The sequence below is a fragment of the Lethenteron reissneri genome, chromosome 47 (genome assembly GCF_015708825.2).
Source record: "Lethenteron reissneri isolate LAM-NWPU_2019-01 chromosome 47, ASM1570882v1, whole genome shotgun sequence".
Classification (NCBI taxonomy): Eukaryota; Metazoa; Chordata; class Hyperoartia; order Petromyzontiformes; family Petromyzontidae; genus Lethenteron; species Lethenteron reissneri.
Window position 1 is genome coordinate 6,844,946 of NC_083825.1, and position 205,648 is coordinate 7,050,593.

At 48.7% G+C, this 205,648-nt stretch overlaps 6 protein-coding genes across 9 annotated transcripts; 1 reads left to right on the plus strand and 5 right to left on the minus strand.

Annotated features, from left to right (window-relative positions):
* Positions 1-40,834: 40,834 nt before the first annotated feature.
* On the minus strand, positions 40,835-65,395 carry LOC133354412 (maternal embryonic leucine zipper kinase-like). Of its 4 annotated transcripts, none has more exons than XM_061571228.1 (19): positions 65,337-65,395; positions 65,100-65,192; positions 62,114-62,252; positions 61,136-61,221; positions 60,349-60,465; positions 59,546-59,689; positions 58,486-58,554; positions 57,948-58,040; positions 57,150-57,248; positions 56,546-56,614; positions 55,457-55,555; positions 55,046-55,132; positions 54,312-54,464; positions 53,405-53,593; positions 52,427-52,838; positions 49,312-49,402; positions 46,267-46,483; positions 43,086-43,189; positions 40,835-41,058 (listed from the first exon to the last, which is right to left on the minus strand). In XM_061571228.1, the coding sequence occupies exons 3-19, from the start codon at positions 62,178-62,180 to the stop codon at positions 40,878-40,880; spliced, it is 2,277 nt and encodes a 758-aa protein (XP_061427212.1). In that variant the 5' UTR covers positions 62,181-62,252; positions 65,100-65,192; positions 65,337-65,395; the 3' UTR covers positions 40,835-40,877. The 4 variants fall into 4 exon arrangements, with proteins under 4 accessions (XP_061427212.1, XP_061427208.1, XP_061427210.1 ...); XM_061571224.1 differs by having other exon boundaries at positions 46,267-46,486; XM_061571226.1 differs by having other exon boundaries at positions 46,267-46,486; positions 65,112-65,192; positions 65,337-65,369.
* Positions 65,396-72,994: 7,599 nt separating this feature from the next.
* LOC133354446 (alpha-(1,3)-fucosyltransferase 10-like) lies at positions 72,995-91,694 on the minus strand. Its single transcript, XM_061571270.1, has 6 exons — positions 91,386-91,694; positions 82,951-83,278; positions 80,585-80,998; positions 79,040-79,263; positions 77,650-77,868; positions 72,995-75,076 (listed from the first exon to the last, which is right to left on the minus strand). Exons 1-6 carry the CDS (start codon positions 91,458-91,460, stop codon positions 74,768-74,770), a joined length of 1,569 nt encoding a protein of 522 aa, XP_061427254.1. The 5' UTR covers positions 91,461-91,694; the 3' UTR covers positions 72,995-74,767.
* Positions 91,695-100,363: 8,669 nt separating this feature from the next.
* LOC133354326 (alpha-synuclein-like) lies at positions 100,364-123,150 on the plus strand. The gene is made up of 5 exons (XM_061571070.1): positions 100,364-101,094; positions 109,127-109,156; positions 109,555-109,688; positions 112,387-112,485; positions 114,701-123,150. Exons 1-5 carry the CDS (start codon positions 100,974-100,976, stop codon positions 114,728-114,730), a joined length of 414 nt encoding a protein of 137 aa, XP_061427054.1. The 5' UTR covers positions 100,364-100,973; the 3' UTR covers positions 114,731-123,150.
* Positions 123,151-123,841: 691 nt separating this feature from the next.
* On the minus strand, positions 123,842-160,566 carry LOC133354333 (glutamate dehydrogenase, mitochondrial-like). The gene is made up of 13 exons (XM_061571082.1): positions 159,387-160,566; positions 150,940-151,020; positions 147,920-147,975; positions 137,662-137,725; positions 136,361-136,455; positions 134,937-135,116; positions 132,544-132,681; positions 131,407-131,544; positions 130,158-130,238; positions 129,718-129,841; positions 129,045-129,136; positions 127,535-127,597; positions 123,842-127,038 (listed from the first exon to the last, which is right to left on the minus strand). Exons 1-13 carry the CDS (start codon positions 159,841-159,843, stop codon positions 126,922-126,924), a joined length of 1,686 nt encoding a protein of 561 aa, XP_061427066.1. The 5' UTR covers positions 159,844-160,566; the 3' UTR covers positions 123,842-126,921.
* A 9,063-nt stretch (positions 160,567-169,629) lies between these two features.
* TFAM (transcription factor A, mitochondrial) lies at positions 169,630-180,646 on the minus strand. Its single transcript, XM_061571316.1, has 7 exons — positions 180,489-180,646; positions 177,744-177,886; positions 176,088-176,158; positions 175,446-175,595; positions 173,742-173,837; positions 173,543-173,599; positions 169,630-171,991 (listed from the first exon to the last, which is right to left on the minus strand). The coding sequence occupies exons 1-7, from the start codon at positions 180,536-180,538 to the stop codon at positions 171,698-171,700; spliced, it is 861 nt and encodes a 286-aa protein (XP_061427300.1). The 5' UTR covers positions 180,539-180,646; the 3' UTR covers positions 169,630-171,697.
* Positions 180,647-181,276: 630 nt separating this feature from the next.
* Positions 181,277-204,434, minus strand: MANBA (mannosidase beta). The gene is made up of 17 exons (XM_061571079.1): positions 204,062-204,434; positions 202,901-202,995; positions 201,927-202,032; positions 198,677-198,859; positions 198,032-198,158; positions 197,174-197,349; positions 196,716-196,829; positions 194,899-195,050; positions 194,034-194,151; positions 192,872-192,958; positions 191,997-192,164; positions 190,267-190,485; positions 189,706-189,870; positions 188,679-188,823; positions 187,744-187,886; positions 186,624-186,884; positions 181,277-184,220 (listed from the first exon to the last, which is right to left on the minus strand). Exons 1-17 carry the CDS (start codon positions 204,290-204,292, stop codon positions 183,984-183,986), a joined length of 2,727 nt encoding a protein of 908 aa, XP_061427063.1. The 5' UTR covers positions 204,293-204,434; the 3' UTR covers positions 181,277-183,983.
* Positions 204,435-205,648: the final 1,214 nt, after the last annotated feature.

The following is a 205,648-nucleotide window of genomic DNA, read 5'->3' on the forward strand; positions in this document are numbered from 1 at the left end:
TGCTGTTAGCGAGCACCTATGAAGGCCGGAACGGTACACGAGGGGGTGGGTGGCCAGCACCACGCCCGACCGCCTTTTTCTCCCTAGTGGCAATGTTTACACACCGCACCAGGTACTCATTTGAGACTGAGTCGACCTAGGGGAGGCCCGGGACCGGTCACTGGTGTTGGCCGTGAGCGGGAATCGAACTCGTGTCGCCAAATTCATAGCGCAGCGCGCTAACCGCTGCACTATCGCTCCCCACACACATATACACACACACACATACACACACACATACACACATACATACACACAAATGCATGCGTCCACACACACCCAACACGCACACACACACACAAGCACGCATCCGCGCGAACACGCGCACACTTTGTTAAACACATCCATTCATGCATATCGACTTTTGTTTTTTTGGCGATGCAGTACTTGCTGATCCACGGACGCCGAGACACAAATGAATTCCATTCATCATCGTGGCGCTAATGCCGCCGTCGGCTCCGTCAGCTTCGTGCACTCGCCCCAGAGGTCACGCGGTCCGGCGTCGTGGAGGGTCAACAGCGCTTCGCTCGCAACACCAAATCGGACGTGGAGAGAACGAGAGAGAGAGAGGGGAGGAGGAGGAGGAGAAGGACGAGAAAGAATAAATAAATCAATATCGCGGTCACCGTGCGTTATACGGACGACGGCTTTACGAATCGTGAATTACGCCGATGGATCACGGCCACGTGTAGTTGGGATTTAACATTCGGGACGAGAATGAGATGGAGGGGCTCCGTCGTTGGGGGAGTCGGCATTCGTCTCACTGCTCTGTATTCTATCCTCGCGAATGATAGCGATATGTTCATGAGCTAAATGTCACTGCCGCGGTCTCCTGGCCAAGACGAGAGAGAGAGTTCGTGTCGTTGTTCTGCTCCCCTCCTCGTCCGTTAAAGGAGCGCAGAGCACGGGGGGTTTGCTATACGGTCCACAGTGTGTGGTCGCATGGACACAGTCGCACTCGTGTGGCTTGTGTCGATGATGTGCTATTCGTGAAGGAAGCGCGTGGCAGCATCGGCCTCTTGATGTTCTGATGCGGTTGGGGGTTCCAGCAGCGTCTTCTAGAAATGGGGCATCTCAGTTATTGGAGCGTGTGTGCAGAGCGTTCACTGTTGTGCTGAGTTGTCTCCGGGTTCTCCGCGTGATACTGCCACAGGGAGCAAACCGCGCGATATTTTGCAAAGGAATTGGCCGAATAATGCCAATGTAGCAGGGCCCCCTCTTGAAGAAGATGTATTGGTACTCTTAGGTTTTTTCGGTAAAGTCACGTAGGTAAAAAATTAATAAATAATACAATTTCTCATAATAATAATACAAATTTGCCTACGTGACTTTACCGAAAAAACCTAAGAGTATGAATCCTTGCTGTCACGAAAGCGTCAAATCTAGAAAGATGTATTGGGTTTCTGGAGGGTCCTGAATTTAAATATTTGGAAAATTCCATCAACGCGCGTGGGTTGGCTCCGTGTGGCAGGAGACCGGAGTACTGTACCCATAGACACCCCACCATGCACGCACACAAACATACATACAAGTGGGGAGATACGGAATACTCCGCACAGAGAGATTCAAGAAAAACCCAACGCATACGATCCCTGGGTTTAATTTTCCACGAAGCTCAAAGTCCACCCTAAATCACATCCACTGCACAAACCACGGCAAACGCGGATACCCGATGCCACAAATGGAAAATCAAAAACTCTTCGAGTGGTAGTGGTGCCACTGCGGTCATCCAGAATGGTGGACAACGTCTAACGACGACGCAATTGCCCCCATCCACGAACACGTAGGAGACATCGCGGCGATGGTGACACACCACTCCGCTACTGCCGACGCGTTAATCTGTCCATAATCAACGTTTTTGGGTTTAGATCGCGTCATTTATAAATGTGTCGTAACCCTCCACCACCCGACACGGCCAATCAGTAAACAAGTGTCACGTTGACAAAAGACAAATAGTTCACTGCTTTAGCCCACCGGTGTGTTGAAGCGTGAAACCACAACATTTACAATTTGAGTACGTTTATCTGGTTTGACCACGCGAATGTGAAATCTTCGTGCGTTGTTCCGCATGGAAATCAGCAGCCGTACGAGAGAAAAGATTCAAAGGAACTCCATCCAATCCCTTCTGCTGCTGGGCACCTCGCAACCCCGAGCGCACGACGAAGAAGCCTCTCGCATTCAGAGGCGACCCTCCACGAGGGCCTGCTTAGCACCCGAGGCGCGACGAGATTGGGGCGCAGTGCGGGGTGATTTGGTCATTGGCTTCATTTCTTTAACCATTACCTCCTCCCTGCGCCCTGACCCCTGCACCCCCCTCCCCTCCACCCCCCACCCCCCTCCACTCTCCCGCTCCCTAAGCCATCCCCAAAAAACAGGCGCCGATCGATCGGGAGACCCGATATACTCTTCCTAGCGCCTGTCCATCGACCCAGTGCTTCGCGAGCTGAATTACATTAATCTTCCGCGGATACAGCGTGTGGATGGGAGGGTGCATTTAGATTAGGGTGTGAGGTTTGACGGAGTGGGGGGGTGGGAGAGTAGGGGGTGGGGGGGGGGGTAGAGGTTGGTGGGGGAGGCTCTGGTCGTGGCGCAGGAACAAAGTCGGAGGGATGATGTTGGAACTTCCGAAATACGTCGGCTGTTGCGGGTTGATTTGAGTTCCTGAACAACAACAAAACAAGTCCAATGCGGTTCCTGAAGAAGCTCGCAGCGCGTACGCACGAAACGTCGGGCAATCGCGCCGAGCGGCGGCGTTGGAACGCCTTCGTTTTGTTTCGGTCAAGGAGGTCTCACCGAGTGTCAAAGGCTCTTGCTGGGATATTTGACCGATGTGATCCACGCGCTATCTCAGTGCAATCCCAAGCGCGCGTCTCTCCACACTTTGCTTGGTGCACTTCGCAGTTTATGTCCCGTCAAGTTTGTTGACGTCCGTGTTCGTTCGTGACCCATATCCCGCAGGAGAAAGTTGATCTTGTTACACCTCGTGAGGACTCCAGAGACGGCACGCCTGACCTGGGGCATGAGTCTGACAGTATGGGGGGCGATGACTACTGTCATGCATACAGCCATCTCAATTCAGAAATTTGTGGATAATATTCGAACTTTGCCAAATTTCTAGTCACCGCGGAATGTTGTTTTTCATTCATTAATCAGCTTCCAAAATGACACTCCACTCCAGTGTGCGACTGTGGCCATCCAGAACGGACCGTATGACGATGCAATGCCCGATCCACACATACTAAGGAGACACCACAGCGATGCCACTGCTCGGCTGCTCCTGATGCGGTTATCTGGGCTTGACCGCCTGGATGTGAAGTTGTGGTTGTTGCTTTGAGTCTCCATCAGCCGTACGAAATAAGAATGAGAAGAATAAGAATAATACGAAGTTTCGATTTAAAGCTTTCGTGACTGCAGGGATTCATCTTCTTGGTTCTTTCGGTGAAGTCACATAGAATGGAAATAATAAAATAATAAAAATAAAACATAATAAAATAATTCTCACGACGTTTCGGCCACAACGCAAGCAGCCGTCCTCAGGTGGAGAACAGGTCTGTCGAGTCATTCAGATTCTGTCTCCTCGACAGACCTGTTCTCCACCTGAGGACGGCTGCTTGCGTTGTGGCCGAAACGTCGTGAGAATTATTTTATTATGTTTTATTTTTATTATTTTATTATTTCCCTTCTACGTGACTTTACCGAAAGAACCAAGAAGAATAATACGAAGATCACGGATACCGGATGTGACAATAGAAAATTGAACAAAAGCTTAAAAGTGCGCAGATACGCGCTGCGAGGTGAACACGTGGCATCGCATCGAGAGACAGGGCGGGGGACACGTGGTTTGGAGGAAGAAGGCACGTCAGAGACGTCACAGTGGCCGAGGAAAAACAAAAAGTTGGATTTGGGTGCATGCGACGCATCGTGATACACGTAAACAAAAAAACTAAACTATTTTATTTTATTTCGATTTAAAGCTTTCGTGACTGCAGGGATTCATCTTCTTGGTTCTTTCGGTAAAGTCATTGGAACCTCATTTGTCAGTAACAAAATATTATAATTGGTTTATTACCCTTTTATCTGGCAACAAAACTGATACGTTTTTACAAGGAGTCATGTTTGCATTGACCACAATACCTGCAGTCGGAATGCAAACAAAAAACATGACTCTGATAATGTATTATCATATTGTTATCATATTTTTCACTGGCAAATGAGGTTCCAATGGTGTAAATGCTTACTCCGAGCTCTCATACTCTGATGGTCCGTTGTCCTTGAGTTGTGCGCCTTTTGGCGTCATCTGGTCCACTACCATGTGAGACTAGGCTCTAAGAAAATTGTCTCGGGTGTGGCCCAATCAATTTCAAGGACAGTGCATACATGATCAGAGTTGTGTTTTTTGTTTGCATTCCGACCGCAGGTATTGTGGTCTATGCAAACATGACTCCTTGTAAAAAAAGGTGTCATTTTTGTTCTCAGATAAAAGGGGTAAAAAACAATTATCATATTTTATTTTACCAGGTAAGGCCCACTTAGCTGTGTAGCCCTTTTTCAGAAGCGATCTGGTCACAAATGATAGCTCAACGAAGTGGCCTATCATGTGGAAATTGAAAGCAGCCAAATTCCATGAACGCGTGATGTTCTAAATGTGGAGAGAAAAACCCGAAGGACCCGCAGAAAAATCCACGCGAACACGGGGAGAGAGACACACCGCAAACTCGAAATATACAAGCGGCAGGATCGGGATCGAACCCACGACCTCTTGCGTATCAGGCGAGGTAGTTAACATCTCCTAGCCACCGTAGGGTCAATGGTCAGCTGTCGAGGCTAATGACAGAGCTACAGCCACAGGAGATAGCACGTCCACCAAAGGGACGAGTGGAGTGATTGAATCGGCTTTGCGGCGGTAAAAAAAAAAAACCTTGGCTTCATACTCTTAGGTTTTTTCAGTAAAGTCACGTAGGTAAAAAATAAAATTAGAAATTAATAAAAGTAATAATGGAAATAAAATAAAATAATAAATCACAGCAAAAATTACAGCATCAAGATGCAGTAAATCTAGCTGTGACGGTCCCACCTGATGACGGAGACTTGTGTTGCCTCCGAAACGTCGTGATTTATTATTTTATTTTATTTCCATTATTACTTTTATTAACTTTTAATTTAATTTTTTACCTACGTGACTTTACCGAAAAAACCTAAGAGTATGAATCCTTGCAGTTCACGAAAGCTTCAAATCTAGAATTAAAAACGTTGGCTTCGTCACACTTTGGGGTGCTCTGGAAGCCGCTTCGCGTACTGACGAATCGGAATCTTTATTTCGACCGGCGGAATCCGATGAGCTATGAGGCTCTTTGTCACGTCCAGTAGACGACTGCTGCGCATGCCACCGGTAAGAGGGCTGGACAGGCTCACCACGAGAAATCAATTTCTATTAGCGACAAACTTGAGACTAATTATCCGATTTCGATTCACTTCAAATTAGCCTCAAAGTGCAATTTGCTTATTTTAAGGCTCGAAAAGAAATTGCAATGAAAGCGAGGGGGGGTTCAGGGTGGGGGAGGATGGCGGGGGGGGGGGGGTGTAGAGGTGCGTGCGGTCTGTATTGGGGTTGGGAAACGTGATTGTTTGCACGTCCGTGTGTGGGGAGTGGTGGTGCAGCGGTTAGCGCGCTGCGCTACGAAATCGGCAACCCAACACCAGTGACGATTATTTGAACCGGCCCTGGGACTCCCCTAGGTCGACTCAGCTTCAAGTGAGGACGGGGTGTCAACATCGCCACTGGGGAGATAAAGGCGGTCGGGTGGGCGGACATGGCGATGGCCACCCACCACCTCGTGTGCCGTGTCGCCTTCATAGGTGCTCGCTAACAGCACTTGCCCCAGCAGTCTGTTACAGGCTATACGGAGGGGCTTTGTCTTTGTTGCGTAATGTTGTGAGTGTGCTATGATCAGGGTGAGTGGATGGCAGAGTGGATGACACAGTGGGTGGATGGATGGATGAGTGGAAGGGTGGATGGGTGGGTCGGTGAATTGGTGGATGGGTGGGTGGATGGGTGGGTGGGTGAGTGAGTGGATGGGTTGGCGAGTGGGTAGATGGGTGGATGAGTGAGTGGATGGGTGGGTGAGTGAGTGGATTGGAGGGGGAATGGGTGGATGGGTTGGCGAGTGGGTGGATGGGCGGGTGAGTGGATGTGTGTGTGTGTACGGATGGGTGAGTGGGAGGGTGGGTTGGCGAGTGGGTGAGTGAGTGCATGGGTGAGTAGTTACTCGTGTTGGTGGGGGTGGTTCAGGTTGCTTGTCAGGACAAGCGAGCACAAGTTGCCCTCCCCGCACCCTCCCCGCCCTCTCCCCCACCCGTAGGGACCTCCCCCCACCTCCCCGTCCCCCCCCCCAAATCGCCCTGCCTGTCAGCTGTCATCGCTCCGTCCTCGCAGCTGTCTCGGAGGGAAACCGCGTGCACCTGGACACCCCATGCGTCTCTCGCACACCCAGACAGACACTCACCACACAGAGACAAAGATCTCCCGGAGGGCCTGTATCAGACTGTTGGGGCAAGTGCTGTTAGCGAGCACCTATGAAGGCCGGCACCGCACATGAAGGGGTGGGTGATCAGCACCACGCCCGGCCGCCTTTGTCTCCCCGGAGGCTGAGTCGACCTAGGGGAGGCCCATGACCGGTTCAAATCTTCACGACCGCTACGCTACCGCTCCCCACAAACAAACACAGACGACCAGGGAGCCGTACAGATGGACAGAGGACAAAGCACCGATGAGTGAATGGATGGCAGCTACAGGGAAGGACGGCCAGACAGACCGACACAGACACAATGTCAGGCAGACAGAACACGAGGCACACTCGATAGACACACACATACATTAGAGACACACTCGATAGACGGGCGGGCGGACATGCAGGGAGAGGCTGGACTAAATCGATAGACTGACAGACCCAAACAGATACGAGAGGGCAGAGTGACACACGGAGAGAGTTGGAACGACTGAGGCAGACGAACAGAGACACCCCGAGACAGACGGGCGAACAAAAAGATAAAGCCACAGAGAGAGAGAGACATCATCCCCGTCTTGATTAGCGATCATTAAGCAAACAAGACCCGACGTGCACGCAAGGAAATGACTCGTGCACCAACTCACCTATGCGCTCAATAAATAAATTCAACCCATCAGCCGATATTGGCCTCTCTGCCCGATGTCGTGAATCAGCATTGTGCTTCAGCAGGCACACTCCGGACCGGTTTCAGCCTCCACGGTCTCATCAGCAGAGTGGTGCCTGCTAAAACAACAATGGCGCTGGGTTGCCAGGCGTCGCTAGCAAGAGCACTCCTATCTCCACCGAGAGGGCCATCTTGAACCACGCGACAATAACAACAACAGAACCTGGTGCGGAGCGTTGTGTGTGACCTCCTGTCTGGTTTTCAGTCATGTCAGTCGACAAAACCCACGGGCACCTGCTGGGTCTGACCCGTGACCTCCTCCCGTCAGCGAGCAGCCTTCGACACTTCACGTGGCCTCAAAGTGCACGTGGCCTGGCACGGGCGCCGTGGTGACATCACCGTTACTTCGTGGCGAATGGCGGCTGTGTTGGTACTGGTTCTCAATGGATGTAACATCTTGCTCTAGTCCATCGGTCTTGTTCACTTACGAGGCCAATGTTATCCAGCGGCATAAAAAAATAAAATGAAATAAATAAAAATGTGGCGGACCAGTTTCAACCTTTGTGAGTGTCATCAGCAGCGTCGTGCCTGCTAAGCAAAAACTCCCACATGGCCAACAGCGCCGACAAGTTTTCTCTCTCACAAACTCTCTCACAAACTCTCTCACCAACTCTCTCACAGAGTCTCTCACATAGTCTCTCACAAACTCTCTCACCAACTCTCTCACCAACTCTCTCACAGAGTCTCTCTCAAACTCTCTCACAAACTCTCTCACACACTCTCACAAACTCTCTCACAAACGCTCACAAACTCTCTCACAAACTCTCTCACAAAATCTCTCTGAAACTCTCTCTCAAACTCACTCACAAACTCTCTCAAACAAAATGAATTTAACGCTACAAATCGACGCGCTGTGGCGCTGAAAGCACCGCGCACAATACAAAATAAAAGTCACGTGGTAGTTGTGGTGTCATCGCGCACGCCACGGTGACGAGCGAGCGCTTCAGAAGGAGAACACCACGAGGGTGCCGTCCACGCTGGTGCAGAGAGGGGCTTGTCCGGCTCCCCAGCGTTCGAAGAAGACGCGCTGCACATCACCGACATGTGTGTGGTACATGGCGTGCTCCAGCCGGAGCCCGCGCCTTGAGCAGGCCCCTGAACACTGGAAGCACAGAGCAGCCGTCAGTGTCACCCTCCAGCATCTTTTTTCTCGTTCTGTACACCGCCGAAAGGCCGACTCAGAGGCGCCAGGACGAGGAGGGACCACAGACGAGCGGGAGAGGCGGCGGCAGCCATGCAGTGATCAGGCGCCATATCCCCTCCCCCCCCCCCCCTTTAACCCTCCAAGCTCTGCGATCCTCTCCATATGAAGGTGTCCTCGGCAAACTGAGTCTTTGCTCCATGCGGGAGGGAAACCGGAGTATCTGGAGAAAACCCACGCGTGCATGCGAGAGGGTATCACGCTATCTCGTACAGATGGAACGGTTGATATGAATTAAGTTCATGGATTATATGAATTTAGTTTATGGTTGATATGAATTGACATTGTTCAGTACTGCCTTCTGGCGAGCCAGGGTACGCTACCTCCACGACGCCCACGGGGAAGGGAGGTTCGCAGCATCTGCGTGTGAGCCGCCAACCCTGACTGATGCCTCCACTGCGCTTGGCTTCCAGGCCACGCGTAGCAGCGTAGCCACCACCACCGCCGCCGCTGGACTAATTTTATTTTGTAAATAATCAGTAAGATCATCTCTGCAACTCTCTCATCACGAAAGAATAATGAACATCACAGGCTACTTGCTGGGTTGCCCGATGTTATTGGCAAGGGCACTACCAACGCAGCCTCAAAAGCAAACAATCGCACACACCGCAACCACCGCTCCGACTCGAACCTCGTCGCTTGCTAATGTGAGGCACTTTCACTCGACCCGTCTTCTTGCGCATGATGGCAGCAGCTAGCCCAGTGTTCTTCACTCGTTTTCAGAGGGGGTATCCACTTTCGCCGATAAGACATCATCAGTGCAAGGTCCGCCACAACATGTGAAACCATTGTTGGGTTTGACAGCAGCACGATGATGATGATGGGGGGGGGGGGGGTCAGTTTAACACGAAGATTGTAAATGTTGTTGTGGCTTGGCTCTCCAACACACCGGTGTGCTGTACTAGTAACGAATTGGCCACGTTCTGTTTTCGTGACAACCCTTACTAGTTGGCTGTGTCGGGTTTCAACGACACATTTACACACTTACACGATCTAACCCAAAAACAACCTCTATTATGGATGATGGTGGGGGGGGGGGGTGTTCTCACAATTTGTGAATTGTCGGGGGCCGCACTAAAGGCCACCAAGGCCCGCCAACAGCCCGCGGGCCTTGCACTACAGGACCCTGTGCTCGATGTTCGTGAGCTAACGTCTGTGTCTCTATGTGAGTCTACTGCTGCTGCCGTTGGCCACAACGAGTGGGCTTCAGGAGTTTCAGAAAGCGAGAGGAGAGTTCGTGCGTCGTTTTGCTATCCCTCCTCCGTCGAAGAAGCGTGGTCGCTGCCATGATAGCGACGGAATATCTCGGTCCGGTCACCCATGTGTACACGTGCCAGCGACCCTTGACCTCAGAGGTGCGTCTGTATGTTGAACTTCTTTCGCGCCGTACGTTGGCCAACCGCGCTAATCGGAGGTGCTCGGAGTGGAAAAGGACAACGAAGCAGCTCTAAAGAAATGAGTTTTCAATCGAGATGATCTAAAAGTGCGTAGCCACCAAGTGGCTTCTTAATATCGGAAGGGAAGAGCGTTCCAGACGGCCGCGGAAGCGCGTCTGAAAGAGTGGTTCACTCGGAACCGACATTTTCCCAATCAAGGGGCTGCTCCTCTTGCCGCAATCACCCCCCTCCCCCTTTGCCCCCCCCTCCCTTTGCCCCCCTCCCCCTTTCACCCCCTCCCCCTTTGCCCCCCATACCCCTTTGCCCCCCGTCACCACCCCCCTCTCGTTTGCGTGGCCGTGGCGTGAGAGCCAATTTAAAACACTGAAGCCAATTTTGCTGGTCATTAGGCTTGGACGCGGAGCTGTGGGGGGTGAAAGGAGGGGTAGGGGTGGTGGTGGTGGTGGTGGGGGGTGGTGGTGGGGGGTGGTGGGGGTGGTGGTGGGGGGTGGTGGTGGGGGGTGGTTGTGGGGGGTGGTGGTGGGGGTGGTGGTGGTGGGGGGTGGTGGTGGGGGTGGTGGTGGGGGTGGTGGTGGTGGGGGGTGGTGGAGGGTGGTGGTGGTGGGAGGTGGTGGTGGGGGGTGGTGGTGGGGGTGGTGGTGGTGGTGGGGGGGGGTGGGGGTGGTGGGGGGTGGTGGTGGGGGGTGGTGGTGGTGGGAGGTGGTGGTGGGGGGTGGTGGTGGGGGTGGTGGTGGTGGTGGGGGGGGGTGGGGGTGGTGGGGGGTGGTGGTGGGGGGTGGTGGTGGGTGGTGGGGGAGGGGAGTTAGAAGCGGGGGGGTGCAGAAGCTTGATGGGGGGTTGGGTGGTGGGGGTGGTGGTGGGGGGGGTGGTGGTGGTGAGGGGTGGTGGTGGGGGGTGGTGGGGGTACTAAAGGAGGGAAGATGAAGAGGTGTCGCGCTGTGGGATGTTTTTGGGGATTGGAGAGAGGAGCGCGAGTCCACGGTCATCTTCGTCCTCGTCTCTGTGTGTGTGTGTCTGTGTGTGTGTCTGTGTGTGTGTGTCTGTGTGTGTGTGTCTGTGTGTGTGTCTGTGTGTGTGTCTGTGTGTGTGTCTGTGTATGTGTCTGTTTGTGTGTGTCTGTGTGTGTCTGTGTGTGGGGAGCGGTAGTGTAGCGGTTAGCGCGCTGCGCTATGAACCTGGCAACCCGGGCTCGATTCTCGCTCACGGCCAACACCAGTGACGATTATCTGAACCAGTCCCGGGCTTTCCCCTAAATGAGTACCTTGTGCGATGTGTAAACATCGCCACTGGGGAGACAAAGGCGGCCAGGCGTGGTGTTGGCCACCCACCCCCTCGTGTGCCGTGCCGGCCTTCATGCTCGATAACGGCACTTGCCCCTACAGTCTGTTAAGGCTACACGGGGGATCTTTGTCTTTGTATGTGCAGACGGTACTTGTGGGCGGTTTAGAAGGGGGGGTAGAAAGTGGCCTTAAACATGCATTGACTACGTCTCGTTATTCCATTCATCGCTCGCTTGCCCGCTGCGAAATTCACGCGCAAAAAAAAATATTCGGAAAACATTGCACGTAAATATATCCGTATACACATTGACCCGGGTTCGATTGGCGACAGCAGCCTGCGCCTTCTGGGAACGTGACCAGCCGTCCATCCTTCCAGCCAGCCAGCCAAACTTTTTTTATGATATGGTGTGATCATGTAGAACCGGTGATGAACTTTGAGTCGGAACAGTCCGGAGGAATGCAATTCCTGGAATAATTTCTTGCCACTCAACATCCTATCTCGCATGATTGTCATTTTCATAGACCTGTTCGGATGAGGATGACAGGAATATAGAGTACAGCACGCTGATGGTGGATTATATTATTTTATGCAGGTGTAACTTGCATTCTTGTGCCTCGTGTCCAAACTCCCGACTTCCCAAAGTGATTTCCTGCACCAATGCGCTTTTAGGCTGTCTTCATTCCCTGTTTAAAGCTCTAGCCTATGGTGGAAATTTCTCATTCCTTTGACTCGTTTTATTGACCCTGGAGTCAGCCCCCAAGCAGAATTGAGAACCTCTGATCGCGAGCCACCAGGCTGGATTAATAAACCTACTTGGTACTCTCGTGGTAGTGCCTTACGCCGATAAAAACCTGCTCTCAGCCAGCCAATTAGTATTCCAGAAAAATATCGAGTTATGAATCAAGCGCCGTGCTGGCGTCATGTGTGTGCCGGCCTTAATAGGTGCTCGCAAACAGCACTCGGTGCAAAACTCCGCGTGTCTATAAATTGAATATTATTTTCTTGGTTCTTTCGGTAAAGTCACGTAGAAGGGAAGCAATAAAATAATAAAAATAATACATAATAAAATAATTGTGTTTTATTTTTAGTATTTTATTGCTTCCCTTCTACGTGACTTTACCGAAAGAACCAAGAAGATGAATCCCTGCAGTCACGAAAGCTTTAAATTGAATATTATTTGTGATCAATTCCCAGCCACAAAATATCCATGGTACCTGGACCTGTCCGATAAGCCTTACCCTAGACGGGCTGAGAGTGAAATTGTGATAAATATCCTCTACCCCGTGCCCTGTGGGACTGTAGGTTCACTCCTATACCCCGTGCCCTGTGGGGCTGTAGGTTCACTCCTCTACCCCGTGCCCTGTGAGGCTGTAGGTTCACTCCTCTACCCCGTGCCCTGTGGGGCTGTAGGTTCACTCCTATACCCCGTGCCCTGTGGGGCTGTAGGTTCACTCCTCTACCCCGTGCCCTGTGAGGCTGTAGGTTCACTCCTCTACCCCGTGCCCTGTGGGGCTGTAGGTTCACTCCTCTACCCCGTGCCCTGTGGGGCTGTAGGTTCACTCCTATACCCCGTGCCCTGTGAAGCTGTAGGTTCACTCCTCTACCCCGTGACCTGTGGGGCTGTAGGTTCACTCCTCTACCCCGTGCCCTGTGGGGCTGTAGGATCACTCCTATACCCCGTGCCCTGAGAGGCTGTAGGTTCACTCCTCTACCCCGTGCTCTATGGGGCTGTAGGTTCACTCCTCCACCCCGTGCCCCGTGGGGCTGTAGGTTCACTCCTCTACCCCGTGCCCTGTGGGGCTGTAGGTTCACTCCTCTACCCCGTGCCCTGTGGGGCTGTAGGTTCACTCCTCTACCCCGTGCCCCGTGGGGCTGTAGGTTCACTACTCTACCCCGTGCCCTGTGGGGCTGTAGGTTCACTCCTATACCCCGTGCCCTGTGAAGCTGTAGGTTCACTCCTCTACCCCGTGACCTGTGGGGCTGTAGGTTCACTCCTCTACCCCGTGCCCCGTGGGGCTGAAGGTTCACTCCTCTACCCCGTGCCCTATGGGGCTGTAGGTTCACTCCTCTACCCCGTGCCCCGTGGGGCTGTAGGTTCACTCCTCTACCCCGTGCCCCGTGGGGCTGTAGGTTCACTCCTCTACCCCGTGCCCTATGGGGCTGTAGGATCACTCCTCTACCCCGTGCCCTGTGGGACTGTAGGTTCACTCCTCTACCCCGTGCCCCGTGGGGCTGTAGGTTCACTCCTCTACCCCGTGCCCTATGGGGCTGTAGGTTCACTCCTCTACCCCGTGCCCTGTGGGACTGTAGGTTCACTCCTCTACCCCGTGCCCTATGGGGCTGTAGGATCACTCCTCTACCCCGTGCCCCGTGGGGCTGTAGGTTCACTCCTCTACCCCGTGCCCTGTGGGACTGTAGGTTCACTCCTCTACCCCGTGCCCCGTGGGGCTGTAGGTTCACTCCTCTACCCCGTGCCCCGTGGGGCTGTAGGTTCACTCCTCTACCCCGTGCCCTGTGGGACTGTAGGTTCACTCCTCTACCCCGTGCCCCGTGGGGCTGTAGGATCACTCCTCTACCCCGTGCCCTGTGGGACTGTAGGTTCACTCCTCTACCCCGTGCCCCGTGGGGTGTAGGTTCACTCCTCTACCCCGTGCCCTGTGGGGCTGTAGGTTCACTCCTCTACCCCGTGCCCTATGGGGCTGTAGGTTCACTCCTCTACCCCGTGCCCTGTGGGACTGTAGGTTCACTCCTCTACCCCGTGCCCTATGGGGCTGTAGGTTCACTCCTCTACCCCGTGCCCCGTGGGGCTGTAGGTTCACTCCTCTACCCCGTGCCCTGTGGGACTGTAGGTTCACTCCTCTACCCCGTGCCCTGTGGGGCTGTAGGTTCACTCCTCTACCCCGTGCCCTATGGGGCTGTAGGTTCACTCCTCTACCCCGTGCCCTATGGGGCTGTAGGATCACTCCTCTACCCCGTGCCCTATGGGGCTGTAGGTTCACTCCTATACCCCGTGCCCCGTGGGGCTGTAGGATCACTCCTCTACCCCGTGCCCTATGGGGCTGTAGGTTCACTCCTCTACCCCGTGCCCTGTGGGGCTATAGGTTCACTCCTCTACCCCGTGCCCTGTGGGGCTATAGGATCACTCCTCTACCCCGTGCCCTGTGGGGCTGTAGGTTCACTCCTCTACCCCGTGCCCTGTGGGACTGTAGGTTCACTCCTCTACCCCGTGCCCTGTGGGGCTGTAGGTTCACTCCTCTACCCCGTGCCCTGTGGGACTGTAGGTTCACTCCTATACCCCGTGCCCTGTGGGGCTGTAGGTTCACTCCTCTACCCCGTGCCCTGTGGGGCTGTAGGTTCACTCCTCTACCCCGTGCCCTGTGGGACTGTAGGTTCACTCCTCTACCCCGTGCCCTGTGGGGCTGTAGGTTCACTCCTCTACCCCGTGCCCTGTGGGGCTGTAGGTTCACTCCTCTACCCCGTGCCCTGTGGGACTATAGGATCACTCCTATACCCCGTGCCCTGTGGGGCTGTAGGTTCACTCCTCTACCCCGTGCCCTGTGGGGCTGTAGGTTCACTCCTCTACCCCGTGCCCTGTGGGACTATAGGTTCACTCCTCTACCCCGTGCCCTGTGGGGCTGTAGGTTCACTCCTCTACCCCGTGCCCTATGGGGCTGTAGGTTCACTCCTCTACCCCGTGCCCTGTGGGACTGTAGGTTCACTCCTATACCCCGTGCCCTGTGGGACTATAGGATCACTCCTCTACCCCATGCCCTATGGGGCTGTAGGTTCCTGACTCCTCCACCCCGTGCCCTATGGGGCTGAGCGGGGATCTTTGTCTTCATGAGTGGGGAGAGGGGTGCACAGACGCACAACAGCGTGAGGCTGCACGGATCCACAACGCGGGTGCACGTAGCCTGGCACGGGTGGGTGGCGGTGGTGGTGAAGAGATGGTGACGAATCTGGTTCGTGACGATGTTACTGAGTCTCTGGGTCTCTAAGTGAGTCTATGGGTCATTACGTGAGTCTATGATGATGATGATGCTAGTGATGGCGGAGCGTTGGTTGTGGTTGTAAAGAGCTGCGATTCTTAAAAATTGATTATTATTATGATTACAATTATAACACGGATTTACCTTACTGAGTCTTATGACACTTATTCAAGAGGATCCTGCCAAGTTGTCACAGTCTGGAAGGTGGTGGTGGGGGTGTGATTTGATCCCTCTGTACAGAACTCCAGCGGGGATGATACAACCCTGAAGAAAACATCTTCTTTCTAGATTTGAAGCTTTCGTGACTGCAAGGATTCATATTCTTAGGTTTTTTCGGTAAAGTCACGTAGGTAAAAAATGAAAATTAATAAAAGTAAAAATATATATATATAAATCACGACGTTTCGGAGGCAACACAAGCTTCCGTCTTCAGGTGGGACCGTCACAGCACGATAGCTGTATCAAGTGAGAGAAATTCCAAGAAATACAAATACTGTTTCTTGGAATTTCTCTCACTTGATACAGCTATCGTGCTGTGACGGTCCCAACTGAAGACGGAAGCTTGTGTTGCCTCCGAAACGTGGTGATTTTTTATTTATTTTATTCATTTATTTTTTTTACCTACGTGACTTTAATAAAATAATACAGCTATCATTCAGTCCATCCTCACCTCCTCCATCACCGTCTGGTACGCTGCTGCAACTGCAAAGGACAAGAGCAGACTGCAGCGTATCATCCGCACTGCTGAGCAGGTGATTGGCTGTAATCTACCAACCCTTGAGGACCTGCACACTTTGAGGACCCTGAAGCGAGCGAGGAAGATTGCGGACGATTCCTCGCACCCTGGACACTCTCTGTTCCAGCTACTCCCCTCCGGCAGAAGGCTGCGGTCCATCAAGACCAAAACCTCACGTCATAAAAACAGTTTTTTCCCATCCGCTGTTGGCCTCCTCAACAAGGCCAAGGGCTTAAAATGACTTTTACACTTAAAATGACTGTTACACTAATAGGGTTTTTCCCCTTTTTTCTGGCAACAAAACTGACACCTTTTGCAAGGAATCATGCTTACATTAACCACAATACCTGCAGTCAAATACAAACAAAAAACAATACTCTGATAATTTATGCATTGTCTTTGAAACTGATTGGTCCGCACCAGAGACAGCTTTCTTTGGAGCCTAGTCTCATATGGTGTTCGACCAGATGACGCCAAAAGGCGTCATCTGGTTCCCCTTTTTTCTGTTGCCAGAAAAAAGGGGAAAAACCCTATTAGTATATTTTGGTACTGGCAAAGGAGATCCCATGATGACTGTTACACTTACTATAACCTTTTATCTACATAATTACACCTTTCCATACTTATGTAATGCGGGCGTAAACGGCCCTCCGGAGGTGACGTCAGGAGGGGAGGAGTTAGGTCACGTGGGGGGGTGAGGGGTTAGGCTATAGAAGGAGGGGAACCGGAAGAGGACGGGAGTGACGGGGAACCAGGAACAGAGAGAGGCCACGAAGGGCGAAGCGGAGGGTGGCGAGATCGCCACGAACACGGGGGAGCGAGGATCGGCACCGTTGGCCAGCGGTGACCGACCCGAAGCAGCGAGGAGGCTGCAGTCAGCAGCGGGGCTGCACAGAGAGTCAGCAGCGGGGCTGCATACAGAGTCAGCAGCGGGTCTGCATACGGTAGCAGCCAGAGGGTCTGCACATGGGGGTAGCAGCGGGAGTCTGCATAGAGGTAGCAGCGAGTCTGCAGGGAGGAGGTTACAGTAGATGAAGCAGAGAGTCAGAGGGAAGAAGAAGCTATAATAGCAGTGAATAGCCGGGGGCTACAAATACAGAGTTATAACAGAGTGCCGTGTGGGTGAAGACGAGAACCCAATAAAAGACACGAAGACAGAAGGAAGTGTCCGAGTCCTTTTATTACACTTACAACGTGTAATCTTATTTGTATTTTTGTATTTTAAGATTGTTTAATACGGCTAATTAACATTTTACATTCGCATTTTATAAGGTCTACTTATTCATAATTTTAAAGATTTTTGCCCTTTGGTATTACTTATACTTTGTAAAGTTAGTATAGTTAGAGTGTATACCTTTTATATAAGTTAAGATTCCTACTTGTTCAATGTATGCACCGTCCCGCCATAGTGAATTCCTTGTTTGTGCAAACTTACATGGCGATTAAAACCGTTTCTGATTCTGATTCTTTACCGAAAAAACCTAAGAATATAAAACATCTTCTCTTCTGGATAACATCGGTCGCGATAGCCGACTCGACCGCGACGCGTGCAACTGGATCGAGTCACTTCGCGGTGTCAAATTTTAGTTTTTTTGGCTCGAATTTTGACAAAGTGGAGCAATAACGCCGCCGGCTTCGACTCCCGCGGACGACGTCGCGGGGAATCCGGGACGTCCCCTGCGAGGCAGAGACGGCGAATCCACCCAGAGGGCAAAGACATAAATCCCCCTACTCTTAGGTCTTTTCGGTAAAGTCACGTAGGTAAAAAATAGAATAAAAAATTACTAAAAGTAATAATAGAAATAAAATAAAATATTAAATCACGACGTTTCGAAGGCAACACAAGTCTCCGTCATCAGGTGGGACCGTCACAGCTAAAATTACTGCATCAAGTGAGGTTTTAATTTTAGCTGTGACGGTCCCACCTGATGACGGAGACTTGTGATTTATTATTTTATTTTATTTCTATTATTACTTTTATTAACTTTTAATTTTATTTTTTACTTACGTGACTTTACCGAAAAAACCTAAGAGTATGAATTATTGCAGTCACGAAAGCTTCAAATCTAAAGATCCCCCTCCCCACCCACCCCCCGTGTAGCCTCAAACACGCGCTTGGGGGCAAGTGCTGTTAGCGAGTAGCAGCACCGATGAAGGTCCACAGACAGCAGCAGGCTGCTGGTAAAGCAGCGACACCTGGGCACTGGGAAATACGCACGCTTCAGTGCGTAAGCCATGCTCTCTGTCCTTTCATCACACTGGTCAACACACTTTTTCTGGCATAAGGTATTCCAACGGTTTTAAGGTAATTTTGGGGTGCTGATTATTTTTTTTTTTAGATATCAAATATTGTATTTTCAATAAAAACTGCAGAAGACAAATATTAAATAAATGTGGATATCTACATAAAATTATGTTATAAACACACTATCCTAAAATACAGCACCATATTTTAATACTAAAGCAGTCACTGACTCGCAACAACTTGTAATCATAAGTGACATAGTTAATTTCGGGTAAAATCAATGAAAATGGGGAATGCCGATAGCATAAAATGAGATGCGATAGAGCAAATCTGAGATTAGATTTGGAATCAGCACCCTGAAATTAGTCTAGAACAGCTGCAAAAGTCCAGGCCAGAAAAAAAATATTTTTTTGTTGACCAGTGTCATCATCACGATTCATGGCCAGATAGCCCGCAGCGATCCACCGTCATTTGTTTCCACTGTCCCCCGTCTCGTGCCAATACGCTCAAGTCGTGTTCATCACATCATCGTTATTCACAATAGTCATTTCTTCTTTTTGTTCGTACCAACATCGCACAGACATGGGGCTTGTAGGAATCAATCCCCGTTCGCTCATCGTGAAACGTCACTCGCAATGTCATCATGTAGCACGCGCGTGTGCATGTTGGACTTCTTTCGCACCGTACGTAGCCAGCCGTGCTCATCGGAGGAATCGGTTTGTATCGTGGCAGTATCGGGACAGGGCATCCTCACCCCACCCTCACCCCTCCCCCACCGGGCCCCAGACTCCCGTGCGTGCTGATGAATCGTCCTGTCGCCCACAATTCATTAGGGGACCAATTAAGGGGGGCCAGCAGGGTTGAGGGCCCATGAGGCCCAACATAAATTTAAACAACAACACAAAAAGTGGACCACGTGCTTCTGAAAAAACAGGGGCAATGTATGAAATGCGTTGCTCAATGTATAGAGGGGTGGCCCAAACCGTGCGTTGGTTTTCATGGTCGTGGTTTTGATGGTGGTGGTTTTCATGGTGGTGGTTTTCATGGTGGTGGTTTTCATGGCGTTGGTTTTCATGGTGGTGGTTTTCATGGTGGTGGTTTTCATGGTGGTGGTTTTCATGGTGGTGGTTTTCATGGTGGTGGTTTTGATGGTGGTGGTTTTCATGGTGGTGGTTTTCATGGTGGTGGTTTTCATGGTGGTGGTTTTCATGGTGGTGGTTTTCATGGTGGTGGTTTTCATGGTGGTGGTTTGCATGGTGGTGGTTTTCATGGTGGTGGTTTTCATGGTGGTGGTTTTCATGGTGGTGGTTTTGATGGTGGTGGTTTTGATGGTGGTGATTTTGATGGTGGTGGTTTTGATGGTGGTGGTTTTGATGGTGGTGGTTTTCATGGTGGTGGTTTCATGGTGGTGGTTTTCATGGTGGTGGTTTTGATGGTGGTGGTTTTCATAGTGGTGGTTTTCATGGCGGTGGTTTTGATGGTGGTGGTTTTCATAGTGGTGGTGTTGATGGTGGTGGGGCTGTCGTGCAGAAGCTGTGGAGTCGAGGGTTGGTAGATCACGGCGAGATTTGTGAAACTTCCAACACCTCGCCGAGCTGAGAGGTGGCGAGCTCGTGGCAGTGGTGGGAGCACTGCAAGTGAACCCATTGTGAGTCTGTGTCTCTATGTGAGTCTATGGGTCCTGTGTGAGTCTCTATGTGAGTCTGTGTGTCTCTATGTGAGTCTGTGTGTCTCTGTGTGAGTCTATGTGAGTCTGTGTGTCTCTATGTGAGTCTGTGTCTCTATGTGAGTATGTGTGTCTCTATGTTAGTCTGTGGGTATCTATGTGAGTCTGTGGGTCTCTATGTGAGTCGATGTGAGTCTGTGTGAGTCTATGGGTCTCTATGTGAGTCTATGGGTCTCTGTGTGAGAAGATAAGTCTCTGTGTGAGTCTGTGTCTCTGTGTGAGTCTGTGTCTCTATGTGAGTATGTGGGTCTCAATGTGAGTCTATGGGTCTCTGTGTGAGAAGATACGTCTCTATGTGAGTCTATGTGAGTCTGTGTCTCTATGTGAGTCTGTGTATCTCTATGTGAGTCTGTGGGTATCTATGTGAGTCTATGGGTCTCTGTGTGAGTCGATGGGTCTCTATGTGAGTCTGTGTCTCTATGTGAGTCTGTGTCTCTATGTGAGTCTATGGGTCTCTATGTGAGTCTATGTGAGTCTGTGTGTCTCTATGTGAGTCAATGTGAGTCTGTGTCTCTATGTGAGCCGATGTGAGTCTGTGTCTCTATGTGAGTCTATGTGTCTCTGTGTGAGTCTGTGTCTCTATGTGAGTCTATGTGTCTATACGTGAGTCTAGGGGTCTCTATGTGAGTCTGTGTCTCTATGTGAGTCTATGTGTCTCTATCTGAGTCTATGTGTCTCTATGTGAGTCTACGGATCTCTGTGTGCGTCTTTGTGAGTGTATGGGTCTCTACATGAGTCGATGTGTCTCTATGTAAGTCTATGGATCTCTGTGTGGGTCTTTGTGAGTGTATGGGTTTCTATGCGAGTCGATGTGTCTCTATGTGAGTCTATGGATCTCTGTGTGGGTCTTTGTGAGTGTATGTCTCTATGTGAATCTATGTGTCTCTATGTGAGTCTATGGATCTCTGTGTGAGTTTTTGTGAGTCTATGGATCTCTATGTGAGTCTATGTGTCTCTACGTGAGTCTATGTGTCTCTGTGTGAGTCTGTGGGTCTCTATGTGAGTCTATGTGTATCTACGTGAGTCTATGTGTCTCAATGTGAGTCTATGGGTCTCTATGTGAGCCTATGGATCTCTGTGTGAGTTTGTGTGAGTCTATGGATCTCTGTGTGAGTCTATGGGTCTATGTAAGTCTGTGGGTCTCTGTGTGAGTCTGTGTCTCTATGTGAGTCTATGTGTCTCTGTGTGAGTCTTTGTGAGTGTATGGGTCTCTATGTATCTGTGTCTCTATATGAGTCGATATGTCTCTATGTGAGTCGATGGATCTCTGTGTGAGTCTTTGTGAGTCTATGGGTCTCTATGTATCTGTGTCTCTATATGAGTCGATATGTCTCTATGTGAGTCGATGGATCTCTGTGTGAGTCTTTGTGAGTCTATGGGTCTCTACGTGAGTCTGTGGGTCGCTATGTGAGTCGATGTGTGACTACGTGAGTCTATGCGTCTCTACGTGAGTCTATGGGTCTCTATGTGAGTCGATGGGTCTCTATGTGAGTCTATGGGTGACTACGTGAGTTTATTGGTCTCTGTATATATGACCTCGATGTGAATTTCCTTCAGCAAAACCCGCACCGACCAGCGTGGTGAAGTATGGTCAGAGAATGCCTTCATCCAGCACTGGACTGACACACAGAGCTTGAGGTGGACAGGCACGTGTGAGTCTACGGGTTTATGCAGAGGTCATCGGTAACTAGGCCTGAGACCATACAAAAACTAAACTAAACTATTTTTATATTATCATAAAAGTCTCACTTGGGCTATATAGTTCTTTTTCAGAAGCAAACTTGCCACGAATGAGAGCGAAGCGGCTTATCACGTCAAAATGTATAGCAGCCAAATCCTATAAACGCACGTTTCTAAACGTGGAGGGTAAAACCGGAGGACCCGGAGAAAAATCCACGCGACCACGGGGAAAGAGACACCACAAACTCCAAATATACAGCAGCAGGCGTAAGGGTCGGGATCGAACCCACGACCTCCTGCATACCAGGCGAGGTAGTAAACATCTCCTAGCCACTGTGATGATGCTGAGAGAGAGACACGCGCAGACTCCAAATAAACAGCAGCAGGCGCCAGGGTCGGGATCGAACCCACAGCCTCCTGCATACCAGGCGAGGTAGTGACCATCTCCAAGCCACTGTGATGATGAGAGAGACACGCAAACTCCAAATATACAGCAGCAGGCGTAAGGGTCGGGATCGAACCCACGACCTCCTGCGTACCAGCCGAGATAGTTAACATCTCCTAGCCACCGTGATGATGATGAGAGACGCAGACTCCAAATTTTGCAGCAGTCATCGTCAGGGTCGGGATCGAACCCACGACCTCCTGCATACCAGGCGAGGTAGTAAACATCTCCTAGCCACCGCGGCGCCATTAACTCACTCGGCCCGACTGACAACCCGCGGTTTGATCGCCGGTGGCCGCCTGGCTCAGCAGTTTGTGTTGCGCACTGCGGGTCACGTGGTCACGTGGCCACGTGGCCCAACACCTGCCGTGCCGGAGCCGTTAGCACGTGGAGGAAGTGGTTTGAATGCAGGACGCGGGATTCTAGAGGCGCCGTGACGCTGCGAACTTCCCTTTGTGCCCCGCTGCCCTGGCGGAATCGATGGTCAGCACGCTCGACTTGCAATCCAGAGGTCGCCGATTCGAACCGATCTACCGGCGCGGCAGTTGAAATAATGACGGACGGTGGTGGTGGGGGGGGCGTGCGGGGCAAGTTTAAATGGGTTCACCACAATTGGGTGAATCGGCAAATCACGTGTGGTGGTGTAAAGTGTGGGTACTCGCAAATCTAATCGTGACAAGTGGCCAACATGGAAGAGTAGGCCAACTGCTGTCTCGATCGTGGGCTAGAGCTCCCAGCAGTAGCGTTGGCGCGGAATTGCAGGGTTGCGCCCTTGCCACCTTTTACGCACCAAGGCACGAATTTAATTTCTAGCAACTTCCATTATTTCCATTCTACGTGACTTTACCGAAAGAACCAAGAAGATGAATCCCTGCAGTCTCGAAAGCTTTAAATCGAAATTTAACTTCCATAAGCTCAGTTCAATGTCTACTTTTCACCCTACCACGAAAGTGACGTCGCCACAGAGCTTGAACCACAACACCTCGCTAATCTCATCAAGGAGCATCAATCATCACGTGAACTCTTCCGGTCATTTTCGCTGCAGCAGCGGCGTTTGGCTGGGCCATCAAACAAAGACGGTGGCAACCGCGTCGCACCTTCTCAGATGCGCTTCTGCGGCCGTCTGGAACGCTCTTCCTTCCGATATTAAGAAACCACTGGAGCTGTGCACTTTCAAATGATCGAGATTGACGAACTAATTTCTTTAGAGCTACTTTTTCTATTTAGTTCGTTGTCTATTCCCCCGCACCTCCGATTAGCGCGGTTGGCTACGTACGGCGCGAAAGAAGTTCAACATACAGACACACCTCTGAGGTCAAGGGTCGCTGGCACGTGTCCACATGGGTGAACGGACCGAGATAATCCGTCGCTATAATGGCAGCGACCACGACTCGTGTCTCCACGCGTGGCGCTGCTCGTTGTCATCGCTCTTCTCTGTAGCGTCACCGCCACGAAACCCAAACGAGTGACCGTAGAGTTAAACCCCCCGTAGTCGACGCTTCTTCAACGGAGGAGGGATAGCAAAACGACGCACGAACTCTCCTCTCGCTTTCTGAAACTCCTGAAGCCCTCTCGTTGTGGCCAACGGCAGCAGCAGTAGACTCACATAGAGACACAGACGTTGGCTCACGAACACATCGAGCACAGGGTCCTGTAGTGCAAGGCCCGCGGGCTGTTGGCGGGCCTTGGTGGCCTTCAGTGCGGCCCCCGACAATTCACAAATCGTGAGAACACCCCCCCCCCCCCCACCATCATCCATAATAGAGGTTGTTTTTGGGTTAGATCGTGTGAGTGTGTAAATGTGCCGTTAAAACCCGACACAGCCAACTAGTAAGGGTTGTCACGAAAACAGAACGTGGCCAATTCGTTACTAGTACAGCACACCGGTGTGTTGGAGAGCCAAGCCACAACAACATTTACAATCTACGTGTTAAACTGACCCCCCATCATCATCATCATCGTGCTGCTGTCAAACCCAACAATGGTTTCACATGTTGTGGCGGCCCTCGCACTGACGTCACCGCCAAGAAAGCCAAACGAGTGATCGTAGAGTTAAACCCCCCGTAGTCTACGCTTCTTCGACGGAGGAGGGATAGCAACACCACACACGAACTCTCCTCTGGCTTTCTGGCGGTGTCGCGGCCTAGTGGCAGCGCGCTCGCCGCTCGTCGTCGCAGGGGCCTCGCGGTTGGACTCCAGCGGTCCGCCCTGATTAATACTGCGGCGCGTATTGACCGTAGTAGTAATACTAATCGTGATGCTACGCACCGTCTCCTTCAAAGTGGACGTTAAAGAGCTCGTGACGGCAGTCGCAAGAGTTAGGAGGGCCACAGTGTATCGCTGTTATGTTACCAACTTTTATCAAATTTGAAAAAAATAGCAACCGCACATTGTCTTCTTGGTTCTTTCGGTAAAGTCACGTAGAAGGGAAATAATAAAATAATAAAAATAAAACATAATAAAATAATTCTCACGACGTTTCGGCCACAACGCAAGTAGCCGTCCTCAGGTGAAGAACAGGTCTGTCGGAAAGACAGTGGCCGAAACGTCGTGAGAATTATTTTATTTTATAATGTTTTATTTTTATTACTTTATTATTTCCCTTCTACGTGACTTTACCGAAAGAACCAAGAAGATGAATCCCTGCAGTCACGAAAGCTTTGAATCGAAATTTAACCGCAAATTACTCTATTGGGATTGTGTACAGACCCCACATCGCCCCCCCCCCCTACCGGCTCCCCTCCCTGCAGTGAAAACGTGGCAGGACCCTCCTGAATGAAGAGTCAAAGAAACTCACGAGTGAGCGAAGCGTTGCTGACTAAATGTTTCCGTGGTGTATTTGAGGCAGGGAGTGGTGACGCAGAAGTTCGCGTTACTGCGCCGGAACCACGTGCGTAGCGCGGGTGTTAATAGGTGCTCGCTAACAGCTATTACCTCTCACAGCCTCTATAGTATAGCCAGCTACATGCGGGGACGAGGGGGTGGGGGGAGGTCTTTGTCTTTGATGTATCCTCTGGGCGTAAATTTTCGTGGAATATTTCATCCGAGAAGTTTTTTTTCTTCCTCCGAAGCTCAGCCCCGGACAGCTCCGGCTGAAATTAAACTCCCTGGGCTCTGCTCATAACTGGCACAGAGTGTATCTATCTCTCTGTCGTCGGGGATGGATGGAGGATGGAGGAGGGAGGGAGGGCTGCAATAATTAAGTTTTCCTGCCCGTGGCGTGTCAGGGTCTGGGTTAGGGTTAGAGAGTTGTTGGAAGGTGGGAGGTGGTGGGGGGGGGCGCTTGGGGGGGGGGGGGACATGGGACAATTACCTCCTTCCTCCCCCACAAACACTAATTCGTATCTCGCTCTCTCCACCAGCAGCGCCGCCGCTCGTAACTCATACCTAATTACGTGGCAGTAATGGAAAGTGTGTCGCGAGACTCGACTTCATTGTTCGACTCTAATTGTTCATCCGCCACCCACGTGCGCGCCCCGTTGCCCTCTCGACGAAGGCGACGACGAGGACGACGGCAGAAGATAAGAAAATGTGCTGGGGCTTGTTTTTTTTTATATATATGGGAATTAAGAATAGACATCACCCACCCACCCCCCCCCAAGCCAGCCCAACTCACCCACTCCCTTCTTGTTCAATCGCAGCGTTCCAATTAATCTGAGAGAGACGACCGCTCGACTCGTTCGTTCGGCACGAAATGGGATGGAATTGATTTTTGTTTCGTTGGTGAGATCCCGAGAACGTTGCCGGACAACTGCCAAACCGGGTCGGGGGTTCTTAGCCCATGAGAGCCAAGGTCGGTCTGTGGGTACCACCTGGCAAATGCTACTATCTAATAGTGTCCATCCACGGGTATTGTCCACCAACTGGCCACAGGATGAGCGTCCATCATCCTACACTGTGCTGCGGTGGCGAGATGTCCACTACCTCGCCAGGTGTACAAGGAGTCCCGACCCTGACGCCTGCATATTTGGAGTTTGCGTGCGTGTCTCTCTCTCTCTCCGTGGTGGCGTGGATTTTTCTCCGAGTCCTTCGGTTTTTCATTCAACATTTATAAAACATGCGTTTAGAGGATTTGGCCGCAACAAATCTCCACGTCGAAAGCCACTTCGTTGCGATATCATTTGTGGCCTGGTCGCTTCTAAGAAAAAAAGAGCTATGTCGCTCGGTGGGCTGTATCTGGTAAAATAAAAAAAAAGTTTAGTCTCGTGTTCGAATTCCGTAGATGTTTCACATCACGTGAAATATTCCACACCACCCCCTCCCTAAGAGCTGTGCTCTATTAAACATCGCACGGGTGTGCTCGTCTCACGACATCGTCTCGTCACCTGCTAAAGCACGGTAATGACCTTGCTAGCAGACAAAGTTGTGATCTCGAGATAATATTCTTCAATTGACTCATTGATAAACAAAAATATTGAAAACCCCTCCACATTCGTCGATAACACTTTGGCATTAAAAGGAGGAAAGTATGTAATAGGCGACGTTTTGGGCAATAACCTTACTTCATAGCAGATAGTAATAGGTTTTTACCCTTTCAACTGGTACAAAAACTGACACCTTTATACAAGGCATCATGTTTGCAATAACCACAACACAAGCAGTCAAAATGCAAACATGCAAACATTTTGACTGCTTGTATTGTGGTTATTGCAAACATGACGCCTTGTATAAAGGTGTCAGTTTTTGTACTAGTTGAAAGGGTAAACACCTATTACTATATTTTGCCACTGGTAAAGGAGATGTCTCATAGTGTAAATTCATAGCAGATATTAAAGGGCCCTGCTATTAAGAAGGCCCATTGCTCAGAATGTGACTGTGGAGTGGCCGTCGAGATGATGATGATGGCCCATGAAGGGCCGGGATGCGTGGAGGCCCAGGACGAAAGCAAAGTGAGCGAAAACAAGTATAACCAGTAAAAACAAAGTTTTTCACTATAAATCCTTTATAAGCGTGGCGGCTAGAGTCCTCTCGTCCTCTGGCTTGAGATGGCTGCCACCTATGGGTCAGATGATTGCATTGCACCATTAAGCAATTGGTAATTAAATATAATATTTTTGTCCTAAAAAGTGTACAATTTTGGAAAAAATTTCACGAACATTAATTGTCACGCACAACGAGTCTGTGTGGAAAATGTCAGCTCGATTGGATCACGGGAAGTGGGTTAAAAAACGACCGAAAGATTTGCACGGTCCTAAGCAAGCAAGCGAACTTAATATAAAGGATTTAAAAATCCAGGAAGGTCAGTTCAGAACAGGTCAACGTTGGTTACTCTTGGATAATGTACGTGGTCCCGTCATGTGAACGTGGAATGTAACCGTTGGCCTTACCTGTTCGGAACTTCTCATGGAGGTGAGAAGGGGGCGTTGCTCTCTGAACGTGCACTCGCAAACACTCCACGTGGACACACAACGCGCGCGTCCGCGGGTAACTCTGACGAACCAGTGACACGTGGTAATCGAGGACACAATAATCGAGTTATTTTGATTCGTGCAAAAAAAAGATCCCTTTGGGTGAATTGTTGATGGTTACAATTTGAGACAGAAAACAAACGAGACGGAAGGAGAGACGGACTGAACGGACAATACGAACGAGACAATTAACGAGGCAACCACAAGCGAGGAACACACCAACGCGAGACAGATGATACTAATTATACAATGGCATACAAAAACCAACAAACACCTTATCCAAATAAATAGATTCATCAATTGAACGGAATCGTGATTTTGAATCGTTAACATTATGGGAATCCCCCCATCCCTCCCCCCCATCCCTCCACCCCCTCCCCCCATCCCCCCGTCCCTCCCCCCATCCCCCCCATCCCATCCCCCCCGTCCCCCACCCCATCCCATCCCTCCCGTCCCCAACCCCATCTCCCACCCAATCCTTCGCAGCAACTTGCACCCCCCATCATCATCATCATCAAGTCAACCTCCACCACGACCCCCGCCCACCGCCACTACCTTCTCACTTCTACAAAGACAAAGATCCCCAGTGTAGTCTTCACAGACTGTAGGGGCAAGTGCGAGTAGCACCTATAAAGGCCGGAACCGGCACACGAGGGGGGGGTGGCCAGCACCACTCCCGGCCGCCTTTGTCTCCCCAATGGCGATGTTTACTACACACCGCACCAGGTACAGTACTCATTTGAGGTCGAGTCGACCTAGGGCTGCGGCAGGACCGGTTCAGTTAATCGTCAGCGGTGTTGGTGGCCGTGAGCGGGAATTGAACTCGGGGTGGGGGGGTGGGGCGATCGGGTTTGTAGCGCAGCGTCGTGCTAATCGCGGCGCCACCGCTCCCCATTTATAAACCACCAACCCTCACTCGCCACACAACCTCCCCCACCCCCCACTTCCACCCCCCCCCCTCCCCTAGCGCTACACTCGCTCGCCAGGTTCATAATTAATTATCATTAGAGCTGTAATCTGGGGAGTCGCGGCCAGCGCTCCTGCTGTTAATGAGTGCGGCGTGTGTCGCGGCAATTACCAACAAGCCGCGTGGTGGTGGTGGTGGAGCAGTCTGGCTCGAGGTTGGGGGTAGTGGGGGGGGTAGTGGGGGGTAGTGGGGGGGGTAGTGGGGGGGTGGGTGGGGGGGGTAGTGGGGGGGGGGATAGTGGGGGGGGGGGTAGTGGGGGGGGTAGTAGGGGGTGGGGTAGGGGGGGGTAGTGGGGGGGGTAGTGGGGGGGGTAGTGGGGGGGTAGTAGGGGGTGGGGTAGGGGGGGGTAGTGGGGGGGGTAGTGGGGGGGGTGTAGGGGGGGTAGTGGGGGGGTAGTGGGGGGGGTAGTGGGGGGGTGGGTGGGGGGGGTAGTGGGGGGGGGATAGTGGGGGGGGGGGTAGTGGGGGGGGTAGTAGGGGGTGGGGTAGGGGGGGGTAGTGGGGGGGGTAGTGGGGGGGGGTAGTGGGGGGGTAGTAGGGGGTGGGGTAGGGGGGGGTAGTGGGGGGGGTAGTGGGGGGGGGTGTAGGGGGGGTAGTGGGGGGGGTAGTGGGGGGGGTAGTGGGGGGGGTAGTGGGGGGGGTAGTGGGGGGGGGTAGTGGGGGGGGTAGTGGGGGGGGTAGTGGGCGGGGAGGGGTAGTGGGCGGGGAGGCGTAGTGGGCGGGGAGGGGTAGTGGGCGGGGAGGGGTAGTGGGCGGGGGAGGGGTAGTGGGGGGGTAGTGGGGGGTAGTGGGGGGGGGTAGTGGGGAGGGTAGTGGGGAGGGGGGTAGTGGGGAGGGGGGTAGTGGGGAGGGTATGGGGGGGTAGTGGGGGGGGTAGTGGGGGGGAAAAGTGGGGGGGGGGTAGTGGGGGGTGGGTAGTGGGGGGGGGGTAGTGGGGGGGTAGTGTCGAGACCGGTGCAGACGACTTGCACGTGTTGAAGCAATGCTGCTGATCTTTTTGGTTCTTTCGGTAAAGTCACGTAGGGGCGGCCTGACTTTGTGACGCCGTGTGACGAAGGGGGTTAAAAATCGTCCAAAATCGTGTGACGTCATTTATGGACGGCCCCAAACCTCTTCGGGAGTTGGGGGGAGTGACAACATTTTGTGCCGTGACCCCCCCCCCCCCCGCTGCTGCTGCCTTCGCAGGGCTGGGCTACAGGCCACGCACGTGCGGCGTAGCCTCACCCGGGAGTGGCTCACATCGGCAGCATTACATTTCGATGTAAAGCTTCTTTCGTGACTGCAGGGATTCATCTTCTTGGTTCTTTCGGTAAAGTCACGTAGAAGGGAAATAATGAAATAAAATAAGAAAAAGAAAAATAATAAAATAATTCTTTTTTTCTTTTTTTTCTTTTATTATTCCCCTTCTACGTGACTTTACCGAAAGAACCAAAAACATCAGCAGCATTGCTTCAACACGTGCAAGTCGTCTGCACCGGTCTCGACGCTCACGGTCTCATCAGTAGTCACGTCGGGCTTTGCTCGAATCGATGCTCGTGACTTTCCCGCTGCAGACAAGCCAGACACACCTGGGGAGTGGGCAGAGCTAAAGCTTGCAGGTGTACTTGGCAAGAGTCAACGCTCTCAACGGGATGTCCTGAGGCTTGTAGGGTGGTGTGGGTGGGGCGAGGGTCTAATGCTTCATCCAGCAGTGGATTGAGCATGGCTTGTGATGCTGCCTAGGCTCGGGGAGGCTTGGGGGAGGGGGCGCGGTGTTGGGTGTCGTGGCGGAGATGACTGTGCGGGTTTGGCCGGGGCAAGCCGCGCATTGCAGCCGAGACTCGCTCCAGAGAGCTGAGACAAAAAGCGAGGCTCCAGTGACGGCGGCGGCGCGATTACTACAGAGAAATCATGCGTGTGTGTGTGGGCAAGTGTGTGTGTGTGTGGGCAAACGTGTGTGTGGAAGTGTGTGTGTGTGGGCAAGTGTGTGTGTGTGGGCAAGTGTGTGTGTGTGGGCAAGTGTGTGTGTGGGCAAGTGTGTGTGTGTGGGCAAACGTGTGTGTGGAAGTGTGTGTGTGTGGGCAGGGCAAGTGTGTGTGTGTGTGTGGGCAAGTGTGTGTGTGTGTGCAAGTGTGTGTGTGTGGGCAAACGTGTGTGTGTGGTGGGCAAGTGTGGTGTGTGTGTGGGCAAGTGTGTGTGTGTGGGCAAACGGTGTGTGGGCAATGTGTGTGAAGTGTGTGTGTGTGTGGGCAAGTGTGTGTGTGTGTGTGGGCAAGTGTGTGTGTGTAGGGGCAAGTGTGTGTGTGTGTGGGCAGTGTGTGTGTGTGGGCAAGTGTGTGTGTGTGTGGGCAAGTGTGTGGGTGTGTGGGCAAGTGTGTGTGTGGGCAAGTGTGTGTGTGGGCAAACGTGTGTGTGTGGGCAAACGTTGTGTGGGCAAGTGTGTGTGTGTGGGCAAGTGTGTGTGTGGGCAAGTGTGTGTGTGGGCAAGTGTGTGTGTGGGCAAGTGTGTGTGTGTGGGCAATGTGTGTGTGGGCATGTGTGTGTGGGCAAGTGTGTGTGTGTGTGGGCAAGTGTGTGTGTGTGGGCAAACGTGTGTGTGGGCAAGTGTGGTGTGTGGGCAAGTGTGTGTGTGTGTGGGGCAAGTGTGTGTGTGGGCAAGTGGTGTGTGTGTGGGCAAGTGTGTGTGTGTGGGCAAGTGTGTGTGTGTGTGGCAAACGTGTGTGTGGGCAAAGTGTGTGTGGAAGTGTGTGTGTGTGGGGCAAGTGTGTGGTGTGTGTGGGCAAGTGTGGTGTGTGGGCAAACGTGTGTGTGGGCAAGTGTGTGTGGAATCTGTGTGTGTGTGGGCAAGTGTGGTGTGTGTGGGGGCAAGTGTGTGTGTGGGCAAGTGTGTGTGTGGGCAAACGGTGTGTGTGTGTGGGCAAGTGTGTGTGTGTGTGTGCAAGTGTGTGTGTGGGCAAGTGTGTGTGTGTGGGCAAGTGTGTGTGTGTGGGCAAGTGTGTGTGTGGGCAAGTGTGTGTGTGGGCAAACGTGTGTGTGTGGGCAAACGTGTGTGTGGGCAAGTGTGTGTGTGTGGGCAAGTGTGTGTGTGGGCAAGTGTGTGTGTGTGGGCAAGTGTGTGTGTGGGCAAGTGTGTGTGTGGGCAAGTGTGTGTGTGTGTGTGGGCAAGTGTGTGGTGTGTGGGCAAGTGGTGTGGTGGTGGGCAAGTGTGTGTGGGCAAGTGTGTGTGTGGGCAAGTGTGTGTGTGTGGGCAAGGTGTGTGTGTGTGTGGGCAAGTGTGTGTGTGGGCAAGTGTGTGTGTTTGGGCAAGTGTGTGTGTGGGCAAGTGTGTGTGTGTGTGGCAAGTGTGTGTGTGGCAAGTGTGTGTGGGGGCAAGTGTGTGTGTGGACAAGTGTGTGTGTGGGCAAGTGTGTGTTGTGTGGGCAAGTGTGTGTGTGGGCAAGTGTGTGGTGTGGACAAGTGTGTGTGTGTGGGCAAGTTGTGTGTGTGTGGGCAAGTGTGTGTGTGGGCAAGTGTGTGTGTTGGGCAAGTGTGGGTGTGGGCAAGTGTGTGTGTGGGCAAGTGTGTGTGTGTGGGCAAGTGTGTGTGTGGGCAAGTGTGTGTGTGTGTGGGCAAGTGTGTGTGTGGGCAAGTTGTTGTGTGGGCAAGTGTGTGTGTGGGCAAGTGTGTGTGTGTGTGTGGGCAAGTGTGTGTGTGGGCAAGTGTGTGTGTGTGGGCAAGTGTGTGTGTGTGGGCAAGTGTGTGTGTGGGCAAGTGTGTGTGTGTGGGCAAGTGTGTGTGTGGGCAAGTGTGTGTGTGGACAAGTGTGTGTGTGTGGGCAAGTGTGTGTGTGGGCAAGTGTGTGGTGTGTGTGGCAAGTGTGTGTGTGGGCAAGTGTGTGTGTGGGCAAGTGTGTGGTGTGGGCAAGTGTGTGTGTGGGCAAGTGTGTGTGTGGGCAAGTGTGTGTGTGGAAGTGTGTGTGTGGACAAGTGTGTGTGTGGGCAAGTGTGTGTGTGTGTGGGCAAGTGTGTGTGTGTGGGCAAGTGTGTGTTGTGGGCAAGTGTGTGTGTGGACAAGTGTGTGTGTGGGCAAGTGTTGTGTGGGCAAGTGTGTGTGTGGGCAAGTGTGTGTGTGGGCAAGTGTGTGTGTGGGCAAGTGTGTGTGTGGGCAAGTGTGTGTGTGTGGACAAGTGGTGTGTGTGGGCAAGTGTGTGTGTGTGGGCAAGTGTGTGTGTGGGCAAGTGTGTGTGTGGGCAAGTGTGTGTGTGGGCAAGTGTGTGTGTGTGGGCAAGTGTGTGTGTGGGCAAGTGTGTGTGTGTGTGGGCAAGTGTGTGTGTGGGCAAGTGTGTGTGTGGGCAAGTGTGTGTGTGTGGGCAAGTGTGTGTGTGTGGGCAAGTGTGTGTGTGGGCAAGTGTGTGTGGGGCAAGTGTGTGTGTGTGGGCAAGTGGTGTGTGGTGGAAGTGTGTGTGTGGCAAGTGTGTGTGTGTGGGCAAGTGTGTGTGTGTGGGCAAGTGTGTGTGTGGGCAAGGTGTGTGTGTGGGCAAGTGTGTGTGTGGGCAAGTGTGTGTGTGTGGACAAGTGTGTGTGTGGGCAAGTGTGTGTGTGTGGCAAGCTGTAGTGTGTGTGTGGGGCAAGTGTGTGTGTGGGCAAGTGTGTGTGTGGACAAGTGTGTGTGTGTGGGCAAGTGTGTGTGTGGGCAAGTGTGTGTGTGTGGCAAGTTGTGTGTGTGGGCAAGTGTGTGTGTGGGCAAGTGTGTGTGTGGGCAAGTGTGTGGTGTGGGCAAGTGTGGTGTTGGGGCAAGTGTGTGTGTGTGGCAAGTGTGTGTGTGTGGGCAAGTGTGTGTGTGGGCAAGTGTGTGTGTGGGCCAAGTGTGTGGTGGGCAAGTGTGTGGTGTGGGCAAGTGTGTGTGTGTGGGCAAGTGTGTGTGTGGGCCAAGTGTGTGTGTGGGCAAGTGTGTGTGTGTGGGCAAGTGTGTGTGGCATGTGGTGTGGCAAGTGTGTGTGTGGGCAAGGGTGTGTGTGGGGCAAGTGTGTGTGTGTGGGCAAGTGTGTGTGTGTGGGCAAGTGTGTGTGTGGGCAAGTGTGTGTGTTGGGCAAGGTGTGTGGTGGGAAGTGTGTGTGTGGGGCAAGTGTGGTGTGTGGGCAAGTGTGGTGTGTGGGCAAGTGTGTGTGTGGGGCAAGGGTGTGTGTGGGCAAGTGTGTGTGTGTGGGCAAGTGTGGTGTGTGGGCAAGTGTGTGTGTGGGAAAGTGTGTGTAGTGGGCAATGTGTGTTTGGGTGTGGCAAGTGTGTGTGTGGGCAAGTGTGTGTGTGTGCAAGTGGTGTGTGTGGGCAAGTGTGTGTGTTGTGGGCAAGTGTGTGTGGGTGGGCAAGGTGTGTGTGTGGGCAAGTGTGGTGTGTGGGGCAAGTGGTGTGTGTGGGCAAGTGGTGTGTGTGGGCAAGTGTGTGTGTGGGCAAGTGTGTGTGTGTGGGCAAGTGTGTGTGTGGAAGTGTGTGTGTGGGCAGTGTGTGTGTGGGCAAGTGTTGTGTGGGCAAGTGTGTGTGTGTGGGCAAGTGTGTGTGGACAAGTGTGTGTGTGGGCAAGTGTGTGTGTGTGGGCAAGTGTGGTGTGGGCAAGTGTGTGTGTGTGGGCAAGTGTGGTGTGTGGGCAAGTGTGTGTGTGGGCAAGTGTGTGTGTGGGCAAGTGTGTGTGGGGCAAGTGTGTGTGTGTGGGCAAGTGTGTGTGGGAAGTGTGTGTGTGGGCAAGTGTGTGTGTGGGCAAGTGTGTGTGTGTGGCAAGTGTGTGTGGAGTGTGTGTGGGCAAGTGTGTGTGTGTGGGCAAGTGTGTGTGTGTGGGCAAGTGTGTGTGTGGGCAAGTGTGTGTGTGGCAAGTGTGTGTGGAACGTGGTGTGTGGGCAAGTGTGTGTGTGTGGGCAAGTGTGTGTGTGTGTGGGCAAGTGTGGTGTGGGCAAGTGTGTGTGTGGGCAAGTGTGTGTGTGTGGGCAAGTGTGTGTGTGTGTGGGCAAGTGTGTGTGTGTGGGCAAGTGTGTGTGTGGACAAGTGTGTGTGTGGGGCAAGTGTGTGTGTGTGGGCAAGTGTGTGTGTGTGGGCAAGTGTGTGTGTGTGTGGGCAAGTGTGTGTGTGTGTGGGCGAGTGTGTGTGTGGGCAAACGTGTGTGTGGAAGTGTGTGTGTGGCAATTGTGTGTGTGGCAAGTGTGTGTGTGGGCAAGTGTGTGTGGAAGTGTGTGTGTGGGCAAGTGTGTTTGTGTGTGGGCAAGTGTGTGTGTGGGGAAGTGTGTGTGTGGAAGTGTGTGTGTGGAAGTGTGTGTGTGTGGAAGTGTGTGTATGTGAAAGTGTGTTTGTGGGCAAGTGTGTGTGTGGATGTGCGTGTGTGTGTATGTGTGTGGGCAAGTGTGTGTGTGGGCAAGTGTGTGTGTGGGCAAGTGTGTGTGGGCAAGTGTGTGTGTGGGCAAGTGCGTATGTGTTTGTGGCTGAGCGTGGTGCTGGTCACCCACCTCGTGTACCGTTCTGGCCTTCATAGGTGCTCGCTAACAGCACTTGCCCCTACAGTCTGTTAAGGCTATACGGGGGATCTTTGTCTTTTTCTTTGTGGAAGTGTGTGTGTGGGCAAATGCGTGTGTGGGCAAGTGTGTGTGTGTGGATGTGTGTGTGTGAATGTGTGTGTGTGTGAATGTGTGTGTGTGTGGAAGTGTGTGTGTGTGTGTGGGCAAGTGTGTTTGTGGCCGAGCGTGATGCTGGCCACCTACCCCCTCTTTTCCCGCACCGGTCTTCAAAGGTGTTACTCGCTAACAACACTTGCCCCAGTAGTCTGTTAAGGATATAAGGAGGGATCTTTGTCTTTGTGTGTGCAACGATTCCCCGTTTAGCCATTACAGAGTGTTTGGGGCAAATACTGTTAGCGAGTAGCACCTATTAAGGCCGGCACGGCACACGAAGGAAAATGGGTGGCTGCAACACCACCACAAGGAGCATTTTTATCCACATGGCAATGTTTACAGACCGCACCAGGTACTCATTTGAGGCCGAGTCGACCTTCGGGAGGCAGCAACAACTGGCACGTGAGACCAGGTGTGTTTACACTGCACACACACGTGGTCCCTGCCCTTGACATTCTTCCAGCGAGCCGTCGTCAATTCAGCATTGTACCGTCTTGTTGTTCGGCATGTTCCAACGACGCGCTCCACTTGCCCGGGAGCAACACGTCAACTACCGAGCCCGGTCTGCAGGAGGTCGTGGGTTCGATCCCGACCCTGGCGCCTGCTGCTGCTGTATATTTGGAGTTTGCGTGTCTCTCTCTCAGCATCATCACAGTGGCTAGGAGATGTTCACTACCTCGCCTGGTATGCAGGAGGTCGTGGGTTCGATCCTGGCGCCTGCTGCTGCTGTATATTTGCAGTTTGCGTGTCTCTCTCTCAGCATCATCACAGTGGCTAGATGTTCACTACCTCGCCTGGTATGCAGGAGGTCGTGGGTTCGATCCCAACCCTGGCGCCTGCTGCTGCTGTATGTTTGGAGTTTGCGTGTCTCTCTCAGCATCATCACAGTGGCTAGGAGATGTTCACTACCTCGCCTGGTATGCAGGAGGTCGTGGGTTCGATCCCGACCCTGGCGCCTGCTGCTGCTGTATATTTGCAGTTTGCGTGTCTCTCTCTCAACATCATCACAGTGGCTAGGAGATGTTCACTACCTCGCCTGGTATGCAGGAGGTCGTGGGTTCGATCCCGACCCTGGCGCCTGCTGCTGCTGTATATTTGCAGTTTGCGTGTCTTTCTCTCTCCCCGTGGTCGTGTGGATTTTTTTTCTCCGGGTCCTCCGGTTTTCCCCTCCACATTTAGAAACATGCGTTTAGAGTATTTGTTTGCTTGACATTTACACATAAGCCACTTCATTGGGATATCTTTTCTGGTCGCTTCTGAAAAGAGCTATATAGCTCAGTGGGCCTTACGTAGTAAAATTAAAATATTATTGGTTCTTTCGGTAAAGTCACGTAGAAGGGAAATAATAAAAATATTTATTATTTTATTTTATTATTTCCCTTCTATGTGACTTTACCGAAAGAACCAAGAATATGAATCCCTGCAGTCACGAAAGCTTTAAATCAAAATTAAAATAGTTTAGTTTAGAGCTTCAGGTTACTGAATATTCACTTAATCCTTGCTTGGCCAGTTGCTGGAGAAGCTCCGAAAACGTGGAGCAAAACGTCGGACAACGTGCAAAATGCGCCGTGCAATCCAGAAACACATCACAGCCGTACAGCAGAACCGCTAAACCCGAGGCAGTAAATTGTAAGCCCACAAAATCATTTATTTTTTTCAGTGTGTGCAAATGAAACATTTAAATCACAACAGCAATTAAAATACAGACGCCAACCCGTTCAGTAATGACCAAGTATTGGGACACATATCAAGTATGCTGGCAATCGCATGCAGTAGTGTTACACCGAGGTTCCATCCAGCATTAGACACGGCATGGCTCAGGATATTTACAAGGCGTTTGTATTCATTGTACTGACCTGAATGTGCATTTAAACTGGTCTTTATTTAATCAGCGACAGTTTGTGGTGCATCTCCTTTGGCACGGCTAACATCGGTGGCAAGGGATATCTCAGCTGGTTCTCGGACGAACCCGTCGCGAACCTGCACTTGGGCAAATGCGGTGAAGTATGCCGTGACACCAGTCGCCATACACAAATACCAATGATTAGCCATAGTCATACAGGGTGCAGAAGCATGTGCTGTGAATGAGCACATATTAAGGCTTGCGCAGAACACACGCAACCACCTATGTTTACCAAGTGCTAATGCTCACACGACATACTTGTGCTCATGTTAAGGTTGAGTCAACCTAAGAGAGGGCCAGGACAGGTTCAGATACCACTTGGCCAGGGATCGAACTCGAGTTGCCGGGTTTCTTGAGCAGTGCGCTAACGACGATGCAACGACTCCCCCCCCCCACCCCCACTAGCATCTCACAGCTGTACGTGGCAGTCTGAATAAGCAACGCACGCGCACACAAACACGCACATAGAATGTAGCAATGAATAATTCACACTCTTAAAAAAACACTCAAGAAGACAAAACAGTCGCGGGCGCAATTAAGGTAAGACCAACACAGGGATAATGCGGCGTGAAAATCGTCGGCTAAATTAAACGACTCGTGAGAAAGGGGGGAAATGGAACCGTTGACCTTTAAAGAATAAACCAAACATAAGCGGGGAAAACAAGAGAAACGGGCCAGAGCATCCTGCACATTCATCAGGCAGCCAGCACTCTGCTGATGCCATCGCACAAGCGGAAAACCTCATCACGCATTCAGGCGTTTTGGTGCGGCAAGCGAGGCAGATACGAACATTGTGGCACGCTATGATTTTTTTTTTATCGTGGGCAAGTAGCTGTCCGGCGTGCTCTCGCATTGTACCGCGTGTTGTTGGGCACGATGTCCGACGTTTCAGCTCCACGTGCTGGCAAGCCGCACGTTAAATCCAGTTCCCTGAAGAAGCTCTCCTGGCACGTGGAGCGAAACGTCGGACATCGTGCCGTACAACGCACGGCACAACCTGAAAACACATAGGCGAGTTGTTATATAGAGCAATCGCAAAAATAGCAACTCGTACTTTTTGGGTTTTTTGGGTAAAGTCACGTAGGTAAAAAATAAAATGAAAACTAAATTTAATTTAGTTGTTTTCATTTTAATTTAATTGTTTTCATTTAAATTTATTTTATTTTATACCTACGTGACTTTACCGAAAAAAACTAAAAGTATGGATCCTTGCAAGTCACGAAAACTTCAAATCGAGAATTAATACCAACTCAGCAGGAATTCATTTCTCTGAATATGTCCCCGGCCGTTGGTCGACTGGAGGGTGACACGTGCCGAGATGGGTAGTCATCCAGAGAGGCATCCTGGATGCGGTGTGCAAGGTGTGGACATCTTTTTTCAGGTCGCTATTCCAGATTAGACCCAGCCTTGATTTCAACCCAACGGAAGCCACATTCACTTTCACCACATTTACTCAGCAAACCATTTAAGCAACCTACTGATTTCCTGAATGACATCGTTCGCGAACCCACTCAACAGCTGTTTTCAACAATCCACCCTTTCCAGCATGCATTACAACTTGCTCCAACTCCTGCCAACAATCCATCGTCCCACCAGACGTACACATTACCAAGTAACAAGGCAGCGATCAAGTTAGGTTGAATAATAATGTGCGAAAAAATGTGATAATAAAGGCTTTTTTTTCGGATGGCTCAAGATTCCTATGAATTTCATCATACATTTAATCATATTCCAAGAGCAGAGAAGCCTCGGGGCAAATGCTGCCGGATTGGTATCAAAAATTAGTTTCAGTGGCGGACAGATTGAGAACATGAGCAGCGATCGGCTCCGCGATGAAATGGGAGTGTTATGCTTAGAGAATAGAATTACGACATTATCTCTCTCCGCGTAAAAACAAGAAAAACTGTGGGCCAGTTTCGAAATTTTTTGCTCTCGTCAGCAGAGCGAGCAAATCTCAGTTCGCGTTTGCCCGTGTAAACAAATGGCAAATGGTGCTGAGAACAAAACGTGACGAGAATATATTTTCAGTAAGATGGGCAAAATTACGTATGGCTTCGAATGGAAATTCATGCAAAAATGCCACGCTTAAAATGTTCCCATCTTCTTACCCCACCTCGTCCCACGAGCGAAAATGCCTCTAACAAACGACGTCAGCGCAACAACGATCGCCACAACCAAGCAAGCACGGTCCAGGGGCAGTATTTGCACAGACAAGCGACGCGCTTTTACGTTATGCGCTATTGCAATTCGGCGGTCACACTGCTGCTTAATCTACCCACCGCGCGTTGTGTTTCGGTATATTTCCTTATTTATTTTGTCCCCCAAGTGCTGTCTACATTCGTAGCGTGTTCAGCACAAAATGCGATGCTATATAGACTCAAATTCTGGCAATGCATATTTATTATTATTTAACCGTACTCCTTTTAAATATTAAGACGCAAAACTTGGTAAATGTATTGTGACCAGGCCACTAGACAGCCCAAGACCCTCTAACTTGACTGAAAATGTGACATTGCATTGATACTTGAAAAGTGGTCAATTGGATTATTTCAGATCCAGCAGAGGACGCCTTTTGGCCCATTCAATACAGACACCTCGTCTCGTCCGATAGAGAACTCGAGCATAATTTAATGAAGAACCTTCGTCTCATCTAATACAGATGCCTCGTCTCATATGACACTGAACCCTTAGCTCATTAGGATCACCGAAATCCATCTCACAGACGTTTGCTAAATTCGACTGACTCGTTTTCTTAATAATATAAAACCCTTGCCAAAGCAAAGGAAGCATGCATTGTTAATCATACCTCACCGTAACGCACACGCAGAGTCAGCACCAACAAATCAGACATTCCTTACCGACCACAACCAAAGCTTTAGCTGAACACGTGCAGCTTTAAACAATTGCAGCTTTAAAAATACGTGGATTAGTTCCAGCGAGCTGCGAGCACACACACTCACACACACGCACGCGGGCGGGCTACGTGTTTATAGGGATGTGTCCCTATTTAGCCGACGTACAGGTGAGTGGCAGCAGCGGTAGTGTTACACGACGACACGGAGGGACAGAGCGGGAACAGGATCGGGGTCGTCGTTACCACAGGGGGTGGGGCCACATTTCCCTTCCCGAGGCCCAATGGGACTTTCAATCCCTATTGCGAGCCACACCCCGTTGACGCCAAGACGTCAGCGTTGTCCAATAGAGACGGGAAAAATAGCGACGTGAGTGCCGACCGAGAAAAAAGAGACTTTTGCAGTGACAGAATTCACTGGATGAGCTAAGATTACAAAGTGTTGTTGCCAGGTCAAAAATATTTCCCCTCTAGTACCCGATTAGTACTTTTTAATACCTTGCTGATGTAGCCAAGGAGCATAAACCATCGAACCAAAGACGGTCACCGCATCGCGCGCTTTCAGATGCGCTTCTGCGGCCGTCTGGAACGCTCTTGCTTCCGTTATTAGGAAAGCGCTGGAGCCATGCACTTTTAAGTCATCTAGATTGAAAACGTATTTATTTTGAACTGCTTCTTGTTTAGTTTGTTGCCCTTCCCCCCGCACCTCCGATGAGCTGACTACATACGGTGCGAAAGAAGCTCAACGTACATACATTAGTGCAGCTAAGTTTCTCGCATTCCCGAATGGTTATTGTTTGTGGGGCGCTCTGCAGTGGTGGGCCCAATCTGGCCCAGCAGACCGTATGACAAAGTCGCGGGCTATAGTTTCAAAACCCGCGTGTTATAACGTTAAAAAGGAAAAACAGAAGGGCAAGGGAGCGGAGTTCTTGGGTTACACTGGGAGAGGGAGCACCTCCGATTAGCACGGTCGGCTACTTACGGTGCGGAAGAAGTTCAACATACATACGTACAATAGAGGGGCGAGAGGGACGGTGGTATTTCAAGGTTAGAGGGAGCAGAAGAGAAAAGGAGTTTGGTAAGGGGCGTTACTGGCGTAGAAATGGGAGGAACGCGAGGGAAACGGAAGTTTGAGAGGAATTACACGGCGGCGAGAGGGGGCGACACGCCGAGCTAGGACAGCTTGGCAGAGGCGAGGACGTCCTCCACGAGCCGCTTGTAGACCCACGCGTCTCCCTTGAGCCTCTGCCGCCTGATGCCCACGCCCTCGGGCTTGAGCAGCGAGCAAACCTCCAACTCGAACTGCATCGTGATCTTGCCAAAGTCCGACTGCGTCTGGCACTTGAGGGTGTACCTACGTTGCATGCGTGCGAGTGTGCGCACGACAGTGTATGTGCGGGTGCGTGCGAGAGTGTGCCAGAGTGTATGTGCGAGAGTGTGCAGGTGTGTGTGTGCGCGGGTGTGTGTGCGGATGTGTGCAAGAGTGTGCGAGGGAGTGTGTTTGTGCGAGTTAATGTGTGTGAGTTAATGTGTGTGCGTGGGAGCATATGAGAATGTGAGACATCATTAGCCGAACACATTATGATTATCATAACAGATAAATACGTCTTGGTGTTTTCAAGTTCCTCCATTGCAAAAATTAGTACAAACAAATATTGAGCGGACTGCATTGCCGGGAGTGCACAGGCATAACTCAAAAATGACTAAACATTTGTAATTCACGCTTAATTACAATATATTTTATGTATATATTCTAAAGATAAATTTCAGATATAAAGCATGACGCTACAACCAAATCACCCAGAATGTGCCCAAGTGCTTGAATGTGTGACCACCATGCGTCAAACCTGCAGTTGTTGTAGGCTGCTGTGGAGCTACGTTGTCAACACTGGGCAATGCAGAAGGAAAATATTGCGCTCTACAACCACCCATTAGTGCTGCTAAGACGCATGCAGTGGATGGATAAATAAATCTAGTTTGGGGCCCGTTTCGAAACGGTGGGCCTCACGTAGGCCACGTGCCGTGCGAAATTTGGACAAATGTGAAAAAGAGCTTCACAGATCATCGGATTCCTCCAGAATAAATACACATTCTGAAAAAATATTATGAACTGTTGTCGTAGGCCAAATCCTCACCCCCGCTCTAACTACTACGCTATCATTCCCCCACCGGGTCCCGCACGCACGCAGAGACAACAACGCGTACGTGGCCAGACACGCTCACCAGCTGGTGAACAGCATGCACCCCTACCCCTCTACACCCCCCACCCACCCACCCACCCCCAACACCTCACTCGCTCTCTCGCCCCACCCACCCACCCGTCAGAGGGCAACAAATACATTAACCGCCGAGGTCAGCGAAGCGATTACCCTGAACAAAATAATTACGTGGTCCCCCAGTGCATTGTGGGTAATACGTAAACAACGTTGCGGACGCCGCCCCCCCCCCCCCCCCCCCGCATAATAATACAGTGACCCTCCTGTTATCCGTAAAGCCTGCCGGAACTCATTAAACATTATCCTATATTTTGTTGCCGGTAGGAACAGTGGCATTGCACAATTAATTCAATTTTTAACGCTCGGTTTTCTGCTCACAAGACGAACCCTCAAAGTGTTTGCCGCAGGTGCTGCATTTGTTCCATCATAGGCGCGTTTTTTTTTTGGTAAATAAGAGGATCCATCGTCAGGGAGTGGCAGAAAATTGCATCCTATTAATGTTGGGCGCCCCGGTAGCGAGTTCTTAACTCTCTCTCTCTCCTGGTATGCAGGTCGTGGGTTCCATCCCGACCCTGATGCCTATATATTTGGAGCTTGCATGTTCTCCCCGTGGTCGTGTGTATTTTTCTCCAGGTCCTCTAGTTTTCCCCACCATGTTTAGAATCGACGTGCATTTAGAGCATTTGGCTGCTATACATTTCCACGTGATAAGCCACTTCGTTGAGCTATCATTTGCGGCCAGGTAGCTTCTGAAAAAGAGCTACATAGCTCGGTGGGCCTTACCTGATAACATAAAAATTGTTTAAATAGTTTTAGTTTAAGCCACTCCCTGCTGATGAAGCTGACCCAGTGTTTGCCTCGTTTAAATGAATCGCATTGGGCTGTGGTGTCGAGTGACATGCCAGCTGCCGGCCTATGAGTTGGCGCCGGTTCAAGTTGTAGGTTCAGGTTTATTTCGCTTAACCAGTCGAGAACAAAAGAGACCAGCACAGACTCGACTGCAAGAGTGACCTGGAGTCACCAAAATGACAAACGCAATAACAAATAAAATCAGACAACAGTACGGCGATAAAGCAAATAAAATCCGCACACACAAAAAAAAACAACCGCAAACAAAGCATCATTAGGCAGGAGGGCGATGAAGTATGGGGCGAGTTGGCCTCACCCCTTCTGCTGGAAGTCGATGTGCTTCTGCGGCAAGACCCGCACCAACTCTGCGAGCACCTGCTCGGCACTGAGGCTCCCCGTGGGAGTCACGTTGTAGTGGTACTGCCAACAAGCCACGCGGAGCAGAGTGTGGGAGGAGGGGGAGAACACAGGGTTGGCACAAAGATCCCCTGTATAGCCTTCACAGATTGTAGGGGCAAGGGCTGTTTGCGAGCAGCACCTATGGCGGCCGGCACGGCACACGAGGGAGTGGGTGGCCAGCACCACGCCCGGACGCCTTTGTCTCCTCAGTGGCGTTTACACACTGCACCAGGTACTAATTTGTGTCTGATGTTTACACATGGCGCCACGCATCATGAAAGGCTCAGTTGATCTAGGCGAGATCCAGGACCAGTTCTGCTTTTTGCCACTCTATCGCACACGTACACTCATGTATATATATACACACACACAACAAAAACAGAGGTCCGCTGGTTTAGCCTTCATCCCAGTATTTCTAGGAGACGCTGTACAAAAAACGCAGCTATGCCTCCTCTGGTTGAGAACGAATATCAGTGGGTGCCCGTGCGTGATTTAAATAAAAGGAAAGTATATTTAGAGGCGGCACGCACGGCTGAGCGCAGAGATGGAACGAAAGCGCAACATGACCCCTTGTAACCCTCCAATGCAGAGGCAGTCACCCCCAACCGTGGCAACATCATCATCGCCATCATTGCCAGGATGCGGGCGGAGAGATAAGGGAAGAATTAAGGACATCATAAAACGAGTTGGGGTACAAAGTGTTGTGTAAGAAGCGAGCGGAGCAAGACCAAGATGGTATGGCCACGTGATGCGGAGAGTGAGGAGGGACACATCCCATTTCGAATTTTTTAAACAGAAATTTAGAGGAAAATGGAGAGGAAGAGCAAAGACGAGATGCGAGGACAAAACAACAAATAGGGGACACTTTGCCAGTGGCTGTGGTTACAATAATTGAGGGGTGACTTCGACAGACCAAGAGTGGAGGAGCGAGACCCTGGGCCAGCTAAAACCCCTAGCAGCGAGGGGACAGCAAAGGAGGAGGGTGGATGGGGGTGGAGAGGAGGAGGGGGTGGGGGATTTAGTTGGGGCCACACACCCCCACCCCCGCTCAGGCGATGACCTGCCCTTATTTCACATCTCTCGCCCCGCCGCTCTACTCTAAATGCAAACTCCCACTCCCTGCCCCTCTTATTGACTAATAACCCGGCAAAAGAGATTGAAATCTAGTTGGTAGCTAGACGGTATGTATTGTATCTTTTCGCCTTCAGATAAGTAAGCATATATATGTGTGCGGTCTATTTCTTTTTATTATTTTATTTTGGCCAGTTTCATCTCCTTGTGCTTTCATATAAAAAAAATGGGGCTCCGAAGCGGTGTAATGAAATGTAAAAGATCTATCTCTAAGCTCTCGAAGCCTCCCCCCTCCCTCGCTCCCGCAAATAATACTTCAGAGATGGTATTTATGGTTTGTTTCAGAGAAAGATAGTTCGGAAAATGTGAGCCCTTGATGGGAATCTTTCATGCCTTCTTGGACGCATAATTGATGCGTCACACACACAGGCACACGTACAAAAGACAAAGACAAATACGCCTGGATAACCGACATACGTTGTAGGGGCAAGTGCTGTAAGCTAGCACCTGTGAACTCCGCACGGCACGTGCGGTGGTAGGTGGCCAGTACCATGTACACGCACGGACACACACATACACACACATGCAAGTGCACATACATCTGCAGATGCGCACACACTCCTATGGTGTCCACAAGCTTTTGCGCACAAAGACAAAGATCCCCCGTGTAGCCCATAAAGGCAGTTTGGGGCAGGTGCTGTTCGCGAGTAGCACGTATGAAGGCCAACACGGTACACGAGGTGGTAGGTAGCCAGCACCCTGCCTCTAGTGCACACGCAAACACATGCATGCATGTGCACACATACACACACATGCTGGCGCATACGTGTGCATGCATGCACACACACGCACACATGGGGGCACACACACAGCGAAGCAGAGCGGCTTGTAAAAGGTCTAGAATTCATGATGGCACAATCATATGTGAAGGTCAACCAGTGAATCCAGAGGTCAAAAAGAGCAAAAATCCCCCATTGTGCTTTTAATAGACTGTTGAGGCAAGTGTTGTTAGCGAGCACCTGTGAAGGCCGGCATGGCGCACGAGGTTTGTGGGTGACCAGCACCATGCCTGACTGCCTTTATCTCCCCAGTGGTGATGGTTACACACCGCACCAGGTACTCATTTGAGGCTGAGTCGACCTCGGGGAGGCCCATACCAGGTTCAGATAATCGTCACCGATTTTGAGTGCGAGCGGGAATTGAACTCGGGTCGACGGGTTCGTAGCGCAGCGCGCTAACTGCTAGACCACCGCTACACCACTGCTCCCCACAGAGGAACACATATATACACACACACTCTTTTGCACATAACAAACGAAAACAATAGTCTGCAGAGAATGTTGGCGAGCACTAATCAGCACGTGAATGAACGAGTCGAGTCGCGTGTTGATGACGCAGTGATGCTTTGTACTCAAGATACTCACTCAAGTCACATGGGATGAATTTATCATTATTGGACATTTGTAAAAAAAAAGCTTTACATCTCATCGGTTTCCTCCAGTATGAACAAATATTCTGATTGTGATTAGCCCCACATTCTGGCCCTGCTTGGCCCCCAGCCAGATTCAGATGACTTGTGAGGTCAGCGTATCACGGTTTGGTTCCAACTCGGCACAGCAAAGAGCCGGTGGGAAAAACTCCAGCGGCACTGCGATCGCCTCGTGCTGGTTGGGCCCAAATAGGGAAAAGCAACCAAAGGAACATAAACCATCATCACATCATCACGCGAACTCCGTTTCCCCCAGCATTGGCTTTTGGCTGACCATCAAACAAAGACGGTCACCATATCACACTTGTTCAGATGCGCTTCTGCGGTCGTCTGGAACGCCCTCCCTTCCGATATTAGTAAGCCACTGGAGCGATGCACTTTTAAATCATCTAGATTGAAAACTCATTCTTTATTAGAACAGTTTTTTTGCGTTTAGCTTGTGGTCCTTCCCCCGCACCTCCGATTAGCACGGCTGGCTACGTACAAAGGGCGAGGCATGCCGATGCGCGTCTCTCCGCCGTCTCGCCTCTCGTCTCACCCGCGTGCGCCGGGGAAGGTCCCGCGCCGAGCCGCGCCGCTTGCTGGGTGTCAGCGCCGCCAGCACGCGGTCGATGCCGCGCTCCAGGCTCCCGAACACCTTCCCCCCGCGCCGCGTCTTGGAGCCACCGGCGGCACCGCCGCCGCTCGCTACGACTCCTCCACAGTTGGCGGCGGCGGCAAAGCCACGTTCAGTGTCGGACCCCGAAGACCCGAATCTGCTGACCAATAATTCACTTTCATTCGCGACTTAAAGATGTTGGTACATTTTTGCCACCTCACGTGGTACCAACAGGTCAAATATTTGCTGCGTGCCCAAGGACTCTACCGCATATAAACGGTGTTCCACGAGTAGTTGTCAATCAGAAACCACGCTCGTTACACACAACGTGCTTGCCACAAATGAACCACACAATAGCTTGCGAATCTCGTCAAGGAGCATGAACCAACACACAAACTCCGGTCATTCTCCCAGCGGCGGCTTTTGGCGAACCATCGGACAAAGACGGTCATCGCATCGCGCGCTTTCTGGTGCATTTCTGCGGCCGTCTGGAACGCTCTTCCTTACGATATTAGCCACTGGAGCTGTGCACTTTTAAATCGTCTAGATTGAAAATTAATTTCTTTATAACTGATTTTTGTGTTTAGTTTGTTGTCCTTCCCCCGCACATCCGATTACCATGGCTGGCTACGTACGGTGCGAAATAAGGTCATCGTACATACATACGTAAGTACAACGTGCATTTGTAACGTGCCCATAACTGTAACAAACATCTTAAAAGAGTGCAGGATTACAAACGGGAACAGGAGGGAACGGGACGAACGCAAGCGTTGCGGAGGGAGAGAAAGCATGTAAAATACTCTTTGGTTCTTTCGGTAAAATCACGTATAAAGATAAAATAATAAATTAAATAATAGCATACTACGACGTTTCGATTGCAGCACAAGCAATCATCATTAGGTATAAAAGAAAGAAATAGCAACAAAAATCTAACCATAAAACTATAGACAGACATATAAGCAGACAGATATCACAAAGATACACAGAGAAAGAACACACATCGGCACAAAGAGAGAGATCGTCTCTGTGACGGGGCCTTAAATAGAGAGGGGGGGGGGCGGGGTCGGAGAGAGGGAGGGGGCAGAGGAAAAATTAGCATGTCAATGAGTAGGGCGACGTGTGGTACGGTAATTCCTGCAGTCACGAAAGCTTCAAATTAAGCATGTAAAATAGTTGGTCTTCTTTCACACCGTACGTAGCCAACTGTGACCGTAAGAGGTGCAGGGGAAGGACAACAAAGCGAAACATCTAAATGTATTCTAAATAAATGAGTAAGCGACTAAGGGGGTTGGGGGTGGGGAGGAGCGGGTTCCAAAGGCACGGGAGTTGACGAGGGAGGTTTTGACTTGAAAGCAGAGAGATGGGACCAGGCGCAGTTGCCTGGCAAGGGAGTTCCAGAGGTTGGGGGGCAGAGCGGCTTAAAGAGTGCCCATCGGTGTGACTCTTGCAATCACCGTGGCTTACCCAGCTAACGCGAAAGGACTCGGCAGGTCATGAGGGCATCGGGAGGGGAGGTGGAAGCGCACTCTCGCTTTTCGGACTTTTGGGAAAGCCTTTTATAAATTTGTCCGGTTTTCAATCGTGGAAGTCGATAATAGCGAAACAACTTCATACTATGGTTTTGTTCATATTGGATCATCGTTAAAAAAGTTACAGACGAACAAAGTTAATACATTAATGCGTTCAACGTGTGTTAAAAAGTGGTAACAAAAATGTAAATGGTTTCCTTTTGAAGTGGCCATATCTGTTTACAATCCCGAGCCAGCGGTGGAAATTACATTCCTATGGGGGAGGCAAGCCTATCCATTGAACAATCACTGTGAACTTCAGCGCCAAGTGTTACTGATTATATCGATCCCTTTGGGACGATGGGTCAAATTGACTCACAATAGGGGTTTGAACCTACAACATCCCGAGTGCGAGCCTATTCCCCATGGCAGACGGGGTGTAGGAATGAGATAATTACTTTTACTCTTATGAAATACTTTGAACGCAATCTCTTTTCTTCGCTCTGCATTAATTTGCTTTATGATAATTACTTGTCGAGGTCTTAAACTTAATGCATTTCGCTCGCGTAAATAATGTCGCCGGTTCATAACATCCGTTTGCAAATGTATAGCTGGGGGTTACGCACCGAGACCTGCATTATGAATTGTGCAATATAAATAAAATGATGACGACCAGTTCCCAATTGGCTCTCCGTGGCTAAATAGTGGACGCAAGTTGATGTACGGGCCCTTCTGTCTCTACAATGGAATTGGCCAAACATCGCAATACAGGACCCCCTCCAGTAGTGAGTCGAGACGCACATTTCCTAGAAAATGAATAAAATTCATATTCCACGCGCGGGTGTGCAAAGTTTCAAGTTTGTTTTGCTTAACCAGGTGAGAACCCAACAGACCAAGATGCATCTCATTTGTTAGTGACCTGGGGCGTCAGTCTGCCACTAGGGGGGCGATGATAGCTCCGTGTAATCCCAACTGATTAATTTGCGAATCATTTTTAATTTGTCAAATTTGAACCCTGACGCCGGCACGCGATGGCCAACTCTTGCGGGACATTTAAAGTTCAGTGAAGCAGACGGCGCGTAGGCTTGGTATTATCACGGATAACACACCTGCAGTCATGTATGTATGCTGAACTTCTTTCACACCATACGTAGCTAACTGCGCTAATCCGAGGTAATCAGGGCGGCCGCTGGATTTAAACGGTGAAACTCCGCAACAAGCGGAAAACGTGCAGATGCAGCAGAATAGAGAATCGTCACTGGCCAAGTGGCCAAGGGGGGAAGAGCAAGAGGGGCCATTGTAGTAGAAGGCACCAGCCACATAGGCAATTAACGTCCCAGCTAATAGCTCAAGAAACCACAAGAAATTTAAAATGGGAGAAAATGTCATGCGTCGGCCAGCTTGTTCTTGTTTTTGTAGCGGTGGTACTCCTGCTACTGTGTTGGTACCACATGCGTTGAGGGGGGGGCACACTCACTTGCGATCTGGACTCAACTGTGGGGCCAGGCGCAGCCGCTCACACTGGGGGTCACCACGCCTGGACACAAGCGGAGACGAATCCCCCTGTCCTGAAACGGCAAAAAATGTTACGCGTTTAGTCCCATGGACAAAAGGGCGAGCGACCATTTCTTTACCGAAGTCCGAATTGGAACTTTCAATACCTTTGGCGAGAAAAACACCCCGGTGTTACTCAATGACAACGCAAAAAATTACGTGCGTGCTAACTGAGCATTGAGGCCATTTACAGTGTCAGAAGTGATAGAGCGCTAAGATGTAACACCGTGTGGCCAGATCAAAAATATTCCCCTCCAGTAGCCGATTAGTGCAGCTAAGACGCTCGCTGGCTATGAATAATTATATCAATCGCTGGCCATTCTGAAGTGATAAGCTTCATGTGGCCCTGGGCCGTGTGAAATTAAGTCCTGGGCCTTATCCAGCCCAAAGGGAATAGGTTTCCCACCCCTGCAATAGACTCTGCAAGCGCCATTAGCGAGCACCTATTAAATCCACAACAGCAAACGGTGCGGGGGTAAGGCGGCCAGTATCACGCTCACAAATCTACCAGTGCCTGCTTATATACGAGTGTTCACTCAATGCACTTGGTACTCGTATTAAGCCTGATTCAACCTCAGCGAGGTCCAGGCCAGGTTCAGATGTCTGAACCTGGCCTGGATCTCCCCGCAACACAAGTGTTCATCATCATCATCTGATGATGGACGCTTGTGTTGTGCCCGAAACGTCGTTATTCATTTTATTTTATACCGACGTAATTATTAAATACAGTAATTTCGTGCAATAACTGGTAGCGGGGCCAAGACCATCAACTCATTACACTTGAAAACCTTCTTAAATCACGGGCGGATGAAACCCGGACTCAAACCCAGACTCAAACCAGGAATCTCAGCTGTGCTCACGACCCCTGAACCACCTCCACTTTAAAAATTGTTAACGCCGGTAGCTTCATCAGTCCGCAATTTTAAGTTTTAAAAAAGGTCCTTACTCTTTAGCTCGTATACAGGTTCACACATGGAATTGCAAACGATGAGATATTCACACAATGCAACTGACACTAAGTTTTCATCGTCGACCTCAGCTGCTAAACTGCTTGAATTTTACAAATAACTTTGGCGCCACCCGTTGACAAGCCGGTGCCATAGCAGGGAAATCGGCAGGCCTTGAGACCCACCTCCTTTTCCTTCCTAGCCTACCACTACTCTCTGTTCTTAAAGTAATAAAGACATTGCACTTCACATGCCTGATGGTTACTAAACACGTCCCACGTGATGTAGAAGGATCTGATCACTTACGTGTTTAGAACAGTCGTTTTTAAAACTACTTTTTGTCTTTAGTTTGTTGTCCTTCCCCTCCGATTAGCACGGTTGGCTACATACGGTGCGAAAGAAGTTTAACATGCATACATTTGAACGCGTGTACACGCCGTTCTCTACATCAGTAGCAATGAGTTCATACATGCAATCTATCATCACTACCAGCATATCACCAACAGCGATCACTCAATGTGCACCAGCCATAAAAAAAATTGGGATCTAAGTGTTTTATTCTCACCGTATTTTCTAATACAGTGACCGCCACTATGAATACAGATGATGTGCTAATAAAAAAAATACTATGCGCCGCGTGCTTCAGCGTAGACCAGAGGTCGCAAACGAGTTTTGATTCCTTACCCGTACCCGGCCGCACCAGGGTCGCAAATGGGTACCCGTACCCTACCCGATACCCGGCTACCCGTACCCGGCCGGGTATCGGGTAGGGTACGGGTATCGGGTACCCGATTGCGACCTCTGGGATGAAGCCATGTTGCAGGCGCGGGTGGGTTGATTCTAGGAACTTGAATTGTGAGAAGAGACAAGACGTTGAGAAATGAGTGATAAACGGTTACTCACCAGTGACTCACGGCCTACCCGTACCCAGCCGCACCAGGGTCGCAAACGGGTACCCGTACCCGGCCGGGTACGGGTAGCCGGGTATCGGGTAGGGTACGGGTATCGGGTACCCGATTGCGACCTCTGGTGTAGACGACAACGATCCCGTGACGTCATTCGACCGCATGGTCTCAATTCAGCAAATAACCCGCGGACGACTCGATTAGAATATACCGTAGCAATCATCACCCGCGATGGAGAAAAAGTAAAACTATTATTATTTTATATTATTGGTTCTTTCGGTAAAGTCACGTAGAAGGGAAACAATAAAATAATAAAAATATAAAACAAAAAAATTATCACGACGTTTCGACTGCAACACAAGCAATCATCATCAGGTGTGAAAAACAGCAAGAAAATTTGAAAAAAGTGGCTGTGCAGAGGCTTGCTGTGTTTTTCACACCTGATGATGATTGCTTGTGTTGCAGTTGAAACGTCGCGAGAATTGTATTTTTTATATTTTTATTATTTTATTGTTTCCCTTCTACGTGACTTTACCGAAAGAACCAAGAATATGAATCCCTGCAGTCACGATAGCTTTAAATCATTATTATTATTTTACCAAGTAAGGCTCACTGAGCTATCTAGCTCTTATTCAGAAGCCACCTGGCCACAAATGGTAGCTCAACGAAGTGGCTTATCTCGTGGAAATTTAAAGCAGCCAAATACTTTAAATGTACTTTGATTCCACTCCAAATATACAGCAGGCATCAGGGTCGGGATCGAATCTATGGACCTCCTGTGTACCAGGCGACTTCGCAGGAACCACCTGAAAATAAGTCTCGAGTCCTCCGAGAGACTTTCCTGAACAAACCATGACAAAGAATATAATAATTATCAATCAATCAGCAGGTGCCCAAGCCTTTCTGAAATGTCTCCAGCTTTCCCAGCACACCACGTAGCACAGTGCCATCTCTACCTGCAAGTCAGCTCGGCTTTTCCACCGCTTGCTAAGAGCTGTGCCGCATATGTACGTTTGTAATTTAAACTTCGTTCGCACCATACAGTCAACCGTGCTAATCGGAGGTGCGGGAAAGGGACAACAAACTAAACGCAAAAAGCAGTTTCAAAGAAATGAGTTTTCAACATAACGAGCACGGCTCAGCCACGAACTCTTCACCAACTCGGCGCCGTCGGCTGCGTTCGTACCCTGCGGTGCTTGCCACGACGCCACCACCTCCTTCACCCATGCCGGAGTCCTCGCCACCGCTTTCCTCTCCGAGTCCGACTCGGCTACGGCACCGGTCCGGCACGTCGGGGAACCCGGCGTGAGGGCGACGAGCGTGTTGGGCGTCCTGGCCTGCGCCGGCGTCGAGCGCGGAGTGGCGGCATTCCCCTTCCCACCGGGCGTTTTGCGTTTGAGTGGCGATGATGCAGAGGAAAGAGACGACGTAGAGGAGGATGATGATGAGGAGGAGGTGCTGGGTTTGGGAGGGCGGCCGTGGGGAACGTTCTCCTTGCCGCCAGGCCTCGTCGCCGCTGCCGGGGCGGTGGCTCGCGCCCGTCGCGGTTGTGCCACGTCGTACTCCGTCGTCTCGGATTTGGGTCGGGGCTTCTTGGCCTAAGAAGCATGCATGGGGGAGGTCACAGGTCAACGAGAACGGTCGTTCTGAGGTGTTAATGGGAAATCTAAATGAAGGCTTGACAAATCCATGCCGTCATTGTTTTTTTTTTAACATACTTCACCACACTGGTCGGTGCAGGTTGAAGACTGGGAGGGCAGGACCTATTATTAAATGATGCTGAGGACAAACCCAGTTTGAAAAGCATTGCCCGATCCATCTGTTGCAGTTTCGTGGTTTGCACGATTTACCACAAACCCGGCGACCCCAGTTCGCTCACGGCTAACACCAGCGAGAATTCTCTGAATCAGCCCTGAGCCTCCGTAGGTCGACTCAAATGAGTATCTGGCATGGTGTTGTAAACATCGCCATTGCGGAGACAAAGACGGCCGGGGGTGGTACTGGCCACCCATCCCGTCGTGTGCCGTGCCGGCCTTCCTAGGTGCTACTTGCTAGCAACACTTGCCCCAACAGTCTGTTCGGGGAGATCTTTGTCTCTATACGTGCGCGTGTTTGCGTGCGAATATGTGTGTGTGTGCGTGTGCGCACACGCGCACATCCATACCGGCGGTCGGCCTGAGCAATGCCTCTCCCTTCTGAAGGGGCAGTCGTCAAAGTAAGAGTCGGTGTCGTCAAAGTCCATGGAGCCAAACACGTACGGCGCGTCCTCCTCCTCATCCTCCTGCTCCACATCGTCTCCTCGCTCCTCGACCCCTCCGCCAGGTGGTGCCATGAACGCCAGCGCCTTTCTTGACTGCGGGACAGTAAAGACCGATAAAACTATGACGGTGATGACGACAAGGAAGACAATGACGATGAAATGACGGTACGTCTCGCGCACTCAATACGCTTGATGTGTCAGCGTTCTATTACAATGACGATAACGGATTAAAAAATAATCATCGCACAACACGCACACACAATCAATAATGCACCACACACACACACATGCAATGATACAGAAAGGATCTAAGGAAATAAGCACCAGTGTGAGATCATGTTTGCAAGTATTTTGAGTACATACTATTAAAAAAATATTTTCAAAACGACCTAAACAATTTTTATTTGACCAAATAAGGCCGACTAAGCTATGTATCTATGTTGAACTTTTTGTCACACCATACGTAGCCAACCGTGCTAATCGCAGGTGCTAATCGGAGCTCTATAGTTATTTTTAGAAGTGACCTGGCCACAATTGATAGCTCAACAAAGTAGCTTATCTTGTGGAAATGCATAGCAGCCAAATACTCAAAACGCATGATGTAGATTCTAAATGTGGAGGGAAAAACCGGAGAGCCCGGAGAAAAATCCACGCGACCACAGGGAGTGAGACACCGCAAACTCCAAATATACAGCAGGTGTCACAGTCGGGATCAAACCCACGCGATCCCGTATACCAGGCGGTTAACATCTCGCCACACCGGGCGTACAAGCGCATGCAAGCGTGCTCGTGGGCGTGCGTGCGAGCACACCTTGTTGGCGTGTGCGTGTGGCGTAGAGGCGACGCGCACGCGGGGGCAGGAGCGGGGGGCGGTGACACCCGGGGGCAGCAGACGCACAGGGCGACCCAGCGCCTTCTTGGCGAGCAGCAGCAGGTAGCAGGCTGTGAACTCGTCGTAGCGCCACTGCAACAGAGACCAAATATCCCCCATATAGCCTTAACAGACTGTTGAGGCAAGTGCTGTTCATAAACGAAACTGCAAAAACTAAGACATACACCTCCTACATATAAACAGCTGCAATTTTTCCAACTAATTGGAAGTGATGTGTCCACAGCTCTTGTGCCAGGCTAGGTGCACTTGTGCATAGGCCACATGACTGGCATGTGGTGACGGGACAAACCCAGGTGTTATGGGTTGACCGAGGTGATTGGACGGTGCACCACCCGTGATCCCCACCCGCTGTGTTTTAACTACCTGGTGCTCTGCATTGTCCTAAGCGCCACTCCTCTGCAGTTGCCTCCAACTGCCCAGTAGCGTCCTTTACGAGTCTCCTCCACAGAAACAAATCTTAACACCGCCGGTGCCAGTCAACAACGCATCGTCGAATCTCCTCTCGTTTAGCCCTCTCTATCCGACCAAACGTAAGCTGCTTGGGGACATGCAATGGTCTAGGATACCTGCGTCAAAATGTGTGCACAATTTATTATTTGCAATGAACCAATGTTTCGGCCTAAACCACTGCCACCGTCACACGATGGGCGCACCTCCGAGACCAGCTCTGCCGTCCGCTGCTTGGACTTCTTTCCGAAGACGGCGAGTTCCGTTACGCAGTCCTCATCCACGTGAAGCAGCTGGCACAGGCACAGAGAACGAAGCGACGTCGCTTGAACGGACCACTGCGAGGATAACTCCTACGTTTACGGAGTTTTTTTGTTATTGTCCAGTTAAAAAATGAAAAATGTTCACAATTTTATCGTGATATGACTGTCACGTCACGAAACGAAGTGTCCATCCAGATCTCTGGCAAAGCAGGACAAGACCAACCGTGTTAGTGAATGGCTCACAGTAGAGGGCACTGCTTTCCCATAATTCGAGAGTTGACGTCAATAGCCTAATGGATCAATGAATTAATATCTTATCGAGAGCGCGAGAGAGAGTGTGTGGACGGGAGTTACCGGGAACTTGCTATGCCACTCTACGGGACAGCCATAGCCACTCATCAGCCAAGGGTGACCTAGGAGATGTCTCACGGCCAAGCGACGCGTCGGGTCCACCTATGTGATCACACACATGGAACAGCAAAATACAAAGATCCCCCACATGTAGTCATACAGACAGCTGGGGGACAAGCGCTGTCAGCCAGTACCTACTAAGGCTGGAACGGCGCACAAGGGGTGACGTGGCCTGCACCAAAGCCGTCCACTTTTGTCTCCTTAATGCTGATATTTACACGCACAGCAACAGGTAATCATTTAAGGCCGAGTCAACTTCAGAGCGGTTCAGATAATCAGCACTAATATTAGCCGTGGCGAGAAAGAAAAACTCAGGTTGCCAGAATCACCAGTGATATTAGACCGGTTTGTACCGTAATCTACTAACCACCGCCCCACCTCACATTCACTCATATGCACGCACGCGCTCAATTTCATACACTCACGCACATGTATGCGCAACCGCCCAAACAGCAACGCACACACGTGCATACATTTAAGCATGTACGCACACACACACACAGTGGCACTCTTGCTTACTGGCTTACTTAACAAACGAAGCCGCGGGTTACCAACTCAAACATACCATTGGTACCTCATTTTTCAGTAAAAAATATAATTGTTTTTTTACCCTTTTATCTGGCAACAAAACTGACACCTTTTTTACGAGGAGTCATGTTTGCATAGACCACAATACCTGCAGTCATAATGCAAACAAAAAACATAACTCTGATAATATATGCACTATATGCAGGACAGTGCATATATTATCATAGTTATGTTTTTTGTTTGCATTATGACTGCAAATATTGTGGTCTATGCAAACATGACTCCTCGTAAAAAAGGTGTCAATTTTGTTGCCAGAAAAAAGGGTAAAAAACTAATTATCAACTCAAACATACATAATAATTATTATATTACTGGTCGCGAAAACCTGTGTGTTAAACTTAACACATTATCGATGAGCATGGCCACACCGTAAGGGCATCCCACAGCAGCTCACGCAAACCTTCACCTGCAGGAGTTGGTCTAGGAGTGTAGCGAGCAACTCACCTGCAGGAGCTGGTCGAGGAGTGTCACGCTCTCGCGAGACAGCCACTTTGGTATCTCGTACTTCCCCCTCTGAACAAAGGAAACCAAGTTTCTCACGTTAACAAACATCATCATCGTCGTCGTCGCCGTTATTTTCATACCACTAGAGATTTATTCAGATGTTTTAAAATACAGATGCCTTTCAAGCCCGCGTCCTTGGTAACGTGTCAGCTCTTATCTATTACAACTTTAATGGTGCAGTTTGTTGCTGGCTACTTGGCCTTTAGAGCCTTTGGGCCTGTGCTCAGCAACTGTGATAATATTTTAGTTTTCTTATCGGGCGCCATGATGGTGAGATGTTAACTACCTCACCTGGTATACAGGAGGTCGTGGGTTCGATCCTGGCACCTGTATATTTGGAAGTTGCATGTTCTCCCCATGGTCGTATGCATTTTTTTTTCTGGTCCTCCAGTTGTTTCCCTCCACATTAAGAAATGTGCGTATAGTGATTGGCTGATATAAATTTCCACGTAGTAAGCCACTCCGTTGAGCTACCTTTTGTGGCTGGGTCGCTGGTAAAATTTAAATAGTAAAATAAACTTAAATGTCAGAGAGCCACACACACCTGGATCTTGCGATACAATGCCATCACGTTGTCATCATCAAACGGGAGGAAGCCACAGAGGAGGGCGTAGAGCAGAACACCCATGCTCCACAGGTCCGCCTGTACGACGCACACATAAACGCGCAAGACAAAGATCCCCCAGAAAGCCTTAACAGATTTTGGGGCAAGTGCTGTTAGCGAGCACCGATGAACAAAGACAACGGAGGATACGGTGAAGTTTCGATTTAAAGCTTTCGTGACTGCAGGGATTCATCTTCTTGGTTCTTTCGTAAAGTCACGTAGAAGGGAAGTAATAAAATTATAATAAGTATAACCCGTAAAAACAAAGTTTTTCACTATAAATCCTTTATATGCGTGGCGGCTAGAGTCCTCTCGTCCTCTGGCTTGAGATGGCTGCCACCTATGGGTCAGATGATTGCATTGCACCATTAAGCAATTGGTAATTAAATATAATATCTTTGTCCTAAAAAATGTAAAATTTTGGAAAAAAATTTTCACGAACATTAATTGTCACGCACAACGAGTCTGTGTGGAAAATGTCAGCTCGATTGGATCACAGGACGTGGGTTAAAAAACGACCGAAAGATTTGCACGGTCCTAAGCAAGCAAGCGAACTTAATATAAAGGATTTAAAAATAAAACATAATAAAATAATTCTCACGACGTTTCGGCCACAATGCAAGCAACCGTCCTCAGGTGAAGACAGACAACTACCGCGTTACAGGAGAACAGACTGCACTGCATTTGTGAAACGACGTGAAAGGGGGAGACGTAAATCGTTGTGCGCGTGTTTCGTACCTCCGAGCCACAGTAGGGTTTTCCCTGGATGAGCTCTGGTGCAGCGTACGCCGGGCTGCCGCAACAGGTCTCCAGGTGGCAATCCAGCCCGCCCTGCAACCGCGACGCACAATGCCAACACAGCCATTCCACCAGCGCAGCAGCGTACGCTTTAAACTTGGTGTCAACACACGGACACGTTGCCACACGGGCCAACACTCGCACCGCTATACTCTCAGAGATAACCGCTCGCTTCACTGTTATACACCACCAGCACAGACACAACTGCACCACCACTAATATACCGGAACACAACCACGCCAACATTAAATGCACCCCACCACTCTATATAGGCACAAACAACACAAGCTAACAACAACAAAGATCCACAACACCACGAACGCTTTACAGATATCTATCACACTAAAACACTGCCACAACCACACCACCAAAAAGACACAATCACGCCACTACCGGCACACAGACATAAACAACACAACCACTGCGTCACTATAAAGAGACCCCTACCCATCCCACCACGTATCCTCCGCCCCCCCACCTTGGGACGAGCGCAGAGCCCGAAATCGATGAGCTTGAGGTTGTGGTTCTCATCGATGAGGAGGTTCTCCTGCAGGAGGAGTCACAGTCAGAAATCAGTGAGCTATGAAGCTCTTTTTCACGGATGTCCAGCAGTTACGAAGCGGGAGAGTGATCCTCACACGTTGTTTTTTTCCATGGCCACTCGTGATCCAAGCGTGGTCTTCCAGGTCAGGCTGCGTGTTGAGCATTCTTCTGTCAAGCTTTCACCACGCACCACTGCAGGAATCTTTAAAAGTTAAAGATGCCCACTGGGAAAAGGTATGTGCTCAACAAGCGGCCTAGTTAGGAAGACCATGCACTTGCGTGTGGAAGAGTGATTAAAGAGCGAAAAGGACAGAACGATGAATATAAAGTTTGTTCTTATTATGATTATTACAACTTAGAGATGGAACCAGCTCACTTCCAAGGGTGCAAAAAAGGACAGGAAGGACACAGAAACTGGCGGACGGCACAGTGGAATGGAAGGACCATACCGCAGGACACAAGCAAAGAAGAATGGACGGAGAGGGAAAATAAAGGAGACAGCAACAGAAAGACACGGAATGAGGAACAGAAAGACAGAGGCAGAAGGATGGATGGCAGAGGTCGCAAACGGGTTTTGATTCCTTACCGGTACCCATACCCGGCTGCACCAGGGTCGCAAACGGGTACCCGTACCCATACCTGGCCGTACCCGTACCCTACCCGTACCCAGCCGGGTACGGGTAGGGTACGGGCATCGGGTACCTGATTGCGACCTCTGGGATGAAGCCATGTTGCAGGTGCGGGTGGGTTGATTCTAGGAACTTGAATTGTGAGAAGAGACAAGACGTTGGGAAATGAGTGACAAACAGTTACTCACCAGTGACTCACGGTCTACCCGTACCCGGCCGCACCAGGGTCGCAAACGGGTACCCGTACCCGGCCGGGTACGGGTAGCCGGGTATCGGGTAGGGTACGGGTATCGGGTACCCGGTTGCGACCTCTGATGGACAGATGGACTAAGGCGGCCAGTCGACACAGCCTCGTGTGCCTCTCACCGGCTTGAGGTCACGGTGTGCGAATCCCTGGCTGTGGACGTAGGCGATGGCCGACACGATCTGCCGGAAGAAGACACGTGCCTCCTCCTCGGGCAGGCGGTCCCGCGCGATGATGTAATCGAATAGCTCCCCGCCCGGGCAGTACTGTGGGACAGGCACACGCCGTGAGACTCTCTGGCAATTTTGCGCCTGGCGAAGCTACGGGCAAAATACTTTAACCAAGCCTCGTTAGTGATGAAGCTTTTCTTTACATCATTCGCTGAGATAGCTCTGGGTTATCTGGCTTTTTCTCACACAAAGCCAAACACTCATTAATGTATTTGGCCAAACGTCCCAATGTAACACACCTTCCTGCCGACATAGCCTTGACATTCAGTGAGGTTTTCCTGGGAAAACGAAGGGCATTATCATCCTAGATTTGAAGTTTTCGTGACTGCAAGGATCCATACTCTTTGGTTCTTTCGGTAAAGTCACGTAGGTGAAAATAAAATAAAAAATAACTAAATCACGACGTTTCGGAGGCAACACAAGCTTCCGTCATCAGGTGGGACAACCCCAGCAAAAAATTTTTACTGTAGTGGGCAGAGAGAGCTGTATGTGACAAGCGATTATATAGGGTAAGAGCAAGGGAGGAGGGATGCAGGGGGGGGGGGGGCGGCATGTGGAGTCAGGGGCGGGGGCTTAAGCTGTCATTATTTACTGTAGCCCCCAGGTAATTAGGATATTATCATATTATCATCAGTAATGGACTCTCTCTGGAAGGGGATGTGGACAGTGACTCACTACTGGTGACTGTTTCTCACCTCCAGCACCATGAAGATTTTCGTCTTTGTCTCGATCACCTGGTAGAGACGACACACGTGCTGGTGGCTCAGGCTCTTCATGGCTTCTATCTCGGTCTTCACTCGTGGCAAATCATCCTGCACAAACACACAAACACACCCACACAGATTGCTCATGCAGTATTACAGACTGTGGAGTCAAGTGCTGTTCAGAAGCACCTGTTGAAGTTTCCATGTTACACGAGAAAGTGGCCACCACAATGCCCAACCACCTTTGTTGTCACAGTGCTGATGTTTGCACACTCCACCAGATACTCATTTAAGGCTGAGTCGACCTACGAGAGAACCAGGACAAGTTCGGTTCAGTGTGTGTGAGCAAGATTGGCCACAACGCCAATCTTGTTTACACACACTAACCCTAAACATTTATTTTGTATGATAGACACAAGGGGCAAGCACTGTTAGAGAACCCAGATTATGGTCAGGATTGCACACAAAAGGAATATTATAGCCATAATCACTCATGGCCAGTCACCTTGATCTCCACAGGGCTGAAGTTGACACATAACAGCTGGTACTCAATTCCAGCTGAGTTGACCTACAGGAGTCCCAGGCCTGGTTGCTATTGCAATTACAACCGACGGGTATGGCCAGAAATCAAAACGAAGGGCGCACATATCGTGGTACGGCAGGCTAACCATTGCATCGCCACTTAAACTGAACAAGTGTTGTTGAATGCAATTGCATAACTCTCAGGGAAAGCGCTGGTGTGTGGAGTGCAGAGCAAAACACAGACACACGCACATACCCCAAGCTCAGCCTTGTCCATGATTTTGATGGCCACCTTCTCCCCCGTGAGCAGGTGACGTGCGACCTTAACCTTGGCAAACCCACCTGGGGAGAGGGGTGAGCGGGAGAGGGGGGCAAAAATGTGAGAATTCGTGAAAATGTACCAAAAAAGTGCTCATCCGTGACCCCAAACCGTGATCCCGAATTGTGGCGATTCATAGACTCGCAGGGACTGTGAATCATTCCATCATTAAGTTAGCCTTGGTAGCTGGTGCGGGAGACACAGGGAGGAGGGCAGGTGAGTAAAATATGTGCAAGGGTAGATGGGCGCAAGGTTGTTGCAGGAATAGCACATGGGAAGAAAGGTGATGAACATGGAAGCACCAGGGTGGAGAGCGAGTGGCAGGCCTCGAAAGAGGTGGATGCAAATGGTGAACCACGATATGAAAGACTGTTGAGTGGGTGCGGAGTAGCCCAGGACTGGAATGAATGACTAAACATTTCAAAAAAAATTGTATTTTACCAGGAAAGGCCCAGAGCTGTATAGCTCTTTTTCAGAAACGACCTGGCCACAAATGATAGCTCAACAAAGTGGTCTATCGTGTGGAAATTTATAGTAGCTTAATACGCATTGTTCTAAATGTGGAAGAAAAAACCAGAGGACCCGGAGTAAAATCCACACAACCACAGGAAGAGAGAACACGCAAACTCCAAATATACAGGCATCAGGGGTGGGATTGAACCACGACCTCCTGTATACCTGGCAAGGTATTTAACATCTCAACACTGTGGCACTCCTGAATGAGCAAGAGGACCAGGAAGGCAGACCTCACATGAATGGGAAGTGGTAAACCAGGATATGAAGGCCTCTAGAGTGAATGTGGAAATGGCCTAGGACAGGAATGAGTGGGGGAATAGGACGAGGAAGGCAGGCGCCGTACAAATGGGGAAAATGCCAGGAAGAGCAGAAAGGCAGCACGTGGAGCAGTCGCCTTGCCTGAGCCGATGGTCTCCCTGAGCTCGTAGAGACGGAGCAGCTCATCGTAGTCATCCTGGGCCGTCATGGCGTCGTCCCGCCGCGTGTCGCTCCAGCAGTGAGACCCGGGGCAGTGAGGTGTGGGAGCAGCTCTGCAGCCCTGGTTGATTCACAAGAATGCAGCTATTAGCAACCTTTACAATTTTAACTTATTTTGGTCCGCTACTTTGTGGATGTTTGGACAATGCCATTAATGCGTTTTGCTTCATGTGGGAGCAAGCCGGAGTGCCTGGAGAAAACCCACCGCATCATAGGAGGCGATAACACTAGAAGGGCCTGCACAGATAGTCAAGCATCCATTGCTGCATTGCTATCTCCTGGCCACCTCAACACCTCAAAATGCTCAAATGATGGGTAAAGTGATGATTTCTCATTTACAGCCCTGAGCCAGTGGTTGAAATTCCACATTCCTATGACAGGGACAAAACACACCATAAAGCAACCACTTTGGCCTTCCCAGAAATTGGTACTCATTGTATACGAGGGGTTGTTCGGGGACGCCTATGGCGCCCCTCACAACCATTTACAGCCTTTGGCCGGGAAAGTCACAAAAAAATTGCACACGAGCGACGCATTCACGCAAGCACCCGATGCTCCGTTTTGAAGTTTTAAAATGAAACATCTTTGAATTGTATTATGTTTTGAATTAGATAATTGTATTTCTTCATTAAAAGCTTATATCATTTATACCTGGAAGACTTAATTGAAAACGACATTTCGTGTGAATTTTCTCTCGTCGTTAAGTAGATGGCCTTGCTGGGGGTTCAGTTCAATGCGGACTTTCACCTGTTTGGGATTACGGGATCGAGATAAAGCGACACAGAGCTGGCCGTGCGAGAAGACCGCCGTCTGCAGATCGATTCCAACGTAATCGAACGTTTATCCCTGCGCCTCCCTCGTTCATGACGGAAAGTGCAGCGTTCATCACAGATAAAGTTGTGCACTTATTTCAGAGTATACCCCGGAGAGCTGAAGGGTTGAGATCAATGTGTTCTGATTACAGGGAAGCCCTGTTTAAAACTAGTTTCTCCCAATACAGGAAAACAAAAACACACAAGTCTCCATGGCCAGTTCGCAGTTGGTTCTATCCCAGGGGTCGAAAACCTGTGGCTCCGGAACCAAACGCGGCTATTTTTTACAGAATAAAAAAAAAAATGTCTCTTCTTGTTACTTTGGTTGCCAACTCCTGTTCTATACAAGCCAACTATTTACTCTTAGCCTGATCAGGTGTCAATACTCTGGGTCGCGATTGAATAACCGATTTTGTTCACTTTGTGGATAATTTAGTGGCCTCTGGTGGCTGGTGGGGTCACGTGAAACCTTTCCACACGACATGCGGCAAAGTCAGCGAATACAATCGACTCTCGTTCCACACGCGGTTCGATGCGTGATGTTTTATGAACTTAACGATAACTGGCGGCATCACTTGGCGATGCTGCGTTGGCAGTGGTGCACAAGCACAAACAATAAAACATCTCAACACGTTTGTCAACAACACTGCAGCCTTAAAAAGGAAAAGTATATTACAGACGACGTTTCGGGCAATGGCTCCCCTTCAAATCACATAGAGGCACCAGAGAGATATACTGGATAATAAGAGTTGGAGACTGCTGAGAATTCTGAATCGGTATGCCCCGAAAAAAAAGTGGTGCAGTCTGATCGATTTGCGTCTCTATTATTGATCCTGGAGAGCTGATAACGATAATGATGGCTATGTTGACCCTGACTGGGACTCAAACTCATGTGTACAAGACTTAGAAGCTTGCTTCTCGATTAGATGATCTTTCATTACCCAACTCCGGTTCGAATCACAACAATTCAATACACTTGTCACGACAGTACGTAACAGCATGTTTGTCAATCCACTGCTGGATGGAGGCCTCCCTGTAAACGCACGGTGAGGTTCATGTCATCATACTTCACCACTCTGGTCAATGGCGTAAACAGAACTGCATTATATATCACTAGTTCGCGTAAGTGTAAATGTGTCACGTACACAGAACGCGACAATTAGTTACCACGTCAGGCCCACTAACTGGCACGTTCTGTTTAAGTAACAAATGTTAGTGGGTGGTGGAGGGTTATTGTTAGTAGCTCAGCTTATTGGAGAGTATATTGATGATATTGATATTGATGTAGTTTATATTTAGGTTATTTTTTACGTGGTGGTTTGGCTGCTGCAGCTCCTTACTATTAAAATTTCCCTCCCTTTATTATTGCTAATCCTACTTCCTCCCTTTATCACTGCTAATCCTACATAATACACGAGCATAATATGACTTTGAGACCCCCCCCCCCCACCACCTACACATTCCACAAGTAGTGACTAATCCCATATCTGCATTTCCCATAAATATGCTAAATCCCTCTGTTGATATTGTAAATTCCTTTGTCAAGGCTCTCTCCTCCTCCAACCCAGCTTAAATATACGCTGCCAAGCTTAGTGGTGTTCATTGGGACGCGGTCTTTCCGACAGACCTGTTCTTCACCTGAGGACGGCTGCTTGCATTGTGGCCGAAACGTCGTGAGAATTTTATTTTATATTATTTTATTTAATTGTTTTATTTTATTATGCTTTATTTTATTTTTTATTTTTATTATTTTATTATTTCCCTCCCTGTTCTTCAGCTGAGGACGGCTGCTTGCGTTGTGGCCAAAACGTCGTGAGAATTGTATTTTATTATTTATTATGTTTTATTTTTATTTTATTATATTTTATTTTTATTATTTCCAGTCTACGTTACTTTACCGAAAGAACCAACAAGGTTACGACACATTTATACTTACGCGATCTAACCCAACCCACTCGATTAAAATTGCTCGCTAAAGCCGACGCGTTAACGTATATTACTACACATTGATCGCCGATCGTTAACCGCGATGAATCCACTGCTGGATGAAGGCATCCCCACGCCGTTCACTGTTACAGTGGCTTGCTGACACATACTTCACCACGTACGAGACGACGATCCGCCGGATTTCACCGCTCCGTCTCCCTCCGTTTGACGTCCCTCGGAACGCCGTTCGCTCGTCCGAGGCGCTGCAGTGATCGATAGAGGCCGGCAAACATTAAAAAAAACACCGCGTAAAAGTGCAATTCTTACCCGTGCGTCTGCGCCGCGGAGTTTGAAGCTGAATGCGCGCTGGTTTAATGGTTTTATCGATAGATTTGGTGATGTTTTACCGTCGAGTTTGGGATTTCGTGAACTTGAGGGGATTTTTTTTAAAAGCGGAAAAACCGACGCGGGGTACGAACCGACCAATCAGCGCGCAGGGCGGGGCCTCACGGGAGACTCTACCATTCCTCGTACACACGGAGGGGGGAGGAGCAAGAAGGATTGTGATTGGCTCGCAGTTGGAATGTACCAAGTCAGCGTTCGGGCGCGGGGGTGGAATAATCATTAGATAACACTGGTCAACACACTTTTTCTAGCATAAGGTTTTCAAACGGTTTTAAGGTAATTTTGGGGTGCTGATTCCAAATCTGGCATCAGTTTTTGTCTATCACATCAGGTTTTTGAGATATCAAATATTGCATTTTCAATAAAAACTGCTGAAGATAAATATTAAATAAATGTGGATATCTACATAAAATGATATTATAAACACACTATCCTAAAAATACAGCACCATATTTTAACACTAAAGCAGTCATTGACTCGCAACAACTTGCAATCATAAGTGATAGAGTTAATTTCGGGTAAAATCAGTGAAAATGGGGTATGCCGATAGCATCAAAATGAGACGTGATAGAGCAATTCATATTCTTTGGGTCTTTCGATAAAGTCACGTAAATCGTCCCGATGACGATCGCTTGTGTTGCGATCGAAACGTCGTCGTTTTTCTTATTTTCTTTCAACCTATCTACGTGACTTTACCGAAAGGCCCAAAAAATTTAAACGTAAGTAGCTTGAGGAAAATAACATTGGGCATAGAACTCCCGTTTCTGGGATATTTAATTAGATACGTGTCAATTGTATTGCAGAAGTACTCCTACGGAGCTGAAGTGGCTACATTTTGCGAAGGCGGAGAGCCTCTACAGCATTACATGTGTAATGACTCGAACTTTAGAGGTTTATTTTATTTCACGTAACATAGCTTAGGACCCCGTCGTCATGAGATAATGCCGACGTGGAGATCGAATGACCGAGCTGACCGTGATGACTTGTAGACAGTGATGACGTGAAGACAGCGACGACGGCCCGAGTCCCTCTCCACAAACCCCGAACATCATTTATTGCCCTGCTTTTATCCTCGTGGATTCTCCGGGGGAATTTCCCCGGCTGCCTCTTTTGGACACTCTGGGGAATTTTCCAACCAAGAACCTCCAGACTTGCTGGCACCTTGTCTTTGCATCCAGCCTCGCTGACAACCCTGTCTTCACCTCGAGACTTACTGACACAGTCTTTACACAAGTCTAGTGTAATAGCGCCAGCTGATGGACAGCAGCGGCAGCTGTGGTGGACAGACAGCGCACACGCCGGTGAACGTGAGCACGGGGTGTGTTGGCAGAGCGGAGGAACTGGGGCAAGGGTCACGGAGGACCCCATCTGGAAGATACCTGGAACCTGCTGGCGGGTTCGAGAAGGTAGGCGCAGTCAGGGCGGAGCCAGGCCACGCTGGGAGCATAAAAGGAGCCGAGAGCGGGGGGCTCGAGGCTGCCGGTTCTGGGAGTGGACTCGTCTCGTCGTCGCTGTCGTCTCGTCGCCGCCATCGTCGTTGCCGTCTTCGCTAGATATTGCGCTGCCGGATAGTTGTTGGCTGTCCCAGTCTGCGCCGCCGGTGTTAGACGGCTCGTGTTGTGTATAGGCCAGGCTAAGCGACTGTAGAGAGCGTGCAGGCGAGACCGTGAATGTTCTAAAAAAAGGTGCCTCCGACAAACCTCGTCTCCGAATCACTGACGCTACACATGTTTGAGACTGTGAGCGTAACGATGTGATTAGGCAAGTGGAGCAACGATATACAATAAAGCCGAGGTGCGACCGTGCGAGACAAATCAAATATTGGGGCCCCACCTGACCCATTTCCGCACCCCTTAGCTGATAACGTCGTTACTACGCCACTGGGTCCTGCCCAAGCCCATGCGCTTACGTCTCTGAGCCGTCCATACCAGTGGTTCTTAACCCTTTTTGATATCAAATTCCAGAAGAGCAACATTTATCATGTCATATGGTTGACACATTGATTGATTAAATTTGAACTTCAATTTAAATGCTTCACTGCTCTCGCTATTCAACAAATTGGCATGATTCAGCGTCATGATTTCATTTCTAAAATTGGTGTAGCGGTTCCTAAGCGGCCGGAGGGGAATACGCGATTTTAATACGTAGAACAGAGGCAGTAAATTGTAAGACGTTTTAAGCTTGGACACGATATTCTACGCATGTATTGAGGCTTTATATTAACCTTGCTGACCCCCCCACGTTGTGGACCAGAGGTCACGTGACGGACCTCTGCAGTAGTTCTGTCCTGTCTACTTCTCTGTTAGAGACATCGTCTCATGACGTGACAGCGCAGTCGGGATGCAATTGTGGGGAAAAAACCCCATCACAAATCTTAATGAATCCTTAAATATATGCATTGTACTGGTAGGAACCCCCTGGTTACACCAGCCCACAAGGGATTATTGTGTCCGTCCGTCGTGCAGGGAGGGGCTGGGTGGGAAGAAAGGGGCTGGGTGGGGAGGGTGGGGAGGGGCTGGGTGGGGAGGGAAGGGTGGGGAGGGGCTGGGTGGGGAGGGGCTGGGTGGGGAGAGTGGGGCTGGGTGGGGAGGGATGGGTGGGGAGAATGGGGAGGGGCTGGGTGGGGAGGGTGGGGAGGGGCTGGGTGGGGAGGGTGGGGCTGGGTGGGTGGAGAGGGGCTGTCACCCCGTGGTGCCCTTATAAAACTCAACGTTTAACCTACTCACGCCGGCTTGTGCCCGCCCTCACAGTCGGGCATATTTGCGGAATACACCACGCCACCGTTGACCCTGGCCATTGACCGAGCAACCCAACGTTCCTACCAGCTCCCTCCGCAGGAATGTGTTAGACTGCAGAAGGAATGTGTTTATAACCACTAAAATATATACTCGATCACAAGGTTCGGAAACCAAAATAACAAGAAGAGACATTTTTTATTAGATTTAAAAAAAGCAGTATTCCAAGAGCCACAATGGATATGAATACGAGACGGTCGTCTCTAATCAATAAAGTCACGAAGCAGTCCTTCAAAAGCCGCATTTGACAACAATAAAAATACACCGGGAGATATGTTCTCTTGTCGAACGGTTTATTAGAATGATAGGCAAGGGCGTGACAACGCACACTTTCAGACAGGTACAACATATACTATGAGACCTCCTTTACCAGTGGCAAAATATAGTAGTAGGTTTTTACCCTTTCAACTGGTACAAAACTGACACCTTTATACAAGGCATCATGTTTGCAATAACCACAACACAAGTAGTTAAAATGCAAACAAAAAGAAACAACTCTGATAATGATAATAATATGCACTGTCCTTGAAGTTGATTGGTCCACACCCGAGACAGCTTTCCTTAGAGCCTCGTCTTCATTGGTGTTGGACCAGATGACACCAAAAGGCGTACAACTCATTATGATTATCAGAGTTGTTTATTTTTGTTTGCATTTTGACTACTTGTGTTGTGGTTATTGCAAACATGATGCCTTGTATAAAGGTGTCAGTTTTGTACCAGTTTAAAGGGTAAAAACCTACTACTAGGTACAACATATCTTTGTCATATCCAATGGTCCCCACGCAGGCCTTTAACAACAACAATCAAGGCATATGCCAACATGTATACAGTTTGATATAATAATATCTATCTATACGCAGGAGAACATTCGAAGACAACCTGCATTTTTTGCGAAACAGCAAAAACTCGCCTTAACTGCTCCGATGTTGAAGCGCTATTTGTGTTCATTCACGCAAATTAGCCCCCGCAGTGTCCGAGTGATGGATACAAATGGATGACGGGGCGATGGACCGCTGCCTACATTTTTTTCAGGTGGCTGCGTAGAGTTCCCCTTGTGTGTGTCTGTGTCTGCCTTTGGGTTGTACCGCGTGTCGGTCCGGTCGCGTTTTGACGTTTCGCTCCCCGGCACTTAAAGCGAAACATCGGACGTCATTGCCAAACGACGCTGCGGGGCTGCGAACCGAACACAACATCAGAGAGCTGTGGATGATAGGAATCATTTGCCACCACGTCCACGTGACTCCCTCTTATCCGTGCCAAAGACTATAGGTTAATGGACAGTCTCAACTAAACTTTTATTTTACCAGGTAAGGCCCACTCAGCAGCAACCTGGCTATCATAAATGATCGCTCAACGAAGTAAAATATCGCGTGAAAATTTTTAGGAATAGCCAAATACTCCAATTGGGTGGCGTTGATTGTAAATGAGGAAAAAAACCAGAGGACCCGGCGAAAAATCCACGCGACCACGGGGAGAGAGACACGCAGACTCCAAATATACAGCAGCAGGCGTCAGGATCGGGATCGAACCCACGACCTCCTGTAAACCAGGCGAGGTAGTTAACATCCCTCCACCGTGGCGTGGGCCCTGGTGCAAGGAATTAAATGAGACCCCCCTCCCTTCCCCGTCCAATGTTTCCCTGCTTTTTCCAAGTGGCCCACAGCCTGGGTTTCTACAGCCCCTAAAACCTTCCAGCAGTCGCACCGCGCCTACACACTTGATTGATGTGCCACTGCTTTCCGAATCACTTTCTCCTAGATAAATGGTTTGTCAGAACTCCTGAGTCACTCCCTCATATCCGCACACACGTCGCAAACATAGCGGAACGTTACATTTGCCGCCTCTAAGTTACAAAAAAGCAATCGGGGCACATCATCGGAAGAAGAATAAGAATATCTCACAATACCACCACAGGATAACACATTCCGTGCGAGTGGTAAATCATCATTAATATGCAACTGACACAAGCTGTGTCTTTCGATGCCCCGGGAGGACTTGGGATAGATTTTCCAGGACTGCTACGTCAGCCAGAGAACGGTCCCGGGAGAACCGGGACAGGTGGCAACCCGGAGCAAAGTGCGGTTCGATCGGGCTGCACAAGTCATGAATGGAAAGCACGGCTAAGAGAGGGCTTGGATATGAGGAGCTTGACGGTACATAGACACACGCTCACGAATGGCAGCGTCAGCATGTAAGGCACGTTGAACATGGAAATACTCCACGTAACAGCATTTATGGCTGGGCTCACAAGGCAGTAGTGGGTGACCCCCCCCCCCCCCCCCCCCAGGAAGCCCGTGATACATTCAGGTGGACATCAATTGCTCGTAAACACGCACTGCACAATCGCTGGGTCTCCATGAAGACGCAACAACAGACAATGACTCGACTAATTTGAATCAAACGTGAATAGGTATCGTAGCTGCTACGATTTTCTAATGTAGAATTGCTTGCTGTAACAGGCACTATTATACTGATGTCGACTGTGATTGTAACTGTCAAAGATTGTACATATTGCTCATTACAGCTGTCTCACAGTTAATTGCAAGTGTCTGCCATCGGACGTAATCTGTCACGTGTCGCTCACTGCGACCTGAAGTGTATTCGCTGCATCCTAAATTAATTTAATCGACAATATGTCAACGTACAGAGTTTTATACTGCTGACTAGCAGGACATGTTTTTTTTCGGAAGGACGTAACCTTTTGTTTAATCCATTCCATCGACTTTACAAACAGTTTAATCACTTGAACATCACTCGTTTGAGATTAAAAAAAAAAAAAATTTGTAAACCCAGCAAAAGGAATGTTCGAAAACGAACCCAGAAACCCGTGGAGGGTAAACACCCGGACAATGTCAAAGGAAGTCTTTATACAGTGCTATCGAGTGAGCGAGTGTACATCGTTGCATTTCAAGTGGCTGTGTATATTAATCAAATTAACGTATGATAATTGTTTTTTTACCCTTCTATCTGGCAACAAAACTGACACCTTGTTTTTACAAGGAGTCATGTTTACATAGACCACAATACCTGCAGTCATAATGCAAACAAAAAACATAACTCTGAGAATGTGCACTGTCCTTGAAGTTGATTGGTCCACACCCGAGACAGATTTCCTTAGAGTCGTTGGACGTCTCACCCATGTGAGACTAGGTCTATCTAAACATGACTCCTTGTAAAAACAAGGTGTCAGTTTTGTTGCCAGATAGAAGGGTAAAAAAAACAATTATCATATTTTTACTGGAAAATGAGGTTCCAATGGTGCAAATTAACGTAGTGCAATCTGCCCACTCCATAGCTGCGCCATTGATTGAAATTAACACGGAGCAAATCATAATAATGACAAGTTCGCCTTGTAAGTGGTCACTCGCTCTCGTAGAGAGACATGAACCACAGACAGGCGGGGAAGGCAGCAGCAGCAGCAGCTTACACGCGGCGAGCCGGCACCAACAATCGCCCGAGCTCTGCGATCCTCTGTATATGATGGCGCCATCGGCCAATTATAAATAGTTATGGCATCATTCTAGATTGGAAGCTTTCGTGACTGCAAGGATTCATAACTAGTCTTAGGCTTTTTCGGTAAAGTCACGTGGGTAAAAAATAAAAATAAAAGAAGTAATAATTTATTTATATTATTACTTCTATTAATTTTATTCTTATTTTTTTCCGACGTGACTTTACCAAAAAAGCCTAAGAGTATCTTCTTTTAGACACTGTCCCCTCGACAGACCTGGTCTTCACCTGAGGACGGCTGCTTGTGTTGTGGCCGAAACGTCGTGAGAATTATTTAATTATGTTTTATTTTTATTATTTTATTACTTCCCTTCTACGTGACTTTACCGAAAGAACCAAGAAGATGAATCACTGCAGTCACGAAAGCTTTAAATCGAAATTTAGCCTAAGAGTAGTTATGGCATAACTATACAACACTGTGAGGGCACTAATGGTAGGGGTTGTACACGAACTCTCTCCTCAAGCCTTCTCGTCGCGGCCAGTAGACCTCGACATTGGGCATCTAGATCCTGAACGTATTGCTACTGACATCGTCATACAAAATAATAGAATTGGCAGCGGTTGTTGAAGGGATATGATGAAAGTTTCCCCCCATGCCATCAGTCGTGGAGGCTGTTTGACCATACTTCACCACAATGGGGATGGTGGGTGGACAGGTGTCAGAATATCGGTTGACATATCGATACGGGGTGCCGCGGTGGCTCAGAGATGTTAACTACCTTGCCTGGTATACAGGAGGTCGTGGGTTCTGACACCAGTTGTATATTTGGAGTTTGCATGTTCTCTCCATAGATTTTTCTCCGGGTCCTCCGATTTTTCGCTCTACATTTAGAATCAACATGTGTTTAGAGTATTTGGCTACTGCAAAACATTTCCAAGTGATAAGCCACTTCATTGAGCTGTCATTTGTGGCCACATCGCTTCTCAAAAAGAGCTACATAGCTCAGTGGCCCTTACCTGGTAAAAACAAATAGTTTAGTTTAGATTTCACTGCACTATGAACCTGGCGACCTAAGTTCGATTCCCGTCCACAACTAGCGGCGAGTGAGAATGAGAGAACTACTTTCTCCCAAGGGTGGCACAGTCGGGTTTTTTACAATCGGGTTTAATTGTCTTTTATATTAATCCCGATCATCTGAGATTGGGAGAAATCCGGTTTCATTGATTCTAATTGCAGAACCGCACTTCGCCAACTTCTCACCGATGGGCTTCATCCATTCCAAGCTAAGGAACTCACAGGCGCCCACGATTGTGGAGAAGCTCGTGTTCATCAAGACCAACCTGCCAGCATTCTACGACTACCCCGTGCCCGACGCCCCCCCCCCCCCCCCCCCCCGAGTACGATAGCAGCACCGACGAGGAAGCAGCCTAAGCCTTGGATCAGAGTTTCGTATTCATCAAACCAGGTTTTAATTCCCCGAAATCGGGTTTAATTGTATTAAAGAAAAAAACAGATGCCTGCCGCTGGAAAAATCGGGGTTTTTCCACCCTTGCTTTCTTCATAATCCATCATCACCAAACCGCACTGGCCATTATGGTGAAGGATGGACAAACAACCTCCTCATTTACGATATAGCATGGAAAGGCCTTTATCCAGCAGTGAATCGACAAAAGCCTATACACGATTAGTAATTAATGTACTTTTAAGTAAGTGCAAATGCATAGTGTTTAATATAAAGTTCTCAATACTCTTGATATAGCTCTTAGAGATATTGCAAATTTGCGTATAAGTTTGCATACCATGTTCAACAGAAGTCATTTACATTTGACTATTTTCACCTAATACCTTGTACTTTCATAAAATCTGTAAAAAATATATACACACTGGAATGTTTTAATCATTACAAATATATGTTGAAACATTGCCTGCAGAGTGTGAATAGTAAAATAAAGCTTCACTTAGAAAACGTTTAAGTAGTTAACGATCAGGTTAAACATAAAATATGCCATAAAAACATATTTACACGGTTACCTAAAGTCAGCGCACACAGATCTTTAAAGAAAAGATTGTGTACGCAAACCACGGATGATGGTGGTGATCGTGATGATGATCATGACACATCAACACATATTGTGCATCAACAACCCCGAGCCAACCACATGAATGTCTTTTTCTTTTTCTCCTTAACTCGTATTTAAGATCTTGCATCTTGGAATCCCTGCCTGACTTGATACACCTGATGACGGAGACTTGTGTTGCCTCCGAAACGTCGTGATTTTTATTACTTTAATAAATTTTTTACCTACGTGACTTTACCGAAAAAACCAAGAGTACACATGAATCTCTGCCAAAGTGCCACTTTGTTAACTGTGCAGCCTGCTTGCTCATGCCACTTCTAAGCGGATCTCTAGAGAAGCCCTGCAGAGGACGCTTAGATCTACTCATCGGCGCTGGCCACACTTCTTGAAAGCGGTGGGGGCGCCCACACTTTACCCCACCGCACGATGGAACCAACCGTGGCGTGCCCACAGCGGGAGGCGATGGGACGTCGCCTGCTCAACTCGGCAACGAGAACCTTGGAATATCTAGCGCAGTGGTTCTCAGTGTGGTCTCTCTAGCGCAGTGGTTCTCAGTGAGGTATCTCTAGCGCAGTGGTGCTCAGAGTGTGATCCCCAGACCACCAGTGCTCCATGACGGTCTTCCAGGTGGTCTGTAGGACTATGATGCAAATGCAGGTTGACAATAATAACTTGTTGTTTCAAACATTCATTGATATTTTACTCATGATAAACTCCGCTGATTAAACGACTTTCACCCTGAGATATAAATTTCCACCCCAAAAAAAAACCTTATAGCTGCGGTTAAAAAAAAATGCTCCGGTAAAACGAATCATTCAGTATGAGTGGTATTGAGAGAGACGAGTGAATGTGTTTTGTCACCAGGGCTCAGGGGCTGATAGTCCACGTTTGTGCATGTATGTTGAACTTCTTCCGCAGCGTACGTAGCCAACCGTGCTAATCGGAGGCTCAGGGGGGGAGGGGAAGGACAACAAACTAAACGCAACAATCACTTCTAAAGACCTTCTGCTTCTGTTTGTCACAATCGAGCCCTGTGAGAAATGTTTGCACCGGCTGAGCGGGGTCCACAGGCCCCAGCAAGAAGAAACACCTCGTCGAGACGGACGCAGTCAGACCTTGCCGCGCATCGCCCGAGCGTAGAACTGCGCCTCCGTGTAGTTGCGGTTGTGCAGCACCAGCGCGTGCAGGGCCTCCGCCTCCTTCTCCGACTGACGGTGCATCGGCAGCCAGAATTCCCGCACGACGGAGCCCGGCTGGGGTGGAGCAACCGAGCGTCGACGGCCGCCCCGCCGGACCCGTGCCTCCGCCCCCGCCGCCGCCGCCGCTCCTCCGGGCTTGGAGAGCGCCGGGCGGAACGGCGCTGGCGCTGGGCAGCTGAGGGCAGCGGGGTCAGCGGTCCACTGGCGCCTCGGCAGACCCTGCGTGCGTTCATCCATTCATTGCAGATATTGGTTCGCCTGTTCGTTCATTCATTTATCAAATAATCATCTAGCAGACCCTGCGTGCGTTCATTCATTGCAGATATTGGTTCGCCTGTTCGTTCATTCATTTATCAAATAATCATCTAGCAGACCCTGCGTGCGTTCATTCATTGCAGATATTGGTTCGCCTGTTCGTTCATTCATTTATCAAATAATCATCTAGCAGACCCTGCGTGCGTTCATTCATTGCAGATATTAGTTCGCCTGTTCGTTCATTCATTTATCAAATAATCATCTAGCAGACCCTGCGTGCGTTCATTCATTGCAGATATTGGTTCGCCTGTTCGTTCATTCATTTATCAAATCATCATCTAGCACATTCGTGGTGATGTAAAAATGTTTACTGCGGTGTGTACATGTTGGGCAGGAGTTCGCCCAGCAGCAGATTGAACATGACCGATGATGACATTTTGGTCGTCACCAATCTACGGGTCTCCTTTCTAAGTCTATGAATCTCAATGTGAGTCTGTATTTTCACACCACAAACCATATAGCAACACCACTGCCCAATTAGATCATTTAGCGGCAACAGCATTTTAGATTTTGATTTAAAGCTTTCGTCACTGCAGGGATTCATATTCTTGGTTCGTTCGGTAAAGTCATGTAGAAGGGAAATAACAAAATAATATAAATATAAAACAATAAAAATTCTCACGACGTTTCGACTGCAACACAAGCAATCGTCATCAGGTGTGAAATCCACAGCATCAGGTGTGAAATCCACAGCAATACATTTTTCTTGCTGTGGATTTCACACCTGATGATGATTGCTTGTGTTGCAGTCGAAACGTCGTGAGAATTTTTATTGTTTTGTATTTATCTTATTTAATATTTCCCTTCTACGTGACTTTAGCATTTTAGATATTCACCATGGAGCTACCCCTGAAGTCGTGTGTCGTGGTGTAAATTGTGAGTACCTCCATGTATTCACAGAAGTCCAGCCAGCATGGAAGATCAGCCCATATATGTGACTCAGTTGTTAGTGCTTTGATTTCTATTTGCTTTATTGCTGTTCCTTTTTTTAATTAACTTTTGTTATTTTGGTGAAGTCACTCTTGGATTTGAGACTATCCTGGTCTCATGAGTTCCTACCTGGTTGAACAAAATGTGCCTATGTTTGTTGAACTTTCTTCGCACTGTACATAGCCAATCGCTCAAATTGGAGGTGCGGGGGAAGGACAACAAACTAAACACAAAAATTAGTTCTAAAGAAAGGAGGTTGCAATCTAGATGATTTAAAAGTGCATTGCTCCAGTGGCCTGCTAATATCGGAAGAGCCTTCCAGACGGCCACAGAAGCGATGCAGTGGCCGTCTTTGCCCGACGGCTCGCCAAAAGCCGCTGCTGCGAGTATGATCGGGATGGGAAAAAAATTAACACTTGAACCCCCTAAGAGGGTCTTCTCTCGAGCTCCCACAAGTGGAGGTCCTTCCACCAGCAGCGGGGTGAGCGAGCAATTGCAGTGCTGCGCCTTTACCACCTTTGCTTTTTAATCAACTGACTGTTCCAGCCCGAAGATGAATGTTGCCGCTCAACTCCCCCCCACCAGACAGAGAAAGAAAAGGAAGACCTTCGACCCTCATAACACCTCCTGCTCTTGTCCTACCCTTTTTGTTTTTCTTTATTTTGACAAAGAGGGAAAAGCCGACGGGCCCGGAGAAAAATCAAAGCGACCAACGGGGAGAACATGCAAACTCCAAATATACTAAACTATTGAAACTTTGTTTTATTTTACTAGATAAGGCCCACTGAGCTATATAGTTGTCTTTCAAACACGACCTGGTTATCACAAATGATAGCCCAATGAAGTGGCTTATCATGTGGTCATTGATAGCAGCCAAATACTCTAAATGCGCATGCGTTGATTTTAAATGTGGAGGGAAAAACCGGAGGATCCGGAGAAAAATCCATGGAGAGAACGCGCAAACTCCAAACATACAACAGGCGTCAGGGTCGAGATCGAACCCACGACCTCCCGCATACCTGGCGAGGTAGTTAACATCTCCTAGCCACCGTGATGATGATAAGAGAGAGAGAGACACGCAAACTCCAAATATACAGCAGCAGGCGTCAGGGTTGAGATCGAACCCACGACCTCCCACATACCAGGCGAGGTAGTTAACATCTCCTAGCCAACCTGATGATGATGAGAGAGAGACACGCAAACTCCAAATATACAGCAGCAGACGTCAGGGTCGGGATCGAACCCACGACCTCCCGCATACCAGGCGAGGTAGTTAACATCTCCGAGCCACCGTGATGATGATGAGAGAGAGACACGCAAACTCCAAATATACAGCAGCAGCAGGCATCAGGGTCGGGATCGAACCCACGACCTCCCGCATACCAGGCGAGGTAGTTAACATCTCCTAACCACCGTGATGATGATGAGAGAGAGACACGCAAACTCCAAATATACAGCAGCAGGCGTCAGGGTCGGGATCGAACCCACGACCTCCCGCATACCAGGCGAGGTCGCTAACATCTCGCAGCGTATCCATCGCTGCCCACCTGCTGATGGCGCTCCTCGTTCTCCCAGACACGGGCGCACACGGCGCACTCGAACGCGTCGATGAAGTTGTCCTGTGCCGGGTCGTTGACGCCCCACGACCGCCGGCTGAGCGCCGTCAGGAGCCGCGGGTTCCGCACGCGGCCCTCCAGCTTCCAGCGCCGGTAGTCGTCGTACAGGGCGTCGTCGGCGTCCAGCGACAGCAGGAACGAGGCCAGCTCCTGCGGGTCGGAGCAAGAGGAGATGGCCAGGGGAGTGAGTGGTGTGGTCGTAGTTGACCCGTTGTCAGCGGCAGCACAGCCGGCGGTATCGGCAACATCTGCAACCGTCCAGTGACGGATTACAATTCACGCGCTACCACCGTCCGGCGAAAGAGTCCGTGCTCCCGTGACGCGTGCGAGAGTACCAATAGCCTGGGTTGGAACGACCCGTCCATGAACCCCCACTGAAATTCAATTCCTAAGTATTCACGACGCACGCATCATATTGAGCGCGTGAGCCATCGCTTCGTCCGTACGTGTTGCACGCAATGGGTTCACGTCGACCCGTGGCAGGCTCTGGGAGTCTCGATGCCCACGGTCCTCGTGCGACCAACGGGTTGAGATCAACGAATGTGTGGCCTGACAAAGGTACGGGAAGGCCAGACGTGACCCTCGGTCAAGGTTGACCGCCCGTATCGTAGGGTTATTACATTGGGCAAGCGCTCGCTCTGAACGCGTGGCGGTGTTCACGCTGCAACGCGTCTTCGCTGTGATGCGCTTCTTCTATTGGGGGACACTTTGCGCACAACGTGGAGCACACACGCCGTGATAACGCGGTTTGTGAGCGGTCGACTCTAAACTACTTTCTTGAGCTGCGAAACTGAGCGGTACGATACAATATACGGTACGATACAGTACGCGGGGGCTTACCCTCACCTCAGTTCTTTGTACCGCAATGGGACGACTACAGGCTAATTTTACCGTCCAAATGTCATTTACAACATTTGTATCGTTTTGTATTCACTTGTGCCCTGCAATGTATACAGTAAAACCTTGGATTGCGAGTAAACTTGGTCTGCGAGTGTTTTGCAAAACGAGCAAAAATTTAAAATAAATATTAATTTGATAAACGAGCGAGGTCTTGCAACACGAGTAGTACGTGTATATGCTTTGTCTGCCGAGCGTCACGTGATCACAACTGATGTACGAGTGCTTTGGATTACAAACTCGTTTCCGGAACGAATTATGCTCGCAATCCAAGCTTTTGCTGTATACCCAGAGCAATGGTCCACTTGACGCGGTCACCGCTCGACGCGGCACCTTTCAGGAACGCAATCTACCGCCGGCGCCAAACAAGGAACCAACTCTGGAGGAGCGGCCGACGGCTGATCACGGAGACGCGGCGACGAACCTTGGGCGAGGGGAAGTCGCTGACGATGACGGCAGAGCGCTCGGGGTCGGGCAGCCAGTCGCGCACGCTGGCCGAGCCGCGGTACACGGGGACGGCGCCCACCGCCAGCGGCCGCCACAGCTTCTCCGTGACGTAGTCGTCGCACAGCGCGTTCTCAAGCGCCAGCACGAACTTGTAGCTCGACAGCAGCGACAGGAACCCCTCCGCCTCCATCGCCGACGGGTCTGTGTGAAGCAAGCACAAGGGCGGGTGGCGGTGACGGTGGTGGCGGTTGGTGGCGGTGGTGGTGGTGGTGGTGGTGGCGGTGGTGGTTGGTGGCGGTGGTGGTGGTGGTGGTGGTGGCGGTGGTGGTTGGTGGCGGTGGTGGTGACAGTGGTGGCGGTGGTGGTTGGTGGCGGTGGTGGTGGTGGTGACGGTGGTGACGGTGGTGGCGGTGGTGGCGGTGGTGGTTGGTGGCGGTGGTGGTGGTGGTGGTGGTGACGGTGGTGGTGGTGGTGGTGACAGTGGTGGCGGTGGTGGTGGTGGCGGTGACGGTGGTGGTGGTGGCGGTGGTGGTGGTGGTGGCGGCGCTGTGAAGGTAGCAGCAGCGATCGGTTGGCAGATCACCACGCCACGCTCTGTTGTCGTTAAACTCCCTTCTACCCATGAGCATCGAGGACAGGAGCCGGTAACCTGCGGTTCCGGAGCCCCACGTGACTCTTTGGCTGCCCCCTTGCGAGCAGCCGTTTGAAAATAGAAAAAAACGACCTTAAATCTTAAACGTAATATAATGTAGAGATGATGTATTCAATATTACAATGACTGGGTCACTATGTAATGTCTTGGTGACGACGAAATTTACAACAATCAAACTGTGTTATTAAAGGATAACTAAGGGGGTGGGGGGGGGGGGGAACTAAATAGACGCATCTTCTTGGTTCTTTCGGTAAAGTCACGTAGAATGGAAATAATAAAATAATAAAAATAAAACATAATAAAATAATTCCATTCTACGTGACTCTACCGAAAGAACCAAGAAGATGAATCCCTGCAGTCACGAAAGCTTTAAATCGAAATTTAAATAGACGCAGTTTATTCAATCACCTCTTTTTGTTCATTTAAGTCAGAATATGTTTGTCATCTGCTGTATACTTGCTGCTGTGTCTGTGTTTGTGTATACGTAGTTCTGCGTGTGGTCAAAGACAAAAGCATAAACAATGACTCCTCTACCCTTTTGAAAGGTTTCCGACCCCTGGTCGAGGAGGTGCCATACCCCCGGCTCACCAGGAGATGGTGGTTACAGCAAAAATGTGAATTAACATCACGTACATACGTAGTGAACCGCGCTAATCGGTGGTGTGGGGGTAGGACAACAAACTCACTAAAAAAATGAGTTTTCAATATAGATCATTTAAAAGTGCATAACTGCAGTGGCTTCCTAATATCAGAAGGAAGAGCGTTCCGGACAGCCGCAGAAGCGTGCCTGAAAGCAAGTGCGCCTCCCCCACTGTGTGGGGATATAGCGTTGCCCCCTCGCACAGTGCGGATGCTTCTCCCGCTGCTCACCGGTGAGCGGGCCAGGCAGGTCTCGGTTGTGGAGGCAGCGCCCGTACGAGTCGACGTCCATGTACGCCGAGAGCTCACGCACAAACTCGTCGCGGTCCGACGGCGGCTCGCAGTCCGACTGCACGTACGCCACGGCCGCCAGGCCCCGGCCCGCGGGCGCCGGTCGCCGCAGCCGGCTCTTCTTGGCCGCGCCGACCAGCAGGCGACGCGACAGCAGCGCCTTGGCGCTCTCCACGAACTGCAGCGTGAGCGGCAGGTCGGAGCGGCGGCTGAACGTCGCCGTGTGGTTGAAGAGGGCGGCCGTCTGTGGCCAGAAGAGCACGTAGTTGTTCTTGGGCGACTCCTCGTGGAACAGGGCCCAGTCGTGGGAGCGCTGGCGCGGCAGGGGGAGGTCCCAAGCACTGAAGTCCGTGCCTTGGGTGCGGGGGGGGGTGTTGGAGGGGGTGGGAGAAAGCGCCAGATTTCGTGGTAAGACAGACAAATGAGGCATTTACACCATTGGTACCTCATTTGCCAGTAAAAAATATGATAATTGTTTTTTTAACCTTTTATCTGGCAAAAAAACTGACACCTTTTTTTAACGCGGAGTCATGTTTGCATATACCACAATACCTGCAGTCATAATGCAAACAAAAAAGAGGTACCAATGGTGTAAATGCTTACCCCGAGCTCTCATACTCTGATGGTGCATTGTCTTTGAGTTGTGCGCCTTTTGGCATCATCTGGTCCAACCCATGTGAGACTAGGCTCTAAGGAAAGCTGTCTCGGGTGTGGACCAATCAACTTCAAGGACAGTGCATACATGTTTTTTGTTTGCATTATGACTGCAGGTATTGTGGTCTATGCAAACATGACTCCTCGTAAAAAAGGTGTCAGTTTTCTTGCCAGATAAAAGGGTAAAAAACAATTATCAAATTAGGCATTTGTTCAGGCCCCCACAATTCTTGAGGAATCCTTCTAAAGTAAAATAACTAAATAGGGTTGTTTATTAATGTCATGATTTTTTTGATAGGTTAAGGTGCAGCCCTGCAATATCCTCCCCCCACGTCACTGCTGGCAGAAGGGCCTCCACTTGGAGGAATTATTGAGAGTCCGAAATATTAAGTGAGGATGACGATGATGATGTTGATTGTTATCATGATGCAATGGAGAGCAAAACTGGACCTGCAATTCAGAGGTAGCTGTTTCGAAAACATCTCCTGGCGTGGCAGTTGAAACGACGGTGCAAGTTATTTGAATCCCACCCAACAACTTCTCTCCAGCAGTGAAGTCAATCGGCAGGTTGCTTGTAGTGGGGTAAAGTGTGGGTACTTCCACCTCCACTAAGATGTCTGGCCAGCGAGCATCGGCAGGACAATATACTTCTAGATTTGAAGCTTTCGTGACTGCAAGGATTCATATTCTTAGGTTTTTTTGGTAAAATCACGTAGGTGAAAAAAAGTTACATAAAAATAAAATAAAAATCACGACGTTTCGGAGGCAACACAAGCTTCCGTCTTCAGGTGGAACCGTCACAGCACGATAGCTGTATCAAGTAAGAGAAATTCCAAGAAAACAGTCCTTGAAAATATACTGGTTTTTTAACCTACGTGACTTTACCGAAAAAACCTAAGAAAAGGACAACATACCTTGTAGAGAGGCTCTGTAGAGCTCCTGTCTAGCGGAGGACCTTCCACCAGCAGTCACGTGAGCAAGCAATTGCAGGGCTGCACCTTAACCTGCGCACCCTACCACTGGAATAAACTTCCCCTGCACATTAAGCCGTCCCACTCCTTGACCTCGTCCGCTCCTCTCTCACAGCCTCACCTCTTTTCCATTTGCCAACTCCCTTCCTCTTCCCTCCCCTCACCCCTCCGTCCTGTATGACCTCCAAACCCCACCACGTGCCCTCTGTTGCAGTCGCTCATTCCTGGGCCCTTGCACGCACCCTTTGCCATCGAAATCACTCGCCTTTTGTTGCCACTTTTAAACTACGTTATAAACTCTGCAAACTACGAACAAAAATATTCACCAGCTCTTTTTCAGAAGCGACCTGGCGGTCACAAATAATAGCCCAACGAAGTGGCTTAGCACGTGGACATTTACATGAGCCAAAGACTTTAAACGCGTGACGTTGATTCTAAATTTGGAGAGGGAAAACCGGACGGCCCGAAGAAAAAATCCACGCGAACACGTGGAAAGAGACACCGTAAACTCCACATGTGCAGCAGGAGTCAGCGTCGGGATCGAACCCACGAACCTCCCGTACACCCGGCGAGGTAGCTAACATCTCGCCACGTCACAGAGCGCCTCGAACTACCAACGCCTCTCTATATTTCACGCGAAATTTTCTAAAATCCAAAAATAATACGAAGACAATTCGGTACCGTAGAAGAGGAAGGCCCGGGCCATGGAGTGCCGCCGGTACGAGCGGTCCACCGTGAAGAAACATTCGCCAGGCACGCCGGGACAGCGCGCCAGCTTGCCCGCCTCGCCCGTCAGCGGCGTCCACCACACGATCACCGGGTAGCGCGCGTCGCCCGCCTCCAGCTGCGCCTCCCGGCTCACCACCCTGCTCCCGTGACGGGGACGGGGTCGAAGCCGCACGGCGTCGTCGGCACGCGGGCCCCCCAAACTGTCCCCGTCGGCCCTCGGGCGGACGCGGCGGCCCCCCGGGAGAGAGGCGCGCTCATACCCGCTCAGCTCGTCGGCCACCTGCAGCAGCGGGGGGTGACGAGACGAGAGATAAAGGCGCAGCCCTGCAAGCCGCTGACTCGGGGCACGTGCTGGCGGAAGGGCCTCCGCTATGTGGAGTTGGCCTACTCTTCCATACTGGCTAGAACGTCTGGAAGAGCGCTATATGGAGTTGGCCTACTCTTCCATGCTGGCTAGAACGTTTGGAAGAGTGCCATGTGGAGTTGGCCTACTCTTCCATGCTGGCTAGAACATTTGGAAGAGCGCCATGTGGAGTTGGCCTACTCTTCCATGCTGGCTAAAACGTTTGGAAGAGCGCTATATGTAGTTGGCCTACTCTTCCATGCTGGCTAGAACGTTTGGAATAGGAAGGAAGAGGGGAGGGGGGTACCCACACTTTACCTCACCACACACGACTTGCCGTTTGGTGCACACATTTTACTGGTAGAAACCCTTCTGGTTACACCAGCCCACAGGAGATTATTGTGTCCGTCCGTCCATCGTGCAGGGAGGGGCTGGGTTGGGAGGGAGGGGCTGGGTTGGGAGGGGAGTGTGGGGGGCAGCTGGTTGGGGAGGTTGGGAAGGGGCTGGGTGGGGAGCGTGGGGCTGGGTGGGGGCTGGGTGGGGAGGGGCTGGGTGGGGGAGGGGCTGGTCACCCCGTGGTGCCCTTATGAAACTCAACGTTTAACCTACTCACGCCGGCTTGTGCCCGCTCTCACAGTCGGGCATATTTGCGGAATACACCACGCCGCCGTTGACCCTGGCATTGACCGAGAAACCCAACGTTCCTACCAGCTCCCTCCGCAGGAATGTGTTCACTGCTGAGTGGACAAACGTGATAGTGGATATTTAAGAAACGTTTAACTGTGAGAAAGAACTTCATAGCTCATCGGATTCCTCCAGTCGAAATAAAGATGCAAATTCCGTACCATTATTCCAACTTCCGCGCCTGGAGATAAAATCGATTTCAGATCCAAAGTGCAAACATTTACACCGTGGCTGCACCCCAGGTTAGATGTACAGTAGCCAGGGCTTCGTTTCTCACGAAATATGTTTCAGTCCCACTCGGCCATGTCCTTCGTGGTCAGGGCTTTAATAACTCGCTGATTTACTGCTCGGGCTCGCTGCCAGACTGTGGAGTCGCAGCCACGGCAGCGTAGCGAGCGGTGTCTACTGGATGCGTTGCACTGGGAGGTAAAATATTGTTCAGGTCACCGAGACGGCTGTAATTCGTGCGTTGGGGTCAAACGTGGGTGGTCACGTCACCCACCTTCAACATCCCAATACCTAATCTTGGTTTGAAGCTTTCGTGATTGGAGGAATCCATACTCTTTGGTTCTTTAGGTAAAGTCACGTGGGTAGAAAATAAAATAGATCACGACGTTTCGGGCGCAACACAAGCGTCCGTAATCAGGTAGGAAAGCATGGTCTGCTGCTGAGGCAGACTGCTTTGAAAGGTTTGAAATGGGTGTAGCCCAAGGGTCATAAAGAAATGGCTGGCCCAGTAACATGCTAATCTCTCACATTAACATAGCCACTTCCGTGCCCAGTTACATGCTAATTTCTCACTTTAACATCATGCTAATTTCTCACTTTAACATCACTAGACCCGGCCACTTCTCTATGACCCTTGGGCTACACCCATTTCAAACATTTTAAAACAGTCTGCATCAGCAGCAGACCACGCTTTTCCCACCTGATGACAGACGCTTGTGTTGCGCCCGAAACGTCGTGATCTATTTTATTTTATACCTACGTGTATCCCTACTTAATCCTCACTCCCTGTGTAAATGGTGTGGTGGGGTATGGGGTGGGTACTTCTTTCACCTCTTCCAAGACGTCTGGCCAGTGTAGATACGGGCAAAATAGCTTCTAGACTCGAGAGAGAAGCTTCAAATCTAGAACTTCTAGAGAAACTCTCTCGAGCTCCCTCTCGCGGAGGTCCTCTCTGTCAGCAGTGGCACGAGTCAGCAGTTGCAAGACCGCGCCTTCATCTGTTATCCCACGAGAGGCAAACTGCAAACCGCACCAGGCGTGTCAAGCTGGACAAAGACAAAGATCCCCTTAACGGACGGTTTGGGGCAAGTGCTGTTTGCGAGTAGCATCTGTGAATGCCGGCACGGCACACGAGGGGGGGGGGTACAGCACCACGCCCGGCCCCCTTTGTCTCCCTCCCCCACCCAATGGCGATGTTTACACATCGCACCAGGTAACCATTTGAGGCTGAGTCGACCTAGGGGCGTTCAGATAATTGTCACTGATGTTGGGGGCCGTCCATAAATGACGTCACGCACCTAGGGGGGGGGTCAGACATTTGTGACGATGTGTGACGAGGGGGGGGGGTGAGAAATGTGACGTCACATCAAAATGCGCAACTTTAAATAGATATAGACAACACGTTCCACTTAATTAAACAGACGTTTTGATAAATGTTTTCTCCTACAACATCGGAGTGCAGCGGCACATTAAATACGCACTACAATGACAATAGTTTAAAGCGATTTGAAGCAGGTTTTATTTTTTTTTTAGGGGGGGGGCAGAGCTTTGTGACGTCATATTTGAAGGGGGGGTCTGACTTTTTGTGACGCCGTGTGACGAGGTGGGGGGGGTCAAAAATCGTCCAAAATCGCGTGACGTCATTTATGGACGGCCCCTTGCTCGTGAGAAGGCATCGAAGCGGAACTGGCCCCTGGACGAACACACACGCGTACACACATTCACGGTGGTGTTGGGTGATACGATTCACGTGGTGACAAGTGCGTGTTTACAGACGGGGGTTGGCTCAAGCTGCAAACGTCACGTGCTCAAGAATAGCAAAGCCGTTTGTGTACGTGTCCTCACAATCACACATGTCACGAATCCCTTTTGTCACGGATTTGTTTTTCGTTTTCTGGGTGTCACGCTCTCAACTGGTTTGGAAACGCTGCGAATTCTTTAGTGCGTGAAGGCGGAGGGAGGGAGGGCGGGCAGCCAGAAACTGAACAAGACGCCGAACTCGCCCGGCTGGGTTTGTGTGCGTACGCATGGCGTGGTGGCTTTTGTTCCGAATGTCAGATGCCACATTTGGGCCCATACGGGGGCCGTGGTGAGGCTTCCATCCAGCAGCGGATAGAACACGGTCACTCGTTTAAGTTAATTTATTAGGTATAGCCCTGTGAGCCATTCGGCTCTTGAATCGGGTGCAACCGCAACAAACAAAAAACTAAAACATGAACAACAAAACATCTTAAAGTGAATATGTGACTAAGTGCAAACAGAAAATCCAAGAAAAGACGGCAAAATATTGCAGAAAAAAAGCACCGCACACCAACGCTGTGTGCAAAAATCCCAGTGGGATGCAAGTCAAACAACAACAACACCAACCACAAGACAACTTAGATTAAGGCCATCAGTCTAGCTCCGTACTACAACAAACAAACGTGGCCAAACCAGTAAACTTTTCGAAATCACCAAAATAAAGCAATGAAACAGTGATCAAGTGTGGCAGGAACTCCGGACCATGAGGCTCGGTGTGGGGAGGCATTCGTCCAGCAGTATGTAGAACATGTCGGTGGATGGACTGTGTAAGGAGTTGGTGCTCATCTTCTTGGTTCTTTCGGTAAAGTCACGTAGAAGGGAAATAATAAAATAAATAAAATAAAACATAATAAAATACAATTCTCACGACGTTTCGGCCACAACGCAAGCAGCCGTCCTCAGGTGTCGGAAAGACAGCGTCTTTCCGACAGACCTGTTCTTATTTTATTATGTTTTATTTTTACTATTTTATTATTTCCCTTCTACGTGACTCCACCGCAAGAACCAAGAAGATGAATCCCTGCAGTCACGAAAGCTTTAAATCGAAACGTCGTGAGAATTTCTATTGTTTTATATCAATATTATTTTATTATTTCCCTTCTACGTGACCTTACCGCAAGAACCAAGAAGATGAATCCCTGCAGTCACGAAAGCTTTAAATCGAAACGTCGTGAGAATTTCTATTGTTTTATATCAATATTGTTTATTTTTCCCTTCTACGTGACTTTACCGCAAGAACCAAGAAGATGAATCCCTGCAGTCACGAAAGCTTTAAATCAAAACGTCGTGAGAATTTCTATTGTTTTATATCAATATTATTTATTTTTCCCTTCTACGTGACTTTACCGAAAGAACCAAGAAGATGAATCCCTGCAGTCACGAAAGCTTTCAATCGAAACGTGAGAATTTCTATTGTTTTATATCAATATTATTTATTTTTCCCTTCTACGTGACTTTACCGAAAGAACCAAGAAGATGAATCCCTGCAGTCACGAAAGCTTTCAATCGAAACGTGAGAATTTCTATTGTTTTATATCAATATTATTTTATTATTTCCCTTCTGCGTGACTTTACCGAAAGAACCAAGAAGATGAATCCCTGCAGTCACGAAAGCTTTCAATCGAAACGTCGTGAGAATTTCTATTGTTTTATATCAATATTATTTTATTTTTTCCCTTCTACGTGACTTTACCGCAAGAACCAAGAAGATGAATCCCTGCAGTCACGAAAGCTTTCAATCAAGAGTTGGTGCTGTGTGGGGGCACCTATCGAGTTAGCCACGCCACGCGTGGTCGTGGCAAACAGGTGCAGCGACACACCTTTCCGCCTTCGTATCTCTATAGACAATGGCAACGTGGGGCGTGGTGGCCGTGCTGGTATGAGCCAGTGGACGGCTTTAGCAGTGGCCCCGCGGTGAATATCGAGAATGATACAGTACAGAACCCACGTAGCGATTCCTAGACATACACAGAGACCCAACGACTCACGATTAGACCCGCACGATCGCATAAACACCCATAGATTCACAAAGCGACCCAGAGACTCGCACAGAGACTAAACATTGAGAATTGAAGCGGGCAATGAGGGCCATGATTCGAGACTCACTTGAAGGTAGGCGTACCCATAGATATTCATCGGCGTGTATAGAGACCTACAGACTTACACCGAAACCCATAGATCCACATATAAACCCATAGATTTCAATTATGGAAGCCAGCAATGTGGATCATGGTTTGACATTGGTGACCTCAGTTGCACTCTGGGGGCTATTCCGAAATGTCCATTGGTGTAGCAGACAGCCGCGTCGCACGTGTGATCTGCCGGCCTTAATAGGAGCTCGCAAACAGCAGCACTTGCACGTCTATAAGGCTGTGGAACGTGTAAGATTGCCCGCCGCGTGTTTGTGAGTCACTTTAGCCGAACTAAAGAATACAATGTTGGCATCAGCCAGGCTCGGCGATGAATTATCCACGCATTTCAGTGGCATAGCAGCCAGAAAACATGGGCACAGGCAACCAGCAGTGACCCTAAGCTAAGCCAGAACCAGTCCTGACCCTCGCCTAAGCCCCGTCTCTAACTCAAGTCCTTGTCCAGTCTTGGTACTCCAAACACATGCGAATCGAAAGCCTAGCCCTGACCCTAACACAAGAACTCATCAGAGTCATAATCCTACCCCTAACTCTAATCCTAACCTATCACAATAACTCATCATAGCCATAACCCTCCTTATAACTCTAGCCTTGCGTCGAACATAAATTGCTAGCCGTGTGCATTACCCCAAACTCTAATCCTAACCCTAACACAAGTACCAGCCGTAGCTAGTCCTAACACACAAACACAGTACGATCCATATCCAACACATTCCTGCTGCGGAGGGAGCTGGTAGAAACGTTGGGTTTCTCGGTCAATGGCCAGGGTCAACGGCGGCGTGGTGTATTCCGCAAATATGCCCGACTGTGAGGGCGGGCACAAGCCGGCGTGAGTAGGTGAAACGTTGAGTTTTATAAGGGCACCACGGGGTGACCAGCCCTTCCCCACCCTCCCCACCCAGCCCCTCCCCACCCTCCCCTCCCCACCCAGCCCCTCCCCACCCTCCCCACCCAGGCCCTCCACACCCTCCCCACCCAGCCCCTCCCCACCCAGCCCCTCCCCACCCTCCCCACCCAGCCCCCTCCCCACCCTCCCCACCCTACCCAGCTCCACCCAGCCCCTCCCCACCCTCCCCACCCAGCCCCTCCCCACCCTCCCCATCCAGCCCCTCCTTTCCCACCCAACCCTTCCCTGCACGACGGACTGACACAATAATCCCCTGTGGGCTGGTGTAACCAGGAGGTTCCTACCAGTATAATCCTGTCCCTACCCCCAACCAATGTCATCCACAACGCAATCCCAGTAACGCCGAACCAAAGCTTGTGATGTCTCCATGCACACAACCTGTGATGAAGGTGGGGGAGTAACTCCACAGATTCTCACGGAAAGACTGCAGATTATCACTCTTCCATCACACAACCACCTCAACTCATCTATCACACACACGCAACACGAGATACTGCGATGTGTCATTTACACTGCAGATATTACGAGGACCACGTGGCTGCAGACGCGGTACAGGAAGCGATATTGACGCCTTCTCAACAACATCAGGAACACAACTTACTCTCATGCTGCTCATGATGATGATATCCTTAGGTTTTTTTCCGTTAACTCACGTTGGTAAAAAAAATAAAATTAAAACTTTTATTAATTTAAATGTTTTACCTACGTGACTTTACCGAAAAAAACTAAGAATATGAATACTTGCAGTCACGAAAGCTTCACATCTAAAATTACATGGTGATGATGGTGATGTTGATGATGGTTAATATTAAATAGACTACATGGACCATTCGAGGATGACTTCGATGATAAAGTTGATGGATTATAAGACGTGGTCAATTTGATGATGACTTTAGTGATAAAGATGATGATGTATATGATTAAATTGACGTGTATACCATGAGGTACCTTTGATAATTAAGACGGTGATGGATGATGACAGACGACATGAACCACTCTACGACGTCTTTGATAATAAAGATGATTATTATTATGAGTTGGCTAGCGTATCATCCAACTTCCTACACTATACATCAATCAACCCAACCACAATGAGTGTGACGGATGATATGATATACACTAGACTGACAGATGATGATGATGATTATAATGCTCATCATGAGTAGGAGACGATCGGTTGTTATCGAACTCCTATAATCCTCATTGATGATGATGACTATTCTGTCAGTGTGTGTACTGTATCAGTGTGTACTGTATCAGTGTGTGTACTGTGTCAGTGTGTGTAGTGTGTGTACTGTATCAATGTGTGTACTGTATCAGTGTGTGTACTGTATCAGTGTGTACTGTATCAGTGTGTGTACTGTGTCAGTGTGTACTGTGTGTACTGTATCAGTGTGTGTACTGTATCAGTGTGTGTACTGTCAGTGTGTGTACTGTATCAGCGTGTGTACTATGTCAGTGTGTACTGTATCAGTGTGTACTGTGTCAGTGTGTGTACTGTATCAGTGTGTACTGTATCAGTGTGTACTGTATAAAGTGTGTGTACTGTGTCAGTGTGTACTGTGTGTACTGTATCAGTGTGTGTACTGTATCAGTGTGTGTACTGTCAGTGTGTGTACTGTATCAGTGTGTGTACCGTGTCAGTGTGTACTGTGTGTACTGTATCAGTGTGTGTACTGTATCAGTGTGTATACTGGCAGTGTGTGTACTGTATCAGTGTGTGTACTGTATCAGTGTGTACTGTATCAGTGTGTACTGTGTCAGTGTGTGTACTGTATCAGTGTGTACTGTATCAGTGTGTACTGTATAAAGTGTGTGTACTGTGTCAGTGTGTACTGTGTGTACTGCATCAGTGTGTGTACTGTATCAGTGTGTGTACTGTCAGTGTGTGTACTGTATCAGTGTGTGTACCGTGTCAGTGTGTGTACTGTATCAGTGTGTGTACCGTGTCAGTGTGTACTGTGTGTACTGTATCAGTGTGTGTACTGTATCAGTGTGTATACTGGCAGTGTGTGTACTGTATCAGTGTGTGTACTGTATCAGTGTGTACTGTATCAGTGTGTACTGCGTCAGTGTGTGTACTGTATCAGTGTGTACTGTATCAGTGTGTGTACTGTATCAGTGTGTACTTTATCAGTGTGTGTACTGTGTCAGTGTGTGTACTGTATCAATGTGTGTACTGTATCAGTGTGTACTGTATCAGTGTGTGTACTGTATCAGTGTGTGTACTGTATCAGTGTGTGTACTGTGTCAGTGTGCTGCTGTGGGACCCCACCTGAAGGCTCACGAAGATGAAGATGCACGTAGCTACCCCCAGAGAGGAGCAGAAGAGAGCTCTTTGGGATGCCATGTGGATGAGGAGGATGAGAAGGATGAGGAGGAGGTGTTCACTCTGAGCCTGAGGTCTTCGCTGAATCTGTGTTGCTCTCTCTCTCGGATGCTTTCTCCCTATTACCACCAGACTCTCTCTCTTTACATCAACATCACACACACACTGTCTCACTCTCACGCTCTCTCTCTCTAACAGTCTCTCTCTCTCTCTCCCTCTTCTCAGTGTCCCTCGTCCCAGTGTGGCATTCCTCCTCTCTCGCCACCGACATCACGTAACTATCTCCCTCCCAGATCTCACGCTCCCCCTCCAGTCTCACTCTCTCGCCCTCTCCCCCCCCCCCCCCAGCCAGTCGTTCTCTGTAGCCATTCCGCTCCCTCCTTCCTCCATCCCTCCCTCCCTCCTCCTCCTCTGAGAGGCACTTCCCCTCCCCCCAAATCTCGTGCATTCTCTCCTCCTCCTCCCAGTCTCACGCTCTCACCAAGACAAAGATCCCTGGATGACCTCAACAGACTGTTGGAGCAAGCGCTGTGAGCGGTACACGAGAGAGTGGATGAAAAGCTCCACGCCCGGCCGCCTTTGTCTCCCTAAGTGGCGATGTTTACCCCTCCCCCCCCCCACCAGTTGTTCATTTGAGGCTGTGTCGACCTAAGGGAGGCCCAGGACCGGTTCAAATATTCGCTACTGTCACGCTCACACACTCTCAGTGTCACGCTGACACAACAACAACAACAATCGCCACTAAGTGGTGGTGACTTCACCACGACGCTTGTGCCAGCCTATGTGCACCTTGAGGCCACGTGAAGTGTCGAACGCCCGCTGGCAGGAGGTCACGGGTCAGACCCAGGTGCCACAGGTCGACTGACTGAGATGACCGAGATGACTGGCTGATGCACCACATGTGCCCCCTACTGTGGCAACTTGCTGTGCTTTAACCACCCAGCGCTCCGCTCGTTGTTGTGAGCGTCGCTCCTCCGCCCTCCGTTGTTGTTGGAGGGCGACTGCCTCCAACTGCCCAGTAGCGTCCTTCACGAGCCTCCTCCACTGAGGCCGATCTTGACACCGCTGGTACCAGTCATCGGCAAGTCCACTCAGCTCCACGTCCTCCTGTACCACATCACTCCATCTCTTCTCTAGCCCGTGCCGCGCACGTTTAGCCCCCTCGATCCGGCCGAACAAAAGCTGTTTAGGAATGTGGTGTCTGGGCATGCGGGCTACATGACCCAGCCAACTTTGTCAAGATATTTCAATGATTTGTGAGCTCACACAATCCAGCCTGGTTAAACCCAGGATGGATCGTAGGCAGGCCAGCCTAAAGTTTTCTAACCGGCGAAGATGTTCCATTATGGGGGTCCTCGTGTCGCAAGCGTAGAGAAGGGAGGGAATGACTGTGGCCTAGAAGACCTGAAGCTTCGTGCGGAGCGACAGACCAGGTAGCTTCCACACAGCGTTACGCAACCGATGAAAATATAATGCCGCTCGACTGATTCGGAGTGAGACCTTTGCTGTAAAACCGGAACCGGTCATGAGCACACTGCTCACGTATGGGAAACTCTCCACTCGCTCCACAACTGCCCCATCACCAATTGGGAGTTGTGGGGGTGGAGTGTCCGATGGTACAAAATACCCAGGCAGATCCTTAGTTTTGGTGGGGCTGATGGTAAGGCCCCACCTCTTAGTGTGCAAGCTCCAGGTTCAGCAGCAGCGCCTCCAACTCCTCCTCTGAGTGAGCAACAATTACCAGATCATCGGCATACATAACATGGTTGACCAATTGGGAGCCATCCCTTGACCGCACCCGGGCATCAATCAGCCTCCCATTGTATCTGTACCAGATGGAAATTCCTCTGGTACAGCTATTGAAGGCTTCACGAATTACGTGGTCGAAATAGATGTTAAATAATGTGGGAGCCAGAGGACATCCCTGTCACACCCCAAGGTGAAGAGGGAATGGCTCCGACTCCTGGCCACGTAGTTTTACCCGGCCCTGCTCACCATCATGAAGGTCCTTAGTGATCGTGAGCAGTGGCTCAGGGACTCCGAAAGCACGAAGAACAACCCAGAGCCCAGGCCTACTGGTAGTATCATAGGCCTTGACCAGGTCAATAAAGCAGAGATGTAGGTCTTGTTGGCATTCCCTACACCTCTGCTGTAGCAGACGGGCAGATATGGCATTGGGGCCCCGCAAGCCTCTCCTCAGCATGCCAGAACCTTTCCCGGCACACTGAGGAGTGAGATGCCCCTGTAGTTAGTTGTTACAGTCTCTGCGGTCCCCCTTCTTCTTAAAGAGAGGGACCACCAGGGCATCCTTCCAATCCTGCGGAACCCGTCCAGTGGTCCAGACTGTTGTTATGATGTCATGTAGGGCAGTCTGTTCACAAACGCCACCCTCCCTCAGCATTTCGTTTGGGAGATCATCTCTTACCGGTGCCTTTCCTGGTCTCAGACTCCGGGTCGCCTTCAGTACTTCCTCAACAGATGGCACCTCAGCCAGCCACTCACAGGGGGTGACTTCTTCTTCTTCCAAATTTTGAGGCACCGCAGCCTCAGCAGGGTCATCCCCACTTTGTCCCACGATGTGTTCCAGGCTGACGGATTTCACACACTCACAGTCTCACGCTCACACACTCTCAGTGTTATGCTCACACACTCAATGTGCCACGCTCACACACTCTCAGTGTCACGCCTGATGCCCCCTCCCCCACATTCGCCCTCGTCAATCTTCTGCCTTCACAGTCTCACCCGGTGACTCTCCCAATCTCACTCTCTCATTTGGATTGTAAAGCTTTCGTGACTGCAGGGATTCATATTCTTGGTTCTTTCGGTAAAGCCACGTAGAAGGGAAATAATAAAATAATAAAATTTTACATTATACAGTAATAACATTCTCACGACGTTTCGGCCACAATGCAAGCAGCCGTCCTCAGGTGAAGAACAGAGCTGTCGGAAAGACAGCATCCTAATGAACACTGCTAAGCATAAAATACGCTGCCAAGCTTAGCAGTGTTAATTAGGACGCTGTCTTTCTAACAGCCCTGTTCTTCACCCGAGGACGGCTGCTTGCGTCGTGGCCGAAACGTCGTGAGAATTTTATTATGTTTTATTTTTATTATTTTATTATTTCCCTTCTACGTGACTTTACCGAAAGAATCAAGAATATCACTCTCTCCTCTCAAGTGGCTCACTTATTCCCTCGCCCAAATTTCACTCTCCCCCTGTCTGTCTGTCTCTCTCTCTCTCTCACCTCCACTCCCAGCTCCACTCCTACGCTGCATACACCAGTGGATGAGCGCGCCATGAAGGAGCAGCCCGTACTGGGCATCTGTGAAAAAGAACTCATCGGATTCCTCCGGTCCAAAATAAAGATTCAGATTCTAAACTCGCACCGACCGGGAAGGTTCGACTCCCCCCCCACCCACCGACTCAAGACACGAACCGTCAGTCAGTGGTGCTGCTAGCCAATTGGGGAGCCTCAGCAGACCTCATCTTGTGGGCCCCTCTCCCTTTCAATTAAATTCCTCGTGAAGTGACGGAGATGTTAACTACCTCGCCTGGTATGGGGGAGGTCGTGGGTTCGATCCCGAACCTGACGCCTGCTGCTGTATATTTGGAATTTGCGTCGCTCTTTCCCCGTGGTCGCGTGGATTTTTCTCCGGGTCCTCCGGTTTCCCCCTCGAAATTTAGAATCAACATCACGCGTTCATCGTATTTGGCTGCTACTCATTTCCACATGATGGAAAAGAGCGAGATCAGTGGGCCTCACCTGGTAAAATAAAAAATTGCAAAAAATAGTTGAATAGTTGAACGTGTGTCAATAAAATCGATACACAGGCAGACCTCGCTTAGCACTCAAGATGCGCTCCTGGAGAAGTGAGCGCTAATCGAACCAGCGCTAAAAGAGGTCGTCCTACCACAGAGCTGGTGTGACAACACCACGTGTGCACAGCAGAGATATGGACGAGGCGTGCGAGGTTTCTAAGACAGACGCGTGGCGAGATGGACAGGGATGGCAGACAAGAGACGGAGGTCAGATTAACACGTAAGGCTTTCGCGACCAATATTATTCAAAAATAAACGTTTTTGGGTTAGATCGCGTTATTTATAAATGTGCCGTAACCCTCCACCACCCGACCACAACATTTACAATGTTTCGCTCTTCAACACACCGGTGGGCTAAAGCAGTGAACTATTTGTCTTTTGTCAACGTGACACTTTTTTGCTGATTGGCCGTGTCGAGTGGTGGAGGGTTACGACACATTTATAAATAACGCGATCTAACCCAAACACGTTGATTATGAAGAGACGGAGGTGTATGCGAGAAGGGAGATGCCGTCAGCATTGCCGTGTAATGAGATTTCGACGTAAGCTGGAGTTGGTGTGATTGATGAACACAGTGAAATCAACTACAATATGTATATACTGTATATAGATGTACTGCTCATGGATATCTGCCAAAAAAAACTTATCGAGATTTAGCTTATGACTTTACTGAAAGAACCAAAGAGTATGGATTCCTGCAGTCACGAAAGCTTCAAATCAACAATAATATTAATTATAGTAATAGGTTTTTACCCTTTCAACTGGTACAAAAACTGACACCTTTATACCAATCAACTTTAAGGACAGTGCATAGCATTATCATCATCAGAGTTGTTTCTTTTTGTTTGCATTTTGACTGCTTGTGTTGTGGTTATTGCAAACATGATGCCTTGTATAAAGGTGTCAGTTTTTGTACCAGTTGAAAGGGTAAAAACTTATTACTATATTTTGCCACTGGTAAAGGAGGTCTCATAGAATAATATTAATTGCTTATTCATACAGCACGATGCTTTTGTTTGTACTCTCACGGAGATTTGCAACGCGACCACGAGAGGGGGCTAACCACTCACAACCATACACAACATGCAGATTTATCCAGCCCTGTAAACGTGGCCACATCTCAAGGCGCCGGATAGAACGAGCTGGGTGCAGTGAATTAACAACAAACATGAGAAGAGGTTTCCCCCTATTTTCTGGCAACAAAACAGGTGTTAAGATGTTAAAACACCAAACTGAAACCTTTTACAAGGAATCATGTCTGCATTCACCACAATACTTGTGGTCAGAATGCAAACAAAAAACATACTCTGATAATATATGCATTGTCTTTAAAACTGATTGGTCCACACCTGAAACAGCTTTCTTTTGAGCCTAGTCTCATAACGGTGCGAGACCAGAGGACGCCAAAAGGCGTACAGCACAAAGACAATGCACTATCAGGGTAATGAGAGCTCGGGGTGAGCAGCTACATCATGGGACCTCCTTTGCCAGAGTAGCACATTAGGAATGGATCACTCTTTTAATTATATCCTTGTGCAGCAAGGGAGTAAAGTGTGGTTTTGTGAAAGTCCTAATCAGTCCCTCCAGAAAAACGCGGAGTTTTTTGGTGATTGTTGCGGGCAAAAATCGTTGATTATGCGGCACGTTTTCTTAAAAAATGCGATGGAATATGCGGGATATTTATGCAATTTTATGCGATTAAATTGCGGGAACTTGCAAAAACTGCGGTTTGATGAAAAAGAGAAAAAAAAAGTGATTCCCCCAACACCCTATTCACTAGGCTACTACTTTAATGTAAAGAGTCATTTCTTATTACTTCCTATGATAAGCAAGCATACTACATCACAGAAAGTGCTGGGAATATTTAAGTTCTCATCTTGTTTTATTTCAGACCTTAACAAACAGATGGCTCAAACTTACAAAACATTGAGTCGAACAAGTTCTGTAGCTTTACAAAATGAATATGCTACAACTTCTGTAAAAATGAATAAATAAAATATTAAAAAATAAAATGTGTGCTTCCTGTTTTACAGAGGTAGCTATACAAAACAGACATCTTCTGTTAAAATAAGTGTTTTCAGTGCACAGTAACGTAAGCAATACAGTAACAGTACAGTCTTACAGTAATGTAAATTTACATGCTACTAACAAAAAAGTGCAATCTTACAACTGTAAAGTTGCATAAACTCTTCATCATGGTTTCATTGGCATCGCGGGGTTTGCAGCTTTTCAATGATGTCGCGTAATGAGTGACGTCACTTCATAACGTTCCCATGGCAACAGGGGAAATGGCTGCGCTTGTGTGAAGTAAACGCAACATTTTTCAACTTTCTGCTAAGATATATGTGACTTTTTGCAACGAAAATGCGGGGATTATGAAATCATGCAAGCCCGCATATTTTGCGCACGGAAATCTGCAATTTATGTGGCGAAAGTGCGGCGTATTTGAAAAAACGCGCCCCCCGCATAAATATGCGGACTTTGGCTGATTTTGCGTGGAATCTTGCGATCGCATAATCGCGTTTTTCTGGAGGGACTGCCTAATGTGCTGTGCAGTGCATCAATGCATGTGTGTGCAGCAGCATGCGATGACCGAGTTTAGCCTGTAGGTGGCTGGCAAGGTTAATGAATAACCGCGAGGATACACCAGCCACGTGGTTAATGGCGACTCGGAATAATTGCTGTGTGTGGCACGTGCTGGTGCATTTCACAGAGTGGCGGTGCTGTTCTTCACAAGATTACTATTAACCACAATCAATGTGCTTGCCCTCGATTTGGAGCACCTGCCCACGTCCTTTATTTCGAGTGTGCAACACCAGTACCAAAATATTAGAACAGATTTCCCCCTTTTTTCTGGCAACAAAACAGCTGTGTTAAGATACTCTTAGGTTTTTTCGGTAAAGTCACGTAGGTTAAAAAATAAAATTAAAATTAATTGATACAGCAATCGTGCTGTGACGGTTCCACCTGAAGACGGAAGTTTGTGTTGCCTCCGAGACGTCGTGATTTTTATTTTACTTTTATTAATTTTTATTTTTTACCTACGTGACTTTACCGAAAAAACCTAAGAGTATGAATCCTTGCAGTCACGGAAGCTTCAAATCTAGAAGGTGTTAAGATATTAAAACACCAAACTGAAACGTTTTACAAGGAATCGTGTCTGCATTAACCACAATACTTGTGGTCAGAATGCAAACAAAAAAAACATGTTAAGTTCGTATTGTGGGCTATGTGCTTATTCAGCACCTCACTAGCTTGTATAGCCAAAGGTGACCAACTCAGGATGATCTCGTCACAGTAAAACTCTTTAATTATGGCCAAATATTGTTCAGTTTTCTACACAACGTACACCAAACCCTTGCCCATTGCGCGGGTTGCGTTCTTGAAAGTAGCCGCAATCATCAAGTTCGCGCTCCGCAAATTAAAAGGCGAATGGGGACACCTGCAGGGTTTGGTTCACGTTTCACATGTTGAACTTCTTTCGCACCGTACGTAGCCAACCGCGCTAATCGGAAATGCGGGGGATGAACAGCAACCTATTAAACACAAAATGCAGTTCTAAAGAAATTACAATAGTTTCAAAATCTAGATTTCAAAGTTCGTAATACGACAACGCAATCCCTCCTTTTGTTTGATGTCACCCTACATCAACGCAAACATTACACTGGAAGTATTTTGAATGCGAAAATATGATTAATATTTTCTCGTGCTAAATGTAACTTTTACGGTAAAATGTAGGGAAATTAAAAAATTTTGATTTCGTAACCTCACTGCCTCCTCGCTTGTAGGCAGTAGCCTTGGACCCGCGATGAGCCACGTGGGAGACGAGTTGGAGACGCGTGTGTGCACTCCTCCTCATCATCATCACGAGCAGTGCAGCTAAGGGCACCTTGTATGCAGCAGCAGCAGCAGCACATCTTGACGTCGCATTCTGTCAAGGAACCTCGCGGTCAACCGCGAATTGGCGAGCAGCCACGGGAGGGCGCTTTAGGCGAACTGCGACACTTCTGACCACATTCTAGATTTGAAGCTTTCGTGACTGCAAGGATTCATACTCTTAGTTCTTTCGGTAAAGTCACGTAGGTAAAAAATGAAATAAAAATTAATAAAAATAAAACAATAAAATCACGACGTTTCGGAGGCAACACAAGTCTCCGTCATCAGTGTGACGGTCCCACCTGATGACGGAGACTTGTGTTGCCTCCGAAACGTCGTGATTTTATTGTTTTATTTTTATTAATTTTAATTTCATTTCCGACCACATGCCAACGTTGTTGGCCTGAAGTAGCAAGCTGACTGGGCGGCTTATCTGCTGCTGGATGAAACCTCCTCCTTCGTGCGAAGACCAAGCCAACATTCTGCAAATCAGCTCGTGTGATCGCTACATCCCTATCCTCTTTGGTACTTTCGGTAAAGTCACGTCGGTATAAATATTTTCTTTTTTATTAAATATTTTATTTTATAAAATTTTATTTTATAAAATTTTATTTTATAAAATAAAATATCCATGAAATAAAATAGTTTATTTTATTAAATATTTCATTTTATTTTATAAAATAAATATATTTTTTTAGAAAATATTTTATACAATTTTATTTTATTAAATATTTAATAAAATAAAATTTCCATAAAATAAAATAGTTTATTTTATGTTTTATTTTATAACATTTTATTTAATAAAATATTTTATAAAATAAAATATCCATAGAATAAAATATATTATTCTAAAAAATTTTTTATAAAATATTTAGTTCTATGGATTCCTGCAGTCACGAAAGCTACAAATCTAGCTCGCTACATCTCTTTTAGGCGGAGGACCCATCCAGCAGCAGTGGCTTGAGCGAGCCGTTGCAAGGGCTGCACCTTTACGTCTCAGCTTTAGTTTTTTTCACGCCAAAAAAATAACAATCCGTCGCATTTTTGTTTTCATATGCAATAGATTGTTAACGCAATGATGTCACGCGGGTGAAACGTAACACCACAATGACGTCAAACCTCTGCCAATGACGCCGCGTTCACGTTGGAGAGCCCTTGGGGGATGATGCGAACGCGACTCTACCCACCCAGGCAGGGATTTAATATTCACTCTGCCGCTGCTCCTCTAGCACAGAGACGGCGGCTACAGCAGCAGCAGCATCATCATCATATAGCATCGCCTCGTGCTAATCCTCGTCATATCGCATAGACGCTCCTGCTGGAGACTCCCTCTTGCTTATACACAATAGCAATCGTCATTAATTAGTGGCATCATCATTGTATTCTTTTCATTTTGTGCGAATATATTTGTTGAGCTAGATATATATTTTAAAAAAATCGTTACATAGGACTCTGCATTATCGGAAGAAGAAAAAAATCGTAAGGGATATCTTGAGAGATTTCATATATTTTTTTGAATACGTTTAGATTCTATTTTTATTTCAATTAATCAAAAATAATTTGCTATAATTTCCCATTATCGCCAGTCGCTCGCGTGATATCGAGAGGTTATTTGATTTGTTGGCTAATAAACGTGGGGCTGGGGTGGGTGGGGAAAAGGTCGCCTCGTATCTGCGACTCGTAGAGCTCTTCGAAATCACGCGCATCTCCCGACCCCAACGACGCACGGAGGGGAGCCACGCGGACATCGGAGAGAGGCTGAGACAGCGGTGACAGCCACGAGCGGAGAGGGCCAGACAGCCAGGAGCGTGAGACAAATCCAGGTGGAAGGTCATCATCATGGATGCACTCATGAAGGGGTTTTCCATGGCCAAAGAAGGCATGGCCGCTGCGGCTGAGAAGACCAAGCAGAGCGTGAGCGACGCAGCTGAGAAAACGAAAGAGGGCGTCATGTATATGGGTGAGTGAAGCTGCCCCCCCCCAATCTCTTGTCCTGCCCTGCCCTCTTGTGTCCTGCCCTGCCATGGCGCCTCGTTGTTTAAGCTGCTGCCCCTTTGTACAAAATCGCAGCCGCATGAATAACCCACCCCCCCACCCCCCCTTTAATCCCACCACTCCCTGCCGAAATTGACAGCTGCTTGACGATTCTCCCGTGCGCACACAGATTGCCCGGCCTGCGATGTCTTACGTTGGCTGATGTACCTCCGTGCGCTGCGGTGAAGGGCTGTTGCCCGAAACGTCGACTCTATTATGTACGGCATTTCAATTGACGGCAGTTCCGGATAAATGTTGCGTTTTTTTCAACGATGTGTTACGTTGGCTGATGTATCTCCGTGCGCTGCGGTGAAGGGCTGTTGCCCGAAACGTCGACTCTATTATGTACGGCATTTCATTTGACGGCAGTTGTTCCGGATAATTGTTGCGTTTTTAAAACATATATATTTAAATGTAAATAATACAAGCATATTGCAATGTGAAAAGCAGACATCTGTAGACGTGGACGATCATTGATTGATCTAGTGATTTTAAATGTGTTCAATAGTAGCTTATAATTTGATACAGAACGCCGATATGTACATATACGTCCAGTGATTTATCAATCATGTCTAGTTAATGAATGTAATATACACAATTAGTAGACCATCGGAGCTTGGCTTAGAATTTCATAAAAAATATAGTGTAGTGTGTACATTTATACGTGCATAGATTAAACTGCCTATGTATATGTGATAATGTATATGTCGTAGCGATTAATGGCATACACCATGTATATATGTGAATATGCATCCATTGACTTATCTAATAATGTATATATTGTACAGTCACTTATTCCATACATCACGCTTATATTGTATATTTGCGTCCAAGAGATTGAATGCTATAACAGTAATAATAGTATAGTAGTAACAATAATGATGCTCTCTATTTTCCTATAAATTATTCACTGATTCTCAAGGACTTTACAGCAGGGGCCTTGAATGAAACGTGAGACAAATTCAACGTTTTAATGAGTGTGCTACACACATTAGAGATGTACAGGGTGGCGGTCCGTATGCCACGTGACCTCCAATCAATTGACCCCTAACATTGTTTGTTTCCTTTGCATAATCATTTCTACTTTGAAAAATAAACAATCGTACAACAATTGTAAGTTTTAGATAATTAAATGGGAGGGGAGGGGGTCACCAGACATCGGGACCATCCGGCACAGAATCACACGACGACACGTACACACACACAGCCTTTCTCTCAATCCACTGCTGGATGAGGGCCAATCACCCTGATGGTAATCGTATGCCGATACATACAACGATGCATGGATTTGCAATTCTATTTTGGTCTTTGCCAGATGCGATTTTTTGGTTTTTACAAAAGGTAATTTTGAGATATATATATTAGATCCTGTAATATCATTACTGGATGATTGATTATGAAAATTATGATTGCAACACTATCAATTAACCGGTTGCATCTTCATTGAATGTACGTGCGTGTGTGTGTTTCGAGTCAAAACAACATGTGTCTATATGGGTTATTGTTTAACACGAATCAGCCCAGCATAGACGACAGATGTTTGATCACCAATCCTAGCAAATATCGATTTTCGACAGACATATAGCATACACTGTGTGTGTGTGTGGGTTTGTTCCACGGGAATACCTCCCTGTGTCGCCTTTCGCGATCTGTGCGATGAAAGATTACATCTAACGATACAGTATATAACAAGGACTGCATCTAAATGAGTCGACGAGGTCGATGAGAAGACATCAATCCATCAGAGCCACAGTCGCCCCATGCATCATCATCAGTGGCAAGGACAAACAGAGGACATGCCTGGCCGATACCCAGCCAGCATCTACAACAGTAGCGCCAGCTATTGATAAAACAACAGCAGCAGCAGCAAAATAAATTGCAGCAGCGATAGCTATAGAAACGATAGCCGATATAACAACAGCAGCAATAGCAACAGCTATGTTAGTAGTAGCAGCCACTATGGCAACTACAGAATATATAACAACAGCAGCAACATCAAAAGCTGCAACAATAGCTATTGAAAGGACATCCAATATAACAGCAGCAAAGCAATATTAGCAGCTACAGTAGTAATAGCATCAGCTATGGCAACTACAGCAGATATAACAACAGCAGCAGCACAATCAATAGCAGCAGCTATAGTAGTAGCAGCAGCTATGGCAACTATAGCAGATATAACAACAGCAGCAGCACAATCAATAGCAGCAGCTATAGTAGTAGCAGCAGCTATGGCAACTACAGCAGATATAACAACAGCAGCAGCACAATCAATAGCAGCAGCTATAGTAGTAGCAGCAGCTATGGCAACTATAGCAGATATAGCAACAGCAGCAGCACAATCAATAGCAGCAGCTATAGTAGTAGCAGCAGCTATGGCAACTACAGTAGATATAACAACAGCACAATCAATAGCAGCAGCTATAGTAGTAGCATCAGCTATGGCAACTACAGCAGATATAACAACAGCAGCAGCACAATCAATAGCAGCAGCTATAGTAGTAGCAGCAGCTGTGGCAACTACAGCAGATATAACATCAGCAGCAGCAACATCAATAACAGCAGCAATAGCAGCAGTTAGAGCAATATATAACAGTAGCAGCAATAGCTTTAGAAACAACAGCATTATAAAACAACAGCAGCGGTGTCGGCAGCAATTATATAAGCAACAATAGCTATCGAAACGACAGCGGCTATATACACTGGATGAACAATAGCTACAGCAGCAACAATAGCAGCAGCAGGAGAGGCAACAGCTCTAGCAACAGCAATACGAGCAGAAGCAACCGCTATAGCAACAGAAGTAATAACAACAGCAAATATAACATCAGCAGCAGCTATAGCAAAACAAGCCACACTGGCAAAGGTAGAAGCTATAGAAACGTCATTAGAAGCAACAGCAGTAGAGCTATAGCATCAGCATCAGCTGTAGCAGTCGTATCAACATCAGCTATAGCAGCTACAATAGCATCAACAATAGTCAAGTCACTCGAGCTAAATAGCACATGGGATCATGTTGATTTCTGCACTGAGAGATCGTATTCAACAAGTTCCTTCCTGGGGGTCTAGCCCTTTCTTTGATGTTACAGTACATAAGACTTCCTGATGTTATTTTAATAAATTGTATTTTTTATTCATGAAGAATTGTTAACCATAATACAAATTACCGTTATTACCAATACCCCAATGAAGCCCTCACATATTGCTCACAAGAAAGAAATGACGCTACTGTCAGGAACGCATCTCCATGAATACAACGGTATCATGACGTCTTTTAGCACTGATTCGGTTAGCGCTGCTCACTTCTCCAGGAACGCATCTTGATCGCTAAGCGAGGTCTGCCCGTACAGCGTTTTGAGATGCAATTCTAGGAATTGCGATATCATAAATAAGTAACCCACTGTACATTGTTGTTATTATTATACAGCCGTAGCATTGCCGTAGAAGCTACAGCAGTAACAATAGCGACGGATGCTGCTTTGTCAGCAATATCAGCGGCAGCAACATCACCAGAATATGAATGCAGAGGGAATGCACTGCAATGGGCAATGCCTCTCACGCCTGTGACCCTTGGTGCGTGTCGAATGAGACGTGGCCGAGTGTGCGCTCAACACCAACGCCAACGCACCTTCAATAACATCACTGTATACGTTATACGTGAAGTATACGTCATGCGTTTTTATACAATTGTTGGTAATATCCTATTTAAGTTTATTTCAATATTATTATACAATGATCATCACCATCATTAAATACTGTTACGTTCAGCCTTGCCGGATGAAGGCCATCGGTATAGCATGCCGATCATGCATTTCACCATACTTCACCACGCCGGATCAGTGCGGGTGGGTGACATGGGACCATAGAAGTACAATACAACCACGCAATTGTGCTGCATTTCTGTCTGCTGACAAGGCAGTAACCCTGCGACAACCTGTAACAGCTGTTCTACCCATGAATGAACGGTGATGGGACCTTTCATCTAGCCTTGGACTGAACAAGTGCATGTGACTTATGAATATTATGATTTACACATCCTGTAGATACGAGCCCAGTGTATATGTGAAGGTGTTATATGCTTTATGTACATATGCTGATCCATTCTATGCCATCCCAAAGAGGGGGTTGTGTGACCATACTTCACCACGCCGGTCAGTTGGAATGATGTTGATGTCTAGTGGACATCTGTGAAAAATCGCCTTATAGCTCATCGGATTCCTCCAGTCTAAATAAAGATTCAGATTATGTAAAGGTGAAGGGGGGGCTAGAACCGGTTCAAATATCAGTTGCCACTGATGTTAGCCGTGGTCGGGAGTCCGACTTGGTTTGTTGGGCTCATCGTGCAGTGCGCTAACCACTGCGCCACCGCTCCACCCAGCATCAACAGGATATGCGGGAGCGAATATTTATAGAAGTTTAAACCTGTAAATATCTATATTCTTAGTTTTTTCGGTAAAGTCACGTAGGTAAAAAAATTAAATTAATAAAAGTAAAATAAAAAAATAAATAAAAATAACGACGTTTCGGAGGCAACACAAGCTTCCGTCTTCAGGTGGTACCGTCACAGCCACGACAGCTGTATCAAGTAAATTTATTTAACTTTTTAATGTTTTTACCTACGTGACTTTACCGAAAAAACCTAAGAATATAAACACATAGGGGTTTGCTGAAACAAAGTAATCGTACTTACGCGTCCGTGCTTAATTTGTGTTTTCGATTATTCACCTTCTATAAATCATTTGGCCGTGTCTCGCAACCCCCAGAAAGGGCATCTCGCACCCCCAGGGAGTTGCATCTCAGGATAAGAGACACTGATCTAAAACAACATTGATGCATACTCTTAGGCTTTTTCGGTAAAATCACGTAGGTAAAAAATAAAAATAAAATTAATAGAAGTAATAATAGGAATAATAATTATTATATGCAAATTATTTTGTCAAGGCGCTCTTCCCCTTCCAACCCAGCTTAAATATACGCTCCAAGCCTGGGGTGTTTCATTCAGACGCTGTCTTCTCGACAAACCTCGTCTTCACCTGAGGACGTCTGCTTGCGTTGTAGCCGAAACGTCGTGAGAATTATTTTAATGTTTTATTTTTATTATTTTATTATTGCCCTTCTACGTGCCTTTACCGAAAGAACCAAGAAGACGAATCCCTGCAGTCACGAAAGCTTTAAATCGAAAAATTCTTATTTTACTTTATTATTTTAAATAAATATTATTTTATTTCTATTATTACTTATATTAATTCTATTTTTCTTTTTTACTTACGTGACTACCGAAAAAGCCTAAGAGTATGAATCCTTGCAGTCACGAAAGCTTCAAATCTAGAATTAACGCTGATGCAATGGTCGGACTGTCGCGAACGCCACGACTGCCGCACTATGTCCAGGTGAAAGGGGCGGATACTCTTTGGTCTATTCGGTAAAGTCACGTAGGTTCAAAAAGAAATAAATACATTAAATCACTGTATCAAGTGATATAGTAATTTTGCTGTGACTGTTCCACCTGAAGACGGAAGCTTGTGTTGCCTCCGAAACGTCGTGATTTAATGCATTTCTTTTTTCACCTACGTGACTTTACCCAAAAAACCAAAGAGTATGAATCCTTGCAGTCACGAAAACTTCAAATCTAGAAAGGGGCGGAGCCTGGCAGGTTCCAAGCCCCGCCCACACGGGATGAAGGGGGCGGGGCTGTGGGCGAGCCGAGTGACGCTGCAAGGGGAATTGTGTTCATAAATAAATATAATTGTTGTTATTATTCCATTTATAGCGCGGCTTGTCCCCAAGGATCTCAAAGCGTTGTACAGGACACAGCAGCAGCAGCAGACACTCATACCGTGTCAACCCACATGGTTTACTCCGTATTCTCGTACAGGGAAATTTAGCTTTCAGGGCCGTATGGCATACAGCCGTTTCAATGCCGGGCAAATAAAAATGTGTCTATTTGTTTGTGTTTCTCCCTTGTGATGGGACTTTGTAGGGTGAACGTTGAGATTTATAATGGCACGGGGTGGCCAATAAGGTCTGAATTGGTCTGTAATAATATAGGGCACTGATAAGGGGTTGACAGGTATGGTCACAACTCAGCATGCATTTTAAAATTATTATACTCCATCTACTAAATGAACTAAACGTTCATTAAGTGGAATTGTGTTGAAATATTTTCAATTCCTGCGTGTTGTTTGTTGTCACTGATTTTGTGTTTCGCTTGGTGGCCCCTTGCTAATGAGACTTCTCCTGGTCCGACACGTCCCCCCGTTCTGCAGGAAAACCTCACTTGATACAGCAACTCTGGCTGTGACGGTCCCACCTGATGACGGAGACTTGTGTTGCCTCCGAAACGTCGTGATTTTTATTATTTTATTTTTATTAATTTTAATTTCATTTTTTTACCTACGTGACTTTACCGCTCAATTCATCCACTCACTCGGTCGCTAAGGTCACTCGCTCGCCTAGGGGCCGTCCATAAATGACGTCACGCACCTGGGGGGATGGGGGTCAGACATTTGTGACGATGTGACCAGGGGTGGGGGGGGGGTTGAGAAATGTGACGTCGCATCGAAATGCACAACTTTAAATAAATATAGACAACACGTTCTACTTAATTAAATCGACTTTTTAATAAATGTTTTCTCCTACAACATCAGAGTGCAGCGCCACATTAAATACGCACTACAATGACGATAGTTTAAAACGATTTGAAGCATCTTCTTGGTTCTTTCGGTAAAGTCACGTAGAAGGGAAGTAATACAATAATAAAAATAAAACATAATAAAATAATATAATATTTTATTACTTCCCTTCTACGTGACTTTACCGAAAGAACCAAGAAGACGAATCCCTGCAATCACGAAAGCTTTAAATCGAGATTTAAAGCATGTTTTATTTTTTTGGGGGGCGGGGGGCAGAGCTGTGTGATGTCATATTTGAGGAGGGGTTTTACTTTTTGTGACGCCGTGTGACGAGGGGGTGGGGTCAAAAATCATAAAAAAATCACGTGACGTCATTTATGGACGGCCCCCTACTCATTCACTCGTTCGCTCTCGCCACTGAGACGCATCCTGGTCTCTCGAGATCTCGCCGGGTGAAACAAAATCAACGTGAACCTTGACCTTGGATGAAATCACCGGGTGAAACTTGGGCCCTAATCCACCGCCCACCGCTCCTCCTCCCACCATCCACCCCTCCGACGGTGCTGTTAATGCCCCATTAATAATCCCTGCCCCGCCTGACACTGATCGTTTCACCTTCACGCACGACCTTGTGTGTACACGTGTTTGTGAGTCGGTGTGTGCTCGCTAAACAGCACTTGCCCCAATAGTCTGTTAAGACTATACGGGGAATCTTTGTCTTTGTGTGTGGTTTGGAGTGGGGAGCGGTAGTGTAGCGGTGAACGCGCTGCGCTACGAACCCGGCGGAACCGAGTTCGATTCCCGCTCACGGCCTGGGCCTCCCCTAGGTCGTCTCAGCCTCAAATTAGTTCCTGGTGTGGTATGTAAATATCGCTACTGAGGAGACAAAGGCGGTTAGGCGTAGTACTGGCCACCCACCCCCTCGTGTACCATGCCGGCCTTAATAGGTGCTCGCTAACAGCACTTGCCTCCAACAATTTGTAAAGGGGATCTGTCGAGAACCAGTTCAGACGTCACTCGCCGCTGATGTGAACAGTGGCCTGCAATTACATTCAGGTGGTTGGGTTCAGAGGGCATTGCGCTAACCATTGCCCCCACCGCTCCTCCTCGTGGTGGAAATACATTTGCACAAAATTGTCATTGGTGAAGAATAATAATTCATCGCTGGCTTCACAGCGCGATACACGCGCTGTGTTACGTGGAGGTCGGATGTTAGCGTTTGTTGTGCCAAGGCGACCTTAGAAATCCAATTAATATCCATGGCAACGCTTCCTTGGTCTAATAATAATCTCTCATTTCCCCTCCCCTTCCACCCCGCGATCCACACAGGCACCAAGACTAAAGAGAGCGTGGCTACGGGTAAGACGCCAGCTCCACCACCACCGCCAGCATCATCATCATTACCTCCACCACTGCCACCACAGTCACCCACCACCACCGCCAGCATCATCATCATTACCTCCACCACTGCCACCACAGTCACCCACCACCACCGCCCCCACCATAAACCACCACCACTGCCGCCAGCGTGGTCACGTCCACCTACACCACCGTCAGCATTAACCACTAACATTAACCATAACTCACTTCTTAAAATTAACCCCTATAATTACCATTAACCTCTATAATGTCTAACCATTAGACTTCACCCCCATTTCTAACGCCACCCCTATCTCTAACGCCACCCCTATCTCTAACGCCACCCCTATCTCTAACGCCACCCCTAACCCCTATTTCTGACACTGCCCCTGGCCCAGTGGCGGAGAAGACAAAGGAGGCGGGCGGCGCGGTGGTGTCGGGCGTGACGAGCGTTGCCCACAAGACCGTGGAGGGAGCCGAGAACATGGCCGCCGCCACGGGCCTAGTCAAGAAGGGAGAGCCTGGGGCCAAGGTACTAAACTACACTATTTTTATTTTACCAGGTAAGGCCCACTGAGCTATGTAGCTCTCATTCAGAAGTGACCTGGCCACAAATGATAGCTCAACGAAGTGGCTTATCGTGTGGGCATTTATAGTAGCCAAATACTCTAAATGCGTGTCGATTATAAATGTGGAAAAACCAGAGGACCCGGAGAAAAACCCACGCAACCACGGGGAGAAACACACCGCAAACTCAAAATATACAGCAGCAGGCATCAGGGTCGGTATCGGACCCACGACCTCCTGTATAGCAGGCGAGGTAGTTAACATCTCCTAGCCACTGTGCGCCACGGGGGGCCTGCTGGTCACTTTAGCCTGAGTCGGCCTAGGCGAGGAGCAGCTCCCGACGGTTGCCGCCAGTGTGGTGCGTCACAGGCCGGTGTCACGCACACGCACGATACAAAAGGCAAAGTTACCCCATGTAGCCAACATAAACCATGAGGGCAAGTGCTGTTAGCAAGCACCTGTTAAAGGTGGCATGGCGTGGTGCCATGTCCTCACCTCACCCCAACTAATCTAAACATGGCCCTTACACAACCAATACCAACAGCCACCATTCGCCTCTAAGTGTCAGTGATGTCACCATGGTGCCTGTGCCAGGCCAGATGCACTTTGAGGCCACGTGAAGCATCGAAGGCTCGCTTACAGGAGCTCACCGGACAGACCCAGGTTCACACAACCATACATATGTAGTGACTGACTCAGAGACATTAAGAGTAGGAGGCACTCTGTTTATTAAACGGATTTAACAGTCAACACTTGGTAACTACGGCTCCCAGCCAGGAGAGCTGGTAGACTACCTGACTGACGACGTGGAGACAGCCCCCAGGTCCCCTCCCGGGGCCCCTCTTATACTGTCAGCGTGGCCTGCTGGCTCTGCCCCCAGCCATGCCCCCGGCCACGCCCCCCTTCTGGAACCTACTAGCGGGTTCTCGATGTGCCCCTTCCGTGACCTTTCCTCTACATCCTTCTCTGGTCGATCACGTGACCTGCTGCCAGTCAGGGCTGCTGTAAGGGGCCATCAATTTAGTAGGTACACAAAAATCTGTCAAAACTTGACTCCTCCCCCCCCTCCCTGTACGCACGCGGACTTTTTACACCCCCCCCCCCCCAACCTGCGTGCGTACGTACGCTTGACGCACCCCCCCCCCCCCCCCCCGAATCCTATAGAACGGCCGATATTTAATCCACGCATAATATTAACGTGTTTAAGCAAACAGACAGTCCACCGCCGGACTATCAAACTCATTTGAAGGCCAATGTAGACAAATTATTATCGAGGCTTAACACCCCCCCCCCCCCGTTTCCTATGCGTACATTGTCAGTAGACCCCCCATACGCATTTGGATGAACCCCCCTCCCCCCTCCATGCGTACGTACTTAATGGATGGCCCCTGAGCTGTAGATCCCCTTCCCTGCCAGCAGTCAGCACTATGCTGCTCCGTGACTGATTCGATGTCACTACCAATATATATAACCAGCTCAGCACTGGCCCTACCAAATATCTGGCTTATATTGGCCTAATGATGTCTATGACATAATAATGATAGTTATTATTGATTAATTATGGCTATATAGATATATCGATGCTATGCTTGGATGGATAAATTGTGTTGTTGTTGATAGCTGGATGGATGTATGAAGACGTCAACGGATAGATCGTTGATGATGTTGACGATGACATCGATGATGATGATGTTTACCGGGCAGCGCATGCCTGTAATCCTCCAGCACTGGAGGTAGCGAGGGATGGTAGATCGCATGTGGTTTTAGTTTGCTATATGTATGTATGTCGAACTTATTTCACACCGTACGTAGCCGCGATAATCGGAGATGCCAACCATGCTAATCACACTTCCGATTAGCGCGGTTGGCTACGTACGGTGCGAAATAAATTCAAGGTACTTATACACGAAACTTCCTTCACGTGGACATCGAGGAGGTGGCATACCCTGGCCCACCAGGAGAGTACGGTGCTGCAAATGTGGACTCCACACCTGTTCCAAGTGTAGGGATACAGCGTTGCCCCCTCGCACCCGTGAGTTTTCTCCGGGCGCTCCCATTCCCTCCCGCATGTAAACACTCGTCAGTTGGCCGATAACGCTTCAATAGAGGACTGCAGAACTTGGGCAATTATTGGTAGTGCCGGCTCACCGCCTGGCTGCTACTGCTGCTGCTGCTGCCTTCCCCCTCGTCTGTGGTTCCTCCTCCTGGCAGAGGTCGCAACCGGGTAGCCGATACCCGTACCCTACTCGATACCCGGCTAACTGTCCCCGGCCGGGTACGGGTACCCATTTGCGACCCTGGTGCGGCCGGGTACGGGTACGGGTAGGCCGTGAGTCACTGGTGAGTAACTGTTTGTCACTCATTTCCCAAGTGCCTAGAATCAACCCACCCACACCTGCAACATGGCTTCATCCCAGAGGTCACAATCAGGTACCTGATACCCGTACGCCTACCCGTACCCGGCCGGGTATGGGTAGGGTACAGGTACCCGTTTGCGACCCTGGTGCGGCTGGGTACGGGTACGGGTAAGGAATCAAAACCCGTTTGCGACCTCTGCCTCCTGGCACCTCTCAATCATCCTCTCTCTCTCTCTACGAAAGCGAGCGTTACGAGTTGACATTCTTCTTCTGCTAATTCTCACAACGGTGATGTGTCCCCCACAGCCCGAGGGCATGCCCGAAGGTCACATGGAGGGCATGAGCAGCCCAGAGGTGGAGGCCGCGCACGAGTACACGGAGGAGAACCAGTACGACTACGGCGAGGTGAGACGACGGGCAGTGTGATAAAGTACGGTCAAATAATCCGACGATGACCCAACCCGTGCAGGCGTGGTGGGGATACCCCCTCATCCAGCAGTAGAATGGCAATTGATGCGCTGCAGATGTACACTACAGGTAAACATGGCATGGTTAAATGAACGTTCTAATTGGAGGCCTGAGCACGGATGTTGCACGGTGAATAAAGTAATAGCTAACGTGTGTTAATTAGGCTCATTAAGTTCCGCTTTATCTCCACGTCTCATCAGATGTTTTCCTGTGACCTCGTGCACCTCCCAACGTCTCCACCACCTGTCCCCCCCCCCCCCCCCCCACTTCTTCCCAATCATCTTGCCCAATCTCCCCATCCCACCCCGCAGCTCCGGGCACTTAATTGTTTAAATTAACCTCCTGGTCAGTGGCCACGACTCGCAATTGTCACGCGCGTGGAATCACGGAACGTGGATTCATAAATTATGTATGAACTCGATTCTTGGAGCATTACGGATCCCTGGACGGGGAAATTTACCGACCTGTCCCTACAGCTCAGAATCATAATCTCTATTTAGACTGCAGGAGAAATCCGATGAGCTGTGAAGCCCTTTTTCCACAGATGTCCAGCATTTTTCCAACAGTAAATTCGACACGGCGAAGATAGGCCCCTGAACGATTATTGGGTAATGCTGGTATGTGACTACGCGCTTTGAAAAGAGGGCCATTGCCCGAAACGTCACCGATTATATTATCGCAGCGTGATTGACGAATGTGTGGAGATTGCCTATCTCCGCATCGACGTATTGAGATCAATTATCGCGCTCACGCCGCGTGCATCCAACTGTGCCCCATGAGAAAGGATCACTCCAAACGCATGCCGATTGCATTCAAGGGTTAATGTTGCATTTAGGCTAATGGAGTGAACAAAACTCTACAAAGCGAATGAAGTCATGTTTAGCTTGCTCTCTTCAGTTCTCACCCAGTTACAACATAATACAGTACTAGTAGTCTCATATATTTACTTTGAGAATGCATTTATACGTGGCTATTACACAGTTAGAGCGCCAGATACACAAGACAAGCAAGTTGATAATTGTTTTTTTACCCTTCTATCTGGCAACAAAACTGACACCTTTTTTTACAAGGAGTCATGTTTGCATAGACCACAATACCTGCAGCCATAATGCAAACAAAAAACATAACTCTGATAATGTATGCACTGTCCTTGGAGTTGATTGGTCCACACCAGAGACAGCTTTCCTTAGAGTCTAGTCTCACATGGGTTGGACCAGATGACGCCAAAAGGCGCACAACTCAAAGACAATGCACCATCAGAGTATGAGAGCTCGGGGCAAGCCATTTACACCATTGGAACCTCATTTGCCAGTAAAAAATATTACTGGCAAATGTCTTGTCTCTTCTCACAATTCAAGTTCCTAGAATCAACCCACCCGCGCCTGCAACATGGCTTCATCCCAGAGGTCAGAATCAGGTACCCGACACCCGTACCCGGCCGGGTACGGGTAGGGTACGGGTACGGCCGGGTACGGGTACGGGCACGGGCACCCGTTTGCGACCCTGGTGCGGCCGGGTATGCGTACGGATAAGGAATCAAAACCCGTTTGCGACCTCTGGTGCCGGTTGAGCCGCCCAGAAAACGGAGAGCTTCAAGTGGAGTGCGAGGCGGTATAGGGGCCGTCCATAAATGACGTCACGCACCTAGGGGAGGAGGGGTCAGACGTTTGTGACGATGTGTGACGAGGGGGGGGTTGAGAAATGTGACGTCACATCAAAATGCGCAACTTTAAATACATATAGACAACACGTTCTACTTAATTAAATATACTTTTTAATAAATGTTTTCTCCTACAACATCAGAGTGCAGCGCCACATTAAATCCGCACTACAATGACAATAGTTTTAAGCGATTTGAAGCGTGTTCTATTTTTTTTGGGGGGGGGCAGAGCTTTGTGACGTCATATTTGAGGGGGGTCTGACTTTTTGTGACGCCGTGTGACGAAGGGGGGGGGGGGTCAAAAATCGTCCTAAATCGCGTGACGTCATTTATGGACGGCCCCATAGTGAAGAGCCGAGCAGTGGCAGCCCTAGGCCAGCGGCGGAAATTCCACGTTCCTATGCCAATGACGTTAATGCTACTACTGCTGGTGATGCTGCTGCTGCTATTGCTACTGCTAAGATGTCGTCTCCTCTCTGTGTTCTCCTGCAGGATACTGAGCAGTCTGGAGGCATGGAATGACCGCTGAACATCCGGACCCCCCACCCCGATCCCTTGATCCCCATCGCTGCCCCTGCCTGTCCTCCTCTCTTCCAACGTCGCCCCCCCCCCAACTCACCCCCACCCCCAAATCACCCCCCCCCCATCCAATGCTTCCCACGATAACCGCTGCTCCGACAGAGGAGCGACCGACAGAAGAAGAGCGGCGACGCGTCGGAACGAGGATCAACAAAAAAACGAATCGGGGAAACGACGACAAAAAAAAAACCTTGAATGGAAAAAAAAAACATTCAATTGTGAACAAAAAAAATGATTCCACTGAGTAACTTCCACATTCATAGTGCGTGTCGTGGACGTGAGATGTTGTGGTGTCTCCTCCATGTGAGTCATGTGTGTGATCGTGTTTGCACGTACGTGTGTGTTTGTGTGTGCCACGTGTGTGCGTGCGTGTGGATCAAAGTGGTGTATGTTCTGAGACTCTCTCTGTCCATTGGGGTGGGGTAACCGAGGTCGTGGGTTAAGGGGGGGAAGTTTGCCTCCCGTAACCTTCGAACAGTTGGGGGAGGGGGATACATCTGAGCCCTCCTCCATCACCGTATTCTCCACATTATAAAACGACCCGGGGAAAAAGACGCGCCCCACACTCGCACACGATGTCGGTAAAGTGATACCGACCTGGTCACACAAACAAATACTTAGATTCCCCCTATAGTCGTAATAGAGTGGAGGGGATAAGTGCCGTTAGCGAGGACCTACGAAGGCCGGCACGGCACACATCACTCCAGGTACTCAGTTGAGGCTGAGTCGACCTAGGAGAGGCACAGGACCGGTGCAAGTAATTGTCACGGGTGTTGGCCGTGAGCGGGAATCCAACTCGGGTGGCAGGGTTTGTAGCGCAGCGCGCTAACCGCTACCTCGCCACTCCCAAAATTCCGCGCACACACACTCACCTACTGGGTTCTAAAGGTGCATTTCCAACTTTTGCTACAGGGGAAAAGGTGCGTCTTATAGTCCGGAGAATTAAGTAAAAGCCACCATGGGCCTCCTTTACCACTCAACGTGGGATCAGAATTCAAAATCTTTAGACTGGAAGAATCCGATGAGCTATGAAGCTCTTTCACGGATGTCCAGTAGGGGCAGGGCAGCAAGTTACAACAACAAACTGCACAAAAACACAATCGGAGTGCAAAGTATAGGAAAGCTAAGCAAGTCACTAACATTTCGATTGAAACCTTTCGTGACTGCAGGGATTCATGTTCTTGGTTCTCTTCTACGTGATTTTACCAAAAGAACCAAGAATAAGTCACTAACATTGACGAAATAAAGTACGTTAGGACAAAGGATGACCCTCTTCCCCACAACTTTATTACCACCCCAATGAAAACAAAATCATTCCCATGCGACAAATAAAAAAAACAACGTTAACAGAAGCACAGATTCACATCTCGGCACTCTTATCGGCGTTTCCACGATGCCCACCACGGCGCGCTGACACAATTCATGCATTTGTTGATCGGGTTTGGCCAGCTATGAAGTTGTCTCATCTCGTTATTGTCATACCAGGCTGCGTTTACGTTCTCTTTCTTAAACGGATGCTTACGTTGGAAAGGTTTACAGTATTTTTGCCACGAGTATGTGTTTGTATTTTTTTTATGTTATTGCAGTTGTACAAGATGACCGATTATCTACAGCGTTTTAAAACGGCCAAGGCAAAGCGGTTTCCGCACTTCACTCAGCGGGCTTCGTCTCTCGTTTACAGCTCCTCATCCGGTAGAAACCCCTCGAGCATCTCCCTTAGAACAACCACCGTTGAGATTCCCCACGCTAAGTGGTGGCTATTTTATCGACCCCGGCGGGATGATGGGCCGAGTTTACCCCCCCCCTCCCCCACGACTGCGACTTGAAATTGCTACTTTGTGACCGCAAGTCGCCCGCTCGCAGTTCAGCACCCAACTGCTCACGCTCCCAACATCGGCCCAGAAATTGCAAAATGTATCTGGGCCATTAGCACCTGAAACCTGACGACGAATGTTTGTAAACTCCTTGTACGTTACATTCCTTGGGCAAGAGCAAACCGAGGGTTAAGATTAGACCCAAAACGGAACTTTAATTTCCTCCCCGAGTCTGCGACCCCGTTGCAATATTTCTGCACAGCGGCACAGCACATCCCGTGTGCCTCCCGCGACCTGCCCCGTGGCTCCCGCTGGTCACGTGCCGTGCTTCAGTCGATCTCGCCAGCCACGCGGTAGAAATATTCGGCGAGAAATTTAAGCCCTGGCTATTGCCACGCTTACGAGAGGACAATTGTCCATCGCCGCTTAAGAAACCTGCGGCGGAACCCCGGGGCTGCCCGCCTGAGCAACATTCATCCGGCTTCTTCCGTAGGGGAACATTTGACGGGCTCCAGGTTGCAGTCGCTGCTGTCCGCGCGTGAGGGTTTCGGGGTCGCGTTTCCTTCGCTCAGCTTTGCCGAACTTTCCTAACAGCACAATCGACGTGGAATTGGTGACAGAATAAGCTAAACCGTTAACGACTTATAGGGAAAATGTCACAGACTTCAGGTATATATCGGTTTGGAGAGCACAGCACAATATCAGGACTGCGTCTGTTATTTATCGAGTTGTGTTGTTGTTGGTGTATGTTCATTTCACTTTGTGTTGTATCGTCGCACTTTTATATCGGCTGACGCTTGACTTCATAAGGCTGCGGTGACACTGAGCGGTAGGGCTGAGATTGGCTGCACTGCACTGATGAGTTCCAGTCGGGATGAAACCCAGTTTCCCAGTTCCGTTATTCTGCTGCCGTTGCCTGAAGATAAAAAACCACCACACCCCAATCCATGTTGAGCTTGGTGGCCGTCAACGGCTGTTACGTGGAGCTTGCGCGAACGTTGCCATCAATCTCGGCGTGCAGGGGACGCGGGGATTTCTCTTGTGCGTTTTTAAAAAAAACAGCTGTTTGCCAATATTATCATTTCGTATCTGGCTTGCGCGAATATAGATATTTACGGCCGATGGCATTTCTCCATCACGCTACAGAAAGCGAGCGAATGTGTTGCGAGTTAAATGACCGCGTCCGTTGCCCCCTTAGGACGCCCGCGATTCCTGCGTTAGCCTCGGCACCTCTTCGTGTAAGCCGGGTGGCGAGAACTCCAGAGAACAGGACAGGGAGTCGTCTCACTTGCAAAGGTGAACTGGGGGGGAGGCGGCGGTGGTGGGGGGGGGTCACCAAAAATGACAGGTCAAACGAACACGGCCCACCGCAGCAGGACGCAGCGGCGATGACTTTGTCGAAGGTTCTGCGCCGCGTGGCCTTGTGTCGTCAAACTCGTGCCGACGAAAACGACGCGTTGCGTTGCGTCTTCATGGTCGAAACGCCAAAAAGAAAAACATTCGTTTGGTATATTTACACGTGTGTACATTTATCTTCGAACTTGTATATTTGCTAAGTTATTTTTTATTTACGTATTATTACGATTGATGACACACACACACCGTTAATGGTATGCGCCCACTCAAGAGACACGGGAGTGATCCGTCTGGCGAATTATCCATTGATTTCCTCCCCTGAGCCCCGTTTGCAAAGTCGTTTTGATTTGTCGCGCGTGCTGTTGCTCATACGCGATGCGATTTGTCTCATCGGCGTGGAGCCGTTCTTGTTGTTACACCGGCTCCAAGCACGGATATATCAACACAGTGAGCTCTGCATTGCGACAGCGTCTCCTCCAAATACCGGGGCTCCACCAGGGAGTAGGTAGGCATGGCCCACGGTATATCCATTTCCCTGAATCTAAAACTCCGTTATTTCCACAAAGAACCAAGTTGCGCGCACATTCGCAGCTTATTTATCTTGTTCTTTACAACGATATCTATGTAGAAATAAAGTCTGGTTCTCCTATAACGTGGTAGTTGCGTTCCCGAAGAACATCGCGTTATGGAAAAATCTCGTTATAATAATTAACATAGGTTAAAGCACAGTCCGAGATAACACGTGAGATGGCTATGCAGGCTGAACATAAAGACTGATGCGCGTGGGTAGCATCTAGAAACATCCAGCAGCATCCCAATGCCTTGTGCGATGCGACACCGAGGCAGCTGTACAGCCGCTTATTGCTACTTGCGCGACGTGGTTCTGTTCGATCAATCGCGTTCTATCCAATTCGTAATCCGCGTTGTAGAAAGTGTTCCCGAATACATTCATCGCGTTATATCCAATTCGTGCTATGAAAACACGCGGCGTCATAGGACAGACTGTTTCTAGGAAGCAATACGAGAGGTTCCAAAAGCACACGCACACATCAATGAAGCTGCCACAAACATCACAAGCCAATGCTGGAAGGCACGGTCTGAGGACGTGGTCACGATGCAGGACGGGACAGTGCCTGCCCGGCAAGTGGACACGTGCCAGACAACGAGGTATAAAATAAATCAGGACGTTTCGGGCGCATCACCTGATGACGGACGCTTGTCTTGCGCCCGAAACGTTGATTTATTTTATTTTATACCTACGTGACTTTACCGAAAGAACCAAAGAGTATGGATTGCTGCAGTCACGAAAGCTTCAAATCAAGATTGAGTCACCATGGCTTTGCACGCTGTTAATTTGGTGAGCGTTGGGAGAGCTACATTTTAAAAAAATACATGAGGTTGTTATTGGGTTAGATCACTTAATATAAATGTGTCGTTAAACCCCGCCACAGCCAATTAGTAAAGTTTGTCACGTAAACAAAACGTGGCCAATTCGTTACTAGTACAGCACACCGGTGTGTTGGAGAGTAAACCCACAACATTTACAATTCGAGTACCACGTTTCCGTCGGTAATTACAGCAACCAGTCTCATCAGGCGACAGACAGAATTCTGGCCAGCGGCACATTTATATTAACGCGATATAACCCAAAAGCAGCCTCTATTGTGGATAAAATTGGTCGCCAAATTTGACTTGTGTAACAAGTATAACCCATAAAAACAAAGTTTTTCACTATAAATCCTTTATATGCGTGGCGGCTAGAGTCCTCTCGTCCTCTGGCTTGAGATGGCTGCCACCTATGGGTCAGATGATGCATGGCAGCATTAAGCAATTGGTAATTAAATATAATATTTTTGTCCTAGAAAGTGTAAAATTTTGGAAAGAAATTTTCACGAACATTAATTGTCAAGCACAACGAGTCTACGTGGAAAATGTCAGCTCGATTGGATCACGGGAAGTGGGTTAAAAAAAGACGCACGGTCCTAAGCAAGTGAACTTAATCTAAAGGATAAAAAAAAATTGTAAGTATCTTTTCCGGCTATTTCGACGTCCCACAAAAAAACAAAACCCAACATTTGAGACGCGGGACATTGCACCTTGCCGGCCCATGTTATTTGGAAGACGCGCTGTGTAACATCGCAGACTACGGCTCCAGATATAGACGCGCGGGGAGAGGGGGGTGGGTATCTGCGATACACGCAGTAACTATGTCGCCTAACTCGAGAAGACAAAACGGTGGCGGCGAGGAACCGCGGGCGTCTGCAAGAAACTCATCGCGTTCCTCAACGACACCGTGGCCTGAAAGAGGAAAACAGTCCATCAGCGGGTGACGCTTCGGGCAATGCTCCTTCGTCACGTGTTGTCTATAACGTACTGTTCAGTTTAAGGCCGCAGTGTTATTGACGAATGTATTGAGTTTGGTTTGCGTGGGTACCACTGCCAACGCAGAATCGCACAAATCATTATCATGTGGTCATCTCCAAGGCACGCGCACCACCTCTTGGCGCTCGGGGGTATTTATAATGGGTACACAATCGCTTAGGTTGACGCCGAATCATGCCAGGTCCTTTACGAAACGGATGTGCGTTTGGATTGTGCAATTTCACAACACCACCTTGGGGGTGGGTGGTCTGAATGGATGTTTTGTCTCCCCCACCCCCCAGACATCCAGTGGTACATTCCGAATTCAAAGCACCAATGCCTGCCCCCATTGGCATCGCCATGCACGTGGGTTTTCCCAATAGCACCCGAGGGGGTGGACGATATATTTTCCGTCCTCGAAATGACCGAGTCTCAGGACAATTTTTCGAGGGGGTTCATCAGAGACGAATTTTAGCCGGGTCTGTCAAGGGTGGGCAACACGGGAACAATATTTATGCGTCCGGCACACCACGTCCAGTATACGCCGCCTGTCACTGGCTGTGCCTGCCTACGACGACTCCTTCTCGTCACGTGTCACCTCATGCAGTCGACCAGAGACTTAAAGATATTCAGTGAGAAATGAGCAGTTGCAAACAAACACAATACTGTATACACGTAAACGTGTGCATATGGTCACACAAACACAGTAAACACGTGTGCACGTTCGTAGCACATCAGGCTTCGCACGGTTGGCTACGTACGGTGCGAAAGAAGTTCAACATAGACAAATGTAAGACAAATATCCCCGTATAGGCATTCCGATTGTTGGGGTCAATTGCTGTTAGCGAACACGCTAAGCCGAACATCAATTGGAAGGAACCTCTCGAAAGCATGTCTTGAGACTCGATAAATAATGAATGCGGCGTGACCACATCATTGGTCTGTGTTTAATCAAGGTCAAATATAAAACACGTTTGTAACGGGCATTGTTAATCATTATACGCAGGCAACTCTTCCTGAATGTCAGCCAAGACTTCTAAAGAATTTGTATTGTATCTATGGGCAATTGACAAATAACTTTTTGTATTTTGAATGTTTCACTTATTCTGCTTTTCCAATGTTTTTGTCAACAACATTTGTTTATTTTTGTTTATCACCGCCGCGTGGGTTGTCGTGGGCTCTGCTGATGTTGTTTTGTGCCGCTCTGTGTGATGTCCACCACGATGTACGACGTTTCGGTGGTCGTGCCTGCGATCTGCGTTGAATGCAGTCCACCAGAACTTTACCCGATCCAATTTCAGTTCATGAAAAACTTTAATCACATTTTCAGTTCCGGAACAGGCGAAGCTCCCGTGCATGCGGAGTGAAACGTCAGACATCGTGGTGAACAACACCGCGGCAGACCCCGAAAACAACATTGGAGATATATTTATTTTCAATGTTTGAGGATACGGCGTATTTCCCCATGCCCCCCCCCCCTTCTCCATGAAGTCAAATTCTAAATCCACCCCCCACTATGCCTCTCAAGTGGCGGGGATCTTGCCAACGATGCCACCCTTCGTGACGAAGTGAAATCGTGCACCTTACATACCCGTATGTGTGTGTGTGCGTGCATTTCAAAAGACAAAGATTCCCCGCATAGCCTGCTAGAACCATCGGGGCAAGTGTATTTAGCATTTGCGAGCACCTATTAAAGGCCTCGCGGATGAAACGCGCTCGTGTCGTGGGCGCGAGTTCGATTCCCGTGCCACGGCTACCATCAGTGGCGGGTGATATCCGGACCCAGTCCTGTAATCAGCACCACATCCACCCAGATGACTTGGTCTCGCCATTGCTAATTTCAATTACCTCGCCGTATCAGGTACACATTTTTTATGGGCCGAGTTGACCTCAACGATGCCCAGGCTAGGGCATCATTTCATTGATCCGGGGTTCAACATCTATGGAATCGATGTTACTGTATTGCATATCCCGCGATGCTACCACACAGTCGTGAAACGGTCAGCAAACTCGACTATCGAGACAAGAGTCCACCGGTTCAGCACGGCAGCTAAACCCACCCACCCCTCCCATTCCTCACCCACCGCATGTCCACCCAGCGGCGTAGGAAATGGGGTCACCGTAGTCGAGTGGCAAGGTCACGTGGTCGTGGGGCAAAGTGTGGTTTACTCCCACCTCCACCACCACATTTGGCCAGCATGAAAGAGTAGGCCAAAGTAACCACCCCGTCAGGATGCTCTCCGACTCCCTCTCACGGAGCCTCTTCCACCAGCAGTGACCTCGGAGCAATGCAATTTCGGGGCTGCACCTTTTAACCCCCATTTTTTTTTTTACTTGGGTCGCCTCTAGGGAGACTCGGCCTTAAACGAGTACGGTACTTTTTTTTTAAATCGCATGTAAACATCTGTACTGGGGAGACAAATGTGGCTGGGCACCGCGAGATTGTGACGAGACCTTAATCGTTGCTCGCTTTCAACAGAGGGCATTGCCCCTACACCCCCATAGGCGAGGCAAGGAGATACAGGGGGACTTGCTGTATGTGTCGTGTATGTATGCCTGCGAGTCTGTGTGTGTGTATGTACGCACTCTGGTTGAACAGCGATGTTCCCCGTGCAATCCTCTCTCCCGTTGCGTGATCGTGTCCCGTTCAGTGCCGTCTTCCTCCTCCTCCTACACGACGATCTTGCGAACACAAATTCTCCATCCCTCCAGAACTTCCTGCACCTCCCCTCCCTCCATCCATATCATCATCATCATCCTCCTCCTCCTCTTTGGCTCTCCGTCTTTCACCGTTGTTGTGTTTCTGTTCAATAAAGATTGCATTAGATTGAACATTGTAGTGCGAATGACTCATACGAACACCTTCGATATTCTTCTTGGTTCTTTCGGTAAAGTCACGTAGAAGGGAAATAATACAAAGGCGCTCTTCCCTCTCCAACCCAGCTTAAATATACGCTGCCAAGCCTGGTGGTGTTCATTCAGACGCTGTCTTTCCGACAGACCTGTTCTTCACCTGAGGACGGCTGCTTGCGTTGTGGCCAAAAAGTCGTGAGAATAATTTTATTATTTTTTATTTTTATTATGTTATTATTTCCCTTCTACGTGACTTTACCGAAAGAACCAAGAAGATGAATCCCTGCAGTCACGAAAGCGTAAAATCGAAACCTTCGATATTATTTGTTGTGATGTACCGAAGATGAAACTTGAGATTATTACAATTGCATGCCTTGTACATTCTAGGAATACAAATCCCAATGACCTCAAGCATCCCGTTAAAAATCACGTGGCTTGTGTACCACCCCCTCCATCTACTTCGTCATGATGATGCACTCCCAAAAGGCCATGTGTGGCCGATGGGTCTGTGCAAGAATTACTTTCATTATTGAAGTAGAATCGAATATTTGCACGAGACCTTGCTTATTTAATTGTGTTGCAAAGACAAAGGCGCCTGTGTTGAATCTTGGCAAGGCAGTCACTCACCTCGAATGGCCAACACCACAAAACACAAAACAACCACCACCACTTTGTTGTAAACGCCCTTTATTTAAATCATTCCTTTATTTTTTTCCTCATACATTCCAGGTGATTTTTTGCCTCGTTTTTGTTTTGAGCGCACATGCAACCCCCACTCGCCCACCCATCCACAAAACCAAACGCAACTCAACCGTTCGGAACAATGGGGGTGGTGAGGGGGGGTGTTTTGGGTGAGATCGCGTAAAAATGAACGTCGTTATCCCATTCATACTCACGCGATCCAACACCAATATCAACCTTCATTACGAATAACATTGGTCGCGAAAGCCTCCAATACAATCGGACCACTTAATGCCCAAGCTCGCCAAGATGGCTTTGCATTGCCGAACAATGAAAATGAGGTTTTCTTTATTTTCTGACAGTATCGTCACACGAAGCTCAGCTAACGAGGTATGAATCTCAGCCGGGGAACGGCGAAATATATTTCCGTACACCTTGCCCACCACGTCCAGTAGACCAACTCCCCTCTCGGGCCCACGACAGGTCACGATGCCGCCTCCTCCAGTCTATGCAAGTTCGTTGAACTTCTTTCGCACCGTACGTAGCCCACCGTGCGAGTTATTAAGCCACGGCTACAAGAAGAGTTGTCAACCGCAGTGCCCTGCTATCCGACTCTGGTACCAAAGGCCGCACACGCGCGGGACCCGCTCCAATAAATTACGCACAGACAGCTCTCACATAGGCCGTGTGTCCTCCTCGTCGTGTCCAAAAAATAACGAGAAGTTTTCTAAATGATATACAAAAAATAGAAAGACTTTAAAGTCGGTCAAACGGAGTCTCGATAGAACTCTTTGGCGTCGTCGTTGCGTCGAGGTCCGAGGCGCTTGAAATGATCCCAACAGATGTCTGTGCTCGCCAAACGATGAAAGCGGTGGTCTAATTAGCGCGGGGTTTTGTTTTCTCCCTGGGCGTTGGGCGCCATACGAACGAATCCTGTGGCCACTTGAGGCACCACCGTCGACGAGAAAAAAACCCCACAGCAGATTTCCGATCCCAATTGCCACCTCGAATCGTGAGAATTCGGCGAATAAAGCGGCGGGGGGGGGGGGGGGGGAGTCCCGCGGATGAATAGTGACACGCGCCGCTGTGACATCACGAGTGTCGTAACAACGATAGTCTGACTCGAGCTCCAACGTAGACATGTTTTGTTTAAATCATCAACATCAAGTCACCGTGGACACTGGGGATGGGGACAATGAGCCCAAGTGTCAAGTGCAGAGTTGGGGGGGGAGGGGGGGGGTACAGCCGGCTCGACACACCTTGGGGACGAGCGCCAAACCTCCGTGACGAGCGCACGAGGATGACGAGCTCCGAGCGAGACGTGAGGTGCGTTCCGTGACTTTGACGCAGCGCTAAACGACACCGCCCCCACGGGGAGCGTCGACCCAAATCGCTCAGTTGCCTGCTTGGCGCACGAATCGCTAAGAGAACGCGACGGGAAACGCGAGCGGAGCCCCGCGTGTTTGCGTCGGAGATAGGAGGCGGCATTTAGTGTTTTGTGAGTCAAACACGACGAACGCGATGGAGCGAGCGAGATGGATCAGCCTGGAGGGAGGGGTCAATGCCCACCCGCTTCGAGCCAAAGACTGAGACGGCTTCCATCACCACCCTGACCGAGATGGCTACGGACGCGGCCGCTGTGGCCGTTGCTTCGACGCGATCATCTGATCGGGAGGAGAGCAAAGTTGCAGGCCCCGGGTAGCGACGTCATCGCGGGGGTACCGTTGACGAGAACGCTGTCGGACATCGCGACCTGTGCGCGTGCACTGTCGTGGGGGCGGGGGGGGGGTTACGCGTCATGATAATCAGCATCGTAACAAAGTCCTCGCTGAAGAGGAGTAAACTGGTGAGTCCCGAGACAGCCGCGCGGCATTTGTCAGAGCCACAATAATGACGCCTTCCCACAAGCAACAACAACAACAAGTAACCCGTTTCCTCCTGCGAAATCCCCCCGACGAGAAAATCGAAAATTGGAAAATATAAAAAAAAGATAAAAGTAGGCGAGTGGCTGGATGGCTCAGAGATGGGAGCGCCAAGCCACGCATCCTGAAATCCGGGGTTTGAATCAGCGACGTGTTAAAACACAAAGTCCTCAAAAATGTAGCAAGTTGATGCTCGCAGCCCAGTCCCAAATGATTGCGTCAGATGTCTTGCGAAATTTATTTTTGGCTTTTTTTCACTTAAAATTTGGGAAATATTCCTGCATAGCACGGCACGTGGAGGGCGCAGCGCCCCCTCCTCGTGTACAACATGAAAGGATCTCAGAAGTAGCCGTGCCATGTCTGCTTCTGCGGACCGTTCTCCAACACGTCGGGCGGACGCGGTGCTCTGATAGAAGCTGCCAAGGGGACCACTTTCTGTGCATGAATCGGAATAAATGTGGTGGGAAAGGAAAAAAAAGGAAAAACATAAAACTGAAACAAACAGAAACCTGGCAGGGGACTATGCAACGTCGGCTTGCCCACCACACCACACAGAGCCGAGTGGTTGGCAGTCACTGATGTAATCATGGCGGGGGGCGGGTAAAGGAGCAGTGTTGGCACGGCGGTGCACAGAGGGGCACGGACAGCGGGAACTGTCGTGGGTCACCGCTTTGGCCAGGACCGGCATAGGCCATAAGCCAAGTGGGCCGAAATCGCTGACCGACTTGGAAAGAGGACAAGGAAGTGTTCCTTCTTGGCCAGCTGCAGCCGCTGTAACAGAGTGTCCCGGGCACCGGAGTAGTGGACGCTAGGCAGGAGGAGGCGGCCACAACGCTCGGTGCAGAGCCGCGTCACCGCCGTCGGTGATCGCGGCGCCCGCCGCTGTGCCGAACGAGCGCGAGCGTCGCGTGCTGTACTGCAAGGAGACCGAGAAAGAAACCGAGAGAGAGATACCAAGAGAGAGAGAATTCTTTGCGTTGGACAGAACCGTCGCAGGCGACGATGTTGCTGTGGATTTTTTTTTGTCGTTCCTGACACTTCGTCCTTGGAGGCGATGGACCAAGCTGGCAGGCAGGAGGGCGACCAGGCTGGTTCTCACCATTCCACGACTCGGACCCCCCACCGCCCCCCCCCCGTCACTTCCCGATCAGAAGGTGAGGCCGGCCTCGTTGTAGACGCGGAACACCTTCTCAATGGAGTTGACGTACGCCGCCGTGCGCAGGTCCAGCCCCAGGTTGTACTTCGTCGCCGCGCGCATTATTTGCTGCAGGAGCGAGGAGAGAACACGTGGTGAGCGACACGGCGAGCGAGTGGTGCGGCGAGCGGCGTGGTCGTGAGCAACGCGGCGAGTGATACGGGGAGTGAGCGAGCGGCGTGGCAAGTGAACGATGCGAACGCCAATCGGCGTGGTGAGCGAGTATCGGAGCGAGCGACGCGGGTCAACGAGTGGCGTGTCGTGGGTGGGGTGTGGAGTGAGCAACGGGACAGAATGTACGTAGAACTTCTTTCACACCGTACGTAGCCAACCGTGCTAAGCGAAGCCGCTGGGAAAGGACAGACGAAACACAAAAGCAGTTCTAAAATAAATGACTTTTCCATCTAGAGGACTTAAAAGCGCACAGCTCCAGGAGATTCCTAATATCGGAAGCAAGAGCGTTCCAGACGGCCGCAAAAGCGCATCCGAGAGCGCGCGATGCGGCGGCCGTCTTTGTTCGGCGGACGCGGCGAGAGTAGCAAGGTGCCGAGTGGGGCTCTCTCACCCGTGCCGAGCGCTCCATGGTGTAGGCGAGACCCGAATGCACGATGTCCTTTTCCGAAGCGCCCTGCACACAGACAATCACAACAAACACACATGTGCTGTGGCTGTTCCACCTGATGACGGAGGGCTTGTGTTGCCTCCGAAACGTCGTCATTTAATTGAGTTATTTTCATTTTATTATTATTATTTTCTACCTACGTGACTTTACCGAAAGAACCAAAGAATATGGATCCTTGCAGTCATGAAAACTTCAAATCTAGAAACACACATGCGTGTATACACACACACACATATATCTAACTAATCAACCAACTATTTTTTTGTTGCCACTTTTAAAAACTACGTTATAAACTATAAAAACTACGAACGTTTTTTTTTCACCAGGTGAAGCCCACCGAGCTATTTAACTCTTTTTTTCAGAAGCAACCTGGCACCAATTGCTGCCTCAACCAAGTGACTTATCACGTGGAAATTTATAGCGACTAATAACTCTAAAACGCATGTCTATTCTAAATGTGGAAAAACTAGAGGACCCGGAGTCACAGCAATGCGACAAAATATACAACAGGAGCCCAGGTCAGGATCGAACCCACAATCTCCTCCTGTATACGGTGCAAGGTAGTTAACATCTTGCCACTGTGGCAGAGCGGTAGCGCAGTGGTTAGCAAACGACGCTACGAATCCTGGCGACTTGAGTTTGATTCCTGGCCACGGCAAACATCAGCGGCGAGCGATACCACAACCGGTCTCCTACCCTCGCCACACTTCACCAACCCACACTGACCAGCATGGAGAAGTTTGGTTAAGAAAACCCAATGGCTCGTATGGCGTGGGGACAGGCCTTCATCCACGAGTGGACCGGTGGTATACAAATGTAAAAATATACATCGATACCAAGAACCACGCATTCGTCAATTACACCGTGTGGCCTCAAAAAAAAATGTAATAGCACATATATCTATATTCTTAGGTTTTTTTCGGTAAAGTCACGTAGGTAAAACATTAAAATTAATAAAAGTAAAATAAAAAAAATAAAAATCACGACGTTTCGGAGGCAACACAAGCTTCCGTTTTCAGGTGGAACCGTCACAGCCACGACAGCTGTATCAAGTAATCTCTCATTTACTTGATACATCTGTCGTGGCTGTGACGGTTCCACCTGAAGACGGAAGCTTGTGTTGCCTCCGAAACGTCGTGATTTTTATTTTATTTTACTTTTATTAATTTTAATGTTTTACCTACGTGACTTTACCGAAAAAACCTAAGAATATGAATCCTTGCAGTCATGAAAGCTTCAAATCTAGAAGCACATATATCTTGTACAAACATCTGTGACGTGAAGCTCTCTGGAAAATGGAGCGAGAAATTAAGCCCCGATTGAGAATCTACGATTTTCTTTGGCAGTACCGTGACAGATGGATGTGGGGTAGGGGATGGGCGCATCGGGAAAGGCAGCAGGGGAAGAGAGAGCGCGAGATGGTGAGGGACAACGAGACCAGTGCTAAACTCACAGCGATGCGAGCCTGAAACTCGCTGGATGGCACCACCGGGATCGGCCCTCCGTGTTTACCGAACTTGCGTTCCACGCTCTCCTGCACAGAGTCTGGAACACCGCGCACAAGGGTGGGCATGGTGGTGGTGGGGGGAGGGTCAGATCAACAAATGGAACTACAGATACAAGGAAGACAACAGCGATGTTCAAATAAATCACAGTCAATAAGGACAAGAGGTCAAAGCCAATGCTGTTAACCATCATCACTTCCCTTCCTTCTGCCAGAACCTGTAGATGTTTGTGACCTATAAGGCCTGCTCTTCACAGTCTCAGGATCACAACCAAGTCATCGTGGTTTTAGGTCTCCATCTTGCTAACATCCTTTAAGGACCACCGTTTCAGTCTCATCAACTTTAGGTTTTCACCTCAGTTACCAACCTCCGAGTGCCACTCCAATGCCTCTGACCTACCCTCAATATGCGTCGTCGTCGTCATCATCGTCGTCATCGTCGTCATCGTCATCGTCGTCATCGTCGTCGTCGTCGTCGTCGTCATCGTCGTCGTCGTTATCATCGTCATCGTCGTCATTCCATCGTCAGAGTTGCGAAAATGTCAAAGTCATGTTCCCTGGCCTGCTTACATGCGAGTGGTGGGGGTGCTGTAGTGGTGGGGTTCGGAGCGGTGCCACTTACTAAGCAGGTGATAGTTGGAGTCCCGCTCGTACTTGAAGGTGAGCCGCCCGTAGCTCACGTGGTTCAGGTTCTTGAGCCACTCGAAGTAGGAGACCGTCACACCGCCCGCATTCAGGTACAGGTCCTGAACACAAAGACAGAGACCCCCTATTGTAGCCTTATTATTATAAAAAAAAAAAATCGTGGGCAACGTTTCAGGCAAAGGCCCTTTTGCATAGTGCATAAATGATCGGACATAAAATGCTGAGCAACATGAAATGGACAATCGTTAAACTTCATCACAACCCAAGTCTCATCTCCCCTCGCTCACCACCGCTCGCTCCCCCCCATCGCACACCGGGCCACCCGTAAAAAGCACGGCCGCTTTCCCAGAATGCACTAAAACACTGCCGCCCTCCCCCGGCCTCTGTGCCATCACGTGCGTCGCCACCACCACTCACCGGGATCACGAGAACGTTCTTCTCCTTGAAGATCTTGTCGGCGAGCGGGGTGGTTGGTCCGTTGGCTCCCTCTGCGATAATCTACAAGGGGCGGGGGGGGGGGGGGTGGAGGTTACAGTTCACGTGCACAGGGTCGGGCACGAGTGGGGCTGGCAGCATTATCCACTGAGCCTGCCTTCGTCATCATCATCGTCAGTGACGATCAATCCACTTAATTCTAGATTTGAAGCTTTCGTGTGACTGCAAGGATTCATAATCTTAGTTTTTTCGGTAAACTCACGTAGGTAATAAATTAAATTAAAATTAATAAAAATAAAATAATAAAAATTACGACGTTTCGGAGGCAACACAAGTCTCCGTCATCAGGTGGGACCGTCACAGCCAGATTTGCTGTATCAAGTGAGGCAGAACTTGCATCTTGGAATCCCTGCCTCACTTGATACAGCAAATCTGGCTGTGACGGTCCCACCTGATGACGGAGACTTGTGTTGCCTCCGAAACGTAGTGATTTTTATTATTTTATTTGTATACATTTTTTTTTCATTTTTTACCTACGTGACTTTACCGAAAAAACTAAGAGTATGATCAATCCACTGCTGGAGTTTTCGCAGTAGGTGGCAACGATTGCTGCGGCTGCTGCTGCCGTGTAATTTGCGGCATTATCTTTTACATTTGGTACAAAGACGCCTGCACGCCATGTCCCAACTCTCGAATGACGTCACGGGAATCTTTAACATCCACTACGAACCAGACTGCTTGTGGTATTTGCTTAATAGTTAATAAACACCGCAGAGTTATTCAAAGCCGCTGCTGGATTCGAAACCGTGAGCCTCTACAGCAATAAGCGGCGAGCGTGCCACCACTACGCCACATGTACCATCGGGGTGCACGATTGTGTACGTGTGCGTATACGACACTTCACGTGGCCTTTAGGTGCACATAGCCTGGCACTAACGCCATGGCGACGTCACCGACACTCTGGCAAATGCCGGTTGTTGTTGCGTGCGTATAACTGCGTACGTGTCTTTGTGTGCACACGTGTGTGTGTGTATTTGCATCTGTGGTCACAAATAGAACTTATGGCAACAGCCTATCGTGCTTCATACGGGATATTTGTATTTGTACGCATGTGCACGACCACGTGTGCATCGGCTTCCGCATTTGTGCCCTCTAGCAGCACTTGCCCCAACAGTCTGTTTCAGGCTACACGAGGAATCTTTGTCTCTCGGGTACGGGATGCGTTCATTACCTTGGCTTTGACACGGTGAGCGTTGTGCTTGGTGAGCTGCTTCTCCCCTGCGGCCGGGATGAGGATGTCGCACGGCGCCTCCAGGATGCTGCCCTCGTACGGCTTTGCACCGGGGAACCCGACGATCGTGCCGTGCTGCTGCGCTCACAAAGAGCCGGCCCCGGACCAGCGGCACGCACACACGCACGCACACACACACACGCGCGGACACACACACGCACGCACACACACGCACGCACGGCACCGGATCAGAAAAATTGGACGAATCTACTTCCGGTGGTCCAACGGGCGAGTGCGCAAATCCATCTGTACGGCGCTATCACATTTCCAACAAATTGTTTGGCGATGCTGCGTCGGGTCGTTTGTGTGCACCGAAGGGCCGTTGCCAGAAACGTCACCAATGAGATATCTTCCCGTTAATGCCACGGTGTTAAATGATGAGTTCAGTTTACTACTTTTTCTTTCGTGGAGCTTTGAGCGTTATCCCCACGGACGGTGCTGGTGGGTGTTCTCCGGGCATCTCCAGCTCCCTCCCCGATGGAGCCGAACTCCCATGAATAAAACGGAATTGGCCAAGCACCTCAATGTCCCGACAAAACCTCTCAACAATTGACCCCCTCTAGCCGCAGCAGCAGCAGCAGCCCACAGCGCCTGCTGCAAAGTAGCCCGAGGTAGACTCTGCCCGAGGTAGACTCGGCCTTAAATGGGCATTGAATTTGTGGAGACGAAGGAGAGCCGGGCAGTGGCGGGCCGGTCGCACCGCTCTCCCTCGCGCGCCGTGACGCCCTCCGTTGTCGGCGCTCTCCGAGGGCACTTGACATCCGGCGGCGGTTCGCCTTCGTCAGAAACGTCACCGTTGCATCTGCGACCCGTCTCCAAGAGACCGAGAGCTTAGCTCGAGTCGGCCGTCGCTTTGTGGACGTCGCCCAATCTTGATGCGCACTCGAAGTGACAAATGCGACCCTCAAAAAGGAATAGCGCCCCCCAACGTGGTCCCCCCCCCCCCCCCCCAACATTGGCACGACGGCTGCTTTGCCGACTCCGCGTCACGAACGAATTAAACGGCACCTGCCCCGTCGGACTGGTAGAGGCTACGCGGGGGACCTTTGTGTCCGTTGGTCGCGTCAAGCGCCTCACCAGCTTGTACTCCTCCAGCGCCTTGGGGTCGATGCCCTCGGGGTTGTAGATGCTGCCGTCGATCTCTCCGACGCCAACGCAGATGGCGTCGTTTCGGGTCAGGTACCGCATCGAGTGCATGCCCACGTTACCGAAACCCTGGCCGACACGCAAAGACAAAGGACCCGCACCGTAGGGCCTCAACAAACGTTTGGGGGCAAGTGCCGTTAGCGAGTAGCACCGACGAAAGCCGGCACCGTGACACACGAGGGGGTGGGTGGCCAGCACCACGCCCGGCCGCCTTTGTCTTTCTCGTGGCGATGTTTATTCCACACCATAACAGGTACTCACGCAGAGACACACCGACAACAGCCGTCATCCATTCACCACTAAAATGCCGGTGACGTCACCAAGGCACTTGTGCCGGGCAGAAAGTCACGGGACAGACCCCGGTGCCATGGATTGAACGACTGTGATGAATGGCAGATTCACCACCCGTGCCCCCTACTGTGTCAACTTTCAGTGTTTTAGCCACCTGGTTGCTTCACTCATTGTTGTGAGTTGTCACTCTTCTGCCCTCCGCTGTTGTAGGAGGGCGACTGCATCCAACTATCCAGCAGCGTCCGTTATTAATCTCTTCCATAGAGGCCAATCTTGACAGCGCTGGTACCGATCATCGGTACCAATCCAATAATCCCCGGGCCCACAAGGTAACCCGCACGGCAACCCGCACGGCAACCCGCACGGCAACCCGCACGGCAACCCGCACGGCAACCCGCACGGCAACCCGCACGGCAACCCGCACGGCAACCCGCACGGCAACCCGCACGGCAACCCGCACGGCAACCCGCACGGCAACCCGCACGGCAACCCGCACGGCAACCCGCACGGCAACCCACACACGGCAACCCACACACGGCAACCCGCACGGCAGCCCGCACGGCAACCCGCAGGGCAACCCGCAGGGCAACCCGCACGGCAACCCGCACGGCAACCCGCACGGCAGCCCGCACGGCAGCCCGCACGGCAGCCCGCACGGCAGCCCGCACGGCAGCCCGCACGGCAACCCGCACGGCAACCCGCACACGGCAACCCGCACACGGCAACCCGCACACGGCAACCCGCACACGGCAACCCGCACACGGCAACCCGCACACGGCAACCCGCACACGGCAACCCACACACGGCAACCCGCACGGCAACCCGCACGGCAACCCGCACGGCAACCCACACGGCAACCCACACGGCAACCCGCACACGGCAACCCGCACACGGCAACCCGCACACGGCAACCCGCACACGGCAACCCACACACGGCAACCCACACACGGCAACCCGCACGGCAACCCACACGGCAACCCACACACTCATTCTAGCTGCTAGGAGAACTCAAAGCAAGGATGGAGGCGGGAGAGATAAATTTAGCCATGGGAAATCGTTGGGCTTTGACCTCCTAGTCCCTTCCCCCCCCTCCTCCCACAGTTCATTTTCCCCAAGGGGTTCGTGGCCATCCAAGTGCCTGGCCTTTGCAGCTTCGCAAAGGGCAGCTTTTTAAAGAGCTGCCTCGCAAGTGCAGCCTCCGTGGCCGGCGTCAGGGAGGGAACGAAGGTTAAGTGGAAGGTGTTACCAAAAAGAAACACCGCATCCCCCCCCCCCCCCGCCCAAACAAAAAGCAACCACATTTGTCCATTCTGTGTCCAATTATGGACACTTACAAGAGTGGCCGTGCATAAAATACTTGACAATCCACGTGTTTGGAAAAGGGGCGAGGCGCGTGGGCGAGCAAGAGAAATGCGGCCGATCGGGTGGACGAGCGGACGGGCGAGTGCGTTTTGCAAGCAGGTGTTCAGGCAGCAGCAGAGGTCGCAAACGGGTTTTCATTCCTTACCCGTACCCGGCCGCACCAGGGTCGCAAACGGGTACCCGTACCCGTACCCAGCCGTACCCGTACCCTACCCGTACCCAGCCGGGTACGGGTAGCCCTACCCTACCCGTACCCGGCCGGGTACGGGTAGGGTACGGGTATCGGGTACCCGATTGCGACCTCTGGGATGAAGCCATGTTGCAGGCGTGGATGGGTTGATTCTAGGAACTTGAATTGCGAGAAGAGACAAGACGTTGGGAAATGAGTGACAAACAGTTACTCACTAGTGACTCACGGCCTACCCGTACCCGTACCCGGCCGCACCAGGGTTGCAAACGGGTACCCGTACCCGACTGGGTATGGGTAGCCGGGTATCGGGTAGGGTACAGGTATCGGGTACCCGGTTGCGACCTCTGGGCAGCAGGGCTCCGGAACTGACAAATGTGTCGGCTTAGTAGGTGGAAGATCTAGGCGTGCGGTCCGGCAGGCAGAGACAGAGGCGAATGCACGAGTTGATGGGAAGTTGGGCGAGCGAGCGAAGCGTACCCACCTGCACAGCGAAAGTCTTGCCCTTGAAGCCGGGCGTCAGGCCCACGGAGCTCATGAACGTCGCCTCGTTGATGAAGTTCTCGATGCCGTGGAAGACGCCGCGGCCCGTGGCCGAGATGCGGCCGTGGATGCCGCCCTGGCTGATGGGCTTCCCCGTGACGCACGCGTGCGCGTTGATGTTCTGCAGGGACGCGCGCACGTGCACGGAGCCGCGTTCGTTGGTGACGCGCAGACGCAGACGCGGCCGCTTCGCGCGTTTAATATCGGCTAGCCCCACCCTCCTCGGCCGCAATCATCCGACACGCAGGTCACAACAATACGCTCACCAACTGGCCCACCTACCCCACCACACTGGATGTCAACACTTTCCCGTTCTGCTTTTTCTCTCATACCCGGCTCCACTTTGAAATTCCCTCCTATGGACCCCGCTTTCAGTATTCTCATGATAACCTTACTCAATACTCTTTGGTTCTTTCGGTAAAGTCACGTGGGTAGAAATAAAATCAAACAAATCGCGACGTTTCGATCTCAACACAAGCAATCGTCATCAGGTGGGGCAACCGCAGAAAGAAACACCTTGTGTTGCGATCGAAACGTCGCGATTTGTTTTATTTTATTTCTACCTACGTGACTTTACCGAAAGAACCAAACAGTATGGATTCCTGCAGTCACGAAAGCTTCGAATCAAGATTGAACCTTACTCAATTCAAAGAGCGTAGTCATTTTCATCCAATCCACCTTTGCCGGTGCCGTTTGTTGCTGGACCCTCAGCGATTCGGGCCTTTGGGCCTGTGTTCAGCAAACCACGATTTTTTTTTATGTAAATGGTGCCAACAGTCTCTTCATTCCAGACCCTCAACGGACTTGCCCGCACCCCAAACATCTCATCTCATTCTCCAGCAAGTCCTCGCTTAACACGCTCACGTGACGCGTTTTCGCCATAAGCACGCTTCTTCTAGGTCGGGAAAACGTTTCGCAGAACGCAGAAAACGCACCGTCATAACGCGGCTTTTGAGCAGTCGATGACAAACTACTTTCTTGAGCCACGCGGCCGAGCGGTACGGTACAGTATGCCGAGCGATACAGTACACGGCAGCACACCGTCATCTCAGTTTCTCCCACCATGGGATGACTGCAGGCTAATTTTACAGCTTAAGTGTCATTCAGTAGCAGCAATTGCATCTCCTGCTGCTGCTACAACGAGCGCGTGAAGCGAGGACTCGCCGTGCGGCCCTCCACCACACTGCTCCCTGCACATCGCTCAAGCGGGGGGGGGGGGGGGGGGGGGGGAAGGGGGGCGTCCAGGATCACTCGCCAGTGACGTGAGCCATGGCCGGGAATCAAACTCCGGTCACCAACAACAGGGTGGGCGTCCTTAAGAACCAGCAACCGTGGCATGGCTCTCGCTGCTCCCAGGTTACGTACGTTGTGCCCCATGGTGTTGGCGTACGTGTCGGCGATCCAGGACATCTCGCGCTCCCCCGTGCTCATGTCCGGCGCCGGCACATCGATGCCCGGACCTGCGGTGCCAAGCAGAGGATGAAGGAGGATGAAGATGAGGAGGAGGAGACGAAGGGGAGGGGCAATTGGGAGGAACCAGTATTGCTTGATTACAGGTATCCCCTCGCTCTATGCGGTAGTAGTAGATGCATTCCAAAAAGCGCGCAGAAAGTGTGATCACACGAGGTGATGGCTGCCTGCCAAGTAGCACGGACAGTACACACACACAATGATGGTCATACATCCGACCGCATAGCCGCATGCGGAGTAAATACAAACTTCATTATAGCGAATTTTGGGGAGAAATAGGTTGGCTGCATATCCAGTGCAAAATCGCACAAACCGGAACCCGCATAGAACGAGGGAAACCGGTGCTTGCTAGTTCAGTACATGGCTCTGTGGTACCACGTGGGTAGCAATGCTCAGGACACGTCTCCCCCGAGTCCTGGGGTAACGATGCCACTTTACACCGCAACCCACCAGTACCTCCCAACCTACGTGGGTGAACTGCCGGCGGTTCGAAGTAAAGATTCAAGAATAAAATTTCCCACGCCCCCCTTCCTCCATCTTCCCCTCCCATAAAAAGACGACGTCCCGGCTCATTGCCGTCTACTCGAGTAGGAGGGCAGCGAGCGCCCAACCGCTTTCCCCTGGAACATCTGTACTACCCTCCACCCCCCCTCGCCCAGTCGCTGGCGCTGTGTACCGGGCTCTTGTTTAAAGATAAACACAAACAAGGATTATGACAAGGAATCAAATTTTCGTTCCACATTGCGGTGAATGACCACGTCGCTAGGTCGCTGCAGGGGGTGAGGTCAACCCAGTTGATCACACGGCGTGCGATCAACTCGGCGATACCGATTTTGTTGTCCTTCCACCGCACCTCCGATTAGCACCGTTAGCTAAACATACATACGTACACACGTAATTCTACGCGTCGCTACACCCCTATTACACCCCAGGGATTGCGAGGGTTTTTGTTAATCCCGAATTTAATTCCCAGTGCGCGATGTCGCGACGAGGCAAAGCGGCCACTCGGAACTTGCCCAGGGCAGCGGACGGCCACGTGAAAGGAAACGGTAAGCGGAAGCAAACATCGCAGAACTACTTCTGAAACCCCCCTCGGGCGGTGGAATTCGGCGAAGTGAGAAGGGCAAAACCAAATTTGACTCTGGGATATTTTTTCTCAAACTCGTGGGCTCGGCGCACAGGGGCGGCTGCATCACCTATGAAGCCCTTCTTGGCGAGTTCCACGGTGAACCGCCTCGTGATCTTTTCCAGCTCGTTGTCCTGGAGCAACGACAGGAAACAACGCGGGGATTAGTGTCAGAATGGGCCACCAGAAACGACACGGCCACACCACACAACCGCACGCACACGACAAACTACACTTTTTTTTTACTTACCAGGTAAGGCTCAGCGAATTATATAACTCTTTTTCAGCAGCGACCTGGCCACAAATGATAGCTTAATAAAGTGGCTCATCATGTGGCCGTGTATAGCATCCAAATACTCAAAAGTGCACGTCGATTCTAAATGTGGAGGGAAAAACCGAAGGACCCGGAGAAAAATCCACGCGATCACAAAGAGAGGACATGCAAACTCTAAATGTACAGCAGGCGTCAGGGTCGGGATTGACCTCTCGACCTCCTGTATACAGGGCGAGGGAGTTAACATCTCGCCTCCATGGCGCCTGTGGGTGAGGCCAGAGAGACAGAGGATCTCACTCAATTTGAAGGGAAACTTGAGTTGGTAAAAAATAAAACGTTAAATTTCCAAGATTTTCCGAGGAAATCTTTTTGTCAGAAATAGTTACGAGCAAGACTTTTCCCAGAAATGCTTCCGGTCAAAAATTAAGATTGCGTCGCTGACAAAATTACTCAGTTATCGTCACGAGTTGGAATTTAACGTAACATTAAATGCGAAAAACAAAGAGCATTGAGAGGGCAGAGAGCGGGCAGAGAGCGACTTTCTATTAAAGACAAAGTGGTGGACTACACAAACTGAAAAATCACACAGGGATGGGACTGCAATTAAACAAGGAGGCACTCAAGATGGCAAATCAAACACAAGTTCACAAATATGTAAAAAGCCGTTTTGCTGAGAAACAAGACAGAAAGAGATAGATGTGATGGCTGAGAGAGCGGTAAGAGAGGGGAGCGATGGCCACTGAAATACGAGCCCAGCCAGGCTGACAGTGCTCATTGTATCTCACGAGCCTCGCGGAACCAGCTGTGCACGTGCAGCACCTGGCAATGAGCGTGGTGGGACAGGCGGGTAGAACGCACGCTACTCCTCCCCACTGCTGGGGGCGCCACGGTGGCAAGATGTTAATTACCTCACCTGGTATACAGGAGGTCGAGGGTTTGATCCCGACTGAGAATGCCTCGATATTTGGAGTCTGCGCATTCCCCTCCTGGTCATGTGGCTTTTTCTCCAGATCCTCCGTTTTTTTTCCCTCCACAATTTAGAAACATGCGTTTAGAGTGTTCGGCTGCAATAAATGTCCACGTGATCAGCCACTTTGTTGAGCTATTATTGGCGGCGAGGTTTCTTCTGAAAATAAGGTATAAAGCTCATCTTCTTGGTTCTTTCGGTAAAGTCACGTAGATAGAAAAAAATTATAAAAATATCGCAACACACGCAATCGTCATCACCTGATGACCTGATGACGATTGCTTGTGTTGCGATTTTTTCTATCTACGTGGCTTTACCGAAAGACCCAAAGAAAATGCAGTTAACGTAGTAGATTATGTGTGTGTGCCAGCATGTGTTTAAAACCACTTCAAACCGGCCTGCACGACTCCCAACACGTTTCCTTCGGGTCTGGTTCCCCAGAATCGCTCCCCTACCCTGCTCCCCCCACCACCACCACATCACTGACCGCCCCTCCCGACACGTCAACAACGTCCCACCACCACCCTGCGGCTGTTTGCTCATTCGCCCACGATCCTGCAGTGAAGTCTCAAGACTCAACTCCTGCTGCCGCACTGTACTACCCACACAGACAAAGATCCCCCGCACAGCCTTAACAGACTGTTGGGGCAAGTGCCATCAGCGAGTAGCACCCTATCAAGGCCGGCACGGCACACACGAAAGGGAGTGGTGTGGTGAACACCACGCCATGCCCAGCCACCTTTGTCTCCCCAGTGATGACATACCACACCAGGTATTCATTTAAGGCAGAGGCGACCTAGGGGTGGCCCGAGCCCGGTTCAAATGTTCGCCACTGTTAAAGGTCGTGGGCGGGAATTGAACCCCGATGGCAGGGTTCGTAGTGCAGCGCGCTAACCACTGCGCCACCGCTCCCAAATGGACACGCACGCGTGAATTATAATTAACGATCTTAAAAGTTCTGTAATTTATTTAGGTCGTTAAACTACTGTGCGTAAGAATTAATGGGATAGCTGTTTTGGCTGAAGTGTCACAGTGTTGTAATGCTGACGATGGAATTATTGATGCGATGGTGATGGGTACATTACATCATAGATTAATGATGGATGATGATACAAGTTGTGGTGATGGATGCAGGATGACGGTGATGAGGATGGTGGTGATGATGGAATTATGGAAATAACGAAGATGATGTAGTGATGGTCACGGCGGTGATGATGAGGAATACGATTAATTTGTGGATCATGTTGAAGATGGAGTCCCCTATGCCAACAATATTGATGATGCTCACAAGACGAAAAATGGAATTGACCAAACAATACAAAAGGACCCTTCTAAAAAAAGACTCCGTGTGGCTGTACAATTAATTTGCATTATCATCAATCTTACTCTGAACACTGGGAAGGCATTCATTGATACCAAGACAAAGATCACCCGTATAGCCTTAACAGACTTTAGGAGCAAGTGCTATTCGCGAGCACCTATGAAGGCCACCATGGCACACGAGGAGGTGGGTGGCCTGCACCACGCCCGGCCGCCTTTGTCTCCCCATTGGCGGTGTTTACACAGCGCACCAGCTACTTATTCGAGACTGAGTCGATATAGGGGAGGCCCTGAAACGGTTACAATAATCGTCACCGAGTGTTGGCCATGAGCGGGGATTGAACTCTGGATGCCGGGTTCGTAGCGCAGCGCGCTAACCGCTACACTGCCGCTCCCCACATGGATACCAGTCCCTTGTAAACGGACATTCATGGTTTGGGCAATTTGTATCTTCTGCGAAAGGCAGCGCGCACATGCACAGCGGCGTAGTCGTGTGCTCGCATGGACCCTGGTTGGTGCATAGCCCAGAAGCTGGGGCGAGCGAATGGGCCCCGTGTGCAGTTGCACCGCCTGTACCCTCGATAGCCAACGCCACTTGCGTGTGTACAAGGAGGGCGCCCTGCAGAGACAACCCAGGGCCACCTTCTACAATAAACACGACAATTTTTGGTTTTCACTTCGCGTTCGTACGGTTGTGGAACAAAGGTGAAAATACGACGAGCGGGTTTGCGGGTCCCTCTGGGGCTATGGCTAAAGGGGGGAGGGAGCGAGCCGACCGCTCGGGTTTATGCAGGATCGGGAGTTTCAAGGCGAGAGAGCAGAGTGGAGCGGGTGGGGAGGGGGAGGAGGAGGAGAGGCGAAAGGAATGCAAAGGAGGCCACACAGAACAGAGGGGAGCGAGAAGGGAGAGGTGGATGATGTAGGATACAAACAATTTTTGGGAGATTGACAGAGGGGAGAGAGAGGAAAGCGGAGGGGGGCAGGGAGGCGGGGATGTGTGCAGGGTGGCTGTGACAGAGGAGAGAGGAAAGTGGAAGGGGGCGAGGGAGGGGGCTATGGAGCGGGATGGCTGTCGAGATATTTTTGCTTCTCTCCGGGCTCAGCGTGCGCACGCGCCTCGGTCGTTGACCGCGAAGTCGTCATCGACCCCACCCTCCAACCGGCCAATCCCCTCGCTCCATTCTCCATGCACGGTGCCACCCATCACACACACACACACCCTCCCATCACACACCCCCATCAAACACAGCCCCACCCCATCACACCCCCCCCCCATCACACACACACACACCCCCATCAAACACACACACACCCCCATCAAACACACACACCCTCCCATCACACACACACACCCCCATCACACCCCTCCCCCACATCACCCCCCCGCCCACATCACCCCCCCCCCACATCACCCCCCCCCATCACACAGACACACCCCCATCACACACACACCCCCCCACCATCACACCCCCCCCCATCACACACCCCCCCCCCCACCATCACACCCCCCCCATCACACACACCCCCCCATCACACACACCTCCCCCATCACACACACCCCCCCCATCACACACACCCCCCCCCCCACCATCACACACACCCCCCCACCATCACACACACCCCCCCCATCACACCCCCCCCATCACCCACCCCCCATCACACACCCCCCGTGTCAATAGCTCGTCATCGTCTGACGAGCTATTGACACAGCTGGTCTCTGCTGTCTCGTTTGGTTGTTTTACTTGCCGACCTGCCCACCATTGACACCTGTGGAAAAGAGCTCGCTGCAGATTTCAATTGGGTTCATCCAGGTCTAGAATAAAAGATTCCGATTACTTTTTGCCGAGTTCGAGGCAAAAAAGTCTGCAACTCAATTCCGCGACTGTACATTCGGAACAACGGTTTAAACGGGAGACTACATCGTGAGCTTAGGAGAGCCATTGGCTCGAAACGTCGCCCACTGCATTATTTTCATTTTTTAAGGCCACGGCAACATTGACAAACGCGCCGAGTTAGCGTGTCCATTGGTGTCTGGGGGCAGCAACAACATCATCAACGCAGCTGCATCGCCAAAAATGAGGAGTCCTATTTAACGAGAACTAGAGGAGGAGGAGGAGAGGTGATGGTGGGCTCTGCATCAGTGGCACAAGTTATGGGCAACAGCAGCAGTAGCAGCATACGACATCGCGTCTGGATGCACACGCGTGGGTCTCAGTGTGCTGAGACAAACGCGTAATTCCGAAAGCATGAGCGAGAAAAAAAGCGGATGAGAACCTTACAGGGGATTATTCGTCTGGGTCGTACACAACAGCGATGTGTTTTGTTTTTATTGGGGTCTCTCCTATGAGCTATAGACACCGGAAACATTAACATTAACTTAAAACTTTCGTGACTGCAGGAATTAATATTGTTTGGTTCTTTCGGTAAAGTCACGTACATAAAAAAAATAAAGTGAATAAAAATACAAATAATAAAAAATAAAATACATTATAGACTGCCAGTACGCTCACTCGGTTTAATAACCATTGCTACAGTCTACATTATAGACTGCCAGTACGCTCACTCAGTTTAATAACCATTGCTACAGTCTATATTATAGACTGCCAGTACGCTCACCGAAGTTAAGAACCAGGCTACAGTCTACATTATAGACTGCCAGTACACTCACCAAACTTAAGAACCAGGCTACAGTATACATTATAGACTGCCAGTACGCTCACCGAGGTTAAGAACCAGGCTACAGTCTACATTATAGACTGCCAGTACGCTCACTCAGTATAATAACCATTGCTACAGTCTATATTATAGACTGCCAGTACACTCAGCAAACCTAATAACCAGGCTACAGTCTACATTATAGACTGCCAGTACGCTCAGCAAACCTAATAACCAGGCTACAGTCTACATTATAGACTGCCAGTATGCTCACCGAGGTTAAGAACCAGGCTACAGTCTACATTAGTGCTTTTAGTTTTTTTTTATAATTTAGAATTTTGTTCACTTTATTTGTATTATTTTTACGGATGTATCTTTGTCTTAACCCCTCCCAGCTTTATCATGATTTGCGCTATCAGTGTCAAGTTATGAAATTAAGTTCCCAACTAGAAGTCTCGTAGAGCCCCCAACTGTGTTCGAGATTGGTCCACTGCAGTGGATACCACAGAGCTACAGCTGAGACACGCTCACCTGTGGCTACCGGTGGTGCACACGTGACGGGCGGCAACTCTCCCCCCGTCCACAGAGAGTCGTGTTCGTCGCATGACGGCGAAACCGATATTTTGAATTCTCAAGAGCTGGAATTTTGTCCGTTCGTGCAGTCAGTGGTGAACGGGCTGAGACTACAAACTCGCTGCAGTCAAGAACACGGTTCAAATCACAGACGGGCGTAACGTGGATTCAAACCCAGGACTTCGGTAGTGGCAGCAAAACATCTCAGACCTCTGAGCCACCCGGCCACTTGTGTTCCAGTGGTGAGGTTGCGTTGGCGTGGAAAGCGTTTATAATCCAATGCAATCTAATGTCACCTAAATGGGCAACGCAGCAGCCCAGCTGACCGTATCACTGCAGTCCCACTAGACTGACGAGAAACACTGTTGAGGCCCTTATTTGGAGCAGTGTCAGATTAAACTGTGGAGGCGGGAGATTAGTGATGGGGAGGGAGATGGTTTTCAATTTACAGGAAGGTAAAAGCTCCCCCCCCCCTCCAGAACTCATGCTGCCTTCTGAACCAATGCTGTTTGCAAGCTCCTCTTAACACTCTTAAGTGTCTTGCATGCAGCGAGGCCAGGAACATGATATTTTTTTCTAAGCTAGATTTTTTTTCATTTTACCAAGTTAGGCCCAACGAGCCATATATAGTTATTTTTCCGAAGCGACTTGGCCACAAATGATAGCTCAAAGAAGTGGCTCATCGTGGACATTTATAGCAACTAAATACTCTAAACGCATGTCGATTTCTAAAGGTGGGAAAAACTGGGTGACCTGGAGAAAAACCCATGCAACCACGGGGAGAACATACAAGCTTCAAAATATACAGCAGGCATCAAGGTCGGGATCAAACCCATGACCTCCTGTATACCAGGCGAGGTAGTTAACATTGCCTGGTATACAGGCGCCATGTAAACCAATCGTCACGACCGCACCGATGCAGAAGGTGATACTGATATTTTAGGCCCAGTACACCGAGGAGAGGTTCCAAGCTGGATTACAAAACCAGTGTGTATTGTTTAGAAGCTCCACAATGAAGGTTCCCGGCATTGTGACTCTACCGGGAACTTTTGCCTTTTGGAGTTTAAAAAACAACAGCCTCAACTTCCACTTTCAGACTACGTCTCTCTTTTGGTGAGCATAGCAATGGAGTAGCTATCGAGTGTGCAGCAGAGGTCGCAAACTGGTTTTGATTCGTTACCCGTACCCGGCCGCACCAGGGTCGCAAATGGGTACCCGTACCCGTACCCGGCCGGGTACGGGTAGCCGTTCCTTACCCGTACCCTACCCGTACCCTACCCGAAATGAGTGACAAACGGCTACTCATCAGTGACTCACGGCCTACCCGTACCCGTACCCGGCCGCACCAGGGTCGCAAACGGCTACCCATACCCGGCCGGGTATCGGGTAGGGTACGGGTATCGGGTACCTGGTTGCGACCTCTGGTGTGCAGGCGGTACAAGGGGATGGGGGGGGGGGTGAGAGGGAACTTCCATGCGACGGTCTGCTCGAGTCAGCTGTTCACCACGATGTGATGCTTCAGCAATTTCGGTCCGGTAACAACTACACTCCCTACAGCAACCTCCACTGCACTCGTAGTAAATCTGGGGGACGCGGGTGCCCGACCTCTGAGTGTCAGTGGCAGCGGCCAGCCTCTGCTGTGCGTGTGTCAAGCGACATTCTGGACAAAACTTGCAAACGCGAGACGTTACAATACCCCCCCACCCCCCTTACATTTTTCTGGTGAAATCTTAAAAAAAAAAAATCCTCTGGCTTATCTCGGTATGAGATAGGCCTCCAACTACAATTTTATTGGCGCTCTCACTACAAAATCACACGGGAAATGTTTAACAATCATCAGGCATGGGCAGTGTGTAAAAATACAACTTGCGTGTAAACGTAGAAGATTGGCAAGCGTGGCTGGGTGGACAACGGTGGGTTGAGACGACAGTAGATCGGCCAAACGCCGTATTAATCATGCGCCGCCAATAAACACGTTTTATTTAGCATCATCGGATCGCAGCCAAAAGTGCCGTCATCACGGTTGTTGTTGTCACGATTCGAAAGACTTGCCTACGGGCCACACCTTGGCAGAGGCACTCAAATACCTTCAACGCTAATTAACATAATAAAAAAAGGGGCACACGTTACGCCGCGGCCGAAAAGAAAAAGCTCCAACATCGTCGCTGCTTCATGCACGTGCTTCTTCAGGTCTGCCAATCGACACCGCTCCACCTACAGCTTGGTAAGGTGCCAACGGATGAGCGCAGTAGGGGCAAGAATGTACGTAGCGCCTCCGATCAAGTGACATGGAATGCAACCGATCCCCATGATATTTCAGCCGCTCCAAGCAGGGCTTGGATGGCCGATGACCATCATGGATAATAAACACAGGGGGCTGTGTGTGGTGGTGGCCAGCAAAAAGGCAGTGCAGCCAAGTCCACTGTTGTACTTTACTTCTATGCTCCCAGATCTACAGTCCCCTACCAACCCCACTGCCCCTCACAAACCCACGCTGACCAGCGCGGTCAAACGTCAAACTCGCCCCCCCACGACTCGCATGGCGTGCGAAGGCTGTCATCCAGTAGTGGAGTGACAAAATGGTCTTTACATGTATTCATCTACACTTCATAGTAAATGGGGGGTGGTTTGGGTTATATCATGGAAATATGAATGTGTCGTTAAACCCGCCACCACCTGACACAACCAATAAGTAAGGTTCGTCACGTAAACAAAACGCAGGTACCATTGGTCGTGAAAGGGGTCGTGTTATACTCTACACTCTTGAAGAGAACCGATCCAGTGCTTGGCTCTTGAGGCTCTGAGTTTAACAATCCGCACTCCTGCAGACAATGTGCCTCAGAAACCTTTTCAAAGGTACACACTTTAAAAGCCACCGCCATAAGCTATTCCCGTATAATGTCGAGGCGTGTTAGCTTAGCGACTGGTTGCGCTAAATACGTTCATCAATCAAAGTCCTTTATTCAGACGAGGGCCTGGATAAAGAAGTTAAGGACACGTCCATTTTGGAAGGATAGTTATTGACTTAGGTTCAAAGTAAGTTTGTTATTATATAGAAATATTAAGAGCACGGATGCTGCGGTGTAATGGTTAGCACTCCGGATTAACAATCCAGGGGTTGGAGGTTCAATTCGATCTCCCGGCGTGGCAGTTAAAACAACGGTGAAAGTTTATTCAATTCATCTTGCACGGTCGACCCAATGGTATACACGGGCTCACCATGGTTAGGTCAAGCGGGGTATTTTTCTTTTACAAGGTAAGGTCCCACTGAGCTATGTAGCGCTTTTTCAGAAGCGACTTGGCCACAAACGATAGCTCAACAAAGTGGCTTGTCACGTGGATATTTATAGCAGCCAAATACTCTAAACGAAAGGTGTATGTTTCGATTTAAAGCTTTCGTGACTGCAAGGATTCATCTTCTAGGTTCTTTCGGTAAAATCACGTAGAAGGGAAATAATAAAATAATAAAAATTTAACATAATAAAATACAATTCTCACGACGTTTCGGCCACAACGCAAGCAGCATTGAGATGCTGTCTTTCCGACTGACCTGTTCTTCACCTGAGGACGGCAGCTTGCGTTGTGGCCGAAACATCGTGAGAATTGTATTTTCTTATGTTTTATTATTATTTTATTATTTCTCTTCTACGTGACTTTACCGAAAGAAGCAAGAAGATGAAAGGTGTATGGTCGGTTAATTTGTGAATATTGCACCGGTTAAGTGGTTTCATGAAAAGCTGCCAAGTGTCCTGGCTTGGCCAGGAGAGCGTCTATGGTTTCAGAAAGGTCGAGCCGGTTATCCCAAAGCATTTGCAAAATTCCGAATTTTGTCCAAGTTTTTTATTTCCTGGCCTCATGCACAACTCGCGATATGAACAAAGCACGGGGCTACTCGAGCAGTCGGTGGGGCCTACGGGCAGGTGTGTGCCTATCAAATCACCGTGTTCGGGGCTAGTGATTGAGTGACCAAGGAAGGTGCAACCAGAAGCACCACGTGTCCCGGTTGAACCGTCAAGACGTGCGACAGCTTCGTCTTAACATGCCGAGCTACAAGACTACGAACACAGGAGGCAAGCGTTAGGCCTGCGTAGGCGTTCGGGATGAGCGATGGCGAGGACGAGAAAAATACACAGGGTGACTTTTGTACCCACGCAACAAGTGCCGCCACTTACATCAGCATCCACCCGTGTCGATGTTTCTCAAGATATAGATAGGCTACAGCGTGACTCCGCAGCCACATGACACCACTCAGGACAGCGGTAACCAAATACACACGGTCCGGTCCACCCACCCCTCCCAATGAGCCCGAAGTCAGTGAATTTGTTTAAAGTGGGGCAGCAATACAAAATATTCGGGTGGGAATCACGGGACAGTCAATGTTATATAAACTTTAAAACAAATGCAATCGGAAGGTTTTTAAAATCAAAATCTTGGTTGGGGGGTTGACTCAGCCCTTCATCCCTCCCCGGTTGATAAAATAACAAGGACCACGTGGGGAGAGGACCACGTGGGGAGAGGACCACGTGGGGAGGGGCTCACCGAGTAGTTTTTGGTGTTGATCTTCACGCCGGCCTTCGCACCTCCAAACGGCACATCTGAAACGACACGCCGAGAAGAACATTTAGATTTTGATATTTCGGCAAGGGATAGAAGAAATAATTAGTAGTGCACGCACGAGAGAGAGGGGAATGAGAGACTCCAAACCGATCCGTTAGTTTAAAAATCGGGCCACGGGGCCCGTTGAGACACGCGCAAACACCGGCCACGATCGCAACGCGATGCTCGTGTCACCATCCGACATGGCGCGGTGAGTAAAGGCACACGACACGACAACAGGAATACAGAGATTAATACGACAAGAAATGTCAAGAAATTAAATAAAAATCATTCTCTCGTTCATATGGCTCATGCCGAGGTAGCGCAACAACTACAATTTCACATGCGGGTGGTCAAGCCAAACAACCGCATCAGGAGCAGCCGAGTAGTGTATCATCGCTGTGATGTCTCCTTGATATTTGTGGATCGGCACTGCGTCATTCTACGCTGTACGGTCTCTGTTCTGGATGACCAGTCGTACACTGCAGAGTACACAGGATTAAAATCAGTATCAAGTGAAATCTATAGGACATAAATTTCCAATGAAATCCCCTTCAAATGAGATATAGGAGCCGGTTTAAAAAGCACTTAGTCATATTGACCAATCAATGAGTCGGTTTGCCCATTAAATACTTCATGTATTTAACACTGGGGTTTCCAGTCACCACATTACGTTGGGAGTCAGTGGAAATGACAGAAGCCCAGTCGGATCCAACGACACAGTGCGTCGTGTTTCGAGCTCATGCATCGTGCCCACGTGTTCGGCTTCATTGTAAATAACCAAACACGTGGGTACATGACGAATAGGAGCATCCAATACTCTGTAAAGCCAGGGGAGTAAACCCAATCACACTTTGCCTCGCAGTCCGAATTAACCAACAACAACCCCAGCGCGCTCCAAGTAAAAAAGGTACGAAATGCATTCCAACGTTCCACATCCGCCCCTGAACAATTAACTGCCCACATCAAGTGCTTTATTTGTGCATGGTGGTGGTGCAACTCAGTTTCTCTAGATTATTGCATAGCCGACCTTTTCATATATCCGCCTATACCTCAGACCCCAGCCAGCCGGATGTGTGACGTACTACACAACGGATTAAAACTACACTGTCACCCGCCTAGTATATCCGTGACCGGGGAGATTTTTTTTTTTTTAAACGTAAAGGAGATGCAACGGTTGTTCTCTGTGCAATGTTGGAAGAACAATTTTACACATCTAAGAATTTTACTCGTGGGACAAATTCCAAACAGGATGAGAAAGTTTATTATTCCAAAGAATGTTTATTTAGACCGGAGGAATTAAAGGCGGTCACCGTATCGCACGCTTTCAGATGAGCTTCTGCGGCCGTCTGGAACGCTCTTCCTTCTGGTAATAGGAACCCACTTTAGAACTGATTTGTGTTTCGTTTTTGGCCTTCCCACGTACCTATGATTAATACGGTTGGCTACGTATGGTGCAAAAGTAGTTCAACATACATTCTAACAGCATTTCCTCCAACAGTGCCATGTCACAAGGGACATGTTTACCATTCAAACACATGCAGAGGTAACAATTGCATCTGGTAAAGACCAAGAGGTACCATTGTTGTTTACGAGGACTGGAAGTTTGGGAGCAATGCCCTGATGCTTTAACGCACGGATATTCACAGAGCCGATCAGACGTTCAGTCGATGCACTTGGGGGCACAGCAATTACCAAGCAAGCCGCTAATAAAACGCACGACCTCGACCAGTTTGACATCCCTACGCAGCGGTGACAGGGAGAGGCAGAGATGGGAGAGGCAGAGGTGGGAGAGGCAGAGGGGGACAGGCAGAGGGGGACAGGCAGAGGTGGGAGAGGCAGAGGGGGGAGAGGCAGAGGGGGGACAGGCAGAGGTGGGAGAGGCAGAGGTGGGAGAGGCAGAGGGGGACAGGCAGAGGTGGGAGAGGCAGAGGGGGGAGAGGCAGAGGGGGGAGAGGCAGAGGTGGGAGAGGCAGAGGGGGGAGAGGCAGAGGTGGGAGAGGCAGAGGGGGGAGAGGCAGAGGTGGGAGAGGCAGAGGTGGGAGAGGCAGGGGGGAGAGGCACGTGTGGGGGGGGGGGGAGTCGAGAGTTGGCAGCAGATAGAGAGGAAATGGCACTCGAGTGCACGGGACACCATTGCATTTCTCGAAGCCGCACGAGGAAGATTGGCAACCAAGGTGGTACAGTAACGCCGAGGACGTATCGGTGTCACTGCAGGACTCCCCGTCCGCCTGCGTGTCGGTGTGGATGTGTGGGGAGCGGTGGCGCAGAGGTTAGCGCGCTGCGGGACGAACACGGCGACTAGAGTTCGATTCCCGCTCACGGTCACCAACATCGGTGACGATTATCTGAACCGGTCCCGGGCCTCACTTAGGTCGACTCGGCCTCAAATGGAGTAGCTGGTGCGGTGGTTGTAAACATCGCCACTGGGCAGACAAAGGCAACCGGGTGAGGTGCTGCCTAACCCACCCCCTCGTGTGTTGTGCCGGCCTTAATAGGTGCTCGCTAACAGCACAGCACGCTGCACCATGAAATGGGGATTGCAGTGGTTACGTGCTACGCTATGAAGCTGCTAACCTGAGTTTGATTCCCGGCCATGGCTAAAATCAGTACTACGTGATATCCAAACCAGTCCTGGGCCAGCCCAACAAGTTAACAAACGAACGTCAGTGACGGGCGATATCCAAACCGGTCTTAAACCCCCCCCCACTCCCTTTCTCCCCTAGTCTACTTCGCAAACCTGAACTGACCAGCGTGATGCAGCAGGGTCAGAAAAACGACCACGAAGGACAAATGGGCACGTTACGAAACACCGGCACACATCACTTTCTTGATCTTCGTCTCTGGCCCCAATCTCCCATCTCTCACCGCTGACGCATAGCACCACCAGTGCCACCACCACCCACCCCACCAGCCCACACATACTCTTCCCACCCGTCCTCCCCCTCCTCGCGATGACTTACCTACAACGGCGCACTTGTACGTCATCAGAGATGCCAGAGCCTTCACTTCATCCACGCTCACCTCTTCGCTGTACCGTATCCCTGTGGAAGAGAAACAGGCGGACGTCAGCGAGTGACATCATGACGGTGGGAACAAACGCGCGCCTGCGAGCCAGTGAGTCGGAGGAAAGGTCTCGTGGAAATTATTATTTAAACGTAAAAAATATTTTACCAGGTAAGGCCCAACGGAGCTATACAGCTGTTTCAGAAGCGACCTGGCCACAAATTATATCTCAACGGAGTGGCTCATCATCACGTGGACATTTATAGCGGCCAAACACTCTAAAACGCGTGATGTTGATTCTAAAATGTGGAGGGAAAAACCGGAGGACCCGGATAAAAATCCACGTGACCATAGGGAGAGAGACACGCAAACTCCAAATATACAGCAGGCGTCAGTGGTCGGGATCGAACCCCATTAACTCCTGCATACCAGGCGAAGGCGTTAACATCTCGCCACTGCGGGAGTGCTACAATGGTGAGATGTTTTTTTGGGACCGCCCAAGCCCCCACCCCCCCCCCCCTTTAAATGTATAAACCGAAAGAGATGACAAGCGATCTAGACGAGAAACACGGATGCTGCGATATGAGAGAATTATGGAGGTGGAATGAGATGAGAATCCAGAGGCAACCATTAAGCTACTTGGGGACCCAAAGCTTTTGCTTAAATTTATTTATTAATTTATTTATATTATTACTTCTATTAATTTTATTCTTATTTTTTACCGACGTGACTTTACCGAAAAAGCCTAAGAGTATCTTCTTTTAGACGCTGTCGCCTCGACAGACCTGGTCTTCGCCTGAGGACGGCTGCTTGTGTTGTGGCCGAAACGTCGTGAGAATTATTTTATTTATGTTTTATTTTTATTATTTTATTACTTCCCTTCTACGTGACTTTACCGATAGAACCAAGAAGCTTTTGCTTAGTTTCCTTATGCCTTCCACCACCACGGGTTGGTGGACCATGCACAGATTTGTACAACTCCCAAACCTCCCAACCCCACCGGGCTGCGAGCTGATCACGTGAAAGTACAGAACATGGGCTCGTGTACCACCCATCTTTGCGGACCGGAGTGTTGTGCCTTTGAGCTATGCCTTCGAACGTGTGGTTTTCTCAGGAGATGAAACTCAATCAAATGGACATTGCCAAACATCCAAATACAGGTCCCTTTTGAAGAGAGTGGCGGGGGCTTTCCTGGAAAAATAAACGACATAATTATTATTACCACCACATTTGCCAATTACTACATGTTATTAAATAACTAAGTAGCAAATAAATCCTGTAACATTGTTGACGTTGCGGCTGTGATCGTGTGGAAATAATTGAGCAGAGTGTAAGCATCCCCCCCTCGCCCCCTATCTTATTTCACGGGTCTCATTCTGCAGGACGTTAGCGGTAACGAGGGGATGGCACGAGATCCCGCTGGAGTTAATCTCTCACCATCAGCTGTACATAAATCTAAATACTCATTTGCAGCCGTTTGTACATATTGAAATGCCGATCGGAGGTGCGGAAAAGTGGGGGGGGGGGGGGTGTAGAGCAGACACTTTGGCGGTGCAGCTGCCAAGTGTGCAGGCGGTGCAACTGCAATGCGGCACACAGAGCAGTGGCCCAGATCCTGGGCTATGTAAAGAGGGGGGGGGGCATGGTACAACCCCCCTCCCCCCCCACCCCACATGCTGCATCGGTCCCAAATGGTCAACTCGCTGATGGATGAAGACCTCCCCCCCCCCCCCCTTTGTATCGGAGCCAAAGCCAACATCGTTGAGAGTCTGCCAAGCAAGTGAATCGATAGACGTGCATTACGAGTTGGCGGAAAGCCTTTTTGGCTTCCTGTGAGGACAATAAGGAAAACAACAGAATTGGAGGGGGGGGGGGTGCGAAGGGAAAGATTTCAAAACCAAAACAAAGACTGCAGCAGCTTGGCAGTTAGGGGGCGATTTCGCAAATGTGCTGCCACAAGCTCCGTCTCCTAGGCGGACGTCCTCAATCGGATGCCGTTCTATTCCGTGGCCGCCAGTCCTTCATTTGTCTTGACAAAATCGGGGCCATCAACCCCTTCTAGCGACGTGTCCTGCCGCGTGAGCCAACTTACTTTTTTCTTCAGGGTTTCCACGATGTCATCAACCCTAACCCCGCGAGTTCCTCCTTGTGTCCACTCAATTAAATTCCAAGCGTGCTGCGTCCGTCTACAATGCACATCTGCGCACCGTTCCGATTTTCTTAATTTTTTCGTAAATTGCCACATTTCTGAACCACGTCGAAAACCACCACATTTGTCACTTTTCCACCTCCCACCCAACATCGATGGACGATGCCCCTGCAGGCGACAACATCAGACCTCTACCGTTGAACCCCAGGGGCCAGGGGCAATAAATTCCAAAAACTTCGCTTGCCACAACCTGCCCGGGTTGCGAGCGCACCTTTGACCCCTAAGGGCTTCGATGTGAATTCAAAAAAACTCCCAACTTCCGCATGGACGCGACGTCATTTTGTAAACCTTCTGCGCTAAGAGTCGCCCTCTGAACACGTTGAACACACGCGTTACGCGTGCGTGCCCGTGACCCCGGAAAATGATGGAAGGTCTACGAGGGGGAAAAACGTCCCTTTACTTAATAATTAATGAGAACAAATCTGCATTCACAGCAAAGCGCTGGGAAGCTCAGTGTGGTGGCAGCGGTGGGGTGGCCGTGCCTGCGAAGTCGTGACCCAGCGCGAGCAATCGTGGGTCACGTCGAGATTCACAGATCTCACAAACCCGCTAACGCTAAATCTAGGATTGAAAACTCATTTCTTTACAACTGCCTTTTCGTGTATAGTTTGTTGTCGTGCCCGCACCTCCCATTAGCACGGTTAGCTACGTACGGCGCGAAAACATTTCAATCTGCATACCCCTCCATCCTGTCTCTCCTCTCAACCACCACATGAAATACATGATTTTGATGTGGTTTAAAAAGAGATGGGGGAAGTGTGTCTTTGTTATTTGTAATTAATTTATTTTTGGTGGACAAATATGACTTTCAACACCTTTTTTAAATCACCTGTATATTTAACTCCTTTCTTTCACATCGTATGTATCCAACCGTGCTAATGGGAGGTGCCGGAAAATCTGAGCCGCACTGTTACCAGTTTATTTACGGTCTCAACAAGCAAAGTGGCTGTTAAGGTTAACAGTATCTCAATTTCAAAAACAGACCTGTTATACAACTCTTATGTAATGTTACAAGTGGCTTTAAATTTTTGTCCTAATAGCAATCTAACGCGTGCGCGCGCGTGCAAGATCGCATGCTGTTAACCACCCACTTATAAATTCCGATTTAAAGCTTTCATGACTGCAGGGATTCATCTTCTTGGTTCTTTCGGTAAAGTCACGTAGAAGGGAGATAATAAAATAATAAAAATAAAACATAATAAAATAATACAATTCTCACGACGTTACGGCCACAACGCAAGCAGCCGTCCTCAGGTGAAGAACAGGTCTGTCGGAAAGACAGCGTCTGAATGAGCACCACCAGGCTTGGCAGCGTACTTATACTCGTTTGCCAAGTGCCTCAGAGTCACTAGCAAAAAGAAGACATAGGTGCTATTTCTTATTGAAAATAAAAACATTCATTCGTGTTGTTATTTTGCGTTGTCAGGCAGGCACATCCACCCAGCAGTGGAACGCTGCCGCGGCACGATGGTCAGTCAGCACGCTGGACTTGCAATAGGCCACCTTTCGATGCGATCTCCCGGCACGCCAGTGAAGGGGCCATCCATTTAGCGCGTACGCATGGAGGGGGGTAACCCAAATGTGTTCGCTTGAGTATAGGGGGGGGTCTACTGACAATGTACGCTTAGGAAACGGGGAGGCGGGGGGGGTGAAGTCTCGATAATAATTTGTCGACATTGGCCTTCAAATGAGTTAGCTAGTCCTGCGGTGGACTGTTTGCTTCAACACGTGAATATTATTCATCCTTGATCGTTTCTGCGTGGATTCAATATCGGCCGTTCTATAGAATTGGTGGGGGGGGGGGTGTAAGAAGTCCGCGTGCGTACAGGGAGGGGGGGAAGGGTCAAGTTGACAGATTTTTGAGTTCCTACTAAATGGATGGCCCCTAAAACAACGGTGCAGAGGTTTCGTCATCGCCGCCTCTGTTCATTTACGCCACGGTAAATGGGGGGAAGTGTGTGGATACGAAGTACTACCTCTTTACTACCTCGTCCAGGAAGTCTAGCCAGCGTAGAAGAGTAGGCCAAAAAACACTCGAGTGTGACTCAATAAATCTCTCAAGTCGAGGTTCTTCCGATAGCAGCGGCCCGAGCAAGCAATTGCAGCGCTGCGCCTCCTTCGGCTTACGTACAGAGCATTAATACTGGTAGGAACCTCCTGGTTACACCAGCCCACAGAGGATTATTGTGTCCGTTCGTCGTGCATCCAGAAATGGGAGTGGAGGGGCTGGGTGGGGAGGGGCTGGTCACCCCGTGGTGCCCTTATAAAACTCAACGTTTAAACTACTCACGCCGGCTTGTGCCCGCCCTCACAGTCGGGCATATTTGCGGAATACACCACGCCGCCGTTGACCCTGGCCATTGACCGAGCAACCCAACGTTCCTACCAGCTCCCTCCGCAGCAGGAATATGTTAGACTATCATCTGACGTCGCTTTTTTTTAAAGTCAATCCAACCCTTCCAGTTTAAACAAGGAACCTCCGGGGAAGACAGCAGTCACGTCAGCTGTAGTTTGTTCAGCCGGGTAACAACTCAAAAGACCAGGAAGCGAGGGCCTTCATTTTGCAAGAGGCCGCTTCACTTAATAGAAATGACAAACACAAAAACGTGACCGACGGTGACATTCGTTTCCTGCTTTTGGGGGAGACCATCAGAATTCCCTGTCGTACAGTGAGGCCCGCGTGTTCCAAGTCTATAAACGGAGGGGTTGGGGTTGAGCTCAGGGTTACATAAGATTCATCGTCAGCAGCAGCAGCAGCTGGCGATGCTGCTTGTCCACAGAGAGAATGAATGCCTCTTAAGAAAGACGGTACAGTAACAAGATATGTTAAGGCACCTTATTATTTTGGGACAGCGTTTGATTTGTCATGCGACGTGGGTTCTGCTCTGCTCGGATTTCTCCTTTGCTGCACTCTATTTAGTTTGTACCAATTTTGCCATGTTTTGCTCTTGTGACAATTAATACTATCCATTGTATATCTTAAGGGTGCCCTCATACGGTTAAATAAAATAAACTCTAACACGCACGCACGTATCATCCCGTCTCTCTCACAGCGCTTAATTTATTTCCAGAACGCTGTTGATCTGGCTTCATGGTATTTACGGCATAAGGCACTAACACTCGAGTCGAAGGTGCAGTATGAATATCCATGATGATACTGTACTCGAGTCCTGTATTATTATTAATAATAATTTGCACAGACCCTACGCTGCATTCATCCTGTGAACAGGATCACGAGGCCACGATCAGAGTATTGAGAGGACAAAAATACGGTGAGAATGGGCATGGCGTGTAAAAATAATCCCCGGTAGAATACACACAAACACACAATACACACAACAAACACACACACAATACACACAACAAACACACACACAATACACACAACAAACACACACACAATACACACAACAAACACACAACAAACACACACACAATACACACAACAAACACACAACAAACACACACACAATACACACAACAAACACACACACAATACACACAACAAACACACAACAAACACACACACAATACACACAACAAACACACACAAACACACAACAACACACAACAAACACACAACAAACACACAACACACAACAAACACACACAACAACAATACACACAACAAACACACACACACACAATACACACACAACACACACACAACAAACATAACAATACACACACAACACACACACACAATACACACACAACACACACAACAATACACACAATAATGCACACACAACAATACACACAAACAACAATACACACAACAAACACACACAACAACCCAACAAACACACACACAACAATACACACAACAAACACACACAACAATACACACAATAATGCACACATACAACAATACACACAAACAACAATACACACAACAAACACACACATACAACAATACACACAACAAACACACACACAACAAACACAACAATACACACACACATACAACAATACACACACACATACAACAATACACACACATACAACAATACACACACACATACAACAATACACACACACAAACACACAACAATGCACACAAACAATACACACAAACAATACACACAAACACAACAATACACACAACAATACACACAAACACAATACACACAAACACAACAATACACACAAACACAACAATACACACAACACGAAAATAACCAAAAGTGAGAAAAAAAGACTGCGCTTGAGACGACTCTATCGTTTACTCTTTGGTTCTTTCGGTAAAGTCACGTAGGTAAAAAAATTGAAATTAAAAAAATTTAAAGTTAATTAAATCACGACGTTTCGATTGCAACACAAGCAAATCATCATCAGGAGTGAAAATCAGAGCTAGAATTTTTTTACCAAATCGTTTGTCCTGCCGTCAGACGAATTGTGGGTGCATCAACAACATTAATTTGCACTATGGGGACCTCATTTGCCAGTAAAAATATGATAATTGGTTCTTTACCCTTCTATCTGGCAACAAAACTGACACCTTTTTGCAAGGAGTCATGTTTGCATAGACCGCAATACCTGCAGTCATAATACAAACAAAAGAACATAACTCTGATAATGTGCACTGTCCTTGAAGTTGATTGGTCCACACCCGAGACAGCTTTCCTCATCTGGTCCAACCCATATGAGACTAGGCTCTAAGGAAAGCTGTCTCGGGTGTGGACCAATCAACTTCAAGGACAGTGCACATTATCAGAGTTATGTTCTTTTGTTTGTATTATGACTGCAGGTATTGCGGTCTATGCAAACATGACTCCTTGCAAAAAGGTGTCAGTTTTGTTGCCAGATAGAAGGGTAAAGAACCAATTATAACATTAATTTGTATTCTTGATTCTTTCCCTTCTACGTGACTTTGCCCGAAAGAAGCAAAAATAGGAATCCCTGCAGTCACGAAAGCTTTAAATCTAAATTGAACATTTATTTGGCAAAAGCTCGCGGGTTCGCAGCGTTAAAGCCCCCCCCCCCCCACGTGTCTATTCCGAGGCAGACCTTGGCTGACAACACGTGGACATCAACACGGCAAAGGGAGGTGCTAACAGAATATTTCCAAAACACACCAAACTCTCTCCCCGTCTCTCGCTCTCACTTCATCGCTCCAGCCCAGTGTGGGGCAGCTTTCGAGTGTGCAGGCGGTGCAACTGCACTGGGGCGTACGGGGGGGGGCAGAGGGGCTCAGATCCTGGGCTATAAAGAGAGGTGGTGGTGGTGGTGCGCCAAACACAATCCCCGGGGCAATATAAATAAACAACACTCAACAGTGAAACTGCGTTTGGACACTTTAATTTGTCCACTTTCATTTCTATTATCAATACGCCAGTGTGTTGGCTGCGGGGGCGTACGAATGGGTGTGTGGGTGTCAATTCTAGATTTGAAGTTTTCGTGACTGCAAGGCTCCACACATACTCTTTGTTTTTTTCGGTAAAAAATAAAATAAAAAAATGTATTTTTTTTCATTTTTTATTTTTTTCTTATGTGACTTTACCGAAAAAACCAAAGAGTATGTGTGGGTGCCGTCGGGGCGGCCAGGTGAAGAGTTGGAAACGAAACGAGGCCACAATTTTACTGGTAGGAACCTCCTGGTTACACCAGCCCACAGGGGATTATTGTGTCCGTCCGTCCGTCGGGCTGGGAGGGACTGGGTGGGGAGGGAGGGGAAGGTGGGGAGGGGCTGGGTAGGGAGGGTGGGGAGGGGCTGGGTGGGGGGGGCTGGGTGGAGAGGGGGGGCTGGGTGGAGAGGGTGGGGGGGTGAGAGGGGTGGGGCTGGGTGGGGAGGGGCTGGGTAGGGAGGGTGGGGAGGGGCTGGGTGGGGGGGGCTGGGTGGAGAGGGGGGGCTGGGTGGAGAGGGTGGGGGGGTGAGAGGGATGGGGCTGGGTGGGGAGGGGCTGGGTGGAGAGGGGCTGGGTGGAGAGGGGCGGCTGGGTGGAGAGGGGCTGGGTGGAGAGGGGCTGGGTGGAGAGGGGCTGGGTGGGGAGGGTGGGGAGGGCCTGGGTGGGTGGTGGATGGGGAAGGGCTAGTCACCCCGTGGTGCCCTTATAAAACTCAACGTTTAACCTACTCACGCCGGCTTGGCCATTGACCGAGCAACCAACCCAACGTCCCTACCACCAGCAGCTCCCTCCGCAGCAGGAATGTGTTTGATGGGTTGGGACGGTGGCGACGCCGCAGTCCACTCACCTCCTTTGCAGGGCGTGCGGTGTTGGCTGTGCTGAGCTCGGTAGCCCTCGATGACCTCCCACTCGCCGTTGTCCCTCTTGATGGGGAAGCAGACGCTCAGCACGTGGTTGCACGGCTTGATGATCCTCAGGATCCCGCGGACGCGTTTGTGTTTCTCCTCCACGGAGTCTCTGGAGCGCATGTCGTCCACAAGCTTGTCCTCCAGGATGCTCGCCCCGCGGTCGAAGAAGCCCTCGACCATGTGAAAGAAGTTGGGGTCGTCCCTGTCCTTGTCCGCGTCGTTGTCGTGATGATGAGTGGTGCCCGTAGGAGGTGCAGGGGGGTGCTCGCTGTGGCTGCTGTACGAGGCGGCCGCGAGTCGGGGGGGCTGGAGCCGGCCCCCTGCCCGGCTGCCCACCCCGACGTGTTGGTGGTGATGGTGGAGACGAGACTTGACTCTGCTGACAAGGCGCAGCATTGTGGTGGTGGTGCTGTTGTTGTGAGTGGTGGTGCTGTTGTTGTTGTGAGTGGTGGTGCTGTTGTTGTTGTGAGTGGTGGTGCTGTTGTTGTTGTGGGTGGTGGTGGTGCTGCAGTTGTGGGTGGCGATGTGCGGCTGCTGCGGCTGCTATTTGATGATGCGGCTGCTGCTGCTGCTGATGATTGTGCTGCTGATGGCGATGCCGCTGCTGATGATGATTGTGCCGCTGCTAATGCTGCTGTAGCTGCTGCTGATTGTGCTGCTGGTAATGCCTCTGCTGACGGTGATGCCGACAACGATGCGTCTTTGGTTGTTACAGTAATGCCGCTGCTTCGCTTCTTTGTGCTATTCTGCCGACAGGCGCGTCTGACTGTCCTTGTGTTTAATGAATGATTACTATCGCTACGGCGTATTGACGCTATTCGTGTTCTTCTCGATTACGGCAACGGTGCGTGGTGGAGACGGGAGGCGATGAACACGCGGGCGCACCCCTGACGCAATGCAGGCAGCAAAGACGACACGGCACGCCAGAGATGGCGTGGATGTAGAGATGGAGAGAGATGGAGAAAGAGAGAGAGGCACAGAACGAACGCAGAGACGCGACGCGAAGCCGGATGATACCGGGGACTCAACAAAAGTTGAGACGGAGCAATGAAGCCAGGAACGAGGGCATCATCGGTGGGAGTGTGTCGGGGTGGGAGGGGGTAGCCTTCTTGTTTTTGAAGTCTCGGATGGAGGCGTTGCCTCCTGTGGGTGTGAGCCTCATCCAACGAATGCCGGCGTCTCACGGAAGGCAGCCCTCACGCAACACAACAGACAAAGATCACCCGTGTGGCCGTGGGCAAGACTGTAGGAGCAAGTGCTGTGAGCGAACGAAAGGGGTTGGGTTGGCCAGCGATGTCTATCAAGGCCGTAATTATAATATATGTTGGGACACACACCCCCCCCCCCATTTTCAAATATGCTCAAAATGTCCCCCCCAATATATTGCTATAAAATAATTGCTATGCTATGTAAATAAAAACAACACTTTGCTAAACCTTGGCCACAATATCTGGACTTGTCTTCATGTAAATCAATGCATAGATTTGTGTTTATATGATTGTGGTTATGGTTGTACTTTATTAATCCCTCATCTCTGCCTTTACATACAATGAAACAAGAAAAGGTAAAAAATAAAAAAACAGAACAATGTAATACAATACACTATTAGACATTATTGTAAAAAATAAATAAAAGTCCATCCCATGTATTAGTGAACTTTTTAATATTTTAGGCAGGAAATAAGTTTTCAAATTTAGATTTTTTTTTTCTGGTTTGGGACCCCCAGACCCCCTAGAAGATTTGGTCCCCCCCAATGTTGACTACATGGCTACGGCCTTGATGTCTACACACAAATATGACCCGTGTAAACTTAACAGACTATTGGGGCAAGCGCTATGAGCGTGTACCTATGAAGGCCGGCACCACGCCAGCACATCACAAAGAATTGTGCCCGGTGTCAAATAAAGTTACATTATCCATGTTTTGTCACACACACACAGATATCGAATTCTAAGACGCACCCTCACAACTTTGGCATTGAAATATTGAGGGGGTTCAGGGATGGGTCTTATAATCGGGTAAATACGGCATTCGTTTGTGTGCGAGCAGTTTTGTTTCGTGTTGAGTGGCGCCGCTCGGAGCAGACAGACCAAGAAATTGCTTAGGAAGTCCAAGTAGCACAAGGGGGGGGGGGGGGGTCCCGGATTTATTAAAATATGGTTAATCAAACATCAGCTGAAAGTAAAATCCGAATAAACATACGCCGATTATTATTTATCATAGAATCAAACATCCCCTTTAATCAACATCTTTCCCTGCATCCCTTTTATTTAATATTACTCTGTCCTATTGTTTACAGATTTATCATCTCAGATTTATCATCTCACTGCATCACCGTCTCCTCATCAGTAGCTCGCACCTGATCATCTCACCACGTCTCTATTTCTGTCAAAGTTTATCTTAATCTCACTCCATATATGTCCCTTGTCTGACATTCCTTCTTTCATCTCACTGGGATTTTACAAACTGAAAAAGGGGAGTAGGGGCAATGTGCCAACAACCACCACTGGGTGGAGTGGCTGGAGAGGTGTGTTGATGGGTGGTAGGGTGGGTCATGGAAATGCACGATATAAATTGACGTAAGGGGAGTATGAACAAATACTTTAGAAGCATCATTACGAGGCAGGAAAAACAGGTATGACTGAGCAGATCATTCCACACACCCTACTTTATTTATGTCGTCTTCCATCGGGTAGGAGACGTCAAAAGTAACGACAGCGTTTGTGTTTACGTGGGGCCAAACGACTTTGTGACCAAAGTAGTAGTGACCCACGTACAACCCACTCAATAACAATAATAAAGACCTCCCCGCGGTGTGTAAGTCGTGGTGGTGGTGGTGATGGGGGTTGTTCAATCACACTTCACCGTCCTAGAATGTTAAAACATCGGCTACTCGACCTATTTATTCATCACCATAGGAACAAAATCGTCGAATTGCAGAGGGCCGGAGGGGGGTGAATAATTCCAGCCCGAGTAATGATCGATCCACTGATGGATGAGAGCCTCTCCATGCCGTGTGGGTCATGGTGGCTATTTGACATCACCACACTGATAATTGGTTTTTTACCCTTCTGTCTGGCAACAAAACTGACACCTTTTTTTACAAGGAGTCATGTTTGCATAGACCACAATATCTGCAGTCATAATGCAAACAAAAAACATAACTCTGATAATATATGCACTCATCTTCTTGGTTCTTTCGGTAAAGTCACGTAGAAGGGAAGTAATAAAATAATCTGTGAGAATTGTTTTATTATGTTTTATTTTTATTATTTTATTACTTCCCTTCTACGTGACTTTACCGAAAGAACCAAGAAGATGAATCCCTGCAGTCACGAAAGCTTTAAATCGAAATATATGCACTGTCCTTGAAGTTGATTGGTGCACACCCGAGACAGCTTTCCTTAGAGCCTAGTCTCACATGACTCCTTGTAAAAAAGGTGTCAGTTTTGTTGCCAGATAGAAGGGTAAAAAACCAATCATCATATTTTTTACTGGCAAATGAGGTTCCAATGGTGTAAATCACCACACTGGTTGGTGAAGGGGTTTGCCCAGGACCAGTCCAGATATCGCTCGCCACTGGGAATTGACCACTCAGGGTGGACCGGATCAATATGACTGCGCTATCCACTGCGCCACCACTCGCACCCCTGATGCGGTATACTGCACGACAACATGACACTATGCACACCACAGGATATTCGTTGCGTGCTCAATGGCTAAACGCCAGGGTTTACCAGATACAGCTCAAGTATTCTACTGCACGTACCACACACACAGATGTGGTGTTAAGTGCAGGCTCCAATTCTGATTAACCCTCTCTGGCAAACACTTTTTGTACTATGAAGTAAGGTCATTGACCGAAATGTCGCCTAATATATATTTTTTAATTTTAAGGCCACAGTGTTATTGCCGAATGTGTTGATATTTTACGAGAGCCGGAACAAGAATGATTTATTGTTTTATGGGGCAGGTCTAAGAGCCGGGCGGTGGTGGCTATGCGCGTGGCTTGTAATCTAGAACTGGCTTTCACTGCGGTCCACGCGATAAACACCACGACTCGACCCACCCCGACGTTTTATTTTCCGCGTTCACCCAATTTTACTCCCCACATTCGAATACAAATTAACCTTTGCGCGCGCAGACTGAGATCTCGATCTGTATTGGAATCGGCTCTCTTCTTGCAGAAAGCGTTCACTGCTCGGCACGTGGGGCGTGTTTACCAATCATCGGGCGCGTGCTGCGTGGAACGAGTTCATTTGTGTTGGAATGTGGGGAGTAAACTTGGTGAACGCGGACAGACGTAGCGTGGTGTGGGTCGCCAGGACTGGAGTTTGGGAAAATCCTGTGGTCGAGTGTTGCCCACTTGTACAACGAACTGGGCTTTCTCCCACGTGTAAACGCTAATGAATTGGCCGATTACACCTTGATACATAGAGAACCGCAGAGCTCGGGCAATTATTGGTAGCGACGGCTCACTTATGTGGCTGAATTCCCGCTCGTCCGTGGTTCTTGCTCTCGTGCCTCTGAAGTTGCCCTGTCTCTTTGAGAATGAGCGAATACCGTGCAGTGCGTTACAATTCGAAGTGCTATCACAAGTAGAGAGATTCAGAATATGCATTGATACTGGAGGACTCAGATGAGCTATTAAACTATTTTTCACAGATGTCCAGAATGTTGCTCGACAAATGAAAATAAGACAGCTGTTATTTTCATTCTCTTCTCATAACCCTGTTCTCGGTGTACTAAAAGCAACGTGTGTTTTGTGTAATTATAACATTCAAAGATAATGTGTATTGTGAGGTTGTGTTTTTACATTCTCTAGGATTGAAAGAAAATTCCGATGAAATACTTCGAAGCACAAATTGAAAAGTTAGAATACTTTTGACGGAACCTGGTCAGTCTTCTGTGTTCGTTACTCCCACCTCATCCGTGTCGCTTTCTATTCTTGCTTTCCGAACCTCTTCCGCCGTTTCAATTCAATGAGTTTTTGCTCAATTTCGGTGGCAACGGCCCGCAGCCGCTCACAACGGAGTCACTGTTGGGGTGGCAAGGAGACCAGCCAGCAGCCAGCCAGAAAACTGGTGGTACAGATTATTAATTACAAATATTATCAACAGATTATTTAAATACGTAGTAGTAGTAGTCGCATGATATATTTTACCGAACGCACCCTTGCATGCTGATCTGTGTGTTTGTACAATTGCATTATCTGGCAGGAACGATCGCTTTGCAACGCGCATTAGGAATGCACATGGCAGTGACATTACAGAGGCTCACAAAAGCGCACCAAGATGTTGACTCTGAAACCTGAGCCCGCTGCGCGTGGCTGCCAAAGCCTCGTCAGACCCCTGTGGGCATTGTACGTTACACGTGCCAGACCGTAACCATGGTCCATCCGCTGCTGGATGGAAGCCTTCCCAATGTGATCCAGCGATGTGTAACAAATCCACCTTGGCACCTGCACGAGAGCCGATTTCATCGCTCCATCTCCACGGTTGTTGTCCTCTCGTACAACGTTCCATTCATCGAACCTTCTGTAGACGTGTCCTGCCATAGGCAACTATACTCACCATTCTCACCACGTTGAATTGTCGTCCACCTGTGTGTGTGTGTGTTCCCTAATCCGCGTCTTCCTTGCTCTCTCTTCCCCAATATATTTCCAAGCACGCCCCACTCCGTTCTTCTTTTGAACACTTTCGATGGTTTCTTTTTTCCCTACCCATACACGATGGATATAGTGGATTGTTACGAGAATTCAGATTCCAAAAAACACAGGATGAGATGGTACTATCCTTTGTGCAAGCACTTCCAAGAGTTCATGAACAGTGGAGTGTTATGAATAGGGGTAAAGTGACTTCCCGCCTGCTCTGCATATTGTGTTGTGTGTGTGTGTACGCCTCGCGTTTCCGTGACGACCACTGTGTGTGTGTGTGCGGCTGTTGCCTGACTGCCTTCTGCTGTTTGGCTGTGTGCAGGACAGTTTTATGGTGTTTACAACATCTGTGGTGGGAGCGGTGGCGCTGCGGTTAGCGCATTGCGCTAAAAAAAAAACACCCCGACCACTTGAGTTCGACTAGCGACCACTGTCAACGCAGCAGCAGCAGCATGACCGATTTATTTACTTATAGAGGCTTCACGATTGTTCCATTGATCTCACTTCAACGGTAAACACATAATGCAATGTGTCAGGAACATGTTTGTGTATATACTTTTAATACAAACGCGTTTATTCAGTCACACTTTTGGATTGTTGAAGAGGTTGTCTGTTCCTCAACACCTCCTGATATGTCACTCACCATTCACATGCCAAGTTACAAACGGTTCATATTCTTGGGTTTTTTCGGTAAAGTCACGTAGGTAAAAAAATGTAAAATTAAATTATTAATTTTAATTTCATATTCTTGGGTTTTTTCGGTAAAGTCACGTAGGTAAAAGTTTTTAATTAAATTATTCATTTTAATTTAATATTCTTTGTTTTTTTCGGTAAAGCCATGTAGGTTAAAGTTTTTAATTAAATTATTCATTTTAATTTCATATTCTTTGTTTTTTTCGGTAAAGTCACGTAGGTAAAAGTTTTTCATTAAATTATTAATTTTAATTTCATATTCTTGGGTTTTTTCGGTAAAGTCACGAAGGTAAAAAAATGTTAAATTAATAATTGTATTTTAATTTTTTACCTACGTGATTTTACCGAAAAAACCCAAGAATATGAATCCTTGCAGTCACGAAAGCTTCAAATCTAGAATTACAAACGGTTCATCAGCAAACATTTATCAAATGTAATTGTTATCGGACCCCATGGTGTAAAGTGCAGTCTTCAACCAGCTATTATTATCCACTATCTCTCTGGTCTTTCTATTTATTGGCCATGAAAACGGGTCATTTCCTGAAACGTCGCCACTGATGTTTTTTCTCAAGGCCATGGGGTTATTGACCAACGTGTTGAGGTTGTTTTTGTGGCCTTTAGATGCGGGAGGGATGGGGGTGGTGTTCGTCTTTGTGCACGATGTCAGTTTAACACGGAGTAAGCTTTCGCGACCAATATCATCCATAATAGGGTTTTTTTGGGGGTTAGATCGCGTAAATATATAAATGTGTCGTTAAACTCGCCACCACCTGATACAGCCAACTAGTAAGGTTTGTCACGTAAACAGAACTTGCCAATTCGTCACTAGTACAGCACTAGTGTGTAGTGTAGTGTATAGTGTAGTGTATAGTGTAGTGTATAATGTAGTGTATAGTGTAGTATCCTAGTACCACATCACCGGTGTGTTGGAGAGCCAAGCTACGACGTTCACAATCTGAGTACGACGTTTCGCCAGTAATTACAACTAGCTTCATCAGGCGACAGCCAGATTTGTGGAGAAGTCCACCTGTTTCGTTCCCTATTGTCCTTCCCCCGCACCTCCGATTAGCACGGTTGGATTTTCTGTTTGCACATAGTCACTTTAAGATGTTTTCTTGTTCATGTTTTTTGTTTGTTGCGGTTGTACCCGATTCAAGAGCCGAATGGCTCGCAAGGCTATACCAAATAAATGAAACATGAAAACTGAAACACGGTGCGACAGAAGTTCAGCAGACATACATAGTCAAAGGTGCTCGCTCACAGCACTTGCCCCAAAAGTCTGTTAAGGCTATATGTCTGGGGAGGGGGGGTATCTTTATATTTGTCTCATCATCCCCAACAAGTATAAACCGTAAAAACAAAGTTTTTCACTATAAATCCTTTACATGCGTGGCGGCTCGAGTCCTCTCGTCCTCTGGCTTGAGATGGCTGCCACCTATGGGTCAGATGATTGCATGCCACCATTAAGCAATTGGTAATTAAATATAATATTTTTGTCCTAAAAAGTGTAAAATCTTGAAAAAAAAAATTTCACCAACAAAAATTGTCACACACAACGAGTCTGTGTGCAAAATGTCAGCTCGATTGGATCACGGGAAGTGGGTTAAAAAACGACCGAAAGATTTGCACGGTCGTAAGCGCGCAAGCAAGCACGCAAGTGAACTTAATATAAAGGATTAAAAAAAAAACATGAGCGGTGGCGCGTCTCGTTTGGCTGCTCCACGTGTGTCTCTGCAAGCCGTGCGTGCGAGCGAGGTGGGAGCTGCAGTGCGCGCCTGGAAATGTCGCCCTCCGTGCTCCCTCCCTCGTGCAGGGAGGGAGGGAGGAAGAGGGGAGAGGTGATTTGTGAAGGAATACCCCCACCAACACCAACACCACCGCCACCATGAACCTCTCTCTCTCCTCTCTCGCCCATCCCCCACCACACTCAATCACCACAATGTCCTTGCCCTACGACAGGACAACACCCCCGCCACCAGTAGGACAAGGCTTCTCGGGTTTTCCGTGTACGGGGTCGTCCATAAATGACGTCACGTACCTGGGGGGGGGGGGGGTCAGACATTTGTGACGATGTGTGACTCGGGGGGGGGGGGTGAGAAATGTGACGTCACATCAAAAGTGCACAACTTTAAATAAATATAGACAACACGTTCTGCTGAATTAAATAGCACGCCCGACCTCCGTTGTTTCCCCAGTAGCGATGTTTACACACTGCACCACGTACTCATTTGAGGCTGAGTCGACCTAGGGGAGACCCATGATCGGTCTCCCTCAGACACACATCACAAGACCCCCTTTACTGCACCTCCCTACTGTGACTCGTCAGGGGAAATGTATTCGGGGCCCGTGTTGGGTTTCCACGCTAAAAGTGTTTTCATCCACTCTGCAGCGCCTTTGCCAAAAGCATCGGGCAAACCCAGCAGCATGTTTCACAAACATGACTCATGTCGATGATGAGATCAGGAATGTCGAAAACTATTCCAGAGCTTGCTCGCTGAAGCGGATGCTTCTGGACAACATGTCTGGGAGGCTGATGGACTCGTGTTTTATTGATGTGGAGATACAGAAAGGCGATTATGCACTGCCAGCGTAAAGCCTACAGTGCGATGAATACAAATGTTGAGTTAATTGGTATACAGTATCTTCTAGGTTCTTTCGGTAAAGTCACGTAGAAGGGAAGTAATAAAATAAAAATAAAACGTAATAAAATAATTCTCACGACGTTTCGGCCACAACGCAAGCAGCCGTTTTCAGGTGCAGAACAGGTCTGTCAAGTAGACAGATGATGAGATCGGGAAACGTCGTGAGAATTATTTTATGTTTTATTTTTATTATTTTATTACATCCCTTCTAAGTGACTTTACCGAAAGAACGAAGAAGATGAATCCCTGCAGTCACGAAAGCTTTAAATCGAAATTGGTATACAGTAGGCTAATAGCATAATTCTAATATTTCCTATAGGAAGTGATGCCTATGGTAGTACATCTGAGATGGTTAATATTTGCTCCACTGATATTTGACTGTTGCTACAAATCCACTTATTGGAAAATATCTTGTTGCTTTGAATAACGCAGGAGAGGCGTTACCTTGTCCAGTAAAGTGTAACTGTTCTATATTTATATTCTTGGTTCTTTCGGTAAAGTCACGTAGAAGAGAAATAATAAAATAATAAAACAATAAAAATTATCACGACGTTTCGACTGCAACACAAGCAATCATCATCAGGTGTGAAATCCACAGCTGCTGTGGATTTCACACCTGATTGAGAATTTTAGTTTTATATTTTTATTATTTCCCTTCTACGCTACTTTACCGAAAGAACCAAGAATATGAATCCCTGCAGTCACGAAAGCTTTAAATCAAAATTTCGTTCTATCTTTATCAGTCGTTTTACATTTCTTTCAATAAAGCTGTCAAGTCGGGCTCAATATCCACATGAGCAAAACAAGTCGCTTACAAAAAGTTCGAATGGCAAATGGAGATGTTTAGTTTTGCTCTATGTAACGTTGCACATGCGAAGTGCATTGCACGATCGTTGAAGCAGCAGCTTGGCGATGGGTATCCGTTGCCCAACATCAATTAGTATTGTAGAATATTTATTGCAAATATATTTTATGTAACCGACCGGTGGAAAGATGCACCAACTCTCCGAAACGTTAAACTATGATACGAGCATTAAATCGTGTTTTGAGAAATGTTGAAAGATTCATATTTCATCCCTGCAGCCATTGGAGGTGCTATCATTCATCATAAATAGCGATTCAATGTTTTTTTACAAGCATTGACAGGGGTGGTGGGAGGGTAGTGATTCGTTCCACTGAATTAAATCAATACACATTCAAGTCTATATTTTATTTATGAAAAATCATGGTACAATAAGCGGTTACGTAAATATAAGCAAAAGTACATACGACAAATAAGTTTCTCGTGTAGGCTATAAAATGTTCAATGTATGTGCGCCGAGTGACACGGATAGTCTCAGCACATAGGCGTGCACGCTTACAATCTTCAGTTTTTTTTCCGAAACGCTATGGCTTCACTATCGGTGTGGCATGTCACGAGATGAATACAAACGGACCTCATGAGTTGAGCCATTCGGAACCGATGCTCAAGAACGTCTTGGGGAAGCGGATATCACAGAGCTCCATTCAGAGATCCCTCCCGGCGACCTCTGAATTCTCACCATGAAAGGGAACCACTTTCCAAACCATCCTGCCACCAAGGGCAATGTTCATGCCAAGACAAGTCAAACCACGGAGCTGGAATTTAGCCCAATTAAGCGCTGAACCAAACATAGTACAGTTATAGGTTTTTACCCTTTTATCTGGCACCAAAACGGACACCTTTATACAAGGGATCATATTTGCAATAACCACAACACTTGCAGTCAAAATGCACCCGAGACAGCTTTTCTTAGAGTCTCGTCTCCACTGTTGGACCAGATGACGCCAAAAGGCGTACACCAGTGGAGACTAGGCTCTAAGAAAAGTCGTCTCGGGTGTGGACCATTCAATTTCAAGGACAGTGCATATTTTATCAGAGTTGTCTCTTTTTGTTTGCATTTTGACCGCTTGTGTTGTGGTAATTGCAAACATGATCCCTTGTATAAAGGTGTCAGTTTTGGTGCCAGATAAAAGGGTAAAAACGTATTACTATATCTTGCTACTGGCAAAAGGTCTCATAATGCTGAACCAAATGTTGTGGGTTTTTTGTATGCAGCCATTGGTGACCGGACAAAGACAATTCACCACACGACAGAACCCGATGTAATCACAGTGCACAGACTGGATTTGAACCCAGGATCTCAGCAGTGCCAGCTCGGTGTTTGACCCGAACCATCCGGCCACCTCACTCTGAAATATCCTAACCATATCCCTGAGAATCTGTGAACAGCAGCATTCTTCATCCATAACAATTTATGCACTTTTTATGCAACCAGATTTTGGCCATGTTCATGTGATCAGGTGCGAGTGCTGAAATGACAAAACAACGCCCCCATCTGTTCTACGCGCGTTATACATGTACGTTGACGCCATCTCCCGATAGCTCGGAAGGCTTATTTACACTAGCGCTTTAAATTTCGTTTTCATGACACGATTCCCAAATTCCAGTTCTCTTGACCCATAGCACTGCGTCTTTCCATCTTTTCCAATCTTCTTTGTTCAAATGCATACGGAATTGTCACACTGCTTGTACTTCATTTTTAAACAAGTGCCATGAAGATAATTCCAATTTACATTAATCTTCTGCGACCCATGTATGCCATGAGAAACACGTCAAGGCGCGGGGCAGTCGTGGTAATGGCACTGCGCTCCGCACCTGGTGAGCCAAGATCGACTGCTGCTCATGCCCAACATGAATGGCAAATATCTGAAACGGTCCTGAGCCTTCCCTAGGATGATCCGTGCTGGAGTGACAAGGGCAGCAGGGCATGGTACTGGACACACCCCACACCCCCTTGTGCACCTTTATCGGGTGCTTGCTAACAGTATTTCCTATAACAGCCTGAGAAAGGCGAGATGGGGGTGAGAGATATGATTTTAATGAAGAGATTTTGTCTATGTATGGGTCTCCTGTCTAAATTTGAATCAGTGCTATGTCATAAGGGACATCTTTACCAATCATCAAACACATGCAGATGTAGCAAGTTGTTGTTTACGAGAACTGTACGTTTAGGGAACACTGCCCTGATGCTTTAATGCATGGATATTCACAGCTTCATGAGATATAAAACGACACAAATTGCCTACATTTGCTACATGGCTCAACTGCCAATACTCACCAAGCCAGCAAAGCGGACGGAGCTCCTACATTTTTGAAAACGTATTTTCCCTTAGCCTTTCTCAATGGCTTTCGGGAAAATAACACACTCGGACAAACACGCGCACGCACATCACTTCTCTACAGCTCCCGCTCCGTTTGGCTGCTGCTTTTCTTAAGCGGAAGGCTTTTCTTTATTGCCATGGATGTTGCCAATTTGTCTTCAGTCTTGGCTGCGGCTTTGGGTTTGCCTTTCGCCTTTGGCTTTGCCTTTGCCTTGCCCTTTGTTGCCGCTCTCTTGGTCGCGGTCAGCTTTTTGCGCGCTGCCCTGACGTCGACCAGGTCTCCTCGGCCTTCCTCGCGCATCTGCTCACGCCACGCCGCCATCTCTCGCGTGTAACGCACGCGGTCGTCTTCCGCCAACTGCTGATATTTCTGCACGCCCCAACGACGCACGTGCACACACACAAAAAGACAAAGATCACCCGTATAGCCTCAACAGACTTTTGGGGCAATTTCTGCTAGCGAGCAGCACCTACAAAGCCCGCCACAGCACACAAGGGGGTAGGGATGGCCAGCACCACGCCCTGGTCGCCTTTGTCTCGCCAGTGCAATATTTACACACCGCAGTAGGTATTAGAGGCTGAGTCGACCTAGGGGAGGGCCCAGGACCGGTTCAGATAATCGTCACACACATAGGCACGTCAGGCTCCTTCAGATTCTAATGTCAACGCTTTTCATCCATCAATCTAGATGTAAATACACAACACGTATCGCCCTACCACATTGCAAATTAAATACTTTATAATATAATATAATCCACGCATAGACGTGATTTTTCTACACGTGTGTTTTTATTTTTGCAATTCTTCAGGAACGCTATCCCATTTGAGCTATTGGCATCATGTCATGAGGCAAAGTGTCCATGTCATGTCCCTTGAAGAGCAGTCAAACCCTGCCTTTTAGAGAATGGCAAAAAAAAGCGATCACAGAAGTGCAGCTGATATCCTCTCGAGTGACATCTGGTTTGCATATCAGAGGGCAGCACTTTCCCACCTTAGTTGCAATGAAAGTAAAAATGTTCATCACATAACAGCAAAACAAATATTTAAATTATCGGTGTTCAATCAATCAATCATTTATTTAATGTGCCAATATCACCCTCAAGGGTAGGCATCAGTGCACATTACAACAGAATGGGAACGGTAGAAGAGGCAACAGGAATGAAAAAAGAAACCTGTCATGCCTTCAGCGCAGAGGTCGCAATCGGGTACCCGATACCTGTACCATACCCGATACCCGTACCCAGCCGGGTACGGGTACCCGTTTGCGACCCTGGTGCGGCCGGGTACGGGTAGGCCGTGAGTCACTGGTGAGTAACCGTTTGTCACTCATTTCCCAACGTCTTGTCTCTTCTCACAATTCAAGTTCCTAGAATCAACCCACCCGCGCCTGCAACATGGCTTCATCCCAGAGGTCGCAATCGGGTACCCGATACCCGGCTACCCGTACCCAGCCGGGTATCAGGTACGGGTACCCGTACCCTACCCGGCCGGGTACCCGTTTGCGACCCTGGTGCGGCCGGGTACGGGTACGGGTAAGGAATCAAAACCCGTTTGCGACCTATGCTTCAGTGGCTAACATCGACTGAGCAAACTAAATTGCAACCGCGCGCAAAATAAAGTGCAACCGTACGCGACGAATAGCATGAGAAAGGTAAGTAGTAAATACAAATAAATAAATTGGATTTTACCTAGGTTAAGTGCTGAATCAAATTTCATCCAATGGTTTTAACTCACTCCATTCAAAACCCCAGTTTAATCACAGGCAGCTGCCTGATTTTTAAATCAAGTTCCAAGCGGTCCCACAGTTCAGCACTTCAACCGTTTTGCGTTCGAACATGTTTCGTATTTTGTGCGTGGCATTTAAGCCATTAAAATAAAACAAACCCATTAAATAACTACAATCCACAAGCGAACGCCTCACCTGCTTCTGCATGTCGTCGAGTCCCGACCATTCGTCACGCAACCGGATCAACTTTTCCTGCACACGACAACAACGCATGCGTGTCAACACTCCGCGCAGAGTCAACGCTTGTTACGTGCGCCGTGCAAAAGCCTCGATTCCTTGGCACGCACGCGTTGATGCCGTGTGAGCAACGTTACGGCCGACGCTCCCTTCTCACCGGCTGCGAGGAACCCGTCACCCGCTTGAAGTTCTCTGCCATGAAGATGTTGAATGGAACACTCGGCCTCTTGGGCTTACCCAGGGCAATCAGCTCCTGAGGGCACGCAAAAGGGGGAAAACAAGGAATAGAAATCGTGACTATGCACGGATTAGACTCCTCCATCCATGGGGTGCTCCAGCGCAGGGAACCCAGTAGGCCGGGTCAACCGAGCGGAAGAGCTCCACACTTGGTATTGCTCTATCGTGTGCAGTTAGCAAATATGGTCGTGGTATTAATTTTTCACGAGAGGATACGATCAGTTTTCTATGAGTTTGTAATGGTATATCACGCTTGTATTGTAATGTTTTTTTAATTCACTGTACTGTTTGTACGAATGAAGATAACTTAAACATTCTTCAACTGCAGTTTTAATCAACGCAACCCTACCACACGTCTTCTTAATCGTTGCAACTTTACAATCTTTAACGATTATAACGCACACGCTGTCAATTATGATCAACATATATTTTTTATTTGACAAACTATAAAAATGTTGTCTTCTTACTGCCATACTTTTAATTACTCTGGAAAATGTTTAACATAGATAGCACATATTGAATGAACAATATTTATTTGTTTAGAACTTTAATCATTGTGCTTTTGTTATGTCATAGTCAGATAATCACTTTTTTTTTTTAAACATGAACCAATGGAATCACGATATACCGATGTTTTTCAAAACGGATGATACCATTATGACGAGGCTTATACTATACGATATACATCGTGGTATCGCCATTTCACGACAAACCCAGTAGCAAACCTTATCTTACTTTCCAGGCAGCACACTATGGTTAGACATGGAGGCATCCCATCGTTAGCCCAAGAAGATTCTGGCAAAATGCAGATACAGTCTGTTCTCCTATAACGCCGCGTGTTTTCACAATGCGAATTGGATATAACGCGATGAAAATATTAGGGAGCACATCTTTTCATAGCGCAGATGCGATTTGGACGTAATGCGAAATATGAGTAAGTGGTTGTACGGTAGCATCACACAAGGCGGGATGCTTCTGGATGCTACTAGATGCTCCCCACGTGCCTCAGTTTTTGTTCAGCCTGCAGTACGCATCTCACGTGTTATCGCGGACTGTGCTTTACCCCATGTTATATATTACTAGCTTTACTACCCTGGCTTCGCCCGAGACTTGGATCCTTTACTCTTTGGTTCTTTCAGTAAAGTCACGTTGGTATAAAGTAAAATAAATCACGACGTTTTGGTCGCAACACAAGCGTCCGTCATCAAGTGAAAAAGCACGATTCTTGCCTTGGATTAATACACGGCCTACGCGGTGGGTAGGGGGGGGGATGCGTGACGTCAGCAGGCACACTGCGTGACGCTGCCGCATGCGGGTGACATCACAGATGTGACGTCACCGCTCACTTGCCGTGCAATATATTATATCCATTATTGCGCCCCCCCCCCCCCCCAAAAAAATACAAAAGTCTATTTTTTGACTTTTAGCATTATGGACAGTCTGGAAGCTACCCACATGCCAAATTTAAAGTTTGTTGCATGTTGGGAAGTATGCTAAACATTTCAATCAGACACACACATTCACAAATTTCCCTTTTATATATATTTATTTTTAACGCGTGTTTTCACATCGCGGTGTTCTTCAGGAGCGCAACTACTACCGCGTTACAGGAGAACAGACTTACCTTCTTTCGGATGCGAGCCAAGCGCCTGGTCCTCTTCTTTTTACTCGCATCCTTCCTGGCCTTGATCTGCTCTGGCGACAGCCTGCTGAGGAATCGCTGGTACTCATCTTGGTACTGCTGCATCTCAGCTTTTGCAATCTCTTGATATCTCTGTCCATCAGCAATGGGGGGTGACATCGGTTTCCCTCTTAATCAGTGCGTTTTTCAATTAGAAATAGGGAGCGATTACTTCACCTGTGAGATAAAACTTGTTTTGATAAGGTGTAGTGTTTTTTGAAAAATACATCCTCTGAATTTTCAGGAACATTTTTTTACTCGGATAAACAAAACAAGTTTGTTCAAAATATCTAACTGGAAACCCAGTTACTTTGCGTGAAATAGGCAACACAGCAAGAGCAATATTCTCATGTCAAGTCTTGCAGCGCTGACAGCTATTTAGAGTTATACTTCTTAGCAAGCGGTGTTAAATTTAATTTCTTGTTCATTAAGCGACTAAAGTAAAATGAAGCTACAAATTATGCACTACTGCATTTTATCTTATTTAATGAGGCATGTGCTTGTTAATTTTAGCTGTAATTAACATAGTAAGTTTTTCGATTATGCCATAACCCTCCATCAATGGTACAAAGAGTGACTGGGTACCTCCTTGTGTATGTCTGACATTTTTCTCCATTGCTCCGATAGGTTCTTGATGATTTCTGTGTGTTTCATTTCTGCATTCACCAAAACGCACAGGCAAAAGCGTATATTAATACTCGAATAATACTCAAATCAAACATATACATATACATTTTCACAAATGGTTGGTCCAAAGTGCTTTACAAGCTGAAAATATTTTATCGGCAATTTAGCAATTCTATTACATTAGAGATATCTGCGTCATGCCATGAGATGAAATGTCCATTCGTAAGTCTTGCAAAAAAAGCAGTGTTGCCCCGTGTTCGAGTGCAGCTCGTAGAAGCAGATATGGAATCACTATTTGAGAGATGCCTTCAAGTGAACTCTTATCCCCTGCAAGGGGACTGCACTTCCCCACAAGCCCCTCTAAAGAGAAATGGGGCCCAGATATCCCTTTGCAAGACCTTCCTGCAAACAGAGCATTGAGTATTTACACCATTGGAACCTCATTTGCCAGTAAAAAATATGATTATTGGTTTTTGACCCTTTTATCTGGCAACAAAACTGACACCTTTTTTTTACAAGGAGTCATGTTTGCATAGACCACAATACCTGCAGTCATTATGCAGGTATTGTGTTTGCATTATGACTGCAGGTATTGTGGTCTATGCAAACATGACTCCTTGTAAAAAAAAAGGTGTCATATTTGTTGCCAGATAAAAGGGTAAAAAAACAATTATCAGAGCATTGAGTATTTAGAATAATTGAGGCTTTCCTCGATAAAACAAAGGGCATTATTATTTGAGCCGCCTTTGACCAAATCACCAAGAAATTTACACAGTCTCATCAGATCTCAGAATCTAAGCTTGGTTGCGCCTGGATAATACTTGGATGGGCGAACACCACGTTGGGCATGTTGTAGTTATAGGCCTACGGGAATAAAGAGTAGGCAGCGGAAGGCAATTCAGAAAATCAATTGTAATACAATATTTCGATTCTTGCACGTCTTGTGTCAACCCAGACTGACACATGCGGTGAAGTATGGTTAAACAAACCCCGGACCTGCAAGAGATAGAGAAATCCTAATCCAGTAGTGGACTGACAAACGACCGCACATGTACATTGTTGTGTCTGCAAGGCAATGTGTTATTACTTGTCCAAGTTGTGTGCCGATGTCTATTCGAGTTATTGGTGCATTTTGCAATACTGATTTGGTTCCTGTGTTATGGACAGCTTCTTGTGGATGGGTAGATTAGCAATTTCAAGGTGAATATTCAGATTAGGTATACAATTGCTCTGGTTGATGTGCGGTGGATTACTTCAATACCTCCAATGAATTTTCAAGAGTTCACAATGGTTCATTGTTATGTGGTCGATGGTCTGGTCAAGTGTTTCCGCAACCGCACACGCCAGCCTTCCTTTGAATTTCTATTTATGATGGTCATGGGCTGATTCTCTACGAGAAATGCAGATCCGATTTAACGTGTTCCATTGTTTTCAAGGTAGATTCAATCCCAGGGGGGCTTAAGTGGGATTTGCAATAAGCTGCTTGTCCAGGACACTGATGTTCATCAAAATCTTTCACCGTTTCTCCGTGGAACTCAAAGCCTGAATTTGCAAGGTCACTAGCTATACTTAAGAATGACTTGCATGATGAAAATGCATTTGCCGTGCACCAACCAGGGTACTGCAGAGTTGTTTGGGGCCGCTGTTCGGCCAAGAAGCGGAAGAAGGAGGTGAGAGGCCGCTTGGGCGGCGTGGGACTCGGGACAGCGGATGGACCAGAAATAAGCCGCACAGCCATGCAGCTCACTTGTGGCCGGCTAAACACACGCATCACACACACACACACACCCCCAGAACGACAAGGATGTTACATAGGGGGTTGGAATATTATTTGGTATTACTGTTACCTGTGTTTAAGCCACCAAGAGCGCACGGGAGTGGCGAAGCGTGGTTGGCATGGACGCTGTTCCAAAGGAGTAGAATTGGGTTTCCCCATTTGGATTCCTCCCCCCTTCGTATCCCAGCGCGTTAGCCAACGGGGCCCGGTGCAGTCGCACCGCCTGTACACTCGCTAGCTAGGCCACTGGTGCTCGACTCGCAATCGAGGTCACGAGTTCAAATGCTATTATGAAAGGGATGTCGACAAACTTGTTTTTTTTCATCCAAGTAACAAAATGTTCTGGAAAATTCAGAGTATGTATTTCAAAAAAATACCACACCTTATTAAAACAAGTTTTATCTCACAGGTGAAGTAATCGCTCCCTATTTCTAATTGAAAAACTCACTGATTAAGAGGGAAACCGATGTCACCCCCCATTGCTGATGGACAGTCATCTCTCCAGGTGCAGACAATGAGCACCGTTTTTGGGAGGATAATAGTGGTCATATAATGCATAAACTGGTAACTGCCACGAGAATGTAGAATTTCGACCAAGGATGCCTCCAGAGATGAGTGCTGTCCCACACTAATTTAAGCAGGAATATACTTTGTTTACGACGCATGACCAAATAACGCCGAATGTGGTAGTATCTTGGAAGCTAAGGTAAAAAAAACGCCGGGTAGTGCGACCATCATGTGCCGTGTAGATGGCAGTGAAGCAAAATTAATCGATGCACTGCGCTCCTGCTCCAACATCTGTTCCCCGCGTTCGTCAACCCGCATTGATGAGAGTGGTCAAGTATGAGGACTGTAGTCCTCTACTTATGATGGAGATGCGTTACGACGACCCCATCGTAAGTCGAAAATATCGTGAGTCGAAGATGGCCTAGCCTACCCAGGAGTCTTAAAAGAATGATGATTGAGCAAAACAGAGCAATTTACAGTACCGTACTGTATAAACTATATACTGTATGTATTTATCATTTACAATACTGTATTGCACAGTAAAATGTAACGTGAAAAAACAAGGTAAATTCTTAGCCTACCTATATGAACTGCAATTTAATAGAATGTTTTTTCAGGAAACAATCCCAGCAGCGTCCCAACGTGAAGTATCGTCCCTCGTACGCTGATGCGTTTGCCTGCCGCGTGAAATGTAAAATATTTAACAATTTTGTCGTATCGCTATCGCCATCGTAAGATCGAAATGTCATCGTAACTCGGGGATTATCTGTATAGGCAAATCCCACCCCCCAAACCCGCCCCAATTGACTGGCAACACATTCCTGCGGAGGGAGCTGGTAGGAACGTTGGGTTGCTCGGTCAATGGCCAGGGTCAACGGCGGCGTGGTGTATTCCGCAAATATGCCCGACTGTGAGGGCCTGAGTAGGATAAATGTTGAGTTTTATAAGGGCACCACGGGGTGACCAGCCCCTCCCCTCCCCACCCAGCCCCACCCCTCCCACCCTCCCCACCCAGCCCCACCCCCCACCCAGCCCCTCCCTCCCCACCCAGCCCCTCCCTGCACGACGGACGGACGGACACAATAATCCCCTGTGGGCTGGTGTAACCAGGAGGTTCCTACCAGTAAAAGGCAATTAATCTACATGTGCTGGACATATTGACACCACTGCAATTGCAACTGTTTGCTATAAATATTATAATCAAGGTCCCTTTTGCAAAATGAAGCGGATATGAAGTAGAGGTTTCTTTGTTGCTAACTTATTAACGGATTGCAATGTATCAATAACGTTCTTAATTCGCGTTAACGTGAAATTCACACCGACACAGATGCTGAAGATCTCGGTAGAAATGCCGTGAATTTGTCTTCTTGATCCCGAAGGATGCACGTCCCGTTACATTTACAGAAAGCTTACAATAAACAACATACCGTGTGAACCCGTCTCGTTATTTACTTATAAATATTAATAAATAAAATAAAGCCTCTAGCCCGGCCCACGTGGACGTAATGCCCTCTCGTGTGCCCTTGCAAACCTCGACTAAAACCACAACACGCCAAGCAACGAAACATTTAAGGGCTCTACGAAGTTCAATTCCGGCACGTATTTAAAACGTAGTTTCTCGTTACTATTTGACAACAAGACACTTAACATTATTAGCCCCTTATCCGCGTAACGTTATTTTTGGCGCTAACCGATAGCGTCTCTCCGCGAACCAGCTCAAACTGCATTCTTAGCATTCTTACGAATTTATAAAAATGCGGGCTACTGTGCGATCTACGTGTGCCACAATCCATACAGGCGACAAACGCAGAGTTTTGTTTTTAACTTCAATACATTAAAAATTACTTTATTACCAACTTGGTAGAGGCCTTACACAGATTCACACAGCGGGTCTCGGCTAGTTCTCCCGCCGGGTTAGGGCCACCTCAGGCGGGGAAGCATCTATCCGACAGAGGGGGTTGGGCAGTGGGTCTCGGTAAATCCCCGGGTATCTCTCGTCTGTTTAAGTCTTCTCTCCTTTCTTATTACCCCGCTCCTTCTCCGTGATGTCTCCTGGAGTTCGCCAGAATGGTTACCTGAACACGGGCCTCGAAAGGACGGCGGCCAAAGAGCGTAGGAGCTGCATAGCGCCGAGGAACTGCGTGGCGACGGGGAACGAGGCTGGAGGCGGAGGCAGCCACTGGGCAGCGGGGCCTCGACAGCGCCTCCTGTGCCTAGGCCCGACAACGACAGCCACAATTGTAGATTTGAAGCTTTCGTGAACTGCCAAGGATTAATGCTGTTAGGTTTTTTTCGGTAAAGTCACGTAGGTAAAAATAAATAATAATAAAAAAAGGAATTTTTCTTATTTATTTATCTTTTTAGCTACTGACAATAATAGAAATAAAAATAATAATAGAAAGAATTATTTTTTAGGTAAAAATAAATAATAAACCTATTAGAAATAAGTATTGCTATTATTTATTTTAATTTTTACCGACTAATAATAGAAATAATAATAGAATTAGAAATAATTATGGAAATTTTTTTTTTTACCTACGTGACTTTACCGAAAAAAACCGAAGAGTAGGCAGCCACAATGTTAACACAAAATAACAATATCATCAAGCATCCGAAGACATCAGTTTTCAGTTTTTATTTATTTGGTATAGCCCTGTGAGCCATTCGGCTCTTGAATCGGGTGCAACCGCAACAAACAACAAAAAACGTGAACAAGAAAAACATCTTAAAGTGAGTATGTGCAAACAGAAAAATCCAGGAAAAAACTACAAAGTCTTCCAGAAAAAGCACCGTACACCAACGCTGTGCAAAAATCCCAGTGGGATGCAAGTCAAACAACAACACCAACAACCACAAGACAACTTAGATTAAAGCCATCAGTCTAACTCCGTGCTACAACAAACAAACATGGCCAAACCAAAAAACTTTTCGAAATCACCAAAATAAAACCATAAAGCAATGTAACAGTGATCATTTGAACTGTGACCGAAATTTCACAATAAACGACAAACAACATGTACCACCAAACCCTGCAGCCATAGCTGGCTGCATGAGTCACTCCACAACAGTAGGAGCATCAGTCGGAGTATCAAAAATTTCCAATGCACCTTTAAAGATCAGCACACTAAATCAAAACACAGATCATACGTTTCACCGGTCATTGTACATGGTGGTCGCACATCATCATCACCAGCAACAAAAATTAACCCGTAAAAACAAAGTTTTTCACTATAAATCCTTTATATGCGTGGCGGCTAGAGTCCTCTCGTCCTCTGGCTCGAGATGGCTGCCACCTATGGGTCAGATGATTGCCTGCCACCATTAAGCAATTGGTAATTAAATATAATTTATTTTTTCCTAAAAAGTGTAAAATTTTGGGGAAAAAAATTCACGAAAATAAATTGTCACGCACAACGAGTCTGTGTGCAAAATGTCAGCTCGATTGGATCACGGGAAGTGGGTTAAAAAACGACCGAAAGATTTGCACGGCCGTAAGCGCGCAAGCAAGCAAGCAAGTGAACTTAATATAAAGGATTTAAAAAGACAACAGCAGTATCATCATCAGCAGCAGCAAGAATAAAGCGAGCTGCATCAATAGGCACGTATAAAAAAAGAAATGATCAGCAGAATCATCATCAGTTTCAGCAACAGCGTCGTATAATAGCATCGTCGGAAGCATAATCATCAACAGCAGCATTATCCTCAGCAGCAATATCAAACAGCAGCGTTAAGTCGTCATCAGTCCACTGTTGGATAAAATCCAACTTGATCATTATATTCAGCCACGTTATGTCCACTTCCCCATTTTTGTATATGCACAGATATTGTCAAATCACTACTGGATTTGGGCCCTTTTGAACGCCGTGTGGGGTCTTGTAGGTTTATTTCGCCATACTTCACCACGCCGGTCAGTTACGGGCCGATGGTGTGGGAGTATAGACGCGGATGCATAGGAGTGCAGTACAACGTATTTTACTACACTACCCTCTACTACCCACCACGTAGCTTTGCAACCCACGTGACCACCTGTTTGTACATGGTAGTCGCACATACAAGCACTGTCCAGGGTCAAAACTCTGCTTAGCTTCTGAGATACGATGAGATCGGGTGCATTCCCGTTGATTAGTTGATGGTCAGGTCGCGAAATAACCATGGGAAATTTTGTGGCAAAGGGAATCCTTTCTTTAATTAATGAACAGTGGAACAAAAACACGAAGTCATGAATTTATTTTGAAAAGTACCATACAGCAAACACAGTGCAAAGTCAAAAACATTGACACGTTAAATCTGCATCATTGGCAATGCTTATGTGTAAAACATATATACAATCCATGCGAATTGCAGATACAGAAAATATATTCCTCTGATTTTAATCCAGTGCATAATCAGTAAATTGCATATTTGGTAAATTCTATACCGAAGGTGGAATGAAACAGATCACAATTCATAGATTGTCTTGGTAGGTGCCGCGAGAGGTGTAACCATTCAACCACTTTTCAAGATTAAATTCGCGAATAAATTCTTGTTTTAACACTGGCAAATGTAGAGGCCACAACCCAGTAAACAATGACTGATGGGCCAACATTGAGCCAACGGTTTCAGCCACATCCCAACGTTGACCCAACATTGACCCGAAGGAAGTTCAACATATATACAGACTCCAACGTTGCATGTTGAATGGTTCGTAGCTGCCGAGGCTTCATTAACCCATTACATACAACACACACAATTCGAGAAAACATGAATTCATATACACGCGATTCAGTGCACATATCGTGAGCTCATGAATCATTATTAATCTATGAATCGATGCATTACTATTCTCGAGTTGACATCAACGGCGTATTACTGCACCAGCACTTTTGTAAAAATGAATGAAAATCCAAAATAGACACCAAAGTGCTGTATAAACCAATCCGAAATTGCAGATAAATAATTCATAGGTAGATTATTCTCCGACTCCATTAGCAGTTCTGATACATTGCAGGAAATTCCACATTCATACGGCAAGTACCTAAAAAACGTATCTTATGTCGATTGCCTATCTTGGCAGAAAGCAAATACCACCTTGCCATGAATACTGCCTTACATCATCAGCAATGGTCTCTCCGCTGCTGGATTAAGGCCTCCCCACATCATCACCATCCCTCAGTCTTACGTTACCACACATTATCTCGCTTGTGTGCATAAGCTTAACCCTTTCCCGTTCCAAAAGGTCCACGTTGAGACAAAGGTTCCAAGTACACTTCCGCACGGGACAAAAACACAATTCTTGTTGAGGAAAAGCATTCATGATGCAGTGAATACCTTTAAAGGAGACATGTGCGACCAGTGTTGAATTCCATCCAATCATATACAGCTCTAATCAGGAAAATATGGTAAAACCAGTGCATGAATCACAGTAAATCCAACTGGCTAGCTGTTAAGTTGAATGATTCATATTTTTAGCATGTTGGAAAATGTCTCGAATTTCTCAGCCCCCCAATAAAATTTCATTTTAAGTCAAGCGAATGTCGTGACTTCTCTTGCTTACAGGAAATCTAGCGACCGTTTACGCGTCCTCCCCGCGGTTATGTCTGTAGGACGTCTGCGAGTGAGGTGACAGTCAGGGCCTCCTGAACGTGGCGGGCCGTGGTGTCCTGCCACGGGTAGAAGGTGATGTTGCGTCTGCCCTCCGTGAGCAGCAGCCCGTTGTCACTGAATCGGCCGGCGATGGCTCCGACGTCGAGCCACACGAAGGGAGCCACTGCCACTGCCTCCAGGGTGACCACCACCGGCGCACCAGGCACGCCACTCACGCCTGCCACCTGTGCCGAAACCACAACAGGCCCGTCGTATAACACTGTGTCATGTCTTGTTACGCCATCCCATTTTATAATCAGCCATGATCGATCCAATGAAGAACGAAAGCCCTCCCAAAGCCATTGCCATATCTGTAACAATCCATCCAGCACATGAATGCAAGCTGATTTCGTCACTCCACCTCCATGCTGGACGATTTTGTATGCGTTCTCTCACTTGGCTGCCACTGTTGTTATTTTCGACCACCATTCATCATCCATTCTAACGATGTGTCCTGCCTAAGCCTATACTTACTTTTCTTAAGTTAATTTCACTTGCATTTACACCACCAGAGGTGAAAAACTGAATAACTCACACTTTTTCTACTGTGCAGTTTTGCAACAACGGATTGGTCCAGCATTTGTCTTCATCGCAAATCTCAATCTGCACTCAATTAAAGTTACCAAACGTACAGATTTGGCTGTGACTGTCCCATAAAAAAAAAAAACTCTGCCCTGGTCTCCCAAAATATTTGTGAAAGTGTGCACATTGTGCGAGTTGTGATGTAATGTATTTGTTTTCTTTTAACCGACGTGACTTTGCTGAAAAAAAACAAAGAGTATAGTTTTAAATTTCCTGACCTGATGCTCGATTCATGATTCAGTCAAGGGCAGGGCTACTTGAGTTATAGGCGTGGTTAACAGACGAGTTGGTGGGGCTAATTTCAGAAAGAGTGGGGCTACTCACTGTGAAGCCGAGACGAGTGACTGAGTGGACAACTATCACGTTACCATACATAGCAGCCGTGACCAAAAAGATCTCCAAAATCCTTAACAAACATAAGATCCAAGTCCGATTCAGTACAGTACATAAAATCCGTGATCTAATTCCATCTGTGAAGGATGTCATCCCTGACTTGCAATACCCTGGAGTCTATAAACTGAGTTGCAGCTGTGGTGAACTTGTATTTAAGAGTTTGCATCTTGAATCCCTGCCTCACTTGATGCAGCAAATCTGGCTGTGACGGTCCCACCTGATGACGGAGACTTGTGTTGCCTCCGAAACGTCGTGATTTTATTATTTTATTTTTATTAATTTTAATTTCATTTTTTTACCTACGTGACTTTACCGAAAGAACTAAGAGTATGAATCCTTGCAGTCACGAAAGCTTCAAATCTAGAATGAGTGGACAAGGCTATCTAAATGTAGGAAGAGATGATGGAGAGAGGGGCTGCTAGCACTCACCATGTGTCCATGTTGAGCCTCCCAGAAAATTCGGTACCCTTACCCACCATACCACTTCACACAACCACAGTACATGTGTATCCTATAACTCACAGATACAACCAAACGCTGCCCGACAGTGAACACACCAACACATCCTATACCTTGTCATGAAATACCCTGCCACACCACACCACACGCTGCCACATCGCACACTGCTACAGAACACACGCTACTACTTTACACAACCATAACTAAACGTGGATGGGGTTCTCACCCCGTGTCCCTGTTGAGCCTCCCATAAATTGGGTGGGCCTTACCTTCGCTGATGAAAAAATAATAGGCTTTACCATTTTCAGTAATAATATAGGAAGTGTTAAGATGTTGCAAGGCATCAAATTAGCATTAACCACACATGCTTGTGGTAAAACATGCAAACAAATGTGCTTTAATAATGATGCATGCATCGTCCTTGACATTGATTGATCTACACCAGAGACAGGTTCCTTTATAGCCTTGTCTCCCCACCAAAGTTGGATCAGAGAACGCCAAAATGTGAATAGCTGAAAGGCAATGCAAATATTAAAGCATTAAAAGCTCGGGTTGAGCGGGTTGTATCTACGGTACCAATTTTTTTCCCGTATCAAAATAATGAAAAAAGAATACGGTCACAGAGATACTCACCTTCTTTGGTTCTTTCGGTAAAGTCACGTAGGTATAAAATAAAATGGCTTAATTCACAACGTTTCGATCGCAACACAAGCAATCATCATCAGGTGGGAAAACCACAGCAAGAATGTTTTTGCTGAAGTGAAAGAGGTTATATAGGTAAAATTTTCTTTGCTGTGGTTTTCCCACCTGATGATGATTGCTTGTGTTGCGATCGAAACGTCGTGATTTAATTTATTTTATTTTATACCTACGTGACTTTACCGAAAGAACCAAAAAGCATAGATCCCTGCAGTCACGAAAACTTCAAATCTAGATTATACTTACCTTCCACAAGAGTTTTTTTTGGGTTAGATTGCGAAAATATAAATGTGTTATTAAACCCGCCACCGCAGCCAATTATTTCCTACTCCAGCACACCGGTGTGTTGGAGAGTAAACCCACAACATTTGCAATTCGAGTACCGTGACGTTTCGCCCCAGTAATTACAACCAGCCTCATCAGGCGCCAACCAGAATTGTGTTAAATATTCTCACCTTCACAGGCCGCGCGTGCAGCCCCTGCGCGTCCTTTGGCGATGCCAGGAAGACGTGATTGCGGGGGCCGACCTGCGTGCCGTTCTCCGCCTGCAGCTGGAAAGTGACGACGCAGCGCTGCCTCGTGCAGCCGGTGCAGCGAGCGAGCAGCATCTTGATGGGCTCGCGGTGCTTTTTCACCGCGCTGCCGGCCGCGACCCACGAGGACGCGCCGACGAGCGCGCACACGGGCCGCAGGCTGCTCCACGCGTACGCCTCCACCTGGTTCGCAGCGCCGAGGGCACGGCGAGAGGATGAGCGTGTGAGATCATCATCGTCATAATTATCATTGTCGTCATCAACTGTCGTCTATTCACTGCTGGGCAAAGGATTCCCCGCGTCGGTGAGATATCACTATCGGGCTTCAGCGAATTAGGTTATATCATTGCTCCTTCAACCAGCAGTGGATAGACCATGACTGCTGCCGCTGACATTGATGATCGGGATTCCTTCAAAGAGCAGTGGACAGATCACAGATGATGATGATGAGATATTCTTCATGCAGCAGTGGACAGATCACAGATGATGATGACAATTACAAACATAAGGATGATAACAAGGAGAGGAGGCCGTCATTCAGTAGTGGACCAATCTAGGCTACGCCTAATGATGATGATGATGAGCATAAACACATTCCCTTTCCCCATCTTTACAGGAGAATACACAGGGCTCAATTTCAACCTGATATTTCCACACCCGGCAAAACCACGAGTTGTCCTCCTAGCACCTCCACGCCAAAAGGCGTCATCTGGTCCAACACCAATGGAGACTAGGCTCTAAGAAAAGCTGTCTTGGGTGTGGACCAATCAACTTCAAGGACAGTGCATATCATTATCATCATCAGAGTTGTTTCTTTCTGTTTGCATTTTGACTGCTTGTGTTGTGGTTATTGCAAACATGATGCCTTGTATAAAGGTGTCAGTTTTTGTACCAGTTGAAAAGGTAAATATATTTTTCCACTGGTAAAGGAGGTCTCATAGTATACATAAGAGTAGTCAGGTGCTTTTTTTTTCCAGAAAACATCCAGTGAGAGATTAAGCCCTGGGAATGAGTAACGCAGAGCGGCAACCCTCTCACGCACCCGCACGGCGAGGTGCAGGCCGAAGAGTTGGTCGTTGACGGCGTATATGACGAGCTCGCCGCCGTCCAGGAAGCCGATGGGCAGCACGGGCGAGAAGAAGTCACGAGCAAAGTGGTGAAGCATCTTCCACTTGCCGCCGTACTCTTGAGCACAGCGCCAGCACGAACAGCATAAGCGCACAGACACGCACGAGCGTCCGACGCTACGTACGTCGTATAAGATAAAGGTGCAGCCCTACAAAATACTTGCTCATGCCACTGCTTATAGAAGGGCCTCTTTGAGAGGAAGCTTTTGAGAACTCCTCTATTCGTAAGAAACGTTTTTGGGTTAGATCGCGTTATTTGTAAATGTGTCGTAGACCTCCACCACCCGACACGGCCAATCAGCAAAAAAAGTGTCACGTTGACAAAAGACAAATAGTTCACTATTTTAACCCACCGGTGTGTTGAAGAGTGAATCCACAACATTTACAATTTTTGAGTACGACGTTTCGCTGATAATGAAATCCAGCATCATCGAGCAATTTGCCAGAATGGTGAAGCCCTGACTTGCTCCCGGTCTATTCGGCCTATGCTTTCATGCTGGCCAGGCGCCTTGGAATAGGTGGCAGTCCCCATATTTTACACCAGCGCATGCGACCTGCCGATTGGCTAACTGTTGTGTACCCATTTGTACTGCTCGGTGGACAGAGGCAGAAGGATTTAAGCAACTTTTCCGCATTGTTTAAAATGCCATGCTGGAGGAGATCAAACCGGCAACCTCTGTATTTGTAAGATGGGTGTGTTTACCGATACACCATGGTAGTAACCCTACGTAGTGCACAACGTGTATATTGAATGCAATGATCCCCTTATAATGAGTAGAATTTTTCCATGCACACCGACGCCTTTTGCAAACCGCTTTAAACGCAGGCGAGGAGGAGTTTCCGCACTCACCCAGAGAAGACCAGGAAGCTCCCTGCCAGATGTCGTTGAGCTGCCAGTACAACGCCCCCATTGTGTGACCCTCACCAGAGATCACCTCACTCCGGCTCCGTCGGTAAAACTCCGTCTCGCTCTTTACGCACTGTGCCTGCATCACCTGTAAGCAAACACGAGTCGGCACGGGCAGCCCCTAATTTGCACAAGGCAGCGCAGCGAGAAGGTGGACTGAACGAGATGACCTGCGATAGCAGGCGAAATAAGTATAACCCGTAAAAACTAAGTTTTTCACTCTAAATCCGTTATATGCGTGGCGGCTAGAGTCCTCTCGTCCTCTGGATTGAGATGGCTGCCACCTATGGGTCAGATGATTGTCTGCAGTATTAAACAATTGGTAATTAAATATTTAATTTGTTTTCCCTAAACAGTGTAAAATGTTTGAAAATTTTTTTCAGGAACATTGTCTCGCACAACGAGTCTGTGTGCAAAATGTCAGCTCGATTGGATCACGGGAAGTTGGTTAAAAAACGACCGAAAGGTTTGCACGGTCGTAAGCAAGCAAGCACGCAAGCAAGCAAGCGAACTTAATATAAAGGATTTAAAAATATATTCGCCTGTGGAGGACGCGGGGATCGATCCCGCGACCTTTGGCATGGGAAGCGAGGGCGCTACCAACTGCGCTACTCCGCCACGGCCTGTGGAGGGGTTACGCTCTGGGCTCTTATACTGTGACGTTCAGCCAAAGCCATGAATGCGTTCTATTTGAATATATGTAAAATAAAAAAATTTTGCCTAAAAAGTGTAAAATTTGGGGAATTTTTTTTCACGAACAATAATTGTCTGGCACAACGAGTCTGTGTGGAAAATGTCAGCTCGATTGGATCACGGGAAGTGGGTTAAAAAACGATCGAAAGATTTGCACGGTCCTAAGCAAGCAAGCAAGCACGCAAGCACGCGAACTTAATATAAAGGATTTAAAAAGGGCATGTGCACCGTCTCGCCGCCTCGTCCGTATCGTTTGTTCCGTCCGAACGTTGTGCACCTGGGACAGGTAAAGGGTGAGCTGGAAGGCACAGAGCGGATCGCCGGTGGCCGGTAGGGGGAAGTGACGCGCGATCTGCTGCAGGATCTGCTCGTTTCCTTGCCCGTGGTGCTGCCGGTGCTGCATGAAGGAGCTGTTGAAGGACCAGTCGCTTTTCTCGGACACCTGCGTTCGACATCGCGCAGTGGCGGCATTCGTAAAGTGAAACTGAAATTCCCGAAGTGGGGGCGGCATGATACTGCGTCAGCTACACGTGGCGCACACTTCTCTGGCGACGGGGGCCCGTGTGTGTATGTTGAACTTCTTTTGCACCGTACGTGGGAAACTGTGCTAATCATGAGGTGCGGGTGTGAACATGCGCCCATCTGCCACGTGACTAATAACCGCGGGGAACAACCCAAACTTCCAAAGTATGGCGGCGGCGCGCCCCTAGTACCCACCTCCAGCTCAGCTGTTTGTTGTCCTGCCCCCGCACCTCCGATGAGCATGTACGGTGTGAAAGAAGTTCAAAATCCATACGCACATACGGCTGGCACCTGGAACAGCCCGACCGGCACACACCTGCGCCAGCGTGCTGAACGACGGCCAGGACTGGAAGCCGTACTCGGAGACGAAGCGAGCGCGCGGGTAGCGGCTCCAGTCCCAGCAGTCGGCGCCGTACTCGTAGTAGTGCGTGTCGCCGTAGTGCGCGTCGTACGGGTCGCGTGCCACCCAGCCCTCGCTCTCCGACTCGGCGCCGTTGGTGGGGCTCGACGCGAGGAACGGGCGCGTGGCGTCCTCCTGCGTGCGATGACGACGGCGGCAGAGAGAGGGGACCAACGCGTCGTTGTAAATGCTGTGGGCTTACTCCTCCAACACGCCGCTGTGCTAAACGTGACAAACCTTACTATTTGGCTGTGTCGGGTGGTGGCGGCTTAAACGACACATTTATAGTTACGCGATCTAACCTATTATGAATAATATTGGTCGCGAATGCCTACTACTACTACTACTACGTGTTACACTGGGGATGAACGCACCGGCACCCAGAGATTTTCGTCCTCAGTGGGAATGTCACTCGGCTCTCCACTGCTGCCACCATGGTGTGGAACTTGTCCCCCAGCCACCTGTGCTGTTGACTTCCCGGCCCTGTTCAGTTGCAAGACCTTCCTTGGTTACTTCTGCCTAAAATCGACCGCCTCGTTCTCTCTATAATATATATCGCCACTGTTTCTGTACAGCGTCTTGAGATACTGCCATATTTGGAATACATATTTGAGTCCATGGATCTCTATCTAACTCTATGGCTCCCTATTTAAATCTATGGGTATATGCATTGAGTCTATAGGTCCTTAAGTGAGTCTATGGGTTGATTGTGAGTCAGCGTGTCTCTATGCAATTCCTTCGTTTCTCACTCAATATTTTCCGGGTCACTGGTAGAAAGTAGGCGGCACGTGACTATTCGTAGCAGCAACAGCCATATAATTTTATTTTTTTACCAGGTAAGATCCATTGAGCTATATTGCTCTTTTTACATGCTTTTTTAACTCACTCTGTCTGTTGTTGTTGTCGTTGTAAATTTTTACCCACTTCCCAATGTGGTATCGACTGCAAACTTGGTATACTTATGTCATACTGATGACAATACTATATTCTATCATAACAAAAAAATATATATATATTTTAAAACATAATTTTTTATATGTTATGTTTCGGCTTGGGTCTAATTGTCCACGGTAAACTGACGTTGGCTGTAAATCACCACGGTCCCTTACGTTATGACAAGCTTCGGGGCCCACTTCCTGGAGTCGTGGAGTTCTGCCATTACTAGTACGGTATATTTCATGAAAACGTGTTTTTAAAAAAGTATTTTTAAATATTACTTATTCAGAAGTGACCTGGCCACAAACGATAGCTCAACGAAGTGGCTTATTAAGCGGAAATTTATAGCAGCCAAATACTCTAAACGCCTCTCTCTAAATGTGAAGGGGAAAACCGGAGGACCCGGAGAAAAATCCACACGACCACGAGTAGGATATGCAAACTCCAAATATACAACAGACGTCAGGGTCGGGATCGAACCCACGACTTTCTGTATACTAGGCGAGGTAGTTAACATCTCGCCACCGTGGTGTCCAGCGAGAGGTATAGTGGATGTGGCATGGAAACATTCCGACGTTGAAATTACGCCCTGAACCTCCTGCTACATGAAGACACTTGGCCATTACCTTAAGAAAAGGAAATAAAAACGAGAGTCATTTTGCACCGTGTGGGCGGAAACCGGCGAGCCTGCAGAAGTTCGAGCCACTCGCCTGCATCACGGCCGCGCGCACTGTGCCCACGTAGAGCTGCACGTACTCCTTGTGGAAGCGCGCGTAGTCGGCCGCCGGGATGTGGAACCAGTTGGTGGAGAGCGCCGCCTCATTCTCGTTGTTGGCGCTCCACACGACCACGCTCGGAAAGCGCTTCAGCCGGCGCGTCTGCTCGTGAAAGGCATTGGAAAACTTTTGAACGGCACGGTCGTCGTCATCAGTTCGGGCTGCGATTTTGGCACGGTTACTTGATGGGGTGCCGCAGTGGCAAGATGTTTTCTCCCTCGCCTGGTATGCGGGAGGTCATGGGCTCGATTCCGACCCTGGACGCCTGTTATACATTTGGACATGGTATGTTCTCGCCGTGGTCGTGTGGATATTTCTCCAGAGTGCTCCGGTTTTTGCCCGCCACATTTAGATTCAACGTAGTTTAGATTATTTGGCTGCTGTAAATTTCTACGTGATAAACCACTTTGTTGAGCCATCATTTGTGGCCAGGTCGCTTATGAAAAAGAGCAAATAGCTCAGTGGGCTTTACCTGCTAAAAAAAATCTAAGTTAAATTCACAGCCATGGTGCAGGAAAAACAACAAGAATTCATGGGAATGCCACAGAATAAGTTGGGGCGTCTCTCCATCTCTGAGAGAAAAAGCACACACACGCCCACGCACAAGCGAAGAGAATGCTCAAACCCTGACACAGACATGCGACTGCGTAGATTTTCCCAATTGTGCTGTTCAGATCTCCGATGCACATGGCAGCAGAACGCAGGACATTGCAATAAATGTGCCGAAAACACATCGGAGACCTTTCAGAGGCAGCTAAAGAGAAACCTCGCTCGACCACCTCTGTGGGATCTCGTGTCACGAGTCTCACCTGCTGCAGCACCTCGGTGTTGACGGAGCTCAGGACGTCGGCGTCCGTTGGGTAGAGAGCACAGGCAAACATGAAGTCCTGCCACACCTGCCAGAGTGGAGATGGGACATGTCTGTAAAGATTACGACAAAGGGCAATCGTGGCTGGCAAATGTCAACAGTTGCTGCACCGTTTTTTATTGCAGCAAAAAAGGATTGACCAAATCTGCAGAAATCTGATCGGTGCCTCCCACAGTGAGCGACTGGAATGGCAATAACCAACTCAATCAGATCACAGACAGAGGTCACGTGACTAACCGAGGTCATTTGTCCACCTGTTGAAAAATGTAGGTGTCCAATCTGGATGGAGCATACACATTCACGATGTATTGCTTCACGAATTACGAATGTTTATCGTTAGATTTATGTTTTTGTTCTATTAATGTGATAACTTTATCACTCTGCACCTCCTCTGTAGCTGCTCATAGTAAATGCGCTGCTAGCCATGGTTGCCATAAAACTGCCCCAGTGACTTATGAGCTTTGCAGTGTAAGAAGTGATTGAGAATGGCTGTAGTTATAAAAGCGTTGTCATGTCAAACAAATTCCCCTCGAGCGCCACTAAGATGCATGTAGTGACGGATGTTGTTTCGAAGTGGCAGTACTCATGTGGTTACAGGGAATACAACATTAACTCACGGGCTGGGTACAGTCCAAAGTCGTAGGTTCCCCATCTATGATTATAATAATTATCATTCCATTTATTTACCCGAAAAAGCATCACCGAGTCTCAAGACTCTTTTTAAGGAGGGTCCTGCCAAGTTTTCGAGCAGGGAATGATGTTGCTGTGTGTGCAATCCCATCGAATGTAGTTTTTTTAAGCTATGGGAGGCAACCATGTATCCCGGAGAAGACCCATGGAGCCGTGTCAGGAATCGCACTCCCAACATTTCATGCTGGGCCATTGTTGGTCCATAGTTGCAACATACGTGCCGACGCTGGCCCAACGTTGCACGCTTACTGGGCCAGGACCTTCTTGCTGCGAGGCACGAGCATTACCACGACGCCACTCTGCCGCCCACCCCTGATCAGCAACGTGGGGGCGGGGGGGGGCTTCCTCGTTTGCTTCTCGTTTTTTATTTGTGCGATGCATCGTCCTACAAACGCAAACGATGCGGCGCTCACCATGATGCCCAGCTCGTCGCACGTCTCGTAGAACGCGTCCGTCTCGTAGACGCCGCCCCCCCACACGCGCAGGGCGTTCATGTTCGCGTCCGCGGCCGACTGCAGCAGGTTGCGCAGCCTGCACATGCCATCACACGCAGCTTGGCCGTCAAGCAACAGGAGCGTCGATCATCGAGCAAGAGGAGCATCTAAAATCCAGCAGCAGGAGCATCGATCATCAGCCAACAGGAGCATTAATCAATGAGCAACAGAAGCATCGATCGTCAAGCAACAGAAGCATCGATCGTCAAGCAACAGGAGCGTCGATTGTCAAGCAACAGAAGTGTCGATCATCGAGCAACACGAGCATCGATCGTCGAGCAAGAGGAGCATCGATAATCCAGCAACAGGCGCATCGATAGTTGGGCAACACAAGCATCGACTGATCCTGATGAGAATTAAATATTTGAACGACAAAAAATTAAGATGACCAGTTTTGAAAGTGTACAGAGATCGGTGGGAGTCACGTCGAGGCTTTGACATGAAATGTTAATGAAAACATTAAATGTTGTTTTCTCTAGAAATTCCCCTTTTTATTAGTGGGGTGTCTTTAAGCGTATTCATAATCTTAGTTTTTTTTTTTTCGGTAAAGGAAGCTTGTGTTGCCTCCGAAACATCGTGACTTTTATTTTATTTTTATTTTACTTTAATTAATTTAAAAATTTTACCTATGTGACTTTACCGAAAAAACCTAAGAATATGAATCCTTGCAGTCACGAAAGCTTCAAATCTAGAATGTCTATAAGCGCATCGCTGTCCTCCATGACTCTGAGTAAGCGGCCTGTGGTCGAGGTTGGTGGAGGAGGGGGGGGGGGGGCTCGCCCACCGGCCAGGGGTGACACGGGTGTGGAAGGAGTCTGCTGGGATCCAGTTGGAGCCCTTGAGGAACACGGGCCTCCCGTTGATGCGAAAGTAGAAGCTGAGCCCCGGTGAGTCCGGCACGGGTTCCTGCACGAGCTCCACTGTGCGGAAGTAAACCTGACAAACGACACGTGCAGAGAGAGTAGGGGGGTGGCGGGGGGGGCAGGGAGGGAGACGTGGAACATAACGAGAACATACGCAAGGTTACGAAGGAGAGGGGGTCATTCGGTCCGCCCGGCTCGTTACGTTGTTGGTTGCAGATTAATGCGAGAATCTCGTCGAGGGGTGTCTTGAAGAGTCCCAAACGTATCAAGGTACAGTTCGATTTAAAGCTTTCGTGACTGCAGGGATTCATCTTCTTGGTTTTTTCGGTAAAGTCACGTAGAATGGAAATAATAAAATAATAAAAATAAAACATAATGAAATAATTCTCATGACGTTTCGGCTACAACGCAAGCAGCCGTCCTCAGGTGAAGTCCAATGGCTGGTTGTTTGTTGTAAACAAGACGACTCTTATTCTTGGTTCTTTCGGTAAAGTCAGGTAGAAAGGAAATAATAAAATAATAAAAATATTAAACAATTATTGTTACAAATATAAAACAATGATTGTTTTATTTTTATTATTTTATTATTTCCCTTCTACGTGACTTTACCGAAAGAACCAAGAAGATGTACCAAGGTACAGTTCGCCGATCGTGCCCCCCGTGGCGTGACCATTCGCGGTTGGCCGCGAGACGGCGAGGTTCCTGAATGCATCGTAACTGTACTGCTCGCGATGATGCTGCCGCGGAAGAACACACGCCACCATCTTGTCTCCATCTTGTCTCACAAGTGGCACATCGCGGGTCGCAGGTCACGTGGTGTTCCCAGCCTCCAGTGAGGAGGCAGTGAGCTTCAGCCGCACGCTTTTTTTCCCTACGTAATTTGTTTTCACTCTATACATTTACCGTAAAAGTGATATTTTGCACCAGAAAATATTAATTATATTTAGCATTCAAAATGCTTTCTGTTTCATGTTTGGGTTGATGTAGGGTAACATAAAACAAAAGGAGGGATGGGTGTTGTATTACGAACCGTAAACCAAACGCTCGTTTTCCCATTTGCACCTGGGGGTTTGCGGATCGCAGATTTGCCGATTGCGGCGATTTTCAAGAAAGCAACCCCCGTGATGGACAAGGGTTTTGTGATGGAACATCGCAAAGTAAATACATCATTTTGAATCTAATCGCGGCCATGAATGATAATTTATTAAATTACAAAGGGGGAAACTCCCTTACATGCCGAACATATTAGGATGTTTCAAAAGTAAAGATAACCTTAATTTTTTATTTAAAGCTTTCGTGACTGCAGGGATTCATATTCTTGGTTCTTTCGGTAAAGTCACGTATTTGTATTATTTTATTATTTCCCTTCTACGTGACTTTACCGAAAGAACAAGAATATAACCTTAATTACCCTTGAATTCTATGTCTGTGCCAATTTGTTAAACATTGCGTGATAAATGGGGCCTGACTGTGGCACATCTGCAATAGATGGCAAATGCATCAAATGATAAGCGATAGCTCCACCCATGCACAACTGCAAATAAGAACCGAAGCAAGCTGTCACTTACTTTTTGTCCACTGGGCGCATAACAGCAAGCACATTTTTTTATATGAAGAATGAATCGAAAATTTGGTGACGATTAATCGAATCGGGATTGTGGTCAAACCATTACATTCCTGGTATGCATCGTGGCGGACCAGCCGTGTGGTAATGACAAACGATGTGTGCACATCTCACCATGGTGTCTGCTGCCAGGATGACGCCCCCATCGAGTAAGATCTGGGCTGTTGTGTGGTAACCACTCTGGTTTCCATCCCCTCGGGGCCACCACATCTTCAGGTTTGTTCCGTTCTGCATGTATAAGCACACACACACACAAAGATCCACCCCCCCTGTCACCATAACAGAATGTTGGGGCAGGCGCTGTTAGTGACTTGAAGGCCAGCACGGCACACGAGGAGGTGGGTGGCCAGCACAATGCCCGGCCGCCCTTGCCTCTCCAGTGGCGACGTTTACACACCGTACCAGCTACTCATTCGAGGCTGAGTCGACCTAGGAGAGGCCAAGGATTGGTTCAAATATTCGCAACTGTTATTGGCCGTGAGCGGGAATAGAACTCGGGTCGTCGGGTTCATAGCGCAGTGCGCTAACCACTGCGCCACCGCTCACGCGCACACGCGTGCACGGCGGCACACCTGTGCGAGGAGGAAGGAAACGTGCACGGGGCTGGTGCCAGGCGAGAGCGACACGTTGTAGGAGAAGGACGTCTTGAGCTCCAGCACGGACACGCTGACGGCTGCCTCCACCTTCTGGTTTCCCAGCAGATCCACGTGCGCCTCCAGCTCCAGGGACCACCGTCCCCACGGTCCGTCTGTGGTCATCATCATCATCACCAAACCTCATCATCATTGTCACCAATCATCATCATCGTCACCAATCCTCATCATCATTGTCACCAATCATCATCACCAAACCTCATCATCATTGTCACCAATCATCATCAATCCTCATCATCATTGTCACCAATCATCATCGTCACCAATCCTCATCATCATTGTCACCAATCATCATCACCAAACCTCATCATCATTGTCACCAATCATCATCATCAATCCTCATCATCATTGTCACCAATCATCATCATCACCAATCCTCATCATCATTGTCACCAATCCTCATCATCATTGTCACCAATCATCACCAGCAGCAGATCGATCCACTACTGAACAATCAACCTAGCACGCGATTTTTGTTAACACGTATGCTTTTGCGACCGATATAATGGGTCATAATTAATTTTTGGTCAGATCGCCGCGTGAGTAAATTGCCGACGTGTGTCGTAGGCCCTCGTCCACCAAACAAATACATGTCATTGTCACGTGAACGAGCGTGTGCTCGGAGTGCAATCCACAACATTTAACAATCCTCTTTAGCGCTGTTAAACAGTGCCGCCTGCCGTTCGTGTATATCACGCACTCCCATGGCCGTTTGGGGTGAGCGGGCTGCGGGTGAGACAACCATCGGGGAGAAGTCCGCCGGCTTCTTCACCTCACCGAGTGGAGAAGGGATGACGGCCAGGTCGAGGAGGCGTGCCAGGTCGTAGGCTTCCAAGCGCACACTCCTCCAGATGCCCTGCGTGGCGAAAGCAGGGCCCCAGTCCCAGCCAAACGAGCACTGCTCCTGTTCACAGCCCCAACGATACAAGAGGCCCACTCAGCTATGTAGCTCTTTTTCAGAAGCGACCTGGCCACAAATGACAGCTCATCGAAGTGGCTTATCACGTGAGAATTAATAGCAGCCAAATACTCTAAAGGCGTGATGTTGATTCTAACTGTGGAGGCAAAAAACGGAGGACCAGGAGAAAAATCTACACGACCACGGGGAGAGAGAGAGACATGCAAACTCCAAATATACAAGCTTCAAGATTGGGATCAACCTGACAACCTCCTGTATACCAGGCGAGGTAGTTAACATCTTGCCACCGCTGCGTTGGAGGAGGTAGCAGTGGTAGTAGAGGCAAATAAGGAGTTGATGTCGGTTGTGGTGGTGATAATCGAGGCAACGGTGATGGCAGTGGAGGTGATGCAGGAGGAGGCGATGGCGGTGTCGGTGTTGGCGGAGGTGGCGCAGGCAGAGACACGCACGCGCATATGAGGAGGTGGAACAAGAGAAGCGAGCGAGCGAGGTGCTGCGCTCACCTTGCGAATGTAGTTGACGTGGCACTCGCCGTGCTGCTCGGGTGGAGGGCACGCGGGGGGCACGGGCCAAGCGGGGTGCTCGTGCGCGCGTCCCGACGCGTAGCGCGGCGCCGACTCGAACGCCACCGTCAGCAAGTTCGTCGCGCCCTCGCCGTCCTTGAGCAGGCCGCTCACCACAAATTCCTGCGCCGCACAGAGTAGCGGACGCCGCCTTCGTAGTTTAACAAGTAGTAGGCTTTCGTGTAAATATAAATGTTGTGTCGTTAACCACGCCACCAACGGATACAGCCAATTAGTAAGGTTTGTCACGTAAATATAACGAGCCAATTAGCTACTAGTTCAGCACACCACTATATTGGTGTGCAAACCCACAACAATTACAATTTGAGAACGACGTTTCGCTGGTGATTAAAACCAGCTTCAGCAGGCGATTTGCCAGAATTGTGAAGAAGTCTTCCTGTTTCGGTCTTGAATAGAGTAGAGGTGATGTCATTACTGTGAGCCTAACAGGTGCACAGACCAGAGGGGGGTTAATGTAATAGCTGCAATGCTACATGGGCTGAGGCTAATTCAGGCCTAGCGGTAACGCGTTCGCCGCTTGTTGTCGCAGAGGTGAAAGGTTCGAATCCAGCAGCTACCCTGGTTATTACTGCGGGTGCCTTATTTGTAAAAAAAATATTTGCTGTCTCCTATAGTTCGTAAATGTATCTTTTTTCTCGTTTAATACATTTTCTATTTTTATGTTTTAGTATTAATGCGATGGCGCTTTCAGTGGCAAAAATAAAATTGACTTATCTTCACTGTGGATGTTAAATAGCCCACGTTACTTAACAGGGATTATACATATATCTCAATTATCGCCTCCAACTGCAACAACTTCACAGGACCCTCCTAAAAGAGAGTCATGAGACTCAGTAAGTTAACAAGCATTATAAAATAGGAATAATTAAAAGTAATTAACAACCTTGTATACGGACAACAACCAACCAATCCTAAATAAACAAGAAAAAATGGACACCTGGACAAACTATATACACAAGCTCTATGGCGCCGCGAGAACTCCTGCAGAAAAAGACCAACAGATGTCGAAAGACGCTCTACACATTTTAACATCAGAAGTAGAACATGCAATCAAAACAGCTAAGTTAGGCAAAGCATGCGGGCCCGACACAATCCATGTAGAATTGCTCAAACTATTAGACAGTAACAATATACGACAACTGACTAATTGGTACAATCAAATATACATTGGCAATAAAATTCCATCCGACTGGCTACAATCCATTTTTGTGGCCATACCAAAGAAAGCAACAAGCCGGAAATGCGAGGACTACAGACTGATAAGCTTGATGAGCCACGTGCTGAAAGTCTTCCTGAAGGTGATCCAACAGCGCATACGCTCCACATGCGAAAATGCATTGAAGAACACACAGTTTGGCTTCTGCAAAGGACTAGGCACAAGAGAAGCAATCTTCTGTCTACAGATACTACTACAGCGATGCTACGAACATCAGAAAGAAGTGTACACCTGCTTCATAGATTACGAGAAAGCCTTTGACTCAGTAGACCACGACCGACTAGCAGCTCTATTAAAACAACTGGGACTAGATAAAAACGACATCAATTTCATCATTGCTCTTTATTGGAAGCAAACAGCCCAACTCCGATATGACAACGAATTGACAGACCCAACACCAATACAAAGAGGTGTACGACAAGGCTGCCCACTTTCACCCAGTCTTTTCAACATCTACTCGGAGCAGATTTTTGATCGAACACTAGCAGATAAAAACATTGGTATTAAAGTTAATGGACAATACATCAACAACATCAGATATGCAGACGACACTGCACTGCTGGCCGATTCGGAACAAGACCTACAACAAATCTTGGACGAGGTTGCCACAGAGAGTCAAATATGGGGCTTACGAATTAATAAAAAGAAAACAAGGGTTATGAAGGTCAGCCGAACTACAAGCGAAATAACAATCAAGCTTGGCAGTGAAAAATTGGAACAAGTACACCGATTTAAATACCTTGGTGTAATCATTGACGATCAGTTGAACCATGAAGTCGAAATCAAGAGCAGAATTGAACAAGCAAGGCAAGCATTTATTAAATGGAAAACACTCCTTGCAGACCGCAACTTTAGTACATCACTGAAACTGCGCACACTGAAATGCTACATCTGGTCAATTTTGCTGTACGGAGTAGAGACGTGGACACTGACAACAACAGCAACAAAAAGGCTCGAAGCTTTCGAGATGTGGCTGTATCGAAGAATGCTGAAAATCCCATGGACAGCCAAACCACCAATACACAAGTTCTGCAAGATATGGGCACTGACAGGCAACTGCTGAAGACCATCATTAGCAGGAAGTGTTACTACCTAGGCCACATAGCCCGAAACGACCACAAATACCAGCTATTAAAGCAAATCCTGGAAGGAAAAATCGAAAGGAAAAAACGACCAGGACGGCCAAAAACGACATGGCTCAGTAACATCAAAACATGGCTACAATTAACAACAGCACAAACTCTACACGCCGTGCTAAACCGGGACCAATATCATCGTGAAGTCGCACACGCCGTTAGGCAGCACTAAAGAAGAAGAAGAACAACCCTGCGTCAATCCAGTGCTGGATTAAGGCCTCTTCACAACAGGTTGTTATTTTATTATTTCCCTTCTATGTGACTTTACCGAAAGAACCAAGAAGATGAATCCCTGCAGTCACGAAAGCTTTAAATCGAAATGTTTGACCATACTTCACCACTGTATACAAGCTCACGCACCACTGGTTGACAAAAAGAAACACCTGAAATTTTTCAGCGGTTTCTCTCTAATGGTGGAAACGATGGTAGTCCCATCCACGCCATTCCGTGAACACACTCACCTCACCAGTGCTCCCGGCAGTGGCGCGCGTGAAAGCGTGTTACACATTTCATCCTTGTAGCAGCAGCGGCTTTTGGCTGGCTATCAAACAAAGACAGTCACCGCATTGCGCACATTCAGATGCACTTCTGTGGCCGTCTGGAACGCTCTTCCTTCCGATATCAGGAAGTCGCTGGAGCTACGTACTTTTAAATCTAAATTGGAATCGAATTTCTTTAGAACTGCTTTTTGTGTTTAATTTGTTGTCCTTCCCCCACACCCACGACTAGGACGGTTGGCTTCGTACGGTGCGATAGAAGCTCAACGTACATACATACGTACAAAACTCCCGCACAGCCAGCAGGAGCCAGTACTCACGTAGGAGATGAACATGTTGTCCGTGCGTCCCAGCACCACCCCGTTGAGAGAGACGGTTGCCACCGTATCCACCCCTTCAAACACAAGCACCGCCTTCTGACGGTTCCTGCGACACACAGAGATCCCCCCCCACCGTGGAGGGCACGTGCTGTTAGCGAGCACCCATCCATTATAAGACTGGCAAGGTACACGAGGGGGTGGTGGCGTGGCCAGAACCGCGACACCAAACTGTCGTTGTCTCCCCAGTCCTGATGTTTGCGCATTGCACCAGGTACTCATTTATAGCTGAGTCGACTTGAGAGAAATCCAGGGCCGCCTGCCCTATGCAGCTCACTTCTGGTCGCTGCTTTCTTCTCTCGTCTCCCTCTCTTCCGTCCTCTCTCATGACCCTCTCTCTCATCCCTGACAGCCTGGCTCTGTCGATCCTTCTCCTCCCCATCCTGCCTGATGCTCCACGTTTCTTCCCACTGTTCCTCGTTTCTTCCTGCCGCTGATCTACGACTCATCGTGCCCTCTTTGTCTGTCTTGACTACCCTAGCCGTGCTGTGCTGTGGGTAAAAATGTTTCACGATTACTAAACCACGAAATGTAATAAAATAATTGTTTTTTTACCCTTTTATCTGGCAACAAAACTGACACCTTTTTTTACAAGGAGTCATGTTTGCATTGACCACAATACCTGCGGTCGGAATGCAAACAAAAAACACAACTCTGATAATGTATGCACTGTCCTTGAAATTGATTGGTCCACACCCGAGACAGCTTTCCTTAGAGCCTAGTCTCACATGGTGTTGGACCAGATGACGCCAAAAGCCGCACAACTCAATGACAATGCACCATCAGAGTATGAGAGCTCGGGGTAAGCATTTACACCTATTATCATATTTTGCTACTGGCAAAGGAGGTTCCAATGAGGTCACTATATTTAAATTAACTCGACACGTGGTTGGTAACCAGGACAGAATGGTTCTCACTGCAATGGTATCGGCACGGTGAAGTTGCGCTGGTAGGTCCAGTCCTGCCTTGATATCCAGCGGTACACATCATCGTTGAACCTGTAATAGGGGTCCTGCGGAAGGCGGGGTTCAAAGTTGGAAGAATGATACGTTAGTGAGAGACTGACATATAACGATTTGACTAAAACTCTATTATTAGTATGCTTATGATACACACATCGAATTACATGCATAAAAGTCGATGATTATAAGATTGCTAAAATTGCTCTTAAATATAAGCGTTGTGAGCTGAGAGTCTCAGCACAGTCACCAATACTGCACACAAAAAACATCATTACATGTACAGTTCTGCATTTAATTTGCCTAAATGTCCAACTATGAGAAATTAAAATATTGGCTTGACTGTCACACGATGAACAAATATCACAGAGCGGCTGGCAAAGTGTTGCTTCCTAATGTGTGGTGAGAGATGGTGGTCACTTGCAGGGATCTCGAAAGAAGCTCTGTAATCTCCACTTCTGTGGGTTACACTACTTTAGGAGAGATTGGAATGGATACGGAACTTTGTCCATTGAAATAACGCATGCACAATTCGGATACAATTGGGAAAATGTAAAATTATATTTTATTTTATTCCAGTATGACATGTTAGTGGCCGTCCATAAATGACGTCACGCACCTTAGGGGGGGAGGGTCAGACATTTGTGACGATGTGTGACGAGGGGGGGGGGGTGAGAAATGTGACGTCACATCAAAATGCGCAACTTTAAATAAATATAGACAACACGTTCTACTTAAATAGACTTTTTAATAAATGTTTTCTCCTACAACATCAGAGTGCAGCGCCACATTAAATACGCACTGCAATGACAATAGTTTAAAGCGATTTGAAGCATGTTTTATTTTTGGGGGGGGGGGGCAGAGCTTTGTGACGTCATATTTGAGGGGGGGTCTGACTTTTTGTAACGCCGTGTGACTATGGGGGGGGGGTCAAAAATCGTCCAAAATCGCGTGACGTCATTTATGGACGCCCCCTTACGTTGTGGACAATAGAGTGAACAAATGAAAAACAATACAAACAAAACTGTGGTAAAGCCGAGACGAAAAACTAATAATAAAAACACCTGCCCTGACCCCTCCTCCCCCAAATGTCTCCACTCCAGCCCAGGTGTCACGCACCTGTATGATCCCTGCTGCCATTAGGTCCTGGTGCACGCAGCCTGGCACCGTGGCTCTGACGCTCACTCGGCCCTGCCTACTCTCCGCCGTCCACTCGGATCCTCCGAGGTCGTGGGTCTCCGTCAGAGTGGTCCCCGGGGAACTTCGGGGGCGGTGTGGCCGGCTTGACATCACCCCGAGTACTCCCATTGAAGTGCACAGCATCAGCGATAGCAGCAGTGGAGAGAGCATGGTTGGGGGTGGTGGGCAGGGGGTGTTAGCTCGGGGTCTAGGGGGATCTACTTGGGTCCCCGTAGACTGCAGACTGGGACTCTAATCCCAGCGTTGGGACTCAGGGCGTGGACTTCACGTGACTTGCTGGACGTGACGTCAGGCGTTGGGGCGGGCAGCACTTGGAGCTGTCCTTGGTGCCAGACGAGAGGTTTTTTGTGTTGCATACTTCCAATGGCTGGTTGAGTGTTGTTTGTTGTTAGCAAGACGACTCTTATTCTTGGTTCTTTCGGTAAAGTCACGTAGAAGGGAAATAATAAAATAATACATCCCAGCTTAAATAATCGCTCCAAGCCTGGAGTGTGTCATTCAGACTCTGTCTTCTCGACAGACCTGCTCTCCACCCGAGGACGGCTGCTTGCGTTGTGGCCGAAACGTCGTGAGAATTATTTTATTATGTTTCATTTTTATTATTTCCATTCTACGTGACTTTACCGAAAGAACCAAGAAGATAATTGTAACATGTTGCCATCGTGAAATATACTGATTTGAAATTGGGTCCATCTTTTTAAAACACCCTGTACAATAATGGATTTTTTTTTCCTACACAGTCCTCAGGTGATCATCACGTAGTCCGGCAAGCAGCCTATAACAAACCATTTCTTTTTTTTATTTCACCTATATGTGTATACTCGTGTAATGATTGTAGTTAAAATGTAGTATCACTACTGTGTACACACGCACACGTGTGACGTCACTATGCGGGGGGCGTCAATACCACGTGGGTCTACACACACACACACATGATGTCATCTCGGCTGGAGGCGGGAATGACGTCAGGGCCGGTTCTGGCCTCGGGAGGCGTGGCCGGGGTGGGGCCCATAACACGTTCCTTCGGAGTGGGCAGGTAGGAACTTGGTTGGACAGCGCATTCGTGCACGACAGACAGACAAATAATCCCTGGTGGGCAGTGTGGAACCTGTTGTTCCTACCTGTATGTATATAGCCAGGCAGACAGCCCCCTGAACTATCACCCCCCTCCCTTAGGCCCCTCCCCCCTTAGGCCCCTCCCCTGACCCCTTTCCCTTAGGCCCCTCCCCTGACCACCATATCCTCAGGCCCCTCCCCTGACCCCCCTTCCCTTAGGCCCCTCCCCTAACCCCCCTTCTGTTAGGCCCCTCCCCTGAGCACCCCCCCCCCCCCATATCCGTAAGCCCCTCCCCTGACCCCCCCTCCCTCAGGCTCCTCCGCTGACCCCCCCCTCAGGCCCCTCCCCTGACCCCCCCCCCCTCAGGCCCCTCTCCTGACTCCCCCCTTCCTTAGGCCCCTCCCCTGACCCTCCTCCCTTAGGCACCTCCCCTCTCCGTACCCGGCAGT

What these genes read in the sequence shown, in the direction of transcription:
- LOC133354412 (XM_061571224.1), bottom strand. Translation starts at nt 62,180, where the DNA reads ATGACGGCCCAGGATGACTACGATGAGCTGCTCCGTCTCTACGAGCTC. An exon ending in CGGCAGAGCTGGTCTCGGAG is followed by an intron (nt 54,465 to 55,045) that starts GTGCGCCCATCG and finishes TCTCTGTTGCAG; the next exon opens with TGGCGCTACGACGAGTTCAC. An exon ending in ACCTTCCCCGGCGCACGCGG is followed by an intron (nt 43,190 to 46,266) that starts GTGAGACGAGAG and finishes GCTTGTTGGCAG; the next exon opens with TACCACTACAACGTGACTCC.
- LOC133354446 (XM_061571270.1), bottom strand. Translation starts at nt 91,460, where the DNA reads ATGGCATCCCAAAGAGCTCTCTTCTGCTCCTCTCTGGGGGTAGCTACG. An exon ending in CCTGCCTGGCCCGCTCACCG is followed by an intron (nt 79,264 to 80,584) that starts GTGAGCAGCGGG and finishes TGCTTCACACAG; the next exon opens with ACCCGTCGGCGATGGAGGCG. An exon ending in ACGAGGAGCGCCATCAGCAG is followed by an intron (nt 75,077 to 77,649) that starts GTGGGCAGCGAT and finishes GAACGCACGCAG; the next exon opens with GGTCTGCCGAGGCGCCAGTG.
- LOC133354326 (XM_061571070.1), top strand. Translation starts at nt 100,974, where the DNA reads ATGGATGCACTCATGAAGGGGTTTTCCATGGCCAAAGAAGGCATGGCC. An exon ending in AGAGGGCGTCATGTATATGG is followed by an intron (nt 101,095 to 109,126) that starts GTGAGTGAAGCT and finishes CGATCCACACAG; the next exon opens with GCACCAAGACTAAAGAGAGC. An exon ending in TAAAGAGAGCGTGGCTACGG is followed by an intron (nt 109,157 to 109,554) that starts GTAAGACGCCAG and finishes CCCCTGGCCCAG; the next exon opens with TGGCGGAGAAGACAAAGGAG.
- LOC133354333 (XM_061571082.1), bottom strand. Translation starts at nt 159,843, where the DNA reads ATGCTGCGCCTTGTCAGCAGAGTCAAGTCTCGTCTCCACCATCACCAC. An exon ending in CCGCACGCCCTGCAAAGGAG is followed by an intron (nt 151,021 to 159,386) that starts GTGAGTGGACTG and finishes TCTCTTCCACAG; the next exon opens with GGATACGGTACAGCGAAGAG. An exon ending in TCAACACCAAAAACTACTCG is followed by an intron (nt 137,726 to 147,919) that starts GTGAGCCCCTCC and finishes TCGTTGCTCCAG; the next exon opens with GACAACGAGCTGGAAAAGAT.
- TFAM (XM_061571316.1), bottom strand. Translation starts at nt 180,538, where the DNA reads ATGCAGCTCCTACGCTCTTTGGCCGCCGTCCTTTCGAGGCCCGTGTTC. An exon ending in CTTTCGAGGCCCGTGTTCAG is followed by an intron (nt 177,887 to 180,488) that starts GTAACCATTCTG and finishes GCGTGTGTTTAG; the next exon opens with CCGGCCACAAGTGAGCTGCA. An exon ending in TGGCTCGCATCCGAAAGAAG is followed by an intron (nt 173,838 to 175,445) that starts GTAAGTCTGTTC and finishes GCGTGCCCTCAG; the next exon opens with GAGCTGATTGCCCTGGGTAA.
- MANBA (XM_061571079.1), bottom strand. Translation starts at nt 204,292, where the DNA reads ATGCTCTCTCCACTGCTGCTATCGCTGATGCTGTGCACTTCAATGGGA. An exon ending in TCCTGGCAGCAGACACCATG is followed by an intron (nt 195,051 to 196,715) that starts GTGAGATGTGCA and finishes GTCGTTTGTCAG; the next exon opens with GTTTACTTCCGCACAGTGGA. An exon ending in CGTTCAGCACGCTGGCGCAG is followed by an intron (nt 189,871 to 190,266) that starts GTGTGTGCCGGT and finishes TGTCGAACGCAG; the next exon opens with GTGTCCGAGAAAAGCGACTG.